This window comes from Cimex lectularius, unplaced genomic scaffold, assembly GCF_000648675.2.
Source record: "Cimex lectularius strain Harlan isolate CLEC.00 unplaced genomic scaffold, Clec_2.1 scaffold277, whole genome shotgun sequence".
In the NCBI taxonomy this organism is placed as follows: domain Eukaryota; kingdom Metazoa; phylum Arthropoda; class Insecta; order Hemiptera; family Cimicidae; genus Cimex; species Cimex lectularius.
In genome coordinates, this window is record NW_019394221.1 from 333,803 (window position 1) to 585,280 (window position 251,478).

The window sequence follows — 251,478 nt, forward strand, 5'->3', positions numbered from 1 at the left end:
TTTGTTTTAAACTGCAGCCATTTGAACTACTCGATCTGGTTTCAGACTCTCTCCTTTAAATGTATACCACGTCGATATCCTAAAAATGATAGTTTCTTTCTCGTTTTTACTCAGGTTGTCGTATACAGAATAGAAATAAAGCATACAATAGATACATATACACCACAAAATATATGTCACACTCACTCCCCCAGAGTACTCGATATTTCGGGGGCAGGGTTGAAACTACTCGATTCTCGCTAATAACTTACTTTTACTCGCTAGGCGTCACACTCTCACCCCAGAGTATTTGATATTCCTCGGGTCGGGGTTGAACCTACTCGATTCTTGCTAATAACTTACTTTTACTCTCCAGACGTCACACACTCACCCCAGAGTACCCGACTTTCCTCGGGGCGGGATTAAATAATCGCTTCCTTTCACGCTAACGAATTACATTCATTCCAATAAATTAACATAAATGTTAATGTAATTAACAGACACACATAAAAAACACGATATACTTTAAAAATCCCTATAGCCCTGAGGTACCGGAACAGCGATCTGTGCCCGCTGCCATGCCCCATACTACACACAGGTCAGATGATATGCCAAAATATTGTCTACATACGTCAAGCCTTCTACAATTGAAAAGGTGCTCCACCGTTATTCTACCCTTGCATAACAGGCACTTACGCCGTAGCTTTCCGGCCAGAAAGTGACCTCGCGTTATTCTTGTATGACCAATGCGTAGTCTTGTCAGTATGGCCTTTTCCCTTGTCGAACCCCCCCGAAACGTTTTGAGCAATTTTTACAAAGTATTCTGTAAATTAAATCAAATAGGGCAAAATATTTCACCTTACATCTATTTTTCTTAATTATGAGTAATAAAGCAATTCTTTTCATCAGGGCATCTCAACGTGCATAGTTGGGCCAAATACGCCCTAACCACTCGCCAAAGTCCCTAATAGTAATATTATTCATCAGTATATGTGTATTTTATAGCGTCATAAACGAGATAAAATATATTTTCGATATATTGTACGTTTTAATGAAATTAGAAAACCAAAATGATAACACTAAAAATTACACTCGATTTTTCAAGATTAGGCTCATGATTTAACCTTGTCATTCACTGTCACTGTCATTCAATAAGAAAATGAATTGATTTAAATATAAACAACCAACTGGATTATGTTTAAAAATTATGATACCAATATTGTCAAGGTAAAGTGTTGAAATTAGTTCAACTAATGTCCATGAATATAATAAGAATGCGGTTTGACGTGTCGAAAAAGGCATAAAAATGAACGAAAGTGGCTGAGCTCTGATATAACCGGAATCAAGGGAAGATGGTCAGGTTTAGTGGGCCAAGTCCACGTACGAGACGTCTGTTGACCCAGGTTATGTCGAACAAATGATTCTCGGGGCGACGGCATTCAGGGCTGTTAAATGTCAGCAGAAAGAGTCAGGAATCCTTTTCAAACAGAACCAGTAGGACTTGTTTTCTATTTCCGATGAAGAGGCTCAACTTGACATTCGACATTGATACCGAAGCGAATCGCCACATCTTTGATGAGAAAGTTTTTCTTTTTCGATTTTTAATGAGCAAATCGCTTTATTTAACTACTGATTTCGTAACGTGGAAGGTTGTTTTATTCTGGGTTTTTCTCGGTTTAGTCTTTTCTCTTTAAATGCCATAAACGGAATTTATAAATTTTTTCAACAATAAGTTGTAAATCCTCCTCTCTCAACAAGAAGAAATAAATTTGCAGTATAATTATTTCCCACTACTTTAACTAACTATAGAATTGTTCAAGTAATAAAAGTACCTGTCTGTGACTTGTAAAAAAGGGCTTAATTTAGACCATGACGTTAGTAACATCGAGTTTTCTATTTGACAAAATACAGTGACGTTCGAAGCCTCGATTTGGAACGAAAATCATCTCATATCCACTAATCATAAATCATGACTGTTGATCATAGAAAAGCGATCAAGGTTTATTTTGAAAGACATTGTAACCGGAATTACATCGTCTGAACCACAATGCAATGCAATATCCAATAATGTATCAATTGCGTGAAATGCAGTTGTAGGAATGTCTGGTATAAATTGCACAAGTAAAAGAGACATAAAAAAACTTAAGATTTAGCAATGAGATTTACAGTAACTTAAAATAAGCCTGTTTCAAAATAAACGGTCCAGGTTAATATTCATTACCAAAGAAGTAAAGTTTTGAAAACGACAAAATCTTTAAGGCTATCTTAAAGTCTACCGGCATTACAGGTTTTTTTTTTTTTTTTTTGAATGAGCGAATATTGGAACAGGTCCATACAAATTAGTTCATTTCATTCATTGTGCAACGAATGTTACGTATACGAGTTTTTCCAGGCTACAAGATCAACATAGAATATTCTTGACCCTTACCTCGAAAGTATTTTAAGGACTCGTGTTAGGAATTTTTTTTTTTTTAACAGGTAAATTTCACTTTTCTAGAATTTCCTGAAATATTTACTTTCTAATAAAATTCCAGACCTCTGGACTGGTTACTTCTATACATGAAATATATCTAGAACACATTTTGTAACTTTTTATCGGGCAATTATTTTTCAAATAAATTTAACAACAAACAAATCGTTCTTTGGGAAAAAATCAACCATAAAACCTACTACGTTTAGTAACCGGTGTTAACTTGCATGCTCTGCTAAATGTTTGATTACCTAAAGAATCAAAATTTTGAAATGCCAGTAGATTGCGTGAATAGATCTATACTTAAGACAGATGCTCTATTATCATTAATGGCTAAAAGTTTTTCACTTTTTCTACCAACTTAACCCAGTTTTTGGGTCAAGAATTACGTAAAAGCACCTTTCAGTAACTCCTAGCCTATTAATGGAACTTTTGACGAACTAACTAAAAAATTTTACTGCTACAGGTTTCAAATTTATTTCAACCAATAAAGCATGTCATTCAGGGTTTTAAGAATTGTTGACAACAAATCTGTAAAAAATTCGACCAAGGCGAAAGCTGCGTAAGGTGGTTGCCTGAATTTCAAAAACCCCCGACCCTGTCCAGTTGAGTGATATAACAGTTTTATTATAAATTCTGTTTCGAAACGCTTAATTTCGCTCATGTAAACCTGTCATTTTCGATCTAATGACTGACCAAGTAAAGCCCGTTGCTAAATAGAAAATAATTGAAAATTTGACATCCGACTGGATTCTTCAAGGGAACGTTCACGGAACTTGACCCATAAGTGTTGTAAATTGCTATACAGGTTTTTAAAAAAAAGCAAAAATATATATTCATAAATCATTTTTTCTAACATTTTCCCGTTGATTCAGTCTGACGACATGTCATGGGGTTGTTATTAACCCAATTTAGAAATTGGGTGTAAAGATTTTTCGAAACTAATAACGCACTAATAGGCAAAAATTCACGTCATTGTACAACAGAAAATTATTTTTACCCAACCTGGTACTTTTTGGCGACTAATTGATTATCGACTGACCTAACTTTTTTCAATAAGCAACGAACGCAGCTGACCAACGAGCGATGTAAGTTGAAAAGTATTAGAAATATATCCGAGATTGTCAATAGGCCCAATGAGCCGAGACAAATTATTTTAGCTAATTTAAGTATATTTTTGAAAATAGATTTTTTTGCCTTCTTTGTGCATGTATTTTAAGGTATAAAACAACAGGCATAGAGTATCCCATGAACACTAGTCAATACGTCAGGAGATTACCCTACAGGTGAAAAATCTCTTTCCACTGTCTTCGCCTAACTCGCACTTTAGACTGTCCAAAGTCTAACTCTCAATTATATTCGAGATATTTCACTATTCAGGTTACTTCAACAAAATTACAACAAAAATTAAACATTAAGGTTTTGAAACTTCTATCAGAATATAATGAAAACAATAGAAAATAGGGGGCGTCGGTGGCCGCAACGGTTTAGGCGATGACACGGCGCTCATCACTGTAAGGCAAAGGTCCCGGGTTCGATTCCAGTGGCCCTGCATTCAAACCCGACATACTTACAAATGAGCCTTTTTTCAAAAACACCAGCAACCTCTGCTGTTGCGAACCCTCGTAAAAAAAAATATTTTGGTACAAAATTGAACACGGTATAAAAAAAAGCTTGATAGCAGGAAAATCGGTCATAAACCGAGTCAAGCTTACATTCTTCAGGAAGGTGTACAAATTGAACATTTAATTTAATTTTATAACGCTTTTTGTTTTCTTTTATGTTCAATTTTAAACCAAAAAGTATTTTTTGTTTACTTTTTACTATTTTTACTATTATTAATTATTTTTTAATATAAGTTTTAAAATCCTAATGACTAAATTTTTTTATTCATTTGTAACCAGAAAATCGAGTTTTCAGCTATTAAACATTAATTTTACATTGGTTATCACACTGATACAGTAAGGTATAACTTTTCTGATAATATTATATGTCAATACTTACAGAAAAAAATAGATATTTACAAGAGGAGATGATGGATCAACCTGCTGTTGAACAACTCAGAAAAAAGGATCTTCGGTGAGGTCACAACAGAACGACAATTCTTTAAGTTTTTGCCGAGCTTTTGACGATTATATCGTCATCATTAGGGCCTATTTATTATAGGAAAATATCTCAGTTAGAACATTTAAATAAAGTTTCTTTAACTCGATGAGTGTTGAAATATATCTTGAGAAAAAGAAACTGCATTTCCAATAAGATTGTTTAAAATTAGGCGAAATATAAGCTTGGCAAAAACTTAAAGAATTGTCGTTCTGTTGTGAACACAACGAAGATCTTTTTTCCAAGATATTTACAATTTTTTACAAACCAAGAAAATCTTTTTCAAACTTTAAACAAGAACTATAAAAACTCGAAAAAAGTGATTTTTTTTTTTTTTTGCATAAAGCTGCAATAAACCACCAACATCATATGGTTTTTAATGCTCTTTCCACTATGTAATCAAATCTACAGTAGAATTAACATTTTATGAGACGATAGGGACTTTATGGAATAAAGTAGTAAAAGGTGAGAATGAGACTTTTAACAACAGGGACTTTTTAGTCCATTTTGGCATGTAAGATTTCTTTTGAAGTATCTGTTCACGGGTCACCATATGTATAAATTTATACCTGTTTTTGTCAAATTTATCACAAAGATGTAAAAAATTAATTATTTAAAAAAATGTAAAAAATTACAAAATTTCATTTGTAACGGGAAAATCGAATTTTTCGCTATTGTTTAATAGTAATTAATTTTACATTGGTGATAAAACTGATAACCGATTTTTGAGAATTACGTACAAATGTTTACATTAAGGTACATTTATTAAGGTACAGTACTAATACATGTGTTAGCAACTTTTGTGAACGTGACATATGTCAATAATTACAAAACCAAGAAAATCTTTTTTCAAATTTTAAAAACTAGAAAATTAATATAAATAGATTAGAAACGTATCCGAGAGTTAATATCAATAGGCCCTATGAGTAGAGAAAAAGTATTTTTTTCACTTTTCAGGTATTGAACTTTTGGCAAATTTATTCATGAAGTCTCAGCTACCACACAAATTCTTAACCATACCATAAATTTAATTACACAAATGGAAAGACCATTTTAAAAAATGGTCAGAGTTTTACACGTGATATTGCATTATTTTTATACGTTTATGTAAGTTGTCTCTCGATGAAAACTTGACTTAAATGGAACTTTGGTTTACATAATGAAGTGGGCTGCGACTGGCTGATGAATATGTCTCTGTTTAAAATAATTAATATCTGAATTAAAGTTTGTTAAACAAGAATCTAACATCTGTCGATATTTAATTACAAAATCCAATTTGTATTGTAATGGAATTATTTGACAAATGTGCAAACACTATTGATATTTTATCCGACTCGTCTTAAGGAGATATGTAGGAGCGCTGAAATAGGAAAACGATAGTGTACTAATGTGTGGTGATTAGTGACCTTTAATCGATAATTATTCAAAAATCGTGAGATGCGGTCTGGTGTACTAAGGGCGGCCTCAATTTCCATCATGTCTGCCCGTTAATTACTTTTATTACCGCGGTGTACTTCGCCCACTTGCAATTATATCCCAGTATTTAAACAATGATAAAGAGGGCGATGGCCGCAACGGTCACTGGGTTTCGGGTTCGAATCTCAGCGGCCCTGAATTCGAATCCAACTACGAAACCAATGCAGAGACTTTTTAATATTTTCAACCAACGGTTGCTTTTTACACCTAATTAATATTTTACTAAAAGAGTATACAACCAAATAACGTCTTTTCGATGCTCTTGACAATGTTCCAATCATCCAATGCCTTCTTTCGCCATTAACTTGATTGTTGAAATTACTCTCTATTTAATCCTTGGGATCTAATTAGGTTTTTTTCTCTAAAAACAGGATGTAATAGTGCCCGGCCATCTCCCCTGTAAATACAAAATTAGTGTTATATATATATTTCTGTGAATTTTTTAAAAATAAATAAAAACTATCTAAGCGGACCACGAAATTAGTGAATTCAACAATATCTTCACTTTTGCTCCAATCAGTGTATATTTTAGTTATAGTGCTTTGTTGGGTTTTCAGGGGGTTCTGTTAGCCGAAGTACAAAAGCTGGAGAATCCATTCATTCTTTGGAATACACTGTCACCATGTACCCTGAAGATGAATCCTCTGCATTGAAGCAAGGAACATTTCCTTTGTATATCGCTTAGATGTAGGCCATTGAATTCTGCCATTAGGTAATTTTCTTTCTATATATCCAATATCAAAATCTTCATTTCATACAAAGACAGCGTAAAGCTTTCCACGAGTATTGCACGAGTATATAATTTGCACATCGTCGAATCCTAACCCCCAACTTAAGCAGGACTGGTGTGCATACTGTTTTCACGTATTCTACAGGCAGTTCAGGTAATCAAGGTTCTACACCTGCCATGCCTGATAATGCCACTATCCCAAAATTCAGATTTGATGAAAAATTTCAAATTAAAATGGCCGATAGAGCAGACTGGGAGAAAAGGATCCCAGTTGCGGACTATATGTTAAAACGGTGTGGAGGTGTAGAAGATCAGGATGGAATGTAAGCTTTGGAACAACCTGTATTAATAATGAAAAGATCAGGAACAAACTCTGCTAGTAAATTGTTGAACAAGAGGACATCGATACTGGTGATGGACGTCCTGGATAACAGATTTCCAGCCAAAGGATAATAGAAAAGGAACCCGAAGCGTATATTCCTTTTTTGAAGTCTGCACAGATTTATCCCCACGATCTTGCCAACGATAGAGCCAGAAACTAAGTCTTTATCTACGGAAATAAACTGAGGGGCAATTTGTCACTGTTTTTCAATCATAGACTGTGGCTATTGTCGGTAGCACTTTTTGTGCTATAAAATTAATTGGGAATGATTTTGTTATACTTATTTCTGTACAAAAATTTACACATTTAATAATTTGTCGGTAGCAATCAATAGCAGGAACCTGTCAGACCACGGGTAAGGGATGGGGGAGAAATGCCGGCCATTGCTGAAACTTTCAGGGTTTAGGATTGTTGATTGAATTCAGGGTTGTGTTAGGAGTTTTAAGTTTTAGGTGGATGGGGCGTTGAAGAGATGGCTTAAATTAGTGGATTGGTGTGGAAGTAAAGCTTGGACTGAAGAATTGTATTTGGATTATGTACGACCATAGGACGTCTAGGTCTTCGTGAATGATATAGTTGAAAGGATTGGATTCTTTGGATGTTAGAACCCAACAGCTCGATTCCGTAAGTCCAAATCTTGTTTATTGTTAGTTTGATGTGTGTACTCATTGCGGATTTGGGTCTAAGTAGGTGTCTGAATTGTCCGCATCTTCGGCTCAGTTCTTGTTTTTTTTTTTTTGTTTTATGCTTCAGGTAAGTCTGCTGTCCAAGTAGAATCCAAGGTAGTGGATTTGGTTGGATGGGGGAATTACATTACTGTATATGTGCATTGGTGGAGAGGTATTTCTAGAAATGAACGTCACGTGGCGGCTATTTTGTTCATTTAGCTTGATTGCACGTACACTAGTCGATAGTGAGTTCTAGGTGGTCTTGGGTTGCTTTTGCTGAAAGGATAGAGTCAGAATTTGTGGAAAGGATTGCGGTGTCGTCCGTGATGTGGGTATTAGGGGCTATAGTCAGTGATGTAGACTTTGTAGAGGATGGTCCTAGGATACTCCCTTGGAAAACGCCGGCCTTGATGGGCTTGATGTCTTTTCAGAGCCAATCTTCACAATTGGGACTGATAAAATTTTTATTATAAATAATTATTCCATCAATTTTCTTTCTAACATTTTTCAAAGTCTGCTTTACAATCAATAGTTTTCTTGGCGTACGTGTTTGTCTGTATTAATAAAAACGATATTTATTTTTAAATAGTATTAAGCAATATATTGTACCAACCGACACCTGTTTTGTAGGTGTTTAGCAGCAACGCGTCTAGATATAGGCTTTCAGCTATAAATCGTAGATCGTAAAACACTACTGAACTTAGTTTAAGACCCTGCGCAAAGGACATTTTTATCTTTTTTGTTTTTAAACAACTCTTTCGGCCCTGTTCGAACCCGGACATTGCGTCAGTAGAACGGTCTAAATTCGAAAATAAACCAGTTCGATACCGGACGCTGGAGTCCGTTACAAAATCGGTTTGCCCAACTGTTTTTGAGGGCTGTTAGATCAGATTTCAAATTTTCAAAATCAATTAGTTTTTAAAATTGTTTAACTTTTCGATCATTTTATGATTGATAAAAATGATCTTTTTGTTAATATACTACGTGAAAATGCAAAAAATCATTAATATATTTAAAAGAACCTTATATTTTCTATAAATGAATAATTTCAGCTAATTAATTTTACAATTACTTCACAATTGATTTGGGTTTGTTTTAAGTTACATTATAATTCTGATGAAGGTACGAATTTTATTAATATAAATATTTTATGCCTTTGTTTCAATCCGGAGCATAATTGTTTACGTTTTAGCGTTTCTAGCATTTTACAGTTATTCTCAGGCCTCCAGAAAAAATGTTTAAACAAGGAAGTACAGTAATAATTTCAGCTAAATAATTTTACAATTACTTCACAATTGATTTGGGTTTGTTTTGAGTTACATTATAATTCTGATGAAGGTAGGAATTTTTTTTTTAATATAGGTATTTTATGCCTTTGTTTCAATCCGGAGCATAATTCTTTACGTTTTAGCATTTCTAGCATTTTACAGTTATTCTCAGGCCTCCAGAAAAAATGTTTAAACAAGGAAGTACAGTAATAATTTCAGCTAAATAATTTTACAATTACTTCACAATTGATTTGGGTTTGTTTTGAGTTACATTATAATTCTGATGAAGGACGAATTTTTTTTAATATAGGTATTTTATGCCTTTGTTTCAATCCAGAGCATAATTCTTTACGTTTTAGCTTTTCTAGCATTTTATAGTTATTCTCAGGCCCCCAGAAAAATATGTTTAAACAAGCAAGTACCGTTCATAATTGGATTTTATTTTGATGAGTTAATATCAGCATCAATGTAGATGTAGATATGGTTCAGGGTGTAGTATACTGCGCCCTAAAGCACATCGGTGAGACCTATTTCATCAAGAAACTTGATTAGTAGGCCCGGTTTCAATGGTTGATGCTCTACTATGGTCACATTATACATCCCAAAACATTTCCTCCTACGGGTTAGTGTAGCTTGTTTGTGTAGATTTGTTAGTAAATGTGTTGGTGTCTTTTCTGCCTCCTTGCAGAATCTGCATGTCCCATCTTGGATTATTCCAATTTTCTTTAAGTGTCCATTTAATTTGCAGTGTCCTGTTAGGAATCCTATTAGGATTCGCAGTTTGTTCCTGCTTTCCTTGACACATTCTGTAATTTCTTTCCTACCAAAATTGGTTATAAGATTCTTCGATTGTCTGTGTACAATGAGTGAATTCCAAAGTCCCTCATTTTCTTTTTGCCCTTCTGTCTGAGATACTCGTTAATAGTGTGGGTTCCTATGCCACAGAAGGGTTCAGGTCCTATCAGCGGTGTAGCAGCCCCTTTTCTTGCAAGGGTGTCCGCTTTCTCGTTGCCTTCTACTCCCATGTGTCCTGGGACCCAGCAGAGGCTGACTTTATTCTGCGTACCAAGTATGTTTAGTTTGGTTTTGCAGTTCAGTACCATCCTTGAACTAATATATTTGAGCTTAGTGCTTTGATGGCTGCTTGGCTATCTGACATAATAGCTATATTCTTGTTTTTGTACCCTTTACTTAGGTTGAGTTGGGTACATCTTTCGATTGCATGAATCTCAGCTTGGAAGGTACTGGTGTGTTTTCCCATGGGTTCTGAGTATTTGGTTCCACGTTCAAAAATTCCTGCCTCTGTACCTTCTTGTGTTCTAGATCCATCTGTGTACCAGGGGATGGTGCCATTTTTGAAAGAGTTGTTTCCCTCTCTTTAATACAGTTATCGCTGACATAATAAATATCAGCATCAATACTTTGCTTGGTTTTAATTCTTGCCCACTCTATTAAGCTAATCTCATAAATTCTTTATGATAGAAGCATGATATTGTCTTGATGTTTCTGTTTGTTTAACTTGTAACGGTACTTGGTAAACAAATTTAATCGACAATATATGGACAATTTCTTTCTATTCTTGCCATCATCCATGTAGTATTATAATTCCGTCCAACCAGTTGTTAAGTTGTTGAGGGATGAACTACTGATGTGTTTCTCGTAATCCTCATATCAAGTAAACTTTTTCACTTTAATTGAGTTTTTCAGAGTATAGTAAAAATTTTAAGGAGCAATGTGAGGATAATACGGGTTGGGTAGCACATCCCCAGCCGAGCACTAGCCTATCTGGGCCTAAAATATGAAATACCAGACGTATTGCTAATTTTTAATTATTTTCCTAAAATTAAACGACCTCTACCTACGGCTAGGTAAAAATTCAAGGCGTTTGAAGGCTCATAGGACTATGAAAATTTGTAAACCCAAAGTCATACGTTTTTATTTTAAAAAAATGAGGATAAATTTGACTGAGTTTCAAAAAGAAATATTTTGTTTTTCACAATTATAAATTCGAATGTTTTCTCTTGAAAAAATCGTTTACGCTATTTTTTAGAGGATTCATATTTAAGAAGGTTTAATAGTTAAATAGCTTTTTCTGCTCTAGGGTTGTCATCAGTGGATCGCTGCTTTTTTCCCAGGCTTCTTTCTGAAAAGTATTGTAAAAGTCGTTTTCATGGCGTTTTAAGATGGAATTGCAGACGGAGGTTTTTCCCAATAAATTAATTTTAATTACATATTTTATGGATTTTTAGTGTTCAATTTAGACAACCACGACATTTTATAAATACAATTTGATTTTATTTATAATTTTAAGAATTATTTGAGACTGGTTCTAGCTTCCCTTCTTCCGCTGAAAGGAAATTTATTTTTGATGTCCAGGAGAACCGAAATCTATCCATAACATTATAAATAACACAGTAGATATTTATAATATGTTGCAGTAATTTTAGACTGCAGAAAATATACCTACCGTGTTCATAAATATTGGTTTACTATTCCTAAGGAGTAAAAGTCAACAAATAAAAAGAAATCACAATTTTTTGAAATTAAAAATTCCTAACATTTCTGAAAAATAATTTAAAGGTTGAATTTGACTGATAACACGTGTAAGTTTAAAACACAACTTTAATTTGCTCAATGTTAAAAATTATAACGAATAATTCGGGCTCAGTGACTACTATGCGCCGGGAGTTCCTGGAGAAAAAAACACTTGTAATTAGCCGATGATGGTCTTTTTTGATCAATTTTGGCTGAAGGTCATAATAAAACACCCTTTACCAATCCCATAAAATGCACATTACGTTCATGAAGTGTAATCCGGCTTTTGGAATTGTCAACAGTGTGTCGCTGCTTTTTTCCCAGTCTTTGAATTGTTGTAAAGGGCTTCACCCTGTTATCAATATTTTTAAAAATGGGTCGTTTGCAAGCCCTTTTAAGATAGAATTGCAGATGGATATGAAGTTTCATAAATTAATTTCAGTTAGCGTATGAAGTATCCATGTCTGAAAAACCTAGCCAGCTAACCTCATACCTTGCAACGCTTTTATAAGATAAGTTAAGTCTCTGCAATGTCTCATATCGTTGAGTGTATGTTATTTATGACTAAAACTTGAATTTAGTCATTATCAATGGTTGCAAAACGACCAGGGTAAGTTTGCATCTTTCAAATCAAAATTTCCGCTTCTGAACCGAATAAACTATTAAAACAGCGCTTTATCCTATTATCATACAAGTCACAAATTTTCTTAGCAGTTTAATCTGCAGTTTTGTTCCCTTTGTCGTAAAAAAATAACAAAAATTCATTGTTTTGTTATCAATTTTAAATTAGCCTCCTTCTAAAAATACGAGATCTCAACGCCCTTGGATGATCAATTCTTTTTTATGAATATGTCATTTGGAATCCATACAAGAGACATCAGTTGATGGCATTGAAGGCTGTCCAAAGACATTGGCCCTCCATATGGTCCAGGAAGGCTGGAATTTTGAGCCTCTAAATTTCAGATTATTGCCAAATTTAACCAATTTCATGATGCTGCTTCTCCATCCGCTTCAAGACAAAAAATCCTCTTTTTCCTTCACATGCTCGCATTTTTCTATTGTGTGTCTTAGGTTCAATTTGTTTCTATGAGCCTGGAGTATCTCCATTGACTGAACTTGAAACTCTGCACTCATAGTCTTTTGAAAAATGTGTCTGTCTGTCTGTCTGTCTGTCTGTGTGTCTGTGTGTGTGTGTGTGTGTGTGTGTGTGTGTGTGTGTGTGCGTGCGTGTGAAATGTGCACAAAATATAAGCCACTAAATGTNGTGTGTGTGTGTGTGTGTGTGTGTGTGTGTGTGTGTGTGTGTGTGTGAAATGTGCACAAAATATAAGCCACTAAATTTCAGATTTTTACTAAATTTAACGAATTTCATGAAATTCATACAACCTTCATACAAACTCGAACTTTTCAATCGTCCGTCTTAATTTCAATTTGATCCGATGCGACTGGAGTATCACCAAGAACAGAATGAAGTTTGAAATATTTAAAATTTATTTAGGAAATATTATTTATTCGAAAATAAATTGCCCCAAAAAAAGGCAAAAGTCATTAAAACCTATCGATTAAATGCTTTTACAATTAATATATTATTTTGGTGTTGTTGTTTTTTTATATAAGCGGCTTACCTAATCAGACTTACATTTTTTAAACGTAATAAATTTTTTATTGGTCATTGGAACGTCTATTGTCTCTAAAGTTGCAGACCGGCATGACTTCATGGATCAGATTAAAGACATTAAAACAAATAGTACCTACAAGTATATAATAATATATTATTAAGATAATATCTGTTGCTAGCATGTTTTTTTTATGTTCGCAAACCTGATACTTCATGTAATTACGGTCATAAAAGGAACGCTTAACAGCAATTAACGGCTCGAGAAAATGATTGACGAAGAAAATCTACTGATATCACATTTTCATTTTTTGTGAAATCTATTGTTCGTTATAAAAATTAATTTCTTGATTTTTTTTCTTTCAAATTCTATCCATTTTTATTTATCCAATACCTGTTTACAATTTTATATTATCGTCGTCATTTCATTAAAAGCGACCTGTGCCCAACAGGGATATAAGCAGGGCAAGACGATAACCACTCTTTTTCGTGCGTATGTTTTTTTTTCTCTTGGACACAACACTGATACTGACACTGAAACATGATCAAACCATTCATCCAATCAAACAAATATAACCTCTAGAAGGGTATTTTAAGCTTGTAATTTTTTATTACATAATTATTTATTTGTAGCATATGCATATAAAAAATATGTGAGCTATGTTTTTCTTCTGGTTAGAACACTGACTCTGGCACTCAATATGAAGGAATCTATTCGATGACAAAAAGACTGGTTAAGATCGTTGATAGTAAGTTTTGTGGCATAGTAAAGAGCTTTGACAGTTTAACTGGGGAAAATTGGATGCTGTGGATGTTGTGGATGTTGGGTGGCTTGACAGTACCGCAAATTTCACCTCGGTATGTCCAAAGTGGTAGCAGGAAAGTCTTGAAAAAGGTTGGTTTAGTTTTGAGGGTCAAGGTGGATTTCGGACTTAGAAGTTTTCGTAATTCTCCACGTCTTCTGTTAAGTTGTCTCTTAAGTCTTGCATTGGGATACCTCATCAGTCTGCTATCTATGTATAGTCCTAAGTGTTTCACTTGATTATACGTCAGTATCTTTTTTGTGCTGATCTACAGTGGAGATCAAGACTGTTTTTTTTTTCTTTCCCCAATGTGAACCTACACTAGGTACTCTTCATTCAATTTTGATCTATGTAATTGTTTGCTCCATTCTTCGATAAGCTCAAGTTGGTCGTGGACGTTTTCAGTATTAGAAGTACCGACCACTTTTTCACATACGAACACTGGATCAAGGTATGGTCTTTAAGAAGGTTACAGTCCTTGGCAATGTTCGGACTGAGTCAGTCTTCAAGTAAATTTGAGATCGCCTGTAAAAACATAATTTGTCAATCTGTAGACATATTTAAGGTTATTTTGCCCTAATGACCTTAAAATAGGTCGAAAGCTTAGCAGTAGCAACTAAATTTGCTTTCTTCTTTACGATCATACTTTGATCCAGTGTGTGGATTCTTGGATGTTGGCCTCAGCATGGATAGAATTCAAGTCAGAGAACAATATTCCACGTCAGTTTGTTGTTTAGGTATAGACCTAAGTATCTGTCTGGGCAGAAGACAAAATTTAAATGTTAAGGTATTGGGATGTATAAGAAATTCAGCAGTAGGTAAAAAGGGAGGGGCCAAAAATGCTCCCTTGGGGAGTACCGTCCTGTAATAATTCCGATGTCTGAATACTCATTATCGTCGTGGGTCATTTCTGCGAATTTTGCTCATGTCAAACGCGAACGACTTTCATTTCCTGTAAGTATGATTTTGCGTACTTGTGTCTGTTTGGTCTGTAGGATAATTTTTGTAAAAATCTTATGACAATTGGGTATTGACGAAATATAAGACATTAGATTCCATGTTGTTGCAAAAGTTAACAATTTGATGACTATACCACTCATTGTCTATAAGGCAAAAAAACCTTCTCTTTTTTCCCCTCAATACACATCATTGTGTGTACTAAGTGTTTGTATCATCAAAATTGAAAAATCTCAGACGGGATGAGGCAAAATTTTGCATATCTGTGGATTTCACGTAATTGAACGACAATAGCTTGCAGCAAAAGCAAAATCAAACAAAAGAACTAGCTATCTTTTTCCATAAAGTTTTTACATAAATAAATTTTGTAAGTCATCACCCTGTTTGAACTAACATATCATGTCTGTATGATCATTGCAGTACTGTATACAGACTATTTTGTGATATTTTTATGGGTCTTTTGATTCCCGATCGTGACATCTACAAGTGGTAATATTCGATTCCTGTCATGACAGTACAGGAGTAATGTTTTGAACTATTTTCCTAATCTAGGATCTAATAATTAGGTTAGCTAATAAAACTATGAAATCTCAGTGGAAATTAAACTGTATAATCGAAAATTGGCCAATTAATTCGTCAACCAAGGAGCCGATATCGAGGGGCAAGGTTTTTTTGGGACATTATGAAGTCTTGTTTACGTAACCAGCCTGATAATCTTGACAAAACCACATCCATTTCAAAATTGGAGCACATGTGAGCCCCAGTCGCGGCCCACAACTTTAGAGAGAAACACGCTTTTTTTATTGTTGTGATATCGATTGTATTATACAACTAATCGAATCGAATTCCATCTAGATAACTATTGGAATTTTTAATTATTCGCGGAAACGAAAAACACGCTTTATTTCTCTCACGGACCGGTTTGTCACTTGGTTGCATCATTAACGAGCGAGACAAACAGAAACCACTTCATTAATATAATTTCTTATCTCAACATCAAATTAGATAACGATATCACTCCAAATATTCAGAAAAATATTCACCAAGGTGTAAAAGCACACATCTGTTAAAATATCTTCTGGCCTGTCAGAGACTGATTAAAGGAGGCATTTTACAACCATCAATCATTCAAATCATACATATCTACTTATCACTTTTTACCAGATTTTGTCAATCCTGTCTTAGTACAAAATCTATTGGGTAATCTAGCAAAAATTCCATTAGTGGCATGTTTTGGTTGAAACGCATATTTTTGATGTAGCATTGATTGACAACTCTGATAAACCGATCTTTCTCCATCGGATACGGTCTAGCTCCACGAGGTCTTAAACGATTCATTAGCATACAACCGCAAGGTAAAGCCCTATACAATCTTTAAAAAATCCTCAAAAACAAATCAAAACTTCTTTTATAACGATTATTATTAACAGCGCTACAAGTTCCTCGTCAGTCGAGGATATAAAATATAATAAACATAAAATACATTATATAAAAATGTATGCATTTAAAACATGATAGTCTGGTTTACATTTATACTACTCCAGAATACTCGATATCCTTAGGGCAATAGAGAGAACCTACATTTTACGCTAATAAATTAAATTCACACGATAACTTATAGGCACTACCCCAGTGTACTCGATATTCCTGGAGTAATATGGGATAAAGTCATTCCATTCACGTGAATAAATACATTCATATTAGATCTCATTCACCCTGCCATTGTACTTGATATTCATTGGTTCATAAGTGAAAAAGGCCCTCCATTCACGCTAATAAATATATTCACATTAGACCTAATTCGCACCGCCAGAGTATTCGAAATTCTTGGAGCAATAGAGGAAGAAGCTCCTTCATTTTATACTAATAAATTAAATTCGCACCAGAACTCATTGACATTGTCACAGTGTACTCGATATTCATGGAGTAAATAATAGGAGAAGAAGCCTCTCCACTCACGCTAATAAATACATTCACATTAGACCTCATTCAAAATGCCAGAGTACTCGATATTCTCGGGGCAATAGATGAAGAGGCCCCTCCATTTCACTCTAATAAAATACATTCATGCCAGAACTCGTTAACACTGCCCCAGTGTACCCGATATTCCGGGGGTAAGAGGAGAAGAAGCCACTCCACTCTCCCTAATAAATACATTCATACTAGACCTCACTCAAACTGCCCCAGAGTACTCTATATTCCGCGAGGGACCCCAAGTGTTCGGCTTTTTGTAGATCCCAGTGTTTTAAGGTATTTAGGCAGTTCCAGGAAAGTTTTTTAATTGATCTCCTAGGCCTGGAGAACCTTTAGAGCTGCCTGACTATCTGAAAGTCCTATTTTGTGTCACTCCTGAGATGTTTAATATTTATTTCATGTGTACATAAAGAAGAGGTGGATCCAGATGAGGTCAAAAGAAAAGAACACGTTTAAGTTTTTTCTTTCCTGCCAAGCTTTCGAAAAATTTTCTTTCATCATCAAAGAATGAGTTATTAACAAATATCGAATTTTAAAAATTTACAATTAGTAATACATATAAAATAATTGCATGAATATAAATAACTCATATGTACATGTTTCTATGGCTAATAATTCGGCTTATTACTGACCCGACGACCGAAATTTCCATTAAAATCAAAACTCCAAATTTTTACGTACTGGAGCCAAGATCGTCCAAATATTCCAATATTCGTAGATTACAAGATCAGAAATTTGACGACTAATAGTGCCTGCCCCCTTTTTTTTTTATGTAAACAATAACATTTTACAGACATCTTCATATGCCAACTGTTTCGTTTTTTCAAGAAACATATTACATATGTTTTCATTGTAAATTACAAGGTCAGAGTAACACACAAATATAATTAATCCATTTCCCACAATTATCACGTAGACTACTGAAAAGAATGGATCATAGGCTTCTTGAATAATTAATGCAAGGCGCCTCCCAATGGATATTTTTCTCTATAATGCCAGTAAATCAAAATAATACATGGCTAGATGTTCAAGGCAAAAAAAAAAAAAAAATACATTGAAATCCATTCTGCTGAAATCCTGATACGGTATATGAAAATAAATAAAGTCAAAACACTAAGGACTGCTTAACATCAGGTTAATCTTGTTACTCTTTTTTAATACCTACAGTAATAATTGTCATTATTTAATAAAACTATTGTTAATTTGTTATTTTGCTGTTTGATCCATAACACCACGAGTGTTTCTAGTGTTTGCATAGGTGTGAATATAAAAATAAAAAATCCTGTTCATTAGAAATCTGCTAAAATAAATCTTCTATTTGTTTTTGTCTTAATTTAATTACTACAATAAATTAAGGATAATTTTATTGTTAATGCTTTTTTAATATTTTAAATTTGTTGTATTGTATTTTGGTGGGAATGTAAAAATAAATAAGTCCATGACGTAATCAAGGACGAAAATGGACATCCTGCCATGCATTGAGGTGAGAAGTCCTGGGTATCGTGTGTAACCTACCAGAACGTGTAACCTTCATCCATACCAAATGTATACTGTTCATACCAGAGTTTTCTCAAGCTTTTCTTATTTTATTTCATTATTTTTTTAGATAATGTTTATAAGTATTGGAAATTGTGCTACTCGTGTATAAAAATTAAATAATTACAAGATCCAACTTATGAACTTGTTTGTTTTTATTATCAAGGGATTTTATAATGGTAAATCTTAAGAAATGTTTGATTTTCACTAATTCAAGAACTGTGACTTATTTACAATAAATTAACATTTGGTGTTTCGTTACCCTTATATATTCATGATAGTCCTATCTAGCATAATACACTTATGTTTAGTGAGTACTGCCGGTATGAATGCTACAAACCATATGCTGAGCCGGCACTGGGTACTTATTGTGTCTTCAATCAGTTGAACTGCTCATAGTAATTCATTAGTGAGTAGCTGAACAAGCAAGTCAAAATGGAACCAATAAGCAACCCAGTGCCAGTTCACCAACTCGTAGACGAAATTCCAGCATCAACTCTAGTAAAAATGTATTTAAAGAACGAACAAAGGAATCTTTAGATTATTTATTATTTGTTCGAGTTCAAAAGCTTGTTGATAAACTCAACTTTTGGCCTTTCTTCTGTAATTATGCTTCAGGTCTTTTAACATATTTCATTTTATAATTTGACGCTTGTAGATCATGCCTGCCTATCCTATTTGGGTCAGACTTTTCACACTTCGCCATCTTCAGTGAGGCTAAGATGATGATTGAGTTACAGGTTCATCCCGAGAATAAAACTAATTTAAATTCATTCTTATATAAAATCATTACTTCGGTCTTTGATTGATGGTCTTTGATGTACTTAAGATAACTCAACTATAATCCAATAAAATTGCCTAATTCATCAGGTATTCCGTAAAAATGTAAAAGCGTTTAATACTTTTACAGAATTTGGGAAATTTTCATGGCATACTTTGCTTAATGTGATATCACCGACCTATTTCCTCATGTATTGCCTGTCTGTCATCTACCTGGCCATCTATGATCTATTGATACTTAACACGGACCTCTTTGTACACTTATCTTGGTGTGAGATTGCCTTACCGAAGTGGCTTTACCTCCAGGCTAGTGTCTCAAATTCTCGAAGCATATGTGCCTATGTCTCTCCAGACAGAGTTGGCATGTTTCTGTCTGCTTTGCTCGTCGGTGGTAGTTAAGAGGGTGGCCGGTATAGAAGCCTATAATATCCTCAAATTTTGCCTTATGAAAGATCTAGGAGTTTCTTTTTGAAATATTTATGAATCTAAGCTGACCTTGTGCTTTATCCAGCTACAACTTTAGTACATTCTTCAGTGTGCCTATTTTGAGGTTCCAGACCCATGGGTGCTGTCATGCCCCTTCTCTGGTTAATTGGTTAGCCTCTTGATGCTGAGGAAGTTCACCAATCTTTAAATTTTAGTATCAATGGACTGAGTTGGGATGTACACTATTCAGTTTCTAATCGCCCCCCCCCCCCTATCAGTTTGCCACTATTCTGCCAAAATGGTCCAATGATCAACCATTTGATTTAAAAAAACATTTTCAAATATTTTTCATTTAAAAAAAATATATATTGTCATTAATAATAATTTTGGTATGATTATCCTCGATGTTTCAGCTTTTCACCATCTTCAGTGTGTCTTTATACATAAATTTATGTTTCACCAAACTAATTTATTCAACATTTCTAGTGCAATAAGTCAAACAAGGGATAAGCATGTTGTATTCAAATATCGTAAATATTGTTATGGAATTTTTGGAAGTTGTGATTCACCAGTTGTTGTACGTTAAAAAAATATACCCTGATGGAATATTTCTGACAAAACGGAAGTACGGAGTTCCTATTCATGTAAGAATGGATTTTTTTAATATGACGTACAACATAACGCTGTGATTGATAGTAATTTTTATTTTCTCAGGTGTCAGCATATCCACCATTAAATGATTACATCAGTAAATCGCTTTCAACCATCAAATTTATTTTAGATAAAAAAGATTTACAACAATTGGATATTTGCTTTTATGATCCTAATTCTAAACTAATTGAAAAAATTGTTTTTTATTTCAATAAAATCATCACTGGACCTCAAGAACTGTATGTTATAGATATTAAATTAATATGCCTGCTTAATTATTAAAATATAGCAATAAAAATATCATTGACAGTGTGGAAGATCCATATTTAGTCCATCTTACAGAGGTTTTAAGAGCATTTTGTTTAAAACTCACAGTCAGCACAAATTACACAACACCTTTACTTGAAGGATCCACGTTTAAATTTTGCATACACACAACGGAGTCTACATCGTATATTTTATCTGAAGATGCTGAACATAAGGTGATTTTATACAATTTAATTTATTACATTTATAAAATGAGCATTTTTCTTGTTTAGGAGTTTCCATGGTATGTGACAGAAAGTAGAGAAATTAATATCGACGACAGCACAATAACACCAATTCGTACAATAGAGCATGAATTTATGAACATCGACATTTACTGCGAGGAAAGTTCATCGAAATAAAAAAAAGCATTGTGATTGAATGAAGGTTTCTTCGGGTGAAAGTTGCCGCTGATTGTTATGGCCCTAGCAACAGCCAGTTTGCTCAATAATTTTTACCGTTGATATTTTACATTAATGTTTTTTGATAGTCAAAAGTTAAAATGAGTGGTATGGACTTAGAAAGATTAGCCTCTGAGTTAAAATCTGACAAAGCTGCAAGGTATGTTTGTTAAACTTTACTTAAATTAAAATTAATAATGCATTGGATCTTTTAACCCTAGGGATGCACTTATTGAAGATAATAAACGACTTGAAGCTGAAGCAAAAAAGTTGGAAAAAGAATTAAAAACGTTACAAAAAGAGGATCCAAGCAGTATGTTTCTTTTTTGTAAGTTATGGCCTGAGGCATGGCTTTCTGCTATAATTTGATAGCATAGTCTTTCGAATATACAATTTGTAATAATTAAACTTGTCTACAATTTAGACTTAATTATAGGTAATAGTTCTTTTATAGCTTATTTTTCTACTTTATAGTAAACAATTGATTTAATCAGCTCCAAGGAGTCATCGTCCTCAGTTGTGTAATAATTTGAGGATCTTGTGTTCACACGCTGGTCTATTGGTTTGTAATATGTTATTAGTGAGTCTGTTGAGGAGATTTTGCTATAAATCTGTCTTTGTAACTCACAGAAAAAAAAGTCAGAAAATATTAATAAGTATTTTTTCATATAACGATAAAAATTACAAATGCGACAATAAAAACAAAGTTAATCATAACAATTAAAGGTTACCCCAGGACTTGACCAATGTAAGCTTCAAAGTACTAAAATTAATTTTCTGCAAATTATTGCAATGTGTAAAAATTTAGAAGCTACATACAACCTTGTCAATATTGAGACCAAAAGAATCATCAATGCAAATTAAAAGGTATTTCAAAGGTAGCTCTTTAGAGTTAATTTAAACACTGTAAATTTATTTATAAATAAATTTCAGTTTTTATTTAAAGAAAAATAGTGTTTAATTGTTCACAAATAGTCAAAACCACTCTTGCAACAGTGGCATCACATTTTTCAAATTAAACTGGTATATGTTTGAGGTTTGATGAAAATTGTCTTTTTTAATAATTGCTAAGCATACTAATTTATGCTTTTGTCATTTGAAATAACCTCATCCTTTAATTTCCAAAACCAAAAATATAATTAATTCTATAACCACAGGGGAGAACTAGGTCATTCTATAGCAAAAAGTAGATAATTTGTTTTTCCTACTGAGAAAAGCCATATCACCAGTCAGAACAGTCATATTACAATACTTAAAATTAAGAAATACAAATAGTTTTGAGTAACAAAATCATCCGCCTTCCTTGTAAGTAGCAACTCTCTGAGTGCTGTTTGGGCTGTACGAGACAAGTTCTCTGTGGATCCTCTCATTGTGTTCTTGTTAAATAAATGCTGAGCTGGAGCACCTCGGAAAAAGGTGGTTGATGCCTGGTTTCCCTTCAGCCAGAGGGTAATGAACATGCAGACAAAGTGGCTAAAGCCAGGACATCCCCCCTTTCAGACAGCCATTGTGATCAGGCCGTCTGACGCTAAGCTTGTAGTGAAAAACTTTAAAAAAGAAAGATGGCAGTGTCAGTGGGCGGGTAATCTTGCAAGTTAAGAGCATGACTGGTAGATTGCCATCGGAGACGAGGGCTCGTCCTCACCCGATTTGGGATTGGTCATATGTGGTTGACACATGAGCATCTGCTTTTGGACCAAATACTGTGTAGCTGCCCCTTATGCAGAGACATGTTGCTCAGTGTGTCTCACATAATAGAGGTGTGTGATGCCTTGGCACCATACAGAGAGCATGTAGACAGTCCAGATTTAACAATGGTTCTCAACCTCGGCAATTGGTTTCTGGGTCCCCTTTCCATTTTTTGGAGGACATAGGGTTTTTTTTACTGTAAATAGTTGTATTCTATGTTTTTTTTTGTTTTTTTAATGCGTGCATTTATTAGTCTGAGAGGTGAGGAGCTCGGTCCTCCTGCAGTGTGTGTGTGCGTTTAGAATCGATGGCAGAATATTTTTTAAAGTTCCTCATCAACCCTAATTTAAGTAATTATTATTAACTCATTAATATCGAGTACTCTACAGCCTAATCAGAATGAGTGAAATGTACATAGGTAGATTGTATTTATTTGTGCGACTGACATCTAATTTAATTAGTATTAGGCTAAATTATAGTTTGCATGGGTTTTGGGCTGAAATGACCTAGTTGTCGACAGCCCCCGTCGGAGCCTAACCCAGTCAGTAGGAAAACGACGATCTCCTGAGCATGTAGTTTAAGGGGAACACTAGCAACCCAGCCACATAGCTGGGTGGGTGAACTCCCTGATACCCTAGGGTCAGCACATCAGACAAGTGACAACTCTTGAGAGTGAAAGTCCGAATAAACTAATTATAATCATGAGAACAAGCTTTTATGTCACATTTAAATGTGTTCATCTTTATATTGATGTCAGTTTTAATATTATAATTGTGTTTAAAATAATAAGGTGAATTTAAAAGAAAGAAAAACACTGTAAAAACCTTTGGGGAGACCAAAGGATTTGTTGAAGTTGTCAAGCAAACAGAAAAGTCTTCATCAGGAATAATTTGCCTGGATAGTTGTGGCCTAACTCCCAGAAATCCAAAAATATGCATACTAATGGTGAAATAGATGACATTAAAAATGTATTTAAATATATATAAACTGGGATCTTCTGGGAGAATAGGATTCCAGCTCCTCTGGTATATAGATGTCTCTAAGATCAAACTCAGGAGCTGGCATCTATGGAAATAAACAAAGCAGTAGAATTTGTAGAAGCCTTGTTCAATATGCCACCATCTTTCAGGTATAGACTGTGGCCATTGAAAAATGTGCCAGCCATCTATCTATTTGGACAGCCGTGCAGTACTAAAGGCGTCTACCTCATCGGTAGTTTAGTCCAGGGCCATTGGGATTGCATTAAGAACTTTTCAGACATAGGGGACGTGGAAAAATCATAAAGAGGCCAATTCCTTCTAAGCTTAACCATATTATACAAAACTATACAGAGACAAGATCTAATCTGGTTTCACTTCCATTCTACTCTAAATGTTTCCATACAAAGAAATTAAGTTTCAAATACTGAAAACTGATACCTGCAATAAATTTAGACATCTTTGCAATGAAAATGCTTCTACAAGCGAGGAAGCCTCTGGCTGATAAGGCCAGGAAAATTAACTGCTAAATAAATAAGCTAATAAGCTTCTTTTTTTTAATAAAATACTCAATTTATAAAAGCACCCAAAGTCAAATATGCACATAACTATGTAAGTAGTTGGTACATAATTGGGTCTTGGTTTTGACAATCTTTTAAACAGATTTTTTAAGGGATACAATTTGTTGTCACAAGAATAAACAAGATTAAATAACCACTACTATAAAAACAAAAACCTTGCAAATTTTAAAAGCATTCCCCTATAAACTAGGCAATTTTGACCTTTTCTAACCTGTGGCTACAGAAAATAGTTATAGAATGGAAATCAACTGATTGCGTTTGATTAATCAGTTAGCACCTTTATGACCCTTTGTTTAATTTGTGTCGAAACTAATAATTTGCAAGCATCCAGCAAGCGAATAGCAAAAATAGTAAATAGGATTTTATGTCAGTTCAACACAGCTTCACTCGGCTGGTAATTTCACACTATTTTTTGTGATGTTAGGCACTAGATCTAGGATAAATGAACAATTTAAACTTTTGCTAATTTAATATCTATTTTATTATTATTAAAAAGTACACTTATTATTTTGCAATTAATTTTGAACGTTTATTCTTCAGATGAAAAAGCAACACACATTGATTGTGAAGGTTATAGAGAATATATGGAAGCAATGAAATTAAAAGAAAGTTTAAAGAGGCAACTCGCATCTGAAAAAGAACGATTGAGAATTTTAATTGGTAAGTTTTTTAAAATTCTAAATCTGTTGAATAGTACAAAAAAGAAGGGGCGGGCAAGAAAACTAACCATTTTCCAACTTTTCTAAATTTATGTTGAATCCATCTCCCACTCTGCCTTCTTATTCTAAGAAAAATCTTCAAAACTCAATTTCAAGTGTCAAACGAAACTACCCATATTTCTTTTGTCCAAGATGTAATAGTCTCCTGTTACCGCAACTTTCATAAAACCATCCCAACCAACATAAATCCTCAAATCCAAAAACTCAGGTCCTGGTGAATTCCATCAAACAACCCCCACCGACAAAAAGGGCTAACGTTGCAGGATCTCCCATCCAGTAATAGTGACCCTAGTATTAATTAAATATACATCATAGTATCTTTGGAGTAATGTCAATAGGCTGCTTTTCCACTCTTTTTTGTTTTAATTGTATATAATTTTTTTTACACATATTCTCTCTTATTTGTATTTTGTAATCTCAAAATACAAGCATTTACACACGATTATAAGAATAAGAATAGATTCGAGGCTTGCTTATACTTGTAGGATGGCTTCCTACTCATGTAGGAAAAAAACAATGCAATGAAAATATCAACATTATCTGTAATCGAAACTATTTTAATAAAATTTCTGAAGGAAAATATATTTTTCATGTTTAGAATCGAGAACCGATATAACGGAAATGAGCGTCGAACCCCTTTCACAGGTATGTGAACAAAAAGTCTATCGCCGCTGCCATCTCACTGTGTTGCTAACATAAGCATTTTTTTCAGGCTGAACTTATAAGAATAGTGAAACAGTTAGAAAGAAGGAAAGTCGACGCCCAGAGCAAACTGCACGAAGCTGAAAACAGTTTAAATTCCACTGCTAAGGTAAGGAGAACATAATAGACTTAACTTTGGCTTCTCTTTTCCTTATTTTGTACACAAATTTATTGTAGTTTGCTTTGGAATGTTACACAGTAACTTATTGGATATTCTTTATAAACTAAACATAGATTTGTGAGTTATTTATTACATCAGCAGTTGATTCTGTATGCAAGATTTTTTTAATTTAACGGAAGTTTATGCCTTGTAAATAACATATAAATTTTCTTTCTAATTATTTATGTAAAATACAATTGTAGGAATGTTTAACAGATACCTGAAATTGCCATTTGTAAAAACACAATTTTAAAAATGGAACAAGCTTTTTAAAATCATAACAAGATTATTTTTTATTTCGCATTATTTTCCTTTCCGTTTGTTTTTCATTATTGTGTCTATATTGTACAGATTGTTGACTTTGATTTCATTTTTAGGACGTGAATGTCTTAAAATTCATCCTTAATAATTATATTGCAAATTATAGGAAGTAGCAAAACTGCGAGATGCACAAAAAATGTATCAAACTGAATTTGACCTTCGCGACAGAAAAAGGGGAACAACACGTCTGCAACGTTAGTCAATTAAATGAGTCAATTTCAAATAGCACAACGATAGATGTTTATTGTTTTTTTTTTGTTTTTTTGTTTTTTCTTTCGAGGGGAGATTTACAATTTGTGTTGAAATAATCTTTATCGAACTACTTCAGCTTTATATATCAATTTTTTCTGCAACTAAAACTTTAGAAATAAAGAATAAAATCACATGTATACTTTGAAATTAATAAAAATTACATTAAATAACAATAGTTTATTTTATTACCAAAATATCTTTAATATACGTTTTCCACATTAATAAATTTATTGTTACAATTCCTATGACCTACGTTTTGGTGGTTCTGAGTCAGACCTTGGTCTTATCCGTACCACTGTCAAAATTGGGCTTCAGGGGCGTCACCAACTAGGTCATTTCAGCCTCTATATATATTACACAGGGCGGGCGACCAGGACCCGAGGGGTTAAAAGCCTGAGTAGGCCCGTACCCCATCCCTAGCAGGTCCGGGACCTGGTCGGCTCACGAGTCCTGTATAAACCTATTGGACCTATTCACAAACCCCAGGATTGTGGACCATTTTATCCTGGGGAGTGTTTTGGTTATGTCCTCTCCTTCGAAAGTATTAAATCTTTCCCTAGCATANCCGGTGGATAAAGGAGTACTCTCCACTATTTCAGCAGTCTTCTTCTTCGTCGTTGTCTGCTCCATCTCGTCCTTATTCCGCCTCCTCTCCTTCTCTAACTCCTTCACAGGGTTAGACTCTTGTTTTCCACTCATCAGAGTGGAAAACTTCGGTTGAATCGAGTATTTCAGCCTCTAACACAATCAATTCCTACATTCAATCCCATCACACTCTTACTACTCTTAAATATATTATTTTCTACTAACATAATATTCATATACAGAGGTGTATTTGATATTTCGCCATTGGCCCTTTCACATAACATTTACGCTAATGAATACATTTAGTCTCAATGTACACACAGAAACACAAAACTAGATACAAAAGTTTGTCCATAAGCAGTGGTGGGTATGAGTTTTGAATGATTTTTTTTAAAATGTATATTTTAAAAAGCAATTTCTTGAATTAAAAGAATTACTTTTTCTGTGTCCATATGGCTACTCAAGAAAAATCCAAACTTCACATCAAAAAGGGCACTAAGACCTCAAATCTTCAGGGAGCAGAAAACTGCAATAAGTATGAATTTGCTTGAAAACAGGTGGAGGTTAAAACACAAGTCGATGAGAGCCGTCAATATTGTGCCCATCACACTTGTTTGGTGACTTTAATGCTCGTTTTGACCTTCTGCGAGTTTCTTCAGATGGGGTGGGGAAATCACCTTTATCAGCAGTCAGTTCTTCTGTCAGATCTTTGTTATGTTTCATTTGAATGCTATTCTCTTATCAGTAATTTCTAAGTCCTCTTTTCTTTTCTGACCACCTTCCAATCTACTTTTGAATTGCTAAAAAAGAATCTTCACCAGACTTATCTCATTTCCACATTTGTCCCAACTCAAATGGTGATATGAGCTCACTAAGAGCTACATCAACAGTTTGGTCCAATTGTTAAAAAATTCCCATACTACTCTCATAGCCAATAATGCTAAAAAACAACTGGGCATATTGGTCGTCATGGGCATTAAAAAGAAATACCTTTTAAACCTCTCCTTGGCTCATGCTCCGACTAAAACATCCCTGGTTTGAACATAAGTGCCTTGTCTTAAGGTCTAAAGTGTTTTCACCTATAGTTAGAACAAAATACGTGGAGGCCAAAAATACTTTTAAATTGCTATGTAACAAAAAAAAAACTTTTTTTCTCACAGACAGCAAATCAGTATCTGCTCATGACTCTAAGGAACTTTGGTACTTAATTAACATTTTCAGAAGTAGTTAATCCTATGAAACAAACATACCCCTGGACACTTTCGCCATCATTTACAAAATGCGTTTTTCTTTATCTAAGGCAACTGCCTATTCATTTGAAATTGAGTATAAGAACCAATTTTAATGAAATTTTAGCCAAAATATATGAGGCATTGAATAATTCCGTGCAACAATTTCCTCTAATTATCACACCTCAGCTTAACTACCCTCAACATCAAACAAGACCATGTCATCCAGTGAACATCAGCGAGGGATCTTGTGAAAATTGAAGTGCAAGCAATTATTTTACATATTTTCAACCAGATATAATTTAATTAAAATATGTAGTGACAGTTCTATAGAAAAATAAGTAATAAATTTCAATAGATAAAACTAAAAAAGTAGCGTTTCACTTACCTTATTGTTATAAGTTTTTCCTGTGGAGAAATGCATTGATGAAAGTTCGAATATTTCCTCAATCTCCCTTAAACAGACTTTAAAATATGATCAAATATAGATTATGTATATAGTGCTTGCCATAAGGATGAATTCAGATTTTTTTTGTATTTTTCTTTTTTTAAGCTCCTTATATGCTCTTAAAAATTCACCGTTCTCATTTCTTGATTTGAAGTAATCAATCCACTTGAATTTTTGTAAAATTCATGCCAACAGAAATTCTAAGCCATTACATAATCAATTTCAGAAACTCAAGGGAACTAATAATTTATGGAGATATATATCTTTTTATTATGAATTATTCTTATTCACGAAAATCGTTTTTATATCTGATTTTAAGTGTGTTTATATTTAATGTAATTAGAATTTTGGAATAATGTACAACAAAATTGTGGAATAAAACCCAATGTACATATCTGACAAAACCCATCCTGTTCTTAAGTTTTTTTCCACCAAAAATTTGATTTATAGAATAATTAGAAAGCCAATTTTCAATTAATCCTTTAGAGTTAAAATCGCCAAAACTGAAGAAAGGTTGAAAATTTGTGGTTTTTTGAATTTGAAAAACTTGGCTTATTCATTGTTCCAACAACGTAAATAACTTAGCAAAAAATCAGAACTTACAGGACTCATGCGAGGCAGGTCTTTCAGGTGACTAGGATTATTGGACTAAAAGGACCATACACTGGATAAGTCCACCAGGAAAACAAAAAGGTAATTCTCTCTCTCATCAGGCAGGAATTAAGGAAAATAATAAGTCTTTGTACTGGCCACTACCCATTTAATTATGAAAAAAAGCCTCTCATGAAGAACAGATGTCAGAGCTTGTCATTTATGACTGCAAAGCTCTGGCCCAGAAGCAATACATACTCTTCGTTAAGGTGAATATGACACAAAAAGAAATAAGTGAAGAGGAATCATTTAAAGTCCTAATCTACCTTAAAGGTGGAATTTTTGAGGCATGGAAACAAATTAGAGTGAAATAGATCTTTTAGATTTTAAAAAACCTCAAACTTTCAAGATAGCCTACTATAGAGACAATTATACTTTAATTCTCCAATCAATAGAGTACAGTTACAAGCTAAAATGACAGACTTTTTCAGTTATAAAATTTTAAAAAAAGTTCATTTTGAATTTATAACTATTAGTTATATCTTTTTCATGGTTTTCCATTTTTAGTCTTCTGGATTTAATTGATTGTTAGCCTTTAGGTGATTGTAATGTAAATTTAAATACTTATAGACACATTTTTCTCTCTATATCCTCTTACATTTGTGTTTTATTACATTTACTTAGTGATACCTTTATCGTCATATTACGTTTACCTTTTTTTTCCAAGGATATTTCAATTACGAGGTTAATGAACCCTCGGGGTGCTGGTGTTTTTGAAAAAAGCCAATTTGGAGGATGTCATGTTCAAATGCAAGGCCGCTGGATTTACTGACGCTAACCTTTACTTCTTTACAGTGATGAGTGCTGTATTAATGTTTAAATCGTTGTGGACACTGACACCCCAGATTTTTTTTGTCTTGTAATATTAGGTTTTCAAGCCTGTTTTTAATAAATTAATTTTTAAAAAATAGAAAATTGATTTTAAAAAAATTGAAACAATTTTTATTAATTTGTTTATTTTTCTGACTACAATGTATGTTTTGATTGACAATTTTTTTTGCCCCCATCATCCAGCATGAAGGCCCAAACACAACTTTAGGAAAGGGTATACAAATTTAACAGTACAATGTACAAACTGAATTTGTAATATATTTATTAAATAAAGTACATGCTTTTTCTGAGTTTAGCTCAAAACAAATATTGCGTTAATAAGACTATCAAAATTAAATTATTACTAAGCAAAACTATTGCTTCTTGAAATAATATTTATAAAAAAAATTAAACTGAATTAATACATTTTCAAATAACAATTGAACAAAACATTTCTTTAATAATTTTTGTAATGATTAATGCGCTTTTCCAAATTCATTAAATTTATCTTTATTGCAAAGCTTTACCAAGCTATGATTTTCATAAACAACCATTTGACATCAGCATTACTTTGATCACGTACAAAATAGATAGTTTAGTCTTTTAGGGATGAACATTTTCCAAAATTGCAGGTTTTTAACATTTAAGTAACTACACTTAGTCATAATCATATGAAAAAAATTAGTCATAATCATATGAAACAGCATAAACCACTCTCTCAGTTTGTTAATTACTAAAAGTCCATAACTTTTTATTCTAAAAAATATATGGCTTTTTTTAAATGTTGAGATTTACTTAGGAAGTTTGCAGTTTTATATGCTAATAAATTCATAAAAGATGTCATAAACTTAAAATTTTCTGTTATATCAAAAACATAAACAAAATTGTTAATGGTGTAAGCAATTTTTTTAAAAACCAAAAACACTTGCATAATAAATTATTCATCCTTTATATAAATAAAGCAAATCTGTAAATTAATTATTTAAATAAATAACAAAAACTTTTTGTACAAAATAAAATTCATTCACTTCACTCTTTAGTGATGAATTGATCTATGAATTGACTCAGTCTAGCCTACACACAGACTAAAAAGACTAGAAAATTGATTAATGTCAATTAACTGAAAAGTTTTGGTGTTAGGGTGAATCAAACCTCATGAATGAGGGATAGCAAATAATTGCTGTACATTGGATTGGTTTGAATATGCCTGATGGGTGTTCTAAACAATATTCATGGCCTCCTGGAACCAGGTTCAACATGTAAGTTTGGCCAAGATTAGATCTTACAATTAATGTCATGGCCATCGATCTTTCAATTTGTTTCAAGATAAACTGATATTGTGCTAAAATATTTTGTTTTGAACAGCTGAAAGCTTACTGATCTTCAATTGACACTATGTGTTTTGAGATGCATAATTTTTAATAAGTTTAAGAACATAAACATTAACTTTTCAAAACAATTTAATTGCCCAATAACTAATATTTTTGTTGTATACAAGGAACTACTTTCTTTAGATTTGAAACGGGCTAAATGAAGTTTTATACAATCATTCAAAAAGGATACGAATGGTATCTAATCTTTATCTAGCGAATTCAATTGAGAATATACATGCTATACAATAAGGACAGAAATTTATTTTTGGAATTGTGCAATAATTTAGTATCATATTAAAATACTATAAAAAAGATAAACCAAATAGCCACATAAATGAAATTACTTGACAAGAAAACCTAGTTTTTTTGTTGGTCCATCAGCTTTTGTTATTTATTGCAATAATTTGTAATGTTTTCTTACAATATATGTTCCATTGAATTATAAGAAGGAATAATTCATTAAAAAATATAAATTTTGTCATGTTTAAATTTTAATGCAAGGTGTTTTAGTTTTCAAGCAGAACACAAGAATAAGTAGGAAAATGTTTGTTATAACAATTTTTTTGTATGGTAAATATAATCTACCAATTAAATTGTAATTTAATATTCACATCTCTCCATTTGAATATCTAAGAAGCACAATTTAGGGCAATTCTGTAATCCCGCTTATTCAATACTTGAAATTTGGCTAACCTTAGTCTAAACATAATCATATATAAAAAAAATAATAGTCTTTCATTCATTGGCCATAATTAGTTAGTAGTTTCAAACTGCCAGAGTTAAACAATGGCATTCTCCCACTTTTCTTCAACAACCTTCAAGTTTTGTTAACATTTGTCATCACCAAAATGGATTTAAAAAAGACTGACTTCATGATGGAATACTAGTGCTTTTTAAAAAATAGCAAAATTCTTTTTAAAATAAGTTTTTCTATACCAGTGATTTAATCCTAAAATCATCATAACTTCATTTCATTATACAAATTTTTTTTCTCAACCAAATACACCCTGTAAACTTTTGTAATTACCTTCGTTTTAATGTTTCTCACTAAAGTTAGTGTACAAGAACAAGCTAGTGTCAACATTGGCAGATACATAAATTCCGAATTCAGCTATTTTTTTTGTGGGTAGCAATGACTACGGGAAAAAATATTATTGTATTCATTAGCAACGTTTCTTTAAACATATATATGATATTTCAAAACAAAAAATCCGGTTGTTTATAGACAAAATGTGAACAGTAGGCTAACAATTTAGAGTCAAGATGCAAAATAAATTAAAAATCAGGTTATGCCAATCTTTCATTAATATTCAAAGTAATAGTAACATTAGCTAATAAGCTAAACATCAGCTTTTAGACTTTAACAAAATTCTGCTACTGTTGATTTAAATTTTAAGAACAGTAACAAATACACTGAAGCCAAGAATATTATAGTAATAAACCCTGGCTTTTTTTAATAAGTAAATTTACACTATTACAATTAGATATAAACTAAAAGAATGTATTATACATAACAACAATAACAACAAAATTAAATTAAATGATTGCATGTAAATTAAATGTACACACATTAAAAAAAAAACAAAAAAAACATTGCTAAATATATCTTCTTTGCTTGAAAAATCCAAATAATATGAATACCTCAAAAAATCAATAAAGAATAAATTTTGATGATATTCCATACTCTAAATCACAATTTGAGCGCCCAATGATTTGTCAAAAATACAATCACAGAAAGAAAATTACATTATTCTAAAAATTAAAAACTGATATATAAATAAACAGGACTGCATTTGTAAAAAAAATATATAAGGAACTAAATAAATAAAAATTTACTCTTTTGTAAGAGGTAGTTGAAACAGCAGTGAAAATAAAACTTGAATCATGAATGTTATATTTGTTTCAAGCAAATGTTTTAAGTATTTGTCAATTTATGGTAAAAATTTTTTTGAAACTAGGACTCTCTCCCACTTCCTGAAGCAGCTCCAACAGGCTGAAATCTTCTACACCTAGGACACAGGAAAGTCAATTTGTTGAAATACTTAATCAATGATATTGCAACACATAAATCACATTATTTATTTGCTGGAACACCTAACCAAACTGACCAAAATTTCTACAATCTGTTCATGGGTTAAGAGTTTTGGGTGAAAAATTGTACCTTGAAAATGCATACCTCAAAACTCAAGGATACAAATTTATAGGGATTGAGATGTTACATCTTCATTATGATCTAAAAAACAGAAACTCTCATTCGGAAGCTACAAAGGGAAGAATATCGATTTTTTTGCCTATTTCTCATCCTTTTGTTCCAAAGACAATTTTCTAATAAGATTATATAAAGGCAAAAAGAAAGGATTTGAAGTGCAACCTTTTTGAAACTAGCTTCCCAGGTCTCGTTCTCATGTGTTTTTTATTTTTTCCCCTAGTTGTATCTAATATATAGCAGACACCTCAGTGAGTGGGGCCCCCCCCTTGCTTTCCCGTCCTCATCATCAATGAACCACTCTTTTCTCACCCTTCCATTCACAATCTGGCCTCTCTCTCAAACTTTTGTGAAATCGCAACACAAATATTTTTCTGGAAAAGCTTCATCCATACCTCCATCTCATCAGGATTGTGCTGTTTTCTTTTACTTCTCGCTCCTACCCACTGTTTTCTGATTTTTCGCCTGCCAAGTGCTCACAGTTTTAGTTTTACATCATTTACATTCACAGTAATTTGTGGAATATATTTTTGTTTTTGTTGTTCTCAACTATATTTATTTATAATATTTCTTTTTCAACATTATACTCATCAATATGTTTATACAGACATGTACAAAGTTGAACTAAATAAAGCAATAATCAGTATTTATTCTGTTTTTTGGTTACTACGTTTTAAAACACATTATGAATACTTTGTGTGAAAAATAAATTTTCAATTAAATACAACTTTGTTTATTCTCCTTTCGTTTACTTAATTCCCTTCAAAATATCTGAGGAATGTACTGACAAAATTTTGAATAGAATTGGTACATCTCGAAAGGAATAGTGCTCACTTCATATCTAGGTGCATGATGCAAAATAAAATAGGCAGGAGGGAGGCAAGTAGTGGCCAAGAATATAGACAGGGGAATGCATTTTAGCACCCTAAACTCAGTACCAAAAAAGGTTAATGTCTTCTTTTCACATTTCTTCATGTTTTTCTAAGCTTTGATTACACAATATATCTAGACTAAATCATAGTATATTTACGTACATCTATGTAATATTTTTAATATAATGATACACACCTTGCACTATTTTCTGGTGGCAGAGAAGATGTCACTGGAGGAGGCGGAATAGGAAGTGCAGATGAAACAATTCCAACACATGGTTCGGCCTCTCTGTTCGGACCATCCTTGTCTTCATTTTGGGGAAACATTCCTAATGTGTGAGGTGAGATTCCTCTGGACCTGTTGTGAGTTACAACAGCAAGTTAATATTTTCCTAGGCTCCTTTAAAAAAACAGATTCTCGGTGCACACTTTTTTTTTTTTAAATCTCCCCTCTTAGTTTATATGAAACAACCTAGTGTATAGAAGCAAACAAAATGTGCATGCATGTACTTAGTTCTGCAAACCCTTATTAAAATAATTATTAAACAAATCAAAATAATGAACATCAGCATTTTTGCCCTTGCAATTTTTATAATTGATTTTGTAACAACCACCTCGTTGCATTCTGTGCCATGATTGCAACCATAATTGTGAAAATAATTAACTTGCAAAAATGGATCAGTATGATAAAGTGAGCAACCATAAAATAATTAAGTAACTTTATGTTGAATAGTTAATATATAAAAATAAAAATCTTGTGTTTTAATAAACACCATAGAAGGTACGACCAAAAGTTTAATTATGTGGTTATAAAAAAAGCCAAGAATGAATTTCCTATGGTGCTCCCTTTGTGATAAACACCTCAAAACTTATTCTACACTTTTCAATTGCAAAGATTGTTTCTAAATAAGGAGTTCATTCAAGTATTATGGTACTTGTATGGAGAAATACGTATCAGCATACAAACACTTTCTTTTTCAACAGAAATATAATTTTCCTTTAGCATGAGTGGTTGTATCTGGCTACTAAATCCATTTATATACATATTCTATAAGCTATAAAGTTTAAATGATTAGCGTTTACTGACAAAGTAATCTGATGTATTTAAATAATTACATTCGATTAGATCATTAATCCTGACACACCACATGATACAAAAATGTTTAAAAGGTAGCACGGTCATGAGTTTGTTTTCTACCTTGCATTTGTTTCTAAAATTCTCCTGGGTCTATTGAAACGGAGTTGAAGCTGTGCTTGATCTGTTACATATTTATCATTGCCTGCTCTCCTCCGTCGCAAACCAGGTGTAAGCTGCTTACAGTTTTCATCATCGGTCCTTTCAAAAACAAAAACTAATTAAAAAAAGAAAAAAAGGCAATATTACCAAATCCATACACCACAATAAATTTCATTAAAAAATCCTTTCCAAGGATTTATATATATCTAAACAAGGCACTTTAGGCCATGGAAACAACGTACCATAAATAGTCACACATACTAAAAAGACATGCTTTTCACCGACACATGCTTTTTGTGAAGCTGGGTCACATGAGACCTTTTAATATGATTAATTATTGGTCTAATTTGTTAGTTTTAAACATTCATATCAAAATCTCTTCTTGATTGTAATCCTTGGCACACAAGTTTAAGTTTCAAGAGCATTTAGAGCAAATAACATTAACATCTCATGGGCATTTCATGCTAGCAAATAACAATCATTTAGTTTGGGCAAAGGAACAAATATTTGATCTGGAGTTAATTACATAAAAGTGATTGACTACAACTAACTATTATTGCTATTTAAATTATCTTTACTAAAATCAATGTTTTAACAATTTAATTTAATGAAATACCAGACATTTCTATAGTCATTGATTATAGACTATTGACTTGATTCTATAGTCAATTATTGGTCACTGGGTTACTTATTGGGTTCGTCTTTATTCACGGATTTCTTGAATTACTCATTCCTGAGAGTAAAGTTGGACCCAATAAGTAACACAATGCCAGTTTAACATGAGTCACCTACTCGTAAATCAACACCTAGTATCAATTTCTATACATGCTACTTATTTTGCTTTATAACCTTATCGACACTTAAAAAACATTTTTGTATGAGAACTAATTTTTGCTCATTAAATTCACTAGTTTTGTGGTCCGCTTGACCAATTTTTACATTGACCAAACATTTATTTGTGTACAACTATATTGAAATTACTTGTATTATGCATTTTTAATCAAAAATTAAGACTAAGACTAACTTTATAATCAAATGCATGCTTAAAACCCATTCGCTTGAAAATTCTAAACAAACACATTGAAAAATTACTAAAATAAACCACACGAGACCAGATTGGATTTGTCAATTTTTGAAATCCTAAAGCTTAACTTGTTTTGTGCCATTTATCTGAAGAAGAATGGATCTACTATGAAAGGTTTTTTTTTAAAATAATATACACTGCGTGCATATTCAGTCAGGTCTACACGTGTAAATTCTTGTGTCAAAGTATAAGCATGCAGTAAAAACATACATGTACACAAAAAAAATATGTTTTTTGAATTTATTAAGTTCAAATTTCATTAGATGGATTTGTATCCTTGACCAAGAAAATTTTTTATTTTGCAAGATTAATTATTACAAGAAAAAAAAATGAAATAAAGTAATTCCTGCCATATAAGAGGGCTTAACGCCCAACTATTATGTGTCGCAGACAAGGAATCTTTACAATACTTTTTCGTATTATTCTCAATTAAAAAGCCATGGACTATAGGATTTAAACCAGAACTGCTATCTTGGCAAATATGAGTTGGATGCCCTAATCACTCGGCCACCGTGGCCCTATAGATTAATAATTATGTTAGTTTATTCTATCCTTACATCTGTTTTTTCTATTATATATAGCTGAGCAATTACACTTTTCACCATTTTAAAATATTTTTTAGTGCCACTGTCACTCTATATAAGTCACCATTTAATAAAATATCAAATATACACAAAACCAGGGCCTCCATATAAATAAATATAGCTAAAAATAGAAAATGGAATACCACACTTATATTAAAAATCAAGAGTTAATGCTCTGACTAAATGTAAACTTTCGAAGAAAGAAGGTATTAGATCCTGGTATCCAGAAGTGTTATTAACAATTTATACATTTATGAATGGAAAATAGCCATAAGATGGTCTATACTCATTTGAAAATTTTCAACGACAAAAGAAATTGCTGTATTTTTGTTTCATTTTACAATTAACAAATTAAAAATTTCATTTTAGGAGCGAAACAAAAAAATCTTGTGGGTACACTAATATTAAATTGTGCGTTTTAACAGGATCAGGAAATATCAGTAAAATTTGGTTTTTGAGAGGAATACTGCAGTTGACATGTCTGGTAGGGGTTTCAGGATTTTTTCACTCTGAAACAAACTGTTAATCACGAAAAAATAATATATTACAAGGAATATTGATTTGCAAGTTTTTAACATCTGTTTCTGTTTTTTCCCCTAAAAGATTCTACATACTAACATTTTTTAATAAGGGTTTGCTGGAATTAGAATTCATAAATACCAATTTATGAATTTTTAAGAGTTTCTGCGTGTACTTGTTGATTAAACAAAAAAGTAAGCTCTATATTAAATATTATTGATTAGCTGTCTGTTTTAAATTGAGGTGAGGATTAGCAAATTTATTTTTGTTTGTTAAAAAACTTATATATTTACAAACTTAGATAGCTTATAGCTAAATAGGCCATACCAACTTTTTTTTAAATTTATGTTCATTTCTTACAAAATAACAATCAAATAACTTTTGTGAAAAACTTTCTTTTATAAACTTTCCCACTAATTTTAAAGAAGTCTTTTCACAGCACTAAAAGAAAAGCTAAAAACTGTGTAGTTCATACTAATAGTTAAAGTTTAAAAAAACTTACTTGATAGTTGAAGGTAGTGTTAGAACTTTTTTAGCATCACTGCCTTGCACTTCATCTCCTTCTATAGTTGTTATGTACCTATAAATAAAAATAATTTTTGTATATTAATCAGTACGTAATTTCTGAAATGTTTTAATTAAACTATTTTTCCTAAGACTTTGAGATATATAAATGAAAAAGCAAGATCTAGGAAAAACATTTATCAATGTAATTTTTAAATTATTAAATTGTACGTTAATCAATTGCTCCTTTTAATAAAATAGTATTGATTGATAATGCTGATATGGATTTGATCATGCTGTACTTAACTATTATCAACTTTTCATTAAGATACTAACAAGCGTTTTACTGTTTTGCATTTTTAACTTGCTTCCTTTGACTTGTTTTTAAAATTGTAGTATGGGCAAAAGAACAGTTTGTAGCGCGTAACAAGCGTTGTGCCATTCACGATTAATAACACATATGTGTAAAAAATAATTTAATGAAATGAATTTATTGTGATACCATCATTATACCTTGCATCAGTGAGAATTGCTTCAGTTGCACTGCACCTCGGGCTCTTACATCCTACAGGAACAGGTATTTTACTACCCTTACCACTTAATTTCAGCCTAAACAAATATTATCGGAATGAGATACTATTGACAATCTCACTAATGCTTTAAGTCACTAATATAAACAAAAGTCCTCTTTCAACCCAGGACAGAAATGATATGTCAGTTCTTGAGCATTATTTTATTGCTAACTTAAATGAACTTAAAGAAAATGTAGCAAAGCAAAACTTAAGGGGAGAAACAAATTTAAAAAAAAGTTCAAAACAATGCTGAAAACATAAAATGAAAGGTTAATAAGCTGTAGAGCAAGAATAATGAATTGAATCATCAAAATGAAAGTAAACCATTTTGTTGCCAAGTTTCAATAAATTTAATATCTTTTTTAATCTATGTATCTACTCAATATCAAATTTACTACTAGGAGTGTAAGTAAGTTTTTTTTTCTTCTAATAATAACAAATTGATTCTAATAATAAATTGATCTAATAATAATAATAAATTGATTTCTCAGAGTATTGTCCATCGCTAGCCACTAATTTTTCCCATCTTTCTAACAGGATATTAATTCCAGGTTGAAAGAACGAGTGGTCTTTAGAGGCCATGAAAGAATCGACTCATTCCCATGGAAGTACTGTTCAGACAGGCCGAGTCATTGATCGAAACAAGTGGTAGTACATTAGTATATACCAATTCAGTATTTTCAAGTAGTTTTTTGACTGGAACAACATGTGGTCGAAAATTGTTCAGGCCATTTCTCCTTCAATCCACAGCTCAAATACAATTTTAGTCAGTAGCGATCCCCCTTGATGGTTTTATTGTGTTTTACCAGATCATAATATACTACACTCAGCTGATTTCACCAAATACAGAGCTTTGATCCATGAATATTTTCCTTTGCCATTGATGTTGATTCATGGCCAGGATTTAATGATTTCTTACACTGGATTGTCATAATCCAATTATATTGTAATAAATAAATAAATTGTATCCACTTTTTATCACAGTTAGGATTCAGTGCAAAAAAAAAACCCTTTCGTTTTTGCCTTTGGTGCAGCCATTCACAAGTGAAAAATCTCCTTTCCTTGTCTCTTCGCTATAATCCATATGGAACCCAATTTCCTTGCATTTTAGACATTCTCATGGTTTTGAGTTGTAATGAAATTGTTTGTCGAGTAACTCCCAAAGATTTTGCATGTTCTTGCATTTGACATGAGTTTTGTTCGATAATGCCTCCAATTCTGCATCTTCAAATGTTTCTGGCATTTTTTTTTCTTTTTTGTCAAAATCTCCTCTTTTTGAACTGTCTAAATTTCTAACTCACAACACAAATTGATGGAGCATGGTACCCCATAAGCCTCACAGAGCAATCAATAACCTTCAGCTACTTCTTTATTCCAATGAAAGCAGAATAGTAAAGCTTCCCACATATTGTGTTTTGTTGGCATAAAAGTCAAAATATTTGGAGTTCAAAAAAATTGTGCTTTATACTTCAACAAAATGAGACTAAAAAATAAGGCCAAATGATGATGCTTTCACATGAAAATCGTGGTTGATGCGATTTAATACCATTCCTTTAAAACTTACTTCACCCTAATGTTTATATTTATTGGCAATTAATTGAAACTAATTCAATACCATAGACTTTTACAAATTTTTTGATATGACGAAATGATGTTACGTTTGTAACAGTAAATCATAAATGTTCTTAGTAAAGGAATTATAATTTTGTAAATTTATTTCAAGTTGAAGGAATCAAGAACATTTTAATGCTTTTAATTGCATTTATATTAGTTCTTAAAACAAAATCATGAAGCAGACCCTATTTATCTACAATTAGCCAGTAAGTTATTACCGGAGTTAAGGATATTCTTTTATGCAAAAATAGAACAGTACAGATGGTCAGTATGTCTTATAAATTCAAGTAATACCTAGAAAACATTAAATTTTAATTAAATACTTGACATCAAAATGAAAATTCATAGAAGACTCAACACATGACTCTTCCCAACGTTTTTTAAGATGGCTACATGCTGCACATATAAAGAGCGTAAAAAAATTGATGTGCGACGTTTTGTGTTGATTTAAATTACCTGCAGTCTACTTCCCTCACAGGAGAAAGATTGTGCTTATCTCTCATGGATTCTTCAGTTGCATCGTAATATAAAGACGTTGTCTCATCTCGTCCTGTGCTAACAGGGCTTATTCCTCCTCTTCCTAATGAACAGTATAATTTTACAATAATAAATAAAATTATTAAACATGTTAAATGTTATAATCAATAAGATTATTTTATTATCTCCAGTTTGACAGGATAAAGTTTTGTAGAAACATGTTAATAGCAAACTTCCATGTTTAATGTGTTCTCAAAATATCTATCACAATTGGAACAAAAAAAATAGCATATAAAATTTTTTTTCTAAATTAATAAACAAAATACATAATAGTTTTTATTTTTATTTATTTGTGTCAATATTAGTTATTACTTTTTGCAATTTTTCAAAAATGTTTTTATACAAAACTATTTATTATATATAAATATCTGTGATAAAAGCTTGGTATAAAAAAATTGTTGAAAAAGTGTAAAAAGTAAATACACTATATTCATACTGATTTGCTTAAAATTGATTTATGTACAAAAATGGCCAAGAAATGTGTATTCGAGGTTCTTTTTGTAAATATATTTATTTCATATTAACACTTTTCATGGTTAACAATTATTTTCATACCACACAATTAACATATTTATAAACTAGAAGTAAAAGGAAAATCTGTTACTTCAGTCAATTTTATTTTTATTTTGTCTCTGTGAATACATTTTGATTAGGGCTTCTTAAACAGGACTCTAGGTATACTAAACCCACAAGAATTGAGTATTCGTTACACAAATCGTTAATTAATCAATCAACTAGCTGATTAGTTGTTATATTGTAAAAAAACAATAAATAAGATTAAGAAAAAAACTTGATTATTGTAAATCAATTCACGATGTCATAAAATGGACTGTATGGAAATGTTTAGTGTGATTTTTAATCTTGTTTTATGTTTTTTGTGATTTTATCTTTCCATTTGATAGCTGCACTGACTTGAAATGTTTCCAGCTTACTTATTTTTACTTAATGTCTGTTGTTCTTTTATTATAATTCTGAATGGAATTAACAATAAATTTGCTGCCATATCTTCTCGTAGTGTTTAATACATAGGACGCTCTCATGTATCTTGGACACTTTATTTTCTTTTTATGATTTGCAGGGGTAAGTGTTGTGCGGAAACATTCTACCTGCCTCTATAATATCTCTATTTTGAACCAAGCTATCCTATACTGCGTTTCGCCCAACTTGTTCCAACTACCGGTTTAAAAAATGTTTTTTCTTTTCGTCTCAAAATTCAGCTAACTCTGTATTAAACACGTAAGTTTATGTAAGGTTTTATTTGGACTCTTTGGATTTGGATTTATATAGGCTCAAATCTACACGTGGTACATACAAATGTGTCGAGTTGGGCCTATTCGCTTCCCATAGGCTACTGGCAATTCCAGCTTTTGCTATTTACCGCTGGCAGACCCGAGAATCACCCACCCCAGTCCAGGAGGCAGACCTCAGTCTTATCTGCCCAGCCACCAAGGTTTGGCTCAAGGGGGGGGGAGTTGCTGTCAACAGCTAAGTCAATTCAACACTCAACGCATGCAGTTCCAAACACGTTCATACTTACGTTCATTCCAAAATACATTCACTTCTATTATCATCCCATTCATTCAATTAGGGTGTGGATTACACAATATTCATCACCCTTTACCCATATTATACAACTCCAATTTTCAAATGTTCGAATCCCGCTCGTGCCATTGACTTTTTTATCTAAACTAAAAACCTTAATTAATTGAAATATATTAATTGGTCAAGCAGACCATAAAATTAGTGAATTTAATGATTTAAAATGAAGTACACTTCACTAAAGCTCTCTGTGGCCATTTCATTTGTCGCCGAGAATCCAATCCGATTACACGACATTTGAAAAATGGCAAAAAAAGGAGGGAAAATTCAAAAGGTGGGGTTGAGATAGGAAGTTGGTGTCCGAGTGGATTGAGGTCACGGTAGCTCAAGTGGTAGAGCAGCAGCGTATCTAGCCGAAGATCATGGGTTTGAATCCCGCTCGTACCATTAAAAACCTTAAAGTAAAAGTAAAAACCTTAATTAATTGTACTATATACAATAGAACAACCCCGTTTGTTCCCAAGAATTGGAACAGGGGATCCAAATTGCTGCCGTGCTCGAGCAATCTTCCTCTACATGCTGGATACACACTGGGATGGATGGCCCAAAAGTCAGTGTCTGTGACATGGCATGACCTATTCTTAATCGTGTGAGGATGACCCTTCTTTTACGAGTCAATCTCTGAGAGCCACCCATCGACAGTACTATTGTTATGTCATGGCACATGCCACAACTTTGTCAGTCTTAGACTCGTCTGTAAAGACGAGCTGAAAACCAGTGTACCTAGATATAAGCTCCAAGAACTTAGCTTGGTAAAGGTATGGTGGATGATTTGGCAGATTTGGCCAGTTGCCCAGCTGGACTACCAATTTAAGTGTCATCCCTGCTCTCCCTAAGACTTTGCTGATTAGTCGATTAGTCTACCATTTGTAGAGGTCATGTCCATGTCTGAAGTCAATTCGGATATTCTACTACACTGGCAAGGATCGCATCCAAAAGTGGATGTCCCCACCGCATAACAAGGTGATCTGCTCTCTCCGAAATTCAGGTGGCAGCACTCCAAGCTCACAGCAAAGGCTAGCCAAAAGGCTTGTTCTGAACATGCCAGAGGGCTTGAAGCCCCTGAAGACTGTGATAGTAGAGCATATCGAGCCTTTGCAGGTACATTTTTCCGTTTGAAGAATAGGCCATGTCATAAAAAAAAGTCGAGGGCAGCACCAAGTCAATGGTCTCTCTCTGTTTACTCTGCACCTGGAGTGACCAATGAACATTACTGTTATTACTTTCCCTCCCTTCAGCTCGATGGCGTCAATCTAAGCTTTGATCAAACATGAGGCTGAGGAACCACACCAACCCTACGTTCTTTATCGCAGCACCCCTCAGGCAGAGCCGCGGAAGGCTGAGGGGCCTCCTCAGTCTACAAATTTTTGTTATCTTTATGACTATATTTATTAGTATTACAAATACTTTATATGTTGTTGCTACATTTTAAGGATGACTGAGAAATGGTCATTGTTGCCAAACCCCCGGCTTTATGCCCCCCCCCAAAAAAAAAAAAATTAAGATTCATGACAGATGAGGAATTTTGCGTAAATCTAGAATAGCTTTCTGCCCTAACCAACTTGCTTTATGTTTAGAGTGTTTTAATAAATTTCACATTAACAACTGTACGAATTGCATTACACTTAATTTATGAATGTATTTATTTTTTGGTATATTTCATTTTTTTGATACATTTTGTACAAATGTTTTCTTGTAAATGTTGAAAGTAATTTGTTTATATGCATATATATTGTTATAACAAATTCCCTTACAAACTTTATCTCAGGGTACATTTTCCTGACTAGGAGATCCTAGATAAAACTAGGAAAATACCAGCAATGACAAGAAGTGAGAAACAAGTAAAAATTTAAGTGGATTAGGTTCCCTTACAATTAAATAGTGCCAACTGGCTAAGGGATGCTCCTGAGCGTCCTACTTTTTCAAGAAGGTAGTGTGAGTCCTGTCTCGGCTACAAAGGCAACAAGGTGCTGCTGTACTGAATTTGTTAAACACCTTTGTGGTGTACAGGGTTTTTATTTTAATATCATTGCTAGCTCATAACTATTCAGTAAATGTTGTTGTTGGTGAGTGCAAAGGAAATTATACTGCCAGGTTCTATTAAGAATGCTACCCACAAGCAAACTATCATCTTGTCGTACGACACCATTTGACAGGTTGCTAAAGCTAGGGAGGGAAAATTAATTGGAAAGCGAATGCAATGGAAGGATTGCGATCAAATTAATAGAAATGATGAATTGCAAATACTTTAGCAATTCATGTTGAGAGATGTGGTTGTAGAAATCCTTCAACCTGATGATGAGTTAAGGGCTTGAAATCCGGATCATTGGAAAACAACTTATGGTGAGTAGGAGCTATCTTTTTTAAAAAAGGATTGCGATCTGTGCAACATGAAGTGAACAATAATCCTAACTCGACATCCAGGTCTGGTTGGGAATCCACAGTCTTCTGAAGCGATCTCGTTTTCAATCCTACCATGTGTCTCTACACAAACTAATGTCTTCTGAAGATAAATGTAAAAGTGTGCAGACAATTTCCCCCTCCTAGAAAAGTTTCATTCTCCATTGAAGCTACTTTTAATAGTTATGGATCATCAAATTGCCAAACTAGCCATTATTGATCATTCGTTTAACAAAACGGGTGTCACAAGGTTGACTAGCATTAGTAGGTAAATGTACAATGTAGAGTTTTAAAGAATCAAATAATCAGTTCTAATTACTTTGAGAATACCATGGCTATGTGTATGCAGAATTTTTGAGGAAAAATCACCCATAAAAATTTTTAAAATATGCATTACAGTTTGCATATTTGTGGTCCAATTGACCAATTAACATTTTTCAATTAATTAATATTTTTGACAGGTATTGGTTGAGATTAAAATGTTGATGATTTTCATCTCAACCAATACCTTTCGTAAATGTTTTTTAATATATTGTTATTTTACAGTTTTTAATTAGAATAAGTAATAAATACCTTTTTTACATTCTCTAACATTTTGATGAGTTTCACTAGTTCTTTCCACTACTCTGATTTCTAGTCGCCCTGATACTGGCTGAATATCAATCTCATCTGAAAAATAAATTAATATATAACAATTAATTCATAAAATAGCCAAAATGTGGCATTATTTCATTATTATTTACAATAATAAGAATTTTACAATAATAATATGTAATGAATAAAAGATAATATTGAAATATTTTAATTTTAAAAACTATAATCTGTAAGTGTAAGTCTATAGACTTCAAAAACAAGCATTTTACTTAAATCTTAAGCATAGAGTTGATAATAAGTATTCAGTGCACAGTTGCAAGAGACCATCTGAGTACAAATAAATTTCCCATTTTAATAAAACTGTATTATAGTTGATGATGAATAAATGTGAGTCGGTGAACTCATGATGAACCCGCACAGGGTCACTTACTGGACCTGTCTCCACTCGTTGGTTTTTGAGTTATTCAAATGTGTCATCTTCAAAGAGGACCTCTAGTACAGGTAGTTCCTCACTGAAGATGACACAATACTGAAACGTGTTTGAATAACTCAAAAAACACACGAGTGGAGACAGACATAGTAAGAGACCCTGTGCCAGTTCAACATAACTGTGTTACATCAATATAATTGAAGGCTTGTTAATAAAACAATTAACTTAACGCAGACTATTTATTATATTATCTTTTTAATCCACTATTTACAACCTTACAAACAAAAATTGTGATATTTTAATATGACTTTTTTTAAATTCAAAACAAAAGTTACAAACATCAATTCATAATCTGTAATTTTATCGCAATAACTTGCATCACTGAGTTGCTTCTATGGATCTGTTCTTACAATTGATATGTTTCTTGTTAACATAGTTCCTGGAAGGCCCTTCTGCTCATTTTCTTTTCATATATATTTAGCAAAAAGTTCCATCGTAGTGGTTAATTCTGTTATTTTTCTTCATACGTATATTTCTATTAAGACAATTTTTCTTAATGTTGTTTTATTTAATATCACTGTTTCCAGGTCCCTGACCACAACATTAATCAAAGAATTACTGAATTGACATTTCATATACAATTTTTTTATTAACTTTTTGCCTAATTTTGTAAATTTTTAAGACCTATCTGATACAATAAAACAAATATATTGAGAAATGAGAAAGTACTTACAATATATAAAGAAACTTAATGTTTGAACTAGAAAATGGATACAGAATAGTAGATAATTTTAAAACTGGACACTAATAGTAAATAAAAAATCCCAATTTAAGTATATAAAAATAATAAAAAGACAAAACATTCATTCGTAATTGCATGCAAATACAAAACAAATCATTAAACACAAAACAAATAATCACCATCTTCTGCCGTTGTTTTAGCTGTGACCAGAGATGACTCCTCTTTGTCCTGAGATGACTTTTGCCTTTCTACTTCTTTCTTTGGGATGTTACTGCTTCGTGCCTTCGGCCAGTCAAGGGAAATTGCCTGTATAAAATTACAAAAAAAATATAGTTTGGAATAATTATTTTTTTCTAAATTCTGTTCTAACATTGTTAAGCCACAGACCACTGTGATGTGTGTTATGGTGTCTTGCTCATATTTGCCATGCTAGTGGTTCTGGGTTCAAATCCCAGCATAATCTATTGAATTTTAACTGGTAAAAAAAGGGTGTCGCAGTCAAGGGTTCAAACCACTTAAAATACATTTTTCACAGTATCATTAATTAAAAAGTCATGGGCTCCGCCGTAAGAGCTTTAGGAGACAAGTTTCAACATTTCGCCAACTACAGTGTTGCTATGGTTAATTTTTGTAAAGTTAGACATAAAAAAGCACACAGACACACTGAAGATGGTGAAATGCCAAAGCACGCACGACAGGCCAAAACGATCAATAATCAAATATATAGACACTCGCAATGAAACATACTTCATAAATGAGAGTGGGACCTCAGGGGTATCACTGTAAGAATTGTGATTGTGCCAAACCAATTCTGAGGTGAGTGTGAAGAAAAGATGCTGCCAGAAAAAACGTCAAAGTCATGAGTCTATGAGAAAGAGAAAAAGTGTCCATGCATGGATGTTCATGTAAATAAATTTGTTTGAATTCAATTCAACTTTTAACTACTTAATGTAGCTTAATTAGCTTATTACTAATTAGCGTATTACTTAATTTAATTACTTAATGTAGCTAACAATTTTTTATATGTGGGCCCTTCTAATAAGAATATCCCACGCACAAATGGTGTCCACTCAATATTGTGCATTTCCTTGTTATTTAGAGCTCCTCAGCTTAAGGCTTTTTACCAGAACCCAAAGCTTTTTCAAGGACTCCTTTGTGTATCCTTCAAGCCCAGGCTTTTCCTCTACCAGGAGTTACCTTGGCCTACGTATTCCTTCATACCAACAAACAGCATTCTCTGTCTCTTCTTCTTCCTGGCAATATATGTGCAGGCTTGTTTTCGCCACCCTGAGTTGACTCATCTGGAGTCAGCGGTGTCCAGTCAGCAGTTCAACTATTATTCTAGTCTTAATATGAACTAGATTTAGTAATTCTGCTGTTAGTTTCTATGATGGTCCTTTGACATACTTTTTTGCATACTTCTAACCTGAGCTATATTTCCATTGAATGGAGGTTTTATTTTTAATCCATTGTCTGTCAGATCCATATTTTTGACAGTTAGGTATGCCACAAAAGAGTTCAGAGCCAATACGTGCCCTCACATTGACCCGGGTGCCCTGGTACCTAAACAAATGTAATTTTGTTGTTTTCCCCTTATTTGACAGGGCCCTATGACTGAACTTAGAAAGTAGAATTGCCCTCAATGCCACCTACTTGTCCAAGTAGATGGTCATTCTTCTCGCAACTGTCAGCAACAGTAGTATGAAGGATTACATATGAGAGATAACGAAGTCCCACAAGTTCTCCATCAGCCAAGCCCTCCGACAGGAGTGCCTAATTTCTTTTACTGTTAAAACACGAGGTGGTAAAAACATGAAGCCAGAATCTGGTAACTAGCCAATATTGTAAAAATACAACTCAAAAAACAGGCTTGAAATGGACGTCTCATTTTAAAAAATGAAATAAAACTAAATATCAAACTAAATATCAAAATACACATTTTTCAACAAGTTATTCAAAAACACCAACTTACCGGCAAACTTTTTTTGCGGATCAAGAGACGTGGTTTGGTACTCCTTGTTGCTATATTTCGCATTACATCAACAGTGTAGAGGGTTTCATCAAAAGCGGCTTGCTGAATCAAAGGAGGTTCTAGTCCTTCCCTACATACCAAAAAAAAAAAATAAAGTGTTAATCAAAATAATTATTTTATTGCGACATCTTTTCAAAAAAGTGAAATACTATTAATAGAAAAAATCACAGAAAATAACAGTAATCAAAAATGAATTTTAAAAAAAATATTTATGTACTTCATTCATAAGACCATGATATTATTTAAACCAACTCATGTTTCAATTTTTAAAATTAATTAATTTTTTCATGAGGGTATTTCAACTATGACCCAAGGATGATATAAACCCAAGGTTGCCCTGGTGTTTTTGAAAAAAAGTCCATTTATAATTCCGGTTCAAATGTTCGAATGCAGAGCCACTCAAATTCAAACCAGGGACCTTTTACAGTGAGGAACGACATGTCAATGCCTTAACTGTTGTGGCCATGGATACCCCTGATATTTCAACAATATATTCGGACTTTCACCCTGAAGGGTTGTCACTCCCCAATGTGCTGACCTTAGTTCTATACATCAAGGCACGCATGGCCAATGGTATTTGCCCCCGGGCCGGATTGGAAAAAAATATTTTACGTGCTGGACAAAATATTAATGTCGAGATTAGCCTGATCTATAAAGCTAATAGGCTAATACTCTAACAAATAGTTTCCTTGCTGATCATCAACCTTCCAATGTGTAACAAGAATTCTGATTGGTTCTCTGTAGAGGCGTTATCTAGGTGAAGGGATGCTTGAAAACAATAAAAAAATTTGACAGTTAAAATTGAAAAATGATAAGCAAAACACTTACTTCTTTCAGTAGACAAAATTTTATTATGAAATTTGTTTGTGAATAATTGTAATTAACCACGGGAGTTCACCCACCCTATTGTGTGGCTGGGTTGCAAATATTTCTCTGAAGCCTAATGCCCACGAGATCGTTGATTCCCTACCAATGGGGATAGTTAGGCTCTGACAGGGGCAATCAACAGCTAAATCATTTCAGCCCCAAATGCTTGCAAACTATAATCTAGTCTAATACTACTTAAATCAGTTGCAAAAATAAATACATTCATATCTTGTACACATTCTAATTAGTCGGTGGAGTACTAGCATTTGTCTACAGTATTAACAATCTAACCTAAATTAGGGTCGATAAGGTACTTTTACAAATATCTGCCATCGACCCTAAGCGCACACACACACACTGCCTGAGGGGTGATGGTGATGCTACATAAATGCTTGCCCTCATGATTATAATTAGTTTATTCGGACTTCCACCTTGAAGGTTGTGAAGCCCTGATATGCTGACCCTAGGGCCCCCTTTAAACTAGATGCCCAGGAGATCATCACTTTCCTACCAGCATAGGCTCTGATGGGGGATATCGACAACTAGGTCATTTCAGCCTCAAACGCATGCAAACTATAATCTAGCCTAATACTAATTAAATTATGTCAGTCGCACAAATAAATACAATCACACATTGCATTCATTCCGATTAGACTGGAGTAGTAATATTAATAATCTAACCTAAATTAAGGTCGGTAAGGTGTTTTATAAATATTCTGCCATCAATCCTAAGGCACACACCCAGCAGGAGGGACGATGGTGATGCTATTTCACCATCATCACTCACCACTCACACTGATAAAACCCACATTCAAACAAAACACATAGAATATAACTATACACAATAAAATACTCCCTTGTCCTCTAAAAAATTGAACAGGGAACCAAGAAAATTACTGCTATGCTCGAGAACCATTCTAAAATCCGGCAGCATGCCTACACACTCTCTGTATGGAGCCTAGACATGACACGCCTCTATTATGTGGGACACATAGAGCAACCTTTCTCTGCATCAGAGCACCTGTATGGGCTTTGGCCCAAAGTAGATGCCTGGGTGTCAACCGGTATGGCCAATCCTCAATAGGATAAGGATGCTCTCATCTCAGGGTTAGGTTCTCTGAGGGCCATCTACCGGTCATGCTCTTGACTCACATGTCTCTCAGATGGCCCCACAGTAACACTGCCATCTTTCTTTTATAGTGTTTTTTATTGCGAGTTTATCGTCCGAGGGCCTAATCTCAATGGAGGGTGGGATGGAAGACCAGACAATAACTACCGTTTTTCCAAGGCACTCCAGCTCGGCTTATTTACCTAATATTTATCTAACAAGAGCAAGACGAGATGGTTCACAGAGAACCTGTCTCATGTAGCCCAAACAGCACTCAAAGTCCGTACTGCCCTGAGAGCATGCCAACTGCATACAACTCCACTGTGTATATGCCACAATGAGGGGGCAACACCAATAAGTGGCCATTCACTCACTAGCACACACATCATCCAGGTAGGTGTATGTATGTAGACCCAGTTTACCCTCATGCCCGTGAGGTAACAATTACTACTAAAGTAATAATTGTAACTGATTTATTATTTTTTTATGCAAAGTATGATTGAGTTGAAAAATTAGTATCACAAACAGGATTCAAACCCTTTCAGATGTTGAGTTCAAGTCCTGCTCGTGTCACTAATTTTTGCACTCATCCATACTTTCTATACATAATGTTTTATAGAAAAGCATAAAGTTTACACATGTAATGAAACAAATGATTTTTTTACAATCAATGAATAGATAATTGTTAAATGTTTTGTATTTTAACAATTATTAATGATGCATATTATTTATTTTACCATGAAAATGTGTGAATACTTAATTAATACTAATTATTTAGGATCAACCTACAATTTATAATTTTTTGGACCTTTCAAATTACATGAATTTATTAGTATATGTTTGTAACTTGCCTTATACTCAATCCAATTTGAGGTGCACTCCAGGCTCGTGGTAGCATTGGCTGAAGGTGAGGAAAACTTTCAATACCCGCAATGTTCAAACATGTTACTCTACTAATGCCATTTGTTTGTTTTACATTAACATTGTTATTTCCGGAATGACTAGAAAGCTAAAAATAAAGTTTAAATAAAAATTTTTGTGAAATTTATTATAAACGGTCTGATAGGTGTGAAATCGGCGCTTACTTGAGCTTGTACATTCTTAATACAACTGTGCTTAGTTGAATCTTCACTTATTTTTGATAAAAGGATTTCAGGGCTCTGCTCAATTTTAACGCCTTGTGGCTGCTGAATTCTATCTGTGAGGCTTGATCCTTCGCCTGCACCAACAGCATTTGTAGATACTAACTGAGACTGCATAAAAATGTCTTTTATTAAAAGGTAATAAAATTATATTGAAAATTTCTTAATAAATATTACAGTAACTGTATCAAAGAAACTGTAAATAATGAGATTATATTTCTACATGGCCGAAATGAAGGGCAAAGAAATATTTCAATTTCATCAATATCACTAATATTCTACTCATATGGATAATTGTTTCCTTGTGAAACAAGAAATAATAGCTATTTTACTACTTTGTCAAAAGTTAGTGCCTTAATAGCAAAATGTAATAATGATGTGTGGATGGAGAATAGTTCATTTGTAGTATGCACGCATGCCCTTTCGCCCCTTATGTATTCTAACCAATGAAACCGTGTACAACTTCTTACTACTAATTCCACTTCAATAGAAACATTGTCAGCTTTGTAAATATTCTATTGTTTATTATAGTTTATCTCTTCATGTAATAAAAGAAATTCTCACTTCATATAAGCCAAAAGAAAACTGATACAAGCAATTTATTCATGAATGCCAAAATATGTACTAAAACGGATGCCATTCATAACAAATCGTAAATGCAAAATGATGCAAAAAATAATCAAACAAATCAAATTGTAGAGGAACTTGTAAAACCTATTTTTTTTTTTAATTGACTGATAATAAAATGTTTTGTCAAATATGTCTTACAACACACTTGTGGTAATTTAACAATTAATGAATTAATTACTACATTGAGTTTTGTTTTTCACTAGTATGCCTGTGCGTTCCATCTACTTTTGTACTCTTTATTTCACCAGAATTCATATTGGTTCTGAAAACACCAAATCAAAGCAATTATGCCCAAAATTCAGGTACTGGTTTTATCTTAAGATTTTGTTCTGGTGGGCAATAAAACAATTTGGAACTAGTCGGAAAACTTTTTGCTATAAGGTCAAACAATGAGCCAGCTGATAGTGCATCTAATCTGAATATCAATTAATACATGTGAGTAACTTAAAAACCTTAAACAAAAGAAATTGTATGTTTTGTAACGCAACGTTTCTTTTCCAAGGAGGAGAAACAGACCCTATTCTAAAGTAATAAATAAGTAAATTCAAAAAATAAATGAAGATCTGTCAGATGCTGTCAGCATGAATTCTCAGTGACATTACACTATTTTTTAAAGTAAGGTAGTTAAAAGCAATATTTATACAATCTAAATTAATTAAGGATGAATCAAATTTGATCAAAAAGCTTAATTTTCATTTAGAGAACCAAGGGAGATTATTTCCATTGTTTGAGAGTGCACAATAAAAAAGTTAAAAAGAGTAACAAGACAGTTCTAAATGAAAAGTTGACTGCACTCCTCGACTACATTTTTTAGATAATTTTACATTTATATCAATCAATATTGCACTTGCAAGTTATTAAATTTAATGCCTAAAAGTTTCATTACTTTTTGAAATTAGAGTTTTTAAAATGTAAAAAAAAAAATTGAAAAGAAACTTGTCACATTTCAAAATTATTCCTACTAAGTTGTCTTTCAAACACCTTGTATATGATTGGGCATAATTAAACATTGCTGATGGAGGGGGACCACAGTGGCCGAGAGGTTAGGGTGTCCAACTCGTATTGTCACACTTGTGGTTCTGAGTCCAAATCCCTGCACAGCCCATGGATTTTTAATTGTGAATAATATGGAGAAAGTATTGCAAAGTGGACTCCTCATCCGCGTCAGCCAACAGGTAGTTGGTCTCCTGACAGGAATTATTTCACTTTACATTGACAGCATGGTCAGGAAATAAAATCATGCATCAAAAATTCAACATGACAATGTATTGAAGAACTATATTTTTCACTATTATTTAGTGGTTTTTTTGTTGCTTTTGTGATTCTTGCAAATATTGATTCAGTAATTTTTTTTTACCAGTCATTTAAAATTTGAACTAATTAACTATTAATCAGTTGTTTTCCCAATCGTTTTATTTCTGTGTTTGCCTTTAGTTCATAAGTTATATTTATTGTTATATGTAAGTTATTCTAAAATTTACATAAAAATAAACTATTAATTCACAGATCATTCGTAATATTTTTTATTCTTTTAAGATTCACAAAAGTTTGTAAGAAGGTGTTGAAAGTTTGCTTGAAATGTTCTTGCACAAGGGAAAAAGTATCTTTCTGCCTTCGTGTGTAACAAAGTAAAACTTTCTTAGTAATTGTTGCCAACATGTTTATTGGTATCTTTTTCTTTTACTGTTAAGAACTTGGTAACTGCTATATCTTGTTAAGGCGCTTATTGGAAAATAACCTTTGCAATGGCACGGCTGACAATGCTTCTTTGATATCGCCCAAATGATTAAAGCAGCTGACAGAAGAGGTATTCTTAGAATTGATTTTTGCGAATTTCGATGGTAAAATGAACTTCATTTTTTGTTTAAGCTGGAAATTTTAAAAAAGGGTAAGGAAATTTAAGAGAACAATGTAAAACAAAATAACACACAAAATACAAAAACAAATAAAGAAAAAAAAACAATACATTCATTACATACCAAGCCTGAAAATAAACACTCCCCAGTGCGAACAGCCACTTTTCTAATATCATCTGATTGTCCAAGCCAATTTGAACCAATCCCAGTCTGTAAGATCAAATTTCATGTAGTCCATTTTTCCCTATTTAATTTTCATTCTACTATAATATTCAAGGCCAAAAAACTATAATTCAAGTAAGTAGTATAAATCTAAGAGAACAAAGTTAAGCAAAGCATTTTGAAAATTTATACTGTTTTATTTATGAAAGAAACATTCAGTTATATTTTTAATGTAAAAAGAAAAAATTGTTTTGAAAATGCTTTAAAATTGATTATTTTTCTAAAAAAAATTTAGCCTGACATGCAAAAATCTAAATATACTTTCTTAGTAAGTAAAACAAAAACAAAGAATACTACAAATATTCTATTTGATAGTTCAAAGAAGGGGATGGAACTGAAATAGTGAACAACCATGTAACTAATTTGTACAGCATTTTATGTTCAGTGACCAGTATACTTATTATAAATTTAAAAATTATTCAAATGCTTGAAATATGCTTGTGAGGATTTATATGAGATTAGTAAACTGGAAATGGGATAAAATGGCTTGTACTATCAGAAGACATATAAGTCAGAAAACTTGTTCGCACAATATTTTTAAAAAAATTATGATATTATACACTCTTTGAAACTAGTAATATTAAATGCTCAGTCTTTTCATCAATCAGATTGTAAAAAAATAAATAAAATAAAATGTATATATAATGATTAATTATAATTTTGTATACAAGCAGCAAAAGAAGGTTGAACAAACCAGCGAATAGAAAAAAATTGATACAAGTTCACCAACTGAACATTTATTTTTTAAATAAACTATCCTATATTATTTATAACCTAGAAAACTGTTATAAATGTTAATTTGAACTATACTTGAAAGATTAATGACATGAATAATATAAAAATTTAATGCATTTGAAAAATGGGGTGGCACTAAAAAATGTTAATTGAAAAAGTATGTTAATTCAATTTTATAGGTGAAAACCACACTATGACTAACTTTTATTTTTATGAACTTTTATGACAAACAAAGGCCTTATGGAGTAATTATGAGGGTGCGAGGAAATGTATGAATCTTTAATTAAATATGGACTGTTGAATCAGCTGCACTTAAGTGATAATTAAAAAAAAAAAAAAAAAAAAAAAGCCATCTGTTTCATTCAATAGGCTTTTCCTATTCATATTTTTCAAAACTACCCTCTGAATTGGTTTCCAACTTAAGGAAATTGTCTAAATCTAAAATTATGATTAATAGTAAGGACTGTTTGATTGGAATGTATAGGTTTCAGATGGATTATTTATAAAATCATCAAAATTAGCTATTGCTCTAAAATAGAAAATTGATTATTACAAAACGGTTTTCTAAAAAATTATTATAATCTTTGAATAGTCTTAAATAGTAATCCTATTCAAAAGTCCGAGTAATTCCAAATAATTTAATGTTAGATTTTTGCCTAATTGTTTCTTTTTTATGAAACCTAATCATTTTCCAGCTTTGAAGTGTTATTAGTACCTTTAATAATAATTTGAAAAGCATTTTTATGACAATTTCAAATTATTTAATCATCAAAGACAAAATATTTGCAGTAATTTTGGTGGTAATGATAAAATCATAGTGTAATAACTATGATAAGTTAAAAAACATAATTATTTACAGTACAAGATTCTTTTGTTTTTGTAGGTTGTGTGTTTTTGTATTATCTTTAAATGCAGTTTTACATTGTAAGACATCAAATATGGTTTGATATAATTTAATACCCGTGCCTAACACACTTAACAAAATTTACGCTTATTATTAAGAACTAAACATGTAAAAAGAGATGATGGAAAATACTGCTTATTTTCATGGTAAGTACTGTCAAGGTCACCAATTTTTCACCAAAAAATATAATTCAAAATAAGGAATTCATATATGATAATTTTTATGATTGACTGTTTCTACAGGTGTAATTAGAAAACATAAAAACAAAAATAAAAACATTCACACCAATTACATTTATAGGAAAGTGTCTTTTTTTGTCTGGGCTGGATTTTCTGGGCTTTTAATTTTAAATCAAATTCTCCATTTACTCCATATTAACAATAATTTCTATTCTACAATATTAATTACAACCTACATTCACGATTTTTGGAGCATTTCGTCGCAAAATTGCTCGAGCTGGGGAGATGGCTGTTTGTCCGTCAATAAAGTTCTGTAAAAATTAAAGCAGACTGACAAACAGTTCAACCTAAAATTAATATGGAGATATATTTCAGGAATGACCAGAAATGTCCAAAAGAATGAAGAAGATAATTTTAAATTTTATTTACCTGGATTGAATGAACTCAAGCCAGTAGTAATTTTTAATAGAAAATATTTTTGACTAATATTTACAAAATTTGGTTTTATAAATAAAAATGATTAGGGCCTTTGTAAATGCAACAAGTTATTTGAGATAAAATAAAACAAAATATTATTTGAAATAGTTACATCTCTAAACACCTGTTGTTCTCACAAATTAAGGATGTTAGTTTGGCATTTGCTCATATTGAAAAATATTAGTAGTAGCATATCAGTAATAAAACAAACTATTTACTGTTAGATGATGTTTATGTTCAGGACTAGGAATGTTTTCCCCTTTCCATTCATTATCAGTGGTTTCTTCTGAGTCATCAAACTGAGATTTCCATTGAGACACCAAGGTGAGACCTAGAAAGAAATTTTAAAAGCAAAATGGAAATGAGAACTGTTACAAATGAAAAGCTTGAAAACATTATTATTAATATTTGACATAAAATGATCAATTAATTGTATGATAACGGTTAGAAAATTAATTATGTATAAGGCAAATATGTAAAACTTGGATTTATTTAAAAACAACACCCTACTCCGATGAATATTGAGTACTAAGAGTTGAAAGTGAAAGTATTTTATTGAGCATAAATGGTGGGTCAATTCCCTTCTCATGAATACTAAGTATTATGGGAGAATGAATGTGATCAAACTTGTGTTGTGAGGTGAAGGGATTCAATACCACAACGCTGGTTGTGTGCTTCTGGCTGTCTCACTGGGAGGAAGCAGCGGGTTCCGGGGACGTTGTTTAACTGGCTTATCACTGAGACATTTCAACCTGGGGGGGGGGTTGAACAGGACTGGGCTCCTGTCACTTCAAGGGGAGGCGGGGTGTGAAAATCTTTATACGTTACGTCTTCTTGTTATTTTATTAGAAACTTAACAACCTGAGATAACACTAAGTTAAGGAAACAGGAAAGAAACTATAAGAACTAGAGGCCTTTTATGTGCAGAAGGCCAGCCAGGAATTACCATTTGTTTGTCAACATCATAATTTAACCATGAAATGTATTTAAAATTATCAACACATCACTCGTTTTGATTGCAATATTGTGTTAGCACAAAATGAACAACACAATATTAAAAAAAAGTAACATTTTAAAGAAAAATAACAACTGTGTCAAACACAAAATAGTAGAAAATGAAACTCACCTCCACCACCTTTTGTGACTTGTTGTGCTGCAGAAACATTTTCATCATCTATCAACGCATGCTGAGTGACTGAAATATCTCTATTAGTTTTTAAAGAATTAAGCCCTCCTCCTCTGGAGGTCATACGTCTTCGTCCCCCTCTTACTGAGTCCTGACCAACTCCAACTGTAAAAGAAGAAAAAAATCAAAACTGTCTATCAATATTAGTCTCACTGGTAACAGAATTAATTAAATATTAAAGTAAATTAATCATGTAAACCTCTTAAACTTGGATATTTTGTCTTTAAAATCACCAAAACCCCAAAATTTAATATGAGGTAAAAATACAAGAAATGAATGAAAATTTATGGCACAGTTATTTTTGTTGATACGAAAAATCACAAAAAACAACAAAACAACAATGGCAACTGTACCGGTTTTGGAATAGACTGATGCATCTAATTCTGTCACTGGATCACGTCCCCTTGTAGGAGTGTCCCCAGTTGGAATCGACACTGTGTCATGAGGGTCATGGCTTAATGAAACAGTCTGCGCTTTTTGCTTTCTCTCAGCAGTTGAGACCCGCAATCTTCCAAGAGCTGCATCGGCTAAATTTATTGTATCAATTACAAGTTCTCTGTTTATCTCAATAATTAAAATTTTGTAAAAACATAAAAAGGAAATTCCACTTTGACAATAATTTCAAATGTCATTGGTAAAAATAATTATAACTTATAGATTTTGAAGGAATCTGTAAAAGTATCACTACCGTTCTTTTTTGTCCTTTAACTTAATATTTTACTTTTTTTTAAATGTATAATTTATAGACTGTTAAAGAATTTTGAAAGTATAAATATCTTATTCTTTACTGTTATTTAACTTAATATTTTAATTTAAAAAAATAAATTAAATAAATTGAAATTACCAGATTTACGTTGATTGTGGTTTGCTTTTCGGTCACTAAAGCTTCGAGCTGATACCATGACCGCATCCCCTTCAAAGTCAATAGCTGCTGTGCCACCACTTCCGCCAGTCCCACCACTTCCGACTACACTTCCTCCCTGAGGAGTGCCAGGCATCGAAATTGCCCGACGTGTTTTTTTAGGAGAGCCTGCTAAAAACAAGAGAAAAGGGGCATTTTGAAGAAACAATCAAAACAAGTATTGTATAAATATAGATTTATAGTATTTAATTATTATTTTTATAGTATAAAATTGTTTAAAAAATATAGATTTAGTGAAAAAGAAACAAAGTTACTTTACCTAAAACAGGTGTTGAATCGACAGCATTAGTTGCATTACAATTTCTATCTATTGATATATGATGCTTATCACAGTTATTTATACCCGATCCAGTCACTGTTCTACCCCCCTTCAGTCCTGTACCTTCATTATCGTCTCCAATCTAAAAATTAAAAAATTAGTCTAGAAATCTAAAATTATGTTAAGACATGACAAGTATGTCACATCTTAAATCATAAAAAAAGATCCTCATATAAATACCAACAATGTTATAAATAGCTTCCTTAGCAAGGAGAATGGATTTTAGGATTTTTTTTACAACTACCTCTTTTCTGTTGTCAGGCTCTATGTTCTCCTGGTCATTATCCAACTGAGTAGTGTGAAGGTTGTCGGTGGTAGTGACAGCAGGTCCGATTATTGCAGGTTGAGTGACTGCAGCCCCGCCGCCAGTGATTTGAGTTGGATACTGAGTTCCTCCAGTTGGAGTAACACCATGCTGAGGCTTTTCCCAATCAAACGGATCAGTCTCTTTTATTCCTCTTCTTTTCATGCAGCGCTCGAACAGGCCACAGAGCATGGCATAATCTGGTTTATCTTTGTACTCCAACCCCTGAAATATGTTTATTTAATAAATTGCCTATAAATGAGGAGGGTTTTATAAATATCATTCTACTTGAATATGCTCTAAGAAAAGGCGTAAATCGGATGGCAAGTGTTTTAACAACAAAGTGTGGTCAAATTTCTCCTTCATAATGCCCACTTGCTCTTTATCCTTCATTTTTCTCCACGGAAGTTGTCCATTTACAAATTCAGCTAACATATAGAACAATGACCATAAATCATCATGTCGACCCATTTCCTATAAAGATAAGAATATAATAAGTATTTATTCTTGAGAAAAACGTACATAAACATATGTGAAAAATTTAAAAACCTTATTTTTATGAGCATTAATAGAAGCATATCTCACAGTTCCTCTAAAACCCGCAGCTGCTCTAGGTGGACGAACTTCCCCGTATCCCGTTGTATATTGTCTAGCCAGCCCAAAGTCTAACATATAAACCTTGCGGCAGTTGTGAGGAAGACGACCCATTGAGAAATTGGACTGTCAAAATAAACGCACAATCTTTTAATTAAAATAGAAGGTAAAATGGTAAATTATTATAACCAAAAAAAAAAAAAAAAAAAAATTGTATTATTAAACCTGTAACATATTTATTATGAATACTTACGGGTTTGATATCTCTATGAAGGAAACCAACTTTGTGGATTGAATTAATAGCTTTGAGAATCTGAAGACCCAGGCGGAGTGTAGTTGAGAGTGAAAAGGCACCTCGGGGTTGAGCTCTCCTTAATTCAGCTAAGTTTTTTCCTTGCAGTTGCATCACAACATAGTTAAACCTATCGTTTCGACCACAACCAATAAATCTGCAAACATGCTCTCGATCTAAACAAACAGAAAGCCAGAGATGAGACGGTATTATATATGTGGGAAAACTAACGCCATTCACAAATGGATATACCTTGAAGTTTTTTCAGCACAGCAACTTCCATTTTTAAAACTTGTTTCGGTTGCCGTGCTGACTCAACTTTAAGAGCCACTCTGTCATTCGTTACATGATCCAAACCTTCATAGATCTCTCCAAAACCGCCACCTCCAATTTTTTTTATCTAAATATAAATATGACAATTATTCAAAATTGACAAAAGTTAGCAAGCTTTCCACGATGTTTACAACTGCTCTGATCCATTTGCGTAAAAATTTGTTCTGAATTATTATTTATTCTTATTATAACTTTCTATTAAAAATGATTTTGTTGGAAATGATAACTATTAAGCTTTAAAAAAATTAAATATTTTCAACTTACACTGAATACATTTATGAAGAAAAACTGAAAATAATAGTAAGATCTTTGCAAATTACTTACCACTTTCCATCTCTCCTTCACAACATGGCCAGGTTGGAGAAGATCCTCACTTGTCATAGTAATGTTATTGTTGTGGTCGGTCGTTTCATCTAAAAGGTGTCGGTACTCATCGGACACCTCATCACAATTCCTAAATAGAAGTAAAGAATAATTAATTAGTTTCCACTTTATTTGAACATATAGTATATATACTTTTTAAAATACTTCATACAAATAGTTTTTTGTTTTGTGGAAGGGGTGGAGTTGATAAAAAAAAATAGCTTCAGGTTTGAACTAACTCTAATTGTCAGTAGATTAATGTTAAGACTTCTTTTATCCCCATATAGCTATTCAAGATAATTAAAATCAAATGCAGAAATTGCATGCTTATTTTTGTTTTTTAATACTCATATACGATTATAAAATTTGAACACACAATATCCACAAAAAAAGAGTATTCCACAGAATTCCTTCTTTTCTGACACAGAGCAGTAAAAAAACAATCAAGTTTTGACATTAACACAATACAAGAGCAAATCCTCTTTGGGCCTAAGAATAATTTGAGTTTTTCCTTATGCCTTCCCCTAAATATTGTTTTACAAGATCAGAATGATGCTGTCAAATGGGGAAGACAGTGGAATCAACCACTAGTTACTGTTTGCTTTTAGTGCTTTTTATTTTATACCATGTAATCAACTCCTGTGCCTTTTCGTTGGTAATTAGGTGGGATTGAGAGATGTGGAAATGGAATAGTGATTTGAGGACTTGTTTCTACGACTTGCACATTTATTCTTGGTGGGACTAGTCATACTTGCTTCCTATCGACCATACATATTCAAACTTTTGAGGCAAACCTGTGTTTGAATTAACATGAAAGCACAATAAATAAATAAAAAAATATACTTAAGTAGTATAATTTCAAACAAAATTTCACATGGTTTGTAAACATGTGTTTCTTTGTTTGTTTTTGGTATAATTTTACATAGAGTTTGGGAATTATATAAAAAATTGTACAACATCAATGAGAATCATTCTAACCGTAACAAGCTCAATGAATGTTAAATAGGATTCCGTACATGTACAGAAATAATTACCAATATTTATGAAATAACTGATGCTTTTTTAAACTACCTACCAGGGACCATTCTGCTAGATAGACGTGTGATACACCTGCAAGTGTATGTCTTCTTGTTCTTGTTACAAAATGCCTTCAGTGATCAAATCGCTATTTTCATATAGAATTTGTTTAGTTTTCTTTTTGACTTCTAGATTTTGAATGTTGAGGAGTTATCAAGATAATTTTTTCTATACTAAAGTTATACATAATAAAATTGTAATGGTAGATGTTTATATTTTTTTTTAAAACATTTATTTCCAAAACTTTTTGTGTAATTCATCTACTGAGTAAACAAAATTTAGCACAAATAATTTAGACTATATACTTGTTAAGGGCAACTTCAATTCGTAGGATTATTCTTATTAAAATGTAACATGTAAAATGTATTTTTTTGTTATTTTAAGCAGTAAAAGATAAACTGGCACAAATAGCACATGAGTTTATGATTACAAGTGGTGGAAAAATTTACTTTATTGAGCTAAGACCTGCAAACAGTTTTCAAATCTTTAAAAAATAAAATTATGTTTTGAGCAATCCTAAATTTTAGCCTCCGTATTTGGAAAATTATATAAAAACACCTTTCACAAATTTCAACTTAAAAATTTATAAATGAATTATCCCATCGTTGCACTCTTTATAACAAAAAAGAATGGAAATGACAAACCAAGTTTCACACCATAAGCAACTCTAATAATCATTAGAATTGTCTTCACATTGTTTTCTTACACATGTGAAAACACATGAAAAAAGTTATAAATTAAAGTCATAAGTACGAATGGTATATTGGCATCCAACATCCTTCATCTAACTACTAATCAATATTCTATTTGTTTTCAAATTCAATCTTAAGAATGTTAATCTAAAATCATAACTTCCAAAAGCTTCAAACCATCATGATCTCTCATCCTCCCCATTATCTCTAAGCTCTCTATCACCTTAACCCTACTGCCCATTTTTTCGTCCTGAGAACCTGTCACATTGCCTTAAAATGAGTTCAACATATCCTCGCCCTTAATACCTCATACTAAGAGCCAGTGTTGAGTAGTTTCTCTTAACATGTGTCTCAGTGAAGTGACTGGGTGAAAAAACCCATACATGCATACATTTGTAATATATACTGTCTATAAATAAATTATTACATTGCAGCAGCAGAGGTCATATAAACCCTCAGGGTGCCGGTGTTTTTGAAAAAAGCCCATTTATAAGTATGTTGAGTCCGATGCGGGGTCGGTGGATTCGAATCCGGGACCTTTACCTTACAGCGATGAGCACCTTGTCAACACCTAAAATGTTGCGGCCATTGATGTCTCCTATTATTAGAGTTTATTTATTTATTTGTAATATTCATAAGAATAAAAAAAAGGTTAGATTTTAAATTTCATTTTATTCATTTCGTAACAAAATAAGACCTTTATTTGCTTTTTGATTTACTTGATTTTATTAATTTCCAATATCCGTCACTAAGCCTCGTCACAAGACTTGGAAGCACTGGCGAGACACAAAAGGTGAAGAAGATTCTCCCTCAAACAAAATCTAAATGATTTATCAATCGGAGCAAAACACTCTCCGAACTCTCAAAAGAAAATGACCGACGAAATATCTGAATTTGAATTAGTTTCATTGTGTCAAAAGATGGGCAATGCGAAATTTACTAACTTTATGAAGAATGTTGTGGGCGAATGTGTACAAAAAAAAACAAAAAAAAAAACTCAAAGTGAAGGACTTTAATAAAATAATTTGAAATACAATTTGAAACTACAGCAAAAAAAAGCCCTTAAGATGAGAAAGATACAAGTCAACATCAAAAGCTGAAGTCACATTTGAGTAGTTTTTTGGCTTCGCCTGCCGGCATTAGTCACTCAACGTACAGGTGAGAGGGTCAGGGAGCCCCTGCCACCCAGGAGGGTATAGGGGTGGTTTTGTTATTTTTTTATTATTATTATTATTGAGTAGTTCAACTCCAATATCAACAGTATCGAAAGCGAGACAGAGCATAGATGTAAACAAATACATTTAGAATTGGATTTTGTAGATTCAGAGAAAGTAGAAAAGTCAGTAAAAAATCAGCTTATAAACTCAAGTGTTAACAACTTCACTAAAATTAAGCTGTGATTTGGAGAGGCAAGTAGATGCTGCTAGAATTTACTTCCATTTCTGGGAAGAAATAAAGCAGAACAATCTGGAGAAAGTAGGACAAATTGCCTAAAATGATATAAAATGTGGAGAGTCTACCTTGCAATTTTTAAAAGAACTATACTCTATAAAGAGACACAAATATAATGTTTAAGGAAATTTTATTTCACATTAAGGACATTCTTACTGGATTGGCATCCTGCATCTTCTTTTATGGCGCACAAAATATAAAAAAAGCTATGAGAAAGTTTTTAATATTATACTTAACAAGTTTATAAATCCATAATTGCTCTCATTAAAAGTTATGTACTTTTTTCAAGCACAAACGTATAAAGAGTATTTGAGAGATTTTGTAAACTATTCCATTTTGACATTAAACATTTTTGACGATATTTGTGAGGAGGATGTAGTGTAAATTATTAAACAAAAAATTTACTGCAGATACTTGTCATTGTAATGAATAATGAATTCTGAAATTAGTAGAATAGAGGAGATCTACATACATAGAAGGACTACAAACTTTAAGAAAAAAAGCCAGAACAAATATGATTCCTATTCGATGACCAATTTAGATTCAACAATTTCGGAGGAACGAATTTCATCAACAAAATTAATGATCTTGGGTGTGAAATATTTAGAGAACCATGTTCGATAAAATGTGGTGAGATGAATGGAGGTAAACAATAAGACAAACTTCAAATTTTGAGTTATACGATTCTATAAATATAAACTATTATTTATTTATAACCTTTATAAGCTTTAACAGTAAATTAACTTTTATTAGCTATGGCTATCTGTCTGTGATTTGGGTGTTATTTTTGAAGATTTTCTTGGTTTTTTTAGTCATATTCGAGCTATGATATTAAATGCCTATCTTATGGTGGAATTCATTAAAAGGACTACTATTTTAAAATATGCCGGTTGTAAGATCTATTTATTTTTCTCTGAAATTCATCACATATCATTTTTGTTATTTTGCTGAGGTTGATCAAATCTTGAAACTTTTAATTGTTTTGCTTTTATTGGTTTTAGAGTGTATTCTAGGCCTTTGTCTGATTGGTTTTCCATTCAATTTGTGCCCATTCTTGGTCCGATTAAGATACATGACTTTGTTTTAATTTAAAAGTTTTGATTGGAACTATTAACTGTTAAGTAAAGTTGGATTGAGAGCCCTACCCAGGACCACTCATTTGATAATACTTTTTCATATACTCTACCAAACAGGGGGTAGAAATGTTTAAGACCTTTTTTACTGTTAGCTTTTCTTCTTTTACATCATTGTATGCGTCTGAATATACTGAATTAATAGAACTGTATTTTCTTCTTTCTGCTTTTTTTGTTTGTTTTTTAATAAATTATTAATACATGGTAGGTAAACCTGTATGCATCTGAATAAATAAATAAAGAGGTCTATAGCAAAACTACAATTCAACTGTGAAGAAGCAACATTAAAAAAGAACCCTTTCTTACATTCATGACATACGCTGAACTGGTGTAAGGTCATTTATTGGGTCTGTCTTCACTCGCGGGATCGTTGAATTACTCAAAAGCGTTTCGACATTGTGCCATTTTCAGTGAGGAACTACAACTTTGTCCTAACTTGACAGACAGTTCCTCACTGAAGATGGCGTAATGTGAAACGTGCTTGAATAATTCAACAAACTGATGAGTGAATACAGACCCAATGGATAGACGTATTAGTCAAGGGATACTGCACTCTTTAAGAGCTATTGTATCCCTCGTTCTGTGCTTAAAGCACACCGGTAAGTCCTAGTTTGTCAAGGAACTTTATTAGTAGGCCCAGGTTCAGTGGTTGGATTTTTTCGTCTTCTTCAGATGTTTATTTGCCCAGTTAAGAATCCTGTTAGGATCTGCAGTTTTTTCCTGTTTTCTTTTATATATTGTTACCTCTTTCCTTTCAAAGTTCATTAAGAAGTTCTTGGATTGTTTGTGTCCAATAAGTGAGTCCCGTTATACCCTCATTTTCTTTTTATCCTTCTGCCTGAGGGTATTTGGTTCCAATACTGAATACTCCTGCCACATACCTTCTAACATTCTAGATCCGTCTGTGTACCAGTAGATGGTGCCTTTCTTAGAAGTGGTGTTTTCTCTCTTTCCCATTTCTTTTTGGTGCCTAAGTTTGTTCGGCAATTTTGGTTAAATTCAAACATCCTATTCTTGGTATCGGGTGGTTTTTCATTTGATAGTTGACTCTCCATTTTAGTTATATTCCTATTGGAGGTTTCTCATTGGTAATACTAGTAATAGTTTTCTGTGCTATCCTCATTATCAAGTGGTGAAGTGGGATTAATCCTAGTATCTTTCCATATCAGCTGTGGGACATTCTCAGGTACAGATGCATGCAAGTCTCTGTATTTTCATGAGTTTTCTTCGTTTTGTTATTTCTTCTACTTTACTGGCCAATGCTATGGTGCCATATGTGAGAATAGGTCTCACCATAATGGTGTACATCCAAAGCAGGGTTTCCGATCTGCGTCCTCAGTTTTTCTCGTTATTCTTGTGCACATCATTTAGGATTGGCCGCTTTCTTGATGGTGGAGCCAATATGCTCCTTAAACGCCAGTGTTTTGCCTAGTGTGACGCCTAGGTATTTGGCCTCTTTTTCATTTCTATCAGTGTTATTGATTGTTATCTGCCTCATGTGATCCAGTTTTCTTTTCCGAGTAAAAGCGACTGTGGTTGTTAACCGGTAAATTAGCAGATTTGCAACAAGTGACGAAGTGAAGCATGAGTTCACTGACTCGCATACCAACACCCATCATTAACTCACATGACATATGTTTAAATTATTTAAAGGAATATTGTTTTTATCCACCCAATGTCTCTTTCAATGTTTATGCTTGAGATCTTATTGGTCTGTCTTTTGCTCCTATCAAGTTCCCCACATTTTTAAAAGCTGTAATATCTAACTGTAACTATCACATGTATTGATTCAGCTTTCCTATAAATTTAAAACATTTTGTCCATTGTGTACTATTGCCAGTGTCACTGTAGTCAATTGAATGGTGTGTTTGTATCATTTTTCAACAAGTAAGCTTTACAAATACTATGATCAGTAATGTCATTGAATGCCGATCAGCACAACTGCTCCCTAGAATCTGACGTTTGTCGGTTTTGTTTAGTTACTTATCTAATTATCTAAGAAATAGTCAAAGTTTGCCTGCAGTATTTCTAGTTCAAGAGGCTGAGGTAGTGGGCCACCCCCGACGAGACAGCGCGGCCGCCAGACGTGGCAGGGCATCCCGGTTCCACATTCACCCTAAAATTTCACTGTGAAGTTGCATAGTTCGAGCATAGATCCCAGAAATTATTAAAAACAGAAGAGTAAATAGTTGACAAAAGAAGACGCATGAAACATAAGACAAACGCCTAGAATAGGCGGACCAAAAATTATCAGTATTGATTGAATCGCACACAATATTTTCGTATAAAAATATATTAATAAAATACGTGCATTCTTCACATATCAATACGAAATGTTTCATAGCAGTACGAATACAAAAATATTTCATCGCCGTTCGCTCATAACTCGAAAACATTTTACCTGAAATTCTTGGTTTATTTTCTACAATTTTTAGTGATGATATTACGAGCATGATTTCGAATAATTAAGTCAAGGGAGAATTAAGAAAACAGCGGAACAGCTCCAAGCTTTTTGGTGTAGTAAAAAAATTCAGACCATCTCGGCAAAGGTGTCGTCCGGAATGATATAACTTCTACGCCGTGCACGCAGCGAGTTCGACAGGATCAAAATAAAATACCTGTTTCTTTCTATTAACCATTTTATTAATAATTTGCCCTTGTTTGCCCGCTTTATTTAATTTTTTTGTATGTTTATTACAAATAGATAAACATTCTTCAAAAACTTCAGAAAAATTAATTAAAAAGCCAACGGAAATTTTCAAAAATAATTAAACTATTAAAGAACTACAGCTGGATGCTATTACAACATAAATATATTAAAAATTAATTACCTGTTTGTGAACTGGAGGTGAGAATTTTATTAGAAGAGTTATGTAGCAAAAATTAATGAAATTCGAGAAAAATCCTACCTTTTACATAATCTTCTATACTAGACTAACTATGCTTATTGAATAGTGATTTTATTTCTTCGGTCCTACGGAAATCCATAATTTTTATAAACAGGGTGTATCACATTGCGCACGAACAGAATGTAAAAAAAATGTCCCGAACTGAGAAACGGACGGTGGTCGAAGGAAATTCACAATTGAACAGGTCCGCGGTTGAGAATGCCTTGGAAAATTAATGACTTTTTTCCCTTATATTTTCCAATGTAAGGGAAGTGTAACCTCACAAGGGGATGAAAATGAAGGGGGTGAATACGACAGTGGCGCTGGCCATAACACAACTACACTGCAGAGGGTGAACACCCACATCACTACACAAACACCGCCCTGTGCCACCCCCTCGGACAGCCATGTCCCAAGGCCGGATGAAACGCATGACCACGTTGCATGCTTGCCAGACCAGAACGAAGAGAGGATAAATTATTAGCACGCAATAAATGTAGGAAAGAAAAAATTGACTATTTCTGTTATTCTACGAATAAATTAATATGATTGAAAGAAATGTATTGGAATTAGGTTTAAAGTTAAGCCCTAATCAAACTATGCGATTTACCTCATCAAACCACCACGAACCCTCAACAATACAGTCAAGAAAGAAACTACTACATAACGTAAAAAAATCAAAAATGAACATACTTGAAAACTTGGATAAACAAACATTTAACACTTTAAAAAATCAAAGACACCAAATTAACAATTCACATAAATCGTTTACATAATTTTAAAAAACACATGCCAATTAAAAAGGTAAAGACCGAGGACCACAAACACCAACCAAACAATTTAAAAAAAGGACCCAACACACCCCACTCCTCACGACCTTAAATAAAATAAAAGCGACTGGACTTCACAGAAATCACACAGACACATTGAAGCTGGCGAAATGCCGAAACACCTCTGTCGAGCCATCTCAGCGAAGAAAAGCGGACCAAAATGACCGGTAACGATAAAATTACACGTTTATACACACAGACCTCACGGAGAAATCTCTCAAAATAAATTATCTATTATACACAATAACATATATTATGTTTTGTTGAAGTCGTGAGGAGCGGTCAAGAATGAGTTTAGAAAAACACCTTTTTCATTTTTTGCCGGCGTTTCAACCTTTATTCGGGTCATCATCAGAGCCTGTGTAAATTACAAAACCACAAACACCGACCGAAACAATACAAAAGGACACAACACACACACCGCACTCCTCACGATCTTATAAAAGAGACTAGACTTCATAGAAATCACACAGACACACTGAAGATGGCGAAATGCCGAAACACCTCTGACGAGTCAAAAATATGTTGATTGGAAAAAAATACAATTTAAGATGTAAATGTAAATTGTCAACCAAGTATTTCATACTCTCACGTGAATTTTTATTGGATTGGATTGTACCCTTTGAGGTAAATAAAACCGCCTACGATCAAAGAAAATTTTCATGATTTACCGCGGCCCCTATCTTGTCATAATGATGTAAAACCAGCAGAATACAAATTCACGTTTCACAACACTTTCACAGAAAACCAAATATGACACCACTTGAATAGCACCACACTTTATGTGAATATGAAATACTTGGTTCAAAATTTATATTTACATCTTAATTTGTATTTTTTCTAATCAACATGTTTTGAGGCCCTGAAGATGTCCTTAACAGTCGAAACGTCGGCAAAAAAAATGAAAAAGGCGTTTTTCTAAACTACCTCATTATTGACCGCTCCTCACGACTTCAACAAATACTGAAACAACACGTCACAAAGAAACACCCATAAATTATGTTGTTGAAACATTGGGGAAAAGTATGTAGATTTTTGTTTTAAATTTTAAGTAAGCCAAGTTATATCATTTAAACCAGGTGCATCAATATATTGAGCAATATTTATGATTAAATTTAATCCTGACCATTACTTTAATAAACAAAGAAAAAACTCGGTTAAAGCTGTAAAATACGTCAATAATGAGTACAGGTTGTCTGTTTGTATAGTTGCACACGAATACTATAAATAAAAATGTTCTAAAACGAAAATTTGTCTTGTGTAGTATAATAATTTCTGATTTCACTTGTAATGCTTCGGTTCTGAAAAATGTATACTAAAGAGAGTTGTGTATAGCAAATAAATTATCTATTGAAAACAATAACAGATTATGTTGTTGAAACATAAAGGAAAAAGTATGTAATCTTTTTTTGTAAATAAGTAAGCATAAGCCTAGTTATATCAATTAAACCTGGGCGCGTCAATATATTGTGCAATATTTATGATTAAATTTAATCCTGATCATTACTTTAAAAAAAATAGACAAAATTCAGTTAAGAATGTAAAATACGTTAAGAATGAGTACAGGTTTGTATGTTTGTATAGTTGCACACGAACACCATAAATAAAGATGTTCTAAAACGAACAATTGCCTACTGTATAGTATAATAATTTATAATTTTACTTGTAATGCTTCGGTTCTGAAACGTGTATTCCATAGAGAGTTATGTATGATGGAAAAGAAACACCCTAAAAAGGAGCTAGCTAAGGAATACCGGCAAAAATGCTTACCAAAAAAAATTATCTAGGTCTAATTCCATTTTTGGGCTTTATCTTGATTTTGAAGGTGTCGACCTTCCGGGATCAACGATGAAAAATGACCGCGAGGAACAGGGGTTGGCACGGGTTCCAACTTAAGAGAACGTGCGCGAAACATCTCACACACATGTGCATGCTGTCAGGACAATTTATTTAACAAACCTGACCGACCGGAGGTGCAAAGAAAGGTGTTCAACGATCAGTTCAATGAACCCGAGATACTTTGGGTGCGTGCATATGCGAGGTGAGTAAGCAAACAATTATAAAAATAACATTTTATTACTTGTCTTTAGGGAACATCATGCTATTATTAATTTTTTTAAAAATTGCTTATTTATCTCGCTAAACAAATCGTCTACAACAGTCTCACCATATGAATCAACAATTCCAATATTATTTTCATAAGTGATCGATACATTTTGTATTTAATGTAATTTCTCAGTAGCGTGCAACGTGATTAGACATGTTAGGGTTGAAAAGCTCCCGTTTTCCCTTGGGCCTTTCTGGTTCAAGTCCGCACCAAAAACATACCAAATCTACCAAAACACTCGATACATCTATAAAATATCATTATTATCTGCACTCACGTTTCACTACTACTCGAACTCATGTCAAATTTTTAACCCGGTGACCGAAATTCGTACTACCACAGCATTATATCTTAGTTAAATTGCTTAAATATCCCAGTCCCACACAGGTTTGGCAGTGAGCTCCATGCCGAAATAGAAACGACAAGCCAACAGCCATTTCCGACCCCAGTCGGGTCGCGGTCAGAATTTTATTTCGTACGAGAAACCTACTTGCGGTTAGTGCATAAGGAACGCATTGGACTACTTTCCAACTGACCTTATTTTTAAATAAAACTTACTATAATAAAAAAAATGCTTCGAATCGCCATACAAGTTAAACGTTAAACTGTAAGTTCGTTTTAATTTTCCGATTCCGGTAAAGTATCAACGACAATTGGTTGAAGTCGTGAGGAGCGGTCAAGAATGAGATAGTTTAGAAAAACATCTTTTCCATTTTTTTCCGACGTTTCGGACTTTATTCGGATCATGTTCAAAGTCTGGGTAAATTACAAAACGGATGTTGATTGGAAAAAAATATAATTTAAGATGTAAATACAAATTTTCAATCAAGTATTTCATACACATCTTTTACATCTTAAATGTATTTTTTCCAATCGACAAATGTTTTGCAATTTATCCAGACCCTGAAGATGACCCGAATAAAGGTCGAAACGCGGGGGAAAAAATGAAAAAAGCGTTTTTCTAAACTAACTCATATTTGACCGCTCCTCACGACTTCACCAGATTATGAAACAACAAATCACTAAGAAACACACATCAATTACAATTTTTATGATTAAACTGTAATCGTTTATCTTTCATAAAGTCTTTATTTCGCCTTTCCGTAATATTATGATAGTTAACTATTTTAAAATACACATTCTATCAGGATTAATGTTACAAACTAGCTTTCAAACTGATCGTTGACACGCTTCGTTGCTTTTATGTTCCGCCTATTTGCGTTGAGTAGAAATCAGTATATCAAATAAGAAAAATAATGTTTAATTACCTTTATGATATAACCGTTTTCTTTAAAATGTTCCAACTAAATTAAAAAAATGTTAGTGATTTGATCGAATGATTCCATTTGAGCATCGACGTTTCTTTGTCGAACCGTAATGAACGAAAGGAGAAAGAGAGCGAAAGAGAGAGACAGGAAAGGAGGGAAAGATAAAAGGAGGGAGGGAGTGAGAGAGAGAGTGTGTGAGAGAGAGAGAGAGAGAGAGAGTGAGAGAGAGAGAGAGCGAAAGAGAAAAAGAGAGAGAAAGAGAGAGAGAGAGAGCGAAAGAGAAAGAAAGAAAGAAAGAAAGAGAGAGAGAGAGAGAGAGAGAGAGAGAATGAGCGAAAGAGAGAGAGAGCGAAAGAAAGAAAGAAAGAAAGAGAGGAAGAGAGAGAATGAGAAAGAGAGAGAAATAATTGTGAATAACTTACAGCCTCATTTTGTATTGTAAAGAGCTCGAAGAAAAACACGTTTTCTGCAACCAACTAAGCCGCTTGTGTTTAGACAGAATTTTGATAAAAACTGAGGTATCTTTGAACTGATTTCATCCTGATCCGTCCTGTCTTCCGAAAATACATCTGACGATCGTAAATAAATTTCAGACCACAAGGAAGAGGGGTTTCAAGTTGAAATAGTAATAAAATAATAACAAAAAAACTGCGGAAAGTCTTTAATGTCGTAAATTGCCAGTTTTTTAAACCATTTATTAGCCGGGATCGAGGGAAAAAGTATCAAAGAGGAAAACCAAGGCATAACAAATCATTGAAAAAAAAATCCAAAGTAATGGACCTTGTTTATATTAGATACAAGAGGATTAGTTTTCAGACTAATATTTACGATATTTACAGTTCACTGCATTGATACCAAAATTAACTTTTAAAAATAAATATGAAAAAGTACGTAATGATATTCTTTAGTGAATAAAAGGGCTTTATTTTTTATATTTCAATGGGATTTTTTTTTAATCATAGATGTAGTAATTTATTATTGAAAAGTTTTTTGTCAGAATTGTTTCGTTGTTTTAATGTATTTTTAATTTTTTTGTTGGATCTATTAATCTAACGGGCAATATTTTATATTGAAAAGTTTTTTGTCAGAATTGTTTCGTCGTTTTATTGTTTTAAAGTGTTTTTAGTTATTTTAATTATTTTTTTTTGTTGGACGTATAATCTAACGGGCAATATTTTATTACTGAAAAGTTTTTTGTCAGAATTGTTCAGTCGCTTTATTGTTTTGAAGTGTTTTTTTTTTTTTTTATGTATTAATCTAAATGGCAATATTTTATTATTGAGAAGTTTTTTTTTGTCAAAATTGTTTCGGCGTTTTATTGTTTTCAAGTATTTTTAGGTTTTTTAATGTTTTTGTAGATCGTAAAAGGTAAATGATTTGTATCTGGTCAGTTCAAGTTAGGTTTTTATGTGAGGGACTTTTATATTACTAAACTTGTTTTTGGTTGAAAAAAAAGCCATTGGCTGATACATCCGCCAAGAAACGACCAAATCAAAGATAAACAACTCGCATAATTAATAACACATTAAGTTGTATTTGTTTTATATGAATTAGAAAACAAGGAAAAATATCAATAATTATACAAAAATAATAAGTGTTTTTAATTTTTTGCATATCTTTCTGTGCTTATTCTATGTCGGCTTAACCTTCAACATCCATTGCAAAAATACAAATCAATTATGTACTCAATATTAGATAACACACCATAAAGATCTAGGTACGAATTTTCCTCGAGTTAATTAATTTAAATTAGTAAAAGGCAAGCTTTTATCTCACGACATCCACTTTAATACGTGTTCATTTATAATTTGTAATTATTTATAATTACATCTAAAATGAGAATTTCAAATTACACCAAGATGAAGAGTAGAATTTTGTTATTCATTAAATCATCTTTAGGAATAAAAGGATAGGAGTAGAAAAGCTAGTACAAAATAAAATAAATCAATCGACTAATCTAAAAGAACATCAAGGAAAAACGTTTAAAAGCCAAAATACAAGTTCTTAGCATTTACAAAAATTATTTTACGTTATAAAATTTTATGATAGAAAAAGATTTTTTATTGTTAAACAATTGAATAATTATATTATTTAAACCTATTGGACAAATTTTTCAAATGAAATGAAAGTCTTTAACTACACAAACAATTATCATTAAACATTTACAATGCTCAAATAGTATAAATGCATGTGAACATAATAGTTGAATCCATATGTTTAGTGATCATAATTGACCATATTAATTATTTCAATTAATTATTCTTTATAGTTAAGGCCTTGGTTGAGATGAAAAAGCTAGTGTCACGAGCAGGATTCGAACCATGATCTTCGGCTTAAACCTCACTGCTATAACCATTTTAGCTATCGTGTCTTCCATCCACTCAGCCATCATCTTCTCATCTCAACCTATAACCTTCCAAATTTTCCTCTTTTTGCCATTTTTCAAATGTCATGTAGCCAAAGTGGCCCCAGCCGAAGGTCGTGGGTTCGAATCCAACTTGTGACACTAGCTTTTCCATCTCATCCAAGACCTTAGATAAAAAGAATAATTAATTGGAATAATAGTAGAATGTTATATAGTAAATAAAGACTGAAATATATACAATTAATTATGTAAATTAATTGTTTTATGTAAACAACGTAATTCAGGTAAAATAGCATGATTAGAATTTTGGGATATAACTGGATGTTGCAATAAAAGTTAAGAAATAGCAGGAAACTTTTTATTTTTTTAATTATATTTTTTTTGCCCTATTTGCCATTTATTTTGACTTGGATGAATCGACAGTTTGAATCGATTGTTTGCAATGTATTTGGCAGGCGACTGTTATTTACTAGAACCTTCTACCTACTCAGGAAAATTCTACCTTATTATTAGCACAGTGATACACTAGTGATGTGTGCATATATTTGTAAAGATACTCATTTTAGTAATTGAAAATGGTTTCACTTATGTTATCACTTTTTAAATTACTTATTTCCAACTATATATTTATTTGTAATGATGCATGATGCAGCAATAATGTAACAGCGGGACTACTACTACTATGTCTTTATTCCTTTATATATATNTGGGAAAAGTGGGGGTATTTATGTAATTACTGATTTTCACTTGTCAACAAAGACACCATTTTTCCTGACTTGATATATATACTTAAGTTTACAATTCGGAAATATGTATTACAAAACAAGAAAGACATTCCTCATGTTTAAAACAATAAACTTAAATAACTAAAATCTCTCATCTGAGTATTTACAAGCATTTATAATTAGTATTTACAAAATGAATATATACTTTCTTCAAAAATTTCAATAATGAAACATAATTGAATGCGAACAGCAGAAATATAATTGCAAATATATACATTATTTCTTGATTACCTATAATGCACATAACTCAATCAATACAATAAACTAAATAAAATAAATGCAAATAATATAAGTAAAAGTAGAATTCCTTCAACCTGATGATGAGCTAAAAGCTTGAAATCTGGATCATTGCAAAACAACTTACTGTGAGTAGGAACTATCTTTTTTAAAAATGATTGAACATTGCACTCATTCCACCATCCATCATTTCTATTATAATTATGGGGAGTAAGGCCAAAAGACAATGGACGGTGATAATAATGGAACAAAGGTGACCAGTAAGAACAGGTACATTGCTACATTCAAATAAGACTCAGCCACCAATGTCTTCACAACACGTGCAAAATACTCAAGTCGAGGATGAGCTTTTCATCTATCAGGGGAATCCGCAAAATGAAGTCACTTCCACCTTCACCACTACTTCTGATTCTGGCTCTAAGAGAATAAGCCTCTTTACAGGAATTGACCAACACAGTCCAATCCTTGCCATTAATATATTCTAATAGAACCGAGCTTCTCTAAAATACTGTTTCCTTACTGAAGCCAGTGCAGGTCGCCAAGAAATGAAAAAAAAATCTTCCTGCTCTGTACCACTACAAAGTTCACAGAATGATGTTTGAAGTGTTTATAATTTAATTATTCAGAAATCGTGAGATAATAAAGATTGAAACGTTGGCACGATAAAGAAAATGCTTTTCTGAAACCTACATCACCCCAGACTGCATCTCACGATTTCTGAATAATTATCTATTAACGGTCACTAATCACCACACATTTGTAATTTAAGTTCAAAAGATCCCCTCAACTCTTAATTATCCATCACATGCTATCAAAGTGTAATGAAAGAACTATTAAATAATTTAAAAAATTTGAATAGAAGGTCTCTTTCGAGTGGGAAGCTGTTTGAATTGGCTATAGCTGTGCAATGTTTCATCTTTATATTGTCACAAATGTACTATCTCACTAGCCTCAAATCATCCCCAAGACAAGTCCAAGTTAAATTGCATGATATGCATTTTTATTTCCTTAAACCAATACATTAATCTGCCTGGCTAAGGATTTTCAGGAGTCTATTATCGGGTAGGGATAAAATTCTGATTATGTAATCAAAGTGAAGTTTCATCAGCAGGAGGCTGGGCATCCTGAACAGAGGCCCCTTTGGTCCTATCCAAACATCTCTCCTCCCCAAACCTGAGCACCATAAAATAAACCTGCTCAGTGATAAATATTTTTAATTTAGTCTAAGGAGGAGAATAATTTTATCTACCCTGGGGACACTACAATAAGGGCAAGAACAACCAGAGGCTGCCCTCAGGGTGGTGTTCTGACACCATTACTGTGGTCAGTATTGGTTGATGATCTCCTGAAAATGCTATCTGATGAAAGCTTTAATTGCCCAGGATATGCAGATGATCTGACGGCAGTCATGAATGGATACTTTGCCGAAGTCAATACAGAGAGGGAGCAATACACACTCAAAATAACAAACAGATAGTGTCAAAAGGAAGGGATTTCTATAAACCCTAACAAAACCATCATGGTTCCCTTTACCAAGAAAAGGATACTAGGAGGACTTAATCCCCTTATGGAGTTGAAATTCCATTCTCTAAAGAGGTGAAATGTCTGTGAGTCAACATGGAATCAATAACTAAACCAAATCACACAAAGAGCAAAAATTGCTGCCATTGGCGAACGCCTTTGTGGGAGAAGCTGGAGATTGAATTCAAAGATGTCCCTACGGCTATACATAGCGGTTGTTAGACCCATGATTGCCTATGGATCAGGGGTTTGGTGTACTAAGAAATTACAGCTAAGGGCGGTCTAGATCCTCAGTACTGCTCATAGACTGGCGGGTCTGAGTATCACTGGGACAATGAGAACAACCCCCTCGGCTGCCCTGGAAGTCCTTCTTAATCTATCACCACTACACATCTTTTATCCAAAGAGAGGCCAAAGCCACAATTCATAGGCTAATGAAGGGACAGGCTCCAATAGCCTACTCACATAGGTATAATAATTTGGGGATGCCTACTGATTCCTTGGCCCCTAAAAATTCAGTTTTGATAAAATATTCCTAATCAAAATACCTTGTAGAACAGACTGGGAGAAAGGGATTCCCGTTAATGCCGACCATATATGGTTACAGATGGCTCCAAAACAGAATAATATAATATATTATTAGACTAATGGCTTGTTGGGGCAATAGCCCCGTTCTGTAGTCAGAATCATGGAACGGTATGATATTTGAGGAAAACAATAAGAAAAACAAGAAACTAAAATTTGACTGCGATTTCACTCAACTTGCCAGGATAAACAATCTGACACAACAGAATCCCCTTGAATTTATTGGCATGTTTTTGAAAAAAAAATATGTTTTGTAAGACGGGTTCGCATATAGGGCAGCTGGATTCGAACACCTTACAGCACCGAGTCAATGTCTAAGGCTACGGTTACTTTGGNTATATATATATTCTAGTTGCAGCTTTTTGCCTTTTCTGAAAAAGTGCTTTTTATAGTAGTTTTAGTAGTCCAGTTGTTGAAAAGGACCTCATTTGAAACACCAAAATAGACTCAGTTCCATTGCTACTTCGTATTTTCAACCTAATAAACCGAAAAAAAAAAAAGAAAAAAATATTAGTGGGAACTTAACTTCTTCTAAAATAGCAGGTTGGATTTTTCTCAGGTGATGCAGGAATAAATTTAAAAAAATTAACCCTTGATTGAATTGAGGAAAATAAATGAAATCTCAAATGAAAACAAAATGTTATACAGGGAATGGAAAAATATATGTTATGTTAAATGTTGTACTTTTATAGAATATAGTCAATTTTAATTCAGATCTTAGAATTAATTAAGCTTAATTATTTATTTTTCATACTTTAAATTATATTTTGTATGAAAGATTTTTCTGTCTATTTTCATTAAATTAAAAAAAAAATAATTAAACTTAATTATTAGTTGGGTGATGTCTCGGACAATCTTTTTTTTAATCTTATTTATTATATTTCATTGAAGAAGATAACCAATTGGTTGATAAAATTAAAAAATAAATTTTTATTTATTATTTGTAAAAAGATAAAACAACCTATCAGAGAAAAATAACACTAACAATATTATCAATTTAAGATAATATAGTTTTTGTCTTTGACAACCATGTTGTGTACATTAATATTTTTAGTGCAAATAATATGGCATTTTTGAGGATTTTTTAGTGGATATAATATTGCATATTTGTTGTTTTATTAGTGCATATTACAAGGCATATTTGAACATTTTTATTGTTTATATTTAAAGCATAAGGGGGTCAAAATTGAGATATGTTACATTTAAATGTTGAAGTCAAGCTTTTGTTTTATCAAAAAACAAACTAACAAAAACACATTTATATTTTTTAGTTTTTTTCAGTGAAAACAAACAATTGTATTAGTTGGCATCATATTAAGAACAAGATATGCTTTAAAAAAGTATTCTATAGATAAAAATGTTTATAAAATAGTAATAGAAGAGGTATGAGTCAATCAAGTGACTATTTTAATGTGCATTTATGTAGTTTCAAAATGAATTATCTGGATCTCGGTATGGTCAAGTGGATTTTAAAAAAAATTAAATCAATTATCTACCAAGCTTTTGACCTATTTTAAGATCATCGCCAGGGCAAAAGTATCATAAAGATGTGTACAAAATGAAATAAGTTTTTAATAACTGATTTGATCAAACTCAGACCCAACCTGCCAAGGACTAACTTTATGTTGTCTCACTGTCATGTCTTATAGTATAAGATCCATTTATTGGGTTGAAATTGCAATTTTGTATTATTTTTAAATGATTAAAATTTGGAGAACGTGAGATAGAAAAACATTTTTTTTTTTTATCGTGCCAACGTTTCGATCTTTATTGAGATCATCTTCAGGGCCTAGGATTTATAAACATTGTTTAAATTATACAAATACATGTAGGATGTGAAAAAATGAATTTATACAATGATAGAAATTTTAGACTCATTCAAAGTATTTGTACTCACTCAGTGTTCGTTTTCTGTGTAGATGGATCATTCCTGTGTGTCATGTTGAAAGTGCCAGTGAGATATTGATGTTTTATGTCTATACACGTTGGAGTTTGAAGGGGTGGGGAAGGAAGTCGGTATAGAAAGACATTTTTATATGAGGAGTCGGCTTCTTTGAGGTGAAAGGATCCAACAATGGGAAAAATGGGTAATGGTTCGGCCTGATTATCCTCTCAGGATTATATAGGCAAGGATAATTAGGGAAAGGAAAGCCAAATTGTTGAAGAATTAGACTATGTAGAAATGTTTGATGTGTGGAATGTTATGATTGTTTTATATGTTATATTATATGTTTATGTTAAACAATGTTTATAAATCCCAGGCCCTGAAGATGATCTCAATAAAGATCGAAACTTTGGTACAATAAAGAAAATGTTTTTCTTAAACCTACATCACACCAGAACCGCATCTCATGATCTCCAAATAATCATTGATTAACGGTCACTAAACACCACACATTATTTTTAAATGTTGAGTTTTTTTTTTTTTTTAAATGACAAAGCAAACAAGTTTGGGTAAATAATAATACATTTATTTATTTATTTGTTCATTTTAATCAAAACAAACAATTTTACGTGTATTAGTGGGCTTCATATTAAGAACAAGTTATGCTTAGAAAAATGATTCTGCAGAAAAAATGTATTAAAATAGTATAGGAGAGGTATGAGTCAATGGAATGACTAATATGATTTCATGTTGTTTCACTGTCATCTATCATTTCGTACAGTAAAGTGCATGCTGTAACACCTTATGTACAGCATAATCATAATACTATACGGTCCAAATTATAATCTATTGTTTAGTGAAATATGCAAATAAATAAGATCCTTTTATCGGGTCAAAATTGAGATTTTGTATCATTTTTAAATATCAAGGCCAAGGTTTTTAATGTAATTCAGATAATAAATGTGAACATAAAAATGATTCATTAATTATTTTTGTAATGATGATGAATTATAAGTGTATTGCTGGGTATTGTGTAAAAAAAAAAGCGCAGTTAAACTGATTCTCATTCTAACTCTCGTCATCGCCAAAAATAAATAAAGGAAGAATGAGAATGGTAGATGAATAATTTATAAGAAAGTTGAATTATTATTGTCTATTTAAGATTTAATAATAATACTGACCTAAACGGCCTTCTTAATAACAATATTGATTCCCCCAGAATTGCTGCTATCATACCTCGATTTTCACTTCCCATCTGTCCACACCCGGAATAAAAAAATCATACCATCATTGTCCCATACCAACTATACTCCTCACTCTCCAATATAAAAGATGATGGATCTGGTCAGTATGCTATGCAACAGTATAGATATTATAAATTATACATACAAAGCCAATTCAAAGGGGAATTTGAGAGGTACATGTACAACAATTAGTACATCTGGTACATGTATATGTGTATACCGGATTTGATGGTTGATTGTTGTTGTGTATATATGAATAATTAATTAATCTTGTTTAAAATTGTTTTTATTTACCCGTCAAATCCCAAATATTATTTTTTAATTCAAATTTCGGTATATAAATTATTATTTTTCTTATTTTATTATTGTCAATGTTCAATATTTCAATGTTTTTCATGTTTTAAATATTCTTTGTCTTTCTTGAAATTATTGCGATAAAATGGGCTATTGCCTGTAAATACATAAATTGTTTCACCGATTTGGGACTTTCTTTTTGGAGATTTATTTATTCTTCTCAGACCGAAATTATGATTGATGCAAAACAATAGATGAAATTACTTTTTTAAATGTCGAGGTCATAAAGATAAAAAATCTTTTAAAATAGAGGGCGTGTGATCTCTACAAAGAGAATTTTTGTTCTCAATATAATAAATTAATAGTAATATTGACTCCCCCAGAATTGCTGCTATCATACCTCAATTTTCAGGCATGTCCACACCCGCAATAAAAAATATTATACCACCAATTTTTCCATACCAACTATACTTCTAATCCCCGTTTACAGTATGATGGATCTGGTCAATATGCTACCTTACAGTACAGATATTATATATTATACATCTAAAGCCAGTTCAAAGAGGAATTTTAGAAGGTACGTGTACAACAATGGTCAATTAGTACATCTGGTACATGTATATGTGGATACCAGATGTAATGGTTGATTGTTGTTGTGTATATATGCATAATTAATTAATCTTGTTTAAAATTGTTTTTATTTACTCGTCAAATCCCAAATATTATTTTTTTATTCAAATATTGGTATCTAAATTATTATTTTTATTTTATTATTGTCAATGTTCAATATTTCAAAGTTTTCAATGATTTTGGACTCTTTTTTTGGGGGGAGTTATTTATTCGTCTCGGACCGAAATTGTGATTGATGTAATACAATAGGTGAAATTATTCTCAAATTTCGAAGTCGTACAGTTAAAGAAGCGTTTAAAGTAGAGAGCGAGTGATCTCTGCAGAGGAGGATTTTTATTATCTATTTAATAAATTAATTATAATATTGACAATGACCAAGAAATTAATAATAATATCGACTCCCTCAGGATCGCTATCATACCTTGATTTTCATGTCCCATTGTCCACACCCGCAATATAAAACACTCTACCATCATTTTCCCATACCAACTATACTTCTCACTCTCCCATATACAGAATGATGGATCTGGTCAATATGATACCCAAAAGTATAGATATTATATATCTTGTTTAAAATTGTTTTTATTTACTTGTCAAACCCCAAATATTATTTTTTTAATTCAAATATTGGTTTCTATATTACACGTTTGTTATTATTTTTCTTATTGTCAATATTTTTCAAGTTTTAAATGTTGAATTTTTTTGTAATTATTACAATAAATGGGGTCTGTAAATACATAAAATGTTTCACTGATTTTGGGGGTTTTTTTAGTTATTTTTTGTCGGACCCAAATTGTGATTGATGAAATACAATAGATGAACTATTCTTAAATTTTGAAGTCATTCAGTTAAAGAAGCATTTAAAGTAGAGGGCATGTGATCTCTACAGAAGAGAGTTTTTATTGTCTATTTTATAAATTAATTATAATATTAATCATGACGGATTCTTAATAATAATATCGACTCCCTCAGGATCGCTATCATACCTTGATTTTCATGTCCTATTGTCCACACCTGCAATAAAAAATACTCTACCATCATCTTCCCGTATCCAACTGTACTTCTCGCTCTCCCATATACAGAACGATGGATCTGGTCAATATGCTACCGAACAGTATAGATATTAAATATCTTGTTTAAAATTGGTTTTATTTACTTGTCAAATCCTAAATTTTGTTATGTAAATTAAACTTTTTTTTATTATTTTTCTTATTTTATTATCGTCAATGTTTTTCATGTTTTAAATGTTGTCTTTCTGGTAATTATTGTAATAAAATGGGCTATTGCCTGTAAATACAAATCGTTTGGATGATTTTGGACTTTCTTTTGGGAGATTTATTTATTCTTGTCGGACGGAAATTATGATTGATGTAATACAATAGATGAAATTATTTTTAAATGTCGAGGTCATAAAGTTAATTAAGCGTTTAAAATAGAGGGCGTATGATCTCTATGAAGGAGATATAAGATTGATTTTTTCAGAGATCGTCGAACAGGGACCGAAAACATCAGATGCTCTAAACGTTGCGCCACATAACATAACTTGCTCATTAGCTCACATCTTTAACACTCACCTGACAGAATATCAGCTCTAGAATCATCGATGAGTCCGGTTTCGTCCATGTACCTAGCCATCGACCGAGATTATCCCAATTGAAACACATTCGAGTTATTATTAAACACAAAATATATTATTAAAACGTCGCGTGTGTCTAGGCTAGATGTGTGTACGCTGTTTTTTTAGACGCAAGTTTGATAAAAAAGTCAACTAAGGGTTTATCACTTATAACCAGACCGCCGGAGTGGAACCTACAATCCATCTGCCACGTAAGTTTCGAGAATCCAGGTTTGAACTTTGAAATCCTAGCTATCGCGCACTGTCAGGTCAGTTCGAACAAACTATATCGGTTTTCATTCGCATACCTTATTAACTAAGGAAACGTCTTTGAGATGGTCCGAAGAGATGAAAAGGGGAGGTCGAGAAACGTTCAAAGAATTTTTTTTTTTTTTCAATGAATCGTCTCGAGTTAGATCGATTCCCTCGGCCAAATTAGGTGCGGACTGGATGCTCGACGCCCCCTCCAAATTCTTAAAGTATCAATGGTTTTTATTGATGGGTACGACACCCCAAATAGTGAAGGGTAAAATTAAATAAAAATTTTCCGAAATGAAAAAACGACGATCGTACTTTGGGACGAAGTAAATCGAAGGAAGATGAGGGTTTAAGGAGGATCGAGCACCGCCTTAGGATTTTGGACCGGTGCAGAACTCGACCCTGATTTGGACCGTTTCACCGGTTACTTTCGACAACGAGATAGACCTCATTAGATTCCACTTATTATTGTATCTATAAATAAAGTTATGAACTAAGTAACGGCAAATAAAATATATTACTCATATAAAATAAACAATTATATTATAGTTACTCAGATATCGTGAGATGCGGTCGAGTGTGATGTAGGTTTCAGAAAAACATTTTCTTTAGCGTGCCAACGTTTCGATCTTTTATTGAGATCATCTTCAGGGTCTGGGATTTAAAAACATTTTGTATTGTATAAATTCACTTTTCCACATCCTAAATGTATTTGTTAAATGTAAACATTGTTTGTAAATCCCAGGCCCTGAAGATGATCTCAATAAAAGATCGAAACATTGGCACGATAAAGAAAATGTTTTTCTGAAACCTACATCACACTCGACCGCATCTCACGATATCTGAATAACTATCGATTAACGGTCACTAACCCCTACACAATTATATTATATATAAGCTCAAATCATGACACGCTTATACGTACAAATTAACTTCGCTTCTTGTTTTCTTTCTTAGCTTTGCTTTTCTTTTCTTATCTTTCTCGCGTTTTAAATCTACTAATTTCTTAAATTCTAGTCTCTTCCATACTTATTCTTTTTATCTCAACCAAGACCTTATAATAAAAAGAATAATTAATGGAAATAATTAATATGGACAATTATGACCGCTAATCGTAAATGGATTTCTTCAATACGTTGTTATGAAAATTTTAAAACTCGATGTTCTTCTGGGTTAGTGGGGATAAACCCTGCCATTCGTGCTAATAAATTACATTCACAAATATACATACAAATTAAATCAACTTCACTTTTTGTTTTCTTTCTTAGCTTTGCTTTTCTTTTATTATCTTTCTCGCGTTTTAAATCTACTAATTTCCTTTTTAAAAATTACATTATAACTTGATAATACATATTGTGATTTTAGTTTCTTCAATACTTATTCTTTTTATCTCAACCGAGACCTTAGATAAAAAGAATAATTAATTGAAAGAATTAATATGGACAATTATGACCGCTAATCGTGTATGAATTTTTTCAATACGTTGTTGTGAAAATTTTAAAGCTCGATATTCTTCTGGGTAATTGGGGATAAACCCTGCCATTCGTGCTAATAAATTACATTCATGAATATACATACAAATTAAATTAACTTGACATCTTTTTTTCCTTTCTTAGCTTTGCTTTTCTTTTATTGTCTTTCTCGCGTTTTAAATCTACTGATTTATTTTAAAAAAATATTATAACTTGATAATATTGTTATTTTAGTTTCTTCAATACTTATGTTTTATATCTCAACCAAGACCTTGTAATAAAAAGAATAATTAATTGACATGATTAATAAGGGCAATTATGGCCGCAATCGTATATGGATTTCTCCAATACGTTGTTATGAAAATTTTAAAACTAATTATTGTTCTGGGTAATTAGGATAAACCCTGCCATTCGCGCTAATAAATTACATTTACGCATTCATTCACAGTGTCCTATAGTACTCAATGTTCCTAGGGGTAATTTTGGGTATACCCTATTCTCGCTTTTTATTACATTCGCACTACAGACTTTGTTCTTACTACCCCAGAGTAATTCGATATTCCTCAGAGTAATTGGGGATATGCCCCTCTATTCGCGCTATTATTGCAATCACGTATTCCTTCGCCCTATTCCAGGGTACTCAATATTCCTCGGGGTAATTGGGGATGATCCTCAACATACACGCTAGTCAGGTACATTCACACTACCCCAGAGAGTTCGATATTCCATAAGGTAATTGGGGATATGCCTTTTCATTCACGCTAATCAACTATATTCAGAGTAATCGATATGCATATGGTAATTTGCCCGCACCGCTGGCTTCACTGCAGTGTCTCCTCCATCCTCCATGGCGTGGTAATTAAAAAAAATTAATAAATAAAATTTTAAAAAAATGTATATTTATGTATATATGTACATGTATATATATAGGTGTGCATAAGTAATAATAATAATAAATAAAGATAAAGGCAAAATAATCCAAAGCTGGCTCATGACATTCCAAAAAAATACTTAGTTCAAAATATAAATTTACTTAATATTATATAATTGTATGTACATTGTACATATTTGTATATATTGTAATTATTATATAATTGTATTGTTTTTTTTTTTTATCAACTTATATTTTGAAATTCACCCAAGCCCTGAAGATGACCCGAATTAAAGTCGAAACGTCGGCAAAAAAATGAAAAAGGTGTTTTTCTAAAATTCTTTATTCCTGACCGCTTCTCACGACTTCAACAAATTATTGAACATCCGGTCAATAAAAAACACACATAATATAATATATGTTTATTTCCTAATAATATCCCTAATGATTAATTTTTCTTGAATTTCTCACAAAAGATTTGCCAAGTTCAAACATGTTCGTCGAAACTCAGTGACGTCATCATGTTCCCTACTTCTATATCTCTATGCAGGTCTCTGGGGTCGGTTCGTTCTTTGTCGTTTAGAGATGAGAAATCACTGTTAAGATCCTCTATAATCTCACAAAAGGTTTTCAAACGATTTAAAAGCAATGCGTTTGAAAAACGTGCACTCGGATCGTACGCCGTGAAGAGGTCTTACCTGCTTGTGGGAAATTATCTTAATTCATAATCGAATTTTGTACAAAATGCTTTCTCCAAGCCCTTTCGTTTACTGGGCCCAAGATTCGGCGAACATCTTTTTAAAAGTCGATCTCAAAGACATTAAAGTAAGTTGAGTCAGTCTTGAGTGTCGTCATTCTGCCGATTTTTAATTTGTTTTTATATATATTTTATTTGCTACTTAGCTAACTATAATTTAATCGTTTGCATGTTAAATGCTTTGTTTCACTATGCTAATTAGTGCCCTTGTAAAAGTACATTGTGCTATTATATTTTGTTAATTTAAAATGGTGAATTGTTTCTTTAAAAAAAAAATCAATTCATGTTTATAACCCAAAATAAATTTTGTTTGTTTCTGTCAATAATCGTTCTAAGCGTGTGTCATTTAAGTTTGTATTTGACCTTTCTAAATCCCTATCCACATTCCTATTACAGAAGTACCCAGTATCGTCTGGGTTGTAAGTAACTAACCATTAGATTTGGTAACTCAAAAGAGTTGGATTTTTATTAATTAAGCAGCTTAGTGATTGATTAATTATTTCAATTGTTTTAATAGAAATAGCCTAAAAAGATCTGTTCATGCAAAAACATGCGTGTACAGAGCCTATCACTATACACACTCCAGCTTTTCTAATTTACAATAAATTACAGACTGACCTTGAGAATCACCCATTGGGTGTTGACAGTCCAGGGTTAAACCTCGGTCTTATCCGTCCATCTGCTGAGGTTGGGCTCCAGAGCCTGTCGATCAACAGCTGGATCATTTGAGCCTCCAACACAGTCGGTTCCTAAAACCAAACCCATCCACACTCTCACTCACTCTTAATTACATTATTTCTTATTTACATACTCAATTGGGGTAGTGGAGTGCTTGATATTCCTCCATCATCCTTTACTTTCCTTATATTGGGTTGTCCGGAAAATAATGCAGGATTTTGGTATTAAACAAAAAAAAAGAAACTAGTTACTTTAAAGCAATGTTCTTTAATCAAAATAATTTCCCNGAGTAATCCTGTAAACGTAAACAGAATATTTTATATAGATTTTTTTTAATGAAAACTTAAAATCCTGCATTATTTTCCGGACAACCCAATATATTCGTGCAGGATTCGAACCCACGACCTTCGCCTCAATAGCTACTGCGAACCACTTGAGCTATCGTGACTTCAACCCAACATTCTGCTCTACCAGATATTTTAATTGATAATTTTTTGTCAACTCTGAATTTTGGGGTACATTAACAGGTGTGTCCAGAACCTTGTCTGCCTGAAACCCCCTCAAAGCTTAGTTGCCAATTGTTATGAGAATGTTCTGTCCTGTCCCTGCATTAGCCTTTGAATTTTAGCTCATGTCTCTCCCTGGATAAAAATATGAATATAGTGGTGGTAGATTCAGAAGGACTTTCAAAAAAATATTTAGATCACTTATTTTAGACACTTGGGAAAAAAACCATGGAGCTTACCATTTAAATTTTTTTCTATAAACCTTCATTTTCAAGAAAAGTAGGTGTTGCTTGACCCCAAGCATTAAAAACTCATCAAAAGTTGTTTTATATGCTTTTTAAATATTATTTTAAAATTAGTTTTTGGATAGTGTTGCATTAAAGAATACAACTATCCAAAAATTTGAGCTATTTTTTTGTTCCCTTCAGCCTGTTACTCTTTACGAATAAATTATTTTTGAATCTAGTATTGTCTTCATGTACTTCATTCACCAATGCAAATTAATCAAGGTTATCATGAGCGGAAGTCACACATTTTAATATGAAGATGGTAGAGTAAGTATTCTTAATTTGATGAATGCATTTCTATTTCCATCAGGCTAGTTAATACCAACCAGCTAGTAGCCCATTCCAAAATGGCATCAGATATCACAGATTGAAAACAGCCAAAATGTGCAGTTAGGAAGACTTTTCAGGCACCTTTGCACTCACGCTTCTTAAGAGAAAAATATTCAAAAGAGATTTGTTCAGCTTTTTATTTTTTATTTTATTATTTTATATATTTTTTATTATCATTATAGTCACAATGAGAAATATAGTTTAGCCTTGGGTCTACACGCACTTAATAACTTAACAGAGCTTTTTCTCCAAATTCTGACAGATTTCATAAGCTCATAGCGAGGGTTTTTGAACTGTTTAAGCAAAGATTATTTTTGATAAACCAGTCTCAACTCATGTAGGCAGTTTTTGATGTCTTTAGGTAAAAGGAATATTCCCTTATTAGTGTAACAGTTGTCAACAAAACCAATTATAAAAATGTGATTATATAATAAATTATTTGTGAATATTAAATTCTTAATTCTTCTAAGTAAAAGAAAATTTGTTTGTGGATATTAAATTCTTAATTCTAAGTAAAAGAAAATTAATATAAATTGTTTTGACCAAACAATGGGATCTAGTGGATACACTAATTTTTATTTGCAAAAAGTCATATTTATATTGCTATATCGGACTGATTGAGGTTGATTTTTAAAAATGATTCAATAAGGTTGATCAATATTTGATGGGAGAAACGTTGATGTAAGGCATATTAGTCTTTTAAACTGATTTAAGTTGGTATATCCCTGATATATAAAAAACTGTTTAAAACTAAATTAAGGCTTTCATTATACATTTCCATCATACAAGTAAAATTGGACAAAATAAATAATTTAATATTCATGATTTGCTATTTAGTACATTATAATTAAAATCTCCCGCTGTTACAATAACAATTCTGTTGTGTCTTTGGTGTAAATGATGATGTGGAATGTAGTCCAATAGTCCTTTTTTTGTGTGGAAGGTCAAATAGAAGAATAAATATATATGTCTATATTTTCTTTGGTGATTGATCAGCCTTCTCAGTTTAAATATGTATATTTTTTTCTTTCCAAAAGGTAGATTGGGGATGAGGCCATGAAGACAGAAACAGCATTTATTTTCTTGTCGAGCTTTTGGCAGAATATATCGCCTTCATCAGGACTTCGACTTCATGTTCTACCGGCTATCCGTTATCCACACATTTACCTGTTCATATAGTATAACGATTTTTTTTGAAGTCCTGATGAAGACGATATATTCTGCCGAAAGCTCGACAAGAAAATAAATGTTTCTGTCTTCATGGCCTCATCCCCAATCTACCTTTTGGAAAGAAAAAAATATATTTATATGTCTATACATAATATTCCCCCTCGATGTCACAAATAAAGTTCTTAAATGGGTATTTATGGTATCAAAAGGTGGATTTTTTTATCAATTATGTACGTAGATCATCAGCATTTAAGGAATGCAGTGTTCTAGTAGGCTAATTAGCAAACTAGCTTTTCCAATGAGATGATTACGATTGTTTTATTTTTATGGTTTAATAAACAATTTACTTATAGACTTACATCTCTATATGATGTGTGACAAGGGATTTAATACTTCAGTTTGCACTTATGAACAAAAACTTTAAATCTTGGTATGAAGCACTCCTAAATGCCGAGTTAATTTATTTGGTATATAAGAATTTATATTAAATTAATTGTATTTTATATTTTTGTTGCTAACATAGTACGTTTCAATAGTTTTGTTCAAGGCAATTAATTAGTTTATAAAATTTTAGTACGCTTCTGACTAGATTCAGTATTTTTTCATCGACTGAACAAAACTGACATGAAAAAATATATGATCATTTGTATGTATTGTCAAGATGATGCATTGATCATAAATCGGGTTTCCAAGTCAATCCAACAAACCTAAAATTGAATTTGGTTACGTATTCTCTCTCCACACAATGTTTCCCGAACTTGAATCAATAAAATGTTGACTTCAGCCAGAATAGCTGATTATTTGGTACTGTTGAATTGACATTGAAATAATATTATTTATTGTTAATATAGTATTTAAACTAGTAATCAGACCAGAACAGTTTTATTATTATGTGGAAATTCCTATTGCCTTCTATTTACGATTTGCCCTTTTTTCACAAGTATACATTACATACATAAAATAATAATAATAATTAATAAAATACATTACAATAAGTAGAGTATTAGAGCATTTGTCTATCATTCTATTTAATTACGACCTATAAAAGTAAAAAAACCTAAGCGAACATAGTGATTTTTTTATTTCGAGTATTCTAATTTTTCTGTTTTATTCTTGTATTTCACCTGAAAATTTATTTGAATATAATTTTATGTATGAAAAGGAATGTGACTACGTTTTAATCTTTAATAACTTCAGCATGTTACTTTTTTGACAAGTATACATATAAAATACATAACAATAAGTAGTGTATTAGAGCGTTTGTCTATCATTCTATTTAATTACGAACTATAAAAGTAAAAAAACCTAAGAGAACATAGTGTTTTTTTATGTCGAGTATTCTATTTTATTCTTGTATTTCACCTGAAAATTTATTTGAATAGAATTTTATGTATGAAAAGGAATGTGACTACATTTTTATCTTTAATAACATCAGCATGTTGATGATTCCACTTATTATAATTATTTTTAATCCATAATTTTCAAAATGTTTTCTCTTTTGACATACTTACATACTTACAAATGGGCTTTTTTTTTTCAAAAACACTGGCACCCCGAGGGTTCATATGACCTCTGCTGTTGTGAAACCTTGTGGGGAAAAAAATATAGCCTAGGACCTAGACGAATAGAACTTTCATGCAGAATATTGCACTTTGAATATTTTGTTTTCCAATTTTCAGTTTTTTATTTTGAACCGGGATCTCAACAAAGAAAAAATTGGAATAGGATGTGGTTCATTTAGTTCATTTGATTGCATAAACAAAAGAACGTGCAGTGAAATAATACAATTTTAAAAAAATGTATAGATTTTTCGCTTGCAATGTAGGAGCTGTAGAAGCATAGCACTGAAGCCCTGAAGAGGGACTGACTCATGGAACAGGCTGAAATGTTTAGGCATTTACCAATAAATATATCCGAAGGCTGATACTTGTGGTTATTTTACTTTTTTTGATTCAACGAAGATTGCAAAAGCCAATTGGTTAGGATGTCCAACTCCTCATATTTGCCACGCAAGCAGTTTGGGGTTGAAATCTCAGAGCAGTCTGTGAAATTTTAATTGGTAATAATATGTAAAAGACAAAAAGACATAAGTATAGTAAGTTTGACCCCATCATCCATGCCGTAAAGCCCTCATAAATGAGAGGAAGTAATTTATTTGCATATTTTATTTAATACCGAACCTAAATATAAAATTGAAATTCAAATATTATCCTTACTCATAAAACTTATATAATAAAAAGTGTGTACTGTATGTGTAGCGTATGTAGTCACAAATAAGTGAAATAAAATGAAGTAAAACAAATTAAAACAACTCATTTTAAAGACTATGATTATTCATACATTTATAAATGTCTAGAAATAAAACAATTTAATTACAAAATTAGAGACTGTTATGTTCAGGTAGATAGATTAGAAGTGTACAGCGTGGATTGAATTATTTCTTAAAACCCAAATCAGTACTTGTTGAAAACTCTTGAAACAATTTGCTCATTTACTGTTTCTTTGATCTGAAGTGATATCTCTTTAAGAATTATTTTGTTTATTTATTTTGTAATACAAGGCTACTAAACACCACTAGATGTCAAATTAGATTCTCTTGCGTTAGTCAAAAAACAAAGACAAATTATTAATAATACATAAATAAAAATAATAAATTCTAAAATCCAGACCAAGAACCAGACTGAATTTTTGAAACTCATATGAAAATTAATTCATTTACATTATGTCAATTTTTATCTTTAAATTGCTGTGAAAATTAGATCCTCTTAACCCTGGAAGGGCACACACATTTTTTTTTAGAAAACTAGGGTCAGGGTGACACAAAGCAAGGTTTTGTAGGTTTTACAACAAACATTGTGCTTGGACAACCTCATACCAAATAAAGAAACGCTCCTTATGCCTTAGGTTTTTTTTTAGCAAGACCAAGACCTTCTAGTGTTAGATTGTAAAGATGAAATATATTTTAAAAAATCAAATACGTTATGGCCTTTACACGTATATATTAAATATATTGAAATTAGTGTTGCCCTTTCTTTTTGAATTGTATATTTTACACAAGAAGTAATTTACTAATTGATTTTCAGGATGAATCAATTTCCATTGTCAAAGATGCTCTGCAAATGTCGGCCAAAGGGGTCGGGGCTCATGGCGCAACTTCATACTCTTTCGTTTTGAATTTTTATTCGGATATAGATTTGGATGTACGTTTTCAAATTACATTACAATTTTCATTTGGAGTAATGGTTTTTCTCATTTTTTTAGGAAGATGCGCACCAAGTGAAAACATCTCCAAGAGCTGTTGAGTTTATATTAAAAAAGGCTTCTGCGTGCTGGTGGCCACGTTTGATAAAACACCAACAGAAACCACCATGGCTAAAGGTTTTTGTTGACATTATTAAAGTAGAATAAGTATTGCTTCTAAATATTTTTCAACAATTTCACTCCCAAAATTGTGAAAACAATTTTCCAATGCTCATATATCTCACAATATACACAATAAATCAAAGCTTTCAAATAGTTGACACTATTCAATTATTTATAATGTGGGAGGTTTAAGAATCGACAATAGCTAAATTCATCACTGGCCCTCTGTGTTGTACATACATATTTGAGCTTCTCGATGCGGTTACTGTCTTTTCTTTTATGTGCATACTATGCCGATATCCTAAAATACAAGCCCCTTGTTTGTACCTTAGGTTTCAACTATACAATAGAAACAAAAATATAAATATATAAACAGATGTACATATCCAATGATCCACCAAGCTGGATACCAAGTGGCAAGGCGACATCCATCTGGGCACCAGGACTTATATTTGAGAGTCCAGGCGCCCCATCCAGGAACCACAAACCCCTGCCCAAGCCATGACACCAGTAATCCATCAACCCTCGATACAAACATAGAAGTCTGGTCGCGTTCATACCACCAGAGTAATCAATATTCTATGGGTGTGGTCGAACCCACTCTATTCTTGGTAATAACTTAATTTTACTCTCTAGACATCACACATTAACCCTAGTGTTATCGATGTTCCTCAGGACGGGGTTAAACAACCGCTTTCTTTCAGGCTAACAAATTACATTATTCCGATAAATTCACATAAACAACACAGATAACACAAACACACACCAACTAGACATATAATCCTGGAACAGCAATTACCCACTGCTGTGCCCCAAGACTATGCACAGGTCTGACAATGTGCCAAAATATATATTAAGCCTTGTACAATTAAAAAAGTGCTCGACCGTTATTTTAACCTTGCATAACAGGTGCCTACGTGGTATTTTAGTATGACCGTTTTCTAATATAGTTTTTTCAGTTTTCCCTTTTTAACCTGACTGTGGACAAGGGATCAGCATCTTTCTTAACCTGCCATGGTGTGACAGGTTTATTTCTATTTTTCTGAAATCAGTAGTTTCTCCAATATTTTTTACAATTGAAATTAACAGCCTTAAAATCTATTGGGCGTACAAGATGGGAAGCGTCAAAAGGCCTACCGGCAGCCTCTTTGCCCACCCTGTCTGTTTTATTCCTATGTGGCTGGGAACCCATGCCAACATGACCTTCTACCCACATCAGTTTTAATTCCTTTTTAATTGGTCTTTTAATTTATTTGTTGGGGAATCCATGGATTTTCTCTAGCAAAAAAAATTTCGGTTTTGACTTTTTATAGTACATTGGATTAATATCCAATTAATTTTTTGCTCTTCATATTTTTTAAATTGTGTCTCGTATTGAATTTTCTAACTAATGAAGAGAATTGGATATTCATTTCCTTCAATGTAAAAAAAAGCATTTAAACAAAATTGCTTGATTTTGGCATTGAAAATGGCTATTATTAGAAGAATGATAGTTAATCATGTTTTTTAATCTAAACAATGAATAATGTTTTCTAATCTGGTAATTTATCACATTTTAATCTTGGAATATTGTTAAAATGCTTAAAACAAGGGAGCAATTTTATTTTTCAGATTGATTTTGAAAAGTGGAGAAGTGAGGATGAAGATTTTTCAGATGCTAATAATTCAAATTCTAATGTAGCGAATACTAAAGACATAATGGGTGACTATCCAGAACTGTATGAAAAATTGAAAAAAGAAGAGTTCGGATATGTAAAAGGTATGTTGTTCTAAAGTTGTGTTTCATATATAATTCATAATATCACATTAAAATATATTGTTATTTTTTCAGAAGATATCAAAAAAGTGTATCTAGTGTTTTACAATTTGACCCAGTTTGTGTTTTTTATGTACATTCTGATTGTCATGGGTGTACGTTTTGCAAAAGAAGGAGCAGGTATGTTTTTGTTTGTAACAGTCCCCCCCCCCCAATAATTCATCTAACATGTAGCAGACACATCAAAAAGAATTTAAAATATTTCTTTTATACACTCAAAGACATTTTCCATAATAACTAGGTGTAAAGATTAATAGTTGACTTAAAATACGTAAATATAACATTAATGAAGGGATATAGCTAACCTAAGATAGAAGGTTTGGATGTTAGGGCGTGAAATAACCTTAGCTGTTAAAACGCCCTTAAAAATTAATAATAATAATAACTCATTATTTACCTTTGTACAGTGTTCCTTACCTTTTTTACACTTTTTACATTAAAAATAAAGAAAATCAATTCAATTCAATTTCATCCTTTCCTGAGCCGACTTGGCCAATGAGTTTTTTAAAAATTATTTTCTTTGATGAAACAATAAATTTGATGAAATTGGCCAATGGCAGAAGTAGCGTCTGTTACATAACCCAAGTCCTGGGTGAGCCACATTCTTCCATCCATGACGGTCTACAGCAGTTTAGGACCACCAGAAGTCTAGATTGAAGAGAAGGTAGTGGTCTACCATGATGTACAACGGCTAGAAAATATCATTTTACTACTTTTATCACACTATGGAATGTCATTTAACAGCTTCCCTGTTAGGTAGTCAACTCCAAAATAATGTAAGGGGGAGCTCTAAAAGGTCATCAGAAAGCTTCGTGACAATAGCCTTGTCTGTAGATGTTTAAAGGTTCTCTACTTCTTAGGCATCAAGTAGAAAGGCTACTATTCGCAAATCAGCATCTCGTTTGAACACTTGTACAATGGAGGCTGTTCTCTTCACAGATGACGGTTTGGTTTGTGGCAACCAAATGTCTGGGACCGTTAGTAGAGATGTGTTGAATGCTTTGTTCCATGCCTTTTCAGTGAGACAGTTATGGTATGTGGTGGAATCAACTGAACTGATTATCATACAGAATGGATATTTAGGATACTTCACTAATTTAGGAAGTTCTTAAAGCTTGACCGCATGTAACCCGGGTTGTAACCTATTACATGGAGGATGTAGGAATTACCACAATGAATTGGCCAACACATTCTCCTGACATGAATCCCTCAGAACACTTCTGGGACATAATAAAGAGATGGCTTGGACATTGTTTGCCACTTCCAACAAACATTGATGAACTTCAAACCACTCTTGTTGAATAATGGAATTCTGTTTCACATAATGAAGTCTAATTCTTTATTTATTACACGGTGGCTGAGGCTTATAGCTGGGTTTCATTTGCACGAAAAAATCACTAGTGCAACTAAATGTGAGAATTACTCGCGAAACGCCATCTTGGGTTAATTATTTGCATAAGACGCAACATAGAGGCGAAAGAAGGTGAGCCATCATTTTGCGCAAGACAAGCATACACCTGCATAAGCGTTCGCTATCAAGGCTATACTTATTGTTTTTGTCCCATTTTGATACTCATTTCCTTCCGCACATTCTCTCTCTCTTGTTCTTGTTATGATGATTTTTATCTTTAGCATCCCACAAAAATCAGTAGCTGTGGTACATTCAAATAAAGTCGAAAGCGCTGGTTTATTCTCATACTCGAGACAAGTGCATTTACACAGAGAGAAACAAACAACACAAAAACTTTGATGCACACTAAAAAACCCACAGCTGGTCGGCTCACCCCAAAAAATCCTTGCACCAAAAGTTTTGCAGTCCAGGCTAGGAGACAAGTTTCACAAAACAGTTGCACGGGTGATTTTTGCGCAGTGGAAACCCAGCTTAAGACCCTTCGTGAGTCCAGAAGAGATAATATGCATTTATTAAGAGCAAAACTAGGTATTAAATTTCCATCATTAATATTAATCTATCATTAAATGATTTTCCATTGTTTAGGTGAATTTTCTGTCAAACCTTCATAATTAAATAATTTTTATGAAAACTCATGAATTTTTGGATCACATTTAATTTGGTTTATATTAAAATAACATTTAATTAATATAATAATAAAAGTACATATAGTTTGAAATAAACAACAATATATAGAGATGGTTAGGGATGGTTTTTTTTTTTTTTTTTTGTTGTCTTTGAGTGTGTTTTCACATAAAAATGTGGGGGTTCAGATCTGTAAACAGCAATGTAGTACAAGCTTTCTTCTGGTAAAAAATTACAAGTAGAATATACATTTTTTGAATAAGAAGTTTGGATAGTTAGCTAGTTAATCATGTATGTTTAGATTTTTGTTATTTATTAATGTGATTTTGTAAAAAAATATTTTTTTTCGGTTCCCTTAGATCTGACATGTAACATTTTACGTGATTTGCTAATGAAAATGAAGTGGCTATAAAATATTTAGAATCTATTTGGGGGAAAAAATATATGAGAGGTCTTTACAAGTGTAATAGGTACAGAAAACTATCCTGATGTTGAAAAATTCATGTTTTTGATTTCTTTCTGTTGCCAGATTCTTTGGAAGATACTTATGAAGTAGTAGGAGCAGTGCTTAAATTTGCCCAGCTCATCCAGTATCTTGAAGTCATGCATCCGTTGTTCGGGTACGTCAAAGGAAGTACTACTAAAGCTTTAATGCAAGTCACAGGCAGATGCATTGTACTTTTTGCTATGATTGAGCCAGAGCAGAGAATGTGGAGAAAGCCGGTCGTGTCATGGCTTATCATCATTTGGTCAACTATTGAAATTATAAGGTACGATCAATTAATAGATATAAGAAAAATATATATTAAAATTGATAATCATGAATGAAAATCCAAAAGTTTATTCATAAAAAAATATTGCTTTAGTTGTTACCGTCATAGTTCATGGTCTTGTTGTATTATAAAAAAAAATATATATAAAAGGTGCGGATGACAGATTGTAGTAATTATATGCTTCACATATTCATGAAAAATGTCTTGTTGAACAAAAACTTACCCAGGGAAGCTAGGAACAATATTTGATTGTAATGAAACTTTTTTCAATGATATAAGTCGAAAAATGTACTAATATCCATTAAAATGTTATTCATATTGAATGAGAGAGATGTGAGCAGTAGCAGCTTTGTGAACACAATTTTGGTCATTTTTACACTTAAAATATTTTTTCCTAAGCTCCTGACCTTGGACAAGTTTCTAATATTTTTGTGCGTACTATTGGGTTGTCCGGAAAATAATGCAGGATTTTGGTATTAAACAAAAAAAAAGAAACTAGTTACTTTAAAGCAATGTTCTTTAATCAAAATAATTTCCCATACTCTCNAACAATATCATTTGGAAGAGGATTAATAAGTGTTGACATTCATACAAATGAGTAATCCTGTAAACGTAAACAGAATATTTTATATAGATTTTTTTTTAATGAAAACTTAAAATCCTGCATTATTTTCCGGACAACCCAATATTTCTAAAAAAAAGTTTCATTGAAATTGGTGACGGCTGTAGCTTCCCTTTGTTAGTTCAATTAAACAATGTTTCACTGTAAATGGAAAAACATAAAATTGTAAATCTAATTTCTGTTGGAAAGTGGTTTTGTTATGAGCGGGATGATCATACTATAGAATTTTAATTATTTCATACACAACTCATTAACAGGGTGAGTTTAACTTCTGCCCTACATATTTTTTTTATGAGTTGTTTTTGGAAAAAACTCTGAGAGTAATGGTATTTCAACTGCAAGGTTATATGAACTCGGGGTGCTGGTGTTTTTGAAAAAAAGTTCATTTGTATGTAGTTTTAGCACTGCTGCATTCAAACCCGGGACCTTTACCTTGCCGTGATGAGTGCTGTGCCTACGCCTAAACTGTTGTGATTACCAGCACTCCAAATCTATTTATCATTTAAATTGTTAGCAAATTAATTGCTCATAATACGAAAGAGAAACATAACAAGTATGTCAAATAACCGAAATTTGCACTAGACTGAATTACACTTTAATGAACTATTTCCGGAGCGTCCTATTAATCGATATTGCTTGAAGAAATTGTCAAATTTTTCTTTTGGCACCATGAGCAATTAATTTACTTAGCTCTCCCCAACAGTTTTCAATAATAATCTGGTTAGGTGATCTGGCTGACAAAATGTAAATATTTTTTATCTCAGGAAAATGTTTTACTATACGCACTGTGTGGACAGCGATGTTCTTCCTCTTGCCAACTCTTCACTTTGTTCAACAATTGGTTTATTAATCATTTCCATATATTTCTGTCCATTTATTTTTGCTGAACAAAATTTTAATTCAATTTTCCCACAGTAACCAATCCCAGCCCAAACCATGACACCAACTCCACCCATTTAACGTCGGCTCATCAGTACTTTTTCCTTTCGTAGGTCATGAAAATAATATCAAAATCCATCAGGACCATTGAAATTAAAAAATTTTCATCACTAAAAATTACTTTTCTCTACCTCTTTTTCCATGAAACATGTTCATTGGCGAATCGCTGCCTATTGGCTTTTTAGGCCTTTGAAAGAGGGGGTTTGGATTTGAGTTTCATCTGATTTAAATGGCAGGCTCTTTGCAGAATGCGTTGGACATTTCGGACGTTCGTGGAAACTCCAGCTTGTAAGCACATTTCTATCGTAGAGGCTGTAGAATGGCCCTCCGTTCTCTAGAAGTTGTTGCCATAGGCCATCCTGTACTCTTCTTCCAGCCATAATCATCGCCGAGCCTAATGAAATTTCTTATTACTTGCCTATGTCTATTCAAAGTTGAAGCACTTTTTGAAACTGTAACATTTTTTTTCCAGCAATGTATTAATAACAGCCTCTCACTCTCCAATAGTGCTTTTCCTCTTGGCATTGTAAACATCTAAAAGAAAAAAAATAGCATATATATTATTTAAGAAGTGGCTGTAAAGCACTCAATACTAAATTAAAGATTATTTTCACAAAAGATTTAGATAAAGACTGAGAGTGGCCTATACCTTTGTCGCATGTAAATATTGATATTACAATACCAAATATTCATAAACAAAGGATCAGATAGAATGAAAGAAGGATTATAACTGTACTTTTGTAATTAACTTTTTTTAATATGTTTTGGTTAAATTTTAATATTGTACAACTAATAAAGAAAATGTGGGGTGGCCTATAATTTTTTCGGGGAGTGTCTTGCCATTTGAAATAGTTAAATTCCTATCTGCTTCCCGTGATCTTGGAGAGTTGATCAAAACTTTTTATTTCATAAGAAACTAGACAAAAAATAACATTTTTATGTATTTCTGTTTTTTTTCCCACAGAAATGCTCTAATAAAAGTTTATATAGGGGGGAAAACAGAAGTTAAACTCACCCTGTTTATATAAATTTAAAAACTATTTCCAATATTTCTAACTTGAGTGTGTTAAATGTTTTTAATATAAATAATTTAACTTCCAGGTATCCCTACTACATAGCAGAACTTTATAACAAAAGCTTTGGGCTTCTAACTTGGCTGAGGTACACAATGTGGATACCATTGTACCCTTTAGGAGCTTTGTGCGAGGGTATAATAATAATCAGGTAATTGTTATACAATCATTTATAAATTATGAATTGCAAAATGGCTTAAGCAGTGTGTAAATAACAAAGATAATTATTAACAACTTGTACAACTGTTTAAAAAAATTTACGCTGCTCCACAAAAAAAGTAGCACAGTTTTAACTGGTGAAAATGAAAATACCTCTCGAAAACAAAAAATTAATTAAAAAAGAAGATAAAATCACTTTTGTGTATGAACATAAAATATGGTACAACAAAAATAAAAACCTTATGTGTGATACTTCCTCTTGCTTTTATTAATAATAGTTTTAGTAATAATTAATAACTCTAATAATAGTCTTTTAGATTAAGGTTAATTTTAAAAAAGCAAAGAAAAAAGCCCACTCATGCTCATAATTAAACCTTTAACCACATCTTGAGGTATTTCATCTCAAAATTCAATTAATCTAACTTCCAGCTTAGCTAAGGTTGTAAGGGGGGGCTATGTATTTGTTTTATCCAACATCTGAGCTCGTCCCAAAAGTGGTCATAGTGGTTCAAATTAGGGCTACAGGCTGGCAATCTTAGAGGGTTGACATCACAAAAGTACTACATAAGGGTGGTGACATGTGGTCTTGCATTATATTGCATAAACAATCATTGCTCGCCAATAACTGGAGCAGCAAATAGCACCACTTATGCCTTAAGAATGCCCGCCACATAGATTCTGCATTAAGCGATGTCCTATTAAAAACACCACTCCATTTTTGCATCCAAAGAAATTCCACTCCACACCATGACTGAACCACCTTTGAACGACCCTCTTTTGTCAGTGTTGCATTACACCTGCTCAAAGTTGAAGACGTCCATTAGGTAAGTGGAGAGAAAACTGGGACTTGTCTGAAAACATAACATTCTTCTGTTCAGTTTATTTCCTATGCAAAATTACTGGCTACCCGAGGGATCATATCACCTCTTAGTTGAAATATCCTCGTAAAAAATGTTAAAAAATTTAAAAGCCAGTTTTGCATCACAATTGGTGACATAAACAAATCTTTCCACTTAATTATAATTATCAAATCATTTTTAAAGTAGTAAAACAAAAAATATTGCCTAAACATTCAAATTAAAAAACTAAAAATAAAAATTCCAAAGTGCACCATTTTATTGTGGACAGTGTATAATTATTTTATAATTAATAACGATATATTTTTTCATGTATTAATTAAAATTTCTTTAGCTGGTAGTAGTTTAATCATAGCTTGGTTTTTCAAAAAGATTTACGTTTTACAGTGTAATTAATGTGTTGATTTAAATTTCTTTTATTCACAGAAACATTCCATATTTTGAAGAAACTGAAAGATTTGTAGTTTCTCTGCCAAATGCCTGGAATGTCACTTTCCACACTCCCACAGCAATGAGAATTTATCTTCTCTTCTTCTTTTTCCCTGGTAAGTGTATGCTTTTTATATTTATTATGTAATATATAAGTAAGTTTGTGTTTTTAATTTTTAAATGTAATAGGTTTATGTAGTCTAATGACTCATCTCCACCGCACACGGGAGAAGAAACTCAAATCACGCCAGTGGAAGCAAAAGATAAAATCCAAGTGAGCTAAGTCAATTAAGTCCAATAATTAACAGCAAAACACCACAACAATCACAATTTAGGTAATGTCAGTCATAATTAAATAGTTTAATATTAAATTATTTAAAATATATAAGTATTTGACTTTTTAATTATTAGTTTATTGAACCAGTTGTATAAAATTGATAGTTATAAGCCATCAAAATTTGTAAGCTTGTAATTCTTCACTAGCTAAATTCACGTAATGAATATTTCTTATCTTTTTTTAAAATGTTGTATTAATTTTAAATAAATCAGGCAAATTTTTCTTACCTTATGCTTTTTGTCTAACTATGAAGTTGATCCTTCAACCTTCATATTTAATCTTAGGTGTATCCAAATGATAATATACTCAGTGAAATACCAGTTTTGATTAGGGTAAGTAAATTGATTTTACATTAATACATTATCAAACTTTTATTTTTAATATTGACTTTTTAACAAGAAAGAAATTAATAAATCATAAAACAATAGATTTAAACACAAACAATCAAAGTTTGATTTTGTTAAATTTTCGAAAATTCGAAAAAAAATCACTCCTGCAAGCAAGAGTAGTCGAATATTTTGAATGAAGCATATCTTGTCTTTTTATTTTTTGAAGGTTTCCAAAGGTGAAACGCTCCGTAGATCAAAGGATTAACCAAGCTATTTGACATGCCAAAGAAAAATATTCCTTTTTGTAATTCCTCCGACAGCTGAAAGAATTAAACTAAATTAATTAGGAAATTTGGTCGTTAATGCATCTTCAGTTTGTCTGTGATGTTAAGAAAGAGGCCTGACAACATAATCACACAGACATACTGAAGATAGTGAAACATGTTTGATAGACCAACCCATCTAGTATAGGCATGTTTGGTAAGATTCAAAATGAAAAAAATAATTTGAATACCAAACTTAAAACAAACATCACAAATGTTTCCACACATTTGCAGAAATTAAAGAAAGATAATTCCATGATAAATTGTTACAGAATCTCGAAATCAAACATTTATTTAACGTTGATGTGGGAATTATTTAATCTTTAATAAAATAAGTAAAAAGATTAATCGAAATTCACTCTAAATGATGTATACAAATTGTAAGGATTACATATTTCCATATTTATGGAAGAAGATAGATGGAAATATTGACAGGCTGCTACTTACATATTTATCAGGGTTGAGAAAAACAAAGATGATCATCATAATGTAATAAGGTGTCCACCACACGACGAATGTCACGACAATAACCAATGATATTCTGAATGCTTTGACCTTCGCTTTGTGTATAAGGCGTCTTCGGTTGAAATCCAAATCTATAACTCTCCTTGGGCCCTCAAAGCTGAAGAATTTGTCACTTTCTGGAATAGATTTTTCCAGTAAATACAATTATATGCATATGTAAAGGTCAAAAATCCATATTAAACGTGAAAGATTATATGTTTTTTTATATATTTTTAAATGACTTTATGATTCCCGTCATCAAATCTGCGACTGTGGGTCTACGAGATGAGAGTTTAACATGCTAACCACTCGACTACTGCATTCTTCTATTATATGTATTAAAAAAATATTATTTTAATTAAAAATCAAGTTTATAAATATAAATAATTCTATTAATTTTTCAACAGCGGTAGCAATTTTTTTTTTGTCAAAGAAGTAATCCTGTTGAAATTATTTTTTGTACTAACTTGAAATAGTGATGATAGTAGATGTGTATGAAGCAGCCAAAATAAGAAGAGGTACCATAAACATACAAAGAAAACTAAATGTTGTATACAGTTGTTCCTGCCATGGCTCTGTATAGAATCCATAAGTAACACACTGATAAAAGTCTTCGTAGAAAGGGCCAATCCCAACATGAAATATAATCAACTGGAAATAAAAATTTTGGGCCTTATAATAGCCTGTGCATTTGTTTAAAGCAATATGTGTTTAATTAGATAATTTGTAGTTACCTGAGGTAGGCTCAACAGACAACTAAGAATCCAAGCACCTATTACAAATTTTGAACAACGTTTTGTAGTGCTGAATGCTTTAATAGGGTACCGGACCGCAACGAACCTGTCAAGACCTATCAGGACAAGTATGAATGTAGAAAGATAGAGCGAGAACATTTCTGAAAATTTGAAAAGTTTGCACAAAATGTTGCCAGCCTTCCATTCGACTGTAAAGGACCACATTGCTTCGCCTGCAATGCAGAAAACGGTCACCAAAAGGTCAGAAACGCTGAGATGTAGAATCAGTGCGTAAACTGAGGACCAAGATTGATTTATCTTTCTGTTCCTGCAAGTCCTAGAATTCCTTATGCTCAAGATCGTCAGAATGTTTCCGATCAGACTGATCATGGCCATGATGCCGAGAACAGTGGTGCGGATTTTCGCCGATGAATTTGTTTTGGGAGAATGCTCCAGGCATTTGAACGGCTTGGAGGAATTCCACAAATGGCACAGTTCCAGTGGCACTAACAAAAATCCGTCCCTTGTTTTTTCAAATGGTTCAAATAAGCTTATATTGTTTGCCTCCATCATCAATAGTTTCTTATCCCTTTTCCTTGCATATATAAATAGTTAACTCATCATTTGCTAAATTATTTCTGAAAACAGAAAAAATATGGATATTTGTGCTTGCTTACTTAACAAACATGTAATTTTTAATTAATTAAAATGAAGTCATTTATGAATCACAGATGTAATTTAAAGATCATTAATTTTTGAGTATTTAAAACACTCACATTTTGCTGGTGATCCATTTTAAATTGTAAAACGCTCCCAAAGAACCTTATTTACGATCATTTTTATTAATGTGCATACTAAAACTTATTTAATTTGACAAGTTGCCAGATGATGCCTCTAATTTCTATATAACAAATTATACACTACATTATAAGTTTTATACAAAAAAATTACTATAAATCCTCAATTAAGTATTAAATATGATTAAAAGAATGGTGCATGAAGAAGATTAGTTTTCAGCCAGGTTAATTATATGTATAAACAGTCTATACATTATTGTTAATTTCAACTGCTTGTTACTTTGTCTAAAGAATTATGCTTGTACAATTTTTATTCTTTTTTTTTGTCAATTTACCCAGTATAAAATACTTCACAATTAATTGTTAAATACAATTTAAAAAAATTATATGTAATTTAAGACTCTGGACGTGGAAGTTGTACGATGAAATTGGTTTTAGTCCAACTTCCTTTTGAGGTGTTGTCAATGAGGAGTCAAAAATTACAGTATCGATCCTGGAAATCAAATAATATTCAATATATTAACTTGACGTTCTCTAAGATATTTAATTTGTTGGCTATTTTCTGAAATTTATAGTTAAAATAGTTTTAATGCTAATGTAGTTTGTTTGTTTACATAACTTTGTGGTTCCAACTGTTTTCTGTTTGCGTCTATATTTAACCAAAGGCTCTATTTAAGAGAGGTAAACAATAGGACAAAACTTTCAGTTTCACTTTTTTTTTAGCTTATTGAAAATTCAAATCTCTTCTTATTACAATTATTAATCTACTGCTGTATCCAATTATGCAATAAACAGGTAACACAAAAAAACCTAGGTGGCTTGTTAAGAGTGAATTTGAGCCACCCTTTCTACGTACAGAATTTGAAATGATGAGCTGTACAAAGTAGAATTTTCAGATAAACAGGTTGAAATTTTTTTTGTTTAAGATAAAGGAGTAATTCATTTATTTTTACTCGGAATTTACGAAACTGTGGTTCTAGGGTAAAGAGGTGGTCTTGGTGGGATGGATACAGTGATGTCAGTGTATTGTATTGTGTAGAGAAGTCTGCCGGGTATATGCTGAAAAGTAACGGGCTTAGGGTACTCCCTTGAGAAACACCATGAAGGTTAGATCGTTTGGTAGATAAAATGGAAGAAACGATCACATAGGTTGGATTTCAGGATGAGATAGCATGCACTAGAAAGGAAGGATTTGAGTTTCAGCCTGGTGGCAAACTTGATTTAATGCTTGGGACATGTTTAGAATGGAAGGGTAAAACTGCTTACGCTCTAAGAGTGTTGCGATAATGTCTACAACAGCAATTCGATGGATTATAGAGTGATATATACAGAATGGATTGGAGGTCAATGATGGTGATGGATAGAATTTCTTGCAGGCTGGATAAGAGTAGCTTCTCAAGTACTTTCTCCTAAGTATAGAACTTATAAGATGGGAGGAAACATTGCCAATTGATTTTTAGGCTTGTGATTCATGTTGATGGAAGAGAATTTACATAGGGTGGATTTGGGTGGTATTTAAATTACATATACAAAAGAAAAATTAACTGGTTAAAGTAATTAGGACAAAATGAGAAGTACAAAAGCAGAAAGTAATTAAAATATATTTAATATCCAACATCCAGAGAATGCAGTCCGTCCAATCCAATGTTTTCAGAATCATGGTCAATGCTCCTTGCTTGGCTACATGTTAAAATAATTCCCAAAACATTTTCCACTTTTCACAATAAACTCTCCTCTCACCCCAATCCTTATCCAATAAAAACCACCCCTAATCCCTCCATACAACTGAAGAGTAGATGGCCTTGCGACCTACTAAATGAGGATTAGTCCTCGTGTATAGCTATTAGCTGGGGGAACCACAAAACAACACCTTCATGACACATGATGACATTTGTAAATTTAATTCATTACACATTGCAAATAATGTTAGACATGTAATAAATATATAAAATAAAAAAAAGTTTTTTTGCAAAAAAAAAAAATTGCTATCAAAGATTGTTTTAGACAAATAGAAAACTTACGCAAAAATGGAAATGATGGGAGTGCTAATTGGGAATTATCAGAGGGGTTCAGTCACTAAATCGGTAGTCACCTTTTGCGATAATAGCTTTTAAAAAATGAACGTTTAATTGTAAGGATCAAAGGAGTCAGCAGGAAACAGGACAGCTAATTAATTAATATTAATTACTGTTGAAAATGGGGGATGCAGGAAACGTGAACTCAGGAAATAACGCTGTCAAAACGGAAAACGCCTTCATTTCTAACAGAGATTGATTTATTTAAAATTAGAAATCCTATGGCATTATAGTGTTATAAGTTTATCACATAATGATTTAATTAGTTTAATTAATTGTTTGAGGATGCTGGAAAAAAGCGGAGAAAATTAAGTTAATTGAAGTAAGTAGAAAATTAATGAGTGCCTGTTTCTGATTTGAGTATGTGGTGAGCAGTGAAATCCTGTTCGGGAGATGAGTCTCAAGATGTAAGGTGAGATCTCATCAAGTAGACGAGTATGTGGTGTACACTAAGACCTCGCCGAGGAGACGAGTCTCAAGGTATAAGGTGAGATCTCATCAAATAGACGATTCTGTGGTGTGCAGTGAGATCTCAAGTAGACGAGTATGTGGTGTACACTAAGACCTCGCCGAGGAGACGAGTCTCAAGGTATAAGGTGAGATCTCATCAAATAGACGATTCTGTGGTGTGCAGTGAGATCTCAAGTAGACGAGTATGTGGTGTACACTAAGACCTCGCCGAGGAGACGAGTCTCAAGGTATAAGGTGAGATCTCATCAAGTTGACGAGTCTGTGGTGTGCAGTGAGTTCTCATCAAGTAGACGAGTATGTGGTGTACACTAAGACCTCGCCGAGGAGACGAGTCTCAAGGTATAAGGTGAGATTTCATCAAGTAAACGAGTCTGTGGGGTACAGTGAGATCTCATCAAGAACACGAGTATGTGGTGTACACTAAGACCTCGTCGGGGAGACGCGTCTCAAGTCAATGGGGTAGTGCCCCTGCTTATATACGGAATGGCTCTACTCTGATTGGCTGCAGATTGGAGGGCGAGACCATACCAAAACTGACATGACACCTAGCGGGTACCGCGGTAATTGCAGAAGGCGCCACAAAAGTATGAGACTTGAAATATTTGAAGAAGAGGTATGAGATATGTTTTCTTAAAAAAACCTTAAGGTTTATGGTTAAACTTATGTCTCACAGCATCTTACCAGAACACCTAAGGTGTTTTGCATCTGATTTGACAGTATCAGTTCACGCCATGAAAGGCCTGTAAAGATAACTGACTGTTGAAACGGTAATAAAAGAAGATTCTTTAAACGTATTTTGTCGTAGACATTCGTGGGCAGATCATACAGGAAAGTTTTACGCTGTTGCGGAGTTAAGCACTTTACATACTTCTTTCATACTAGTCTCAATTAAAAAGCTGTGCTAGGAATTCGAACCCAAGAGCTAGCGTGGCAAATACAAGTCCGACGCCCTAACCACTCGCTAACCACGGTCCTAACGTGTGCAGATCATGAAAAAAGGAGAAAGTCAAAAGGCCAAATGAATTCGATAAGATAAAACGACTAAAGCTTTTTTGTTTTCGTACATGAAAGCATATAAAAATCAGTGTTGGAGTGGCATTAATAAAAAAAGTCGGATTTCCCCGACTGATAAACTTTAATCCCTCTTTATTTGTGTACTAATTATTAATATCTCTTAAATTTCAAGTTGTATACCCTGCCTAAAAGAATTGCAATAAAGTTTATTTACAATTCTTAACGTGGTTTTATTATCTGAAAGGGGAAATTGAGGGTAAAATCGTAGGTTGATTTTTATAAGGTCACTTCTGCACATATACACATTGAGCTTATGACTGCTCATAAAAATCACCCTCTTCGGTGTTTTGGCAATCCGGGTAAGAACTCGGTCTTATCTCCACGGGTTGTCAACAAGCCGGTCATTTCAGTCCCGAACGCAAACAGTTTTTAATCTAGGCACACTCACACTCTCATTCAATCTTAAGTACATTGTTTCCTATTTACATACCCTTCACTCAAGTAGAGTGGTGAAACACTAAATATTCCACCATTGGCTCTTTCACACTACACATTTACGCTAATAAATACGTTCAAGCTGTGTACAAAAGGAAACACAAAACCAAATATCTATCAGTGCTGTAAGTACTAAAACAGCCCTGTTTCCTCCAAAAGTTGGAACAGAGGAACCAAATAGTGCCGGGCTTAAGCACAATTCTCATTTCGGATGGCACTCAAGCCCAGCCTCTTTAATGGATGACCTCCTCAATTAAATGAGATACATCGAGTAATCTTCTCTACATACCAAACACAGACGCGAGCTTTCGCCTAAAAGTATTTGTCCGTCTGTCAACTTAGTATGGACTATTCTTAGTCGTATGATCCCTCTTCTGGAAATCATATCCTCCAAGCTATCGACCGAGAGGTAGAGTGGACTTTGGTGACTCAACTTATCGATGCTAACTTCAGAAGTCAAATGACCTATATTGAATATGTAAAACACTTCGGTTGTGTTTTACATATTCACGACCGATTGGAGATGGTTGAAGCAAAATAAATTTGTTTAATAGTTGCCATGGTCGTTTAAATCATGATCAACGCTTTTAAATTGCAATATTTTCTGGAAAACTTTGGTGAAGATGAGACTTAAGTTATTTTTATATTTAAAAAAAAATATATTTGTTTTATTTTAACCACGGCGATCCGGCCCTCTGACGCTAAATATGCATTAAAAACGTGACTAAAAGAAAGTGGCAATGTCAGTGGCCCTCGTAGAATGGTCATCCTTACTTGATTAAGGATAGGCCATACGACGTTGACCGCGTATGTCCGGCATGTAGAGAAATCCCAAGTAATTGGAAGGTATAGTTACTTGGCTTCGTTTAAGAGCACGTAGAATTTGCTACCTGAAATGAGAATTGCCTTTAAGCACAGTAGCTTGTATTTGGGTCCTCTATTCCCATTCTTGGAGGAAACAGGATTGTTTTATTGTATGTAGTAATGTTTGAGTTGAAAGTGAATGTATTTATTAGTGCGAAGGTCTAGTGTAATGTTGAAGCCCTAGGAACCCCACCTCGACTGCTGGACGAATAAGACTGCCAACACTTGGGGTGGGTGATTCTCGAGACCTGCAGATTTGAGATTAAACTTATAAATCAATAATCAGTTTTGTTAGGATTCGTTACAAAATACAGAGATACAACTGGCGTCTATCTCACAACCTTCTGATCCGACGTAATAAAAATGAACACATACATCTTTCATGTTTTGTTAGTTGATGTCATCCCAAGATGAAACAGCTTTTTCAAACATAAATAAACACGAGAACATTTGTGGAACAGGAAAAGTGAAAGGGTTGAACAAACTACAACAGTTTGGATTGATCAATATAATAGGTTTATTTTTTGTTTTAAGTATTTGTTTTATGCTCATAAATGGCATGGGTTTATTAAAATCAGTCTTAAGTCTTCTTCCTGTTTACTGACGACCGACGTTCCCGTTCTAATGAAATTTTCCAATGAGGTAACTGCTTTCAGTTGTTTCTTGTTTCCTCCCCTTTATCTTTAGACTGTTTGGGCCTTTGTCATAAATAAACAAAACCTGTGTTTTGGAATATGAAGACAATTTGTTTTCAACATGAACAGCAGTATGAATATTTATTGACGTTGGAAGCAACCTGTGATTAATTATTATTTAGCATTGGAAGTTTTAGCCTAACTACATTTCAACAATTACATTTGCTAATAATACTTGCAATGCTTAATTAAAATATCTACGTTATATAATATAGGATTTTTATGAATGTCTTTTGTTGCCGGTTACAAATCTTATTTTATTATCAATGCTTAAAAGGGAGATTTCATATTCGTCATCCAAGTTGAAGCACAATTTCAAATTGCAGTTTGGTTGTTAAAAAAACAAAAAAACCCTGAGAATAGTTTTTTTTTCAACACTTAAATATCTTTTACATAATAACAAAAATACTAAAAATAAAAAATTAAAATATAACAACATTTATAATTATATTGAATAGTTTTTTCTTCTTTAAGCGTCTCAAAAATAGACTAGAATGTTAAAAAGTTAGAATTTTTGTTTTTCTTTAAAACAATAGGCATAATAATATAAATTTTTCATTATCGCAACCCCCTCACAAGTTTTATAAGATGATAATTTTATAATTCATCTTGCAGATCGAAAGCATTAGTGTTCAATTGATTTTTCTAAATTTAGGGATGTTTCAAGTAATGAATGTTGTGTGTCGTTAACCTGTAACATAGAAAATGCACATTTTTATTTAAACGTAACTTAGATCGATGTTATGGTACAGAGATGGAACAGGAGTAGGTGTAAAGGGTAGGAATTACTCCATAGCTCATGGACTGGTCAAACTCTGTGCGCAGGGGTTGTTAAAGATGTATGTGAAAAGTGCACAGATTTATATATTTTACCTAACATTGTACACTGATGGATTAAAGATGGAATAGGAATTAGATGAAGGGGGTAAAAGGGCCGAATTACACCATAGCAAAACCCCTTGGGACTGGTTCCATCTATCTTCCAAGTTTGAAGACCTTTCAATCCAACACTTCGGACGATCAGGCAGTCATAAAGGCAGTAAATGAGTATGCCTAAATTGCCTAATGGCCCTAGGAGTACACAATATGGTTACCATAAAGTAGGCTCTATGAAAGTATAAAAGGAAACGAACAAGCTGATCAACTAGTCAAAAAAGGAGGACCGGAACCACAACCAGGCACACCAGAAATATGCTATAAACGAAAGCATCAATTGCACTTTACACAGCTTAAAGGTTCCAAATGGGTATGCTTTTAACATCAAACTAGTCTGGGACAGCCTAAATTTCCTTATGGCTCTAGGAAAACACAAAGTTACCTTGAGATTCTGATAAAGGTATAAAAAAAAAGGTTGACGTACCAGCCAAAGAAAGGGTAACCCATTGATCCGAGGGAACCCCAACTAGGCGCACCGAGGGGTGTGCTGAAGTGGGAACTGGAAAAAATCGCTTGAGAAAGAAAAACTTAAACACTCGACAAAAACACCAGGGTATGGGAGAGATTCATAAATCTCTCAAAAAATGTGAAGGAACCCTTCTTTCTCAGCAGTCACAATTTAAGACAAATTATACGGCTTCTACACCTGCCACTGACCTTTTAACTAACACTAAAGAAGAAGACGGCAAAGTTGAGGCAGAAACATGCCAACATCGGAACAAGTCATGTGCGAATGTATAACCACCGATGAAGGGGCTTAATTTGTGAAAAAGCTTCTTCCACTTTCACGTTAATTAATAATAGTGGTTCCAAAATAAACCTAACAAGGGAAAAATTGGGAATTTTTATTAATTTTTTTACTTTTAACACACCCTCTTCAAAAAATGAAGTAACTTTTGTATTTAAAAAAAGTTCATATCAATTTATTAAAAGGTCTGAATTCAATTTTTAATAAAATTCAACTCAACAATTATATCGTGTTGCTGACAATGTAGCCTCTTCCCTCGAACAAAAACAGCATTGCTTGGGTGTCTTTCTTGATTTAGAAAGGCCTTCGATCGAGTCTGGCACTCGGGTTGCTTTGGAAACTGAGGAACATCCTCCCTCATACGTACTATCTTATACTGAGATCTTATCTGACGGATCGATTTTGTCGAGTCCGTCAGGGCACTGAATTCTCACCTTATATACGCATAAGGGCGGGTGTTCCTCAGGGAAGCATACTTGGCCCTTTTCTATTTTCCATATACACTGCAGATATTCCTACACACGTTAACATTTCGACACACACATTCGCTGATGATACAGCGATTCTTACACGCAATTCGGACCCCTCAATTAACACTCAACACTTACAACAACACCTGAATGAATTAACAATATGGTTCACAAAGTGGAGAATAAAGGTAAACCTAACAAAAAGCACACAGATCAATTTTACCTTACGTAAAAATGTCTGTCCTGCGGTGAGTATAAATGGAATTCCATTGCCTACCACTGACCTTGTGCGTTATCTTGGACTTTTCATGGATAAACGACTGACTTGGAATCCCCATACAAGACTGAAAAGACAGCAAACAAACCGACGTTATAAATTGTTAAAAAGACTACTCGACTCACGATCAAAATTAGACCTTGAAAATAAACTTTTAATTTACAAGACAATGATTAGACCTCTCTGGGCGTACGGTTGTGAAGTGTGGGGCTCAACCAAGGATTCCAATTCCCAGCGTCTCCAATCAATCCAATCTAAAATTCTCCGTCAAATTATAAATGCTCCTTTTTACGTTTCAAATTACACTATCCATAAAGACCTACACATCCCGTTTGTACACGAACTCATCAAAACTCGATATAAAAAATTTCATCAATCACTGAACACACACAGTAATCTATTCGTACGAAATTTATCACTTCCAACCCTACCTGAAAATCCTCCAAGACGATTGAAGCGAAAGTGGCCCCGAGACCTTCTCATTGTGTGAAGACTGAACAAGATATCAGTGTGAAGGAGTGTTACCACTGGGCAACTTCTCCTACAAGAGCCTCAAATGATAATTCAACATATACGAACATATTTACTTAATACATCACTTGTAGTTGTAAATACCGAATAAATGTAATAAAAAAAATTAAATTAAGAAGTATTAAGCTACTTACATTTACTCCATGCAATGGTCTTGGAAGGGCGGAATCTTTTAGAGTGAAATCATTAGCTTTCGACATGAAACTTATCATGCAACTGTCCAGTGTACCTTTTAACAAGAACGAAATTAAAATAGCACTTTTCATCTTGAAATAATAAATACAATAGTAATAATAATAAATACAAAGTATACACATAGGTATACACTTAATTTAAAAAAATCCGAATATTTAGAAGATTATTATTTATAAATTGTTTGTTTATTTATTTGGAAATCGTGAGATGCGATCTGGTGTGATGTAGGTATGTTTGTTTATTGTAGGTATTTGTAATTTAAAAAAAAAAAAAAAAAGTTGGCCTCGTTGACGTCAACTTGAACATAAATCAAGTTGTTTTGACGGACCGATAAATAGGTCCAGTTTTCCCACTCCGAACCGAAATCTTGACAAGTTGTTAAATCTCACCAAGACAAAATTGTTAAAACTGTATAAATTTTGTGTAAAACGGAAACCAATTTGGCTGTGCTCGATAAATAAAATAGTGTTTTATTAATATTAAAATTATTTCTGACAGATATACACAAACATCTCCTTTTTACGTTTCGCGTCATGTATCCAGTATTCCATAATTCATAGCAAAACAAATATAAAAACTATTTGTTCTTTCATCATTAAATCATCATCAACTGCCCTCCTGACCTAAAATGCATAGATCTACCGCACTAGGTCTGGCCTCACTTACTGGTTGAAGTCACTCAAACGTGTTTCGCCTTTATGCCATCTTCACTAAGAAATCTGATTGAGAGGATAGAAAATCCTCACTGACGATGGCGCAAAGCGCAAAACATCTGTATGGTATACGAATGGCTACAAAAGCCAGTGAAGGAAGCGGATCAAGCCCAAGCCCAATCAGGGAAGTACCCCTCCGCTTTTCAAGCTGTGTACATGCTATCAATGTTTGTAGCATAGAAATTCTTAAAATAGGTACCAAAATTCCTCATTAGATCAGACATTCGAGGACCCTCGAAGCATTAGCTTTAAAGATGTAAAAATAGTCGGTGAATGCATCCAAAATCTCTAAAACCTGAGAAAACAACCTGACAATATCTTGGATGCAGGCCAGAAAGGAATTTTCGATAATGAGCAACAAAAGACAACGCCAGAGGAGGATCTGCAAGATTATTGGTCCAGAACGTATAATTGGAGTAACAAGAACAAACATAGACTCCTCCATTTCGAGTAGGTCCGTACAAAAGTGAGAAACGGAAGAAATCAAGAGATGCCAAACATAGTGAACTCATGATTGAAAAACTCTTACCAAAACTGGCAAACATTGGTACAGTTAGACCGAGTGAAACTCGGCTGAGAGATAGGGTTATATATAGTTCCCTGGTATCTAAGAAAACATTTACATGGGGATATTCAACGATGAGCGCATTTTTAGTAAGCAGCAATGAGTAAGAAGTGACTACCATTCATATCATCTTCGAATGAGAACGGCTCAAGTGAGACACAACCAAGGATACCAACAAGACCCAAGAATAAATGCAGCAATGACAGTCCAATGACCTACTACTCTTTAAAAATAGGATCATCTTTTTAATTCGAAGGTTGACAATCCAAGCAGCTTGCTCTTCCTTGTTGGTCGCGTCCTGGTAACCTCCACAGTCGTGCATTGCAACCAACGCATCGTCCTTCAGCCAATAGTTCTACCTCCTTCCAATGGAACGCTTCCCTAGTATTTTGCCCTCCATTATTAACCTGAGCAATTCATAGCGCGCTCCAGCATCAGATTTCTCATATACGGTACGCACAAGTTCCCTGGGTTTGTCCATTCTGCGAAGCACTCTTTTATTTTTAACCCTCTGGATCCACGGTGTGCGGAGTATGAGCCGGCATAAATACATCTCAAAGGCCTCGAACTTCTCAGTACGCTGGATCAAACGTCCAGCTTTCGCATCCATATAACAGGACCGAGATTACGTAGCATATTATCATTCTCATTCTTAACTCTAAACTAAATTTAGAATGAATAAAAAAGTTTTGTTGGAAAGAAAGTTGCTCTAGCCATTTCTATTCTGGCCATTAACTCCTTTTCAGGGTCGCACTGCTCATTAACTAGGGTACCTTGGTAACGTACTTTATGACGTCACTTGTTCCCTGCGCTCTTCATTCACTAATAGATTTATCTTTATTTTTCTGTTTTGAGAACGCGATCACCTTGGTTTTGGAAACATTTAACGTTAAGCCACAGATTTCACTATGCTGAACAATGAAGTTCACTACCGTTAGCACTTCTGTGTCGTCCGCATACCGAATACAGACCGCAGGTATGCCTCACTGATCCGGACGCCCTTTGTATGGAAATGGTTAAAGGTTTCTTTAAATATAGCTTATAAGTTAAAAAGCAAGGGCGGTAGAATAAAGCTCAGCTGTACTCTGCGATAGCCTGCGTGAATCGAACTTTAGCTTTCTGGCTCCAATATGGTTCCCATGTTAACCGATGCTCCTCGCTGTCGATTCCGATGATCTAGTCCTTGACCGTCATGCTCTACCAGCAATTTAACTTTCCAGCTGAACTATGGGACTAGTATAAGTACAATAAGCCAAAAAGGCTTCACTGCTTGGGAGGACCTCCCGCTTCCTAGTATTTTCCTCTTCCAGATCATCATCAACAGCAAAAAAACCTTCAGTGTAACGGATTCAGTACGTGACCCAGGGCAGGTTCAACATTTTTAAATAGTTGATATTTGTTTATTTCTGGGATGAGCGATCAGGGTCAGAGAAAGTGTGGATAGACGTGTTGCTACTTCGCGAATCGCCTGTTATTTATCGATTGCAAAAATATTAACAAGAATGTACATACCGCTTCCTTTTTTTGCAGAATTATTCGTCTGGTTGTTAAACTTTCCTCTGGACGGCCTCTCCGTGTCACTGTAAAAATCTGGCCGGGCGTTGCCGAATTTTTTCTTAATTTCTGTCCTTACTTCGTTATTCATGAAACAGTACAACACCGCGACGAAAAATCCCTAAACAGAAACAAAAATAAGGATCATAATATTATTTATGCTCGATATGTATGAATCAAAGGAAAACATGTAAGTAAAAAGGGTTTTATTTTACATTCATAGACGAAAAAAACCCTAAAACATTAATAGTTGTCTTAAAACGTAAACAGAACATTAATAACTTATTGTGTACCTTTAAAGAGTGTTACTAAGCCTTTAACACTCTTTAGATTAAAAATACAGAAAATCACTTCTGGGGTGAAATCAACCTCGTACCAAAATGATTACCAAACAGATTGATTCTGTGACTGCACTAGGTGTTTCCCATTGGGGGTCGCAATGTTTTTAGACAATGTGGTTGTTCAACGTGTGCACCTGGCACATGGGCCTCATCACTAGATTCTCAAGTTAGGAGCGACTCATCTCCGCGCACGGAAAATCTGCTTCCACCCTGAGGTTCGGTGTAGAAGCCCACATCATACTGCAACAAACTGCCGACATGTCGACTTCTCTCGCTTGCCTCTTCCGAGGTTAACTTAACCAGTGCCGCGCGTAAAGGGATACCCAAAAGGTGGACGAAATGCATCAGCAGGTCTCCCAACGCGGTCCCTAGATTAGAGACGACAACTCTCCCTGAGTGTAGGGTCCCTGCCAGGTCGAAACTACCGGATACGTTTAAAGTGCAATTTCTAACCACCCCCTAGAGAAGACTGCCTTCGGTGCAGTGCGGGCACCACCGAAAAACAGGCTCTTCTCTAAGTACCCGCCAAGGTCCTCACCTACGGCCAACGACGAATCCATTCCCACATAGCACGCTTACTGGGCTTGGAACTGAAGACAATGTGCTATCCCGTCGTACAGCTGGTTATGCACCCACGTGTGCATTGCATTGCACTAAGGTACAATAAAGAAGTTCTTCTGGAAGCTGTGATCCCATTCGCTCCATTTATTAAGGACTACTTCGTGTTACTGTATGATAATACTTTACTGCATGTAGCTCAAGTTATCACCCATTACATGGAGGATGCATGGATTACCAGAATGAATTGACTAGCACGTTCTCCTGACACGAAGCCTGTAGAGCACTTATGGGACATGATAAAGAGACGAGTTAGACATTGTTTGCAGCATCCAAAAGCGTTATTAAAGAGGATTCTGACGAAATATGGTCGCTTATTTACTCGATACCTTGGAGACTTAAGTACTCCCGGAGTGGTACGTGTTATTAACAACAAAATTAGGTAATTAATTGGTAATAAAATTTTAATCTATGCTTAAATGATTTTCCTGTGTTTTGGTAAACTTTCTTTAAAACTATCATAATTTATTTAAAAAAAAATAAAAGTCATGAATTTTTGCTCTCGTTTAAATAAGTTGTTGGATTCGTGAGGAGCGGTCAAGAATGAATTAGTTTAGAAAAACACCTTTTTCATTTTTTTTGTCGACCTTTGGACCTATATTCCTGTCATCTTCAGGGCCTCGATGTATTACAAAACATATGCAGATTTGACACCACATGAATAGCGCCACATTTTATGAAATACTGGTTCAAAGTATATATTTACATCTTTACTGTATTTTTTCCAATCAACATGTTTTGTAATTCACCTAGGCACTGAAGATGACCTGAATACAGGTTGAAACGTCGGCAAAAAAAAACGAAAAATGTGTTAGTCTACCTCAGGCTTGACCGCTCCTCACGACCCGCCAATAAAAAACACACTTAAATAAGTATGTTGTAAGTAATATAACAATAAACATAAATGCAGTTTGAAATAAACAATAAAATGCGAGTGTCCGGTTTTTTTTGTCTTTGAGTGTATTATAATATCGCATTGTGTTGCAGTGTTGGACATAAAAATAGTTGATTACTTGGAAACTGGCAAAGAGTTGATCGCAGTAGAGCCAAATAACTTCAATCAATTCGTTTTTTCCAATGCTGAACGACATGCCAGAAAACAAAGCATAGTGTACTCCAAACAGGGGGATTAAAACTAACGTGGATTTAGCCCATTTTCTAAAACAGAGATTAGGTGTAACATGATTTTTTTCTAAATATTATTAGCAGTAAGAAAAGTTACCTGTAGCGGCGGCTATCTTCCGAAATCGACGCCGTCAGCTTCAGTAGTAGAACTCTAATAATATTCAGGAACATACCAAAATTAACCTGGCCAAAAAATGAAAGTTAATTCAAATACACAATAACGTTAAGTTATCGCATTGTTCTTACAAAAGTCGATATTGCCATGGGAATGGTGATGAAGAGTAAGTAATATTTATTATAGTTTACAGCCCAGCAATGTCTGTCTTCGTACAATAGTTTAAGTATAACCCATGGAGTTATAAAGAACAAAGGCAGACCTGTAAAATTTTACCATTTAAAAATACATTGAGAACATATTATTATTTATGGTTGTTCATTATTCAATGGTTATATTTTTGTATTTATTAATCTAAAAATGTAAATTACTTTAATTCTACTACGTTGGCAGGAGGTCGCTGCTCGCGGGGTCATGTCCACCCGCTTAAGAATTCTTATGCGATCAATTATAAAAGGCCTGGGCCCAATCAGGGTGATGATTTTCACTTCACTCGGAACTTGATACATTTTTAAGGAAATAATTTTTGGATAAACGTTTGATTTTAAGGTCGTTGTGTAGTAGGAAGAGCATTACAATAGGTCTAAGGATCTTTGGAAAGGATTGGAAACGTTGAATATTGGAAGGTTAGCTGTGACCCACCTTGCGTCCCAATCGGTTGTAGATTATAAGTTTGTTCCTGAAAGCATGAGTTGTCCCATAGGTTTGTACACCGTCTTTAGGTCGTGTCGTTTTAGCCGCGTATGATTCCATGTTAAGCATGTAGGTAGAACAGCCTGATTTGTTGATGGAAACATTGTTGTATTAGGTTGTGAGAGATGCTCTTGCTTTCCACTTAATTTTCCATTATAAACCAGTGTGCTATACATGAGATGTGTCTGCAGGTCAAAGGTACTGCTGTAGCATGGCAACGGATGCAAGTATGTAGGTGTAACATCTCAGTTAAGGATAATGAGGATCGGTCCGAGCACACTGCCCTGCGCTACTCCTGCGACCGGAGAGTATTCGGAGTAAGTTGATCGTTGTCAGAACTTGTCAGAAACGTGCTTGCTTGTGGTGGTAGTGACAGCCAAACTAGGAGAAGGTTTAATTTTTGTAACATTCCTTCGGACAGGATAGGGAGTAAACTAATGAAGCGATCCTTTGAGGCCTTTGAGATGGCTTGCCAGGTTTAGGTGATGATGGTGATCGAATGTTTCCAGAATAAGAGAAGTAAGAGTAAAATGGAACATACAATTATGGAGGTATGCAAGATATAGAATACCTTTTGTTGGAGTTTTTGGAGAATGTGGGATGTAATTAGGTCAAAACCAAGAGCCAATTTTTTTGGCAAAGAAAAATTGTGAACAATTTATGCTTGTTTAAGAATGGTTTTTTTAGACAAAATTAAATGACAATTTACTAAATTTTATTTCATTCTCATAGGTTAACAAGATTTGTGTTTAACTTGTATTTAGATTAAAATGAGAATTGAAAATAGATTTTTGTATGCTGATGCTTTCAAGATTTTTTTTCGGTTACGCAATCTTTTATATCACGCTTTATTAAATATTTGCTATCCTTCATAAAGGAAGCTGTTACATGAATTTCGGAAATTTGTCTGAAATACTTACTCCAACCGATGATGACGTACATCTTAATTGAACTGGTGTCGGAAAATAAGGATAGGAATATTAGGTTGTGCAGATACAGTCCTTCCATGAAAATCCAGAGGTAATTAGCAAGGAGAGAGAACTGCCACAGGCTAATGAGAAACTTGCAGGCCCAGGTTTCCTAAAGAAAATTTGAAATTTGAACTGTCGGATACGTTGGAATTGTAAAAAATTAATGGAACCTTCGAGCCTCCGAAAATCGCATCGCTTTCTCCAATTTCGAAAAGCGAGTTCAGCCCGTCTCCTTTGAAGAGCCAATTATTTTTTAATAGGCTAGTCCCAGCTCGAAGCATAAACGAAACGAATAAGTGCATGTGCAGCAAGTTCCTGGAGCATCTCAATTTCCTTTAAATAGAAAAAAATTAACTTGTGTTATTTTTCGACTTATAATTCTCTCGCACCTCGGCAAAAAACTGCTTTAGGAATATCGTACATAGACCGACGCGAAGATTTATTGCCCTAATTGGTTGTAAACACGTTTTCTCACAAATGGAAAAATAACTTACACGAAGGATCTCGGGGAGATAAAATTTGTTAACATTTCGATCCAACGAGTACGACTTGAAAAATCTCCCCGTCAAAATGTACCTTAACCCCTTGTTACTTTCATTCGGTTATGCCCTTTTTTTTAAAAACAATTTACACGATTCGTTATAAAAATATCACTGAGAGAGAAAATTTATGAAATCCAGACGTTTTGCAAATATATTCGCCGGCTTTTATGAAATGTCTACATAGATAAGAGCCTAGGTGACTAGGAAGATGATTTGTTCCAGATGCCCTTTCGGTCCTTGCGCGATAAAAATGCATCGATATCTCATCTATGTTTACGTACTTACTTAAAACTGGCCAAAATAATGAATGCAACAATGAGTGTTATCAGCGATATTCCATATCCTGTCTGTGATATCGCCTCTATGATGGGAAAATGTCCCTGAAAATAAATTGTCCTGTTATCATACATGTTATCCCTCAACTAAACAAACATACCAATTAATTTCTCCTAATCAATTTTTTTTAAACGACAAGTTAGAGTTTTGTTATTTCCAATTATATTCGACTTCAAAGTCCTAATCCATTCAATAAAAATAAAAAAACACACAAAAATAAAATTCTCTTCGAGGCATTAAGGAATCATTTTAATAAAAATTTGAGCAAAGTTTATTTTTTATCTTCATTTATTTTTATCTACAACTGTATATGTATTATACAGGGTGTTCAGCTACTTGTGTTACAAATTTTTCCATTACATTCTACAATCAAAAAGGAACCAAAAAGTCCTAATTAACTACGGTCCGAATCTCAACAGTTTCGAAGTTATTCTGCTTTTTCTGATTTTTTAAGATTTCACGACCTTGCTTCAAAAAAAATGATAACTCCAAAACTAAAGGGTTTTGGACAAATCCGTTGATACGATTGAAAACTACGTTAAATTTCCAATAAATTGTCATACTGAACTTGTAAACCTTCGTGAAATAGGCGTTTTAGTAGCGATAACTTTGAAATTTTTTTTTTCAAAGTTGAAAAATTACTATTTGAAAACCTAGCAATGTCCACGAGTTTTGGTGCGAATTTAATTTATTAGAGTAAAATGGAAGAGCTGCTTCCTCTTTTGCCCCAAGAATACCCAATATAATGGCAGTGCGAATGAGGTCTAATATGAATGTATTTATTAGCATGAATGGAATAACTTTTCCCCTATTATCCCAGGAATATCGGGTACTGGGACAGTATTAACGAGTTCTAGTGTTAATGTAGTTTATTAGAGTAAAATGGAGGAGCTGCTTCCTCTATTGCCTCAAGAACATCGAGTACACTGGCAGTGTAGTTTTGGGTATATGTGGTTTTGTAACATAAGTGAAGCATGTGCAAAAGAGGGATGACTTGTTAATATGGCGGGGTCATCTGCATTTGGCGGTAAGTGCATTCTCATTTGAGGGCATATCAGAAGTAAAAATTGTAGCGGAGTACTGACCCTTGTGGCACACCTGCAAATTGTAAAGTAACACTGCAAAGCAAAGTGAAAGAAAAAAACAACCTGGAAGTTCATAATTGACTTAATGCACAATCCTTAAATGGTTGGGAATTGATGATGCCAATAATAAAAAATAGTATTAAAAAAATACTGAACATACATAAGTAAGAGATGACTGGTAGTCATCATAAGGTATATAAGGTTGGGGAACGCAGGCTGAGTAATCGGTCCAAAACGTTTCCATGTTCTCATCGTAAAACCACGTCCCGTTGGCGGTGCAGAACTTAGTTGCATTCCTCTAGAAAAGCGGAGCAAAAACCAATATGAGAATTGTCTTTTGTCGTTGTTGCATAATAAACTGAACAAATTGTTGCATTACCTCGCTGCTGAATCCGTGGAAATATTCTGGGCAAGGCTGTGTAACAGTCGTGTTTGCAGGAGCCTCCGTCCAGCATAATATTTCGTCCCAGATAAGTGGACAAAATTCTTTAAAGAATAAATAAAAGTTTGAAGATATTTTATACATTGAGTGTCAGATCTGATGTGTTAATTTAAAAAATATACTATTACCTTTTCCTCCTGAATATGTTGTGTTGATGGCAAGACATTCTTGTTTTTTCTGTTGCAACGTTGCATATTGCTCTAACTGACTTTTTGGTACGCCCTAAAAGTTACGATTTGTGTTTTGAAATTGTATACTTATTAAATTTATTACTTTTAATATCAACATTCAAAGCAATAATACATAAAGTACATGACATAGAAAATACAATTTTCAATTAGTAAAAACGTAAAGTAATTCCTGTCATACAGAATGTCTCAACGTCTAACTACCCGTTGGGTGTCGCGGATGAGAGGTCAAACCACTTTATTATACATTTTCATACTATTATCAATAAAAAATCCATGGGATATGCCAGGATTCGAACCAGGACCTCTAGCGTGGCAAATGTGAGTCGGACGTCCCAGTCACCGCGGTTCATTGAAATATCCAATTATTAACACGCATTGAGTTTTTATAAGTCAAGTATGAGAGTCTTCATAGCATAAAAACATGAAGTACATAATGTGGACACTGTAGAAGGCCAAATGCAATAAGTGCTTATTGAGCTTATGACTTCACCTACTTCGGTCTTTTGGCAGTCCTGGGGTCAGACCTTCTTCTTCTCCGTCCTGTCGCTGACATTAAGTTCTAGGTGGTTTAACTACAGCTAGGTTGTTTCACAGTTACCTATCACCCTGGTCTGCCTTTCCTCGCTAATTTTTTGTGATCAAACCATGATGATAGTTATCAAACTATAGTTTAATCACCCCGTAGACAGGAGGAAATCTCACAATTTAGGTTATTTTTGTCTCAAACGCATGCAAGTTTTTAAATTAGGCACATTGAAAAATGTAAAAAACTGCTGGCCTATGTTTTTCATATTAGCAAGAACGAGAACGATATATGTATTTATTCGTCCTTGTATTGATGTGGGTGAAGGTAGAGTGATAAAAGGCCAGGGGTCATCGGTAGGATTTGAACCTACGACCTCAGGATCTCCTACATACACACTCTCATTCATTCTTAAATAAATTCTTACTTATAGTTTATACCATTTACTCAAAAAAAGAGGTGGTGTACTCGATATTCATTCATAACACTTTCCTACATGTATTGTTTAAATAATCTAATTGTTGGAATATTGAGTACCTTATCGACCGTCTCACACTATATATTCACTCTAATAAATATATTCACTCTACATGTATACAAAAGCGTACCAAACATAAAGTAACACATCCCTGTTTCTTTCTGAACAGGGGACACAAATACTAGCTGCTCTGCCCGAACACAAATATCAAATTGGGCATTTCCTACTCGTTCCCTATATGGAGCCAAGGAAAGAACTCTTCAATTAAGTATGGCACGTTGAACAACCTTTCTTCACATGCTGGATATGCTTTGGCCTAAAAGTAAGTGTCAATGTCGCATGGTCTAACCTAAACGGGTGATGACCCTAATTCGAGGAGTCCGATCCTTCGTGGGTATCGACACTGCTCTTGATAAGTGTGAGCTTCTTTGCCACATTGATGGTTAAGGTCGGAGGTTGGGACGCCTTGACCTGTCTTTTTCTTACCCTCTAGACAATCACAGTTTGCCGAGGCGCTCCAATTCCTGTCAAACCCGATCTGATCGAAGCATGAATATATTTCATTGGATTGGTTAGATAACAATCTGATCATTTAATAAGAATTTATAACTTAATAACCCCCTTTTTGGGGGCGTCGTTGACCACAACGGTTTAGGCGTTGACACGACTCTCATCACTGTAAGGTAAAGGTCCCGGGTTCGAATCCAGCGGCCCTGCGTTCGAACCCGACATACTTCAAATGGGCATTTTTTTCAAAAACACCGTCCCCCTGAGGGTTGATATGACCTCTGCTGTTGCGAACCTCCTAAAAAATACCTTTCCAATTTCATGCCAAATTCATGCACATAACCAAAGGTTTTCGGAACATGCTGTAATTTAATAGCATTGATCAAACGTCCATGGCTCACTAACACATGCCACTTTAAAACTAAAACCAGACATTCAAACGTGATTAAAATGGATTAATTAAATCCAAATCAACTTTGGCGAAAATACGTCCATTGATGTTAATTATGGTTCTTAGGGCTTTCTCAATTAACATTTTTCATCGGGTGAGTCTTGAATTCAGATCCTCCGAGGGCTGCCGTGTCTATACAGCGAGACTAGACGGACCAGGATTGATGCGCAAACTGGCAGATTTATTTAATTAGATATAATATAAGCCGGATTTCACTTGATTAATTATATATGTTAATATTTAATGGTATGTAGTCTCGATAGGACTATGATGTGAAAAAGGCATTTTACAATTTAAGAACCATGGAACTTTTCGACAATGCAAAAAATCAAGAAGTTACGATTAAATAATACTTGAGCTGTTGGTACTTCATACCCTATATGTAAACACTCAAAAAATATTTATTTTAACCTTGAGAAGAAGAGTATTGAGAACAAACACGTTAGTCAAAAATCTCACGACTCGGTAGAGACAATCAAAAAAATAAAACGAGTGCTTCTAATTTTTCTAATTTACTAATCTAAGTAATAAATAATTCTTAGTATAAAGCTAGAATTTAAGTTTTCTGACCCAAAAAACTTGAGGTAATTAGCTAGTTTTCATAAGTGCTAATATATTTTCATTCGTGAAGTCTAATTCCTGACAACAGTAAAGTGGCAATTAAATAAAAAGGAAAATATGTAATTACAAATTTTCCAACTCTATGATTCACTTTGTAAATTAGTGCGAAGTGCTAAAGGCAATTAACAGGTTCGACTACCCTTGTCTTAATCCATTTATAAGTTTTGTTTTTGTTAAAGCCTAATATGATTATATCGAGTTTCCACTACTAGGTGTACGGCCATGTCACAATTCTTCAACGACCCTGAAGGTTTGTTATGTTGAAGACCTAATAAAATTTAACTCGGCTCTGTAAATGCTATTGTCGTGCTATTTCTAGGATCATGATTTATAATTAAATATATCGTTATAATCTGCTTAATTATGCTTTCGAGTTTATAAACAGAGCAGTAAAAAAATCGACAATCTTTGTTAATCAGTGTTTTTTTACGTTTGTCGAGATAACAAAGACCAAATGACTCGCTCCAATTAACCCTCTTCGTTGTGTACGAACTAAGATTTTATTCATTCAGGGACCATTTTCTTTCAAAATATGCTTTATTTTGCGCAATAATGACAAATTAAGTAGTTTTTAAATTTTTTTAAATAGATACTTCAACAAACAAACATTTTTTGTTTTTTCTATGTACAATAGATTTCTTCCAGGTTTAACGATATTCGACCAATGGAGTTAATAAAAGTGAAAGGACATGAACAAAAAAAACTCACATTTTCTCTCTCTCTCCCTCTATCTATCTACACCTATCTATATTGCTTCCTTTTTTCTTCCTTTCTCTCTCTCTACCATTCGCTCATCCTCTCTTTCCTCTTTTCCCTTTCTTCCTCTCTCTCTCTCTCTCTCTCTCTCTCTCTCATCTCTTTATCTTTGTCTCTCTCAATCACTTACTCCCTCACTATCTCTCACGCTCTCTATTTAAAATTTTTTTCATCTATTTTAAGTCGTTGGATGTATGTGTGATGAATATTGACCAATTAATTCATTTATTCTATCTCCTGCTCTCCCTCTCTCACACTCACTCACTCACTCACTCACTCACTCACTCACTCACTCACTCACTCACTCACTCACTCACTCCCTACTCACCCACTCCCTACTCACTTACTCACTCACTCACCCACTCCCTACTCACCACTNCACTCCCTACTCCCTACTCACTCACTCACTCACTCACTCACTCACTCACTCACTCACTCACTCACTCACTCACTCATTCACTCACTCACTCACTCATTCACTCACTCACTCACTTACTCACTCACTCACTCACTCACCCACTCCCTACTCCCTACTCACTCACTCACTCACTCACTCACTCACTCCCTATACACGCACTCACTCCTCACTCATTCACTCTCTGACTCACTTACTCACTCCCTACTCAGACATTTACTCACTCTCTCTTCTCTTTCTCTATCACACACTCACTTACTCCTCACTCACTCTTCTCTCTCTCATTCACTTATTCTTTCTCCTCTTTCCCTCTCTCTCTCTCTCTCTCTCTCCCTCACTTTTCTCTTTCTCTCTGTCTCTCTACCATTTCACTCACTCACTCACTCACTCACCCTGTCTCTCTCTCTCTCTCTCTCTCTCTCTCTCTCTCTTCTCTTCTCTTTCTCTCTCTCACACACTCTCACTCACTCACTCACCCTCTCTCTCTCTCTCTCTTCTCTTTCTCTCTCTCACACACTCTTACTCACATACTTTCTCTCTTCTCTTCTCTTTCTTTCTGCCTCTCTCACTCATTCACTCCTCCCTTTCTCTCTCCCTCTCATTCACTTATTCATTTTATTCATTCACTCTCTTCTCTCTCCCTATCTCTTTCTTAGCTCTTCTCTTTCTCCCGCTCTCCATCTCTCTTTCTCTCTCTCTTTCTCTTTCTCTCTCTCTCTCTCTCTCTCTCTCTCTCTCTCTCTCTCTCTCCCCATCTATCTATCTATCTTCTCTTGATTATTGACGGTATAAAAAGGGATTAGGTTAGTCTGCCAAAAAATGTCCTCATTGAACAGCAAAACGGTAAACAAGAAACCGGGGCGCACACACCGTCAAGGGAGCAAACACTCGATCCCCTATTATTATCCGTTCACTCGAAACGTACAAAATGGAGGGATAACAGAAAATTGAACTGGCTCGGATTATGAACAAACAGTCCGAAGAATCGCATCATCAGTGCTGACCTTTACTATCAGTCATCACAAATAGAAATATCCGAACAAAACGAACTTCGTAGCCCATTCATGTAAAAACTGTTTTTATTTATTTACACCTGCGCCAATTGCTGCTCTTAAGTAAATTTTATAACATCTGAGAGCGTAAACCAAAACAAAATGAGGACAAAAATATATATAAAACAGGGAAAAAAAGAGGAACTAGTCATTAGTAGTCAGTCATTCTTATATATTAGCGTTAATGACTTTCCTGTCACTTAGGAGGTGGCGATACCATTGGCACTGCAGCCGTCGGGGAGGATTACCTGGAATTGCGCGGTATGAAAGGTTTCTGACATGAGGTTTGTGCGACTGGATAACTGTTCCTGATACTTCTTGTAGCGGTTATCGCTCTTCAAGGACTTATTGGATATTAAGGTCATTGTGGATGGTAAGATTGAATACATATAAAGGAGAATTGAAGAAGGTGCAAAGAATTTTTGATTGTAGGGATTGGAGGTTGGAACGTTTTGATGAACCCCAAGTTCGATGCGGCATGTCCAAATGGGTGTCAAAAAAATTTGGTAAATGGTACAGTCGTTTATTCAACTATCTTTTAAGTCTGTTGAACTCCTGTCTTTTGAGTAGCGTGTGAGGATTATAGGATTATGCGTAAGGTGGGAGAGGGATACTGTTGTAGTGAGTTATAGTAAGGGAGCAGTGGTTATACTCCAAATGTGAAAGTAACATGTTCACAATTTTGTATGATTATGTCATCTTCCACCTGTTGAACCGCTGCTCAAGGGATGTGACCTAGGTTGAAGTTTCTGGTTGAGTGGATCTTTATGAAAGCAAAGGATGGCGGTATCATCCGCATAGTAGTAAGGCTCGTTTCAGGAAAAATATGAATATCTGCTTTATGTAATGTGTAGAGGATGGGTCTTAAGATACTTCTTTGAGGTACCCATGTATCTATGCGATAGCCGGCTGATAGAGAGGGGTCGCTGATGATTTGAAGGTGTCTCGGTAGAATTTTAGGATCAGGTAGTAGATAAATAGAAAGTTCCATGTAAATCATTTGCCTAAGTATAGCCCAAGGTAGCGGACTACATTAGCTGGGGGAGGGGATACTATTGTAAGATGGGAGCAGTGTTTATTCTCCGAAGAGTTAAGTGACACGTTTTTTTGTATGTTTATTATTATCTTCCACTGTTTCGGAGTATAACCACTGCTCCCTTATTATAACTCGCTCAAGGTATGTGACGGCTTTGTAGGTGTAGTTGAAATTACAGGGTCTTTATGGGAACGAAGGATGGCGGTATCATCCGCATAGGTTGAAAGGATCGGAAGATCGTTTTGGAAGATTAGGAATGTCTGTGGTATATACAATGTAGAGGATGGGTCCTACGATACTTCCTTGTGGTACCCTAGCATCTATGCGATATCCGGTTGATAGAGAGTGACCACTGATGGCTTGACAGTATCTGTCGGATGGGAAGTATTTTATGAACAGGTAGTAGGTAAAAGGAAAGTTGTAAGCTTTCAGAGCAATCCCGAGTGCCATACCCGATATTCTTTCACATCTGGGAATACACCAGAGCCACATTCGTTTTGCTCAAGAAGATGTGAAAATATGAATAATTGTTGAAAAATGAACACTATGAAATGTATAAAGAATTCGTGCCATTCAATGAAACGAATTTCAGAGTCGAACAATAGGTGTTCTATTAAAAAATAATTGCTATAAAATATCTGCCAATTATTATGAATCATTAAAGCGATGATTAGTATTTCATAAGTTTATCAGTTTTTCTCCCTTTGACTAACTAATTAATTAGAATGTACAAAATCGGCACCTGTCTGTTAACACATCAAGTCAATCGTTATGAACTTGGTCCTTCAGATATTAGCGGGATAAGGCCATTTATTCAATAAGTGTCCAATAAACGGTTAGAGGATAGGAGACAAGGGTAAACGAGACAATCTTTCATATAGCTTCTATTGAACTTTGGCCTAGAAATAAGATATCCCGATCCTAAAATACCAATGGTAAACTTTACTCCGTAATTTTGTTTGCAAGATCCACTTCCCTTTTGTAAACATGACAAGTGATTATTTTATTAGATTATGTTAGCTATGAAACTTCAGCTTTCACATAAATTGGATTAAAGAAGTGGATGGACACAATACAAGGTCAAGGAAGTGTCTTAATTGAGTACATTAGACCCGTCTTTTGTTAAATTAAATGACGTTCGAACCGAGTAAATTTGTACGGGCTATCTCACTTTTTCCTCACAATATCTGTATTATGTTGAAATATCTACAACTATAAACTAGGAAATTTAAATCTTTACGAGGAAATATTGAAAAAATATGTACATATAAAATAGTAGTTTTGTCATGCAGGAGGAGTTTAACGCCAAACTACGGGTAGTGTCCCGGTCAAGGGGTCAAGTCAATTTACAATATTTTTTTCATACTATTCTCAATTAAAAAGACATGGGCTCTACCGGGATTTAAACCCAGGATCGTTAGTGTGGCAAAAACGAATCGAACGCCCTACCCACTTGGCTACCGCAAAATGATACTATACTAGTACATCTGAAAAAGTACATTTTAATTCCTTGTTTTTTAATTTTACATTTTTTTAAATAGCCAATACGACTACTACCTATTTTGGATAAGATTTTTGACAAGAATTCTTCCAAACTTAAATTCTCAAAATAAACCTCTCAAAAATGAATAGGGATGTTGCCAATTTTGTAGTATTTACATACCCTAACATTTTTATTTTATTTATATTATAAATTGCATTAATATTTATTAGAAATTACTATGTTTTTTAATGAAGAAAAAGTTAATAAAGGGATTTTGAAAAATAACAAAATAAAAGCTTTTAATTCCATAATTTTCATTATTGATCACAATAATTATTTGAAACAATTAATACAGTGTCATACTGGGAAGCATAATGTTATTAAGGTTGTCACTAATTTCATAAGGAATTTCATTCCATAGATGTTGCAACATTGCACTCAGTTGATGCAGGTCAACTGGCTGCTAATGATGATCGAAAATCCTCTGCAACGCATTCCATATATGCTCAATGGAATTGAGGTCTGGAGAGAATGGAGGAAGGGGCAGATAGGAACTTCCCAGATAGTTTAAACATTGATGAACAACTCTGCCTATATGAATGGGGTCTGGCATTGTCATCCAAATCAAAAATCCCTGCCAATGAGATCCCAGGTTTGACAGATGTATTCCTCGATAATTTCTTGGGTATAACGGACTGCGGTGAGGTTGCCTTCAACAATATGGAGTCCAATTCGTCCTCCAGTGTAAATCCCAGAACAGACCACTACACCGCCTACACGAATGGCGCCCTTTAGCGAAGGCAGTGTCCTCTAGGGGGTGGTTAGCAATTCCACTTTAAACAAAAACGTGGCCGGAGCGGATCCGGAAGTTCTTACGCTGGAGGAGCCTCTATACTCTGGTAGATAGGAGTGGCCTTCTCTATCTAGGGAGACCAGGCTGATGCATTGCAGCCACCTAGGGTAGCCCTTTACGCGCGGCATACGGTCTGATGCTTAATCCAGATCCGACCACTCGGAATGGGCAAGCTGGGAGTGAGGTTCGTTTTGGCCCCTCGGGGATGGGACAGCGTCTACACCAACGCTTGCGGTTGTAACACACATTCAGTCGTGAGCGGAGGTGCGTCATCTCTCATCTTGAGAATCAAAACGTCTGGTAAGGCCGTGAGCCAGGTACGGGCGTTAAAGATCCTCATTGTCCTTTTAAGGACGACCGTGTATTTGGGAATGCACTGTACTGAAGAAAGCTCGAACTAGGGCATTGTACGCATCCCCTTTTCTCGGCAGGCTCTTCGGCGCCTGCTATCACTATGCAGTCAGAAACGCGACACATCAGTAAACATAACAGCATTCCAATGTTCTCTTCTGCATCATATTCTCCTCAGTTGCTGGAGGCGAGCAGTTGCTGCAGGTCTGAAAGGGGTATACGATGTGACGATGGCCATCTGATAAAGTCCGTACCAAAACAACTTGTATTTCATTTAGGATAAGGTAAACACTATGGAAAGCTAGAAGTTATGTTTTGCAGCAATGACAATATTTCTGTCCTCCCTTAGCGTCGTTATGCCGATATCTAGTACCAGGCTTCTTATTGACACTTCCACCCTCTTGGAATCGGGCTAAAGCGTACATTACGACAATCCCTGCTCATTTTTGAGCAGTTTATAATCCCTGAACTTCAATTGTGTACTGTTAGTGTAACTGCCACTCAACTGTGAACAGTGCCATCACATGGTAGACATTATTTCTTCATCCCTTGAGATGGGGCAGTACTGGTGTGAGGCCTTTCTTGACCATACATCATTTATGTGGAAAGGGTGCAAGTGTAAATCCAGAATATTTGTGCTGTTTGATTATTTCAATAGGTGATTGTAAGAAAATCAGTCAGGATGGTGTACCAACTTTTTCTACAAACTACCGGTTAAATTTGGCGAGGTTGACAGTAAGATTGACGAGTAAAAAAATCATAAGCATATCATAATGCTTTAAATTTTAGTTTTACCAACCTGAACATCACCTTCAGGTACAAAAGGGAGGCCATTAATGAAGAAGTATATTTAACTTGTACACATCTACGAATCGAAGTATCATCTTTCCTACGACGAAAATATAGATTTCTTTGGAATATTTCTGGGCAGGTGATTGATATGTAACTAACGTAATACTATTCAATTCAGGTTTCAAATGAATGCTCCAATATCTGTACACCCAGACCTAAACATCCACGATTTTCCGAAAAATATTCGACGCACTTCACCATCACACAGACTTCTTCCTTTCGTCCATGACCTGGCCAGAGCAAGATACCTTAAATACCACACCATTTCCACATATTGTAACCAAAATTGTACACTCCATTCTTCTAAATTACTCTGCTAGAAGGCTTAAAAGGAAATGACCACACGACTTCTTGTAGTGTAAAACGTAAGCAGTAACAATATCAAAGCATTATCTTTTGGTGATGACTCTGTTATTTAACAAAGTTATGCTGTTCATATTATAAATAACATATTTATTTGTTAGATCCATTATATTTCGGGGTCCGATTGACAAAATAATTTCTTTCAATTAATGGCAAAAAGGAAGGAAAATTCGAAAGGTGGGAGATTGGTGTCCGAGTGGACCGAAGTCACGATAGCTCAAGTAGTAGAGCCGCGGCGTATTTAGCCGAAGGTCGTGGGTTCGAATCCCGCTCGTGTCACTGACTTTTTCATTTCAACCAATACCTGACATAAAGATTAATTAATCGAAAAAATATTTATTTATTGTAATTTAATTAAAGTTGCGAATAAAATAAATAAAACGATTTGTATGCCACAAATGTCGACTGAGGAAACTAATCGAAATAATTTTTAATTCGACCCAGCATATCTAAAGATGTGTTAAATAAGCTAAAAGTTTAACTAGTACCATTTCATTCCGATTACTTTACATTTTTCTGTATGGTACGAGATGAGGTGAAAAACCTTCAGCCATCTACTTCTACGTTAACACATCACGTCTCACCGAGAAAGGCAAGTCGTTACTGAACAGAATGAAAATATTAACAAATCAGGGCATGAAATAGCATTTGGATCGTGACTATAACACAACCTGAATTAAATCCATTGTGATATCACTCCGTACCACTTTTAAAACCCAAAACCGTCAAAAACCGGTATTGGAGAATTACAATCGACTTTGAAAAACAGGTAAACCTATCAATTCTATCAAGAAAATCTGACCAACTTGCTCAAAAATGAAACAATTATTCAATACTATAATTATAACCAAAACAAATTACTATCATTTCCTAAAGGGCTAATAAGTTATCACATCATTATTAATCACAGCTTTATCTAGTCGTTGCTTGTCTTTTTTCAACAATACACAGGTTAGAAATGTTCCACATTCTTTGTCAATATTGTTATTTGTTTTTCAAATCATCAAGTCTTCATATAACTTGAAACTTTAAATGAAAACATGTATAGTTTATGTTGTCGTGTATATTTTTTTAAATATACCTATATTTCAACATAAAAATTTATAAAATAAACACCAATTGGAAATAAAATTTTAAAAAATTGGGCTTATTTTATTTGAAAAGTTTTTTATTGAATTGATCATTGTTGAAAACATTGAAGGCATTGGATTACATTATGCTCATTGCTACTATTTAAATTATGCTCAAGTGCAAAACGAAATTTATCTGCTAGATTTTTCAGAGAAAAGATTTTTCCATTTTTAAAAAGACAGCACATTTATTGTTCATTTTGACCAATGATTGAATTTATGGGAAGTAGAGTTAAATAACTTAACTGAAGGGTTTTACTGAATATTGAACCGAGTTAAAATTGGCATGCAAAAATTTCCGGGATTTTAATGTCTCCTTAATCTGCAGTCCTTGATCGTTGACTAAACGATAACCTTTGACTGTTTTTATCGTTTTGAAAAAAAACAAACTTTGAGTCATTCTATGTATCTAGACCTATGTTATAAATAATCTATGGGAAGCTACTTATATTTTATCTAAACATAAAGAGCATTAAACAAAACAATCCTAGATTGATTTAGCAATATAACATTTCATTAAATTGTATAATAAATTAAGCAATTAAAAAACCTCTTATTTTTGCGAAGTTATGGTTTTCTATAAATTTAGTGAAATATGTTTATCGCATTTATAAGAATATAAAGATATTTCAACTCCAGAAAAGAGTAATTAATACATTAATGTTAACAATTTTAGATGATCAAAGGAAAAAAATATGTAAATTCAAATGTCAAATTAAAGACAGTTAAAAAACTCAGTTATTCAAGCGCAGCTTACATAAAGTTATAAAATGGACAGCTCTTAAAATTTTCTTTTATATAATGTAACATTTAAAATAAAAGACTTTAACAAAACAGTTCTTAAATTAAGTATAAATAATTTTGTAATATCTTTTAAGCCCTTTTTTGATGTCAGAGAGAAACTAATTTATAATTTCACTTTAAGAAAGTAAAGCGGATCGAGGAAGAATTTTTTTAATATACAAATGATGGCATTATTACGCGTCAACTTTCACATTATCTTTGTTACTTATTGTACTTATTGTTACTTTAGTACTTATTGTTGTTTTAAGTATATTCCTGTTTGCAGAGAAGCCTGACCACCCAAGGAAATGTTTAAGGGGATATAATGCTCTATAATTTTTTTCCAGTCTGTAGATTTTGATGAATTGATTGAATTTGAAGTTATTTTTTCTAATTAAACTAGTTTTAAAAATGATAGATGACATAGTCTTCCAAATCTAAAAAAAAATATTTAATATAATAAATTATGTTTATGACTTAAAGCTTAACACCTGGTAAGCCACCAAACGAATCATCCTATCGCACCATCTCATTGCTTCCAGTTATCTCAAACTTATTTGAAAAAATTTTGCAAAAAAGACAAAAACCCTTCGTTGAAAAAAAATGAACATTATAACAAGCCATCAGTTTGGATTCAGAAACACTCAGCGAACGTTAAATATATAAATAAAAAAAATATTCCCAAAACAATATGTCGAACTTTTGACCTCCTACCTTTCGGAAAGACTATTCCAAGTTAATTAACAAGACTACTCTGATTTGTTTGAAATCAAGCCTGGCTACCACACGGTAGCATCTTAGGCCCTGTGCTGTACTTGCTACAAATGACCTATCACTGATGGAAAACGACTGTCGCAACCTTTGCCGATGATGCAGTCGAAAAATCATCGAATCGACTGCAGATGGCAGTCAACATCATCCATGAATGATGGAAGATCAAATTAAATCCTTACATGTAAATTTCACAAATAGAAAATTAGTAGACAAACGAATCCTCTTCAATGGTAAAGTACCTTTCCAGAATTCAGTAAAATATTTATGCTTGACAATAGATAAAAAAAATTAAATTGCAGAGCACATATCAAATATAAAAAGAAAGAACTTGATATTAAATACCGTCGACTTTATTGATTTGGAAGGAATTCCCGGCTATCAATAAAAAATAAAATTAATCCATATATGTTTAGCGGTCATAATTGACCATATTAATTATTTCGATCAATTATTCTTTTTATCTAAGGTCTTGGTAGAGATGAAAAAGTTGTCCCGTTCTTAACCCAAGACCTTAGATAAAAAGAATTGTTAATTGACAAAATAAAATAATAATTTATAATTACATTTTAAAACCTATTTATAATTAACATTAAAAACATGGATGTATATTATACAATTTTGGGGATGTGCCAATAGAAAGAATACAATCGTAATGAAACGGTTTCAAAAATAAACAACGATGAAATATGGTAGATCCTTGGTATATTCGCAATAGTGACATATACAGATATCTGATCAGCGCATCGCCCTGAGATAACATGTCATGCTTATAAGCAGAATCACACGTCTCCAAAACCACCCGAACATCGAAGCCAGTCGCTACATATACCCATCGTAAGATGACTGAAGAGGAACATAATTAGTTCTTTAAAAGTTACGAGGTGAACTCAACTAGATAAACTGTGACACTAATGAGTGGTCCCATCTGCAGATTATGCAATGAGAAGGGAGAAACAACCACCCATCTTCGAATGCAAGCAACAGCTCAATGGAGATTTAACCTAACGAAAAAATCTAAGGATTGAAATTGTAGCAGCGAAAGTCAGTGACCTGATACTTTTAAGAAGAAGGATTGAGTCATTGCACTGAACCAGGGAGGGAAAAATTAGATTAAAACCCCAGCAATTTTGACCAATTTATAAGAGAGCGTTCTTTATTCTCCTATGCATGTACCTGTCGTCCAAGCATAGGTAGCATAACCAAGCATCTGGCAACAGATTGTACTGGTACTAGCTTCGCATTGCTTAAAAAATTTAATAGTTGCATCTCTGATGTATTAACATGTTTGTCGCATTGTGCAGTTCCGATATGCGTGTATATTGGGGCGAGCCTGGCGACATTAGTCCTGCATGTCAGGCCCCAGGAATGGCACGCATACAGGAGCATGGGCCTGACCCTCACCTTTTACAGAAAAATCTTATTGGCAGGTGACAGGCCAGACTGGCGACAGACCAGAGGGAAAAGTACTCGGATAGACGCTTTGCCTTTGTTTACTGACATGGGGAGTGAAAGTTATCAGTTAATAGTTATGGTTGTCACCCCAAGATATTTGACTGACTCAGACCAGGACACAGTTATACCTTCAAATTGAATCTTTTATAAAGCAACTGTCTACGCTTGCTGAAAACTATTGCCCCCGTTTTCAAAAACTGCAAAAACTTCCTATGCATTGCATTGTCTAATCAGTTCGATATTGTGTCCTTTCCTCCATGAAGAGCAGTAGAGAGCGATATCGTCAGCATGGAGAGCCATTTTTTCATTCTTGGGGTATTTTGTTAAAATATGGGAGAAATAGAATGGGTCCAAGGATAGAGCCTTGAGGTACACCAGTAACACTGTCTATCGGTTGGGATGATCCAAAAGAAATACGGAATTGTCTGGATAAGAGATAGGAGTAGACTATTTTTATTATATCCATCATCCTGCTGACTATTATGCCAAACAGTGTCAAAGGCCTTTGGGACATCTATTAGAACTATGCCAGTATGTTTTCGTAAGTTAAACGCTAGCGTTATGTCATCTACTATCCTAGCTAATTGTGCAGTGGTAGTCCTGGCCTGAAACCAAACTGCTCTGGCATAATGATGCTGTTTTCATGCAGGAATTCAGCTATGCGGGATAGCACGCTCGAATATCTTGCTGAACTAGGGAACTAGGAAGGTACAGTAAGCCAGAAGGCTGCAGTGCCTGGGGAGTACAAACCCTCCTATCCTCATTACCATACCATTCCATCCCAATGAGTCGGCTAAATTGTATTTATTTATTAAAATTTTTCATCCGAGAACAAAGTAGTTTTATCAATGAAAGGCAATCGATTTAAAATTATTTCTGAGAGAAATTATTTCTAAAAAATCCGTACAATTTTTCTCTTGATAATACAGAAACTATTCGAAAACAGCGTCAGTTTTCTTAATTCTACCATACCAAATCCGTCGCCGTAGCTTTATGAGATCCGGTTGTCTTACAATATATACCAGGGTGTAAATATTTGAAGAACGTGACGTGTGGACTCTGGCAAACACGACAATCGCATCCCGATTTGGCCTCCTGGAAATGTTTTCCTTCCTATCCGAAGCCGGTTTACGGTAGTTTTGGTCCAGCAGAGAATAATTTTAGATGGCTCTTTTTGTCGATTGACTTGATTCGAAAACTACAGCTTTGTAAATCGATCACGAACTGGCTTTCAAAAAGATAATTTTTTTAGCAGAACTACTTATTAAGACCGTCCTTATCAAATAATACAAACTATTATAAATGATTTGAGGTATGCATTTTTATATCTTTTTAACTTACAGATAAAATTTTTGTCTTGGGTTTTTTTAAAACGGACCTGATAAACTTGAACATGGGACAAAGCCGCAGAAAGGCGGGCACCGTTCGGCATGGAGAGGTGAAACAAGAGAGAGGCGCGCGGCTGGACGGCAAAGTGGGTGAAGTCAGTAGTCAAGTTACTTAGTTGGGTAAAGACAAAATTCAATAATGACCGTCAATCGCTGAGGTTTGGTATCGGAGTGGTATTACCGTTGAGTTAACTCTTTTGATCAGCTCGTAATCCCAGTATAATCTCTAGTTGGCAGTCCTGGATCAGACATCGATCTTATACTTCCAGCCGCCTAGATCAGGCTCCAGGGGCTAACAACTAGTCACCATTTCAGCCTTCACAAAGTATAAAAACAGAAATAATAGTACCAAAAATTAGAATTTAGGCAAAAGAATAGTAATAATAAAGAATTTCATTTAGTTGTCTAATTGATCAAATACTTCTTTCAATTAATTATTCTTTTACAGTAAGGTCTAGGTTGAAAATGAAAATGTTAGTGTCACGAGCGGGATTCGAACCCGCGACCTTCGGCTTGATATGCCGCTACTCTACCACTTGAGCTATCGTGACTTCGATCCACTCGGGCACTAACTTCCCATCTCAACCCCACCTTTTGAGTTTTCCCTCCTTTTTGCCATTTTTCAGATGTCGAGTAATCTATTTGATTCTCGGCGACAAATGAAATGTCCACGGAGATCTTTAGTGAAGTATACTTAATTTTTAACTTATTAAATTAACTTGAAAAATGGCAAAAAGGAGGGAAAATTCAAAAGGTGGGGTTGAGATGGGAAGTTAGTGCCCGAGTGGATCGAAGTCACGATAGCTCAAGTGGTAGAGTAGCGGCGTATCTAGCCGAAGGTCGTGGGTTCGAATCCCACTCGTGACACTGAATTTTTTATCTCAACTAAAAACCTTAATTAATTGAAAGAAAAACTAGTGAATTTATATGATATACATGGCAATAAACAGACTAATGCTGGAAGGGAATGAACTTAATATTGATTCGTTTTTCTCTATCTTACATCAAATTAAAAACAACATAATAATTGAGAAAATAAAGCATTATGTTAGTCACAAAAATGTAATACTCTATGGGAAAAATAAAATAAATTAACGGAAAAAAAATTCCTTTTACATTTCAATTTTTTAAAAATTCTTTATTCAATATTTGTTTTTGTTTTTATGGTAAGACAATAAGCATTTTCTTTTTAAATGTCTTTTGGTTACAACCAAGCCTATTTTTGGTATGCAAAATATGAATAAACCTAAATATATTAAAATTTAAGGGTGGTGCGTTTATTTTGTCCATCAGTGTATTTCAAGACGAAAATTAGGTCTATACTAACTTTAGCGATTAAAATGAACTTTACAGTTTCGTAATGGAAATAACTCGATACATTTAACAAGAAACGTAAATAAACAGGACAACGAATTCTGATTACTCAAAAAATCGTGAAACGTCGACATAGACCTTTCTATATCCTAAGATCGCAGATGTCCCGACCTAGACTCGGACAAAAAAGAACCTTTGTGCCTAGTCAATAAGCGTCAATTCAGAGGTCAAAACATTTGTCGATTTGCACAAAAAAAAGTCTAATTAACAATTTCATTCTGCAAATTTAAAAAAAAATCAAATAAATTCGTAGGGAAATTTTTGGCGTATATGTGCGAATATGTTACAAAAGCAATAAAGGAAACGTGATCCTAATGGGGCTGTCAGTTTGTCAAATTTGATTTGTTTAATATTAAATTTAATACAACGTAAACGGAAATTTAAGACAACTTCGTCCGCTAAAAGCTCCGGAGCTAATTTGTTATTTGAGTAAAATTTACTATCGAGTTTATCAATTTTCAACAATAGTTCATCCTTGTTTATGCCCTAATTCTTAAAAATAACTATAGTTTTTTATGGCATATTTACTACATTTTATAACATGGCTTGGATTTTTGGATTTTACATGATTTTCACACGGTTTAAACTGAGTTTTTTAATTAATGATAGAGAATTTTGACTGGATTTAAACAAAAACAAAAGTTAGCTTGTTTGGCTATTTTTTTAAAATAGTGAATAGCAATTCTAATTAAATCAAGCATAAATTATTATATAAGACTGTAATAAGTTAATTCAAATAAATAAAAAAATGCTTAACAAATTAATAAGGTATTTTTATAATTGATGGATTTCAAGCAGCAATGGCTAAAAAATTTCATATATTTATTACATAATTGAAATAACGATCATTTGAGAAAAAATTAAGCATGATCTCGAAAGTTAAGTTCCTTCCCATAATAAACCAATATTAATTAAAGTTCCATTAATTTGGCGTTAACCACGAACGTATTAAATTGTAAAACTGTTCTGTAAGCTTACCTGCATTGTTGATGCTGCAGAGTCATGATCTAGACTGGCGGCAATGAAGTCTCGAACTCAAAATGTCTCTTAAGCGCATGCCTCTTTATCCAAATGATTAGACTATCTTATCTCAGGCCACTGGGAAGGGAATGAATTTTCAAATGAATGGAAACGAAACTGAGACAGTTTGGAGCACGTACAAATCTTAAAATCTCTTTTTGACCAGAACGCATCTTTGTAGCAGTGCACTTGATGTGAGGTGCTACTCATAGTACTCATAAACAGAGATTTAGCGTTCAAAGCACATACACAATACGTTATGAATTGTTACTGTAAATCCATAACTGACTGTTTTTTTTTTCAAACTATTTATTTTTACACTTTTAAACATTTTGTCAATAGTTAAATAATATACTACTCAATATCGATCAAACCAATCTTTCTAATGTTGTATCTAGAGACAACGAGTAGATTTCTTGTCTTTAAAAACGATATTTTTATCAGGGCAAAGGTGAAACTTCCGATGTTAAATTTAATTGGTAGATACATTATCATAATTGTAAACAGGCAAAAAGAAAAAAAAGATTCATTTGATTTCCTCCTTAAGTTTGCCTTTCTCATTTTTATTTCTTACTTCTAACTGTAATTCGTTTTATTTCCCTTTAAATACTTTTATGTTTCAATAGAGTAAAATAATTTTCAGGCAGGACAAAAGGTCAAAACGCTTTAGAAAATTGAAGAAATCATCCCTGCCTATTCCCAACCATTCTTCATCCCAATAGGTTCTTGCAATAAAAAAATCATTATAAACTCTTATGCTTAGAAATATAATATTTGACCAAAATCCTTGAACATTCATACCCGAATTAAATGAAATTATATTTCTTTAGAGAACTAATTTCATTTACGTAATTCTAAAGATAATCTGTGAATTTTTCGTATTTTTATGATATTGACTACTGCTTCAGAGTAAGCTAAGGCAACGAATACTTTATCAGAAAAATACAGGCCGGTGTCCCACAAGGGAGCGTTCTTGACCCTATCCTCTTCACGATTTATACTGCTAAATTTCCCATCCTGGCACTATCATTATTATGTGGATGGCAATTCTGTGATCTAACCAAATTTTATACTGAAGAAAGAAATATCCAGCCATAAGACTGCTTGGGGAACATAAAGCCCCACTTTTTCGTCTCTTTTTATAATAATAAATAATCATAATCCAAGAAACCTACAAACTTCTTGAGTTCGTCAAAGACTGGTTAAAAAGAGAAGGAAAAGATTGACTGAGAAAAAGTCTACTTATCGAGTGCATTGAACTAAGGAACTAGGAAAGCTAAGGCTGCTTGGGGAACATAAAGCCCCACTTTCTCGTCTCCTTTTATCACCATCATAATCCAAGCCACCTACAAACCTCTTGAGTTCGTCAAAGACTGGTTAAAAAGAGAAAGAAAAAATTGACTTAGGAAAAAAGTCAACTTTATATCAATAAAACCGAGCTACCAACAGCCACTCAAGTCAATACATAAAAAGCGTAATGACATGGAAACCTCAGGCAAAAGTTAAAGGGTCAACAACCCAACAGAATACTTCGACAAATGCGAAGATTTTTAGGACGTATATCTGTTTTTACCGTCACAACTCAACTCTATACAAGATATTACTGAGACCATTCTGAACTATGAAGTAGAACTGCCGGCTATCCAACATCCAACGAATCCTTCCAATCAAAACTCCTCAGACAAATTGCCAAAGCACTTTTCTACGCAAATAACCTCACAATCCATCAATATTCCTTTTATCTATGAACTGTTCCTATCCCGCTTCCAAAAGTTCTCCACCAAGCTTCCGATCCATTTTAACCATATTTCTCAGGCAATATACCTTCCTACCACGAGAAACCGCCACCTCGCCTTAAATGACGATGCCTCGCCTCTTAATCCACCCTTGCAGTACACCAGCATAATACAGGTTCATTATAATTTAATGACTTTTTATATATTTCACAATTTTTGGTTTTTGAAGTTGAAAAATCATTCAGAAGTGTTTCAGTGAATATCTGGTTTGTCCAAAAAGTCTTCCCTTTTACCTACTACCTGTTCATAAAATCCTACCTACCTGTCAGATACTTTCACGTCATCAGTGGCAATTCTCTGTCAGCCGGGTATGGCACAGATGCTGAGATACCACAAGGAAGTATCATAGGATCCATCCTCTACGCTGTATATACCGCAGACATTCCTACTCTTCCAGAAACAATGCTTTCAACCTAAACGGATGATACAGCCATCCTTTGCTCCCATAAAGACCCTGTAATTTCAACTAGACACCTACAAAGCCGTCACATAACTTGAGCAGTGGTTCAAACAGTGGAAGATAACAATAAACATACAAAAAACATGTCACTTAACTCTTCGGAGAATAACCACTGCTCCCATCTTATAATAGTATCCCTCTCCCCCAGCTAATGTAGTCCGCTACTTTGGGATATACATTGGCCAATGATTTGCATGGAACCCTCACACCCGACTAAAAAGACAAGAGCTTAGCGATTCAGATTTCTCTATAGATTGCTCGATAAACAGTCAAAACGGACTTTACAAAATAATCGACTCAATTGTATAACTATTTTGAGTCCCATTTGGCCGTACGGCATCGAACTTTGGGGTACAATAAAACCTCCAAAGTATCCAATCCCTACAATCAAAAATCCTTCGAACCATTGTGATTGCTCCTTTCTACGTATCAAATCTTACCGTTCATAATGACCTTAACATCCAATATGTCCTTGAAGTAGTGAAAAACCGCTACAAGAAGTTTCACTATCAATTATCCAGTCACACCAACGCACCCTTCCAAATAATCCTCCCCTGAAGCGTCCTTGGCCTGGCGACCTCCTAAGTGACAGGGAATAACAGTGCAAGTGATTACTGCTAATGAGTAGTTCCTCTTTTTTCAGAGTTATGTATATTTTGTTTGTATATGTGTTCAATTTGTTTTGTTTAACGCTTTAAAATGGTATTAAATTTACTTAAACGCAACAATTAGCCTAGATGTTAATAAATAACAAATGAAAAGTAAAAAGGTTTGGCTGGATTGTCACGTTGTAATCTAGGACAGAAAATAGGTTTTTGATCACTTTCACGTACAAAATCGGAGAGAAATCTCCATAAACTTGTCGAACCGTGTTGGGGGTATTTGACAGGATAAAAGCGCGAAAGCGTTAAGAAATTGAAAGTCCAGCTATTTTTTTTTTGGCAGTAAAAAATTAAATACAAGGTGTTGTTATTCGGAGATCGTGAGATGCGGTCCGGTGTGACGTAGGTTTTACCAAAACATTTTCTTTATCGTGCCAACGTTTCGATCTTTATTGAGATCATCTTCAGGGCTCAAAGTGTTTGTTTTCCGTGTAGATGTGTCATTCTTGTCTGTCGTGTTGAGAGTATCCCCTGGCTCTCTTCGACAGACAAGAATGACACATCTACCGGTAAACAAACACTTTGAGCCCTGAAGATGATCTCAATAAAGATCGAAACGTTGGCACGATAAAGAAAAATTTTCTAAAACCTACTTCACACCAGACCGCAACTCACTATCTCCGAATAATCATTGACTAGCGGTCACTAAACATCATACATAAGCTGTTGTATTTAAGATAATTTATAGTTAATGATTACAGCTATTTACTTCGGACGACAGTAAAAATAAAACCAGAATTATCCCAACAATTCCTTCGATACTGTTTCAACTTGAGAAAAAGAACTTTTGCTACTCTTCGTGAAAGACCATTTGGTTGGTTATTGGATGGTATTAGACGGTTCAATTAATTAGCGAATTGTCGTTACACCCTGGCTATAGAAAGAACCAGAAGTAGTTAAAACTGAGATGTCTAAAATCATCCAGAAAGACGGGTTTTTAATTCCTCCTTGTTTGGAAGAAGATTAAAGATAATGTAAAAGAAGTGCAAAATCTACGATCTTTCCCTTATCTTTTTGCACATAAACAGACGTAAATCTTGGTGCTTACATTCATCTTGAGGCTTCTATATTTACACTCACGATAATGTATTTTTAATTGTCCCCTTTTTTCCAGTTTTAGAAAAGGTTCCTAACAAACAAGTGAATATTCGACATGTCTTTATAAAAACAATGGCGAACTGGCTTTTCATGCTCAACTAATAGAATTTTTCAGGCACCTAGGGTTTTCATTTCATCGTATAATGCTTTTTATGGCATTGAAAGTACAACTTATTAAATTCATTAGATTTCGTGGTCCGATTGATCAAATAACAGCTTTCAATTAATTAATCTTTATGTAAGGTCTTGTTTGAGATAAAAAAGTCAGTATCACGAGCGGGATTCGAACCCACGACGTTCGGCTAACAAAGAAGGTAAAGAACAATGTACATCACGTCCTGGTGAACTGTTGAGAACAATGATTCAATTGTCAAGGTCCTTTCTGATCCTATCTTAAATTTTTTTAAGTACTTTTGAACAACAATTAAATCCAACATTTTACTTTTAATTAATATAATTAAACACATTGTAAGTATTTCCATATAATGGCAATGACCTAATGGAGCTGAGGATGGACAAATGAGACTTTCACAACGAAATAAAATGTTATGACACGGAAAATTTATGTTTTCTTCTACGACCAACCAATTGAGAGATCCATCACTTGGTAATAAAACCATATAAACGTAGACATTACCGATCATTTTGGACTGCCTATCCACGTTGGTTTGGTCTATCGGACGCTTTCGGTATTTTGCCATCATCAGTCGAACATTACTCTCTCTCTCTCTCTCTCTCTCTCTCTCTCTCTCTCTCTCTCTCTCTCNCTCTCTCACTCACTCACTCACTCACTCACTCACTCATTCACTCTCACTCTCTCTCTCTCTCTCTCTCTCTCTCTCTCTCTCTCACTCACTCACTCACTCACTCACTCACTCATTCACTCTCACTCTCTAAAAAAATCTTCAATAAAATTGTTAAATAGCATAAAAACTGGTATTGATGATAAACAAATTACTATTTTAGTTTCCATTGACTATAGCAGGGCCTTTGACAGTGTTGATCATGATGTACTCATTTCAGTGCTGAGATCAATTAATCTATCCTGTAATATTGCTAATTGGTTTAGATTTTACATTTCCAATAGACAACAATGCGTATCAACTTCAAAAAATAATTATTCTAATTGGATGTTTACCAATCGTGGTGTCCCTCAAGGGTCTACGCTATCAGCTTTATTGTTTATTTAGCATGTAAATAGAATATATTACGAAATTACTAACTGCCGAATAAATATGTAAAATTACAATTATCAAATACAAATGTAAGCATATTATCGAAAAACTAAATAGCGGCATAAAAACTTAAAAACTTTTCAAAAATGTATCGATCATCATGGTTTATCACTTAATATTAAAAGTCGTAAAGCTAGTTTATTAAGGTATCACAAACAGTTTGCACATTTTAAGAAAGATAATACTGAACAAAGCAAAATTGATGAGAGTATATTAATTTTAAGAACGAAATAAAAATTATAGGCTTAGTAATAGATAAATATTTAACCTGGAAGACACAGATTGATAAAGCTTCTAGCAGAATACATTCCATTAATATATAATGTATATCAGTAGATCAATTAATAAACTTATTTAATATTAATAATTTATCCATAAGCTAAAGCTTTTTAATACATTAATGCTTCCAAATATAACATACGGCCTTGCGGTAATTTATAATCTTTCTAGTACAATCTTCATAATTTACGCATTGCTGTAAAAATGTGTATTCGCTATATCTTTAAACTGAACTATGATTCTAGAATTTATGGCAAATACTATAATTTATTCATTTTAAAAATTGATGATTTGTTGAAATACAAAATTTTGACTATTTTCCATGGCATAATAACAATACAAAAATCATTATAGCTATTTGATATTGTTTCTCTTTTTAAAGAAAAAAAAACAAACTACCTCACCTCAAAGAAGCCGACGCCTTATACAAAAATGTCTTTTCTATACCGACTTCCTTCCCCACCCCTTCAAAATCCAACGTATATAAACATAAAACAGCAAAATCTCACTGGCACTCTCAACCGACATGGCACAATTACACAGAAGACAAACACTTTGAGTGAGTAGAAATACTTTGATTGAATATAAAAAATATAACGATGAACTAGATTATAGACCTGCGGGAAACATGAAGTCTTTTCGGAGGATCTACGGAAGAGGTCAAACACAGAGAAAACTTCCTTTCGGTTTTCGCCGAGCTTTCGACAGTTTTATACTGTCATCTTCAGGGTCTGTTTTATTATCATATAAAAAAACAATTAAAACATGAAAAAACAACAAATTGCACAAAAATTGAAATATCTTACTTAAACCTTAATGGGGAAATAAACGACATGGTGTTTTGGGCACAGAAGTACGTTATGTTTTTTGGGGCTCATTTGTTGTTTTTTCATGTTTTAATTGTTTTTTTATATGATAATAAAACAGGCCCTGAAGATGACAGTATAAAACTGTCGAAAGCTCGGCGAAAACCGAAAGGAAGTTTTCTCTGTGTTTGACCTCTTCCGTAGATCCTCCGAAAAGACTTCATAAAAAATATATTTTGCATTGTATAAATTCAATTTTCCACATCCTAAATGTATTTGTTAAATGTAAACAATGTTGGTAAATCCCAGTCCCTGAAGATGATCTCAATAAAGATCGAAACGTTGGCATGATAAAGAAAATGATTTTCTGAAACCTACATCACACCAGGCCGCATCTCACGATTTCTGAATAATTAAAACAAACTACTTTTACACGTTCTCAATCTGTAGTTTTTATAACTCAATTTTTTCCTAAATCTATATAACTTTACACCAATTTATCCAATCTATGAAATCATATAAATCTAAAAATATTTATAAGAAACATGTAAAAGCTTTTATCTCATTAGATTATGTTCAATCATACTCTGCACAAGATCAATAATAATTGAAAGTATACGTAGACTGTAAAAAAATATATATATTTGTATTATACGTATTTTGTATTTTGAATTATGTAAACTTTAATTTTAAATAGGAATGCTAGTTAAATGTATGAAAGGTCCATGAGACATAATTTTGAGAGGTTTTATAAATGAAATGTTCAATTCAATTCACTCTTTCTCTCACTCTCTCTCCCTCCCTCTCGAAATAAATAAACAATAAAATAAATAAATTGGAAAAAAGTATCTATCTATCTATGTATATCTCTCTCTCCCTCCCTCTCACTCTCTCTCTCTCTCTCTCTCTCTCTCTATCTATCTATCTATCTATCTATCTATCTATCTATCTATCTATCTCTCGCTCGCTCGCTCGCTTGTTTTCCTTTTTGTCTTCTTGCAAAACAATTAATGAAAGGTTAAACTCATTTTTGAGATCATTATTTCGCGCTTATCGTTCAAATACTATTTAAAGAACACAAGTGCCGTATGTTAACAGGTTCCGAAAATATTACATTCCAATATTAGACCCACTATTCAGTGATTAGTGTAGTAAACCGTTCGGTTGGAGTATATTTATTCAGCGACTGGATGAACACATAATAGATTTATGATGGTGTTTTTTTATCCCGTCTGGTTTTTATTTTTGACACTCCGTTCAAAATTGAATTCTCCAATGTTCAACATTTATTTACTGGTTAACGACCTGAATTGAAACGACAATGTCCAGTTGTAATAAAATAAAATATTCTAACACAATAGTCTATCAGTGAAAAACTCTTAGGCAATAAAAAAATCTAATAATCACATCAAAATGTTTGTTGGCGGATAACGAAATCGGTTTTCAAAAACGCCCGGGATCCGGTTAGTTTCGCCGGCATTCACTGATTCCATGGGACGAATACCAGTGCAATGTTGGGTCAAAGCTCAAGTAGGAATAAGCAGTAACGAGGAGGCAGACTAAGAGGCTAAAGAAGCTGGGAGGGGCGAAGACGCCTAAATGACTTATTGCAAACATCCCAAGAGTACCTTCAAGATGGGATATACTCAGATTGACGAGTGAAAAGAGATGTAACGTACCTCACAGAAAGGAAAGCAGACCTAGCAGTACCTACCCTCAATTTAAAAAAGGAACTAAAATAAAACTCCACAGAACCATAAGCCCACACAAGTGTCAACAGGTCATGGCAACTGCAAGGCATACCTACACCGACTCTGGCTGGAGACTTGACCAGCATGCCATTGCAGCCAGGCTGTCACGCAGACGTCCTTTCATCTCGTCATAGAACGCCCACTTTACGAAAGACACGCAGCACCCCTAATTATCCTGTCATCGGGCTGCGGACGAGGATGGCCGACTTCCGAACAACAGCTGTTAGCAGAAGAACCTCAGAGACTATTTGTTTATATAATTGTTTTTAAAGATTAATTGTTGTTAAAGATATTTGTTTATTTTGTTTGTATAATTGTTGTATTAGTACGTTACATCCATGTATGGTGCGTTTTTCTTGACCAATTAGGAAAAAAACAGTGCAATGTATGAACCGATCAAAATTTGCGACGAAACTGTCAAACATAAAAAAGGAGCACATAATTAACCCAAAGGTTCTACAAATATTGAAATGTACGAAATTTGATTTGACCAATTTTTTATGCGAACTTTAATTATAAATTAACATTTTTATGTAAGGTTTTGGTGGACATGAAAAAGTTAGTGTCACGAGCGGGATTCGAACCCACAACCTTTGGCTCAATACGCCGCTGCTCTAACCACTATCGTGACAACAAGTGGTTAGAGCAGCGCCGTATTGAGCCGAAGGTCGTGGGTTCGAATCCCGCTCGTGACACTAACTTTTTCATGTCAACCAAAACCTTACATAAAAATTTCAAATAATTGAAAGAAGTAATTTGGTCAATCAGACCACTAGATATAATGGATTTAATTATAAATAATAAAAAATTTATGTAAAAGCCATCAGATTGGTTCGTTAAGTGAACCAGAAGATAAATGAATGATATTAAACAATATTTTTTTAATAGAATATTTAATTTGTTAGTACTATAAGTTGTTCAACAATATACTGTAGCATAGAATTTTCTTTATTAACAGAACATTTTCAACATCATGATGTGAGTCCCCTTCATTATTAATTATTATGTCCAGTGGACTTCCTAACAATGTATTTTAATGTGTTTAATGATTAGATTATAACCGATGATTATCTTTAAAATAACCATGCCCTGTGTTAATACAATAGACATAATTCTCTTTTAGATTAAAAAATATGTATTCGTATTTATTTATTTCCTTTTAATACATTTGTGCTTATAAACGTAATAAATTTGTATATGTTACTTGCACCTTTATCATTTGGTTTCAATCAACGATTATTAAACAAATTGTGTTATTATTTTGCCACAATTAACAATATGAGAGAACGTAGAGTTAATGGCGTCAAAAATAATTGTTTTAATGGAAAATTCCTCCTAGATTTGTTTGTTTCTTTTAAAAATAGCCTCATCCCTGATCGTATCTGCTACTACAAACAGGAACTCCCATCCATCACACAAATAGGACAAATAATACGATTATAGAAACAATACAAACTAATTTATAAATGGCGTGAGATGACTGATGGTGTTTTTAAACTTATCAAATACTGGAAAGTCCGAAGAGGACAAGGAATTAGAAGTAGACCGTTTAGTAATTAATTTATTCCAACAATCAATCCTACTACATCAAACTCTCATACTAGCCCGATTAGACTAAGAAAGTTCGTTCTTTCAAATTAAAAGCGCAGAAACATCCAAAGGATAAACCACCCCTGTTTAAGTCTTTGAAGTCAACAATTAAACATGATCTTTTAGTAGAAGCAAATAACCATCCACCCGGTATAAAAGGAAAAACGATTCTTGAACAATGATGAAAAACGCCATTATATCCATGATGGCAACACCCATCGATCAACTATTGACGAAAAGTTTCTGGAGCAACAAAACACTCCACTTCGGATAACGTTATTCTGAGAGCATTCGAAAAAAAAGTCCTAACTTCTATCACTACGATAATTAAAATCGACAAGGGTACTGTCAGGAATTAACCATATACTGGACTCATATTTTCTTGGTCACACTCATACCCCGACTGATCAAAAATGAAAACTGGGCAAGGGGCGGCAAATGCCTCGAAAGGGATGATGACGGAAGGCTAGGAAGCGGGGTTTTATATTCCCCAGACTAGCCTTGTGGCTAATTGTACTTTTCCTACTAATGCTAATCTAGTAGAAGCAAATAACCCTTTATTCGGAAAAAAAAGAAAAAGAAATAAATGAAAACTGGGTCAGGAGAGGTTATGCCGATATAGGGATGATAATGATGGAATACTAGAAAGCGGGGATTTTATATTCCCCAGACTCTAGCCGTCTGGCTAATTGTACATTTCCTACCAATGCTCATCTAGTAGAAACGAATAACCCTCCACTCGGAATAAAAAGAAAAAAATGAAAACTGGGCAACGAGTGGCAAATGCCTAGAAAGGGATGATGGTGATGATGGAAGACTAGAAAGCGAGGGTTTTATATTCCCCAGACTCTAGCCTTCTGGCTAATTGTACATTTCATACCAATGCTCATCTAGTAGAAACAAATAACCCTCCACTCAGAATAAAAAGGAAAAGAAAAAAATGAAAACTGGGGCAGGAGAGGTTATGCCGATATAGAGAAGATGGTGACGGAAGGCTGGGAAACGGGGGTGTTTATTTCCCAAACACTGCAGTCTTAACGTAAATTTTCGTGGTCCCTTAGGTCAGTACAATTGGCGCGATCCTTCTCTTAAGAGGTAGAAGATTATTGTCATTACTGTAATTGTTATTCCTGGGTCTCTTGATATCCCAGCTTACGTCTCCATTGAGCGATTGTTTTACGTTGGAAGATAAGGCAATTTCTTCCTCCTCATTGCACCTACAAATGAGTCCTCATTTATGATGTATAGGTGTTTTCTAAGATGCTAGTGACCTATGACACACCTACAGTTTGAGGTATATAGTCCTATCACTCCCCTGACTTTTAGGACGAGGGTTCGTTAATCATAAGTTTATAGTGTCTGGAACCTCTGGAGTTCATCCACTCCATTTTTTTTAACCCAGAGATGTAGGATTCTGTAATATTGTCCCAAGTATAAGTGCACGGCTATATATGCATATCCTTCTCTGGCCAAACCGATACGAGGAGTATCCCCAGACAGCTGGAGACTGTAGCTCTTATCAAAAAGGACGTATTCCGCTCTTCCATGTTAAATTCTATGGAAGCATTGTATCGTTCTTCTTAATAATCATGTGGTATAGCCATCGCTTAGAAACGCACCTCAGCCAAATTATCGTCAATGAGTCAGGCCTCTGCCACAGATCCTAAAATAACATAATTTTAACATTGATATGCTATTGCTATATTAACTGTGAAAAGCATATAGTTAAGGCATTATATCAATTAAAACTTATTTTGCTTAACCCTTGTTGAAGCTAATATAAATCTTTATCTCATGACCCACCACATAATAGCAATTTTTATAGCTTACTGTAGCGATTTAATAAATAAAACTTGAAGTTCCGAGTCATTAATGAAAGCCAATAAACCGTTTAGTGACCGCATTAATCCCATTATTACGATCATTACACTGAAAGCCTTTAGGCAAATTGATATTCTTTGAAATAACTAGTATTCCCAAAGAAACGATGGTTTTTCTTTTGGCCGATATTTTATACTTATGCTTTGCATAAGCAGAAAACAAGTTTGAGACGAATAGTTTGTTTTCACTATATATTTGCGTGTACGTGTGTTTTTAAAATGTAATTTTGTAATCCATCAGAACTCAGGTTTTCGAGCGATTAACTCCTCGAAGATTTTTCTGCTGCCCTCGAGTGAAGTAAAGTTTCCCCATTAATACAGATTTGCAGAGAATAAGGGAAAATCTGACGAGGCGATATCGCAACGCTTCCATTGTTCCCCCGGATTTTAAACCGTATTGAGACAGCCTGCAGAAACAGCTCAACACCAGCAATAAGCAGAATAGGGTGCAGCGAGCGCCTAGAAGAGAACAGCAATTGGAATGCTGTTATGTTTACTGAGGAGTCGCGTTTATGTCTGAATACAGGCGCCGAAGAGCCTACCGAGAACAGGATGCATACAATGCCCAAATTCGTGCTCCCTTCAGTGCAGTTTAGAGGAGGCTGGGCTGGGATTTACCCTGGAGGACGAACTGGACTCCATATTGTTGAAAGTAACCTCACCCCAGTCCGTTTCTTCCAATAAATATCGAGGAATACATCCCTCAAGCCAGGGATATCATTAGTAGGGATTTTCGATTTCTGGATGACAATGCCAGACCTAATAGAGGCAGAGTTGTTCATCAACGTTTAGGAAACCTGGAAATTTCCCATCTGCTACTAACCCCCATGTTCCCAGGTCTCAATCCCATTGAGCACATGTGGGATGCGGTGCTGAAGATTTTCGATCACCATCCGTAGCCAGTTGACTAGAAGCGTTGCAACATCTATGGAGTGAAATTCCTAATGAAATTTGTGACATCCTTGATAACAGTATGCCACTATAAAATTGGCAATATCCCTATTCATTTTTGAGAATTTAGAATTGGAAGAATTCTTCTCAAAAAAAGCTTTTCGAAAATTTTAGCCAAAATGGGTAGTAGTCTTATTGGCTATTTAAGAAAAATGTAAAATTAAAAAAAGGAAATAAAATGTACTTTTTAGTTGTTCTAGTATAGTATCATTTTGCGGTAGCCAAGTGGTTAGGGCGTGCATTATTTTGTCATTTTTTCAAAATACCTTAATTCAATTTTCCTCCAATTAACAAAACAGAATAATTTGTAATAAATTTTAATGCAATTTATAATAAAAATAAAATAAAAATGTTAGGGTGTAAATACTACAAAATTGTCAGTATCCCTATTCATTTTTGAGCAGTCTAGTTTTCTTGTTTATGTATTTTTTATTTTTAAATAATGTAATTTTTTATTTTCAAAATTACTGTTTTTTAAGGAAATAAAGAAATCACTTACAATCTCTCTGAGTTAAAAAGTGACGGAATCACCATTAGACTGTTTGTCGTTAGTTTCCGACAGATGTGGCAGCGGACGTTTATTGTGCCGGCACCGGTCCAACTGGAACAACTCCGCGTTTTGCCGTTTTCTGTTGACCTTTTCGCGTACCGCTATCGAGTCAAGTCCATTCTTCATTGTGTTGGGGCAGCCATTTTTCGGTTTGGCGTCTGTCGGTGTACGATTGAATAATTTTAGTCGAATTAGTTTCTGAGCTAGGACTTTTCTACTCTTTCTACTCAGCTTACGATGAAGACGGAAAAGGAGAATTTTAATGAAAAGTAAGTATTAAATGTATAATATTAGTAATAACGACGCGGCGTCGGGGGCTGCGGAGTTCCCTCCGACTTCGTAGACGACCACGATTGTCGCTCTTTTATTTAACGCGCCGCTGCGTTTGTTGACTACCAGCCGTTTTTTTTTTCTATCCGGCTTTTTCTTTATTCTCATAAAACTCGCTTTTTGTCTAAAACTTTCATAAAATATGGGATTAATATAATTGGCGGCCCCCGCGTTTCATATTTTGGGTTGGTTTTTCATGTTTCAAAACGGCCTAATGTGGTTAGTTACGAATCATAAAACCCACAGCATACATATCTGTACATAAAATTAATAACAAAAAGAAAATTATTAAACGTTTTATACAAGACCGCTTTTTAGGGTTATTTAAAAATCAATTAGATTTACTTATAGGCCTGGGTGAAAACCGTGAAAAAGTACTTTCTTTAATCCATTATGCAACAATATTATTTTCATTTCAGTGACATTAATAAATATGCTATAAAACTACGCAGCATACTAATTTAGCTTTAGTATTTCACATGTATTGGAATATGTTTGCATGTTGTAGCTTGTCTTGATGTACAATTGCCAGCTGTTTAATATGACAAAATGAATTTCTATGGTTTGATCGATTCTTCATCCTGCCTGGCCCTTTTTGCCAGTTTCTTCTTTTAGACACATTTCAGCAATTTGCCATCTTCAGCGGTAGATTTGCTGTGCCCACGATGATTGGATACAATCAAACGGCAGTTGTACTGACAAGGAAAAATGCTATTAAGTTGTGGTCAGAGGAAACTTACCCCCGCATACACCTACGATCAAATTGTGCAAACGTATGTTGTACAACAGGCTGTTGTGCAAACAAGGTCCCCCATACACTATATGCGTTTTTTTGCAAACTCCAGTTGCTTTTGTTTTGTTTTAATGGTAACATGATGTCTCACAATGTAGCCTGTTTAGCTATAATAATTTCTATTGCGACCGATGTTGGTGTTAAAAAAAGAAAAAGGAAGCAAAGAGTCCGGATGAAAGAGTGGCTAAAGAAAAGATCTGTTTTTAACCATGCAAATCTCCTCAAAGAGCTTCAGTTAAGTTCACCACTTGACTATAAAAATTATTTGCGAATGGACCCCATAACTTTTGGTGAATTACTAGAAATGGTAACACCAATAAGTCGTTAGAGCCCATACATGAAGCGACAGCTGCGCAACGCCACTCGTGCAATTAATTTCAGACTGTTTTGAATTTCTGCAACTGATGGCCATACACTATACAATTGTTCGCACAGCTGAAGCTGTTCGTAGGTGTATGGGGGGCTTTACAGAAAAAGGCAGACGATGAAAAGAAATGACAAAATTTTTGTCCTGTAATATTTTTGCAACCAAATACAAATTTTCCTTTTTACAATTTTTTTCATTTCTGTTTATCCTGGTCTTACCTTTTGACAGGTTGCTTTCTTTAGTCAGATTGTAGTGATTTACCATCTTCAGCGATGGATTTTCCTTGAACAGGATGATTTGGCACCATCAAACTTCAGAAACGACCAAATTGCCTGTAATATTTTTTTGCAACTTAATACAATTTTTCCTTGTTTGAAATTTGGTGATTTCTGTTTATCCCGGTCTACCCTTTTTGCTAGTTGCTTTCTTTAGATAGATTTAAGCCTTTTGCCATCTTCAGCAGTGGGTTTGCTGTGTCCAGGATGATCGGGTATTATCAAATAACAAACTGATCACATCTTAGAACTCAACATAATATTCACTGATGGAATGCCACAAGCAACAGATGTGTTAACTAGGAAAAATGGTATTAAGTTGTGTCGAGTATTATAGCCAACTTCAAAAGAGCAAACTTGCTAAAAAAGCTGATGAGGATGAAAAGAAACAACAAAATTGCCTGTAATATGTTTTGCAACTAAATGCAATTTTCCTTGTTTAAAAATATGGTCATTTCTGTTTATCCTGGTCTACCCTTTTTGCAAGTTGATTTCTTTAGAAACATTTTAGCGTTTTGCCACCTTCAGCGGTGGGTTTACTGTGTCCAATATGATTGGATACAATCAAACAACAAGCTGATCACATCTTAGAACTCAACATAATTTTCACAGATTGAATATCACAAGCGACAGTTGTATTAACTGGGGAAAATGGCATTAAGTTGGGTAGAGTAATATGGTTAAGTTTAAAAGAGGAAATTTGCTAAAACAGAAATGACCAAATTGCCTACAATATTTTTTCAACTTAATACACTTTTTCCGTGTATTTAAATTTGATCGTTTCTGTTGATTCTGTTTTACCCTTTTTACTGGTTGCTTTATTTTAGTTGCATTTCAACATTTTTCCATCTAGTGGAGGATTTCACTTGTGAACAGGATGAACTGGTTCGATCGAATTATTGTATAAACTGATTACATCTTGGAGCTCAACACAATGAAAAATAGAATTCAGTTGCATCGAGTATCGAAAGTTTGGTCGTTTCTGTTCATCCTGGTCTGCCCTTTTCATTAGTTTTCTCTGTTAGACATATTTCAGCTTTTTGCCATGTTTGCCAAGGGTTTGCCTTGCCAAGGGTGACCTGGTATGATAAACTATTAGCTGATCACATCTTAGACCGTAACATAACTTTCACAGATTGAATAACAAACGGCAGTTGTTGCAACAAGGAAAATGGCATTAAGTTATGTAAAGTATTAATGGACAATTTGGCCGTTTCTGTTCATCCTGGCCTACCTTTTCTCTTGTTTCACCTTTTAGACCCACAGCAGTTTTTGCCAATCCTACCAGAAGTTTGCCATCTTCAGTGATGGGTTTGCCTTGTGAACAGGGTGATCGGGTACAATTGAATAACACGCTGTTCACATCTTAAAACTCAACACATTAAATTTGTTGCTTCAATTTATTATGAAATCTTTATATACAGGATGGGCCCAAACTAAACGAAGATATTTTGAGGATTTATAAGAAATTTCATCTTGAACAAAAAAAAATTCTGAACATAGGTCCTCAGCTTTCTATGAGAAAAACACACAAACCTCTAAAAATAGTGTTTTTTAAAAACTTTTTCAAGAATTACTCCCAAATGGCTCAGTGTCTCAAAATACATATTGAATAAAACCTATTCGATCATTAAATTTTGAGTAGAATGAGACCAACCACACGCTTTTATCTTAATCCGTTGCTGAGATATGCATTTTTTATATAACTTTTTTTGAGAAAAAAAAGTTTTTTAAACGTTTAAACGTTTTTTAAAGTTATCAGTGTTAAACTCTTCAAAACAAACGTAGGAAATTATATTCTATGTAAAGTAAGACCAACACCACCTCTTACGCACTGGTTCCACGATTTTTGGCCAATTTTCAAACTTTTGACTTAATTATTAAAAGTTTGGAGTTCTTTTCAAATTTTATATTTGAACTCTTGAAATTAAATATTGTGCCTTGTCCACAATAGGTTCTAAACTTATCAACAATCTGGTAGCTTTTATTACCTTAGGCAGTTTTTATCTGCAATATATGAGTATGTACATTTAAATAAGATCAGGTTAATCAGTGATGATCACAGGGCTCACTAATTTTCAGCCCAATACAAAAGTTGTGATTCATAAACATTAAGAATTTTTTTTCTCTAACGTATGATTTTTTAATTATTTAGATTATTGGTTTACTCATTCATGATTGTTTATTAGTGGAGGAGGTATGGACAGAGGTGATGAAGAAAGGGATCGAGACAGGAGAGGACGAAGGGAAAGGCAGAGTCGGTTTTCTGGTGGTGGAGATCGAGACCGCAGTCCTCGTGGGAAAAAACGAGGAAATCGAGTTTTGGTTTCAAACATACCGTATGAATACCGCTGGCAAGAACTAAAAGATCTGTTTAGGGAACAAGGTATTTTACAGTTAAACATTGAATATTTACTGGTGGTAACTATTTTTATTTCTGTCTTGTATGATGAATATTTCGTGATTTTTAGTTGGAGAAGTTTCATTTGTCGAACTTTTTGTCGATGAAAATGATAAAGCAAGGGGTGTTGGCATAATTGAATTTGCTTCAAGTGAAATGGCAAAAGAAGCTGTTGAAAAAATGCATAGATACGACTTAAAAGGAAGAAAACTTGTTGTTAAAGAGGTACTTTAAAAAAATCAATATAAATACTGTCTTTGATATAGTCCCATTTTTCTAAAAATATGTTTTTGTGCGATGTATCGTATAATACATTTTTGAATATTTTATTAAGGATGACAGTGATAGAGATAAATATGGACGGATCATCCCAAGGGGTGGTGATAGAGGTGGACGTCGTGATATGGAACGAGGAGGTGGAGGAAACTGGAATGACATCCCATCTTTGGTGAACGGTCCTCCTGGCTCTAACAGTAAATGGGGCAATACATATGGATTAAGTTCACAGTTCTTGGAATCCCTTAATATTAATGGGCCCCTTGTACCTCGATGCTTTGTAGCCAATGTAAGCTGTTTACATATAATCAGCGCTTATATATCATGAATCATACAATCAATGAATTATACAAATAAATTATTTTTCAGTTGGATTACAAAGTCGATGACAAAAAACTTAAAGAAGTATTCCGACTCGCCGGTAGAGTGATCAGCGCCGAAATAAGTTTGGACAAAGAAGGAAAGAGTCGTGGATTTGGTGTGGTCGAATATGAACACCCAGTTGAAGCGGTGCAGGCAATTTCAATGCTTAACAATCAAATGCTTTATGAGAGACGACTGTCAGTCAGAATGGACCGAGTTGATAAAAATGATGGATTGCCTCCTAAACTGCCAGAAGGGTTGAAGGGCATTGGAATGGGCCTTGGTGCTAATGGCGTCCCCTTACAAGATGTTGCAAGTAAGTTGGCATTTTTATTCTAAAAAATATTTGATATCGTAAAAACATTAATTAATTTATGTTATACACTAATTTATAGTAATGGGCTTTAGTACTATCTATATATCAAACTTTTTTTAAAATCAAATTTTCTATTATTTACACTGTAATAACAATCAAGTTGTTCAGGGGTCAGCCAATTCTTGGATTTTTTAAATTTAAAATTGCCAATCATTTATACCAAATGAAAAATCATAACCTAGTTTATTATTAAAAAAAAAAATTAATGAAAATTTTTGGTCAACATTTTCAATTTTTTAACACTTCCAATGTTCAAAATAGCAAATCTTTTTTACACCAAGCAATACAGAAAAAACTAATTCCATTTAAAAAAATTAGTTAACAAAATTTGGCCAAAATTTTCAAAAATTATTTTGAGCACTTCCGGTGTCCAAAATTGCAAATCTTTTACTCCTAATGATGCAGGAAAAGTTCTAGTTTAATAAAAAAGTTTAATGCTAAAATTGGTGACCCCCCTCCTTTAAATGCCTAGCAAACAGTATTTGTCATAATTTCTTCTTTATCTCTCTTTCGAGGCAATTAGATTACCAATCTGTTGTGTTATATTATAAAAAAATGGTTGTTTTTGTGTATTTTATGACTGAAATTTTTATGAGGCACTTTTCTTTTCAATTAGATATTGCCTACATAAATACTGCTTATTTGAAGGTCATTTAAGAACTGAATATGTAGTAGTATGATGTAAAATTTAAAATTAAGTTGGCATTTAATAACCGTTATTAGTTAGGATTTGGTACTGTCAGCATTTTTCCTGTTTATAATGGATAAATATTTCAGTGTCTTATTTGTCTATTGTGGCCAATTATAACTGTTAATTGATTTGTTGTATATATAATGTATGTACTTAATTGACTTTATTTATAGGGAATTTACCAAACTCACAACCTTCTTCAATGCCACCTCCAGTCCCAGCTTTATCTGCAGTTAACAATCCTGCTTTAGCAGCTGCAGCATTAGGTAAATATTACAAAAAGTATAAAGCATAAATGTGCATATTTAATTTAAGGCTTTTTTTTTTTTTTAAATTACTGTTCAATAAAACACAATAGATAGCAATTGGATATAGAGTCAAAGATATTAACAAGAATACTTAAAAGAGATATTAAGGTTGGGTTCACATTCAGGGCCGCTGGATTCAAACCCAAAAAATATAATAAACGTAATATTTGTATGAATTTAAATAAATTAAATAAAAATAGCACATTACTTATTCATCAGTTTTATAACAGAATTACTTGCACATACACTACACATCACCCCCTACTAACTAGTATACCGCATCTGTGTGGGGATGGTAGGCTCAGCTGGGGATGAGGCTGAAGGCATATCTGCGGAAGAGGGAGGCCACCTTTCTGCATGGTCTTCTATCTCTGAGGAGAGGCTTGATCATTTATTTCCTTGATGGATGGATCACCTCCTATGTGGCATTTTTCCACTATTCAACAGTAGCCTAGTGGTTACCCTGTGGTCCGCTAATTCCCTGGGCTTTTTTCCAGGCTACCCTTCCTCCAAAAAATACGCATATACAATTAAATCTTATATTGTATCTTCAGGAAGGATAAGTACAATATATCGACATGCTCACGATCGAGATTATGGTATATCAAAGGTGAAGAATGAAAAATACATTTTATCGAAAGTTTTAATTTTTTCAATTGTATTGTGCATATATGTGAGTAAATAGTTTTTGTGATCAATTTCTTGGCCTCTGTAGGGCTGATTCTCGGAACTTCTTCCTCTGGTTTTTCATCTTCACCATCCACATCATTTGTTTTCAGTTAAAATTTAATCTTCTTTAAGCAACAACCTGAACAAAGTTCTGAAAATTGTTGATATTTTCTTCATTTTGTGACAAGAGATACCATCCAATGGGGGCTTGGATTTCATTTTCCAGTTCCATGGCCAGCCTCGGCCAAGTTTTGAAGCATTTTTTTTTATTGTGGTTGCCATTACCTTTTTCCATACTTCATCAGCAATATTCATTGCAGTGAGCAATGAGGTTTATCTAGTCAGTGGCATCGGGTGTAACAAAAACATAATCCTGGAAACACCGACCACTGGTACAATAGACCTGTGGTATCCGTGACAAAGCACAGTCCATCCTTATACCTTACTCTATTCATATGTTTAATCGGGATTTCATTACTAAAATGCGAATTATAAGATGTTTTGTCGATCTTGAATGTGGGGTAAAAATATGCATCACCGAAAGGGCTGAAATGCATTGGTTTTATACATTTAACGAAATTTTTCAAGGGACCAGCTCTTTCTAACAATTTATCAGGATATGAAATATTGAGATTTTTCCTGTATCAATCAAGTCTCCTGTGGCTAATATATGTCACAAGGCCGTTAAAAAAATGTAAAACTTGAGATAAAACCTTGTTAGTTTGTAGTTTTATTATAAATAGCCGATACAATAAAACATAATTCATACAATTTATTTCTTAATTTTTATTTAGTCGGAAACCTTATTGGAGCTCAGGGTGGTGGAAGTGGGGACATCACTTCTCTCGCAGCAAATTCCCTTGGTCTTAACACCGCAGCTGCTCTTACAGGTGGTGCCAATCCTCTCGCTGCACAACTCTTAGGTACTGCTGCATCAGGTATTTTTTTTTTTTTTTGTATTTTCATTAGGCATTTAAAATCATTCGAATTGAGTGGTAATGGATGGGTTTTTTATTTTTTTTTTTCCAGGTGCTGGAAACATCAATCCATTCGGTGGAAACTCAGGTGGTGGCAGAGATTTTGATTCGCTCGGAGCCGCTCTTACTGGAGGTTCCGGGTTCAACCAAGGAGGGTCGTCCGGAGGTCTTGCTGCACAAAGGGACAACAGGAACCTGGGAGGAAACACAGGCTCAATCGGCGGTGGGTGGCAATCCGACACCATTATTATTTCCAACGTAAGAATAAAAACAGACTAAAGCCGACATTTGCAAGAAAGAAAAAATAAAAATTGTTGCTCTTTACTTAGCTAATTTTGATTGGTTTTCAATCATTATTCAGCTAAATTTTCATTAATGTTTTTTGTTTAAATAAGTAAAATTGAAATAGATCTTAAAATATTTTTATTTTAAGGTCTTGTGAGGCTATTAAGTTTGTTTTTTAACTTGATATTTTTAATTATGCACCTGTCGATGTTGTCTTATAATATTATCCATTTTATTTTTATAGGACAAGTACATTATTGTGGTGTACCATTTATAACAAGTTTAATCATCTATACACAATATTTTAAATGAATTTTTTTATGTTTGTAAATTTGACATGTTGATTGTCAGCCTGTTCGGCACAGTGTTGATACCCTTTATTTTTTATTTTATGGCCTTATGAACTTTGCATATTAGCCAAGGAACTCAGTGATATGGTATGGTTTTTTTTTCTTTCTCTTTCTTTCTTTTTCTCCCTGGGGGGGACTATAGCCAAGAGTATCACGTTGACCACTTGGCTGCCGTGGTTTAAAATAATATTGACACTGTCAAAACTCACAACAGGAAATAAAATGTTGATGTGGAATTGGTCAAATGGAGCCAGTGTATTTCCGCCTTTTGGTCTTTTATCAATTTAACATTTATAAATAATTTCTTTATTGATTTAACTTCTGTTACAGCTCCCTCCCGGTACTACAGGGAAAATCCTGATGGAGAAATGCAGAGACGTAGGGGACGTGAAATTCGCTGAAATGAGGGGGAAGGAAACGGGGATTGTCCAGTTTACCAACCAATGGGTTGCCCAGAGGGGGATCAGTATCCTTTAAAACCGATTTACACCATTTTTAAATTTAAAATATTAATAATACTTCTATTATTTTCCTTAATGATTTTGAACAGATATGCTTGATGGAATGAGAGTTGATGGAAGAATTATTGAAGTTCGCTTTTTCTGAAGCAGCCGACTGTGAGTAATATTAGTACCCAACAGTCGTTATTAATGGAATAATAATGTAATTTTCAATAATCTTCATTAACTTTTCATTCTCATTGTACTAGTGGATTAGTTTTTATTGTAAGGAAATAAATCATTCAAGGACTTTTCTTATTATCTTGGTTGGTTTTCATTTAGATTAAGGAGAAAATTTTTGCGTATTTTAAACTTCTTTTAATATTTTTTTTTTATATTCCTGTTGACTGGGTTTCCAATTTTAAACAATCTCTTAAATTTAATGTTTATGTAACCATATTTGGGATATATGTTATGCGATCCTAGGCATTCTTAATAAATTGTGGATGATATTTTCTTTTTCTATGCATACTTCATTGTGTTGACGATGTTGGATTCAATTTGGTTGATTTTTGGAGAATAGTTTGTTTTCAACTTTTTATGTCAAAATTAGTATATTTACGATTCAAGTGTGGAAGAGGAAGACGTTTTTGTCATGTTTGTATTCTGGCTACTCCCATCATCTCTTTCGCTCTTACTGATTTTTGTGAATTGCCCTTAATATGTAAACTGTAAAAGTAGTATCAATTATAATAAAGTATAAGTGAAACTTTGTCAATTGGTTTTATTTAGTATTAATCTTTTGATGAGTGTGACTATAACTCACATTGGACCTTGTGAAATCCTCTCACCTTTCCTCGAAAGCACTTACATTTAAAAGGTCAACTTTGTGTGGCAGTTATAACGATCTAAGTAATATTTCACTTTTCTTAATAATATGTATGTAATATGTATAAAGGAAATGCTTTCTAGTGAAAGGAGGCTGTTTCTTTGCTTTATCTGATATTTCAGATATGTCCAGTTCTTCATGCAGCATACAGCAGACTACTTGGAGTATGGAATTTGATTATTTTATTACCTGAATTATTTATTGAAAATAATTGCCAATTTCATTATGGTTGTGTCTGAAAAGAGCTAGTTCAGCTATTTTTCTCTTAAGTGTGGTTTCTTCTATATTGTCTTGTCTTTTCAAAATATTCCGTTGTTTTTAACTTCTTTTGATAAAAAACACATTCCTCACTTTACAGGGAAAATTAGCAGACACCTCCCTTGACTGGACAAATTCTGATCCCCTGGCGTCATCCCATTAGTTTTTTCACTTTAAATTATAAAGCAGACACTCCCAATAACAGATGCGGACAGCTTTTTTTGACTGTATCCTGGCTAAAATTCTCCCAAAATATGACAGAAGCCTCTAGAAAATGAACGGTTTTCTGAGAAACTCCGTTTCCTTTGTTTTGTTCGGCAACATTCCTAGATTTTATAAACAAGTTTAAGTACTTCAGTACATTTGATACTTAAAGAAAAAATAAATATAATGAAAGTGAAAAACTAAGAGTCCATCGAAAAGACAGGCAAATGAAATTCTAAAAAAACAAAATAGAACTTTAAAATAATTTTACAAGCTCGGAAATGGCCAAATTCCTAAAATGTCAGACCAAGACATTTTTAAAAGTTTTTGCTTTGCTTGGCGTGTAAAATACCACTGTCTGGTACTTATCAGAGAAAAGGGCTTAGAAATTACAAAACCGTTAGGGCAAAATGGATTTTATAGAATCTTTAGGTTGGCTCGAGAAAATTTAGGAACATGGCGTAAGATTTCTTTAAGACCATTTGTGAAAAGGAAGGACCAAGGTTGTACAAAATGTTGGAAAAACTTAAACAATATTACACAGACTTTGAACCCAAAAAACATTTTTAATTTGAATGAGACACCCTTATTTTTTTAGAGCACTTGTGGTAAAATGATGCTGTTCAAAATTGAGCGTTGTCAAAGAGCAAAAGTTTCAAATATGCTCAGAAAATTTGAAAAATACTCTGGTCAGAGAAAAAGCAAAAAATCCTCGCTGTTTCAAAAGTGTTTATTTATTGCAATCTCCATTGTAGCCCATCTTGTAATACTAAAAAAAATTTCACTCGTCCCAAAAAGCAGTTTGAATAGCAGACAATATTTTATTTGCCAAGAATGTCCGTTATAGGGAAGTTTCACATAACTTATTTTATATAAGAGAACATACAATGATCACAGTTCTGATATGGGTACCACTTACTGGGAGGCGAGTTTGATACTTCTATTATGCTGTCAAAATTTGTGAATTGACCAAAAATGGCCAGTATCACGTTGAAAAAAATGTCAAGCTACACAACGATCTAACTTCATGTTGAAAGTGTCCCATTCTGCTCTTTAATTTTGGCCAGATCAACTTGTGAAAATCGTTTTTATTTTTTTTGTATTTTTTTAAAATTATTATTATTTTTTTTAATGCAGGTAATGTTTTCAATGTTGAGAATTGTTAGATTTTCAGAGTGTACTTTGTTTTGTCCAGTGGTTCAGGTATGATATATTTTCTTTCTTGATTCTTAATGAGGCATTTTAACAGTGGTTTACCAAGTTTAGGGTACTTCTGTGGTACAAATTTACTTTGGAAAAACAACAGAACTTATTTTTAACTGGAGGATTGTGATGGTAAGGATGACAAAAAACCCATGTTTTTCAACACTTAAAAATAGGTTTTCCGTTTTTCCTCTAATATTAGGCATTTCTGTGGTGAATTGGATTTTTTTCATCCTGAAAATTAAAAAAATGGTTTAAAGACACCGAAAGTGTCAACAGTTACAGTTACAATACTCAATTAAATAAACATTGATGAAAATGTTTAATAAAACACTTGTCCTTGTCCTTATATTGAATAAGTGCTTAATTGTAAAGAACAAAAACATTTCTTTAGTCGTTTATAATTTATTTTGTTAATTAAATATTTTCATGGGTTCTTGAGGAATTGGCAACAATCTGTGTTATTTTGAAAGCGATTTCTTCGAAGTGTCCAAAACAAATTTAGGCAGTTATTATTTTTTTCTCAGTCGTCCAACTTGTTTCTGATAGATTCAATACCTGAGACGAAGTGTATTTCATTCACAAGAAATATAAAAAGCTGATAAAAAGAGATTTTTATTTTTAATTAAAATTTAAACATTGTGGTTTAATTATTTAGTAATATACTTTTACAACTTGTGCAAAGTTCTTCCGATAAGCAATTTTTTTAATAAAAAAGTTCAGCCTTCATTCTGAGCTGTAGACGCTGACGGTGTTATTAAAGAAAATCAGCTTTGCTGCAGTTAATCTGCTTGGTTTGATTATTTTCCTGATTTCTCCTACATAGTTTTTTTTACAAATAAAGCATGCATAAATTTTAATTTTGAATGTGAAAAGTTTGAATTCCAGTGTCTAGAGGAAAATATATTTTACGATGAAGTGAAGTGTCGATTGGATTAAAATTGATTTGTAAATTGACTTTTGTGGATGCGAAGTGTTTTAACTCCAGTTTATTATGCATTGTCTAACTTATTAAATTTACTGAGGAGTGCGTCAGAGCTGCAAATTTCAATTTTGCAGTTTATCATCATTTGAAAATTCATAGAGGTCTAGAAGAACTCATTTTTGCAAGAAACTAAGAAGAAATCAACTAGATGTCATCAAATCAAACCATGAAGATTTATTTTCAAGTTCGAGTTTTTTCAGTTTAAAGGTACATATTTGTACCTGATAACAGTATGGTTAAGCTTATAAATCATGGCAATTTTTCCACTTTACAATCAATTTTGTTTGTTCTTTTCCAAAAAAATGTCTTAATTGGAAGTTTATACAATGACTATTTGGAATAATAGAAATGGTATTTTGTTTCCTGCTTTATTGACATAAGTTTGTAATTTTTTTGAGATGATTCAATAATTAATAAACTTTTCCCATATTTTAATGTTGAAGTGCATCCTCTATTAAAACAGCTTCAATTAATGGTGAAATTTACGTTTATGAAGGCAACTTGCTTTTGGTCTCTGTAAGTATTTTCAATTGTTAGGATTCTTTGAATAACGGAAATCGATCATTGCAATCTTTCTTTTACCAAATGCTTAATACAATGATGTCTGTTTTTCTAGCAATTTTAAAAGACCAGAACTGATTTTCATGTCTGATAAGTTCTTCCAAGAAATATCTTCTTGGGAAGCTGGTGGAGTTAAGTGGTCAAATAACCTTTCAAAATGAGCAGAGTTTGAGTGAACAGGGGTCAGATGTATATTATGTTTTTATCCTAATTGTCTAATGTCGTTCTTCAAATAATAATTTTAAAAATGTCATAATTTTGTCCATTATGTCAAGGAAAAATGCTTTCAATTTGTGGCTATTGTTGTTCACATTCTGAAGGTGGAAAAGATTGCGTACATTGATGTCTTATTGGATTGAAGAAAGTGGTTGTCGGTTTCATTGGGCGCTGGTCAAACTGGTGTCACGGTAAGTCTTTAATGTATTCATAGCTCTAAAATACATCTTAAATAAACTTGGGTATCAGTAACTTTCACGATGTCTTTTTATTTATTGCTAATGGGGAGCCAAACTTTTGATCATTGTTATAATCGCTGAGCATTGTTTGCCGGTCGATATCTAAACGTAAAACATTTGTCAATTTGCATGTTATCCAATAAATTCTCATCCCCCTCAATTTGAGAATCTTAAAGCGAGATTGAATCACATATAGAAAGAGAAAATTTTAAGCGATTTTTCCTTTTCTAATAGATAGAACTATTGATCATGTTGAAAGTTGTTTTTTTCAAATAAATTTTCTGTCTTAATTGTATGAAGCACTTTTTATTGGAGGGATGTCTTAATATTTTTATTTCAAATATTCTATTCACGTTTTGGTTTCACCGATAGAGAAATATGTTGTTTTCCTCAGTGAATCTTCTGGCATTCAGTGATGTCCCAGATTCAATCGTCAACTTTATTTTGTCTTGAACATTACAGAAAATTTTGTAGAATGAAAAAAACATCCTTTATTTTCAGATATTTGTTTTTGTGGGAACTATAGGATCAAAATATTTCTGTTTAATTTACTCAATTTATATTATTATTATTATTATTATTATTTTTATTTGTTTTAACAAGCTGACTGAATATTTCCATAAATGGTGACATGTTGACCGTTTATGATTAATGTGCTTTGATTTTCTTTTTTACATTCTTTCTGATTTATGATTTTTTAATTATTTTTGAAACAGCTGATTTCAATTAATTTCATAATTTCAAATAATTTATACTGAATTAAGGACTACACCTTGGACTGGTTATTAATTCAGATTATTTTATTCTAAATCAATATACTATTTCTGTAGTGCTGCTATTTTTTTCCTCACTTTATATGTAAAACTTGTGTTCTTAAAACCCAAATTTATATATATTTTTAATTCTAGGAAATGACCAATAAGTATATATAAAGGCTGCTCTTTCCGTGGGATACAAGGAAGAAAGAAAAACCCACTCGGTAACAATGTTGTCATAATTTATTAAACTAAAATATGATTATGATTCTGGATTGCCTTCTGTTGGATATTCATCTCTTTCTCGTTCGGTTTATACTGCTTGGCATTCTTCCGTCTTGGGATTGATTCATGCTGTTGAATAATTAAGCAAATAGATTCAAAGCAAAATAATGAGTAAGTACAATCTAAATTTTTAAGCATATATTATTAATCCTTTAATTTTTGAGTGAATGTCTAACTACTAACTTTCAAACTACACTGCCCCCCCCCCAAAAAAAAATTGTGCAAAAAATAACCAATTTTGGCAGTGCATATTTTCTCAGCCTTTTGTCACAGACCTGTGCTAGATCTCATTTTTCAAAAAATTTTAGCCTGAAGATTTTTTGAAAAATATTTTCCTAGCTTCAGTCATTCATGGAACATATTAATTTTTGCGCTATTTATGAAAACTTCAAATTGAGCTGTGGAGCCAGGAAATCAACTTTGGAGAGGCGTCCTAATTGATAGGAAATTTTAATAAGCTTTCTATTGGTCACCTTCCACTTTCCCGATTTCTGAACAGCTTTTTGAGCTATTCATGATTTTTGGACAAAAAACATGGTTTTTACATGCTCATGGAAAAAACCAATCACTCTATCTCCCGATTTTCAAGAAATTTTGAACAGTTATGTTTTTGCAAATTTTACACTCTACAACTTTTGTTCCGAGGACTTAAAAAAAAAAAGTAACATGGAACAAAGCATATTACAGGAAGTGACAATTCTTACTTTGACCTTTTAGGGTGCGGAATGCTTCGATAATCACTTGTTTACTTCATCACGGAAATTCAACTTTTTCTTCCTATTTCAGAGGTGTTGTGGCAGTTTTGCTTCGAATAATGTATTGAAACGATAGGTTTATTGTGGTAAAAAAAACAAAAAAAAAACAGAAAATAGCCACTTTGAAATGTTGGCCATTTTTCGTGCACAACCCAGGTGGTCGGCTTTGATGGGTAGTGTATTTGTATTTTAATAATGATAAAAATATTCCAAATAAAAATATACATTCCTAACTTTTAACTTAACTTTAGTTTAATTCTTAAATTTAAATTTTTTCTGTAATTATCTAATTACAGCACGTAACTGACTAAATTTTCCCAGTTGCTACTATTCAAATAACTAATAAATCCTTCTTCGGTGTTCTTTTATTCCAGGTTTGGAGAGAAGTTACAATCGGAGAAATGACAGAGATTCTGACTCTCAAAAATAAATAATCAATATTATATTATTTGAAATAAATAAATGTTTTTATATTTTTTATATCCTTGTTTTAATTTAGATACACAACCAACTTTCATTTTATTCTTTTTTCCCACTGAGTAAATAATAATTAAATATTTGTGCAAAACCAGATAAATCGATTCTCCTGTTGTGTGAGGAGGTTAGATCAAAACTTTTAAACAGTGTTATGTTAACAAATCAATTTTTTTAAACATTTAATTCTTCTAAACATTAACCCTCTTGTGCTCTGGAAAATCTTAAAAGATGTACGTTACACTGGCAAGAAAATCCTTATAAGATCTGATAGCCAAGCAGCCATTAAAGAATTAGCATGTAAAAAAATCACATCAAAATTAGTCAGTGAATGCATTCAAAATCTCCAAAACCTGGGGAAACACAACAACCTGATGATATCTTGGTTACCAGGGCTTAGAGGAATTTTGGGTATCGAGAAAGCAGACAGACTGGCCAGAGGATGATCTGCAAGATCATTCATAGGCCCCGAACCTATACTTGGGATAACAAAAAGAAATATAGAATACTAACTGGCCACTGGCATCTGGGAAAACATCTACACAACATGGGCATATACAAAGATGATCCCATCTGCAGATTATGTAATGAGGAGGAAACAGCCATCCTTTTCTTTGAATGCAAAGCAACAGCTCAATGGAGGTTTAACCTAACATACGAAAAAAATCTAGGGAATGAAATTGTAGCAGCTACAGTCAATGACCTGATACTTCTAAGAAGAAGCAACAAAAATTATTCTCGAGTATCATAGATAGATATATTAGTAATTAAATGTTTGTTGTCTCCAACTGGACTCGACATTACAACTCTTTCTCTAAGTCAGAGAGACCAAGTCTGTATAAGGAGAACAGAAGCAGACTCAGTGGGCAGCCTGGCTTTACTCTAGATTTCACCTCCATCTTTTGAGTCAGCACTACCTCTGCTATCAGCTGAAAGAAAATAATTTTGAATACATAGTAATAAAAAGTCTTCATCAAACAATGAGATAAAAAAAGAACAGCACAAAAAATGAAGAAATAATTCAAGTAAAAAAGTAATTAAATAATTAATGTAAATGTAAAGAAATAATCGAAGAACATAGGATTTTTGAAAACAATGGGGTAAATTCTCCATTTACTATCCAATATTCTTTGGACTGAGTCAAAATTAAGTTTAATTTAACAATGCCAACAGACCATAAAACAAGACAGAAAGTATGAAATCTCATGTCTGTCAATTTTTGAATTAAAGTATCTCTGAAAATATGCAACCAATGTAATTGATCTTGGGGTAATTTTTATTGTTAAAAAATATATTTTTTGAAAAAGTATTTACTTTTGGTACATCTCATTGGAAAAAATAAATTTGATACTCAATTACCTATTATTATGACATTTAAAAAATGTTGACCACCAAAATGTTTTAGTGTATGTGTATATTTTGTTGTTAGTAATTATGTTAACTAATACATCTATCATATATATGCATATATCTATATCATGTCATACATCATCAGTCTGGCATAAATTTCACACAAAATTTAAAAAAAAGCATGCTTTCTCAATTAAGTTGGGAAAATATTGTTTTGAAACTGAGAAATTATTAATTGGCTGCTACATTAAAAGAGATCCAAGAGATTCTTCTTTTTTTTTCTCTTTCTCCATTTTTTTAAATCTAGGATCCGTGGTAGTGATAAACCATATTCAGTGGAAGGGTTTAATCAGGACTCTTAAATGATATTAATAATAGCAGTTCCGCACGCGTTCCAGACATCGGCAGTCCAACGCGTCTTAACGATTTTACGGAATGTTCGTCTTCCTCGTTTTGTCATTGTAGCCTGATTGTATACATGAGTTCAAATTAAAAAAGGTCGGCAGTGCCGGGGTTGTTAAAAAAAAAAAACATGTTCAGCACTCCAGTATTTAACACTATCAAGGGTAAGTATTAAAAATTTTTACATGTAGGTTTATTTATTTTATTTTATTTTTTTTTTTGCATGCATATATGATAGTGTTGAGCTTCTATCTCTAAAGAGTTATATTTTGTTGATATAATCTAATTAGTGTAAATTTTAATGATTCACAATTTTTCAATTCATGCAAAAAGTTATCTCTAATTTAATAGATATTTTTCAACACTTAATAATTTTGGACTTTTCTTTATAGTCCAATTGTAATGTTTATAAATAAACAAAAGCTCGCTTATTGTTGCAAGCTGTTGGTAGTTTTTCCAGCATTTTCAGCAAATCCGCTTCCAAGGGATGTCAAGGTGAAACTTTTTATCGCACAAACTGGAAAACGACATTGGATTCTTTTCTCGTTGCCCTTCTTGAAGTATTGAGATAAACTTTTTTCCTTATTAACTGGAAGAAGGAAGCTGTTATAATAATAATTCTTTATGAGGTCCAATTATTGCATCTTTATTTTTTTGCTGATTCGTATTATTTAGGGTCAAGATAACTTGAATTGAAGGTTTATTTGTAATTATTGATTGCCATATTTATAATGAAGTGGTCGATATATGGCCACAATTTTTTGTTCAGGGAATTTTTTCTGATTATTATTAACAATATTTGACTAATAACTTAATTTATTTCAGTTATTTTAAAGAAAGGTTGAAGATAATCAGATTTGATTGTTTTTAAGGCATTTCATTTTTTTTATTATACTATTACTTTTATATATTTATTTTAGAAATTTTATCACAATTTATTTCAATGTGACAATGTGATTTAGATTTCATGATTAGGCCTAGAGGAAAAAATAAAAGAGGATCTAGAGAATGAGGGATTATTATTATATTATTATTTATTATTATGTACTATTGTATTATATATATATAAAATTTTATTTACTCCGTATATTTATTTAGTAGTTATAATTGACTGTGTTAATTATTTTAATTTATTATACTTTTAATAAATTAAATCAAGGTCTTGGTTGAGATGAAAAAGCAATCGTCACGAACGGGATTCGAACACATGTAGCCGAAGGTAGTGGGTTCGAATCCGCTCAAGTGACTTGCTTTTTCATCTCAACCAAGACCTTAGATTGAAAGTAGAATTAATTATAATAATTGTAAAATATTACTGCCCCGAGGAATAAAGGGAGTGGCTCTAAGGATGAAGTTGTATATAATGGTGAAGTTTTAGTGTTTTAATAAGTAAAGTTATAATGGTTTTGATGGTTAAGAAAAGTTTAAAAACGAGATAAAAAAGTCATTCACACGAGCGGGATTCGAACCCACGATCGTCGGCTAAATACGCCACTGCTCTACCACTTGAGCTATCGTGACTTCGATCCGTTTGGACATTCCGTTCCCATCTTAACTTCACCTCTCGAATTTTCCCTCCTTTTTGCCATTTTTCAAAAATTCGAGAGGTGAGGTTGAGATGGGAAGTGTCTGAGCGGATCGAAGTCACGATAGCTCAAGTGGTAGAGCAGAGGCGTATTTAGCCGAAGATCGTGAATTCGAATCCCGCTCGTGACACTGACTTTTTTATCTCAACCAATACCTTTCATAACAGATTAATTAATTGAAAAAAGTTAATTGGTTTATCGGACCACGAACTGTAATGGATTTAAAAACGAGGTCTTTTGTGGGCGGTTTCGAAGTACAGGGGATTTTATATTTTACGTTAAGTTAGGGCTAGTGTCAAGGCAAGTAAGCAGAAGTATGCAGTACGCACCATAAAAGACCAATGAGCGAAAAAACTGATCTTAATACTTGAATTTTGACAGTAAAAAGACAATCTATGCTAGCTATAAAATTTGACCTGATTTTTAACAATTTTACCCTGGCCTTTTTTTCTTCAAGATGAGATACAAATGTTATTAACTTGAAGAAAATTAACAAAATTTGCAATGTAAGCAATCCAGAAGATTAAAATGGAATGCAAAATCATCTTATTTGGCCTGGTTTCATATTAACGTAGGACTTCACAGGATCGATAGTGGCTTTGATAACTGGCTTATTGCTGAAATTGTAGGATTGACGCAACTTAAAAAGGCTAGCAGTTCTTTTCGAAAGGAGAATGTAACGTCAATAATTGAAAAAAGACTACAGATTGTGCAATCTTCGGCAAACCATCAAACTAATTTCTCGTCTATAAGCTCGGGGCACGTCTTCGCAAAGATATGCCATCAGTCATCGGAAGGCTGATCTTAAGGCGCTTACGTAAGAACCAGCAAATGCTACCATTAAAACTTCAAGTTACACATGTCAAAGACGTGTGTTTACAACCGCTCGCTGTTAATTGATTTTGTAATTTTTCTTCACAACCGAAACCCATTTTGAACAAGAACAAGGAGAAAACCTTAAAATTATAATATACGTGAGCTAGATGTGTTGCTTAACAAGGTAAAAAAAGATCAAAGATCGCCTGAAAACACAGGGAAGGATTATTTTTCTCAGTTATATATCACTTCAGCACGCAGGGGTCAGGAACAATACCCGACCCATAAATAAATCCGGGGAAAAGAAAGGTGTGCGACCACAGAACACGTCGGCGCGACCGGTTTTTCGCCCAAATAAAAAAAAAAAAAAAAAAAAACGATGACAGAAAAAGAGCATAACAAATTAGAAGGACTCGATGTTTGTCGCATCCGTGAAGTCGTAACACAAGAAAAACCCAGAATGTGATATTTTTAAAATTGTGAGTAAAGGTTAATTAAACAAATTAGCTGATTTACGATGATGAAAATAAATAAATAAAAGAACAGAATAATTCTTCCCATGACTGTTGACACGCCGAATAAACTACAATCCACCAAGATGATAAACCATGAGTGCGGACAGACCCCCAGTAAGTGACCCTGTGCCGGTTCAACAGGAGTTCTCCGACTCGCAAACCAAAACCCATCAACTCTAATCCACAAAGGCGAAATGACAACATCGCGATGTTATTGATGGATTTTAGAGTGTAGGGACCTAAATCCAAACAGTTGACTCGGAATAGTTTCTTGGGATTCAATGATACGGTATAGGCTTTTTAATACTCCACTTCATACCAAATAAGATGATTTTGCATGCCACTCCCGACTCACCCATAGTTTCCTCCTTGAAAGAACCCCTAAACTTATATGTCCACTTTGTAAAACTACTATCACAATAGATTGTCCTTTATACACCTCTACAAGAACCCTCCACCAAATCCCCAAAGACCTCCAATCCAAACTAAGCAACAACTCAACATCAATAAACAAAATTTTTAATTTCTTAACAGACATCCAACTAATAGATAAAATTTAATATCCCATCCCCTCAACTCTTGTTTCCTTTGCTGGTTCCCCGTGTTGGCGGTGTGGCGCGGCTGACTTCTGGGCCTTGGGTGCTGGTCGGTCTTGGGCTGGATTGAGGGGTGCCTCCCCGGACTCTGAGATCAAGAAATCTTCAGCTAGCTTGGAGAAGGTGTCGATGGTGACTAGACATCGACACCTCCTCGATAAAGCACTGCGCACAATCTTAAGATTAAAAGCATCAGTTGCGAGAGATCCGTGGGGTTCCGTTCTTTCCAAGTCTGGGGCTGCCACTGCGCCGGGGTTTGCCTCGCTCTGATGGGAACTTGAAACTGTGTTATTAAAAATATATCAATTAGGTATGGACATGGGCTTTAGAAAGAGTACGGAAGAAAGCAGGTTTAAAAACAAAGTTTTGGAAAGATCAGGCTCGTGTTTTCTCTAATCGATGATGACTAGGACTTCATATGATTTATTGTAAATGAATACGGAATATTTGCACAAAGATTTGTCAACATGAACAAGTTTATGATGATTGGTTGAGGATGGTAAAGGGCCAGAATGCGATACAAGTCTATTTCTATGGAAAAGTTGCTGATATCAACTAGGGAGGTGCTTGCAATGTTGTATGAAACCCCAATACCAATGGGAATACATAGATTTAAAAATTTATCCTTATTGTTATTATTAATTTGGGGAATGCAATTTTCAATATATTTTATTCTGAAAGAAGCAAAGGATGAGCATGCTAATAACATATCTGCTAGGGTTCTTTTAGGGGCGTGGGGCACAATTTTCAAGATTATATAGAATATTAATTAAGGTAAGTTGAGATAAAAAAGTCAGTGTCACGAGCAGGATTCGAACCCAAGCCCTTCGATACTCTCGGACACTAACTTCCCACTTCAACTCCACCTTTTGAATTTTCCCTCTTTTTTGCCATTTTTTCCGAGTGAATCGAAGTAGCGATAGCTCAAGTGGTAGAGCAGCGGCGTATCAAGCCGAAAGGCGTGGGTTCGAATCCCGCTCGTGACACTGACTTTTTTTATGTCAACTAAAAACCTTAATTAATTGAAAGACATTAATTGGTCAAGCGGACCACGAAAACTAGTAAATTATTCAGAATTAAATACATAACCTACCGTTTAAATTTTTAACCAATAGGACTTTTTTGCAAGTTTCAATATGCAAATAATCCTAATTTATTGATATGAACGTTAGAAATAAGGTTAGGAAATTAGAAAATAAGGTTCATTTCATGTTAGACTTTATTTTTCTGAAATCTTAAGTTTGTACAAGTCAGCGATACAGCCCGGCTCCATCAGAGCGAGTTTCCTTTAAACTACGGCAAATGCAAGCAGGAAAGGACCGGATCTATCCAACAAATAGTTTTAAACTTACCAGCCACCATCGACACCTTCTCCTGCTTACTGGAGCTTCCTCGATCTCAGAATCCGGGGAGGCACCTCTCAATACGACCCAGGACCGCCCAGCATCCTAGGTCTTTCGGGGTCGCCACAACCAAAATAAAATTGGTTATTGATGCTGAAATATTGATTAGTACGGATTGGAGGTCTTTGGAGGTTTGGTGAAAGTTCTGGCAGAAATTTATAAAAGGGAATCAATTATGATGTGGGATATACAAATTGGAAATAGGCTTAGGGGTGCTTTGAAGGAGCCGGACTTGGCCGTTCGAAGCCGGGCTAGAAGGGTTTCTTCTTTTCGGTAAGGTCTAGAATAGGATTCCCATTTTTTTATTGCAAAGAGCTTGCTTCCTGTGCCGGCACCACATTCAGGCCTGAAAGCGACGAGTAACTGGAAAAACTAGGTGCCGAAAATTATACAATGCCTTTTAAGAGGGTTGAGTTCCAGTAGGGTTAGTGAGGAAAGTTGTTGAACGAGTGTTTTTTGTTGACACAAAGGGTATTGTGGAATTTTTGATAATGTGTTCTTACAAGGTCTTGAACGAATGTATGGAGGTAGAAATGAGCAATAAAGATTTTTCTTAGGATTTTGGATTGAAGAGGCTGGATAGGAGGTGAATGTTGGAACGTTTGGTTGAGGTTGAGCGTCGAACTTCCACTCCGAAGCTTCATATCGGCAGAATGAGTGTTTGGTAAAGGGTTTGTTGTTAATGTTTAGGTGGGATGATTGGTAGAGTAATCACTGCAAGACTTTGCAACAGGGGTTCATTGTCGTTTCGGGCTAGTGAATGGATTTCACGTCACACTTTTATCAATCTACAGTACCAGGTATTATGTCAGCAGTCGGTATCAGTACTGAGTCGTAATGGAGGGCGGGCGATGGCAAATTGAGCCGATCTCACCGCTACCTGAGGTGGGAATGCCCGCCAACCTTAATTCCTTATGTAAAAAAAGCCGGTCTGAAAGAAGCCATGGTCATGTAAATTAGAGCCGGAGGGTAAATAAACCCACTGAGTCGGATGGGGCAACAACATCAAACCATTATGATGTTAGATGTTTTAATTTTTATATATTTATTATTAAAGCAACGTAATACTTTTATTTACATGAAAAAATAATAGGTGTGTGAGTGCGAAATATATATTTGTGGATTTTAAAAGAATGCAAATACACTTAAAAAAAGATTGCGTTGATTTTGAAAACCCAAGTTTATTTTGAAAATAGGTTAAAGTACAAAAAAACGTGTTATATCCCACAAGATCCTTGGATAATAATAGAGAAAAAAGATTGATAACAATTCCTCAAAATTTAAACTTTATGGAATTTGATAATTTAAACTTTATGGAAACTTTAAAATTTATAATAAATAATTAATTGGAGAACGTGAGATGCGGTCTGGTGCGACGTAGGTTTTAAAACATTTTCTTTATCGTGCCAACGTTTCGATCTTTATTGAGATCATCTTCAGAGCCTGGAATTTATAAACATTGTTTAAATTTACAAATGCATTTTTTTCACTCTCTGTGATGTCTCACATGTTGGCACGATAAAGAAAATTTTTTCTAAAACCTACGTCACTCTAGACCGCATCTCACGATCTGGAAATAATCATTGGTTGACGGTCACTAAACACCACACATTTTTGTTTGATCTGTAAAATTTGAAAAATTGGAGATAGCCCCTTTTCAAAATGACCAATTCAATTATGTCGGGAGCACACGAAGAAAACATTGAATTGAATGTGGCCATAGGGCAACGTGGGTGTTTGCAACTTATAAATAACTTCAAAAATCGCAAGCAGTACACAATGGAATCAGGAGAGATCAAATTGGGTAGAGTTATAATGTAGTTAAGAAATTTATATTTGAAATAGACGTTCACAAGCATTCACAAAACAAGCTTTAATCAGGTCATCAGTCAGTATACGAGAATCACGAAATCAGCAGCATTCGTTGACAGGCTCAGCGCAATGTACAGTAAACTTCACCCTTAATAACTAATTTATTTGTTTAAAATTGACTGATACGTTTTTGACGACATTTCACTTACATAATAATTTTTTTAATTAATGGATGTGCTTTTGATGGTATTACACCTACGTTATGTCTTTATGACTCCAACTTCTTCTTTCATTGGCTCATTTTACATCTCCTGGTATTTGTAGTAAAACCATAACCGGCTCATGATACATACCTACTTTAGTCAATCCCATGGGGCCATTGACTTTTTTTGTGCGACAGTGGCTTGAACACATTTGCTTTCGTTCACTTTGATTATTCATTTGCGGGTGAACTTTGCAGAAAAGAGCTTAAAACGCGATGGTTGGAATAAGAGAGATTTGCTTTGTCGTTGATAAACGTGGCCATGACTTACTCTGTTTGGGGCAGTAGGAATGACTGCATGGTAAATTTTAAAAAGGATCAGGCCAACGATACTTCCTTGGGGGACTCCAGATAATACTAGAATCTAAGTGGAAAGTGATGTTCCCTGTAGGATTGCAAGCTTATCTTTATTAGATTTGATTTAAAAAAACCTTGGTTATTGGATTGTACATTTAGAATAAATTGTGCAGTATTCCAAAGACCAATTGTTTCAAAACGCACTGATGAAAGTGATACATTTGGCATACAATGTAAAAATAATTTATGAGTACGTGAATTTCATAAAGGAATCGTGTGGCTAGGACGTGTTTTCTTGTTTGTTAAACATCCAGCTGTGCTATTTTATTCCAATTCAACAAACACGATAAACAAGGTAAAGTATTCTTCAAGAAAATAGCAAACATCAGCAAGTACGACGATCCTGCGTGGCAATGGTTAAAACGGAGGATAATCTCGACTTTACTAATTGGCTGAAGTTAAGTACAATCGCAAAGTATCTCGCACAAACTCAAAACAACTCTAAAACACAGGATGTACAAATTAGAACAGTTCAGAGTCGGACGATTTTAATTACAATTCACAATTACATAGCTGTGTTGTTTCAGGATTACTGCCAGTATAAATCTAAATAAGAGCATTAGTTCCCCTTCTACACGTCTAAGACATATGCCAGAATTGACTGAAATCTCGAATGATAGGGATCTGTTGAAAATGGCGCGTCTAATCAATCAAACAGCGAGAAAAGGTGGACCAGATTCATCAAGGCCGGTAAAATTGCTGACTAATGTTCAACGAAGATACCGATTCGGAAAAATTAACTGAGTGAGTCTGCAATAAGAATAAAAAAAGTTGATATGTTAAAATAATGAAGGTTTGATATGTTATTTCACAAATAAAATTCAAAAAAATCGATGAACCTATCAACCCCAATTCTTCTTGAAGGATTGTAGGCCAATTTTATTTTGTTCGCGTTATTGATTTTCCAGTGAAAGTTTTTGAATTTTTGTACATTATCGAAAAAGAAATCTAAATATCGCCAATTAAACTAAACATTATTAAACAAAACTGCGCGTTTTTACAAATAATAACACAAAAAAATGTCAGTTCGATGTAAATTGGCTACGAAAAACCTTGATACTACTTGCGTCAACAGAAAGGAAATAAGTGGAACGAAAATAAACGTTTATTATGCGTCGGTTTGATTGCTCTGTGTGAAAAATCCATTAGAGTTTGCGGTCTGTATGTAATAATCTCATGATGGTACAGCATCTGCCAACTTATACCCTTGTCCTTTGGGTAATTTCAGTTGGTATTATCGATCTTCCGTTCGACCGCGCTTAAAATTTTGCTCTCTTCATAATTTCTTTATTCCAGTATTTTACACTGTAACAGATAATGAAAAAAGAAAGAAAAATGTTAGTAGTAATGGTGTTTGAACAAATATTTAGCTGTCAAGCAGTCGAAAAAATTACAAAAGATGACGTTTGTTTTCAAACCTTGTAACGTTTTGTCGTAAATATTAATCTATTGTTACTATTTGTTATTGTTTTAATACTGTTGATCAACATTTCTATTTACAAAGGAGAATTATATATAGCTTATATCACGAAATACGGGGAGGATAATGCGTCAATTCATAAAGAAAAAATGTAATGAACGGTTCACTGTAAATTATGAAATATTTTCTTTCCCTTGACTTTTAAAACCATAATTGCGCGCTGATTGTAGGAATTTTAGCTAATGAGGGCAAATGAGCGCAAAAAGTTTGCTTCTGGGAGTGAGGGGATTGAAGATGAACCACGGTAGGTCTTCCGCCTTGAATGACAACGAATTGAGGAACGATTTGAATTTAAAAAGTATATCTTTTGTTGGAGAATATTTGATATTCGAGTCAATGGACTGAATCATTCGGTTACAGACGATGGTATGACCTCCTGGTGACTTTGACGTTTCTCTGACTGTTTAGAAAGCATTTGTTTCTATAGGTTCTATTTTCGTTTGTAAAATAATACCAGAAAAGTTCGGGGTTTAAAGAGTTTAAGTGACACAATTAAAATTAATTTAGATATATTTTTATTTTAGGAAATAGACTCCATTGGCAAACATCTCCCTACGAGTTACTAGAGTTACTGGCTAGTTATGCCTTTCTTATAAATTTCTGAGTCCCGGGACTTAAAAAGTAAACTCAGATTATTTTCTTGTGGTTGGTGATTATCGAACTACCGATTGCGCATATGTTTTATGCGAAGTCAAGGTGAAAGTCAGATGGGGCCAGGTCTGGAGAGTACCGAAGGTGTGTTAGGCCTTCCCAACGACGCTACGTTATCTCTTCCTTTGTCGTTCTTGTTAGAAATCTTTCGTTTGAAAAACTGGTGACTTTTTGTTCGCCAGTTGGCTATAGATTTCTGAGGTAGGTCTAGCCACGTGGCAGGTGTTCATAGTGCAGAATGCCTGTTCCGTTTCACTAAATTACCGTTCTATTTCACTAAACCTTTTGTTGATAAATATTCATTGAGACAAGACCATTTGGTGAAAACCAATGGTACCTGGTTTTACTATACAGGATCCATTTTTCGTCGCATGTGACAATCCGGTCAATAAATCTTTGTGCCAGAAAAGCAATAAATGGTAAATGTTTAGACAATGAAGATGTGTTCTTTGTTTCTCAACTCGATGGAAATTAGAGTGAATGGTTTCATCGCTTACGTTGAACACTCTGGCAAGGTCCTGTATGTTTGACTGGAATCAAGTACGAAGGCATCCCTCAATTCGTCGTCAAAGTAAACGATGTCCAGATGTTTGGTCGTTGCCGGTCACTTTTGACTGTCTAAGCTGGGTTGGTCTCTCACATTCGTTTCGGCCATCTTCAGTGTGCCAGTTTGTCGAAAGGCAGAAACGCGTCTGACAACAGATAGGCAGACCAGGATGATCGGTATTCCCAGAAATTTTTATGTTCTTAAGCCCAATATTCCAGTGATTGTTTTAATGTTGTTATATGTTGTACCACAATTGGTCGTTGCTGGTCACTTTTGTCTGTCTAAGCTGGGTTGGTCTGTCACATGCGTTTCGGCCTTCTTCAGTGTGCCATTTTGTCGAAAGGCAGAAACCCGTCTGAAAACATGGTCGGTAAGGACCAAAGTTCAGGATCATTACTCCGCATGGAGAATCTCACGATATCCAGAGGTTACTTTCTCAATTGCAAACAATTGGGTTGCAATGTTTCCCTACTTTGATAGTCTATTTGTTCTTCAGGATAAAATAATGTGATATACAGGATCAATTTTTTGTGGAATGTGACAACCCGGTCAAAAAATGTACTTTGTGCAGCGTAAGCAATAAAAAGCAAATATTGACACGGTGAAGCTTGATCATCGGTCATTTTATGATTTGATCTGCTTCCACGAGCGGTTTTTAAAGAGTTTGACTCGAATCAAGTTCGATAGCTTTCCTCCATTGCAATTCAAGACAGGTCTACCAGAAACTTAGTTCATCATCAATCCACTCATTCCTGGGAACATTTTGAACCACTTTTGGACAGTGCGTTCACTTATTAGTTCTTTACCAAACGGAGTGTAATTTTACAAGCTGCCTCGGTCTAAAATTCATATGGGTTTTGAAGTCATAAGAAAGAAACTATTTTATAATTTACAGTGAACTGTTCAAGACACCTTTTTCATTATGAAAAGTCGCATTATCTTCTGGATATTGCATGATGTAAACACCTAATCTTCCAATGTAAGTAGTAATCCAAATATGTTTAGCAGACATAATAGACCATATTAATTATTTCAATTCATTATTCTGTTTGTCTAAGGTCTTGTCGAGATGAAAAAGTATCACGAGTGGGATTCGAATACGAAGGTCGTGGGTTCGAATCCCGCTCGTGACACTAACGTTTTCATCTCGAACAAGGCTTAGATAAACAGAATAACTAATTGAAAGTAGTTATGTTGAATAACGGTATTAAAACGTTCAAAAAATGGAAAAACAGCACGAACTTTTCTGGTCACCTGGTACAATAAATAGTCCAGATCGTTTTTATCTCCTATCTAGGCGATTAAAAAGGATGTTGACCTGACTATCTTGATATTAATTAATTAAATATCTCTTTTCGTTACCATTGAATAATTTTACGCCACCCTGGTTATGTTTTTCTAATTACTCTTTTATCCAATGGTAATTCGTGATAAGATGAGGTGAGTGAATTCAGATGTAAACTTTACATTTGGATAATAAATCGGTATTATGTAGTATTTGTGCTGATTGTACAATTTAAAAATAAATATTAAATAATTCTTCTCTGGACAATATATATTTTTTTTTATAAAGAAAATCTCGTTTTTACGGATTTTTAATTTGATAAATCTGAAGGGTGTTAGCGTAAGATCGTAATGTTTGACAATATATTGTATATAGTTTGTCGATAAGAAAATAATATGCTATTGATAAGGGGTTTCGTGGTTTTATCAAATCACGTTCCTGGGTCGAGGTTGTCGCCCTACTTCCTATTTAGATACATGTATCATAATGCAATGACGATTCCGCCTGAACCATGAACTATTTGAATTGGGACGAATTGGGTTAAAGCAGATTTGCAACTATATGATTCTTTATCATTACGATATTTGCCTCAGACGGATTTATACGTATACGGATGTTATTAAACAGCGTACCGGCTTGAATTTTTTTTTTTTTTTTACTTTTAAAAACTACATCTTGTGTCTATGCCTTGCAGGGAACGCGATCGATGGGTAATTGCTCCTTTGAGGACATATTTAGGCTGGCTTTTCTCCCTTGAAGCTTTGAAGGGAGCGAGGGTAAATAAATAAATAAAAGGAAAGTCTGTCAAAAGATCCGAGACAGAACTTTGAATACAAAATTACGACTTATTTTTATAAAACATTAATTTATATAAAGAAACATTAAGACTTGAAATATTAAATTACACAACTAATATTAAAAATTATTATTTTTAGACTAATGTGGCGATCGTGTTTCTTAAACCAAAGTCAGTTCTGCCAAGCTCTCGACTTTATTTGAAGTCATCCTCAGGGCTTTTTCAGGTTCGTATTGTTGTTCAATGTTGTTCAAAAAGATCATGATGAATATGTTCCTCAGTTGAGTTATAATTTATTGAAAACATTGACCAACAGTTGTAATTACACAAATGTAGTTATTGAGTTTGTGGTGAGGGTTAGGGGGTGTTTTTTAAACCAAAGTCAATTCTGCCAAGCTTTCGACTTTATTTGAAGTCATCCTCAGGGCTTTTTCAGGTTCGTATTGTTGTCCAATGTTGTTCAGAAAGGCCATGATAACTATGTTCCTCAGTTGAGTTATAATTTATTGATAGAATTGATCAAAGGTGTAATTACACAAATGTAGTGATCGAGGTTTTGGTCAGTGTTTCTTAAACCAATGTCAATTCTGCCAAGCTTTCGACGTTATTTGAAGTCATTTATCCGCAGGACTTTTTCAGGTTCGTATTGTTGTCCAATGTTGTTCAAAAAGGTCATGATGAATATTGTTCAGTTGAGTTATAATTTATTGATAGAATTGATCAAAGGTTGTAATTACACAAATGTAGTGATTGAAGTTTTGGACAGTGTTGAGACATTTCTTAAACCAAAATCAATTCTGCCAAGCTTTCAACTTTATTTGAAGTCATCCTCCGGGCTTTTTCAGTTTCGTGTTGTTGTTCAAAGTTGTTCAAAAAGGCCATGATTAGTATTTCTCAGTTGAGTTATAATTTATTGCTAGAATTGACCAAAGGTTGTAATAACACAAATGTACTGATCGAGGTTTTGGTCAGTGTTGGGGTGTTTCTTAAACCAAAGTCAGTTCTGCTAAGCTTTCGGCTTGATTTGAAGACATCCTAAGGGCTTTTTCAGGTTCGTATAGTTGTCCAAAAAGGTCATGATGAATATGTTGCTCAGTTGAGTTATAATTTATTAATAGAATTGATCAAAGGTTGTAATTACAATTAATTAACAAATGAAGTTATTGAGTTTGTGGTGAGGTTTGGGACTGTTTCATAAACCAAAGTCAGTTCTGCCAAGCTTTCGACTTGTGTTGTGTGACTTGACTATTCGACTACATTTTAGATGTGGAAAAGTGAATTTATACAATGCAAAATATATTTTTTATATATTCAATCAAAGTATTTCTACTCACTCAAAGTTTTTGTCTTCTGTGTAAGAACACTTTACACAGAAGACAAACACTTTGAGTGAGTAGAAATACTTTGATTGAATATATAAAAAATATATTTTGCATTGTATAAATTCACTTTTTCACATCCAAAATGTAATTGTTTAATTATGTAAACAATGTTTATAAATCCCAGGCCCTGAAGATGATCTCAATAAAGATCGAAACGTTGGCACGATAAAGAAAATGTTTTTCTGAAACCTACATCACACCAGACCGCATCTCACGATTTCTAGATAAATATCGATTAACGGTCACTAATCGCCACACATTTAATTGAAGTCATTTATCCTGAGGGCTTTTTCAGGTTCGTATTGTTGTTCAATGTTGTTCAAAAAGTCCATGATGATGGCTTCAAATAAAGTTGAAAGCTTGGAGTCCTTTATTAAAAAACCCCCCCAACCCTGACAATAACCTCGATCATTACATCAGGTCATCAGTATCAGTGATATCAGCAACTCTTGATCGATTCTATCAATAATGTGTTATTATTATTATTAATTAAAGATTAAACAAAAAATTAATACAAAGCATAATCACCCCGGTATCAGCTATAACACAAACACAATCAACAAACTAATAAACAATTTGTTGGATTCGTGAGGAGCGGTCAAGAATGAGGTAGTTTGGAAACTAACCTTTTTTATTTTTTTGCCGATATTTCGACCTTTGCTGGGTTATTTTCTGGGCATAAAGGTCGAAACGTCGGGAAAAAAATCAAAAAGGTGTTTTTTTAACTACCTCATTCTTGACTTCACGAATATAATAAATTATTAAATAACCGGTCCCCACAAAAATACACAAAGTAATAAACAAAATACGCACCCAAAAACAAAACAACACCACAAAAACATACACTAAATTGACATTAAGATACATTGGGAAAGAAACATTCAAACTAACTTAAATTATGCAACAAATAAGCATAAAAACAGCACTGATAACCACATATGGAAAAATTGCTAAGCAAAAACAATGACGAGACGGACCAACTAGAACATAAACTGAATTTACACATAGCTTATACGGAGACAAATACATCGGACAGACCTGATGAAAAAAAAGACAGATGCGAAGAACACATCAAATCATTATGGGCTGACGACCGAAGATCGAATTATGATTACCCACCTATTAAAAAACAGCCATGAACCCTCGACAGTACAAACAAGCATGAAACTAATACATAACATACATAAAGGAAGAAAAATAAACATACTAGAAAACTTAGAAATAAACATAACACATTCCACACTAAAAGGAACTCATAACATAAATTAATAATAACAAACAAAATTTACATCATCTCAAACATTAGACACATAAAAAAAGAAAAGACTGAAGATCAAAAATAGCGACTAGAACAATACGAAAAACACGACTTGATTCATCTAATACACCGGCAAACAGTTCTGTCATATACCTACACAGCCCCACACCTCAAAACTAAAACTTCAAACACTGAAGATGGCGAAATGCCGAAACGCTCTGAACCAACAAATATCAGCGAGGATAGGCGGACCAAGACGATAGATAACCATCAAAACAATAGGTTTATCAACCCGGCAGACCACAGTTTCAAGAAGATTCAACTTGAATCTAGTACCTCAGCAATGCCAGAATACGTCCTGATGTATGAAATCAGACGGAAAGAAGTTCAAATTTTCCTTGTTAAACTGTCGTCGCCCGCGAGATTTACAACAGCCAGAAAGTTTTACCAGCGGAGCCATAAATCCACCGAGCTCTAACGACCCTGCCTAAGACAATTAAACACTTTCCATGCAAAAAAAAAATATTTACAGGAAATGAGAACATTTTTCAGTTGGTTTCATATCCTTGAAGTTTATGATTGGAATAAAACAATTACATTCAAATGTTATTTATTGTAGTATTTAAAACAAAAATTTAAACGAAATTTACTTAAATGTTGCTTTTACATTTAAATAAAGCCTGAAAGTTATCGTGAACAAAATGAATGCCTTCTTTCAATTAATTAATTTTTTTTACGAGGGTTCGCAACAGTAGAGGTTATATCAACGCTCGGGGTGCCGGTCCTTTGAAAAAAAAGCCCATTTGTAAGTATGTAGGGTTCGAATGCAGGGCCGCTGGATTCGAACCCGGGACCTTTACCTTTACAGTTATGAGCGCCGTGTAAACGCCTACCGTTGCGGCCACGGACGCCCCCGAAAAGTCATCAGCCATCCCTAACCAAATTAATCTTTATGTAAGGTATTGGTTGAAATGAAAAAGTCACTGTCACAAGTGGGATTCGAACCCACGATCTTCGCTCAATACGCCGCTACTCTAACCACTTGAGCTATCGTGACTTCCATCCACTCGGACACCAACTCCCCATCTCAATTTACCTTTCGAATTTTCCCTCCTTTTTGCCATTTTTCAAATGTAGTTTAATCTGGGAATTCGGTTCTCGGCGACAAATAACATGGCCACGGAGAGCTTTAATGAAGATATACTTCGTTTTACTTAAAAATGGAAAAAATCTAAAAATTTAAAAAATGAATACCTTCAAAATCGACCAATCTTTAAGAAGGGGTTGAAAGTAAATTTCAAGTTCTACTTATAAACTTCTTTACGCCAACAGAAACGATTCAACTTTATAAAAAATTGTTTTGATAATTTAAAATTTTGTGAAGAGTTTAGAGAGTTCCCACCCCATTTTTATTTATAAATTACGAGGAAATCTACCAGTGATAGTTAAACTTTTCCCCCTTTTTTAAATTCTTTCTGCTTTGATCATTACTGTGAAATCGATTATTATCTACATGACAAGTTTAATTAATCTTTTGAAAAAGTAAATTAATATGAAAAATAATGAACCAACTTTTCAAATTGTATTCTAGTTGTAAATGACAGTAAAAGAAGGTAAATAAATCAATTTTAACGCATAAAGAAAGATTTGTTTCCCTTGGCATTACTGATTAATTTTCCTTCGCTTTGGAATGATTTCAATTATAATTAAAACGAATCATTTCCGAGCTGTAAAGTTTTAACTATCTTCTAATAACAAGTAAGAAATCGTTCTTGACCATGACTCGCTCTTTAGGTAGGACGAACGGCAGGGGCAAAATAGAAAACCAGTTCCACTCCGCATTATTCCATTCGAAACATTTACGAGTTTAAATATGTCGAGATTACTATATTTTTAAGTTTTTACTTATACTACTTACTACCTTTTTTAAAACAAAAAGCTGAGTCCGCTGATGTTTTAAGTCGTAGGTTCAAAAACTGTAGTCATTTTCATCCTTATTTTTAAAAGTTTAATCTCGAGTTTAACCCATTTTGCTTCTACTTGAAACAGAAAAGAAATACACGGTTCGTTGAGTTTATCGGTCGACAATTACGAACACTTCAAAAAGTCCTAAATAGAAAATAAACATCGATAAAAGGGCTCGTTAGAAATTGCGCATAATGAGAAGGCACCTAAAACAATAATAATTTAAAATTAATTATAAACGAAGATTAAATGGAGCAAAAGCCAGGGCAAAACAACACGTAAAATTTGAGAGAATCACAATTATAAAAACAACAGAACTCAAACAGGAAATACGAAAATTGATTATAAAAAGGAAACATTGTTGATAAATATGAAATAGAAAAAGGTAAAAGAATCTTATCAGAAGAATTGAGAATTCATCGGGCAGAGGAAAGAAATCATCAAACAAATGCTGATCTGATCACAATTTTTGATAAACTTAAAATAACTGACACGGCTAAAACAAACTCTTATCAGAGAAAATACTAGAACTTTGAAACTATGAAAAAAATGGAAAGATAGAAAACAATAAGAAAAACCAACAGCTCTTCTTATGGCACAGGCGGCTAAAAAAATGGGAAATGGAACGAACGGTTTAGGCAGAAAGGGGACTTTTCTAATCATGAGCACATATAACAAAAATACCAAAAAAATATGAAGGACAATAATAGACATTAATAAATGCTATTAGATAGGGAAGCACTAAAGGCTCTCCAAGCTTACGAGATCAACTAACACTTCCTAAATACCATAAAAAAAGGACATGAGAGAATTACAGGTAACTAGGGTGCCGACACACAAGCTAAAAATGTAGCTTGGAAATAAACAAGAGACCCAATGCATTTTATTGTATGAACTATCACAGCATTAAAAGTAGCACTGGAATATTGGGCTTTAGAACTTACCTTAACTTACTGGGATGCTAGGCATGAAACAACCAAAAAAGACTGCTCTCAAAAACAACCCAATGGGAGAAGAAGAAATCCTGGAAATAAATACTATCTAAAAAAATGGAATTATCAAAAGATGACCAATATAGACTATGTCCAGAAGGGACTGAGACAACGGATCATAAATATGCCAATGCCGGGCAATACCTAGGAAAGGTATTTCTGGAGTCTAATCCATTTTATAGTATATACTATAACAGCATTAAAACGAGCACTGGAATATTGGGCTTTAGAACTTACCTTAACTTACTGGGACGCTAGGCATGAAACAACCAAAAAAGACTGCTCTCAAAAACCACCCAATGGGAAAAGAAAAAATCCTGGAAATAAAAACACTATCTAAAACAATGGGATTATCAACAGATGACCAATGCATCTGTCATAAATATGCAAATGCCGGGCAATACCTAGGAAAGGTATTTTTAGAGTCCCAAATCCATTTTATGGTATATACTATAACAGCATTAAAACAAGCACTGCAATATTGGGCTTAAGAACATAAAAATTACTAGGAGGCTAGGCATGAGGCAGCATAAAAGATTGCTCTCAAAAACAACCCAATGGGAGAAAGAAGAAATCCTGGAATAAAAACACTAACTAAAAAATTGAACTATCAACAGGTGACCAATGTAGACTAATGCAACAGCCCTGTAATACCTTGGAAAGGTATTTCTATCTAATATAGACCCAGATATATACTCTTGAGAAAATTGCACTTCGTTAAAGCCAAAAAAAAAAAATCTCCCAGGAAACCCATTAGAATAGATCGAACACAATAGATGAAAGTTACAAACTGGGAATTTTCCCCGATGTTTAATTTTGTATGAGTTTTCACCTATAAAAAATTTAATTTATGAACAGTAGGAAGGTCTAATTTACGCAACTGGCTTTCTTTGTTCTTGAATTGAAATATTCAATATGGTGAATTTCCATTGGTAATAAAATGAAGTTATCCCTGGAAAAAAGGGTGAAACATGGGATTTTGTTTTTTAACTAAATGTGGTGTATATTCTTTTCAAGGATATCATATGTTTTTATCCTGAAGAATAAATAGACTGTAAAAGTCGGGCAACATTGCAATCCAATTGGTGCGAAATCGTTTGCAATTAAGAAAACAAACCATCTGGATATCGTGAGATTCTCCATGTTGACTCCGGAATAATGAACCTGAACTTTGGTCGTTAACAACCATGTTGGTCTGCATGCCTGTTTTCAGGCGCGTTTCGGCCTTTCGACAAACTGGCACAGAAGCAATGAAGATGACAGTCCAACCCAGCTAAGACAAAAATGACTAAACATCTGGGCATCGTTTACTTTGACGACGAATTGAGAGAAGCCATCGTACATGATTTGAGTCAAACATGTCAGTACCTGCCCAGAGTGTTCAACGTAAGCGATGAAACCATTCGCTCTAATTTACATCTAGAAAATGAGCTTCTCATAAATTGACCGACGGTAACAAGCTTCATAATCTAAACATTCAACATTTATTTCAATAACCCTGCCCCATTGAACCGAATGTTTACCATCAAAAGATGATGCTTTGTGCTCGATGAAGTACGGCAGGCATTGTGCACTACGAACTCCTGCCAAATAACCGGACCGCATTAATCTACTCAACCAAGCCGCAAGGAGTATCTCTTGTCCTAACCAGAAACAACCTTGTCTCATGAACAGAAAAAATGTACTTTTTCACTAGGAAACGAAAGACCTCATACAATCAGACAAAGGAGATGATAATGAAACTTACAAGTTGTTAGTTGGGAAGGTCTACCACATCTCTCCGTAACCGTAGTACTCTCCGGACCTGGCCCCATCTGAATATCACCTTTTCTTAGCAATGAAGTATCAAAGCGCAATCGGGATTCAATGATCGCCAACACCTGGAAAATGAGATGAGTTTATTTATTTTTTTAATTACCAGGTCTCAAACATGTATAAGAAGGGCATAACTAGGCTAGTAACTAAACTTACTTGCCAATAGATACTACTTCATCGAATAAAATATTTCTAAACTAATTTTAATTGTGACAATTTTTAAACCCTCCGAACCTTTCTGGTTACCTCCAATTTTCTGGTATTGTTGTACAAACCAAAATGGAGTCTGTAGGAAAACTAAAATGACCAAAAATGATGAAAGTAATATATTAGTTTAATAGGTTTTGCTCGCACGTTCTCAGTTTTGCGTCGCTAATTTCGACATTTCGCCATCTTCACATCATATCCGCATGTTTTCCTCGCCCCCTTTTTTGTAGCTTTTGAAGCAAGACCTTATTTAATTGAATATTGCAATAAATGATAATACTTATGTATAGGATAATTGTTCCAATTAAAACTACTAAATTTAAAGGATCAATCAAAAAGTAATATATTTTCTATACAACTAAATGAATGTAAAAAATATCAGTTTCAGTATGATCAACATTCCGTTATAGGTTATATAATATATCAATCCTATATTTTCCTAAGAGAACTGGATAAAATAATTTAGCATCAAAGTATGTAGAAATTTTTGTTAATATTTAATTGAGATTTTGATAGGGGATTGATTTTTTTTTTAAATAAGTGAAAAATACGGTTCACATTATCTGTTATTATCCAAGGCGTTATTATTGAAACTTCTGAGGAACCGACAGATCCACGACCTACATTTTCCCTCGGCTGGCAAAATATGATCGAACGTTATCGCACTGACCCAGATTCTCAGCCCTCGTCGATATAGAGGTTCTTATAAATAATAAGACCAGAGATAAACTGTTTAACTGTCCATTTTCATCTTTAAGTTGAAAAAAACAAACATTTACTACATAGTTAATCGCGTGTTTTGTCTAAAATCGTGCCTGAAACTTTGAAGTTAAACTTCGTTGGGTCCGTTTGTTTCCTATATGTGGAACGAAAATTGCAAAATTATTTACAAATAATGACACCTCTAATTAGCATTACCTTAGAATGTAGACTGGGAATAGAACTCAATTAAATGGTACTGCAAAATTGCTGTAAAATAAATAATTGAACGAGTTTTGTACCAACATTTATAATTTAATACCCTCAAAGACAAAAAAAAAAACTGGGCACTTGCATTTATTTGTTTATTTTCCGTAATACTTATGCATAAAGATAAGATTAAAAATAAAGACAATCAAATTTGATCACATTTTAAGTCGAGAAGATCTCGCCCGGGCAGATGCTTTGGCCAACGACGGATTTAGTAGCTATCATCCCGTTAATTAGCTTAAATCTTGAGGGTGCCACGTTCTACCATCCATGATGGTGTACAGCGGTTTAGGGCCACCGGAAGTCTCGTTCGAAGAGAAGGTAGTGGTCGACTGCGGTGTACCGCACTCTGAACCGACAGTTAACGGCTTCGATGATAGGTAGTCAACTCCAAACGGTTCAAATGTAACGCTGAGTTTCTAAGAGTAATCAGATAGTTTCGTGAGAATAGCCTAGTCTCTAGACGTCCCAATCCAGGTTCTCTCCTACTGGAGAGGCATCGAGAGGCGACTATTCGCAAATCTATCTCGCTTGGACACTTGAACATTGGACATATGCTTTGGCTAACGACGGACGCAGCGTTTCTCAAATAGCCCAAGTCCTGGGTGTGTCGCGTTCTACCATCCACGATGGTCTTCAGCGGTTCAGAACCACCGGAAGTCTCGGTCTAAAGTAGTGATCGAACGCGATTGTACGACTCCTAGAGACGGTCCTTTTATTGCTCTTACCTCACTACGGAACAGACTTTTAAGCTTTGTTGATAGGTAGTCAAGTCAAGGTTGAGCTTTAAAACCTAAACATAAGAAGGATTCGTGAGAATAGTCTATTCTCTAGACGTCCCACATCAGGCGACTACTCACAAAATAACATCAAATTTGGTCACTTGAACAATGGGGGGGGCTGTTCTCTTCACAGATAAGTGACGGTGTGGTTTGTGGTAAACTGATTCAGAAGATCTGGTGCAGAAGAGTTTTGCTTGTAGTCAGCTGAAGTAAGGATGAGCTTTAAAACATAAACATAAAAAGGATTCGTGATAGTCTACTCTCTAGACGTCCCACATCAGGTTTTCCACTACCGGAGAGGCATCGAGTAGAAGGGCGGCTATTCGTAAATTAGCATCTTGGACACTTGAACAGGATCTTCACAAATGATTGTCGGTTTCGTTTGTGGCAAACAAATGATCATTTGATGATGGAGAACATGTGTCATGCGTCAATCAGTTACGGTATGGGCTGGAAGCAACGGTTTGGTTTGTGGCAATAGATTACTGGGACCGTGTGCCGAGAAGAAATAAAGAATGCTTTGCTTCATATGTCATGCCTGTGTCACAGTCTTTTCAAAGAAGGTCAGTTATGGTATGTGGTGTAATCAACATATACCAAATCGATTATCATGCACAATGGATCTTTGACCGCACTAAAGTACATTTGAGGAAATTCTTCTGAAAGCTGAGGGCCCATTCGCTCCATTTATTGGGGTAACTTCGGGTTAATGCATGATAATGCTCGATCGAGTTGTCACCCATTACATGGAGGATATAGTGGTCAACAGGTTCTCCTGACATGTACCCTATAGAACAATTATGGACGTCATAAAGAGAAAAATCGCAAAGGGTCACAAATATCGTTATGAGATTCCTTTCAGTTTCGACATTCAATTTTGCTTTAATTAAGAGAATTGATTAACGTAATAATTAATCCTGACAGTAATTAAACTCTCTTAAAATATTTAAAACAGGTGTGGCGTGCGCCGTGAAATGCAAGGTTGCGCATTTTCATGTACACTGGAGAATTTACACGTTGAAACGGTATGCTATTTAGTAGGCGTTTGGGGGTGATTCGATACGTTGCTGTCTACCTTATCTGCACTCTCTCTTGTATTTGTTGGAAAGATACTCGGAAATGAAACGACTCGGAAAAACAGTTGTGTGAAGCCCACGTTAAATTCTGGAGAGTAAGGAACAAACGAACGAGGAGGCTAAGGTCGGGACCCTCTGAGGATAAAAAGCATGTCGCAACACGATTAAAACTAAATGGAAGCGTCAGTGAGCCGGTTACTCTGCCGATCAAATTCCCACGCATCAAGAGCTCGGTCGATAGGTGGTGGCCTTCGAAGACCAAAATCGAAGAAGAGGGATCATAGGGATAGGGGATAGGGATAAAACAGGCGGCCACAAGGCCTTCTGCACCTCAACCTGAATCTACTATACTCCCCTGTTTTTTATAACTCACTGGCCAGCTTCAGAATGTTCATGAGCCTCCATAGCTTTGCCAGCGGCTCTTTAGTGAAGGATCTTGCTTGTGGTTTTTCTTGGCCTAGTTGCAAGAACCTGCACCTACATAGACCTTCACAGAAACATAAAATGTGTTCTGCGGTCTTCTTCTTTTCCTTACAGTATTTAAACAGTGATTCTTCTGTCTGTACTCGTATCCAGTGAATGTGCTTTCTTTAGTGGCAATGTCCTGTCAGGAGTTCAACCAGAATCCAGGCTCGGGTGAGGATGCCATCCACTAATTCCTTTGTAAGTTTGGCGGATGGCCCTTCTATGAATCTCTTCCCGTATTGTTCTACCAGGTTTTGGACTCATTAAGGATCCATTTTAAGATGTATCCTCTTTGGTGGCAGGATGCTAAGCCACAGTAGGGTTCAGGACCCAGAGAGTCCATGTTCGCCCCGTCTTTGGCCGACATTCAAACTTTTAGCCTCTATGCCCCGAGTACCAAGGGACACATGCCAAGGTTCGGTCATTAGTGTCACTGACTTTGGTCAGGGCCTTCATGCAGTTCCAAACACTATTCGCTTTCACCTCGCTCGAGGCTAGGCCCTTTAGTGCTGCCTGACTGCCAGAGAAGATGGCTATCTTCGAGGAATGTATTCCTAGCGATTTTATTTCCCTGGCGCAGTATTCAATCGATTTCAGAATGGAAAACTGTACCATATTTACATAGGTTTATCGTCATTTCGGTCTTTGGGTCCTTCCCAAAGACTCCAGCTCCCGTGCCCTCGTCATTTTTGGAGCCGTCAGTGTACCAGTAAGAATTTGCCAAGAGGGATCATACTTCACTAAGAATCGGCCACGCCAGGTTTTTTTTGTTCAAAGCCTTAGGTTCAATAAAGAAATTTGGAAAGTGAAAGGGCAGCGTCCAGTGGCATCCAGAGTGTCCCAACTGCAGAAGATAATCATCCTAACCCGACAAAAAATGCGTTGTCAACACACTTGCACTTAATTTTGTGCCAAAGTCGCGTATGTCTCGGCATGTAGAGAAAGTCGATGTTTCACATAATTTAGCTCAACTTAGGGAGCGTGTAGGAACGCAATCCGATATTAGAATTGTGCGTGATAACGGCAGCGTGTATTTAAGCCCTCTGTTACGATTTTTAGACGAAACAGGTCTGCTTTATTGTACATAGTACTTGATATATTGTGTTCTGAGATGGAATGTATTTATTGAGTGTGTAGTGTGAGAGTGACGATGATGAAGATTTGAGAACCACATCGATTCTAAATTAGATTATAATAATAATAGAAATAAATAAACACCTCACTTCGCGTAAAACAATTGGCATTCGCTTACATTCTTTCCTTTCCCTGACAACTCTAGGCCAAGTCGCTCCTCAGCATAATTTCTTCATTTCCTCATTCCAATTATACTTCGGCCGTCTTCTACTACTGTTTTGTAATAATACACTTTGTTGTCCGTTGGATTATCCCTTTATTCCATCCTTCATCACCTCTTATTATATGATTATCCGGTTTATTTTAATTATTCGTTTAACTATATCTATAAAGCCGGTTTGATTTCTTACCCATGTGTTCCTCTTGCAGTTTCTCGTCGATATTCCCAAAATTTGATTCCTTTCCACGTTTTTGATCCTAGTTCTCTTGTTTGGATTGTTCTGCTATCATCCAAGTCTCGCAGCCAAAGATCAGTAGAGGAAGAACCATTCTGTCCCATAGTTCATAGTTGGGATCTCGAAGTTTATGTTGTTTAGCATTTTTTCCACCCTAAAGTCCACCTTCGGATTATTTCACTATACTGGCCAAAGATATGTTATGCCCGAGCATGATTTGTTCCTCAACTTGTGCAATGGTAACACCCTTTAGGCTCAGATGTTCCGGCTGACAGTTTGTTGACATAACCTGGCACTTTGTGGGGTTCATAACGAGTCCTGCCAAAGCGCTTTTTTGATCAGGTTTTCGGCCATTTGTTTCAGCTCCTGGTTACTTTTTTTAATTAGCACTATATCGTCGGCAAATTCTAGATGATTTAACCATAGCAATTAGAATATTTATTAACTTATTCACTTGGTCACTTTCATCTGTTTTTAAAAACCTTATTAATACCTTCATTTAAATCTGGTTCAAAAGGTTATTAACCATAGGCCTATCTCATTAACTTTAACATTATCCAAAATTCAAGAAAAAAAACAATTAAAAATAGATTTGTGTGTTTCTTAGTGACCTGTTGTTTCATAATTTGTTGAAATCTTGAGGATCGGTCAAGACACCCATAACACTTTCATACCAAACCAATACGACACCGCAAGATAGCAGGACACTTGATGCCCTGAAGATGACCCGAATAAAGGTCGAAACGTCGGCAACAAAATCAAAAAGGTGTTTGTTTAAACTACATCATTCTTGACCGATCCTCACGACTTCAACAAATTATAAAAATATTTGATTAGATTATTGGACTTCTTGATTGAAAATAGAATAATTTCTCGAAAATAGTATGGTTTTCCTGCGGGCAGATCCACTGAGCAGGCTTTGCTTGATGTTACTAATTTGATTTCACAAGAAATTAATAAAGGTAATTGAGTTATTGGATTGTTTCTGGACGTCAAAAAGACTTTCGACTCTGTTGACCATAAGATGACGCCCAAAAAGACGTAAGTGTTTTGGAATTTATGCCCAATTTTGTTTCTTTTATATATGTTAATGATTTTTTGAAAATCAAATTCTCTGGAAAAATACTTAGTCCTGCAGATGATACTTGTATCATTTTCTCAGGTGATAATTTAATTAACATTATAAATAATGATGTGAAAATTATTAATTTTTGGCTAAGCTCAAGCTTTGTACTTTTAAACTCAAAAAATGTAATGTATTGCACTTTTCATTAAAAGAGTTAATAAATACTAATAAATTAAAATTTGCTTTTCATACTTGTGATGATAATGATCAGTGTTCTAGCTTGCCCTATCTCTTTTGGTTATATTGTTCCATATCTTGATCTTGGTGAACATTGGTCTCAAATTTGAGATTAAATTTACATATTGATTCTTTAGTCTCCAATCTGAGAAAGCTCTTTTATAAATTTAGAATTTTTTACGTAATTTTATGAAAACTGAACACTTAAGGACAACATATTTTTCTCTTACACAAACCATAATAGATTATGGTATTGTTTCCTGGGGGACGGTACTAATAAACACACGGTACACTAAGACTTTGGATGTAACTATAAACTCTCTTTTATTTTACGTAAGCCATTTAGTTATAATACGAAAAAAATTATGCACCGATTTTATCAATTCAACTCCGAATCAACTCCAAAACTTAGTTAAATGTTCATGTCTGTACATGCAGTTTAAAAAAGCAAAAACAATTTCAGTAAATATAAAACAAGATACAATTTATTGGCTAAATCACATTTTTACAATGTAAAGACTACGCAATAATATAAATATTCATTAAATATGCCACTTCGTTTTTTATAAAGGGAGGATCATATTCAAAATTTCAAAAACTACAAAGAAGGCAAAAAATTTTAAATTGTAGATAAGTGTGGTGTTTAGTGACCGTTAATTAATGAGATTATTTTATAGTTTTGTGTGATGTGATGATGTCAAGACGACTCCCAATAATGACCCTTCTACACAGAGAACAAACTATTTGAGTGAGTACAAATACTTTGAATGAGACTAAAATTTCTATCATTGAATAAATTCATTTTTTCACATCCTACATGTATTTGTATAATTTAAAAAATGCTTATAAATCCCAGGCCCTGAAGATGATGTCAATAAAGCTCGAAACGTTAGCACGATAAAGAAAATGTTTTTCTAAAACCTACGTCACACCAGACCGCATCTCACGATCTTCAAATACTCTCATTGTAGTTAAGATATTTTACAGCCAAAATTTGATTTGGTTGATGTTTTTGTCATACTGCACTTTTATTCTGTTTTTTTTTCTTTTTCATTATCCTTTTGTAAATATATATTTTGTTTCTTTCTCTGAGAATCTACAAAACAACTCTTTCTGCTAGTACAAGCTTTGCTACAACTTGCAACTGCTGCAAAAAAATATAATTTTTTGTTGTAAAGTTAAATGTAATGTACATTCTTGCAAATAAAGATTTATTATTATTAATATAATATGTGTGAATGGTGATGGAGGGACATTCATACGTTCACCGCCCTACTTGAGAGAATGGTATGTGAATAGGAAAGAATCTATTTAAGAATTAATGAGAGTGTGGGTTACCTAGGTTTAAAAATGACATGCATTGCGGCAGAAATAATCTAATTGTTATGTAAGCTAATTTATGGTATGGATAAGAGCGAGATCTGACCCCAGACTGCCAAAACTCAAAGTAGGTGACTCTAGCGGCAAGCCATAAGCTCAATTTTGTACATATGTTTGTGTGTTTTTCTGGTGTTGAGCTAGTATAAATCAATCAATTTCCTATAGTTAGCTTTACAACAGCATAATTGATTTTTTGAGATAATAACTTTGCCGTATTATTAAATGTATTTAACCGAAAAGTAACACCATTTTACATTTTTGTTGTTTTGAATAAACGTATACTGTATAACTTTAGGAATTCGTCATTATGCTAATCAAATAAACCAAACATTGTATCACTTTTTTCGATTTTTGTTTTGTTGGTTCAATGTAGAAAACAAATCACATTCAGGGTTAAACAAGTATATCGAACCGGTTTATGGTCGTCGTGATGGAGAATTATGAAAACAAAATTAACGTAAACTAGTTTCACCAATAAGGGCCATTAGAACAAGTGGGCAATTAATTATAACCATTGATTTCAGACGGTTCTGTTCAACGTGGAAACGTTACTCGTATACATAATAATTGTAAAAAGTGAAGTTACTGATTTTTAGTGTTAACAATGAATCATATAAAAAATTTGAAAAAGATGGGTTGGTGTGAGGGGAGGGAGAGAGAGAGAGAGAGAGAGAGAGAGAGAGAGAGAGAGAGAGAGAGAGAGAGAGAGAGAGAGNCTTTCAAAATCGATAAAAAGCGAAATTACTCTGAAATGGTTGAGAATCGGACCATGGTCAATATGAACTTTTTTGTTCATTTTAGGGTCAAGAATCTACTGGTGAAGTTTGTAGCACGAGTAGCAATTCACCCTGTATAACCATAGAACTAGCGGAACTGAGCATCAATTTCAAAAGTCACAACGAACGCAAATATTTAATATTTATTAATTTATTTGTTTATGTAAGGTTTTGGTTGAAATGAAAAAGTTACTGTCGCGAACGGGATTCGACCCCACGACCATCGGCTCAATACGCCCCTGCTCTATCTACTTGAACTGTCGTGACTTCGAACCACTCATGGGAAAAAGGAGGGAAAATTCGAAAGGTTGTCAGTTGAGATGGGGAGATGGTGTCCGAGTGGACAACCTTTCGATTTTTCCCTCCTTTTTGCCAAGAGATATATATATTTAATAAGCAAAACGAAGTATAACTTCACAAACAGCTCCACGTGGCCACTTTATATGTATATTTTCTATTTTGCCCCTAAGCCGTTCATGGTCAAGGACGATTTCGTACTTGTTATTAAACGATAGTTAAAACTTTACAGCTCGGAAATGATTCGTTTTAATTATAAATGAAATCATTCCGAAGGAAAATTAATCAGTAATGCCAAGGGAAACAAATATTTCTGTATTCGTTAAAATTTATTTATTTACCTTCTTTTACTGTCATTTACAACTTGAATACAATTTGAAAAAGTGGTTCTGCTCATTACTTTTCATATTAATTTACTTTTTCAAAATATTAATTAAACTTGTCATGTAGATAATAATAGATTTGACAGTAATGATCAAAGCAGAAAGAATTTTAAAAAAAGGAGAAAAGTTTAACTATCACTGGTAGATTTCCTCGTAGTTTATAAATAAAAATGGGGTGGGAACTCTCTAAACTCTTCAAAAAATTTTAAATTATCAAAACCATTTTTTATAAAGTTGAATCGTTTCTGTTGGCGTAAAGAAGTTTATAAGTAGAACTTGAAATTTACTTCTTACCCCTTCTTAAAAATTGGCCGATTTTGAAGGTATTCATTTTTTAAATTTTTAAATTTTTTCCATTTTTAAGTAAAACGAAGTATATGTTCATTAAAGCTCTCCGTGGCCATGTTATTTGTCGCCGAGAATCGAATTCCCAGATTAAACGACATTTGAAAAATGGTAAAAAGGAGGTAAAATTCGAAAGGTAAATTGAGATGGGGAGTTGGTGTCCGAGTGGATCGAAGTCACGATAGCTCAAGTGGGAAGAGCAGGGGCGTACTGAGCAGAATGTCGTGGGTTCGAACCCCGCTCGTGGCACAAACCTTTTCATTTCAATCAAAACCTTACATAAATAGATTAATTAATTGAAAGAAGTAATTTGATCAATCAGACCACTAAATATAATGGATATAATATTTATGTTTATATACATATAGTAAATCAATCTGACTGCTTATAAAATTATCGTTCAATGGATTTAGTTTTGGATTTGGATTATAAGTTCAAATCTGCACATGTACAGAATTGAGCCTATCATTTCTTGCAGTATAATAATGCATCACAATAAATTGCAGGCAGGCCTCGAAAATCACCCAACACAGTTGGCTGTTCAGGGTCAGAACTCGGTTTAATCCGTCTAGGCACCGAGGGGCTAACAACAGCTAACTTCCTAAATCCATTCACACCAATAAATACATTCACTCGCAATACACGGAAAGAACACAATATAGCTTCTAAGTAATATACTGTGAGCTGTAAAACTGTCCCGTTTCCTCCAAAAATCGGAACAGGAGAACCCAAATAATCGCTGATTGCCGAAGCAAGATTTTCATATGAGCAATCCTTAGGTGTGACAAATCGAGCAGCCATTCTCTATATGCCGGACATACTACCTACTTTGGCCCGAAAGTAAGTGCCGCACGGCCTATTCTTAATCGGACGAGGATGTCTCTTCTACATATCAGGCCCTCGGAGAGTCACCTATCGATATGATCCTTGAGATTGTTCAATATTGTAGTCAGACGTTGAATAAATATGGTTAATAAAATGATCGAACGATTGAAAACAATCCAGAGGATTTTTTTTAGCAGCTCGAATATAGATCACATTTAATAAATTCCAAAGTGACATGAAAGGGTGAAACCAATACAAACCGGATTAAGGCGTTATAATTGAAGGTTATGTAAGACTTGGAAGTCTAAACCGAGTTAGAGACGCCAATTAAATTATTTTTATACACCTTAAAAGTTATTACGTCTTGTCCAATCAATCATATCCATATTTTCACGGAATGTACACTAATCAAGTAAATCCGTGTTCATTCCTATGATTAATATAAATAAAGCTCGGAAATTCCAGGAGTGCACGAATTTTTTTCTTAAAAGTAAATTAAGGAATTTCATGATTAAGGAACTTGCAAGTTCCGTGTTTTATTTCCTGCAGTATATTTTCTCATTCCTTTAGAAGCACTTAGTTTATTTTTTGTTCTTCATGATAAGTAGCTATTAGTGTGAAAGTTGAAGCAGTTTATTTTGTTATCTTGTCTGCCATCTGATTCCGTTTTTGCCGAAGCAAGATCAATGAAAACTGTGTACATATAAATGTACGTATGGGTGTACACTATAAAGGCAAAAATTCCAGAACCGGTTCTCTGAAAATTTTACAATTTGATGATTTGGAGATCGTGAGATCAGATCTGGTGTGATGTAGGTTTTAGAAAAAACATTTTCTTTACCGTGTCAACGTTTCGATCTTTATTGAGATCATCTTCAGGGCTCAAAGTGTTTGTTTTCCGTGTCATTCTTGTCTGTCGTCTTGAGAGTGCCCCGTTCTTCTCATGTCGAAATTTTTGATGTTTAGTACCGTTAGTTAATGATTATTTGGAGCTCGTGAGATCACCAGACCGCATCTCACGATGTCCAAATAATCATTAACTAACGGTCACTAAGCATCACACAATACAATTTTTATTATTAATGGCAGGGGAGTTTAAAAAGAGAGTCCCTCAAACATAAGGACATCAGCCAAGACATCAACTTTCGAGCTAGGTAGCCAAAGGATCTCTGTCACATGCTCACAAGGAGGTCCTGTTGAATTAAAACGCTGGAACCTTTCAATTTGAATCACTCTTTGAGGATCTCCACCTTTTCTGCGTGAATGCAAATGAGACTAGCAGAGTTTTGGACGAGGTCTGTTATTTTTCCCCAAGGTTGATACAGAGATGTTCCTTCCATCCTGGTCAGCCAAAACTTCCTGATTGAAATTACAAATCATATTCACCAAGTATAAGAATAATTCACCACCCTCAGTGTAAGGAATGGCATTAAAAATTAATCCATTTATGTTTGTGTGGTCAATTGATTGTCAAGTTACTTTTTTGCCATTTTTCAAATGTCGTGTAATCAGGATTGGATTCTCAGCGACTTATGAAGTGGCCACGGGGAGATGTTAGTGAAGTGATACTTCTTTTACTTATTAAATATTAACCCATTTATGTTTTTGTGGTCAATTGACCAAGTTACTTCTTTCAATTAATTATAATTTTTATGTAAGGCCTTGGTTGAGACAAGTCGCTGAATCCAATACTGATTACACGACATTTGAAAATGGCAAAAAGAGGGAAAATTCGAACGGTTGTAGGTCGAGATGGAGAGTTGGTGTCCGAGAGGATCGAAGTCACGTTAGTCAGCGCCGTATTTAGCCGAAGGTCGAGGGTTCGAATCCCGCTCGTGGCAGTGACTTTTTTATCTCAACCAAGAATTTAAAAATTAAGTTAAAACGACGAGTCTTGACGTCAAGTTCGATCATATCCTGCAGTTTCACAGTGATGAGCCCTAAAGCCTTTATATCCTCTCCCAATTGAGATTTTCTTCCCGAAGGACTGTCTTCTCTCATAGAAATGGTAAATGATGGAGTGAGTGTGGTGTTCAATACTTTTTAAAAAGATAGTTCCTACTCACAGTAAGTTGTTTTGCAACGATCCGGATTTCGAGCCTTTTAGCTCATCATCAGGTTGAAGGACTTCTACAACCACGTCTCTCGACATGAATTGCCAAAGTGAAACCGCTGATACCTCCGCCAACGCGACGTTCCAATTATCAGCTGAATTTTTTTAATGACGCTCAATTTGAACGTGCGAAACGCGGAAATTATAGCACAAATAAATATTAGAATAATAAATACTTAATATTACTATAAATTACTATAAAAATAATAACAATTAAAATAATTAGTTTAATTATTTGGATGTTTGATATTATTTATGTACATATTTAAAATGGGAGGTAGATCAAAATCTGTTATATTATTAATGCATTTATCAGTATGTTCAATTTTACATTTTTTATGTACATAAATAATATCAAACATCCAAATAATTAAACTAATTATTTTAATTGTTATTATTTTTATAGTAATTTATACGTCGCGTTGGCGGAGGTATCAGCGGTTTCACTTTGGCAATTCATGTCGAGAGACGTGGTTGTAGAAGTCCTTCAACCTGATGATGAGCTAAAAGGCTCGAAATCCGGATCGTTGCAAAACAACTTACTGTGAGTAGGAACTATCCTTTTAAAAAGTATTGTCTTCTCTCATGTGATCTTTTGAAGCATCTCAGAGCAATTTATTTTCAAACAATTTTGACGACCCCGTAAGATCGGATTTAAATGAGCAATTGATTCAAGTTCTGGTTCGGACATTTCTATTTTACCTTTATCAGGAAGCGAGGGCGCTGTCTTAACAATCGGAGATTCCTGTCCTGACGATCTTGACCTTTTACTGGAATTACAGCCTGTTTGGTTTGATTTGGGGGTGGTAGGAAAAAAGGCCTGAATTTTAAGAGACATACAAAAAATATTAAAAAACTACCTACCTTACTACTATAAAAAACACTACCTACCTTACTACTACTACCTTACTCGCTCACTTTGACCAGGGTCCAAAGAAGCTTTACTGGCTCCAAGGCGACCAACGTCCCCACTTCCTTGTAGAGACTCTTTTTTTTATTTTTATTTTTTTATATTTATTCTATATGCTTCATACAAAATATTACATATAATGCAATAACCATAAATATAAAATATATAAAATGTANTCTTTATATTGCAATGGTCTATCATATGTTGTGCCTTGAAGCTCAACATTACCATTATTCACTATTTCATTATTTTCGTGGTCCGCTTAACCAATTAATACAAGACAATTAATTAAGGTTTTTAGTTGAGATGAAAAAAGTTAATGGCACGAGAGGGATTGACCTTCGGCTAGATACGCCGCTGCTCTACCACCTGAGCTATCGTGACCTCGATCCACTCGGACATCAACTCCCCATCTCAACTCATAAAGTGGGGTAATTCACTATTTCGTGTAATATTTTAAGTTGAGCTATCTTCCTCTATTCCTATTCGTATAGGCATTATATTCGCAACAATGCAAGCCGCTTTATATGAAATGGTATGATACCCTTAATCATCCTTATTGCCATGATTCTTTGCACTCACTGCAGTTTTGCCATTATTTTCTTATTATTTGTAACTGAATCAGCCCACCCAGGAGAAGCATAGGCAATTCTCGGAACCACTGCACCATCATACATCAATCTAAGGCCCTCGGAGTTTAGTCCCCAACTTACTTTTGCTGATTTTGAAAGAGCATTGACTAACTTAATAGTATCGTCAGTTTTCTCTTGTATATAAGAATCCCAAGTTAATTTACTATTAAAAATAACTCCTAAATATTTAAGCTGTGTAACTATCTCAAGTTTCTTACTATATAAATAAATATTAATATTACCTGGCCTTCTTTTTTTAGTTATTAGGAGAGCTTGTGATTTGGACTCATTACACTTTATTTTCTTTGATTTATCCCATAAGTTTATCCTAGTCAATGCCTTGTTTGAATATCACAAGGAACTCTCGCATGCACCATCAATAAATAATCGTCTGCAAATGCAACCGCGTCACAGTTATCAGGCAACTCTTCCTTTAATAATGAGTTGTAGAGCACAATCCAAAAACCAGGTCCACATGCTGATCCTTGTGGGCAACCCTTTGTGACATTAATAATACTTTTCTCGTTATTTCTCACCATAGATGCACTTCGGTATGAAAATAGCTTTATGACAATTTGACCAGACTTTTTGGACAATTATATTGCTTCAGTTGCCACATTATAGCTGGCCACCATGCAGCATTGAAGGCCCCTTCCACGTCCAGTGATATGAGCAAAATCATTTCTCCAGAATCGAAGAAGCTTATAATCTTTATCTGCCATAATCGCATCAATTGTCTTTTGAGGCCTGAACCCATAGTGCTTGTGGCTAAGTAAATCTTTTGAATTCATGTTGAACATTATTCTATCAATCAAGATTTTCTTCAGAAAAAATTAATTGAAAGAGTTAATTATTACGTGTGTGGTGTTTAGTGACCGTTAGTCAATGATTATTCGGAGATCGTGAGATGCGGTCTGGTGTGAATTAGGTTTTAGAAAAACATTTTCTTTACCGAGCCAACGTTTCGATCTTTATTGAGATCATCTTCAGGCCTCAAAGTGTTTGTTTTCCGTGTAGATGTGTCATTCTTGTGAGTCGTGTTGAAACGACTGTTTTGACGTCTGATTTTAGAGGTACATTGAATATAAAATTAGGAAAAATAACTCAACATCTTTACAAAACAATGAAAACTAGAATCAATTAGTTATTAAAGTATAATATTGTACTGACAATGATTCAATACTTTTATCAAGTTGTATAAAATCATGTTGTAGTCCATTGTAAAATTGAATCGTTATTGTTATGACTATAGCAACATTCCATTTCGCAGTAGATAACAGTCAGTGCCCTGTAATTTGCATGGTTGTTTGATTGTAGATTGTAGCCCTGGTGTTTTTTGTAATTAAGACCTATTAAACTGTTCTTACACTTGCTTACCGAACAACCTGCGTCATCCGGATTATTCGGTTATTGTTGTTTTTTGTCTCGGGTGGAAAAATACCAACAGATAATTCAATATTTTAAAAGTTTTTCAATGGCGGAAATACCATGGTGTGGGGTAACCCTAGTGATTCCGCTCATTTTTTCAAGGCTCTACTATTAAAAGATTATAAAGGTCAAAACGCAGACCTGTTCCTCGGTGGGTGTAATGGTCAGGATTACTGGTTTGACTCCTTCATGGGCAAAAAGTAGAATTAAAATATCTTTTTAATATGCCGCTGACCGAGCGTTACTTGTCGCGGAAAATTTCCGAAGCAGAAGTACACTTTGACATACTCAAATCTGTTAAAAACCGTTTGATCAAAGTTAACCTTTAAATTAATAAATTCGGCATGTAGTGAGCATAATGTACATATGATGGGCGACCTTCCAAGACTGATGTTCTCTCACAGAAAAGCGGTTTCTGACATTTAACATTAATAACTTCAACTCTGATATACGTCTAAAGAACAACCTGTTTTGTTTGTTCAATCCATTATTGGCTAAAGGTCAACTATAGAAAATAAAACCGTGAAATAATACAAGGTCGGCATTTTATGCCTTTACGAACTTCCACATTCAAGAAAGAAAAACGATACCTGCAACTTGTAAACTGTGAAAATCCTAATTCCATTCGGTTCTTCCAACATCAAAGACTTCAGGACCAATTCAGCTTCAGAAGAATTTCTGCAAAATATAAAAATATCTAAAAGCAAAATCTGCAATAGTGTTTTATTTTCAGTTAAAGAAAAGAACAATCTTGTCCGGTTCGCAGGTTGCTTGTTGATCATTGGCCAGCAACCGCTTAAGATTGAGAAATGACGAAACGCGTCTGACCGACGAGGGTACGAAGGCCAGGATGATATAAGACGATTAAACAGCGGAAAAATACATACAACCTGCAAAAAAAAAATTGAAAAATATTTCTGTTTTGATTCAAGACTATTCATAGAAAACAATCCCTACATTTCTTACACGAAGGTAATCAAAGTGAAATAATGGAGCCATTCGTGCCAGAAATAGTATTATTAAACAATTTCAAATTACAAATGTTTATTTTAACGTAAACTAAATTAAACTGGATCAGAAATGCATGAATTTTAACAAAATTTGTAAATTTTAATCAATCACAAAATGATTTTCCCGTGTTTTGTTGAATTTTATTTCAAACCATCATAAATAATTTTTATTAAACTCATATATAATCTCGTTTAATTTGGTTTACATTAATGTTGTAATTAATAAAACGATAAAAATACATATAGTTTGAAATAATAATAATATGGGAAGTTTAGTGGCCGACAAACAGGTGAGGCATCGCCGGTTCTCTGCGTGTTTTTGTGGTTGAGTGTCTCGATCTATTACTGCCTCTGGTTTTATAAGTCTCTTATTTGTACCTCAGATTTTGAACTGCGGCATAAAATGTACAATACGTGTGTATACATAATCACTAGACACAAATATAGAAGGATGGTGTTGAACACGCTACATTCTCGCTAATAAATTACTTTAACTCTAAAGACGTAACACACTCAACGCGCAATACTCGATATTCCTCGGGGATGGGTTAAGAGACCTCCTCTATCAAGCCAGCATATCACTTATTGATTATTTGGAGACCGTGAGATGCGGTCTGGTGTGGCGTAGGCTTAGAAATGTATCGTGCCAACGTTTCGATCTTTATTGAGATCATCTTCAGGGCGTGGGAAGTCTGATCACATTCACTCCCCCAGACTCGACATTTCTCGGTAGCAGTGTTAAACCCACTCCATTCTCGCTAGTAACTTACTTTTACTCTACAGACGTCACATACTCCCCCCTAACCTGATGATGAGCTGTAAGCTCGAAATTGGGATAATTGAAAACAACTTACTGTGAGTAGAAAAATATCTTTTTAAAAGTATTGAACACCCAACTCACTCCATCATTCCACTCCCCCCTAATACTCGATATTTCTCTGGGGGGGGGGCTAAGCGATCTCCTTCCATTCTCGCTAATATATTGCATTCATTCTAATAAATCGATCATTTGTCCCCGAGAATCGAATAGAATACACGATAATATATAATTTGAAAAATGGCAAAAAGGAGGTTAAATTCGAAAGGTTGGTTGAGATGGGAAGTTGGTGTCCGAGTGGATCGAAATCACCATAGCTCAAGTGGTAGAGCAACGGCATATTTAGCCGAAGGTCGTGGGTTCGAATCCCGCTCGTGACACTGACTTTTTCATTTCAACCAATACTTTACATAAAGTACATTTATTGTTACATTAATTGACGAAGATATTTGGTCAATCGGACCAGGAAATATAGTGAATTTAATTTTTAATATAAGTTTAGAAGAATACCGCAACGGAGAAATTAAAGCTAGAAATGTGTTTTTTTCATGGAATGTGCCCCAATCTTAAGCCCGATTTTATTTACACTCTATATCGTTACTGAAGTGAAACTAATAAGTGAATAGTTGATCTTAAATTTTGGACCTTTTAGACCGAATTGATGCCATCTTTGTAACCTAAAAGAAATTTAGAAAATGTTGAAAATAGTGAAACAGGCATTAGCCTAACAAGCTTTAGCTTCACATTCACAGAGGATATGTGCCGACGTCTCTGGTTCCTTCTAACAGAATAGCATGTTTCTGTCTCTCTCAACCTCCTTTAGATGGTAGTTAAAAGGGTAGTGACCAGTATAGAGGACTATAATTTTTCTATAATGTGGTTGAGAGGGTTGCTCCTTTTTTTAGCTATTTGGTCAACCCGTTCATTTCCTTTTAAATCGCCATCCCGGAACCCACTTTAACGTAATCTTGCTGTGTTTTACTCGAGCCATTGGGGAATTTAGCCACTCCCAGACAAGTTTGGAGTTGAAAGCCTACGCATTTAGTGCCATTATAGTCTGGCTCTCTGAGAGTAAATCCGTGCACCTTTCATATTTTTCTTTGCGAACACCTTCGCACAGAGTGGTATTGCACGGGCTTCAGTTTGAAAAATTATTGTGGTTAGTCCAAGGGGCTAGGGTATAGTTCGGCCCTTTTATCCCTACACCTACTCCCTGTTCTTTGATCCATGTTCCCTTCCTGAAACTTCGGGCCATTATTAGTTAGAATTGATTTTATTTATTTTCCTCTGTCTTTTATTTCTTTTTTGTTTTACTATTTTAAAAAATTGTTTTGCAATTCTGCTGGCTGATTAGTATCCAAGAATGTTTCCTTTGAGATATTTTGTTTTATTTTTTAAACATATTTTGTAATAAGCATTATCGCTGTTGTTATTATTAATTAAGTACAGTAAAAAAATCATAATATATTGTGTTTATTCATTTGAAAATAATTTACAATCATTTAGTTTCTTATTTCTCTGTAGGTAATAAATTGTAGCAAAATGAAAATATTTTTATTTATTTAAATATTATAAAAGACGATTTAACATTTCATCGTTCAACCTTATTTTAACAAATATTATTACTTGAAGTAAAGGTTTTTTTTAGTATTTTCTTCCCTTCTGCTGACTATTAAAGTAAGTCAGCATTTTTGAACTTCTTTAAGGAGGCGCATGCCCAAATAGAAACATCTCTATTTTTTGGTCTACCCACGAATTGCCCTGATTTACCTTGAAACAGGAAGGCCACCACTTTTCATTTACATATACTTCATGTGTGTTAGAAACCACTCGACATCGTCGTAGTGAAATAAATAAAAAACTTCTACGATTTTCAGAAATTTGCCTAATGACCGATTTCTATTTTAAGGGCAAATTGATATCTATTTGCGGTAATGATGAGCAAAATTAAACCGGTATTTTCTGACTATAATGATAGAGGGGGAAGGAACACGATTCCCGCGTGTTTATAAACACCTCGGAGTACAATTAAGTTAAATTAATTATCCGTCTTGGCGGAGAAAAAGAAAAAAGCCACTTGTAATGAAAAAACATAAACATATGTTTGTGGCAGGAATACTAAAAACAATAATTTTTTAAACCTAATTACAGACTTTGCAAAGACTTGCTACAGATATTTTTAGAAAACCCTGGTTTGTCACAGATTTCAAAGTTGTAAAGCACAAACTCTCACTATTGGTTTTGATTATTTAGCAAGAACAGCGGAACACGAGAAGAAATGTTAAATAACGGAAAATATTGACTTCTTGTTTGTGGTGGGGATACAAAAATTAGGTGTAACAAGTCTTCCTTCTCGTGGGCTGACGCAAGGACAAGCACAACTGGCAATTGTTCATTCCTAAGCTCTTTAGAACCAGTTTCCACCCTGGTCCACTAGGTGGCTTAACTTCACTTTTCCCGCCTTTAGACGTACGAATCCGTTCGAAATGTTTGACTTATTTTAGAGCTCGTTTGAAGAATCCCACCTGAACTTTTTCAATACCATAAATCAGTCTTCATACTGTACGGGATAAAGGTTCCGACGCTAAAAATGCATTAAAACACGATTTTAAAACATTGGCAGTGTCGGTGGGCTGGATAGGCGGTGAGCTCTCGCGTATCAACAGTACTTGCTAAAGTTAGCCTTCGGAGGATCTGGATCGTGATGATGATGAAACTAGGAAGTGGGGTTTGTGTTTTCCAGGCACTGCAGCTTTCTGGCTTATTGCACCTTCCGAGTTCCCTAGTTCAATGAAATCGACTCAATCCTTCTTCTTAGAAGAGTTAGGTCATTGACTGCTTCAATTTCATTGCCTAGGTTTTTTGCCTGAATGCTAGGTTAAATCTCCATTGAGTTTCGCATTCAAAGATGATATGGGCGGCTGTTGGATGGGATCATCGTTACATATGCCCATGTTGTGCAGATATTTTCTCAGTGATGCATGATCTTCTTGAGGTCATTTTACAGGTGAATAAAGAACATCGCTATTGGGCTTCACTAAGCTGACCACATTCGCCGAAAGCTCGGTGAAACCCAATAGTGATGTTCTTTATTCACCTGTAAAATGACCTCAAGAAGATCCAATACAACATCAGTTTAAACTACGTAGGTCGATCAACGTCAACTAGAATTTTCTCAGTATTAAGTCATTGATTGTTATTGCTACTATTTCATTCCCTAGGTTTTTCCTGTATGCTAGGTTAAATCTCCATAGAGCCGTTGTTTCGCATTCGAAGATGATATGGGTGGCTGCTGCCTCCTCCTCCTCCTCATTGCTTAATCTGCAGATGGGATCATCATCATGTACCCATGTTTTGTAGATGTTTTCTCAAATGCAAGTGACCGGCTAATGTCCTATCACTGAGTTTCTCTCCACTGCAGCATTGAGTTTGCCAACCTTGTTGAGGGTTTTAGCATAACTTTACTGACTCTAGCGCTCCTTGAGTTTATTCACTTCTCCTTTCGTTTTATTTAGATCCATTCTGTGATGAAGGATTCTGTATTTGTTTTTGTTATCTCAAGTATAGGTTCAAGGACCATGTATGGTCTTGCAGACTCTGGCCTGTCTGCCTGCTTTTTCGTTACCCAAAATTCCTCTGTGTCCTAGCACCGGAGGTAGCATCAGGTTGTTGTGTTTCCCTAGGTTTTGGAAATTTTTGATGCATTCACTGACTAATTATAATGTGATTTTTTACATGCTATGCTTTAATAGGTGCTTGGCTATCAGATCTTATGATGATTTCTTGCCAGTGTAACCTCTTTTACGCTTTTCTAGGACACAAGCGTTGATGGCATGGTATTTCCCCTTGAAAGTCCGAAGTGTACTTCCTTAACGAGTTGGCTCATATTGGGCTTGTACAAGGAACACCGGTTCCGTCGTTTGTTTTGGAGCCATCCGTATAAACTCTCAACATAAAGTAGAGGAAGAACTCAGGAGAGCATCAGATACAATGTTATGGTTATCAGACACCCAGAGTGTCTGATTTTATTAATTATGGTTGTGTGCTCGAATCGTTTAGTTCCTATTCAGTTTGATTGTTTTTGGAGCCTAAATGAGCTTTTCCTAGCCTCTCCTTGTATAAATGTTATAAAGTGGTGGTAGGTGTAGCAGAGTTTCTAGTGCATTTGTACTGGTTGTTCTCATTGCCCCTCTGATACACAGGTTTGCTAATCTTTGTATGCTGCCCTGTGATTGGGCAGCTACTTTTCGTTGAGATCACCATCATCAGTTTGATATGGATCAATCACCAGATTAACGATCCGTAGGTTACTTTGGGGATCTGGCTCGTTGCTAGTTGCCGAATATTTAACGACTACAATGCATTTAAACGGATCTTAATTACAAAAATAAAACGCTTCTTATCTAATGGTGTTGCAGATAAGACAAGCACTGTGGAGGAAGTGAGAATGAGAAATCTACTCACTATATCCATTATTTTACGGCTGGATTAAACAGCATTTAAATATCCGTGAACTTTTCCGGAATGGAACATTCATTATGCTGTTATTGTGCAAAACTTGTTCAATATTTCCTAACTGGGAATTAGGTAGCACGTAAATATGTAAGAAAAAAAAATTATTGGGTGAAGAAAAGAAAAATCTGATTTCTTCTTTACTCTATATTAGTGTGACCCTATTAGTTTACGCATTATCTTATCAATAATGACTTCTTTTTTATTATAAAAATTTCCGCTCTAATGTTAGTCTATTTCAATTAATCATTTTCTAATTCCTTACTTTAGGAGCGGGTTAAGGAGAATAAAGTGTGTTTTTACTGTTCAAACTTGTTATAATTTGCCAAAAGGAAAAAATCTGTTCAAAATAATCAAAATGAAGGCCGAAGACAACCAAATTACGTACAAAAAAGTAAAATAAAATAATTCTTTTGATACAGGAGGCTTAACATCAGACTTATTTAACAATATACATGAGCTTTTTATGCAAGGTCTTGGTCGAAATGAAAAAGTCAGTGTCACGAGCGAGATTCGAACCCACGAACTTCGGCTGAAAACACTGCTGCTCTAACCACTTGAGCTATCTTGACTTCAATCCACTCGGACACAACTCCCCATCTCAACCTATCTTTCCTATTTTTCCTCCTTTTCCATTTTCCAAATGTCGTGTAATCAGGATTCGATTCTCGGCGACATATGAAATGGCCACGGAGAGCTGTTAGTGAAGACATAATTCGTTTTACTTATTAAACACATTATATTTAGTTGTCTGATTGATCAAATTACTTCTTTCAATTAATTGGTGTTTTTATGCAAGGTCTTGGTTGAAATGAAAAAGTCAGTAACGAGCGGGATTCGAACCCTCGACCTGCGGCTCAATACGCCGAATATTGATTGAAATAAGTAATTTGGTCAATCAGACCAATATAATGAATATACATAAGTGTCGTTTTCAAATTATTCTCAAATAAAATTACAAGACTTATGCCTGGATTCGAAGGCAAAACTGCGTGGTAAGGAGAGTATGGAAAATCCGTTAAACTTTACTTCAACATACTTCATCCCGCCGTGCCTGAGAGACCTCATCCCATCGGAAAAAACGGCTACTTAGCAGGTAAAAATACAAGTTTAGAGAGGTTTTAAATTCTTAAGGCCTTAATTTGGTCTCACCTATGCAATTCCTCTTCTTCAGGAGGGTTAACGTGGTGTCGTCGACGAGGGGTCATATAATTTTACAATACTTCTTGCAAACTATTTTCAAACGACATGGGCTGTGCCGGGATTCGAACCCAGGATCTATAGCGTGGAAATATGACACCACTCGGCTACCGCTCTCTCTCAAACCTCTTGCAGAATTTCTTGTACGCGACGACCTCTTGGACTTCGCAGTTATGTAGGTCGCTTGCAAATTTACCATGCCCTGTCATAGGTTGGCTGGTTAGGTAATCATGAGGCTCCATTTTTCTTGGGTTCGGATTAGAACCGATGTGAAGTAGTGGAAGGTTAGCCTGCCTTTAACGCTATTTTTAATCTTTCTAGCCATCTTTCCTCATTTGACCAAAAAATGTTTGATTTTTCGCGTTAAACGTTCGGTTTGTCATTTCATTTCATGGTTACTCATACCTTGTACGCAGATCGACCCTCTTTTTTCCTCATAGCAGTGCTTTCTCATCTGCACAATCATGTCTAAGGGAGGTCGTTCTGTACGGTTTCGTCGTCCTCAGCAATGCGACACTTTGGTTCTGTTACAAGGTGTTTTTTTATTTTGCTTCTCAGTTTAGGAGCCCATACTGCTGCACCATAAGTTGCAATTTCCGGTAAACACTTTTATAAAGGGTGCTTGAGGCCTTTGAACTTAATTCCATGTAGACTTTGACAACATGTGGGTTTGGCGTGCATCTTATTTTTTCTCTCACTCCAGATGCTCTGTTGAACTGAGCTTTTTACTTATTTCCACCTCCAAGTACTTTAGTGCTCGGCTTGATTGGTTTGCCCTTTATATTAATAATAGCGGCCGCTCTGATCGTGCCTTTTAAGATAAAGTTTGACATTTTTCATGGGCAATTTTGAAATTAATTTCAGCACACTAGCTCAAGACAGCATTTACAACTTTTTCGGCCTGGTATAGTAATCACTTTCTTGTTTCTCCCTCTATCAATCTCTATCCAATTAGGTCATAAAAAAAGACAGCGAATTTTTGATAACAGTAATAATCACAATAATCCAATAATCACTGGACATAGTTAGTGGCTTCGGTTGCAACTTTACTTTTCAATGTATAGAAATATGAAAAGTAACATTTACTAAAACATAAAACGTTGTTTACCACAAATTGCAATCCTGGTAAAAATTCAAATGGACTTTGCTCTTTATACGTTGCGTTCACCTGGTGGAACTGAAAGAAGAATCCTTGGCTGTAAACCTCATTTCCTGACAGAAATTCCATCAAATATCCGGACTAATTAAAAAAGGTTTAATCGTGAAACGGCATCAGCGATTAGAAAGAGTGTCAAGGAGAGGCATAGAAAAAAACCTCAAGTTGGTCAGCACCACCTCAGCGGATACACTACCTATTTAAAACTTCATAATATTTAAATTAAGCTTTTTTCATTGAAAATATTAAAGTTTAATAGATCGACGGCAGCAAAGCATATCTATGTAAAAAAAGTAAAAACTCGGATTCTATTTATAATAAAATGTTAGTAAACAGGATGTCGAGTAGAATACTCGCACGGTTGTTTACACAATAGTTCTAATTATTTTAAGTTTTAACAAATCTAATCTACTGGACTTTTATTATCTCAAAATCTTTGTCATTTTCTGCGTTCGGGACGTCATGTAAAATTACTTTTCTTTTTGAATAAAACAGATAGTTGAGTCCGATTTTTTGCATTGCAAAGCCAATTTTTTTGCAAAGCATATACAGCAAGAACATTAGGCCATTAATCGCTTTTTATTAGATTTATTGTTATATTTAGAAAGGGAAAAATTACTCAAAAATCTTTGATATTTGCAAGAGCTAATGATTTCTTTAAAATCGACAATTAAAATTATATGAAATTTACTATTAATATTTTGCCAATTAATCAGCAAATTATGCTGCTAACATCAAGAAATCGATAACTTCCATTCTTTCCCTGTTTTCTCGAAAGTACACTGCCCATCAAAAAAACCGACCACATGGTATTTGCCGAAAAAATGGCCAAATTTGGAATGCATATTTTCTCAGCATTTAAGTCACAGACCTGCACTAATTCTCATTTTTTAGAAAATTTTAAGGTAAATAATATGTCTTTTTTAAAATGTTTTCCTTTAGTCATTCATCAGTAAATTTCAAAATTCTGAAATATGACAATTTTTGCACTTTTTCTGAAAACTTCAAACAATTGGTCAAATTTAAAAATCCATATTTTCTCAGTTTTTATGTCACAGAACTGCGCTATGTCTCAGTTTTTAGAAAATTTTACGCTAAAAAGATGGCTTTCTTAAAATGTTTTCCTAGCTTCAGTCATTCATCAGTAAATTCCAAAATTCTGGAACTTGTCAATTTTTGCACTTTTTACGGAAACTTCAAAGAAATGGCCAAATTTGGAAATCAATATTTTCTCAGCCTTTTAAGTCACAGACCTACACTATGTCTCATTTTTTACAAAATTTTATGCTGAACAAGTTGATTTTTTAACTGTTTTCCTAGCTTCAGTTATTCATCACTAAATTCAAAAATTCTGGAACGTGTAAATTTTTACACTTTTTACGAAAACATCAAATTGAGCTGTGGTGCCAGAAAATCGTCCTTGAGCGACGCCCTTTAACAATTGATAGGAAATTTTAATTAGCTTTCAATTGGTCACTTCTCACCCGTTTTCGAGTTATTCGCAATTTTTGGACACAAACGCGGTTTTTAACGTGCTAATTGAAAAAAGCCTATCAATCTCTCCCGATTTTCAAGAGTAAATTTTGAAACGTCCTGTTTTCGCAAATTTTACCCTCTACAACTTTAGTTTCGAGGACTTTTTCAAAAAAGTGACCAGGGAAGCTACAATTCTCAGTTTTTCTGACTTTGACCTTTTGGGATGCGGAATGCTTCTGCTGTCGATAAACAGTTGTTTGCGTCATCAAGGAAATTCGTCTTTTCCTTCCCATTTCGCAAGTGTTGAGGCAGTTTGGCTTCGAATAACGTAGAGAAAATACATTTATCTATGGTAAAATTGGGAGAGATTGAATGATCGGTTTTTTTTCATGTGCACGTAAAAAATCACGTTTTTTGTCCAAAAAATCGCGAATAATTCGAAAATGGTCGGTAAATCGGGCAAAGTGGAAGATATCCAATTGAAAGCTAATTAAAATTTCTTATCCATTGCTAAAAGGCTTGCTCCAGGACGATTTCCTAGTTCCACAGCTCAATTTGAAATTTTTGTAAAAAGTGCAAAAATGGTCATGTTCCAGAATATTTGAATTTACTGGTGAATGACTGAAGCTTGGAAAACATTTAAAATTTCCCCTTGTTCAGCATAAAAGTTTCTAAAAAATGAGACCTAACGCAGGTCCGTGACTTAAAAGGCTGAGAAAATATGCATTGATTTGACTATTTTTAGACGAAAACCCAGTGATCGGTTTTTTTGATTGGCAATGTAGTTTAAACCTAAGAAAAATGATACCAATGTCATGAAAATAATTTAATAAACTGTAAATAGCATATAATAACCTAAAACCGAATTTTATCACTCTTCATTTCACAATTGCGCACAGAAGGGAGGAGCATAAGAGACATATTTGGACATTCACCAAAGATGGGGTAACGAATTATAAATAAATCCCGTTTTTAGTAAAAATTTTGTCACCTCTTTCTACATACATTTCTACATAAGAAAATTGAAATTTCATTTACTCCTATATGAATACAGTGAATACAATATTTTTTATAGAATAAAGTGATAATTTATACTTTCTCGAAGGCCGCAACGGTGAATGCGTTGACACGGCGCTCATCACTTTAAAGTAAAGGTACCGGGTTCGGATCTCCCGGCCCGACTTATAGATAGTTATTTTTTTTTCAAAAACACCGGTACTCCAAGGGTTCAAATCACCTCCCTTTTGTGCCATATTTATCTATCTATGTTTATGTCGTACAATGTGAGGCGGCGGAGAGGAAGGGAGGGAGGGAGGGGGGAGAGAGAAAGAGANGGGAGAGAGAGAGAGAGAGAGAGAGAGAGAGACTATGATTCGTCAAGAATCCTCCGAATCCATCATTAAAGTGATAATAAAGTAATCCAGGTCTTCACATGTCAAAATCTCTCCATAAAAATCAAACAAATGGTCTAGCCCATTCGCTCCATTTTTACAACCTAAAGCTTTCTCAGTCAAAATTTCTAACTTTCTCCAACTTCTCACTCATCAGAGGACACTGACTAGTGGCTAACTCTAACCTCCAAAGTGTAACTTTCTCGTGACTAACTGGCCATTGTCACTCAACTCAAGCAAGGATTTCGCATTGAGTTGTAGATTGATGCAAGAAGCACCAAAGTTCTTCGCGGTAAATTCTTAAGGAGTGGTTGGATTATAAGGTCACCAGGGGATTTTTTTCGTGGGCGAATGATTTATCATAATCTTAACCTGCCCTCCTGATATGGAGTTAGGCATAGACTGTTTAAACAGTTTTTTAAAACAAAATTTGTACCTGCATCTAGAAATGCAACATACAGATGATGTATATTACGTTGATTAACATTAATAAAAAATCATATACATATACACATATACATACAATATAAAAAAATAAAATAAAATGGCATGAAGGCTAGAAAAGTTAAGTCGCCCAATGATGACCTAACCTCTTCAGTAGGTCCACTGTCGATTCAGACGGCAGGTTGACCAGGTAGGATTTTGTAGGGAGCATATTTTTTGGACAAGTGGGTTAGCGTGTATACTTATGGAGTTAGGGAATTTTGTGTAACTGGAAATGAATAGATACAAAAGAAATTAGGATGTCGGTGAATAGGGTAAGGTTCGAGACGTAATAAGGTCATTGGTGATTTCACGGAGAAAACTTTTGAGTAGAACTTTTGACTGCTGTGACTGAATTATTTTAGAACTGGGGCGTTTGGTTGAGCCCCACTGTTCTGTAGGTCCAGATGGGTCGGAGGACTGTCTTGTATATTAACAGTTTGTTCGTTAGTGAGTTATGATTGTTTGCCTATAAGAAGTTTATATCGTTTGTTAAGTTCCTGTCTTTTCAGTTTAGTGTTGGGGTTCCATGCCAGTCTTTTGTCGAAACATGGCTAGGTGTTTAACTACGGCAGCAGTCGGTATAGTTATGTTGTTAAAGTAGAGTGTTGGAAAGGTCGCACGGTGGAAGGCAAAGGTTGTGTGGATGCTTTTATTTTGATTAATTTTTGTACATTTTTTCCATCTTTTGGTTCATTGATGGATATCTGTTGTTGGAGGCAGCTATATCTGTGTTTTGATGCGAGGAAAGGATAAGTGTATCGTCTGCGAACGTGGAACGTGTTATGATTTAGAAGGATTAGTATACATTGTATATATAGAGAAGACCTAGGATACTTCCTTGTGGTACTCCAGCCCTGATAAAGAAAAAAGAGGAAAGATCTGCCCCCGTCTGACTTGGTAATACTTATCGGTCAGTTAGGATTTTAAGATCAGGTAATAAGTTGAGGTGAGAAGAGCCTTTTACATGGAGAGAAGTCCTGCGTGCCATACGTCAATAAATACACCAGGACAATACTTTAAAAATTTAAAATGTCAATCAGAAATAATATTTGCTTTTCCAATGGGGGAAGAGAACCATCTGCCCAAAAAATTTAGGAATGGTTTCCGGACTTTTGGTTAATTCTTTAACTTTTCACCAGAGAGAGCGTTCCTGTAAATCCAAGGGTTTTTTCAACTTTTTCATGTTCTCCAACGCTTTTGTTAGTTCTTTAGTGGCTCTTTTGTAGTTTGTTTTATACTGAGGTGATGAGTTCTCTCCGATACTGCGCGTGCGTCCTTTTTAACCATCATAAAAAGGATCTTGTATATGCTGGGAAAGACGAAAATTTTTACAATCTGTGTGGAACGTTACAATTACTCGCTTTCTAGGCAGCAAGTTGAAGTTTATGATTTGTTCAAAAATTATTTTTTATGTTTCTCATTTGAATGGATATTTTACCAAGGAAGAAGGGTGACTACGATAAGGTGTTTCGTTTATTTGTAAGACCACAGGATAGTGATCAGACGGAAGATCATGATAAACACTCACATAAATATTATTTGGACTGATAAAAAAGTCCAATTTAATTGTAACCAAGAATATTTTCTCTCTGGTTTGTTACCGGTGACCCAATCGATGGTTTTTGGCGTTGAAGTCTCTCCCAATGATGAACCTGACTCCCATTATTCGAAAGACCAATCCGAACAAATCCCGGGTCACGCTATTCTCTCTGTTATTTGTGGAGAGAAGTTAATAATTTTTATTGACCACAAAAATGCGTGTTAAATTTGTTTATACCAATCCTTCAGTCGAACATTTTGAGATACAATTATTATATATTGTAAATTACAATTGAAGAAATAACAGGCATTAAATTACCAAACGATTTTGACTCTCAAGGAATATAGAGTCAATGGGTATTTACAGTTATCACACAAAGAACATCAATGGTCAAGTGGATGAGCAGTAATAGCTCCAAAATATGTGGATGTCAATTTCATTAATTTCAACTTTCAACATTAACATTAAAAGTATAATTAATTACAATTAATTAAGGTTTTTAGTTGAGATAAAAAAGTCAATGGCACGAGTGGGATTCGAACCCACGATTTTCGGATAGATACGCCGCTGCTCTACCACTTGAGCTATCGTGACCTCGATCTACTCGGACACTTCCCATCTCAACCCCACCTTTTTAATTTTCCCTCCTTTTTGCCATTTTTCAAATGTCGTGTAATCGGATTGGATTCTCCGCGACAAATGAAATGGCCTCGGAGAGCTTTAGTGAAGTATACTTCATTTTAAATCATTAAATTCACTAATTTCGTGGTCCGCTTGACCAATTAATATATTGCAATTAATTGGTCAAGCGGACCACGAAATTAGTGAATTTTATAACAATTCAGAAATCGTGAGATGCGGTCTGGTGTGATGTAGGTTTCAGAAAAATATTCTCTTTATCGTGCCAACGTTTCGATCTTTATTGAGATCATCTTCAGGGCCTGGGATGTACAAACATTGTTTAAATTTGACAAAAACATGTAGGATGAGGAAAAAAGTGCTTATACAATGCAAATAAATATTTTTTTAATATTCAATCAAAGTATTTTATGGGTAGAAATACATTGATTAAATATTAAAAAAATATTTATTTGCATTGTATAAATTCACTTTTTTCCACATCCTACATGTTTTTGTGAAATTTGAACAATATTTGTAAATCTCAGGCCCTGAAGATGATCTCAATAAAGATCGAAACGTTGGCACAATAAAGAAAATGTTTTTCTGAAACCTACATCACATCAGACCGCATCTCACGATTTCTGAATAATCATCGAAAAAAGGTCACTAATCACCAAACATTGTATATCAATGAAACCAATAGATATGACATTCCAATTCAAACGACTGCAATTTCGAATTAAATTGGCTTTTGGAATAACGATAAACAAATCAAAAGGCATAGGCATTTATATAATCCAGGCTTTTCTCATAAACAATTTATAAGCTGCATGCTCAAGTGTAGAAAAACTGAGCGTTCTGTTTGTTTTATGCCAATTGGTATTACCAAAAACATTCTGTATTCAAGAGCATTGCTATCAACTTAAAGTTGAATAAAACAGTAATGATAATGTATAAAATAAAATCCTTTTTATCTTTTCGGGAACGCTGGGTAATACAACTAATAAACTATGAAAAGAACAACTAAATTTTGAAGTAACAATAATTTAATGACAACAATGAAAACAATTTGAAAATGCATACAGTTTTCTAATTATTAATTAATTAAAGAAATGTAGTTATTTCTCGACATTCATGACTTCTGACAAAAATTTTGTTTCTTTGATTAGTTTTTGATCTAGCGCGAGGGGGTTTTTCTGATTGAACAAAGATGAGATAACGAAACAGTCTGTTGAACCGATGAAGCCAGGCTGGTGACCTTTGTAACGTAGAACGAATGTTCAAAAAAGAAGAAAAATATGCGAGGGATGATGGGTAAAATATGGCCGATAGATTAATGGAGAGTGTTGCCGTAAAGAAATTGTTGGACTGCAAAAAGGGCTTTTCTTTTCTTTTTATTTACGAAGAACATTTTCAGGAATATTAATCTAGACAAACGGACCGAGCGCTTCGTGTCTTGTACGCAACATCCTCCCCATTACCCTAAACTTTATGCACGGTATGACATTTCGACGGTGCTATTTTAAAAAAAATGAAAGTTCAATGTTTTTGCTATTTTAATTTTGTGGTGTCATAATTTGAGCAGCCAGAAGAACGTGATAATATTTACGTGCGTTGTTAATAACAAGTTTTCTTTGCTATTTCGTTCAGAAATTCATGGGTTTTAGGGTCAGAGGGGGCCTTAAGTCTCCTAAGCATTATGTAAATAATTGATCGGATTTCGTTGATAGAGAATCCCATTTTTCAACAAGAGCAGGTTGAGGCCGTTCAGTGATTCTTGGAGGCGGCATTGGCCAATTCATTGTCTTAATCCCTCCATCCTTCCAGGTCATTATCATGCATTAACACGAAGTTGTCCCCAATGGAGCGAATGGACCTCAACTTCCAAAAGAACTCCCTCAATATACATCAGTGCAGTCAAAGATCCATTCTGTATGATAATCAGTTCGGTGCGGTCATGGACGTTCATTCCATCCCATACCATAACTGACTGGCACATGACACACGATCTCCATCATCAAAAGATTATCTGATTCCCACAAACCAAACCGATAATCTGTGAAAAGCCTGTTCAAGTGTTCAAGAGATATGCTAATTTAAGAATAGCCGCCATTCTACTCGATGCCTCTCCAGTAGTAGAGAACCTGATGTAGGAAGTCTAGAGAGTATACTATCATAAATCTTTCTTATGTTTATGTTTTAAAGCTCATCCTTACTTCAGTTGACTACAAGCAAAGCTCTTCTCCACAAACGGACCCGGGAATCAGATTGCCACAAACCACACTGTCACTTATCTGTGAAGAGTACAGCACCTCATTGTTCAAGTGTCCAAGTTTGTTGATATTTTACGAGTAGTCCCTTTCGATGTATCTAAAGTTGTAGAGAACCTAATGTGGGACGTCAAGAGAATAGACTATACTCACGAATCCTTCTTATTTTTATGTTTTAAAGCTCAACGTTACTTTAGTTGACTATCCATCAAGGAAGCCTTTAAAAGACTGTTCCGTAGTGCGGTAAGAGCAATAAAAGGACTAGATCTGTATCTAGCAGTCTACATCACGGTCGGCTACTACTTTAGACCGATTGTTGATCCTAAACCGCTGTAGACCATCCTGGATGGTAGAACGCGGCACACCCAGGACGTCGGCTTTGTGTGTATCAGGAAAGTTACGTCCGTCATTTGCCAAAGCATATGCCTATTGTTCAAGTGTCTAAACGAGATTGATTTGCGAATCGTCGACTCTCGATACCGCTCCAGTAGTACAGAAACTGATGTGAGACGTTCAGAAACTATGTTATTCTCACGAAATCGTCGGATGACTGTTAGAAACTAAGCGTTACAACACGGACGGTTTGGCGTTGACTAGCTATCGACGAAGCCGTTAAATGTCGGTTCAGTGTGCGGTACATCGCAATCGACCACTATGTTCTCTTCGAACTTAACTTCCGGTGGCCAGTACAGTGCGGCATCGCAGGCCTTGGGCTATGTGAAGAACGCTACGTCCGTCATCAGGAAAAGTATATGCCCATTGTTTTATCAAAGAATACAATTTAAAAAACCAATTAACTCACTCGACAAGTTGACTATGAAAAACATGAACTTCAACTGATTTTCTTTACTTTTAATCTAAAGAGTGTTAAAGGATTGAGGAGGACACGCTATAAAGGTAAACAACGAAGTTATTAATGTTGTGTTTACATTTTAAGTCATCTATTAATCCATTATAATTCTTGGTCCGATTGAACAAATAACTTCTTTCAATTAATTAATCTTTATGTAAGGTCTTGGTTGAGATAAAAAAGTCAGTGTCACGAGTGGGATAGTGTGGTACTCTACGAGAGGTAGAGCACCGGCGTATTTAGCCGAAGGTCGTGTGTTCGAATCCCGCTCGTGACACTAACATTTTTATCTCAATCAACACCTTACATAAAGATTAATCAACTATTAATCTTTATACTTAGTTATTATAGAAAATAAAGAAATAAAAACAAGTATCGCTTTTTGTCTTTAAATTTATGTTATTGACGGTTTTTAATCAGGAAATGATGATTGATTTCGTCTATATTATTTTCCATAGAGTTTTATTTTTAAGAAAAGAATTTACACTGGTCAAACTGTTATCCTGAATTCAATAGTAAACATTTCAGTAGTAATAAAAATTCAATGCGGAAGAATAAAACTACAGAAAGAGGATGCTTAAGAAGCTTAGGATTCCCACATGAAAGACGTGATGAATGAAGTTTCCAAGAATGACGTTTTTGCAATTATGCTAATAACCTCAGAATAATAAGTACGTGGTTAAAATAACAGTTATTAATTTGAAGCTATTTCATGTTTCTAGATTGTTCAAAATGAATCAGGATTGTAAGTACGAACGCAATCCTGACTAGGAGGAATTTTCCACTGACCGCTCTTGAAGAGGGGGTCGTGCGTTGACGGTGGGCCTCCACAAAATGCAGCTCGAACGCGTTTCCGTCGGCCCTCCTGCCGGAATTAAGTTAATAGCAGGGAATTCCTAATGGTTTTGTTTATATACAGTGCAGGAAGTTGGAAATTAAGCACAAAAATAAATCGGACAATTATACAACGTCTGTTCAACGTCCCGACCTTCCTCATTTCGAAAAGACGTTCCATTGAACTTTAAACACGTTTAACGGTAAAAGCTCGTCAGCTGTTTATGCGAGAATAGATTGTTAACAACTCGTTTACCCTTTAATCATGATCTTATTATGCTCATAAAATTGTTTTAAAAAAATATCAAAATTATTAACATCGAAAATATTACTTACATATTTTAATTAATTATACTTTTTATCTAAGATCACGGTTGAGATGAAAAAGCGAGCGTCATGAGCGGGATTCGAACCCACGACGTTTGGCTTAATACGCCGCTGCTCTAACCACTGTCACGATAGCTGGTGTGGTTAGAACAGCGACGTATTGAGCCGAACGTAGTGGGTTCGAATCCCGCTTGTGACACTAGCTTTTTCCACTAAACTAAGACGTTACACAAAAAGAATAAATAATTGAGATAAAGTTTTTATTAACAGTAAATCAATAAGATATAAGCTTATAATAAGATAACAATAAGATATGAGCTATCGTGACTTCCTTGGTTCGAATCCCGCTTGTGACACTAACCTTTTAATCTCAACCAAGACCTTATATAAAAAGAATAATTACTTGGAATAATTAATATGATCAATTATGGCTGCTAAATATATATGAATTAATTTAATAACTTATTAACGTGAATGGCCTCCTTCCTCAATTACCCCAAGGAATAGTTAGTACTCTGGCGCGTGCGATTTAATTATGATATGTGAATGTAATTTATTAGCGTGAATGGACTCCTTTTGCAGTTATCCCGAGGAATATCGAGCACTCTGGGACAATGTGAATTAAGTATGGTGTGTGAATGTAATTTATTTGCGTGAATCGACTCCTTCCTCAATTACCCCATGGAATATTTAGTACTCTGGAGCGTGCGATTCAAGTATGGTATGTGATTGTAATTTATTAGCGAGAATGGACTAGGGCACTTACCTCGAGGTATTAAATTCTCTTGGGCAGTAAACTGGGCAGTGTGCATGTAAGTTTGAGCGTAATTGGACTACTTTCCCAGTTATCTCGAAAAATATCGAGCACTCTGGGTCAATGTGAATTAAGTCTGGTATGTGAGGATAATTTATTTGCGTGAATTCCCTTCTTCCCAATCATGCCGAGGTATTTTGAATATTCTGGGGCAATGTGTACCCAGGCTAGCGTGTGAATATCAATTATTTGCGTGAACGGAGAACCTCATGCCCAATTACTCCGAGGAACATCGTGTTCTCTAGGGTAGTGTGAACGGCAGGTTGGTGTATGAATGTAATTTATTAGCGCGAACGGAGAGGCTGTTCCCATTACCCCGAGAAAAATTGAGTAATCTGGGGTATTGAGCATGCTAACCAGACTAGTATGTTTTATCTAGTTTTATTTTATTTGTATTTGTTTATTATTTGTGTCATTTTATCCTATCCAGAATCTGTCCAGACAGGCTGGCCAGATAAAGAAATGAGAGAGTCGTTACCGTCCTAATTGGTCTGATCTTGGCTGGAGAAACAGCTGCTGCTCTAACCACTTGAGCTATCGTGACTTCAATCCACTCGGTCACCAACAACCATCTTTCGCTCATGATGCTAGCTTTTTATCTCAACCAAGACCTTAGATAAAAAGTATAAATAATTTTTAAAAAATCAATAGGTCAATTATGATTACTACATATATGAATTATTTACATATTGCAAGTACATGTGATTTGAAATGATGTCTCGTGAAAAAATAGGTTATAAAATGATTCCTATAAAAACGCATTTTTTAAATTTTAGTTTTATGAATCATAATGTGCGTAATGTAATACGTAACAAATTTGTAATTAGCTGGAAAAAAATCTTTGATATCAATAATTGAATAACATGGACTTTCAGTTCTTGGTATATAAACTTTACTTACATAATTACTTGATATTGCGTGACATTTCCTCCTGGGGTCTGGGTGAGCCTATCGCCATCTTCAGCGTGTCACATACATCGTTAATACCACTCAAAACACTATACCAATTAAAAAAAAAAAAGATGAGAAAGTTAAAACCTAGACTTGATACACCGAGGCATCGACAAACAAATTTAACACCGCCACAAGCTTTCCATCGCTCAGGACCTTATAAAACTGGCTTGGATTCAAAGAAAACGCACAGACCCAACACTGAAGATAGCGAAATGCCGAGACGCTAAGTCTAACCCAGCGACGACAGACAGATCAAGATGATCGACAAGCATCTAACTGGAGGATCATCACCCCTCATACCTAGAAGGATATCTCATGAAATATATGTAGTTAAATGTTTTTTAGCAGGTGTATGGTCGGAGTCCATATATAGAGAAAGTTTGCTTGGGGGTCTCCTTGGCTTCTTATAGAGCGCGTGTAGGAATGCTACCTGATATTAGAATTGTGCTCGAGCACGGCAGGTAGTATTTAGGCCACCGGTTGCGCTTTTTGGAAGAAACAGGATTGCTCATATTAGTTATGTTTCATCGTGATTGATACATGTCTCGTTTTGTATTTCATATTTGTGTTCTGAGTGAATTTATTGTCGTGTACAGTGTGAGAGGGATGGTGGGGTATTATTTACCCTGTCGACCCTCAATTGGATTTTTGAACAGGGGTTCGCAACAGCAGGGGTGTCAAGTTACGATGTTTTTTGAAAACACCAGTTTTGTATGTTGGGTTAAAATTCAGGGCATATGAGATTCTAACCTAGGACACTTACAGTGATGATTCCCCGTGACAACGCCTTAACTGTTGCTGCCAACCTCTTCCCCAAGGTTATATACCAAGTATACCAATTTAACTATAACAAAATTTCGTCTACAGTTTATTGCTTTTCTCTCTTTATCTTTCGGTCATATAACGAAACCGTGATGATTACGTATCACAAATCGGACACATTTTTAACTTGCTCTTTGTCTACTCTCTCAAGGAGTCGACTTTACGCAGCGCGACCAATATTGGTCTTTTGTGCAATTTCCATTTGTATATCAAGCTCTTCGTTAAGCTTAAGACTTTTGGTCAGCTCCCAAAGCTTTGTTGTGTACTTCAGGCGTTGGGTTTTCTTCTTCCAGAAATAGACTCTCCTGCATATGTTGCGTTGTTTTTACTTGGTCTTGGCAATGTCTGCACAAGCTTGTTTCTACTGCTCCGCGTTCACATATGCATCCAGAGTCGGCAGTTTTACTATCGTTCTAGACCTAATATGTCCTTGGTGTTTCTGGCGTTTGTTTCGGGTTCGTTCTCATTAAACCAAGGACTTTTCTTAACGCATTTTTTGAGAGGGGTTGATTGAATACAATTCTTCCTCCACTGCGACCTATACAGGATTATTATGGAACCCTTCTGGCTAAGTGCCATGGCTTGTCATGTGCGCTATTCCTTATAAAACTGAGTACTTTCCTTGGTGCCTCTTCGTGGATCTCTTTTGGTATGAGTAATGTCCTAGCGTAGTAGCTCTACAGTAAACGGGCTAATGCTTTACATTCGCAGAGCATATGTGCCGATATCTCTGTTTCCTTCTGAAGATTTTCTTAAGGTGATAGTTAAGAGGGCAGTGGCCGGTAATAAGGCGTAAACCTTCCTCAAACCCTGCCAGCTGAGAGATAGGAATTCTTTCGTTCTCCATTTTGAAATTTTATTGCTTTTCTCGCAATAAACTTTGTCTCATACCTGGAGTGTTTTTCGTTTGAGATTTTCCATTTTTCCAGTTCCAACTTTAGCACACACTCCGGAGTACTTAGTTGTGGTTCTGGTCCCATGGTTCAGAGGGTTGCCCCTTTTTTGGCTAGTTGGTCAAACTGTCAAGGTACCTAAGGTACCTCCTGTGCCTTCCTGTCCGAGAACTCTTTAAGGTTATTTAAAGGTGTGGCGATTAATGACCGTTAGTCCATGATTATTCAGAAATCGTGAAAAGCGATTTTCATTCTAACTTTACTACAAATGTTTCAGTTTTTTACTCTCCATCCATTTTGATATTTGGACTTTTATGTTTTCAAGCATACTGCATTAGTCAGTTCATTAAAAAATAGTTATGGACCGAAACATTTATTCCTAATCCTTCTTCCTATCTTTTTGTTACAAAAACATGGTCATCAGTTTGACAGAAAATCCTGTTGTCTAATCTTTTTTTTAGGGAATAACACACGATTTAGTGGACGATACAGAGAAGACAAATAGCGCGAATAGAGGCGATTAAATTAGGCCAAAGACCCCTCGCATTATCACTAATGACCCAACGATTGAGAACAGTTCGTCCACCCTCCAGAACCGCGCAGACTTCAAAATGATACAAATGACGTAACACGAATAAATTGACTTAAAAGGAGGACCTAAACCTGAATCATACCACGACATTGAAAATGGCGAGAACCCGGATGTATTTAGGCCAAAGATAGACAGACCAAAATGATCAAAAATGACCCAAATACAAAACTGTTCGTAAATTTCTGAAATAATTGTTCTTCTGAGTAGTTTACATTAGAATTTTCTGTGTTCGCTTAATTATTCTGTTACCCTTGAGATTTTCTTACGCTTCGTCTGATGTACTTTTAATAGCATACTAAATAATTTATAAATAAGCTAGACAAAAAAGTTAAAGGTACCATTAGGCCTGATCTGCTTGATTTAGTGGTTTCATGCCAGTGAAGGTTTTAAGAAAAACAGACAGCGAAGAGACAGAAAAAGCGTTTTTACAATATAAATTCACTTATTAGGTGTCATTTAGGTGCGATAAAACGCATGATAGTTTTTGATGAAATTTAATAGATTGTCAATAACGTAAAGTGTTTTATGTAGATCATGTAGGCTAGGAAAAGACGTTGAATCTAACTCGAACTACCTTTTAGTATCAAATTAATTTAAAAATTATTTTGTAAATCTTGAATCGTTGTTTTAACTCATCTCGATGTTTCTAAAAGAACACGGATCTAAAACAAGTATAAATGCCCTTGGTCTTGGTTTGCCGCTTAGCTGGTAGGGGTAGGATTCCCTGCAGGAACCGGGCTAAGCCCAACAATCCCGTTTAAGTCGTCGTCAGTCCCGTGGAGGGGAGATCAGTACGATCGGATTAGCACCCTTTCAGTCACAGAAGTACTAATACTACAAAAACTAATAGAAACAATATTGGTTTTACCTTAAAAACTAAAATTTTGAGGGTTTTTTTACTGTCTGATATGGCGTCGGATGCTGATTTCATTTTATTGTTTTATCGTAAATCAAAAAACGAAGAAGTATTTAATAACTTTCCGTATATCCAACGTTGTCAATACTGCCTAGAAAAATTACCCGAACATGTCGATAACCAACAATAGACTTTCCGAACTACCTAGAAAGACAAATCCGATGTATTCTTTTTTTTGTTTGCAACCTAAAGACCTTGTTCGAGAATCCTGTTTCTTCTCGTCTGTTTTGGAGAAGTGTAGATTTTGTTTTTCACTATTGGTGAACTTCTGAGGCCAGTTGAAGGAGGACGGCCTCATCAACATCCCGACAATAAAAATTAATTGATTATACCTATTCAAATACAAATTATATCCCATATATATCATCTACAATTCAAAGATATCCAAGCTATTTTGTGAAAGATAAAAATATTTATTGGTTTAGAAAATACAGAAACGCTGTTGAGACACGGGCATTTGCTTTTGGGGCAAAGCCCGCGCAAGTGCCCCTTAAGCAGAGAAAGGTTAATCTATGTGTCCCACATAATAGAGGCTGTCATACCTTGGCTCCATACAGAGAGCGTGTACATACCGCCGGCAGAATGTTTCAGGGGTCCCTGTTCCGCTTTTTTGTTTTAATTATAGGAATTTTTTATTGTATAACCGTCAAACTATGTTTTTGTTTGAGTGAGTGTATTTATTAGAGTGAATGGGGAGAGGGTGAAATCCCCATCGCCTCTCGAGCTGACTTGGGTCGATGGCGGAAAATTTATAAAACCCAATTAGATTAGTTTGTTATTGGTTGGTGGAGGAATATTGGGTACTCCATCTCCTAAATAGAAGAAATTTAATATATGTAGGTATGAATGTATTTATTTGAATGCGTATTGAATGTGTTGTTATATTTCGCATGCGCTCAAGGTTGAAATGACTAAGTGGTCAGATGCCCCTAAAAAAAAGAAAAAACCCTGGTAAATTGGAATGCAAGTTTCGGATAAAAGCAATATAGATAATTAGTGCAGAATGTAATGTAAACGTAATCATTAGAAAAGTTAAAATGAAATTAACCAATTATTGGAAATAAAAGGTGTTGAGTTCACAAAGTTTATACAACGAACATAATGTAGGAAAAGTACTAAGTAAAAATACTTATATTGTGACTTGTAAACATATCAAATCAGCTGGATATTCAAAGCCAGATGTGATCATATATCGATTTCAAATATGAGTTCCCTCTGTAACACGAAGGAAGAAGAAGGTGTTATCCATTTCATTGGAAGATGCCCAATTCTAGGGGAAATTAGAACATTTTTGTTAATATTGTATCGTTAAAGATAGCAACTCCCCTGAGGGTGCTATGCCCAAGGAGATTGTCTGTGATTCCTTAAATAAATAAATTGTAAAATGTATAGTTATCAATAAAGATAATGTATTATTATTATATCGTACAAAAGCGTGTTTAAAAAATTAAATTAGTAAAATGATTTATTATGGCTATACAATTATTGATATTTATTATTATTTTGTTGTACTCATCTGTCTGCGAGTGGATCGCCTTATGATAACGCCGATGTGCCTAACTTTGGGGAGATGTACTGCTTCTTAAAACCAAAATGTATTTGTACTACCAAAATACGAACTAGGGATGGGGAACCCAAAACTGGTTGCACCCCAAAATTCTTGCAAGTTGATTCTCCAAAACTGAGTACTGGGAGAGAACCATTTCTCAAAAATAAAGGTTAAGAACGGAATTTTCCATGTACACTGCTCATCACAAAAAGGCCAAATTTGGAAATGCATACTTTCTCAGCTTTTTAAATCCCAGACCGGCCGTAGGTCTAATTTTTTAGAAACTTTTACGCTAAACAAGATGTGCTTTTTAATTTCCTTTCTTCACACATTCATCAAATTCAAAAATTTAGGAACTAGTTAATTTTTGCACTTTTTACGAAAACTTCAAATTGAGGTGTGGAGCCAGGAAATCGTCCTGGAGTGACGATATCATGAAAAGCGACGAGAAATTTTCTATCCCTTCGCAATCGATAGAAAATTTTAATAAGCTTTCGATTGGTCACCTTTCCCCTTGGTCAGATTTCTCAACCGTTTACGAGTTATCCGCGATTTTTGGGGCCAAAAACGTGGTTTTTTCCGTGCTCATTGAAAAAAACCGATCTCTCTCTCTCTCTCTCTCTCTCTCTCTCTCTCTCTCACACACACACACACACACACACACACTCTCTCTTTCTCTCTCTCGAAAACGTTATATTCACAACAGAAACTGAAAACAACAACAGAATCAACCTCTTAGAGTTAACACTCACCAGAACCAACAATAAATAATGCCAAATATACAGAAAACCAACTGCATTCCAACAACCCAAATTTTCAGCACTACGACACATGATTCACAGACTAAAAACAATCTCACTCAACAGAGAACATTACAACAAAAACGAATATAGCAATAAAAACTGATAGAAAACAAGCACTCAGAGACTAAAAAACCCAACAAAACACAACGAAAAATCTAACCCAAATCAACATCAAATGGAATTCAGAAAAGTTACCTACAGACTGACGAAATTATTCAACAAGTTCAGACTAAAAACGCACTATGGACCAACAATAAAGGTAAACTACTAAAAATAAACATAAACACAACTGACCCCTTCTAGGCAATACGGTATTTATAGCATCGCATGTCAATGCGGAGACACGCACATTGGACAGACTGGAAGGAAATTAAGACATCGATTCAAAGAACATCTCAGATCCTTCAAAGGCAACGACGGTAAATCAAATTACGCCGCACACTTAATACATCATCACCAACCAAACCCAATAGAAAAAAAGCATGGATTTAATACACAAAAAAGACGAAAAAACGTACTGGAGAACCTAGAGATCTTCAAACAAATAACACTTTAAAGTCTTATAAATGTACAAACGAGCTCACATTCATGTATTATTTACGAACAATTAAAAAACTTTGAAACAGAGGAGAATCAAAGTAAACAATCGAAAAATGTAAATACATAGGTTTCACTCTTAATCATAACCTGTTTTGAATTGACTATTGACGACATCCAATCCTTACAAGCCAAAATCCTTCGCTGATATTCCATTCTACGTCACCATCTACTTCGATCTCAACCTACCCTGATACCGTTAGAGTTGGATACTAGTAATTGGGGATTTGTGCTCCCCTTGCAGCCTTTTTGCTTATTGCAACTTCCTAGATCCTTAGTTCAGTAAAATCGACTCAGGTCATTAACTGTCGCTGCTGCAGCCTACGTTATGACACCATACGGCGGTTGCTTCGTATTCGAAGTGATACGGATGGCTGTTTCTGACTCCTCAATGCATAATCTGCAGATTGGATGATCGTTGAATGTGCCCATGTTATGTAGGCTATGTAGATGTTTTCTCAGATGCCAGTGACTTGTAAAAATAACTCTTCTGAGTATGGCCCTCTCCAACTGCAGCAGAGAGTTTGCCAGTCTTGTTGAGGGGTTTAGCATAAATTTACTGTCTCGTGCTCCTAGAGTTTATTCACTCTCTCTCTTCCTCTTAGTTCCCTAGTTCAGTGCAAACGATTCAATACTTCTGAGAAGAAGTCACTGACTGTTACTGCTACAATTTCATTCCCTAGGTTTTTCGTGTATGCTAGGTTAAATCTTCATTGAGCCGTTGTTTCGCATTCGAAGATTATATGGGTAGCTGTTTCCTCCTCCTCATTACATAATCTGCAGATCATCATGTACCCATGTTTTGTAGATGTTTTCTAAGATGCCAGTGACCATCCTCTCACCCCTATCGCCCTCTTCAATTGTAGCAGTGAGTTGTTGAGGGTTATTTTAGCATAAATTTACTTTCTCTAGAGCCCCTAGAGTTTATTCACCTCTACTTTTGTCTTTTTTCCATTCTGTGATGGAAGATTCTATATTTGTTTTTGTTATCTCAAGTATAGGTTCAAGGACCATGTGTGGTCTTGCAGACTCTGGCCTGTCTGCTTGCTTTTTCGTTACCCAAAATTCCTCTGTGTCCTAGCACCGGAGGTATCATCAGGTTGTTGTGTTTCCCCAGGTTTTGGAAATTTTTGATGCATTCACTGACTAATTATAATGTGATTTTTTACATGCTATGCTTTAATAGGTGCTTGGCTATCAGATCTTATGATGATTTCTTGCCAGTGTAACCTCTTTTACGCTTTTCTAGGACACAAGCGTTGATGGCATGGTATTTCCCCTTAAAAGACCGAAGTGTACTTCCTTAAAGAGTTGGCTCATATTGGGCTTGTACAAGGAACACCGGTTCCGTCGTTTGTTTGGGAGCCATCCGTATAAACTCTCAACATAAAGTAGAGGAAGAACTCAGGAGAGCATCAGATACAATGTTATGGTTATCAGACACCCAGAGTGTCTGATTTTATTCATTATGGTTGTGTGCTCGAATCGTTTAGTTCCTATTCAGTTTGATTGTTTTTGGAGCCTAAATGAGCTTTTCCTAGCCTCTCCTTGTATAAATGTTATAAAGTGGTGGTAGGTGTAGCAGAGTTTCTAGTGCATTTTTACTGGTTGTTCTCATTGCCCCTCTGATACACAGGTTTGCTAATCTTTGTATGCTGCCCTGTGATTGGGCAGCTACTTTTCGTTGAGATCACCATCATCAGTTTGATATGGATCAATCACCAGATTAATGATCCGTAGGTTACTTTGGGGATCTGGCTCGTTGCTAGTTGCCGAATATTTAACGACTACAATGCATTTAAACGGATCTTAATTACAAAAATAAAACGCTTCTTATCTAATGGTGTTGCAGATAAGACAAGCACTGTGGAGGAAGTGAGAATGAGAAATCTACTCACTATATCCATTATTTTACGGCTGGATTAAACAGCATTTAAATATCCGTGAACTTTTCCGGAATGGAACATCCATTATGTTGTTATTCTTGCAAAACCTGTTCAATATTTTCTAACTGGGAATTAGGTAGCACGTAAATATGTAAGAAAAAAAATTATTGGGTGAAGAAAAGAAAAATCTGATTTCTTCTTTACTCTATATTAATGTGACCCTATTAGTTGGAGGTTTTGGATGGATCCGCTGATTTTGTTGTAGTTTTTACATACCTTACATCCCAAACATGGCCCACTTCCGCTAAAATAAATTCTGCCCAAACTATATTCCCCGACACAACCCGTTAATTCGGAACCTGTCCAGATCAACCCTTCCTTCCGACCCTCATAGAAGACTGAAGCGCAGGTATCCTCACGACCATCTGATTGTGTAACTTCGGCAATTCTAGGTAATGCTGTTGACTTCACGCCATAATTGCTAATTACGGCCACTTTCACTGGATGGTGGCCGTTCAAATCAGTAACGCCAGACATGTAAATTGCGTATGCGCATGTATATCCTTGTAAATAACATAATTTTTGCTTGTTGCACTTTGTATACAGTCGTAAAACAAATAAGTAAACGAAAAAAAATTATCTGGTTGATAGATCCATTAATCTACTAAAATCATAACATAAAAGCTGGAAAGCAGATTAAATATATCCAAATAATGTAAAAAATAAAAAGTAAATAAGAATTAACGGTCCAGTTGATATGAACAATAAAACATCTACTATTTGAAATAATAATAAAACACAGGAATTCAGAGGACATGATTTATGACATAAACAGTTCCATTAGTCACATATTATTGAAATCTCAGTCCGTAAAAGTGTCGTTAGCAAAATATTTCAGCTCAACATAAACACTCCATTCGTCTACACCCTGAAGCTTGCAAATAACGACCCGAAAGGTGATTTCCGTGACAGTTTAACCATCTTTATGCATTATGGCTCTATTTATAGCCCGATTAGATTCCGTTTTTAGCTTATCGTTTACAATTAGTAATAATTTCTCAGGTGCAAATGAGTGTCAGAAAATCATTGACTCCAATGTAATCTACATATGTTTTCGAGAGCTTACAAGGTTAAAGGTTGCAAACTAGTAACTCTCTTGGAACTAAAAACAATTATAAAGAAAAAGGCAAAAAAATCATTCGTATTGGACAAAATAAGTAATGTCATGCTTAAAAACATGCTTCCTTCAAAAATGGAAAACCACTAGAGTAATAATGTTACTTAATTAGTCAAAATCCTGATGATCCCACAAGCTATCATCTCATTACAACTCCTCGGTATATTATTAAGATAATCAATTCATAGCTCACTTGACATAGATTTATAGTGTCTGTCCAAGGTGTAGAATCAAACGTTGGCACCGTGGCTGCTGGAGTCCTACAAGGCTCTTTTCTGAAAACAACTTTTGTCTTGATTTTTATAAACGACTTCATAGGTTCAAATTGTCAATTTTTTTGTTATACGTTCAAGCAGCAACAAAGCCATGATAAAAGGCATCGGGCAAAACCTAGCACTAATAAGTAACCAGAACCAAGCATAAAACTCTGTAAAGCACTGTAGCATAAAAATTCTTTAAATTCACTAATTTGGTAGTCCGCTTGGCCAATTAAATCATTACAATTAATTAAGGTTTTTAGTTGAGAGGAAGTTGATGTCCGAGTGGATCCAGGTCACGATAGCTCAAGTGGTAGAGCAGCGGCGTATCTAGCCGAAGATCGTGGGTTCGAATCTCGCTCGTGCCATTAACTTTTTTTCATCTCAACTAAAAACCTTAATTAATTGTTTCGATCTTTATTAAGACCATCTTCAGGGCCTAGGATTTACAAACATTGTTTAAATTCAACAAATACATGTAGGATGTGGAAAAAAATGAATTTATACAATGCAAAAAAATATTTTTTATATTCAATCAAAGTATTTTTACTCACTCAAAGTGTTTGTTTTCTGCGTCATTACCTTTATTATTTATATTATTCATTGTTCACATTTTTACAAATGCTTGCAAGAAACGTGTTAGATTTATACTTTTTAAACTAAGAAACCAAAATAAAAGTATGTTTCATTATTTATAATTTTTAATGATAATAAAATATACTGCTAATTGAGAAAATAATAGTAATGTATTACCTCGTTATCGTTTGCAATTAGCGATAATTTCTATGGTGTTAATTAGATAATGAAAACTTGTTTTTCATAACACGTTTTGGTGGTATTTGTGTACTTACTAGAATTCTTTATAATTACTATTATTTATCTAAGAAATAGGCAGCAAGCCGTTTTTAAAAAATAATACAATATATTAGTTTTATATAACTACAAATTTATTATGACAGCCAAGATAGTCAATGACCCTAATAACTTTTATTTGCAATGCAAAGACATTTTTAGCAGATGCTGATTGTACTCAGACCAGAGTATGTCCTACGCCATGTTTGAATAAATAAATGCTTAGAATACACTTTTAATTACTTTTAGGGAAATCTGTCTAATGAGACCACGCAAAATATACACTATAGATTCATTAGGAGGGAAAATTCAACAAGTTGGGGTTGAGATGGGAAGTTAGTGTCCGTGTGGATCGAAGTCACGATAGCTCAAGTGGTAGAGTAGCGGCGTATCTAGCCGAAGGTCGTGGGTTCGAATCCCGCTCGTGACACTGACTTTTTATCTCAACTAAAATCCTCAATTAATTGAAATACATTATAGAGTTCAGGCGTTCGGCCAGTATCCCACGATGATAACCCCGTTTCATTAGAGGATAAACTCTTATTTCTAAAGATCAACAAAACCCGGAACAAAGCAAGTGTAGTTTTATCTTGGATATAACCCTTTCGCAGTGAACCAATTTCCATACGTCCATTAGAAAATTTATTAGTTTCTAAGAGATTTCCCACATCATCCCCCTTAACGGAAGATGTAATATCGTATGCGTACTCTGTAAGAGGAAGTTCCGGAAACGTCGTAATAATTCGTTTCTGTAGAGCAAAAACAGAACCGGACCCTAGATTGTGCCCTGTGAAACACCTATTTTTAGGTTTTTCAGATTGAAAGATTGTCCTACTACACGCACCATTTGTTGACGGCCCGTGACATAGGACTGAACCGGACCGACTGTAACCTCGGGCAAACTATACCTGCTCAATTTTTTAATAAGTACATCACGCAGTACAGTATCAAAATGTCAAAATATAGCAATTGTAGGGAGTTACTTTCTGTAAAAAGTTATAACGGAACCATAAAAATAAAAAAGAAAAGTAAAGATTCAATTTATTGTATTTTTATCTTACAAGAAGGATAACTTGTTTACATTGACGTGAACGACTAAGCAGTCATCAGGAGAGTTGATAGGCGCAGTTTTAAATCATTAGCAAACAAAAGAAGCAGTCCATCAAAGAATAGTGAAAATAATTTATAAGGAAAATAATAAGAGTTCATATGGAAGCCTTGAGGTTCGCCATAATCCGCCTTCATGGGACAAAAAAAAATCTATTTTAATGGATTTTAATCTGTAACACATGTAACTACAAATAAATTTCATAAGTAGCCCCGTTAGCCAACAGTACAATAAAAACTTAAACTAAATGAGAGAAAGAGGAATCCTACTCAACAGAACGTAATTAAAACCTATAATTGGTACGTTTCCAGGACATGAGTACCTCTAAAAAAATGAGACTGTCATCATATGACCAATGTCGATTATGTCTTGAAGGGAAAGAGTCGACTCGATATCGATTTCAACTATATGCAAAGCTAGAAAGAAACTCTGGCTGGAAAAAGCATTCCTAAGCTATACAGAATCTTCCAAATCTTTAAAATATTCCAGGAAATCCATCAGCAGAGATTGGATACGATATACGAAATTTTAAGTGCTAAAGGGAGTAATCCCAAAGACTCCTTATGGGGGGGAAGCTAACTTAAGTTAACTCTAACTCCATTATATTTCTTGGACCGATTGACCAAATAACTTCTTTCAATTAATTAATCTTTTTATGTAAGGTATTGGTTGAAATGAAAAAATTAGTGTCACGTGCGGGATTCGAACCCACTACCTTCGGCTCTGTATGCCGCTGCTCTAACCACTTGAGCTATCGTGACTTCGATCCGCTCGGTCACCAACACATTTGGAAAATGGCAAAAAGGAGGGAAGATTCGAAAGGTAGGTTGAGATGGGGAGTTAGTGTCCGAGTGGATCGAAGTCACGATAGCTCAATTGGTTAGAACAGCGGCGTATTGAACCGAAGGTCGTGGGTTCGAATCCCGCTAGTGACACTAAATTTTTCCTCTCAACCAAAACCTTACATAAAAAGATTAATTAATTGAAAGCAGTTAACTCTAACCTTGAACCTTACCTAACCTAACCCAACTTCCATGCACTCCTCAATCGATGATGCTAAAACCATCACTAAAAAATGTGTATATAGCCCAAATCATATTTTTGATTAAAGAAATGTATGTTTCACCTTGTCAAAGAATAATAATTATGAATCACATCTACTTGGTTTCCTTTTTTTTCGAAGTAATCCAAAATGTAGTTTTCAAATATAAAGTCGGTGGTTTTCGATCGTCCTTTTGAGAAAAATAAATCATTATTAAAAAAAATATTAACAAAAAGGTTTATTTTAAATTTAATTTTACTTAACTTTACTAGAACAATAAGTTCTGCATGTTCTGTTGGATACAGGAAATTATGGAATACTAAAATTTATGGATAATAAACGAACTCCGTTGCAGTATAGTGGTATGTAATAAAATTGTTATCTCTTGAAAAATTGGACAAGGTTTTATCCTACATATTTACATTACTATGAGGTATGTGTATTCATGTTTTCACATTAAACTTTCGTCTGCTGATAAGAAATTTGGTCACTTTTGTCATCAGCACTTTTCTACATGATTGTATGCATTTCGAGTTCAAAAAACATATGAACATAATGTTTTTTTAAAGACAAATTAAAAATATATTAAAATATAGTCTCGATAAAAGCTATTTTATGTTGTTAGTATCATAGGTTTGACATTTCTTGAAATTGCAGACTCTTTAGTGGCTTATCTTAATCTTTTCTTAATCGTCTAAATTCCCTTTTTTTCATATAATTAAAAACAAAGCATAATATCTTGACAACTTAGAGAAAAATCTAATAATCATAATAGTTACAGAGACGTAATGATTCGAAAAAATGGGCCAATTTTTGACAATGGAAGTAAAACTCGTACTTACTTTTCACTAATTGTTTTTCCTGCGGGTCAGTTCAAGCATTCGGTATATAAGTAGCACAAAAGTTAGAGAAAGTGTTATTTGTGCAATGTGATTTAGGAAGGATAGCTTCAACTCGGCCCATTATTTTTCAATATGGTCACAACAGTCATTGAAATCTTCACGGAGGAGTCGGGGTCTCGAGGGTTTGGCCACTAGATAAGCACGATTAGGATAAAATACGGAAAACCTCTTTACTTGCAATATTGATTTCGTAAGGGGTGGATGCAACTTCGAGAATGGCGCAAATAACTATAAGGCAATCCGTTACAATCCAAAACTGTATTTGGAAAAAATATTTGTTCATCGTGTTCGGGTAAAAGGAGGAAACAATAGGGTTGCTTTTGCGACACGGCCTATTCTTATCCACCTTCTTCATTTTACCTGTAAGAATAAACCGTCCTCTATGTGAAAATCCATTCTGAGAATTAATTTTTAGTGTAGCATTTGCGTAAGTAAAACATTGCCTCCTTAGTAAACAAGAAAAGTTACAGAGAAGACAGAGTGAGAAAAAAATCGATAAAATTGTGAAAGTACGAAGGATCAAAAATCTTTCCCCTAAAAACCTAAAAACATAATAATGACCTGCAGATCAGGTCCTAATACTTTTCTTTTGACAATGTTCTGCTTTTTGCGCTTGGCTTATCCCACTGACCTTCATAGTTCTTATCTGTTCATCTTCAGACGTAATTTAGCATATACGGTGAATAGAAGTGGCCTAGGTGTATGTTTTTATTGCGCTATAAATACTGTAAGTAACAAATCGGCAAAGAGACCCTAATATTGTACACAGATGGATCAAACATGGAGAAGGTGTAGGGATCTAAGGGCCGAACTACACCCTTGGACAAACCCAAAAAATTTTCCAAGCTGAAGTCTATACGATAAAACTCTTTATGCAGGATAATAAAGAAAAATATGAAATGTCCACAGATTTTCATACTCTCAGACAGCCATAAAGGCATTAATTTGACTTATGACTCTGGGAAAACAAAACAAGATTACCTTAAAGTGGGATCCCGGACATGAAATTATAGCAGCAAATGAATAGGCTAACTAGTTAAAAACGGGCAGCCCTCTCACCTACGGGACCAGAAGCACGACTAGGTACACACGAAAGAAAAACTCAAGCACTGGATAAACGCACCAGAAATATGGCAAGCTAAGAAATTCATAAATCTCTCGCAAAGGAAGACGTAAGAACTCCATTCTTTCAGCAGACAGGATTTGGGAAGAATTATAGGCCTTGGTTATACCTGCCCCGCCCTCACAATCATCTAAATAAGATGGGCAGAGCAGAGACAGAAAAATGCTGACTATGTCAAGATGAACCAGAGACATTGGCACATATGTACAGAAGTTAATAAAGAAAATATTAAAGGATGCACAGATTACATACTCTCAGAGAGACATAAAGGCGCTAATTTGACTAATGACTCAGAGGAGTGGTAGGACTACTAACCGGTCACTGGCATCTGAGAAAACATCTACACAACATGGGTATGTACAACGATGATCCCATTTGCAGATTATGTAATGAAGAGGAGAAAACAGCCACTCATATCATCTTGGAATGTGAATCAACAGCTCAATGGAGATTTAACCTAACATACACAAAAAACATAGGGAATCAAATTGCAGCAGCGACAGTCAATGACCTTATACTTGTAAGGAGAAGGATTGAGTTTATTGCACTGAACTAAGGAACTAGGAGGGTATAGTAAGCCAAAAGGCTGCAGTGGCTGGGGAGCGCAAACCCCGCTTCCTAGTATCCTTTTTACCATACCATACAAATGACTGGGAAAAGAAAACAAGATTACCATAAAGTGGATAAGTCATAGAAGAAAATGAATAAGCTGACCGACTAGTTAAAAATGGGCAGCCCTTATGTATGTGCTTAAGTTGGAATTAGAAAAATGGCTTACTAACAAAAAATTCAAGCACTGGACAAACACGCCAGATATGAGGCAAGATAAGAGATTTATAAACTCATAACGGAAGGCAAAAGAACTCCACTCTCTCAGCAGACAGAATTTAAGAAAAATTATAGGCCTCTATACCTGCCACTGCCCTCACTATCATCTAAAGGAGAAACATGCCGACCCTTTCAGCAGGAACCAGAGACATCAGTATCAGCAATAGCAATAAGAACTAAGTAGACATGTTAAAAGAAAATTATGGCCACCAACACACGTACATTACTAATAATTTCATTATTATAATAAATTAATTTTGGAGCAACTTTCACCGCTTTGAAAAGACAAAACCCAAGACTAGACTAGATTAATTTTGACGGTTATTAGAGCAAAGTGTATAACAGGACGCTGCAGTTTTTCCACAATATTTGGTATAAAGGTTGCCCTTACAGTTGGCTAAAGCATTTATCGTTCTTATCTTTGAGGAGGTACTTGTCTGTTTCCTTGAACAGACCTTGATAAACGATCGACTGACGGTCTTGAGCAAATAGGTAGTGGTAAGGCAATATCAGGTGGGGTAATTTGATCATGATTGTTTCATCAAAAGTGATTCGGAATACGTTTCTCTGGCTATCTTTGAACTAGATAGGGATAGGGCTAAAAGAGGCGGCCCCAATGCCTTCTGCACCTCGACCTGAGTATATCTATTGTGCTCCACTGTTTTTTTTTTTACTCACTAGCCAGCTTCAGGTTGTTTATCAACCTTTAAAAGCTTGCCAGCAGCTTCTTAGTGTAGGATGTTGCTTGTGGCTTTTCCTGTCCTACTTACAAGATTCTACAAGACCTTCACAAAAACATAAAATGTGTTCTGCGGTCTCCTCCCCTTCCTGGCAATATTTGCTCAATGTTTATTCTGTCAGTACTCCTGTCCGGTGCATGTGCTTTCTTAAGTGGCAATGTCCTGTCAGGAGTTCAGCCAGAATCCCCTGGTTTGGTTGAGGTTGCCGTCCAGTAATTCTTTGTAAATTTGGCGGATGGCCCTTCTAAGAATCTTTTCCCGTATTGTTCCTCCTGGTTTTGGACTCAATAAGGATCCATTTTAGGATGTATCCTCTTTTGTGGCAGGATGCTAAGCCACAGTAGGGTTCAAGACCTAGAGAGTCCATGTTGGCCCCCCTCTTTGGCTCACATGACAACCTTTTTGTTGCCTCTACGTCCCGGATGCTCAGGGACCCATGCCAGGATCTGGTCATTACTGTCGCTGACTTCCGTCAGGGCCTCCATGCTGTTCCAAACGCTCTTTGCCTTCACCTCGCATGATGCCTTTAGTGCTGCCAGACTGCCAGAGATGATGGCTATCTTCCGAGAATGTATTCCTAGTCTATTTCCCTGGCGCAGCGTTTAATCGCTATGATTTCAGGCTGGAAAACTGAAGCATATTTATCTAGGTTTACCGTTAGTTTGGTCTTTAGATTCATCCCGAAGACTTATACTCCGTACTCTTGTAGGTTTAGGAGCCCCAATGTACCAGTAGGAGTTTGTCTTTAGCGGTGTTCCTTTGGCTCTTTCTTCCCGTTCTGGTATCAGTACCTTGTCCTTTTTAGTAAAATTGTATTCTGGAGTAGTGGCTTTAATTGGCATGCCTAATATGGAATCAGCCTACTCCACCCTCAAGTTCCATTGTTTGTTTACATGGCCTATCCTTGCAGATGGTTGTGTATAAGCCTGTGGGCTGCTGCTTTGGCTTCTCCTTGGATTAAGATATGAAGTGGTGGGAGGTTTAACACCTTCAGGGTCGCCGTTTTGCTCATGGCTCCAGTGACACTGAGACCAACTTATCTTTGGGTCTTGCCTGCAGAGTCTTGCTCCACCACACCACCGACCCATATGTCAATATTGTCTTATGACTCAAGTGTATAGTCATTTTAGGTTTCTTTGAACTTGAAAAAGCCTATAATACTGGGGAGTTGCTAGGATTTTTATAACAGAAGATTCCTAGCCAAGTTAGAGTCCGTGCTGTCCGGTTACTTAGTTTAAGAGAATGGAGTCCCTCAGGGTTCAGTGAGTGTTACATTGTTTCTTCAAAAAGTGCTATTACCTTTAGGCTAAGATTTTTTTTCCATTTGAAAAACTTTTTTTTTGTTCCATTTTGAAAAAATATGTATCAAGGTGATGATTACTCATTCCATTAAGTTTATGCGTCTTTATCTCCGGAAATGGTCGAAATCCTTTTTTCCACGGTTCGTGTGCTCCCCAGGGACTAAATGTTATGAACTTCCTCTTGAATTACGACTACGCAAAACTCTTTCCTTAAAATAATTTGTGTACTGCATCCGCCTGTTTGTACATTTTTTACTTTCCATCTTAGTTCGTAATGACAAGAAGACTAAAGAGCTGGTATATAAAAAAAAATTAAATAAATTAAGCACAAAATAGTAATAATAAATTCAAACAGTTTTTCTTATCTTGTTTAATTTCTTACAAAGTCAGTTATAAGTGGCAAATGAAAAGCTAAATTAACTACATCACTTGGCTGAATAGAATTGTTTCGTGATACTTATTTTGCCTTTATGGTTTCTTCTACACAATCTTGATTACAAAAAATCTTGATTGAGATTATTAGGAAAACATATAGATATGTAGGCAGATAAGTAACACATTTTAATAAAAGCCAATTCACTATAGTACTGCTACCGTGTCAGAAGGTTCTTTAGATAGTAATATATGAACTTTATAAACTGAAATATTTAAAAAATATATGAAAACAATAAACTGCAAATACTTACTTTGTATCCACTTAAATCATTATTGTGATAATCTCAATAGCCACCACGGCTAATGTAAAAGGAATATCTCACAATAATAATAACGACGATAACAGTCTTGTTTTTAATCAGTATTTGTGCAATTCATCCTTCCATTTAACAAAGTACAGTGCTCCATAGTGAGAATTTTAATGAAAAAGAAATGAGACATTATTTGGAAGGGAAAAAGGGAGAGAGAACCAGAGAGAGAGAGAGAGAGAGAGAGAGAGAGAGATAGAGAGAGAGTGTGTGAGAGAGAGAGAGAGAAGGAGTGAAAGTGAGTAAGCGAGTGCAAGAGTAATAGACAGAGTGAAAGGGAGTGAGTGAGTGAGTGAGTGAGAAAAAGAGAGAGAGGGAGAGAGAGAGAGAGAGAGGGATAAAGAGAAAGAGGGAGTGAGAAGAAGTGAAAGTGAGTGTAAAGTAATAGACAGAGTGAGTGAGAAAGAGAGAGAAGGAGTGAAAGTGAGTAAGTGGGTGTAAAGTAATAGACAGAGAGAGAGAGAGAGAGAGAGAGAGAGAGAGAGAGAGAGAGAGAGAGATAGAGATAGAGAGAGAGTGAGTGATAAAGAGAGAGAGGGGTGAAAGAGAGTGAGGGGGATAAAGAGAAAGAGGGAACGAGAGAGAGAAGAAGTGAAAGTGAGTAAGCGAGTGCAAGTGTAATAGACAGAGTGAGTGAGATAGAAATAGAGAGAGTGAGTGAGGAAGTGAGAAACAGAGAGGGGAAGAGAGAGAGAAAGAGCGAGTGAGTTAGCTAAAAGAGAGAGAGAGAGAGAGAGAGAGAGAGAGAGAGTGAGTAAGTGTGAGTAAGATTGATATAGAGATAGATAAATAAATAGGTAGATAAGAGAGAGAAAGAGAGAGAGAGAGAGAGAGAGAGAGAGAGAGAGAGAGAGTGAATTAGGGATGGTGAGGAAGAGGGAGAGAGAAGGAGTGAAAGTGAGTAAGTAAAAATAGTGAGTGAATGAGTGAGTGAAAATAAGGATGAGCACTGGAGAGATTGTAAGAGAGAGAGAGAGAGAGAGTGAGCAAGTGTGAGTGGAGTAATGGATAGATAGAGAGTGAGAAAGAGTGAGTGAAACTGAGTGATTAAGGGAGAGTGAATGAGTGAGAGAGAAAGAGAAAGTGAGAGAGGGGGATACAGAAATAGAGGATGCTTAACTGAGTGAAAGTGAATGAGGACGTATGTGAGTGACTAAAAATAAGAATGAGCGAGCGTAAGAGAGAGAGAGAGAGTGAATAAGTGTGAGAGAGAATGAGTGAGTTAGTGAATGAGTGAGAGTAAATGAATGTAGTCATAGAAAAAGCAAGACCAGCTTACACTACACGAATTTTTGTTAAGTGAATGCCTCATCTTCCTTCGTTGCTAAAAAATAAAAATAAAAAAGAAATTTGTCGATAAATATGCTTGCTGCTTAAAAACGACTGAAAAAGAGGTAAAAACATTGAACAAAAACTGAAATAAATTTTTTAAAAATGTAAGCCTTTTTTTACATCTTCTGTAATCCGATTTTTTTCAGTAATCCGAAAAGTAATCCCTGCAGCAATTGGTTTGAATTTCTTATGGAGCAATGTACCATTAATTGGTGACAATCATACTGGTCCTCCGTCCGGTCGTCCCTGATCCGGGCCGCCCAATCTCGCTGGTTTGTTGCGTACGCTTGAGCCATCTTGCCTGGAAAACTGCCAAGTCATTAATTATATGATATAGGCTTGTAAATATGTATTCTTGACAAAGAAGTACAATGAATGGCTTGAAATAATTTCAGGTTACATAATTCGCAAAGTACCTTCTCAAAGTAACCTTGCGTAGTGGCAATATCGTAATCAATGAAGTTTTACAGAGATGCGATTATTACTAGTTGAAACTATAATTGTTAGCAGTAAATTAGTATTCTTGGCATCCGGGTCATTAAATCTGGCATTTAAATAATTCTACGGGCTGAAATAGTTTCGAATCCATATTTTCAAGGTATGGATGTATGTACTTAACAGTCAAATAATGTGTTTTAACTACTGCCATTTGGTGGGATGCAATTATACCAAAATCTTTCCAGTCATTTGTACAATTCCGGATCCGTAATTTTTTTCAAATTTGCAACTTTATGATTTTCCAAATATGCAATTTTATGAATCTTTCCTCAAATATGCGATTTATAAATTTTTCATCAAATATGTATTTTGTTTAAACATGCAAAAATTTTAGATAGGCAGGTTTAGACAATTTTCTTTAAATAACCATTTTTATGTCATTTTCGACAAATAAGCAATTTTATGCATTGTTTTTCAAATATGAAACTTTATTCACTTGTAGTTAAATATGCAATTGCATGCGTTTTCTAAAAACATGCAAGTTTATGATTTTTTCATAAATATGGAATTTTATGCATTTTTCCTCCAATATGCAAAAACCTTTATGGGATCTTTTAAATATGCTATTTTATACATTTTTCCTCAAATGTACGATTCATATGTTTTCCTTCAAATATGCAACTGTATGTAATTTTCTTCAAATGTGCAACTTTATGATTTTCCAAATACGCAATTTGAGTATCAAATATGAAACTTTATTCACTTTTCGTCAAATATACAATTGCCTGCATTTTGTTCAAATATACAATTTTATGAATGTTTCTACAAATATGCAGTTTGATGCAGTTTTTCAAATATGAAACTTTATGAATTTTTCTTCTTGCAATTTTATGCTTTTCGTCAAAAATACAATTGCATGCAGTTTATCAAAAATTGCAAGTTTATGAATTTTTCTTCTAAATATGCAGTTTGATGCAGTTTTTCAAATATGAAACTTTATGAATTTTTCTTCTTGCAATTTTATGCTTTTCGTCAAAAATACAATTGCATGCAGTTTATCAAAAATTGCAAGTTTATGAATTTTTCTTCTTGCAATTTTATGCATTGTTATTCAAATATACTTTATGCTATTTTTTCAAATATGCTATATTTTAAATTTTTCCTCAAATATACGATTTATACGTTTTCCTTCAAATATGCAACTGTATCTAATTTTCTTCAAATGTGCAACTTTCTGATTTTCCAAATATGCAATTTGACTATCAAATAAGAAACTTTATTCACTTTTCGTCAAATATACAATTGCCTGCATTTTCTACAAATATACAATTTTATGAATGTTTCTTCAAATATGCAGTTTGATGCAGTTTTTCAAATATGAAACTTTATCCACTTTTCGTCAAAAATACAATTGCATGCAGTTTATAAAAAATTGCAAGTTTATGAATTTTTCTTCTCGCAATTTTGTGCAAAATTGCCTAGAATTGCCTGTCTAAAATATTTTCATATTTGAAAAAATTGCATAAAGTTACATATTTGACAAAAATTGAATACAGTTCCTTATTTGAAAAAAATTACATACGTAAAAATAGAGCCTAATGTTGCATATTTAAAAAGTGGATAAAATTGCACATTTGAAAAGAGAAGTAAAACAGCCTGTTTGAAGAAATTGCATAAAAATGCACATTTGAAAGTAAATTGAGTAAAGCTGCTTATCTAAATATTGCATATTTGAAGAAAATTTGAAGAATAGTGCATTAAATAGTATATTTGAAGAAAAATTCATAAAATTTCAAATTTTAAGAAAATTACATAACATTTCATACTTGAGAAAATTAATAAAATCTTATATTTGAAGAAAATAGAAAAAAATTGTGTCTTTGAAGAAAAATGCATTATTAAATTGGACATTTGATGAAAATTGAATTAAATTTCTAACCAATTCGTTCCTCCGGTAATTTTTTGTTTTCGTGTAACCTTAAATTGTCTTTTTTATAAGTTAAACTGTTCAGCAGAACATAAACTTGGATATTTATTTATGTGATAAAATCTGTAGGGTATTTGTCAAATCAGTACGCAACGCATAAAAAATGTACTGCGAATAAAACCGGTCCTAGGAACATTTAATTCGCCTATTCAATTTAAATATATTATTGGGCGGTCACACAATTTCAAATTAGGTTAATTCAGGTGAAAGGGGAGTTGTATGACGTTTTGAAAATATCTTAAAACGTTTAGCGAGACCAAGCGGAGGCGTTCAAGGTTGATAAGAATATTATTGTATATTTCCATTATATTGTATATTCCTTGTGCAGGATGAAAATACTGAGAGATACATTTTAATTAGACTGTAGACAAGAAATTCTTTGAAATTAGTGAAAATTGTATAGCATATTCTTAATATTTTTCCTGAGTAACAATGTTTATTGAGTTCGTTTTTAAATCGATTACAGTTTTTTTTTAAATCTCAGGTAGGAAGAGAACGTAATCTTTAAACAAATTGCATAATGCTGTCATTTTGGTCAAGCATGTTTTCCTAGTAAGTAGTAAGTCCTGCTTTATCTGACCTAGATGATCCTGTTGCTCCAATTGCCCCAGCGAATCCAGGAGCTTGGAACGGTGAACATTCTTGTTTTCGCGATGCTTTTGACAAGGCCTCGCTGACATTCTTGCAAAATTAATGAAAGTGGTCGTCTCCAGTCTGGAAATCCACAAACGAGAAAACTAGAAAAGTCAAGTTTTCAGCTCATTTCATAATTTTTCATTGGATGAAATTTCAACTCTGTTGTCTTTAATTCATTTATACATATATATATATAAAATCAACCATCCAGTTTTAATTTATTACTTTGTTGTTCAACTTCAACTTGGGAAGAAGTCTTTTTATTTAGTTCGTAACGCAGCGAAGATGGCGTGTTAAACGAGGTCATAACAATCTTGTCTTTGCTTATCAGATGATCAGAACCAACTGAGTACTTTTCGAATGTTAATTTGAATAGAGACGTCCGATTTGCACATTTCTGTAAATCCGCATGTCCGATAATGCCCTGACCATATAAATCTCTTCAACCGATTTTCGCTTGTTTCGACACTCAGATCCATTATGATTCAAACGAGACATGCATCTGCATATTCCTTCATCGAACGATTGATGAATGGCTCGTTCTACTCCTGAAAATATACCAAAATATATCACATATATTTATGATGCATTTACCAGTTGGGCCGCACGCTTGGTCAGGCCGTCATTAATCATCTGGTCACTAGAAAATTATAAACAACTTACGATTCGCAAAACGATTGCAGAAAGTTTCCACTAGGTATGTTTGAATAAATCAATACTATTTCAAAAATAATTAATACGATAAAGAAAAAATAAATAATATTATTCAAAATTAATAAGAACTGGATCTACTAAATCCGGTTTTTTCTATGCCAAGTAATAAATAAGGAATTTAAAATCAAAACGAAACTAATTATATCATAATAAAACGTCGGGTACTGACGTCATTTTAGGATCGTTTATTTGTGAAACAGTTTTTTTTCTTGAGCTGCTTGCCATCTATAACTGATTCGCGATCCGTCCTACAAGCTTTTAAAAATATTTTCACGTATAATGTTTTCATACAAACGCCATAAGGAATAAAAAAAAAAGGCAACAACAGTGGATATTATATAAGTCCACAGTTTGGTCTCTCTTTACGAAGGCCCAAAAGCTTGTAGAGGCCAATTTTGACCACTGTACAATAGCACAGGGAACGTTGCTTCGGGAGGTCTCACTAAACACATCAATTGTAAAGTTGCATGTTTAATAAACAGTGCATAATATTGCATATTTGGGGAAAGATTCATAAAATTGCATATTTGAAAAAATCATAAAGTTGGATATTTGAAGAAAATTGCATAAAGTTGTATAGTTGAGGACAAATTTCAAATATTGCATATTTGAAACAAACGCATAAAGTTGCATATTTGAGGAAAAATTTAAAATATAGCATATTTGTAAAATTCATAAAGTTGCATATTTGAAGAAAATTGCATATAGTTGCATATTTGAGGAAAAAATTAAAATATAGCATATTTGAAAAAATAGCATAAACTATATTTGAATAACAATGCACAAAATTGCGAGAAGAAAAATTCATAAACTTGCAATTTTTTATAAACTGCATGCAATTGTATTTTTGACGAAAAGTGGATAAAGTTTCATATTTGAAAAACTGCATCAAACTGCATATTTGAAGAAACATTCATAAAATTGTATATTTGTAGAAAATGCAGGCAATTGTATATTTGACGAAAAGTGAATAAAGTTTCTTATTTGATAGTCAAATTGCATATTTGGAAAATCAGAAAGTTGCACATTTGAAGAAAATTAGATACAGTTGCATATTTGAAGGAAAACGTATAAATCGTATATTTGAGGAAAAATTTAAAATATAGCATATTTGAAAAAATAGCATAAAGTATATTTGAATAACAATGCATAAAATTGCAAGAAGAAAAATTCATAAACTTGCAATTTTTGATAAACTGCATGCAATTGTATTTTTGACGAAAAGCATAAAATTGCAAGAAG

At 34.2% G+C, this 251,478-nt stretch overlaps 7 protein-coding genes, 1 long non-coding RNA gene and 3 other non-coding genes across 43 annotated transcripts; 4 read left to right on the forward strand and 7 right to left on the reverse strand.

Moving 5' to 3' along the window:
• Positions 1-5,000: 5,000 nt before the first annotated feature.
• Positions 5,001-26,593, forward strand: LOC106670697 (rootletin-like). Of its 8 annotated transcripts, XR_001341113.2 has the most exons (7): positions 18,477-18,505; positions 18,567-18,675; positions 20,189-20,346; positions 20,417-20,592; positions 20,643-20,835; positions 20,893-21,220; positions 21,282-21,323. XR_001341113.2 is itself a non-coding variant. In XM_014401267.2 (6 exons), exons 1-6 carry the CDS (start codon positions 21,162-21,164, stop codon positions 26,406-26,408), a joined length of 525 nt encoding a protein of 174 aa, XP_014256753.1. In that variant the 5' UTR covers positions 20,923-21,161; the 3' UTR covers positions 26,409-26,593. The 8 variants fall into 8 exon arrangements, 3 of the variants coding, with proteins under 3 accessions (XP_014256753.1, XP_014256771.1, XP_014256762.1); XR_001341114.2 differs by lacking the exons at positions 18,477-18,505; positions 18,567-18,675 and adding an exon at positions 5,001-5,017; XR_001341115.2 differs by lacking the exons at positions 18,477-18,505; positions 18,567-18,675 and adding an exon at positions 16,098-16,341.
• Positions 26,594-32,671: 6,078 nt separating this feature from the next.
• On the reverse strand, positions 32,672-84,717 carry LOC106667616 (tau-tubulin kinase homolog Asator). Of its 18 annotated transcripts, none has more exons than XM_014395747.2 (25): positions 84,433-84,717; positions 61,478-61,607; positions 61,073-61,220; positions 60,782-60,996; positions 60,484-60,654; positions 60,223-60,408; positions 59,875-60,159; positions 59,571-59,712; positions 59,234-59,422; positions 58,743-58,916; positions 58,330-58,494; positions 57,422-57,534; positions 56,963-57,037; positions 54,810-54,896; positions 52,144-52,311; positions 51,910-52,067; positions 49,024-49,153; positions 47,231-47,357; positions 45,859-45,954; positions 41,206-41,329; positions 39,077-39,172; positions 38,562-38,639; positions 35,834-35,971; positions 34,832-34,993; positions 32,672-33,566 (listed from the first exon to the last, which is right to left on the reverse strand). In XM_014395747.2, the coding sequence occupies exons 2-25, from the start codon at positions 61,532-61,534 to the stop codon at positions 33,512-33,514; spliced, it is 3,339 nt and encodes a 1,112-aa protein (XP_014251233.1). In that variant the 5' UTR covers positions 61,535-61,607; positions 84,433-84,717; the 3' UTR covers positions 32,672-33,511. The 18 variants fall into 18 exon arrangements, with proteins under 18 accessions (XP_014251233.1, XP_014251221.1, XP_014251182.1 ...); XM_014395735.1 differs by lacking the exon at positions 84,433-84,717 and adding an exon at positions 84,084-84,318; XM_014395696.2 differs by lacking the exon at positions 84,433-84,717 and adding an exon at positions 73,386-73,491.
• LOC106667710 (very-long-chain (3R)-3-hydroxyacyl-CoA dehydratase) lies at positions 71,544-103,073 on the forward strand. 3 transcript variants are annotated; one of them, XM_014395862.2, is made up of 9 exons: positions 71,544-71,629; positions 93,537-93,653; positions 93,715-93,831; positions 95,428-95,575; positions 95,648-95,752; positions 98,197-98,437; positions 101,103-101,225; positions 102,517-102,635; positions 102,709-103,073. In XM_014395862.2, the coding sequence occupies exons 2-9, from the start codon at positions 93,573-93,575 to the stop codon at positions 102,795-102,797; spliced, it is 1,023 nt and encodes a 340-aa protein (XP_014251348.1). In that variant the 5' UTR covers positions 71,544-71,629; positions 93,537-93,572; the 3' UTR covers positions 102,798-103,073. The 3 variants fall into 3 exon arrangements, with proteins under 3 accessions (XP_014251348.1, XP_014251340.1, XP_014251316.1); XM_014395854.2 differs by lacking the exon at positions 71,544-71,629 and adding an exon at positions 84,275-84,336; XM_014395830.2 differs by lacking the exon at positions 71,544-71,629 and adding an exon at positions 87,284-87,550.
• A 259-nt stretch (positions 103,074-103,332) lies between these two features.
• Positions 103,333-109,024, reverse strand: LOC106666410 (gonadotropin-releasing hormone receptor). Of its 3 annotated transcripts, none has more exons than XM_024230293.1 (6): positions 108,771-109,024; positions 105,523-105,647; positions 104,747-105,384; positions 104,480-104,663; positions 103,956-104,149; positions 103,333-103,505 (listed from the first exon to the last, which is right to left on the reverse strand). In XM_024230293.1, exons 3-6 carry the CDS (start codon positions 105,317-105,319, stop codon positions 103,344-103,346), a joined length of 1,113 nt encoding a protein of 370 aa, XP_024086061.1. In that variant the 5' UTR covers positions 105,320-105,384; positions 105,523-105,647; positions 108,771-109,024; the 3' UTR covers positions 103,333-103,343. The 3 variants fall into 3 exon arrangements, with proteins under 3 accessions (XP_024086061.1, XP_014249088.1, XP_024086062.1); XM_014393602.2 differs by having other exon boundaries at positions 105,523-106,036; positions 107,565-109,024; XM_024230294.1 differs by lacking the exon at positions 105,523-105,647 and having other exon boundaries at positions 107,565-109,024.
• Positions 109,025-110,955: 1,931 nt separating this feature from the next.
• LOC106667701 (vasoactive intestinal polypeptide receptor 2-like) lies at positions 110,956-141,324 on the reverse strand. Its single transcript, XM_014395819.2, has 13 exons — positions 141,226-141,324; positions 123,543-123,636; positions 123,352-123,458; positions 123,133-123,270; positions 121,837-121,931; positions 121,180-121,342; positions 120,959-121,118; positions 119,477-119,607; positions 119,328-119,413; positions 119,119-119,263; positions 117,105-117,267; positions 114,254-114,348; positions 110,956-111,848 (listed from the first exon to the last, which is right to left on the reverse strand). Exons 1-13 carry the CDS (start codon positions 141,229-141,231, stop codon positions 111,783-111,785), a joined length of 1,449 nt encoding a protein of 482 aa, XP_014251305.1. The 5' UTR covers positions 141,232-141,324; the 3' UTR covers positions 110,956-111,782.
• On the reverse strand, positions 139,352-139,424 carry Trnad-auc. Its single transcript has one exon. It is a non-coding gene; the product is annotated as a tRNA-Asp (tRNA).
• A 13,069-nt stretch (positions 141,325-154,393) lies between the features above and the next one.
• Positions 154,394-170,056, forward strand: LOC106669146 (myelin expression factor 2). Of its 5 annotated transcripts, XR_001340885.2 has the most exons (12): positions 154,394-154,594; positions 158,280-158,476; positions 158,562-158,716; positions 158,826-159,056; positions 159,137-159,446; positions 160,371-160,463; positions 161,969-162,112; positions 162,204-162,409; positions 163,117-163,252; positions 163,337-163,403; positions 168,690-168,932; positions 169,951-170,056. XR_001340885.2 is itself a non-coding variant. In XM_014398450.2 (10 exons), exons 1-10 carry the CDS (start codon positions 154,563-154,565, stop codon positions 163,390-163,392), a joined length of 1,560 nt encoding a protein of 519 aa, XP_014253936.1. In that variant the 5' UTR covers positions 154,394-154,562; the 3' UTR covers positions 163,393-164,000. The 5 variants fall into 5 exon arrangements, 2 of the variants coding, with proteins under 2 accessions (XP_014253936.1, XP_014253942.1); XM_014398450.2 differs by lacking the exons at positions 168,690-168,932; positions 169,951-170,056 and having other exon boundaries at positions 163,337-164,000; XM_014398456.1 differs by lacking the exons at positions 168,690-168,932; positions 169,951-170,056 and having other exon boundaries at positions 161,969-162,097; positions 163,337-164,000.
• Positions 170,057-170,830: 774 nt separating this feature from the next.
• On the reverse strand, positions 170,831-243,570 carry LOC106666990. Its single transcript, XM_024230310.1, has 4 exons — positions 243,476-243,570; positions 207,331-207,418; positions 191,253-191,385; positions 170,831-170,979 (listed from the first exon to the last, which is right to left on the reverse strand). The coding sequence occupies exons 1-4, from the start codon at positions 243,568-243,570 to the stop codon at positions 170,933-170,935; spliced, it is 363 nt and encodes a 120-aa protein (XP_024086078.1). The 3' UTR covers positions 170,831-170,932.
• LOC112128312 lies at positions 179,621-189,534 on the reverse strand. Its single transcript, XR_002910937.1, has 2 exons — positions 189,458-189,534; positions 179,621-180,454 (listed from the first exon to the last, which is right to left on the reverse strand). It is a non-coding gene; the product is annotated as an uncharacterized LOC112128312 (long non-coding RNA).
• On the reverse strand, positions 239,138-239,211 carry Trnac-aca. Its single transcript has one exon. It is a non-coding gene; the product is annotated as a tRNA-Cys (tRNA).
• Positions 243,571-246,888: 3,318 nt separating the features above from the next.
• On the forward strand, positions 246,889-247,025 carry LOC112128316. Its single transcript, XR_002910939.1, has one exon. It is a non-coding gene; the product is annotated as a U4 spliceosomal RNA (small nuclear RNA).
• Positions 247,026-251,478: the final 4,453 nt, after the last annotated feature.

Bases quoted from the DNA above. Each gene is read 5' to 3' on its own strand.
- LOC106667710 (XM_014395830.2), top strand. From the start codon at position 87,470: ATGCTTTCTCCAAGCCCTTTCGTTTACTGGGCCCAAGATTCGGCGAAC. The intron at 87,551-93,536 runs GTAAGTTGAGTC...ATTGATTTTCAG, and splicing joins TCGATCTCAAAGACATTAAA to GATGAATCAATTTCCATTGT. The intron at 95,576-95,647 runs GTATGTTGTTCT...TTATTTTTTCAG, and splicing joins AGAGTTCGGATATGTAAAAG to AAGATATCAAAAAAGTGTAT.
- LOC106666410 (XM_024230293.1), bottom strand. From the start codon at position 105,319: ATGATGGAGGCAAACAATATAAGCTTATTTGAACCATTTGAAAAAACA. The intron at 104,150-104,479 runs GTTAGTACAAAA...AATCTATTCCAG, and splicing joins TACTATCATCACTATTTCAA to AAAGTGACAAATTCTTCAGC. The intron at 103,506-103,955 runs GTAAGTAGCAGC...TAATTCTTTCAG, and splicing joins TTCTCAACCCTGATAAATAT to CTGTCGGAGGAATTACAAAA.
- LOC106669146 (XM_014398450.2), top strand. From the start codon at position 154,563: ATGAAGACGGAAAAGGAGAATTTTAATGAAAA. The intron at 162,113-162,203 runs GTATTTTTTTTT...TTTTTTTTCCAG, and splicing joins CTTAGGTACTGCTGCATCAG to GTGCTGGAAACATCAATCCA. The intron at 162,410-163,116 runs GTAAGAATAAAA...CTTCTGTTACAG, and splicing joins ACACCATTATTATTTCCAAC to CTCCCTCCCGGTACTACAGG.
- LOC106670697 (XM_014401267.2), top strand. From the start codon at position 21,162: ATGAGTGGTATGGACTTAGAAAGATTAGCCTCTGAGTTAAAATCTGAC. The intron at 24,968-25,624 runs GTAAGTTTTTTA...TTTCATGTTTAG, and splicing joins ACGATTGAGAATTTTAATTG to AATCGAGAACCGATATAACG. The intron at 25,838-26,315 runs GTAAGGAGAACA...TGCAAATTATAG, and splicing joins GTTTAAATTCCACTGCTAAG to GAAGTAGCAAAACTGCGAGA.
- LOC106667616 (XM_014395680.2), bottom strand. The intron at 61,221-61,477 runs GTAAGTAATTTG...ATTTATATTTAG, and splicing joins TGAAGGAGAGATGGAAAGTG to ATAAAAAAAATTGGAGGTGG. The intron at 39,173-41,205 runs GTAATTTAAATC...ATATTTGTTTAG, and splicing joins GTGAGGGAAGTAGACTGCAG to GCTGAAATTAAGTGGTAAGG.
- LOC106667701 (XM_014395819.2), bottom strand. The intron at 123,271-123,351 runs GTAATGCAACAA...CCGCTTTTCTAG, and splicing joins TCCACGGATTCAGCAGCGAG to AGGAATGCAACTAAGTTCTG. The intron at 119,264-119,327 runs GTAACTTTTCTT...TCTCTGTTTTAG, and splicing joins GAAGATAGCCGCCGCTACAG to AAAATGGGCTAAATCCACGT.
- LOC106666990 (XM_024230310.1), bottom strand. From the start codon at position 243,570: ATGGAGGCCCTGACGGAAGTCAGCGACAGTAATGACCAGATCCTGGCA. The intron at 191,386-207,330 runs GTATCGTTTTTC...CTCATTTTCCAG, and splicing joins TCACAGTTTACAAGTTGCAG to GTGTTGGCGATCATTGAATC. The intron at 170,980-191,252 runs GTAAGTTTCATT...ATTTTCTTTCAG, and splicing joins ACCTTCCCAACTAACAACTT to CTGATAGCAGAGGTAGTGCT.